This window comes from Juglans regia, chromosome 11 (genome assembly GCF_001411555.2).
Source record: "Juglans regia cultivar Chandler chromosome 11, Walnut 2.0, whole genome shotgun sequence".
Classification (NCBI taxonomy): Eukaryota; Viridiplantae; Streptophyta; class Magnoliopsida; order Fagales; family Juglandaceae; genus Juglans; species Juglans regia.
Window position 1 is genome coordinate 30064067 of NC_049911.1, and position 288358 is coordinate 30352424.

The window sequence follows — 288358 nt, forward strand, 5'->3', positions numbered from 1 at the left end:
AGAGTATTTTGAATTATTTAGATGTGTAAAGTATGTTGAGTTATTGACTTTTGGATATGTAGTTAAAAAAGATATGGGTCCTATAAATATTATAGTAATTTTATTTTTACTAATAAATATTATAGTGATTTTATTATAAAGATTTTTTAATATTAATAAATATTGTAGTGATTTTATTTTATTTTTATATATAATAGTGATAAATATTATAATGATTTTATTTTCATATATATAATAGTGATAAATATTATAATGATTTTATTTTCATATATATAATAGTGATAAATATTATAGTAATGTTATTTTTTATTTATATATTATAGCGATTTTATTTTTTATTATATATTATAGTGATTTAATATTTTATTTATATATTATATTGATTTAATATTTTATTTATATATAATAGTAATAAATAGTGATTTCATTTTTTATTTATATAATATATTGATTTTATTTTTTATTTATATATAATAGTGATAAATAGTGATTTTATTTTTTATTTATATATTATAGTGATTTTATTTTTTATTTATATATTATAGTGATTTTATGGGTAGCCAACATACCCTAGCATTTTTCAAATATTCTCGTACTATTAGAAATACTCCACATGCCAAACAACTTAAAATACTCTCAATGGGACCCACAAACTCACTTCAATTTCTACTCATAATTATTCACAAACATTCTATAATATTTATTACTATTGTATATAAATAAAAATAAAATTACTATAATATTTATCACTATTAAATATAAATAAAAAATAAAATCACTATAATATTTATCACTATTATATATAAATAAAAAATAAAATCACTATAATATTTATCACTATTATATATAAATAAAAAATAAAATCACTATAACATATAAATATAAAATATGAAATCACTATTTATCACTATTATATATAAATTAAAATTAAAATCAATAATATTTATCACTATTATATATAAATTAAATTAAAATTAATAATATTTATCACTATTATATATAAATAAAAAATAAAATCACTACAATATTTATCACTAGTAAATATAAATAAAAAATAAAATCACTATAATATTTATCACTATTATATATAAATAAAAATAAAAATTAATAATATTTATCACTATTATATATAAATAAAAAATAAAATCACTACAATATTTATCACTAGTAAATATAAATAAAAAATAAAATCACTATAATATTTATCAGTATTATATATAAATAAAAAATAAAATCAATAATATTTATCACTATTATATATAAATAAAAAATAAAATCACTATAATATTTATCACTATTAAATATAAATAAAAAATTAAATCATTATAATATTTATCGCTATTAAATATAAATAAAAAATGAAATCACTATAATATTTATCACTATTAATTATAAATAAAAGTTAAAATCACTATAATATTTATCACTATTATATATAAATAAAAATAAAAATAAAAATCCATAATATTTATCACTATTAAATATAAATAAAAAATGAAATCACTATAATATTTATCACTATTAAATATAAATAAAAAGTAAAATCACTATAATATTTATCACTATTATATATAAATAAAAAATAAAATCACTACAATATTTATCACTATTATATATAAATAAAAATAAAAATCAATAATATTTATCACTATTATATATAAATAAAAAATGAAATCACTACAATATTTATCACTATTAAATAAAAATAAAAAATGAAATCATTATGATATTTATCACTATTATATATAAATAAAAAATAAAATCACTATAATATATAAATAAAAAGTAACATTACTATAATATTTATCACTATTATATATATGAAAATAAAATCATTATAATATTTATCACTTTTATTTATAAATTAAAAATAAAATCATTATAATATTTATCATTATTATATATAAAAATAAAATAAAATCACTACAATATTTATTAATATTAAAAAATCACTATAATATTTATGGGACCCACACTTTTTTCAACTACCTATTCAAAAGTCAACAACTCAACAACTCAAAATACTCTCAATGGGACCTACAAAGTCACTCCAATCTCTACTCATAACTATTCAAAAACATTTTCAACACCTATCAAGTATTCTCACTACTCAAATGTACCCTTAAAGTTGAGCTGTGTTCAAGAATAGGTGGAACATGGTATTAGATTTTCTGTCAAGGACATGTACATATATTTTCTGTCAAGGATAATTTTCTGCATCTGTTTTAGTTTTCTGGTGCCAGTTTCTTTTTGTTTTTGGAAGTTGTAGGTGTTTCTTTTATATACGTCATGTGTACTTGAATTTATACTTATTTCTTTGAATAAAATTATTACTTATCAAAAAAACATATACATGTATTTGTAGTTTGAGCTCCTGCTGCTAAGACTGTTCACTATTTGATAAGTATAAAAAGCGGGTACCAGCCCAGAATAGCCTCGGGCCGGTACCCGCTTTTTAAAACCCGGGCCTATCCTACCCGGATGCGGGTTTTTACACTCGGTACTCGGATTTAGCTATAAAAGGCCTCGTTACCAGCTTACCCGGGTCCCGGAGATGCCCTAGCCCCCCACGCCTCGAATCACAAGTCTCTCATCTACTCTCTCTCTCTCTCTCTCTCTCTCTCTCTCTGCTCTGCGTCTGCGATACCCTAGCCCCTCCCGAAATCACTCTCTCATCAGCTCTATTTCTCTCTTTGCCATCTGCGATGTCGAACGGTGTAAGTGCTTGAGCTTGGGATCCAAGAGATTAGAACGTATTTCCGTTTGGGTATGTTTTCTTTCTTCCCTTTGTTTTGTTCTCTCTTTGTTGATTTTGGATTTTTTTTTATGAGAATGTTTGAATGTTAGAGGAGTATTTTTATGGGTTAGACATGTTTGAATGTTTGAGTATCTGTTTAGATATGTTTAGTTGCAAAATGTTAGAGCCGTGAGTTATTATTATTTGGAAGATTTGTTTATATCTGTTTAGATTTGTTTAGATTTGTTATATCCGAAAACATATATATATAATGAAGATTTGTTATGATTTGGAAGAAATGGTTTTTAGGATATTGTATCTTTGATTTTTCTAGATTATTTTTTAAAAATTAGTTGTGTTTCTAGGTGGAGTTTGGAAAAAAAATTACTTGTGTTTCTCTCCCACCAATCATTCAACTTACGTGTCAAATATTTTTTCCCCCTTTTTTGAAAAGTAATAAGATGTTAAGATAGAGCATATTACAACAAAAGATCAAGAGACTCGGGACACTATGTATATATAGGCAAAGAGAGAGTTTTATTAGAGTTTGGATCCGATCCCAAATGTAATGTACACCTGGGTTCCCACCATAGGGAGTGGTATTTTCTTTTAGGGAGGGGGAGGTGTTTGAATTACGTGTTTATTGTCTTCATATTCTCTATGCATGAGCTTCTGAATGATATTTTCTTCCTAGCCACTGTGGGATTTGGCGATCAATGATGCCTTGCATATTTCTTAGTAATATTATATAGTTAGTCAAGGATTAACAACTAATGTACATATAACTTAATCTATTCCTAGTCAAGTTCTTCTAGGTTCCTTGCAACATCATGGTCCATGGATGAGTAAAAGTCTATAACCATGATCTCTATAATTTCATATTTTGTTGACAATTATGGATCAATTATTGGAGAGTCTCACTCTGGCTTCTACCTGATGGTCCACATAAGATCAGTTTCATTTTTGTTTACCAAACAAATGGTGCTATTTTTGTCTTACATGACATTTTGCTCTATGTCAAGATCTGGGTGCTATCTAGGCTCCGCGAGTAATTAATTGAGCATAAATTCAGCTCTCTTGGTAATAATAATGGTTACATGGAATCATAGAGTGAAGGGATTAAAAAGGTAAGTTGATTTTTTGTGTGATTTAACCTGTGGTGGCCAGTGGTGAATTTCAGTGCTTGTTTTCACTTATATAATCGTAATATTTGAGGTTGTTAATTGAATTTATGATTGGATGCCTGTCACTATTTATGATTTTGGTTTCTATGGATCGATTGTCTTCTTTCTTTATAGTTTCCGGATTGGAAAAATAGTTTTTTCTCAGGATCTGAGAGAAAAAGCTCAATAGAAAATCTCTGATACCATTTATTGGTAGGCCATGCATGCTGGAAAATCTTTAATGAACAATATTTTTTTAGCAAATAATGATCTAAAGAACAAGTTTATTTGCTTTTATTTTCAAATTTAGCTGCCAATTTTGTAATATTTAACAATGTATGTATTTTGTAATATTCTTAGCAAATTAGTTCAAACAATATAATATGTAGTTGATTGAATCTTATATGTGTTTTGTAATATATTTTTTTTTATTTTTACATGCATTTAGTTAAAAATTTTAATTAATTGTTTATAGGCTCAATATAGGCTCATGTTGTATTGAGAAATATGATTTGAAATTCTAAATAGAGAGAAAATATTTTAAGTTCAATTAATAGTAATTAAAAAAAAACCGGGTTCAACCCGGAACCCAGAATCCAAGTTTTGAAAACCCGGATTCACCCGGGTTCCGGCCCGGGTCTGACCTGGTCCGGGTTCCGGCCCGGATTTGAAACCCAATTTCCGGTCCGGATAGACCCTGGTTCCCGGGTTGGAACCCGGATGAACACCCCTACCTGCTGCGTCAAAGGTTTTCATTACTTATTTTTTTACATTGTATGCTTCCTAAAGTTTGGCTTGACGTCCAAAATTTTCTTATGTTGTGGTGTCCAAAAATTTAAACTTAAAAAAAATACTCCTTTGTTGTAGTCACCGAAGTGACTGCTAGTTGAATTTAGTTTTTATTTTTTATTTTTTTATTCATATTTTTTTTATCATTTTAAAATATTTTTAAAAAATATAAAAAAAATATCAATACCCTAGTAATTATTTTCTTAAATATTAAATTAAAATTGAAATTAAAAAAGTGTCAAAATGAGGTATGAAATTTAGGTGTCAAGCATTTTCATATTCATATGTACCGGCGTATTCTTAAAGGTGTTCCTCCCTTGTTGTCTCGGCGTATTCTTGAGACTCTTACTTATTTGGCTCGAAATCACCCCTCTGTGGCGAAGATTTTACTCCAGTTTAGGTTGCCTCAGCCTGCTATATGTAAGGATTCCCTTGATTTCCTTGATATATCTTACGTAACAGTACGAGAATATTAAACAAGAAGATGAATGCTGATGAAATTACCTCAAGGTTCATACGTATTGGGGTATTTGAGGTCCCCAAATTCCTCCATAGATGAATTACAACTAGTAGATGAAAATGCTCTAGGATGTGCGTAGAAACACCTCTGGCGTGATACTTAACTGTTTAATATTGAAATTACATAAAAGTCCTTTTGAAAGCAGGATATTACTAAAACCAAAACACACCGTTTTTATAGACTAAACGGTGCGGTTTACAAACAACCCATTCCTATTAAATTGCTTAAACTGTGCCGTTGCAAGTCATTATTGAAACCGTGCCGTTTAACCACCAGTGCTGATTAATCCGAAATCCTTACCTTCAACTTCTCATCTCATTTCTTTTTCTGCACTTCCGCCTCTCTCTCTTCAGCCCTTAAACCTCCAAACTTTAACCCCATGGATCTCGAGCTAGAGGACCCCTAACATTCCCCTTCCCTTATAAGACCTTGTCCACAAGGTGTGGATACAAAGCCCTAAGCTTCCATAAATTTTCCCAAGAATTATCATCTTCGGAAAGCCCTACCCATTTAATTAGCACTTCTGTTGCAGCCCGTCCCCCATGTTGTCTCATACGACGATCGCGCACCACCTCGGGTTCGGGGATCACTTCGCCTTCATTGTTGGTGGGTGGGAGTGTGGCCAATGGGTGAATCCAATCCCCCACCTTCCTCTTCAAGCGGGAAACATGGAACACGGGGTGGATTTGAGAAGAGGGTGGTAGCTCAAGCTTGTAAGCCACGAATCCGATCTTCTGAAGCACCTTGAATGGCCCATAGAAGCGCGGAGCCAACTTCATATTTCGACGCAACGCCACCGTTTTCTGGCGGTATGGTTGAAGGCGGAGGTATACCCAATCTCCCACACTAAACTGTCTTTCGGTTCTCTTTTTGTCTGCATAGTGATTCATTCTCCCTTGAGCTGCCAAGAGGTTGTTCTTTAAGAGACTAACAATCTGTGCTCTGTTGTGTAGTAAATGGTCAACGGTTGTATTGTTTGATGTGCCTGGGATATAGTCTAGTAATTTAGGGGGAGGGTAACCGCAGAGAGCCTCAAAAGGGGTCAGCTTAGTTGAGCTGTGGTAGGTACTGTTGTACCACCATTCGGCTAATGGCAGACATTGGCTCCAACCCGTAGGTTTTGATCCTGCATAACACCTCAAGTAGTCTTCCACCACCTTATTCACCGCTTCCGTTTGCCCGTCGCTCTGCGGGTGATAAGCCGAGCTGTAGTCTAAGGAAGTACCCTGGAGAGCAAACAACTCCTTCCAGAATGAGCTCAAAAACACCGGGTCCCTGTCGGACACTATGGTCTTCGGAAATCCATGCAATTTAAAAACTGACCCGAAAAATACATTGGCCACTTCCTGAGCTGTGTAGGGATGAGATAGGGCCATGAAATGCCCATACTTAGTGAAACGATCCACTACAACAAAGATTACAGAATATCCCTTGGACTTTGGTAACCCTTCCACAAAGTCCATCGAAATATCCACCCATGCTTGTTGAGGTATGGGTAGAGGTTGTAAGAGACTAGCTGGGGGCAACGTCTCATACTTAGAAGCCTAACATATTTCACATTCCCTTACCCACCTTTTAATGTCTTTTTTCATACCTGGCCAGTAGAAGTCCCTTTTGGCCCTTTGATAGGTCTTTAAGTATCCCGAGTGTCCCGCCATAGGATCGGTATGAATGAACTAAAGTACTTTCATTTTGAAAGGAGAGTCTGGAACTATAAAAATCCTGCCCTTCCTCAAAATTATCCCTTGCTGTACAGTTGTCCCCTTAGGAACTACTTACTGCTTCAACCACCTCTCCATCAAACCCGAAACTTTTATATTGTTCTTATAGCTGAGTTTAAGCTCCTCCACCCAATCTGAAGTGGGGAATGAAATCTGGGCAAGCAATCCTACTTCTTCATTTTCAATATCCCTTTTCCTCGACAGCGCATCAGCCACAACGTTATCTCTTCCCCTCTTGTACTCAATATTAAAATCATAGCCCATAAGCTTGCTTAACCATTTATGTTGAGCTTCCGTTCCAATTTTCTGCTCAAGCAGAAATTTCAGCGCTTGTTGGTCCGTTTTAATGATAAATGACTGTCCCAAAAGGTAAGGTCGCCATTTTTGCACCGCTGTCACAATGGCCAGGAATTCCTTCTCATATGTTGAGAGTAATAAAGCCCTTCCTTTTAACATTTTACTCAAAAAAGCAATAGATTGCCCCGACTGCATAAGGACAGCTCCTATTCCCTTCCCACTAGCATCACACTCCACTGTGAAGGGTCTTGAGAAATCTGGTAATGCAAGTACGGGTGGCCTAGTCACATCTTCCTTTAACTTGTTGAAGGCCAGCTCTGCCTCTTGGGTCCACACAAACCCATTTTTTGTCAACGGCTGAGTAAGTGGGGCTGCTAACAGCCCGTAATGCCTTATAAATTTTCTATAATACCCCGTCAACCCCAAGAACCCTCTCAAGGCTTTAGTTGTCTTAGGAATTGGCCAATTCAACATGGCTTGAATTTTTGAAGGGTCTGCTTTAACACCTTGACCAGAAATAATGTGACCCAAGTAATCCACTTCCCCAACAGCGAAACGACACTTGGATTTCTTTGCATACAAACAGTGTTGTTTCAGCACCTTCAAAACCTCTCTTAAGTGAATTTCATGCTCCTCCCAAGACTTACTATAGACCAAGATGTCGTCAAAAAAAACAAGAACAAATTTCCTCAAAAAGGGTTTGAATACATCATTCATTAACCCTTGAAACGTGGCTGGAGCGTTGGTGAGGCCAAAAAGCATCACCAAAAACTCGTAATGTCCTTCGTGGGTTCGGAAAGCCGTCTTGGGAATGTCACTAGGCACCACCCTCACTTTGGCATCACCAAAAACTCGTAATGTCCTTCGTGGGTTCGGAAAGCCGTCTTGGGAATGTCACTAGGCACTTGGTGATATCCTGACCGTAGGTCGAGCTTAGAAAAGATCACCGCTCCAAAGAGTTCATCCAACAATTCATCTATCATTGGAATTGAAAACTTTGCCTTTACCGTTTCCTTATTAAGTGCCCTATAATCCACGCAAAGCCGCCAATTGCCATCAGCTTTACGAACCAGCAAAACAGGTGCAGAAAAGGGACTAGAACTAGGTCTAATCACTCTCGAACTCAACAACTCAGCCACCATTTTTTCAATTTCTGTTTTCCGGTAATACGGGTAGCGATATGGCCTATTTGTGATGGGTTGAGTGCCCTCCTTGAGGACTATGTGATGATCATGGGAACGTGGTGGGGGTAGCCCTTGAGGTTCCTCAAACACCTCCTTAAAGTCTTCTAACAGTTCTGGAAAAGGTTCAGCCAGCTTCCCATACTCTTGGTTCTCTTCCCCAACACACATAATCTGTAAAAAAATCCCCTTCCCTTTTGTCATAGTGGCCTTGCAAACTTTTTCACCCTCCTCTACAACTGAAAGGTTTAATTTCAGCCCTTTTAATTCAATGGCTTTTCCATCCAACCAAAAACTCATCAATAGCTTAGAAAAATCCCAAGTAATAGGGCCCAAGGTTTCTAACCACTGGACTCCTAAAACAATATCACAACCCGCGAGGTCTAATAAATGAAGGGGGAGCTGAAGCAAATTACCTTGCACCTTTAGCTTGACTGATCTACACAACCCTTCACTGCTTAGGCCTTGCCCATTAGCCACTCTCACCTTCAGGTTGACTAGGTAATCCACTGGCAGCTTCAACTTGGAGACCACTGATGAATCAATGAAGTTGTGGGAGCTGCCCGAGTCTACCAAAATCACCACTTGCTCCCCATTGATACTTCCAAACAGCCTCATTGTTCTCACGGTAGGAGTACCAGCTATAGCAGCCAAGGAGATCTCAAGTTCAGCGTTGTCACTGGTCACTAACTCTAGAGACTTGCTCTCTTCATTTTTTTCACAAGGTTCCTCCTCTTCCGCTTCTCCCCCGTCTTCATCCACTTGTAAGAAATAAATCCTAGAATTTTTGCAAGTATGTGTGGGATTCCATTTCTCATCGCAATGAAAACATAGGCATTTTTTCCTTTTCTCATCCATGTGCATGGATGTCACCGGTTTAGTAAAACTCATTGGTTTCTTTCATTTATTGTAATTATCATTGGAATAAGAACGCTGGCCAGAATTTCCCCCTGCAATTGTCATGGTCCTTTCTTCCGTTGGTTTGTTGTACTTTTGAGTACTGCTGTGATACTCTTCTTGCATTTTTGCCAAACCATACGCTGCATTTAAATTCACTGGGTTCAGCATCCTTACTGGTATGCGGAGTTCGTCCTTCAAACCGCTGAGAAAACAACTCAGCTTATGGAGATCCGAGAGCCCCCTCAAGCGATTGGATAATGTTTCGAACTGCACCATATAACCAGCAACGAAGCTGGTCTGCTTGAGCCTTGTCAATGCTTTCATAGGGTCGTCATAAGCTGTTGTACCAAAACGAAGTAGTAATGATCTGGAAAAAGTATCCCTTGAAAAGCCATGCTGCCGGATTAACACCTTGAAAATGAGGAAAGTCAAGTTTGACCCCCCTAGGATGAAACCTTCTCGGGTCTGCCTGTTCATTTTCTGCAGGAATTTCATGGTTGAAGGGTGGAGGGTGTGGTGGTGGTTGGATCTGTTGCTGGGCGAAAAGTGTACGTAACATGTCTTTGATTTCCTTTACATCTATTTTCACAGTACTCATATCAGTCTGCAAATTACTGACATCTGATCTTAATTCCAGGATTTCTTGTTGGTGGTGTTCAACTTGAAGTTGAAATTGCTCCTATTGCTGATGCTTGGATCTGGTATTATCTGCCATGGTAAATGATAGTGTATGGTGCTGTTTGGGTGAGTGTTTGGTTTGGAAAATGGGTAGCAAAAATGTAATGTATTGGTTCTGGATTGGTTCAATGTAGTATGTAATGTAGACGATGTGATTTGGATTGGTTCTGTTTAATGTAGTGTTTGGCTGGGTATGGATATGGCTGTATTGGTTCTGTTTGGATGAAATGGTAGGATCGGTGGCTCTGATACCACTTGTAAGGATTCCCTTGATTTCCTTGATATATCTTACGTAACAGTACGAGAATATTAAACAAGAAGATGAATGCTGATGAAATTACCTCAAGGTTCATACGTATTGGGGTATTTGAGGTCCCCAAATTCCTCCATAGAGGAATTACAACTAGTAGATGAAAATGCTCCAGGATGTGCATAGAAACACCTCTGACGTGATACTTAACTGTTTAATATTGAAATTACATAAAAGTCCTTTTGAAAGCAGGATATTACTAAGAACAATGTTAGAGATCAGCCTACTGTGCATTGCACTCTCCACATACCTCACAGTTTTTTTTTTTTTTTTTTTCCAACCCAGCACGTTAGGTGTGCTGGGGCTTCCACCAACAGTAGGCTGTAAAGAAGATTTTTTCTATTACTAAAACCAAAACACACCGTTTTTATAGACTAAACGGTGCGGTTTACAAACACGTGCAGTTGCATTTTTGCTGGAAAGCTTCTATCACAGTTTGATTGGGTCACTCATCACTCATGGGTCCACATTTCTGTGTCCAAGCTTTATGGTGGTCAGGGCCATGCTTTTGCATCTAACAATCCACATGTGATAAACGCACAATTGACCCTCTGGCATCTGCATTGTAGCTTTATTATTAAGTTCATTGTGAGGGTCTGTCTTAGACAATGTTTTAATTCTTATGTTGGGAGTGGATGTGATTTTTACCTTGTACATTAGCATATAAATGTGGTCTGACAAATTTCATGTTGCTCCCAGACTCTCAGACAATGCATATACTCTCGTGGCTGAGGTAATGAAGAAATTGGTGGCAAATGCTCCGACTCATTGTCATCTGTTTGTTGCTAAGCTATCTGGGGCCATTCAAAATTTGACTACATCTGCTTTAGATGAGTTGCGCATGTTTGGTGAAGCTGTGGAAGCCCTCCTCAGTACAACATCTTCTGACGGAGCTGCAATCTTGAGGGTTCTGCAGGCATTAAGCTCCCTTGTTGCCTTGCTGAGTGAGAAAGAGAATGACCCACAAATTTTTCCTGAAAAGGATTATACAGCTGTTCTTTCTCGGGTGCGGGACATAAATGTAGCTTTGGAGCCTTTGTGGCTGGCTCTGAGCACTTGCATTAGCAAAATAGAGACTTATACTGACTCAGCACCCGATTTGATGACTTCATCTAAAGCATCCACCTCTAAACCCTCTGGTGCAATGACTCCACTCCCTGCAGGCTCTCAGAACATCTTACCATATATAGAATCTTTCTTTGTGGTGTGTGAGAAGTTACATCCCATGCAGCCAGGGTCAAGTAATGAATTTAGTATTGCTGCCGTTTCAGAGGTTGAATATGCAGGCACTTATACTGGTCAGCAGAAAACCTTAGGGCATGCTTTGAAAGTTGATGAACATATTGCATTTGTGAAGTTCTCAGAGAAGCATAGGAAGCTGCTTAATGCTTTCATCCGACAAAACCCTGGATTGCTTGAGAAGTCCTTCTCACTCATGCTGAAGGTGCCTAGATTTATTGACTTTGACAATAAGCGTGCTCACTTCAGATCAAAAATAAAGCATCAACATGACCATCACCACAGGCCTTTAAGAATTTCTGTAAGAAGAGCTTACATTCTGGAGGATTCTTATGATCAGTTGCGAATGAGATCCACTCTAGATTTGAAAGGGAGGTTGACAGTTCACTTTCAAGGAGAGGAAGTTATTGATGCAGGTGGACTTACAAGGGAGTGGTATCAATTGCTGTCCAGGGTTATTTTTGACAAGGGAGCCCTACTTTTTACGACTGGGGGTAATGAATCAACATTTCAGCCAAATCCTAACTCTGTTTATCGAACAGAACATCTTTCATATTTCAAATTTGTTGGGCGAGTGGTGAGTACATTTTATTGTTGCTTTCAGTCCTCTGAGAAATTATTTGTGTGCTTCTTGCTTATTCCTTCTTGTCTTTTCAGGTTGGGAAAGCACTTCTTGATGGACAACTTTTGGATGTCCATTTCACCCGATCTTTCTACAAGCATATATTGGGGGTAAAAGTTACCTATCATGACATTGAAGCCATTGATCCAGCTTACTTCAAAAACCTCAAGTGGATGCTTGAGGTAGCCACATGCAACTTTTCTTCTCTCTCTCCCCCTCTCTCTGTTTGCAGCTTCCCTCCTTTTTTGGCAAGAGCCAATTTGTTTTATTTGGTTTCTTGCTTGCCTTTACAGAATGACATAAGCGATGTTCCGGAATTTACATTTAGCATTGATGCTGATGAGGAGAAGCTGATATTGTATGAGAGGACAGAAGTAATGATTTTTCCAAACTCCTTTATGTACTTTGGTTTCTCTGGCAAGAGATAATATTGTTATATTTACATGTGGTGCTTCTAATGCAGGTGATGGACTATGAACTGATTCCTGGTGGAAGAAATATTAAAGTTACCGAGGAGAATAAGCACCAATATGTTGATCTAGTTGCTAAACATCTGTTAATAACTGCCATTCATCCTCAAATAAATGCCTTTTTGGAAGGATTTTATGAATTAATTCGTTGCGACTTAATTTCGATCTTCATTGACAAGGAACTTGAATTACTTATTAGTGGGCTTCCTGATATTGATTGTGAGTTTCCTTCATTAGTATGTGTACTTTTGTCCCCTTGAAGATTCCTTCATTCCCCCCCTTGAAAGAATCTGATGTACAAAATGATTCAGCAGTAACAGAAGGTTTTTGTTCCTCTGTTTCAGTGGATGATATGAGGGCAAACACTGAGTATTCTGGGTACAGTCCTGCATCTCCTGTTATTCAGTGGTTTTGGGAAGTTGTTCAGGGTTTCAGCAAGGAGGATAAGGCTCGTCTCTTGCAGTTTGTGACAGGCACCTCTAAGGTATTTTCCCTTTATATATGATTATGTATAGACTTCCTATAGGACAATTTATGTGAAACTCATACATATGATGGTTTATGTCAGATTTTTAAGAATGCACACCATGGTCTGAACATGGACGCATGCTTGTTTGTATTGTTGGCTTTTTACTCGGCAGTTGATCCCATAGAGGTTATCTTGGTTGGAATTACCTCAACCCACAAGTTACTTCGTATACATGTTTAATGTATCAAGTGATTCTATTTGTGAATTTTGAATGTTGGGTTGACAAAAGTGTCAGCTTTTTCACCTAATGTATCAGGTCAGAATGATTGCAGTATAATTTGATTGTTCTATTGAGAATTATCATAATGAAGCCCTAGTGGCTTCAGTGCATAACGGGGTAGTAAAGAAAGCCCCTCCCCTACATATCAAAAAAGCAGAAAGAAAAAGAAAGCCCCTCCCCTTTTTGTGTCTGATGACTGAGCTACACAACCGGGTGGAGGGGACTGTCTCCCTTAAATCTCCCACCCCTGGTGAGTGGGATTTTATCTGTAAGTCCTTAATAATTAACGAGTAACTTTGTACTCAGCCCCTCTTAATTATCTTTCTTCCCCTTCTTTATTCCCATGGCCCCGTCTTTTAGATCTCTCATTCTGTTGCCGTTGTATTTTGATTTCTCTGGTTTTTTTAATCTCTAATTCTCATACATCAGTTGAACTTCATTCTGAAGGACAATCACACGTGTGTATACAATGCAACACCTTATGGATGCACAAAAGGGGCTGACTTCACCTGCTGTACCTTATTTGTACTGAATGACGTGTTTTTTGTATGCTCCTCATTCCATGCGTGAATATATTTGGACCTATTAAAAAAATGCATGGATATATTTGGGAAATGTGCACTTTTGAACGAACTTGTTTGGTACACATTGTCTTTGACTTTTAAGTTAATGTTAGTGGTTTGAACTCTGCCCTTTCTAATTTCCAGGTGCCTTTAGAAGGGTTCAGTGCACTTCAAGGAATTTCAGGCTCACAAAAGTTTCAGATACACAAGGCTTATGGAAGCCCTGATCACTTGCCTTCTGCTCATACTTGGTAGTTTTTGTTGACTAAAAAAAAACTATGATATGTTGATGTTATCCATTCGTGTTACTTCCGTTGCGAGTAGCATTGCTTTACTGAAAAAAATATCCTGATTCAAAATTCTTGATTCATGTAGTTTCAACCAGCTGAACCTACCGGAGTATCCTTCTAGACAACACTTGGAGGAGAGGCTGCTGCTTGCGATTCATGAAGGCAATGAAGGGTTTGGATTTGGTTAAGAATAATAATGGGAGGCATCAAAGTATCCTTGTAGATAATACAGATTGTATCAAATGCTATCATCAAATAGAATCGGGTGTTAATTGTTGGACGTTGGGATAATGCAAGTTGATATATTGTATAGTCGTACATGTGTTATGGGAAATGCCTCTGGCAGTTTTTTTTATCAAAAGGGGCTAAAGCTTTGTATTAGGGTTTGGTGTTTCGGGCAAGACTCAGCCAGACCCGATTGAGAGGCCCCAACATGTCTCTGTGTATTTTCTATCCCATTCCTTTTCTCCTTTTTGTTTTTTTTTTTGTTTAAATTATGGCGAGATTTTAGAAATATGGATAATGGACACTCAAAAGATGTTTGGTGAATGAAATGAAATAAAAAATCTATGAATAATATAATGAAATGATTTTTATTGAATTTTAGAAAATTAGAGAAGAAAAATTAAATAAAAATATTATTAAGTTAAAATATAATTTTTATTTTGATATTCTATAAAGTTGAATTGTTTTTTCTATTTTGTTTGTAAATTTGAAAAAATTGTAATGATTTTAGATGAAAATGAAAAATTTAAAATGGAAAATGATAGGGATCCCGGTTGGAGCTCTTGCTCCTTTTTTCTTTTTCTTTTTTTTTAGTTTTTTTTTTGTTAAGTTTCTTCTCCAAGAGTATTCATGCTGCTGACCCGGCCATTTTTGCTTTACCCAATGACCTCAGCATCAATGCGGCTTACACGCGGTGAACGCCACAAAAAGGTGAAATCAAATGTTTTCACTGATCCTTGCACCGATAATTCGTGACTCATCCCATATTTTCAAACATTAACAACACAAAAATGTGGAACACAAAAAAGAATGAACTTAACAAACATTGGAGCTTAATATAATGAAAATGCACTTGCTTCTATCTCAGCCAAAACTTTGACTTATCGTTTTTGTCCTTGTTCCCTGGCAACTGATCTTTATGAAGATTGCTGCCAGAAAATGCTCTATGAACAGTGGCTGCTGGTTTTGTGCTTCTTGTAAGCCTTGACAATGCTTTGGATTGATCAATATGCCTTCCTTTAGTTGATTCACTTGACAATATCCTCTTATCAAGCAAAGGACTCGACGCCAAGAAAGTGTTCTCAGTCCCTATGCTTTGGAGACCTCTCCTTCTCCTTATCTGGTGGAGAGTGTCAGTTCCTTTGAGCAAGACAGACTCCTGGTTAATTGCTCGGTTTGTAGAGTTCCTCAGACTTGGGGGATCCATTTGTCGTGGACTTAGCACTCTTGACCAGGCTTTCCTTTCATTAGAGGTGGTTCCTGACTTATCTGCGAAACATGCTGGTAGCATGTACTCTTGTTGTTCTTGCTGTCTCAACTTTAATTCAAGCTCTTCAATCTGTCATTAACATGTAGGAAGAGAATATATGAGCAATTGCAGCTACCATTGAGGGTTACAACTAATGAGTGCATTTTGTCCATGCACAACAATAAATGGTATAAGAACCTTCTGTTGAAGCATTTGAAATCCTTGGTTGCCTCCTTCCATTTGCAACTTGTTTTCAAGTTCAATGGCCTGTAACCAAAAAGAGAGAGAGAGAGAAAAAAAAAAGCAACTCATTCTTTTTTCTGTTTATCCTCTGCCTATAATTTGCTAATTTCCTTGGCATGTAAACCTGTTTTCAGAATGGAAAATAATAGACATACAACCCTTTTACAATCACTTATACAACTAAGTTTTAAATGAGAGACATTTTGGTAAAATAACTTACAAAAGTAACGTCACTTTACGTAAATACCCTTATTTTAATACATGGGTGTAAAAAAGGTTGTAAAAAGGGTTGTATGTGTATCATTACTCGGTGATTGAAATGAATGACCCCTTCTTCCCCCTTCTCAATCAGCTTAGTTGGGCATGTTTCCACCAGTATCTTATCAGTTGGTCCATTTGGTAGGTGAGAGAGAGAAGGGGGTCTTGCTGTTATTCTGGACAGTTGATAGTGATATTGTAGAAACTGTGAGAATAACTTATTGATTTGAATAAAGAAGACAACCTTTTGATTTAGCTTTGCAGAATGACGCTCAAATTCTTGTGTTCTCTCCTGCAACTTGTTCTCAAGCTCCTTGACCTGACAGACCTGTGAAGAATAAGGAGAAAAACAAGCTTTACACCTTGATTCTCAAGCATGATTATGATAGCTGCTCCAATAAACAGTTTGCCACATTGTGTACAGCATTTGTTGTCATCTCATCAGAAAAATGATTCCACTAATCGACTAACAGTGATATTTGATTCTCAAGCATGATTCTGATTGCTGCTCCAAAACAGTTTGCCACATTGTGTACAGCATTAGCTGTCATCTCATCAGAAAAATGATTCCATTAATCGACTAAGAGTGATATTTTTTTCCTGGGGAATATGATGGCAGCAATTGCACTTGCCTTGACACACACCACTTCCTTTGAGCATAGTAGCATACTATCGTATGAAGAATTTCAATAATCAAGGGTATCTCGTGAGGATCCGAATGAACCCAAGATATCATTGCCTACATGAAGGTCATCATAACTGACATTGAATGAGATAGCTTTTATTAAACGCACCTTGTGCTGAAGAGTTGTAGACTGTGCATGCTCATGCACTCTCAGCTTGTTCTCAAGCTCCTTCACCTTTGGCAAAATAGAAGCCAGATGTTAGATGACATATTTTAGGTTGCCTATAACAAAAGAGAAGTAAATGAATTCAACATAATTCATCTGCCCAGCAACCTTCTGCTGAAGACTCAAGCAAGTTTCTTCCTTCCCATTTACTCCCTCTGAAAGTTGTAACAACTGCTTCTCCAGCTGTCTGCATAGCTGTGTCTTCAACGCAATCTTCCCTTCAAGTTCACTCAACTTTTCTTGTTGGATTCTGCAAATCTGATCCTTGCCTTTGGCCTTGCCCTCGAAATTACGCAAGTTCTCTTCTAACTTCCAAAAAGCATTGTCTTTGGATCTCAATTCTTGCTTTGCTTTATCCAGCTTCAAAATAATCAGAGGGAACTTTAAGTACTGGTTTGTTCTATTAATTGATATAAGAAGTTTGACATATGTGTGCATGCATGAATCATAACTGTCAATGAAAGGAGCATTCCAATCGATGATCCCAGAGCATACCATGATTTTCAGTTTTTGAAGCTCACCCACATCAATCTGCTTCCTTGCAGGACCCAACTCCACACCTCGAACACGAGTTGCAAAATTTAATGAGCTTAGAGTCTCACCTAGGTCCTGTTCCAAAGGGCTAATTTGCACAAACATCAAAGTCTTGGAATCGCCGCCTGAACATCAAAGAACAGAAGAGCATCTTTTACTTCTTGACCCACTCTTCTAATTCAAGAGATCATGAAACATAGCCATTAAGAAAACTTGTATCTGACTTATTATGTGAACCAAGTCCATCTTCTTGCAATAACAATATTTCAAAGAAAGGATACTCTCACACCCACTTAGGTGGTAATTAAAACAAAAAGAATTTGTTACTGTGCGGTATCTAAATGATTCCTTTTGCTGATGTAGCAATGGTGTCTGAATGCTTACCTAAGGAGTCTTGAAGTAGGTGTGTGAGTTTAGAGTTCCTGAAAAAACCCAATGTATAAATCAGAGAATAAAAAAGGCAAGAAATGTCTGTATATAGGAAAGATAAAACAAAACCTGTATGGAATGTGGCTGCTTTTGGATGCCAATGCAGAAATTACATCCCCAAGAGCTGAAAGAGATCTATTTATGTTTTGAGCTTCCTTGAGACGCTCTCCTTGCACCTCGGTTTTGGCTAGCCTCTCGCTGCCAGCCAAGTCCACAAGCCATAGCTTGCTCTTGGTGCACTCTTCAGTAATCAAATTCTTTGTTTTTACCATTATGCACAGCATGCTAGAAAAAAGGGAAAAGAATAGCAATATATAGAAAATGATATTAAAAAGTAAAGGCTACTTATCCGCACACCCTCATGCAAAGAACATTTAGGATAATACTTACCAATGAGATCGACTACTGTATTCATTCACATTGTTTGATCCCACAGCTCTGGCATTGCTTCCAGCCTGCAGAACACTCCATACCTCCTTAATGTTCCCAACTTTGGCTTCAACAATTCCTGGTACATGATGAGCCCCTTCAGGAGCTTGCCTTATCTCCAACCTAATATATATATAGAGCGAATGAAAATTGCAAGATCTGGTCAATATTAATGCACTTAAATCAAAGGTTTCTGCATGTCATATGGTCAGACTAAAAGAATTGGTAAGTTGGACAAATTTTTGGGAGAGCGAAAGATGTAGGGCAAGTCACTTGATCTCTTCCCAAGTAATTTAATTCAATGAATGAGATAAAAAATTTACTTCTTGGATGTTGGAGAAGTGGCAAGCAAGTCCCTGATTTGTTCATTGTAGACTTCAAGCACGCTAATAGATATGTTGTAAGTGAAAGTTTCTTTTCTTTCCTCAGAAATTTTGAACAACTGCTCCAGTGTCCTATAATTGACTCCTCGGTTCTGCTCCGAGCCTTCCATTGTGAAAGTTTTGCCTGTCCCTGTTTGCCCGTATGCAAATATACAAACATTGTAGCCATCCAACACTGAAACTACCATTGGTGAAGCATCCGCAAATACGTTTACTGTCCAGAAAAAGAAGACTTTGGTGAATCACATCTAAACTAAAAAATACTCCAAGGCTGGTATTTCCAGTAAAGGATAATGACAGGTCAATATAATCATATGTACACCATATAACCAGGTTGAGTACATTCCACGCATACCTTGACCATCCTGTGGGGTATAAACTCGGTCGAACCTGAAGATCTTCTTTGTCAATCCACCCGAAAGTATCCCAAGTTCTCCATCATTAGCTGCGTTAAAGTCTGCAACTGTTGCAAACCCAGATTGCATCTCCTCGTTTCTCAAAGGTCGGCATCTACAAAAGACTCTGATGTTCCCTGTAATGACACGGTTAAGAAGAGCATCAGTAGGTCAATTCACAAGCCAAGGGTGTGAGGAGAACATTGTTATTGTGCGCATCATAAGAAAAGATTATGCCTTTTGCTTCCTGGATCTGGTTATAAAGCATCTTTCTTTTTGCCTGCTCCTCACTAAACTTCAATTTAAGAGCGTCACACTGTGCAACTGCAATTAATACAGAATGTTAGAAAGCATGAAATTCAACACCAATTTCACCTGGGTCGTAATGCAAACTTACCCATTGCTTGAACTGCAAATACCATCTTGCTCAATTCAGGAATAGAATCAAAACACTCATATGCTTCACGAGATAACTGACAATGCTCTTGTTTCATGTTCTGAAATGGAATGGTGAACAATATATATTCAAGTATGAAACATAAATGAAAAAGTATAACCATGGAAATCAGATATTTACCTTGACTTTCTTCTCTAAATCATCGACAACTGCAGCCCACAGCCTTTTATCACGTTCATATCTACTACAGATATCTCTCAAATTTGCTGCTTGCTCTTCCATAGCTTGATCTGAAAATCATTATCCATAAGCACATATTTTAATCTTTGAAACCACTATGAATTGAAATCGTGAGTGGACTAAACAAGCAGTACACTGCTCAATAAGGCCTACAAAGATTATGACCGCAGCCAAAATAAAATATGATATGGTAAAATACTTCAGATGTCAGTATTAGCACACCCTGAAGAATTTATGGGATTGTATCTCACCTAAATAATGATACTGAAGGAACTTGTCGTCAAGTTCCATTTGAACCTTCTCAAGCTGCTCGCTTGCACCTGTCAGTGACATCCATGCCTCATGACATTCATCTGTCTTAAGCTGGCACTGGGACTTCAGCTCCGCGATCTTTTTTTCGTACTTGGCATTAGATATCATCCTCAAGTACTTATTCTGCCAACCACATTAAAGTCCAAGTCATAGTAATATAAATTTTGAAGCTCCAATATCCAAATAGTTATTTAAAGCAATAATTAACCTGAGCTGATGAAATTTCTATCTCAGCAGCACAATTGTTACATATGACAGATCCATGTTTAACCTGGGATGCTTTAGTCAAGTCATACGATAAGACATGAGTCTCAATAATATAGGTTTGATATAGCAAGTTAAACTTGAAGAGAAGATACCAGGTAATTTTGCTGCCCTCTTTATGCAAATCCCACTTACTATTGGGTTTCCATTAACTCCCTCGAACCTTATTACAATTGTCCCATCCTCCCCCACAAAGGCTCTAACATCTACCGTCTGCAATGCCCTGTTGGCTCCAACAAGGGAATAGATATCGAGTTCAGATAGAACCTACAATTTTCACCAAAAAAAATCTCTCAGAATGTGTAGAAAACTCAAAACAGAAACAGCTGATAGAAAGAGTGGACAAATTCAAGATACTCAAAATTTTTTTTATTTCGGCTTACTTGCCTTTTCTTCCTGCATGAACACATCAAATACTCTCATTCCTCTAGGACCATTTGTATTTATAATTTCAGCAAACTGAAGATCAACAAAATAGTCCCCAGGGCTCAGGTTGTTGAAGATGTAACAAAAATTTCCAACTCGAGCTGATTGATAAAGTGATGGTATATCGCCACCCTCGATTGTTTCATCAGTTCTTAAAACATCCCCCCCTTGGAAAAAGCAGTCGTGTTGAAACTGAATACCAAAATTTCGTTCTTCCTTTAGAGCCCCGCCACCAGCATTTACAAACATTACTAGATTATCTGGTTAACACAAAAAAAATAATGTGAGCTTACTAACAATTTGATTCCCGAGCCATCAACTTCAATATAACTGATGGGTTCTAATATACTATGCTTATGCTAAACATAACCATCAATCACCAACGTAATCAAAATCTAATTCTAACAGTAAAAATTGCTACTTACAGTTCATAGAAATGAGCCTTGTTTCTAGAATGCATCGAATGATAAGCCTAATGTCATTTAGGCTTAGTATAATGGTTCAAACATATTATACTAAGCCTAATGTCATTTAAATTTCCGAGGAGACATCAGTGAAATTAACATGAAAACATTACTCTCTCTCAAATGATAGCATGAAAATTCAGAGGGCTTACGTTAATTTAATTTTTTTAGAAGGAAGATTAACTTTTTTCTTCGTCTTCTTCTTTTTTCTTGGGCAAGAATTTAAGCAGCACAGACCCTAAGCCTCGATTGTTAGCGGAATGAAACCAAATAATCTTGAATTACCCCATATAAAAGTTAATAAAACTCATAATTAAGACACGGATTTTTAAGAAGAAAAAAAGGTCAAAGAAAATTCCATTTGGACCAAAAGAACTCGCAAGAAAATAGATTGGTTACCGAGAAAAGGAAAAGAATTCAAATTTTCAAACATTTCGAATCTTATTCATTTATTTTAATTTCCAAGAAATTCAAAACTCGGCAAAAGATAAAATGAAATGATATAAACATGTACTTCGATAAAACACATACCTGTCCAACTGCTTCGTTTAAGCCCTGTTCGAAGCAACCTAGAACCCGCAACACACAGCACCGAGTCGATCGAATCCAAACCGTCCCCCTTGCCGTCCATTTCAAACGTTCTGGGGTCGTTAAGAACGCTGCGGGACCAAGAATATGGGTACAGGATTCGTGGATCTTGGTTTGAGAAGAGGTTTTTTGCACAGAGCTGGTAGGTATTTGGCAAGCTGGGGGTCAAAGGTAAGGACAACTTTCTCTTCCGTCTCTTCCTTTTTCTTGCTCGTACGGTGTCAGAGCATTATTGCTTTTCGTTATAACTTTCAAATTCGAATTTATAAGACCGTTGGGTTTTGTGTCACAAAGTACTCCTATTCGCAAGGAACGGGAAAATTACAGAGCTTTCCCAAAATAATATTGAATTAAAACAAAACGAAATTTATTGCATTTAGCTCACGAGTATCGTGATCTGACCATGACAATATCTTGACTCCAACCGTAGAATTCACAGTTTTAATTGCATCTATTTTTTCTTTTTTTTTAAGGTTTTAATTACGTTTAAGGTTGAGTTTGAACGTTGAAGTGAGTTGAGTTAAGATGATAAAATATTATTAGAATATTATTTTTTAATATTATTATTATTTTACGATTTAAAAAAGTTGAATTGTTTATTATATTTTATGTTAGAATTTAAAAAAATTGTAATGATGAGTTGAGATGGGTTGATGATCCAAACGAAGCCTTACTCTTTTTTTTCTCAACAAATAAGATATTTATAGATAAACTAATAGTTAAAAGATACAAGTTTGGAATGGAAATCCCCCATAGTCTTTCCAAAACTAACATATTACAAAAAAAAAAAAAAAAAAATACGAGTTCTGAAACCAAATGAATGGCTCCCACCCAATTCTTAAAGGAGATATCACTCGGTAATAATTTTTAATTGTGTGCGACACTGCTGATCCTGATGGTGCCACACGTGGCGGCAGGAAGCTTCTCCAAGTGCGACAGCGAGTGAAACTCGCGCACGGCATAAGTGCATGCGAGGCTTATGCTCCGCTCGTATAGACAGATTTATCCTACCATCTTGAAGATCGGCGCCTGAGGAGATTGATGGTTGGGCGCGTGTCAAACTTTTCTAGCCGAAAAGCAACAGATCAACTCTCCCCAAACGAACAGATCGAAGTCCTAGAAGCAGAGATGGATTTTGCAAGAATGAGAGAGAGAACTTTTCAAATAGAGGAGATCTATTTTTAATTACATTTACTTAAATGAGTTATATATTGATTTGTCATTTAATAAATATTTCTGTTAGCCTTTTTAAAAAAAATAATAATAATAAATGATTTTTGAATAAAATAAAATAAGATTAAGGCTAGTTCACTTTTACAAAATTTCTCATCTCATCTCATCTCATATAATTATTACAATTTTTCTAAATTCATACACAAAATAAAATAAACAATTCAACTTTTTTTAATTTCAAAATAAAAATAATATTAAAAAAATATATTCTAATAATATTTTATTCGATTTTTAATTTGTATCTCAATTCATCTCACATGCATAAACAAACTAGGCCTAAGACGAAACTATACCGTAAAATCATTTTTTTTCTACTCAAACCATTACTTCCCGCTTCACTAACGTCTTCATCGCCAAAACCTAAAGCCGTCCACAGATAAATTTCCCCACAGCACGCACCTCTCTCGCCCATGAACATTTACCTTTTGTTTTGCACATGTTTTAATAATTATATTCATCAATTATTGAGTTTTATAAGAATTTAAAAAACAACATTAGTACACTATATTAATAAAAAGAGAAATATTACAATTACAAAACGATATCATAAAAATAAATCTATAAACATACATCATTTGACTTTATTCGAAACAACATATTAAAATGGAAGAACGAATGCACTTAATCAATATTTTATAGAGATGATGTGCCGACTTTGAATTTTGTTGAAATTGCGAATGGTTAAGGTATGTTAACTGTGTTCGTATCACTTTTTTCTTTGACATTTCAAGATCATCATCAGGAACTGGCAAAACAACATGATACAAGAATGTCATTTGATATCATTTGAAATGCTCAGAACATCATATAAGAACATTCATGCAGTTTTTTCTTTTCTTTTTCTCAAAACATCACAAGATTATAAGTTCCATCTAAAAACATATAGGCCCGAGTGCCCAACCCCAATCAGAGGAACACAATATCTTGAAACCTACTTGTATCCATCCTCTAGGAACTAAAACATGAATGACTCATCATCAGCCAGATTTCCCAACTATACTTCAAGCATTCAACGCAGTTGCCGAGTGTCGGCGACATTCTTGCAGCATGTCCATGTAGAACTGACACTTGCTTATGTCGCTTCCATAATTGGCCAGGCACTGCAAATTAAGAATATAAGATTAGTTTTGTACCCAAAAATTCTAAACTCGCTACAAATTTGTTACAAAGATCTTATAATCTTCATGTAATGGGTTAAATTTGTAGTACTACAACCCCTATCATTACTCTTCTTTAAAAGCAATGAACACTCACCACCACCGCCAAGATTCTGACTTTTCAGACAGTTTGAATGGCATGCTAACACTTAAATAGCTATGAAGCAAAGGAAATGAGAAGGAGAACTTGGGAACCACTTGAGAGAACTATTTTTTAAACTAAGTTCAAAATCAAATAACGGTCATGGAATGGTTGAAGGGTGATGATGTAAGATGAACAAGAATTAGTTCATAGTGGACGTAAACCAAATAGTTCGACTACAGAATTAGTGACTTAAAGAATAGAATAGATAAAAGGCATGAGAGGAGAACCATACATCACTTAAGGCCTTGGATTGACCAACACAAGCATCGGAACCTCCAGGACTGTTCATAGTTGGTGGAGTTGGTGGTGGTGTAGCAGCAGGAGCTGATGAAGCAATGTTCTCATGTTGGATCACACGGGGACCCATCACAGCATCCACAGCCCTGTGAGCAATGGCAGTGCCAGTACCCCAGGCCATGCCTGTATATCACAAATTAATAAACTGCTGTCAGATCCCATTAATTCATACCATATGCTTTATTTATAAGGACAGAGAGACCCCTGTGGCATCATTAAACACTTCATACTCACCATCTGCAATGGTGGCACCAAGTCCTCCCATTAGGGATCCATTTCCACCTTGTGCAGGCATTGGAGGCGGAGCCTGAGAAGCTGCAGAAAAAACAAATACGATTTAAATACTAGAGCTCAGTTTAAATAGTGGAGACAACGTCACTATAATAGTATAGCAACAAAAGAGTAGAAACTTCATGGTCTTGTATAAACAATATCAAATAACTATTTTGTCATTTGAAAAATGCAGTATGCAATTGTGTTCATATTTCCCTACTGAAGACAACAGTACTAGCACATCCACCGAACAGTCAAGAGCTCAATAGTTACAATTCAACCAATTTAATGGAATAATCAAAGTGCAAATTGATGACATTAGAAATTCATAATAAAACAAAAGCGGTATATATGTCAAGAACTTCTCTTTGTATTTATTAGAATAGCAAACAGACACTTAGCGAGCCCGAGGAAAGGTTTTAAAAAACAAACACCAAATACCTCTACAAAATGGTCATGAATGCAATATGAGATTTTTTATAATCCATACAAAAAGTTACCTGGCGCAGGAGGATTACGCAGTGGTACTCGTGCAACAGGACGGGGAGCTGACCTTCCTGTAAAAAATGACAAGGTAAGTTTTGGAATTTCCATTCAAGTTATGGACAGCAAGACTACACTGCAAAAAGGTAAGAGGAAAAACAGTGATGCAAGCAAAGGCAATGACAAAATAACAAAGAAATATCTTACAAGCAACCACAAGATAATTCCTTTGTCAATATTCAAAATAAACCATCGGTTAATTATCTCACAAGCGCCAACACAAATCTACCACTGACTCCCAATAAACTAATTTCCGTTATTATATCTTCCACCCCTTTTCTATTTGGCGGCATATTTCTCTTGACATTACCAGGCAAAATCATGAATACAACCATAGTTAATTAAACAAGATGAGACTTTCTTTATATATACACAATATAACATGAATTGGTTACTTTATAGGAATTAAAGAGTTCTTTCTCCTATAGGAATCAAAGAGTTCTTTCTCCTTGCAAACGACCGCCTACCAATCGTAAAACCATTCCACGTCGGAAACGATCTAGAGTTTTTATTTTTATATTACTGCATACTTTTGAAAAAAAAAAAAAACTTAAGGAAACAAATATGACTTGGAATCTTGCACCGGTTGTTTCCAACATGACCGAACGATGTAGTCAATCGAGCCAAATCGATAATTTTACGATCCACAAACCAAGATTAAATATTTTGTAGTTCAAAATTGATATCAAATCAGAGGAACTCAATCCAAAAGCTGTAGCTTCGTTTGAAAATTAAAGGCATCTCAATTCATCATTACAATTTTTTCAAATCTTAATATAAAATATAAAAAATAATTTAATTTTTTTAAATTTCAATATAAAATATAATAAATAATTTAATTTTTTTAAATTTTAAAATAATAATAATAATAAATAATATTTTATCAACTCATTCAATCCAATTCAATTTAACATCTAAACACATTCTAAAAAGAAATCATTGAATACAAGCATAAATATAAAATATAGAAAGCTTGAAACATACCTCCAGAACTTTTGCGAGGCATTGTTGAAAAGACGGAATAAGACGTAGGAGTCGTAAAAAACAACAAAATCATAAAATGATTCTTGCGTTCGAAAGTCTGGACTTTATATAGAAGTGGAAACGTGTCTTGCAGGGTTGCTTGGGCGTTGGGCCACTTCTTCTCGATGATTCTTGCGTTGGAACTTGGGTCACCTAGTGGAATATTCCATTTTACAGATGCTTATTTTTCCTCTCCTTAATTTCGAATGGTATCTATTAAAAAAATTCGAAGAGAAGAAAACAGAAGAGTACTTTTCAACGTATACATTTTTTTTAATATTAAAACATATATTTAACATAAAATAAGAAGTTAAACAAAATAATATGAAATTATTGAAATACTACAAATTTTAAAATAATATTATCCTAAATTTTTAAAATCTAATTTTTCCTGCCCATCTTTTTTTACTTCTTTATTCTCTTTGATTTTTAGGGCTTTTTATAAGTATAAGATACATTATATTCAAATAATGCTAGACATGAAAATATTATATTTATATTTTAAAAAATAGAATCTATTATTAAAATAATATTTTTTATATGTATATTAAATTTATTTATTTTTTAAAAAATGAGTGCGAGCTAAATATATACCCTAAAATTGTCAATATAATTTATCTAATATTTATGAGATGCTTTTTTATCATATCCTTTTTTTCCTTTTTTAACCAAATATGATACATTGTTCTAGAGATACATATAAGAAATGAAAAATGATATATATAAATCTTAAATGCACAAATTTTATATAAATTATTCTAAAAAAATTAAAAAGTAAGCTCTATCATTAAAAAAGATATACTTTTATTTTTACAAAAGAATTAGAGAAGTAACAATTATAATCGTGAGTATATAAATATTATATTATTATTTAAAAAAATAATAAATAAAAAATAATATTTTTTAATAATTAATTCCTCTCTTTATCAAAATAATTGATATTTACCCTAGAACTATAAGTACCATTACTCCAGATAGACACACTCCAGAATAGACGCAAGAAGTTTGAAAAAAACAGTGCGGAGTTATATGTATTGAAAAGGACGGAGAAGATAGACCACGTTTATTATGGGATTCTCTTACACGTCGTTGTCTAGCTTCTGTTCCCTGCAGTTCCCATCTCATCGACCTCAAGGCCGCACCAACTTCCATGGCCAAACAACCTTACGCTTCTGCCTCGTCGCAATGCCAAATTCCCTCCAAAACCCGAAGCTCCGTCGTTTTCTCCGTCCGAACCCACTGTTTACTTGCAATCGCAAACTTGACTATCTTTCTCTCAGAGCCCACGCTTCAAACGGATCAAACTCACCCGCGTACTCCTCCGACACCAAGTTAATTGTCACCGCTTCCGCGTTCACCGCAACGTTAGCCATCGCTAATCGCGTGCTCTACAAGCTCGCTCTCGTTCCCATGAAGGAATACCCCTTCTTTCTAGCTCAGCTCACAACTTTTGGGTAATTTATTATTTGCAAAATTTTTTAACATTCAATGTATTTATTTATTTTTTGATAGGTAACATTCAATGTAATCGAAGTGTTACGCTATTGGGTTTCTGTTTTAATTATTAGGTACGTGGCTATATATTTTTCGATATTGTATATACGGTACCGGGCGGGAATTGTGACCAATGAAATGCTTGCTCTCCCCAAATGGCGTTTTATGGCTATTGGCATTTTAGAAGCTCTCGGCGTCGCTACCGGGATGGCTGCTGGAGGTATTGAAATATGGGTTTTATCTGGATTTTACGATTGAAGGCCAATTTTAATGCTTGGGATTTCATTTTTTTTTCTCTTCTGGTTGTACATTGTTTACAAGGGTTATGTTAAATCTCTTTCGTACTTGAGTTGCGTTTTCAATGGGATTACTTGGTTTTGTTCGGATATGGAGTATGAGAAAGGAATAGCCGGTTTTAGGTGGTTTCAAAGGAAGATTTTGAGTCGTATGTTTTTTGTGTTTGATGATGAGCTTAGCACTGAATGTTATGCATCTTCCACAGCCATGCTTCCTGGACCAACAATACCGATACTGAGTCAGGTATTTTTGTTGCACTTATAAATAAAAAGAACTCCTTGATTGTACAGAGTAATTTTGATATATGTTGCTGGTGAAAAACGCCTTTGGCTTTCTCTAGTGCTTCACTGAGCAACACCCCAGACACTGGCCTGTCTGGTTGTTGCAGACCGCATCGAGTGTCTGTGTCATTGACAGAAATTACAACAATTTTAAGAAAAGATAATTTCTAGCTAAAAAAGTTTGTCAAAAGCTACGAATGAAAAATGTTTGTCTTTTTTTTATACAAGACGAATGAGAAATGTAATTGTAGCCCAGAAGAGATGCAGGATGAAGTTAATTCTTATAATTTTTTCCTAAAACTACATGATATTCTTTTTTCTTTTTGGGAAAAATAATTTTGTGTTAGTCATCTGAGCACCTTGTCCGTCTCTTCCATATTGCTTTTTGTGACCTTTGTCTTGCAGACATTTTTGGTGTGGCAGCTGGCTTTTTCAACTTTTCTATTGGGGAGAAGGTACTCGTTTAATCAAATTGCTGGCTGCTTACTTGTAGCTACTGGTGTGGTGGTGGCTGTTGCCAGGTATTTGTTCTTCCACAGTTCAAAGATTCACCATTGTGCTTAAAATATGTTGAGAGCCTTGGCAAATTTATTTTATAAGAGGTTCTGCCAACAGTTACTATGATATGCATGATTTATTATCTATAAATGTGTGATGGTATGCATGTGTTTCCTAGCAGAGATCAGAAATTGCATGAATTTAAGCATAAAGTTTATCACTTATAAAGTAATAGTACCGTTCTCTAGAGAAGGTATGGTACTCATTGGGACAGCAGACGTTGAAACTGTGTTCCTTTTACTTTTTCTGATTTTGATGAATTGCTGGTGCAGAATGTAGATGAAAGTATCTGTATTCTATCTTTGGGTAACCAAAGTAACAAAGATGGTTTGCGTCTTATCTGCCAAAATAATGAATTTTGCTACCTCTTATTTCAGACCCAAATTCTTTGGAGTTTCTAAGGAGAAAAGCATAAAGTATTCAGTTCCTTGTTTATGTCTATTACCTTTTTCTGCATTCTTGCCTCCCTGCATTGAGTTTCCTCCAGCATCTTCTGGTTTGTGTTCATTTCGTCATTGAGAAACCTTCGACTACTGCCCAAAATGGGCCAATGAAACATTTTCCAAAGAGAATTATTCTGATACTTTATTTTGAAACATGAACTTTGTGGTGCGGAGCAATCCATGAAGTGTTTCAAATGGTTCTGAAGTGCTGAGAATTTTTATTTTAACAGAATGGGAACTTCACTTTCTTGCTTTATTGTAGATTTTTTCTGGTCTGCTATAGAGGAGCATGGTGAAATCTGTACCATTTAACCCGATTATCATAATCTGAACCTGCCTATCTTCATTATTCTTGTGGACTTGATTTCTACATGCGGTTCTCTGATAATTATTTGTGTTCTCCAAAAATTTCAGTGGGTCTGATGCTGGCCAAATGTTATCTGGAGTTGAGTTTAAATGGCCAGCACTAATGCTAGCCTCAAGTGCTTTTCAGGCTGTTGCATCTATTATCAAGGTTACAGACTTACAGTGATGAACTAGTATCATACTTCCAATTGCACTTTGCATAGACAAATTAATCATTCTTGAATTCTTATTATGTAACAGGAATTTATTTTCACTGATGCTCTGACCCGCCTTAATGTATGACAATTTTTCCTCTTGTTTTTTTAATCATTGTTTAATCTTTTATTTGGCCTTTTTAAATCATTGTGAAGATAACATAGGTGTATGTCTTGTTATTGGAAATTCTCACTGATTGAAACTATTTTCGTGCAGGGAAAGTCTCTTGACCTATTTGTGGTCAATTCTTTGGGGTCTGGATTCCAGGTAATTGTCATGTCATTTTCCATAAATACTTTATTGATGTTCATCGGTAAGTATCCCATGAGCCATTGCTCATGGTCTCCTGTTTATCCTCTTAATTGAGTAGGCCCTATCAAAACAAAACAAAAATCAAAAATAGCTTATCTGAAATTCGCACTTATCACTTCAAATAGAAATTGGAAGAAATATTTCTTTTGCATGCTACTTTTAGAATTTCTATTCTCAGTTTAGTATAAACTATTCTTTTATTATGTTGGGTAGGATGGATATAGAAGGTTCTGTTAATGTTTAGATTTGGAAGTGTATCATGGCAGTGAGGGGTTGCATTTAGAGATGCATGATTGTGTGAGACCAAGTTCCGTAGATTCTTGCTTTTCTGACCTGATTCATTCTCTTTATTTACTTAGCAGTTTGATATTCAGTTTCTTTTTATGTAAGCTTTGTCTCTCCTCTTGTCCTCTCTCAAAAGGGAATGGAAACACCCCACCCCAAAAAAAAAAAAAAAAACCAACCAAAAAACAAAGAGAACGTGCATGAGAAATTTTGATTTAGGAATGGCCTTCCATAGAGGATTTTTTTCCCATTAGTGAAGATGTTTGTGCAAATCTTTTTAAATGAATTTCTACATCTGAGACATAGCACATGCTGGTAGCTGCATGCAGCATCCGATATGGAGAACAAACAAAAGTCCGAAGATGCCCATGAATAATTAAATGTCTAGTTTAAAAGCCCACAATGTGCTTTGCCGCCAGGGACAATGGATATAATGTTACCCTTGCCAAAAGTGAAAACTGATTCAAACAGGATATAGTTGTCAATACCAGCCACAGGCAGAGTTATCCATATTCTAAAGCATCCTTCTGTTAACCTATCAATAGGATTCAACTTCTCATGGCCTTTTGGGAAGTCACACCTTGCATTAAACTATTGTACATGCGGCTGTAACAGGGCCACAAAGCTGCTGTGCAACAAAGTCTGTTTTAGCTCTTAACATATTCGGACTTAGAGCCACGTACTAAGTTCATTTTGATTTGATATTTGTGATAAACCCCACTGATTGTTTTGAAATGGAAGAGCTTATATTGTCTTAGTAAAAACTATTGTAGATGGAATATTTTTTCCTCAGTTTTTCTAGCTTATCTTAGACAATGTGTATCCATTTGATGTTCAGCATCATCAATGCCAACCGTCAATTATATATAAAGATGAGTCATATGTCAAATATTATATCTTGTCAATTCTAATAGTTCCTTAAAATTGTAGGCTCTTTTTGTGCTTCTCTTTTTACCTTTCCTCTCCAAGATGAAGGGCATACCATTTGGTCAACTTCCTTCTTATCTTGAAAGTGGTGCTGGTTGCTTTCTTAACTTCGGAGCCAATCAATCAGGTGCTTTACTTATGGGTGCTTTGTTTCTCCCCCACAATTAATTTGCCTTGTCGTTGCATATGAGTATTAGTTGAAATCATTAGGTCTCCTTTTGACACATACAAGGTTTTATTAATATTTATTTATACTAGAGCTTTACTAAATTAATTTCTGTATTCATTTCTTTGTCTACGGTCAAATTTCATTTGAGAAATCTGGTTCTGACATCATGGCTAAAAGTTACAGAAGTGGCAGACAAATTAAACTTTCCAAAATCTCCCTCCCCTTTCCAAATAGCTTAAAATAGTTATAGTCCACAAAACAAAAGATGTTTAAGTGCAACGAAACTTGCATGGTAGATATTTGAAGATTGTAATACTACCATGAGACCAACACATCATCAATGCTAATGGGGAAGAAAAGGTTGGAATACTGCCATTCAACCGAAGTTTAGGCATTGAAGAGGACAAGATTGATAAGTGTGTAGTTACATACTGTGAAGTTTAGGCATCAATTCAGAGAGTGTTCGCATTGTTATCTTATTTCTTCATTGTTGGATTAGTTCTCTTTAGTCTTTTCCCTTAGATTTGATTCTTATTCAAAGTTTGTGCATCTCATTTTGTTGTTTCTTTTTTTTTTTATGCATGCAACTTCTTTCAGGTTGTGATGGGGCTCCGTTGCTTCCACTGCTTTATATAGTTGCGAATTTGGCTTTCAACATATCAGTGCTCAATGTAGTAAAAATTTCTTCTGCAGTTGTTTCGTCTCTTACTGTAATGTTGTCAGGTGTTCTCTCTCTCTCTCGCTTGTATTTGTTTTTAGTGTACATATGCACACGTTCCTGTAAATACATGTTCATGTGTACAATTATTTTGTTTCAATGGGTGCTTTTGTTTAATTTGCAGTGCCGGTTTCAATTTATATTCTCTCTCTTCCGTTGCCGTATCTTCCAGAGGCCACAAGCTTGAGCCCCCATTTTCTCTTCGGCAGTGCCATTCTTGTATCAGGTCTAATTCTATACAACATACCGCAGCCTGCCAAACAGGGCTCTGAAGATGTTTGACTTTTCGATTCTTCGAAGTGGCACTCTGTTGAGTCAATTTCTTTATCCATCCTGCTGTGCATGATACATATCTCTGTGTTCAGAAATCTCAGTTGGCCATTCACCCCAGATATTAATTTTTAATTAAGCAACCATCCGCAGAAAGAACTACGATGTTGTGGTCTTTCATACTCCCCCCCTTTTATAAAAAATATATATATATACATATCTATTTTCCTGGGTTGATTGCAGGGTAATTTCAAGGCTTTGGGTTAATTTCAGACTGCGAGTACAGAAGGGGTGTGAATTTCGAATGCCTTCGTTGTCTTAGTACTAGGGGCTGCTTTTGTAAATCCCATGCAGCCTAAAATAATTCCATCTTATTAACATGACAGTTTCCGAAATGACGGTAAATTAATCTTATGATCCGAATAAAACTCAAAGGAAAACAGTGCCAGCCGAACAATTAGCCAGCAACGAATGATTCGGCCAATGCTAAGATTTTTTAGTCTATTCAATGCTTCCGTTTCTTCAGTCTAGAAAATATCACTGACTGCTATTAGTGACTGCGGTCAAATTGGTTTTTTTATTTTTTTCAGTTTTTTTATCATCTTAAAAAATATTAATATATCAATAATCACTTTCTTAACTATTAAGGAAAAAATAAATAAATAACTATTAAGTAAAAAAAAATTAAAAAAATATAAAATACATAAGATATCAAAATGAATAGACAAATTGAGTGGACAAAGTCACATTTTTCTTTCCAGAAATACTAAAATTTAAATGGAACATTTTAATTTTTTACAAGTTAAAAGATTTAGATACTGAACTGTACGTGATCAAGTCAAACACTTAAATCACATTAAACTCACATTAGACGTACATGATCTGTACGTGATCAAGTCAAACACTAAGGCCTCATTTGATTTCGCAACTATTCTCACCTCATATTATATCATCTAATCATTACAAATTTATCAAATTTTTATATAAATAAAATAAACAATTCAACTTTTTCAAATCTTAAAACAAAAATAATATTAAAAATATATATTCTAACAACTTTTAACTTTTATCTCAACTTATATTATCTCATCTACGAAAACAAAAGAGGCCAAATTAAACTCGTCTGGAAAATTGGGGAGGTTTTTTCTCTACAATATTCTTTGGTAGTTGCCTTGACAGGAATTACATCACATTGTAAACAAAATTGCACCACACGCATCCATTTAAATATTAAATTACCACTTAAACGGTACAGAACTGCTATGCGGCCTTAAATCCCAGTTGCTCAGCAGATCCAAAGATCCAATTTTGTTGTTGCTCAGTGCCGCCTCTGCAAACGAGCAAAATTCAGCACCTAGTTCACATCTTTATGCACAAAATAGTTGAAACAAATCAAAGCAATAACAAATTGTTGAAGTAAAAGGTATATGAAAGCCTATGAATAACAAAGAGGCAGAGTATTTAAGAAATCTTGGATCGATAATTCATAAGAACCGGAAGACTAAAGAGGATGGGTCGTAGACCAATCATGCTCAATGTTACATAGTGTCAAATTGATTAAAAGATAACGTGTTCATACTGAGGTTAGCAAAATGAGTGTTAGCATGCACAACTGGGAATATTAGGATAGATAAAAATATGAGGACGTAAATTCAAAGGTAGAAATGGTTCCTATTGAGGGTAAGATGAAAAAGGATTATTTGAGATGGAGGCACAACAAAACCAATCAATGCACCAATGATAAAAAGTAATTTGATTCCAAGGCATGGAAGTGAAAAGAGACAAAGGGACGCTTAAAATTACATTGGTAGCAGTAGTGAAGAAAGCTATGTTAATCATGGAGGCAATAGACTAAATTTTCAAATAGGATAAATATAGGAAAAGAAGACTTATGGCTGTTCCCAATTAGTCGATGAGAATACATAACCAACCCCAATTTAATTGGAATTAATTGAGTTAAGTTTCTTGATGTCCCTAAAAAAATCGACCCTCTTTCTTCAGGTGTCAGTTATCTATGAAGTTACAATTTCCCTTGAAATTTGGTATGCCTATTTAAATGATACTCTCTTTCTTGTTTAGGCTTTAGTGCCGATGAAGTATGATAACCTATTAAATGATTATCTCTAGTGACCATTAAAAAAAATGATTCTCTCGCGTACTTGGGTTATGCCTATTTTTGTCATCAATAAAACTAATTTATACCATTAAAAAAAGTATGATGACATTCTCAGAGAGTCGGCATCATTGATTTTTTGCCTTAACTCTATGTATAAGGCTTTAGTCTTCTCGTCTCTTGTTGGCTCTTCATTAGTTGGCATGATTGGCCCTATAGAATGGGAATACCATATAACCATTCCAAAAGCCTATGGCATACCTTGTGCTTCTTAAATTTTTGCATTCTATTGCTACCATTATCAAAGCTTGTCACTTGCTCACTGCCATCATCCTCTAGTGGTAAGGTTTTGATTTCATCATAGAAACCGTCTGTCAGTCCAAGCAACCTGGTATAAATAAATGAAAACCAGTCAAGCAAAATAGAAAATAGGACAAACCACCAAATATCCAATCAAACTTTACAAGGCTATAATTTTTTTAATTTTTATAAATGAGTCTATAATTTTTTTTATCGGTAAATAAAATTTTATTGATCATAAGAATAGGCAAAAGCCCAACTTTACAAGTCTACAAATGAGATAAGAAGATCAGTAAAACCAGTATTAATTCTGTTCTGCATACCCATTTCTTGATTTCTTTAGATGCTTCTCCTTCTTTTTCTCCATCTTTGTCATAGGAGCACGAGTGAAAAGCTCTTCTTCTTCCTGTGCACGCCTCTCCATTTTTGCCATATATCTAGCAAGCTCTCTACTTTCATGTCCAACAATTTCTCTGACCTGTATTCAACCAGCCACAAAAATAGATTGCCAGCTATCATACATTAAGTCCTTAAAGTCTAGTGACACTGAAAAAGAGGTCCACAACTAACCTCTTCAGGTCTCCCCTCCAAGTCATTCATCAGCCCACGCACAAAATCACTCTGCCTAGATTGCCGTAGGATCTGTTTCTCCATTCTCGAGGCGTTCCTTTCATGCCTTGAGATCTTACCTTCCTCCATAGAAGTAGGGGCAAACTTGGGGGGTCGATACACACCACCACCTTCCTACAAATTATAAACGCAACTTAGAAAACAAAAACCTCAAATATGTTTCATTTTTGTAAATAAAGTTTTTTAAAAGAGGGGCGGAAAAACTCAATTGCTGAACTTGATACTTTACTATCTTGGCTCACCTCGGAAGTCATATCTGATTTGGGAACAAGCATGTCAGGGTTCGGACGATATTTCAAAAGATCCTCTGCCTTCTGAGGAGCATCCAACTCTTCCCTCGGACCAACAGCTTCTGCTGTACCTGTGGCAACCCTTGTTAGCTTCTGGACTTGGTACTGGAGCTTCTTGTCAATCGGTCGAATCTGGCATAAAAAGAAAGACGAGAATTATGTAATAGGAACAACACAAGTTATTGATGGATAAGGAGAATAGAAACAAATCCCCTACCTTTTCCAAAAACAACCTTGTCTCTACTAGGCTCCGAACAAGAGGATGGCCCTCAATCGAGAATCCCTTTGCTTTGCGAAGCAGATAATAGACCAATGACTGGCAATAGTTTAGGAGAAGCAAATTTTTGGCTTCAAGATAGCTAATCCCATCTGCTGTTGGAAACTGATTTGATTTCACCTAGTATGTGAGAGAAAAAAAAAGTTAAGTAATCACTTGTCATAGTGGATAACGAATACGATACAATGATTACTTGTAAAACGAAACGAGACATTTGTCAATAACTAAAACAAGCTGATTTTGTTAATATTTGTAATAACCGTACTTTATGCTGCAGAGCCAACATTGACGAGGGCATGTAGGCTAAGCTACTAAACAAAGTCGTGCGCGAAGATATTACCTCAAAAATAATTCAGTATTTGTAAAAAAGATTGTATCCTGGACTTAAAATTGGACTCGCAAATGATCCTACCTTAGTGGTTAAAGCTTCAACTTTACTCCTTACAGAATCTAACCCTTCCTTCATTTCTTTCAAGACTGCAGTTAACTGAGGAGCTTCTCTGCAATGAAGACAAAATAACGGCAACGTGGTATCAGATTAACAAAACCGAAAAAGGGGAAAATGAAAATCTCAAATTCACGAATTTGAGTGCCAACTTCCAAGTTCCAATGCAAGCTTCAGATTGTGCATTCACAGATTATAATCTCCCAATAAAGTACATAAAATATATGTGAAAGAACAAGAAAACCAGTAACACATATATATTCAAGCTTACTTTGTAATTAGATCATCGTGATCTAAGTTGGTAGTCCTCGCCATACTTCAAATCCAGCTCTCCAATCAATCTGCCAGATGCCCATTGAAAGAAAATTCGAAGTTTAAACAGCCAACACGAAAATATTATCATTCAAGTAGGCCAGGCTAGGCCAAAACAATTTATTAAGAGCTTGATGATCGAGCAAATTTCAAAAAAAAAAAGGATACAACTGGTAATTAGCCAATTTCATCCGATGTAAACTTTCTCGAGTATGACCACGACGGGGGGAAAAATCGTATCCGAACATGGCCGTTAGATTGAAAAACTGAACTTTGAACAACGGAGAATAACTTGAAGAAGAAAAATGACTAGTATAAGTGTGAATTACAGCAAGCCTGCGTCGGACTCCCCAATTGTGCCTTCGATTCTATGGTTGACTAGCCAATTTCTGACGCAGGGCGCGTTATCTAGGGCTTCGTATTGCAAAACAAGATGCAAAAGTAGCCCTAGTTTAGGAAGGCTGAATTAGGAAAAGCAGGCAGCCAATCAATCCGCCCTATCTACTGGACTCCACTAGTAGCACTGTTCATCCGGGTTCCGGCCCGGGAACCCGGGTTTCAAACCAGGGCCGGGTCTTCCCGGGCCGAAACCCGGATGAATCTGGGTTTTTATTCCGGGTTAAACCCCTTTTTTTTTTTTTTATAACAAAAAGGCCTACTTGTTTTAAACATTTTATTTTTTCATAAAATAAATGTTGATATAACATTCAAACTCTATTTGTTTAATCTTATAAAATAAATGTTTTCAATAAGTATGTTAACATTGTCCACAATAATAAAAATATATGAAAATGGAAAGCTAAATTTTGTGTAAAAAATTACTAAACTTAGAAACAACTAATTACCTAGAAAAAGAAATATAATATTTAAAATACATGCAACACAATGCAATTCACTACATATTACATTATTTAGTATTTATACACTACATTACATTACAAAATAAAAAATAACATAGGCTACAATTCCAAAACAAATACAACCACAAGATACAAAACAGTCCCAAAATATGCAGCCACAAACAGCAGCCACATACAAACTATCTACCACTAATATGCTATATAAGGTAAGTATTTACATCCTAATTGACAGCTGTATACAATGTACCCATAAAGGAAAGTATGACCAAAAATAGTAAAAATCTCCCAAATCACATCTCCGTAACAATAGTGACCAAATTGAGACTGATACCATGGTACAAAGTCAAAGCCCATGGAGAAGAAAGAATATGAACAGGAACAATCATTGAGAGCAGCCACATTCATGCGACAAACCAAGGCTTTATTCCCCAGGGTGGATCAAGCACTGATGACCAAAACATGAAAAAGCGTTAAGGAGTTTCCTGATTCCAGAAGTTACCATCCATGCACTCGTACCTCAATATTAAGCATCTGCTAGACTGGTGGAATATAATCTGGATTATTCTAATGATTAACACTCGACATAATAAACTCTAGTATCAATAAATTTAGATTTTTGGTTCTCTTTATTGAAATAACACTCAACAAAGAGCAGGACAACTAATATTCAATCTATAACCTTTGTTTTTCATAATCTATAACTTCGTTTTTTATGTGGTTGCATGTACACAAAATATGAATCTAGGTGAACAACTTCTGTTGGTAAGACATAAACAAAGCAGGACAACTAATAAACACAATGCCCAGAAAATAAATATTTAAGCATCTTTTGTTTTTCAATTACTAATTACATGCAGAAATCTCATCAATGTTGTGTCTCAGGCATCAAATCTTGCCCAGCCAGCATTATTGTGATGGCTCCTCTCCAACTTTCCTTTCTAGTCATTTAGATATCAATCAAAAGCTTCCAAAATATGCATGAAAGAACAGAATAGAAAGAGCTCCAAGTCCAAAGATTTCAAAGATTTCCTCTTCTTCTTCTTCTTCTTCTTGATAAAAAAAAATAAATAAAAATAAATAAAAGTCCAAAGATTTCAACCCATTTTATTGATCCTTGGATTTGACAGAAAGCAGACTTGACCCACCAAAAAAAATCTCAACATTCCATATATGGTAGTGGCACCAGGCCCCTACTACCCAAATTGGTAATACGTGTCTAATATCGTCAACATAAAACTTATTAGTCTTCAGATTGCTTTATGTCCCCCGTATGATTAACACAAAATGCAATGCAAAACAGACTAAAACAGAGGCTGTCTATTACAATTTACATTGTTAAGCAAACTATTTGTTTAGGGTTCAAACTCTAGAAGAATAAATAATCTAACTTAATATGCTTATTATACAAACTTCCTTTTCTGGTTTTAGTTTTTCAATAAGGCAAATTGCACTTAAATATCTGAGTACATGAACATTATGTGAAATCTCCCATCCTTGCAATTCTGAAGCTGATCTGGTTTTTACACAAATCTGGTTTTTTTGAAACTATTATGAACATATAGGCGAACTACATTCCCTTTGGTTTGCTTGGCTTCTTTGCTTCCATGACTTGGCATTTGTTTGTGATATGTTACGGTATATTACTTTGCTTCCATGAGTTGGACCTTTATTTTTCATGTGCTATGGTATATTACTGTGTTTAGTGATTGATTCAAAAGTTTCTGAGTAATTATAATAGAACTTCTTACTTTTAATTTATTTTTCTTTAATGCCATATTGGAACGAATTATAAATCAATTTTTTTGTGAGTGATTTCTGCTGGATATATGTGCTTATGCACTTTAAACTTTCTAACTAATGAGTGATACCATAATACAAATAACTTGTAATTCTTTTAGATCAAATACTTGTTAAAAATAATTGTTGCTAAACTACAAGCATGTTAGATGAATTGGAGGTGCAACTCAGTCCAATAAAAATGTTTTGGAGGTGCTTTTTATCAAGTTTTATGAAAATGGGTAGGTAGGATGAATTGGAACACAATCTGAAAATTGTTTCTTTGAAACTAAAAACTGAAAACCTGCTTGGAAAAACAAACATAAATAATGTCTTCTAAGGGAAAAAATGAACTGTGTCTTCCTAGTTGCTCACATTGACAAGAAAGTAACATAATATCACACCCTAGATAATAATATAGAAATTTTTACACGATCACTGCCATATAAACCCACCTTATACATGATTCTGTTCAATGAACTCAACAATATAGAAATCAATCAGCACTACTTGAGCAGAAGAGGAAGCATTATCCATTAGACAACAAAAGATATTCAAATAATTTTCAAATAAAAACAAAATCAGACACACAGAGAAACCAGAAATCCAAACTCAACAAAAGATACTCGATCACAGGAATCCAACCCAGAAATCTCTCTTGGAAAGCCAAACCCAGAAATCCAATGGAGACAGAGAGAGAGGGAGATAGAGAGAGAAAGAGAGAGAGAGTAGACTCATGGGGTCACGATGGAGGCAGGGACTTAGGGAAAGGCTAACGGCGACGAAGATGCGGCGGCAACGGAGATGCGGCGACGAAGAGGCACGGAACTTAGGGTTTCTTGCAAGCGTAACGAGAGAGAGAGAGTGACAGAGACGGATTCGATTTCCCGGGGGGGGGGGAGTAAGACTGTTCAACTGGGCGGATTTTTTCCCGGCCCGGTCTGGAACCCGGGATCCGGTTCCGGGTTTCGACCCGGATTTGATCCAGACCGAAACTCGGATTGAAAAATTCGGATCTTCCGGCCCGGATACGGGTTACAAACCCGGTACCCGGGTCTTTACACATCCTAAGGAAAACCCCGAAATCGAATCCGTCTCTGTCACTCTCTCTCTCTCGTTACGCTTGCAAGAAACCCTAAGTTCCGTGCCTCTTCGTCGCCGCATCTCCGTCGCCGCCACATCTTCGTTGCCGTCGGCCTTTCCCTACACATGTCAACCCACATCCCACACTTTCAAGTTAAACCAACTTACTCCTGGCATGTCAAACAATCCAACAGCCCAAACCTCTTCCCGACATGTCAAACAACAACCCACCAATTAAACCAGTCTAACATGGTGCCTCGGGTTTATAATTACCCAGGCCAAATGCCCAGACTCGCCATTCCCGACAAAATAGATTTACCCAACCTCCTCGAGTTCCCTTACCCATTCACTGCACAAGCAAACCCACATCCCACACTTTCAAGTTAAACAAATTTACTCCCGGCATGTCAAACAAACCAGCCCACACCTCTTCCTGACATGTCAAACAAACAACCCACCAATCAAACTAGTTGAACATGGTGCCTCGGGTTTATAATTACCCAGGCCAAATGCCCGACTCGCCATTCCCGACACATCGGAATGCCATCCCACATTTTATTTCAACACTTTATAGGGCACTCGGCCACTACACAAATTCACAACCAGTGCTACAAATCAATTCCAACAATTTACATAATAATTTCAATCACAACCACATAGCCCCAAACCAAAATTTCAAAATTTTACATATATCGACACACTTATCCTCACAACAAAGAGATCGAATTAATACCACTACTTTAAAGGCTAAAATGTGATGATTCACGATGACGCGGCAAGCTGAGGCGGGGTTGTTCGTCAGTGGTGCTGCAGTGCGATAAGGCTGAGCAGCAACCAAGTCGGAGTCAGTATGACCATCCTCCGACTCCGACTTTTTCAGAGGTCGAATCCAACCTCCGACTCTAACTTCGACATGTTCATCCTCCACTCCAACTCCGACTTGTCAAAGCGGAATCGGATTGGGCTCTTTTTTATTGCTTTTTTTTTTTACTGCTTTCAACTTCATATTTGGCACGCTTTTTAAAAAAGAATTTTTTGTGTGAGCTTTTAAATTTAATTTTTTTTCAAAAATCACAATCTAAAGTAAATAATTTACTTTTTACTAAAATAACAAAAAATAAAACTAAATAAAAACAAGTAACATACTAAGTTACTAACATGCTTCAAAAAATTTAAAAAAAAAATTGAAAATGACTAATCACTGCAATAAACATCCACTCCCATCAACGCATCATCAATCATCCACATCCAACTAATCACTTCAAGTCTACAATAAACATCCACACGCATCATCCATCAACCACATCCAAAATCATCCACACCCATCATCCACATCAATCATAATAATATGTTTTTACAACGATTACAACAAACAATTTTTAAGTTCTAATTTTGAAAAAAAAAAGAAAAACCCAACATTTTCTAAGTGCCAACCAAATTAAATGTTCCCAACAACAAACATATTACAACAAATTAAATGTTCCAAGTGCCACACTGACATTCCAACTTCTAAGTTGTGCTTAAAAAAAATATGAAAAGATTTTAGTTAGAAAATATTTTGCTATGCCAACCAGAAAATGGTAATGACAACAGAGCTAACTATGAATTTTGCTATGCAATAAATATCCATTATCCCCCATGAATTTTGCAGAGCATAACATTAATACCATGAAATTTAGGAGTTCCTGAACTCCAAGAACTATATAACAGTTCAAAGAGACTAACAAACTCCGACCACTAACAGTTCAATGATCTTACAAACTCCAAAAATCCAATGCAAGCATCGTTGATGGTCCACTCAATTCAACCAAGGAACATGATATAAGTTATCCAAACTTTCTTTTCATGATTTTAAAAATTTTTAGCCACAAAATAGACATCAGCAGGACTTTCAGGGAATAACATGACAACTTATGTCGTATATGCACTAAATTAGTTTATAAAAAAGAGGTGATTTCGTCAAGTCTGAATTCCTAAAGGTGATAAAACTTCAACTTTGTACTTATAAAAATGTTCAACTTTGTGGAACACGGATTAACTGCCCAACCACACCATCAATTACAGAAAGAAAATAAAACAGCCCACGTGTTCAGTAAAACAGTCCTAACTTTAGCATCATATTAATATATAAACAGCCCCAAACCACAACACACAAACAAAAAAAGCTCCAAAAAACAAGTATAATCACAGTTTATTCATTCAAAACATCCCAACAAAAACAGCCCCAATATTAACTCAAATTAAAACAGCCCCAGTATAATCACAGTTTTATCCAATCATTCCTTGCAACAACAAAAAAAAAGCCCCAAACTCATTCTATTTTAGTTACACAGAGTTTACACAAACTCGTCAACTGAAATATCCATCCAAACAAGTATAATCACAGTTTATCCCTTCAAAACATCCCAACAAAAACAGCCCCAATATTAATTCAAACTCATCAACTGCAAGTCTGCAACATCCATCCTATTTTAGTTACACATATTTTATACAAACTCATCATCACAAAATTACACAGATTTTACACAAACTCATCAACACAAAATTACACAGATTTTACACAACTATATCATCACAACATTACACAGATTTTATACACAACCATATCATCACAACATTACACAGATTTTACACAACCATATCATCGCAAAATTACACAGATTCACATTTTAAACAAAGAGAGAGAAGACGAAGGGAAAAGAGAGTGAGGCATACCGTGTTGACCGCTGCCTGCGGGGGTGGTTACTGGGTCAGGGTGAGGTCGCGCGGCGACTCGGTGAGAGAGAGACGAGAGTCGGGGGGGGACTGGATCAGGATCAGGGAGACTGGGTCAGGGTGAGATCGGGGGACTGTCGCAGGGTGAGATCGAGACTCGCAGGGAGAGAGAGAGAGACGAGAAAGACGAGAGCGGTCCTGGACTCCTGTGGAGGCTAGGGTTTTTTGAAGCCAGAAGCCGAAGGAAAATAGGGAGGGAGGGAGAGAGGGCGACTGGGGGAGGGCCTGGGAGGGGTTTTCAAAAACGGCGCCGTTTTTCTTTGACTTTTATGGATACAGTCAATTTAATATTAATCTTAATCTTAATCTTTGTTTAAGCTTTTAACCCTAAGTTTTTTTATTTATAGTTTTTATAATTCTTAGAATTAATTATATGTTATCATTTATCATTTATCATAGATTCATATAATAATTTTAATATTTTATCATATTATAGTGTCTAATTATATGTTATCGGCTTATCATTCTATTTATGATTTTTATAATTTTTCACATCACTCAATTTAATTATTAATATTAATTAATAAAAATTATTATTTAAATTAACTTGTACTATATTGACTAAAATTTAAATATAATTATTATACTGGCATTTATACTTTGGTATTAAATGTAGACTATAAGTCTATAATATTATTATTGTTAGTATTTATACTTGTACTCTATGATTGATTATTGACAATTACATATTATTATACTATAGAATTACATGTTATTGACAATTACATGTTATAGTTTACAGACTTGTACTATGGATTTTATAAAAAATAAATATAGATAGAAGTCACTATTGGGAACATCCATTTTGCACACATGATGTAGCATCATCTCCCAAAGTGAGTGTTGGAAACAATCAACTAGAAGCAGCCACGCAGTGAGTACAAAGTATGTACTGCTGTAATGACTTCTCTCTAGCATTACTATTTTATAAATAGTGTTTAATTGCATGTCATTAACTCATTATACTTTTACTATAACTAATGTCTAACTTATTCCTATTAATAATTAAAGTATAATTAGTATTGTATATTAGTATAATAGTATTACATGTTTATACATTAATAGTTAGTTACATACTGTTCTACTAAAGTATTACATATTATTATATTAGTTTCTAATTTAATTATATACTAGACTTAGTATTCTATATTTAATTTATTATACTAGTCACTAGTGATTATATATTATATATTATATATTGGAACATTGGTTATTATAAATTATTATCATATGTTTTTATACTTTAGTTATTATACATTACTATTACATATTATTATATTTTAGTTATTATATATTAGCATTATTTGTTATTATAAAGTTATATATTAGTCATTAGTGTTTATCCATTTGTATTACATGTTATTATACATTTTAATAGTTATATATTAGTATTACATGTTATTATATTTATATATTAGTAATTTATTGTTACAAGGTAGTAATATTGTTATAGTATAATGTTTATATATACTAAATTATTATTGATCAATTTAGTCTATATATAGTATGGTATAAATATATTATTTAATAATAATAATATAGAGTTTAACTAATTATATAAAATATAATTATATAAAAAATTTATAATTAATATATAAAAAAAAAACACATATGTACTTATAAAATATATATAATATCGGGGGCGGAGTCGAAAGACAAATTCGGAGTTGGATTGGAGTAGAGTCAGTTCAACTCCGCCTCCGAAATCTCCGAATCTGACTACGACTTGTCGGAGCAGAGTTGGAGTCGGAGTCGGAGTCAGATTTTTGCTCAGCCGGGTGTGGAGTCCAGCAGCACCCATGGTGGAGAGAGAGAGAGAGAGAGGACGTCTCGGCGTCCACGGCTTGCTGTGATGACACCGGAGTTAGAGAGAAAGGAAGCAAGAGAGAGATTAACAGAGAGTTAGAGAAAGAGAACTTATTGGGGCTGAAAATTCGAGAGAGGAAGATGGTGGCACTTACGACTGGCGGTGACGATTTGGAAAGCAGAGAGGAAGGGAGAGTTGGGTGTGTGAAAGGGGACTACGCAAGGGAAAATAGAATGGGATAGGGCATCTGAGGGTTGAGAAAGAACAAAGGGAAAGAAACAAAATTAAAAATAATTACGGTTGGGTTGGGCTTATAGATTTGTTGGGCCTACGACTTATAGGAAAAAGTATACCCACTTTGAAAATGTGTAAAAACAATTATTACTTTTTAATCAAATTTATTTTTTTATAAAAAGTCTACACAAAATTTATCTACTTGAGATTTATACCTAACATTTTTCTTAATATTCGTGATTTCATGCGTTTTAATGATCATTTATTTTTTGTCCTTGTAAGTATATTTCTACTTATTTTCTTCAAAAATATTTTAATAACTTATCCACATACATAAAAAAAAATAAAAAATAAAAATCTATCATAGTATGAATAGATGCATATTGTGTGTTAGATGCATTTAGGCCTACAACCCGAGCAACCCGATCAGGATTTTAGTCTGACCCGATCTGTCCTATGCTTCTGAGCATGCAAGACAAAATCAACTTGACCCGTACATTTTTTATCAGGTCAACCCGTGTTTTTTTTTTCTTTTAATAATCAGATTCAAATACTAGCGATATACGAATACTAGCGATTTGCAATTCCTTTGCACAATTTGCATATATAAAACCATTTGTCTCTACAAACGCCATAAGGCAATGCAACCTTTCTTTGTACCAAAACCCACCAAAATAGGTCACAACAAAAGCCAAACCAAAGAGCCACAAGTTATTAAAAAGAACAAAATTTTAGAGAATGTAGTGTCGCTTTTGAGTTTACCCGTATGATCACAGTGGCTTTGGTATCATTTGTTTTCTTTTCGATTTTTAGGCACTTATTCAAATGGTTGGAGTCCCAGATTTTTCAAGAGAATTTGTTTTTTTTTTTATCGGTAACTTTTCATGTGTAGTTTGATGAGGATAAATTCACCTAATCCAGATTTTTCCTTCAAATCTTGGAAAAAATTTGTACCTTTAACCGATTTGCAAGGCATCTTTAACCTTTGTGCTTGGTTTCTTTAGTCCCAACAAGTCCACCCACTGCTACGTCAAAATTTGGTATTACAGTGCTCCGAGACAAACCAAGGTGTGGGTAGCAAACAGAGAGAATCCTATTAACAATAGGTCTGGAGTTCTCTCAATCGATGTTCATGAAAACCTAGTCCTCAATGTCAAAGATCAGAGCCAACACATCTAGTCAACATATCTTGTTTCAAAATCAATAAACAATAGTACCATCGCTCAACTCATGGATTCGGAAAATCTAATCTAGACCCATAATGATGGCAGAAAGATGAGTTGTTTTCCATCTAGACGACAGACGGACGAAGGGGAACGGAGGCGATGGTGATGGCGTTGTGATGAAGAGAAGTGGGGACTCTGGGAAGGGGGCTAGCTGGTTAGGGTTTCATCTACAAAGAAAAAAACATGTTCTAAAGTTTTATAAGGCGGGTCGCCGGGTTGTATGGGTCGAATCCTAGCAATAGTTAAAACTAGTTTTTTCAATTATGGTCGGGTCGAGTTTTACGAACGGCCCCGGTCAATAGATTTCCTGCACAGGCCCAGATGCATTGTGGGTCAATGCATCCAATTTATGGTTGAGCAAAAATCCGACTCCGCTCTGACTCCACTCCTGCTCCGACTTGTCAGAGTCGGAGGTCTTTTCCCCTCGGAAGTCGGAGTCAGAGTCGGATTCGGAGTCACTGATGAACCGACTCCGGCTCCGCTTCGATCCGACTTCGACGTGGCCCTTCGACTCCGCCTCGGATTTTATACATATTTTATAAAAATATGTGTTTTTCTATATATTAATTATTTAAATTTTATACAATTATATCTTATATAGTTAGTTAAACTCAATAATATACTAGTTAAATAATATATTTATACTATAATATATAGACTAAATTGACTAATAATAGTTTAGTATATGACTATAATATACTACTATAAACACTAAGATGCATAATGACATCAACATGTAATATTGTAATACTAATGAATAAACATTAATCTATAAATTTATAATAACATATAATATTAATGTATAATAACTAAAGTATTATTCATATAAATTACTAATAGTATTAATTACTATATATAAATTAGTAAACCACTTTAAGCCTATATATAAATTACTATATAAATCACTATAGTATTAATTACTAATATTATATTACTATTTGATACTATTAACTATAGTGATATACTAGTATTAGACATTAGTGTACTAATACAATCAGTGATATAGTTAGTATAATATTTATACTAATACTATTATATAGTTATACTAAATTAAAATCACTATAGCAAATACTAATATATAATTATACTAATCACTATAACTAATACTAATACTAATATAGACTATAGTTATAACTTATAGTATTATAACTATACTAAATCACTATAACTTATACTAATATAGTTATACTAAAATTTAAATCACTATAACTAATACTAATATAGTTATATTACTATAGGGTACTATTAACTATAGTGATATACTAATATTAGACATTAGTGTACTAATAGTCTAATACAATCAGTGATATAGTTAGTATAATATTTATACTAATACTATTATATAGTTATACTAAATTAAAATCACTATAACTAATAGTAATATTAATATAGACTATAGTTATAACTTATAGTATTATAACTATACTAAATCACTATAACTTATACTAATATAGATATACTAAAATTTAAATCACTATAACTAATACTAATATAATTATATTATTCTAGGGTACTATTAACTATAGTGATATACTAGTATTAGACATTAGTGTGTTACTTGTTTTATTTTTTAATGCATGTTAGTATGTTACTTGTTTTATTTAGTTGTATTTTTTGTTATAATCAAAAGTTTAATTAGTTTAGATTATAATGTTGAGAAAACTGAAATTTGAAAGCCTTTCAAATTTTTTTTTTTTTAAAAGTGGGTCAAATATGAAGTTAAAAAAGATAAAAAAAAAAACGACTCCGCTCCGACAAGTTGGAGTCGAAGTCGGATCGGATTCTATACATCTCGGAGTCGAAGTCGGAGGTTGGGCCCTTCGACTCCAAAAGGGTCCGTGCTCAACCCTAATCCTATTTTAGATACATAGATTTTGACTGCATGTTGTATTAAATGCATTGTGTGTCAATGCATCTTATGTACATAAATGGATTTGACCAACTGTGGTTTGAGTTTAGCCTGATAGAATTTAGTCATATTGGGCGTTGCTAAAGCTAGGGTCATTGGTGATTTAACCGTTAGTTGATTTTTTTTTTTTTTAATATTTATTGTGACTATTTTTTTAAATCTACTTGCTGTTTTTTATAAGAAATATAACATTTCGAAAGACGATAAGAATACCATTAGATGCATCATATGTGTAGATATATTAATTGAACTAGTTTATGGTAGATTGAGTTTGACCATTATGGGAGTGGTAAGATTTGACTCTCGCGGTGGCTAGTTAGTGCTAGGGCCACCGCTTTAGTCATCGTGCACCTCGTTGATCTAACACATAAGCGATACCTCTTTTTATAATCTAATTTTTAAAATAATTTAAACTCATTTTTTTAAAGAATATTTCATTTTATAGTTTACCATAAAATGTTTTTCATTATTTAAGATTGATAAAGATCTGTAAGAGAGGGACGAGCTCGGAGTGATAGAGAGTTGAATGAAAAATGATATATGAAAGCCACTGTTTGTAGAAGCCAATTTTGCACTCATTAGGTGTCAAAACATACACCACATATTTGAGAGGGAAAACGAGAGAGAGCACAGATGAGAGAGAGAGCACGGATGAGAGATGAGAGAGAGAGAGAACGAGCGGAGATGAGAGAGAGAACGAGCGAGAGAGAGCAGAGAGAGGAGAGAGAGAGCGCAGATGAGAGATGAGAGAGAGAGAGCAGAGATGAGAGAGAGAACGAGCGAGAGATGAGAGAGAGCGAGCGAGAGATGAGAGAGAGAGCGAGACGAGAGAGAGAGAGAGAGAGAGCGAGACGACGAGAGAGAGAGACCGAGAGCAGAGATGAGAGACGACGAGAGAGAGAGACCGAGAGCAGAGATGAGAGACGAGAGAGAGAGAGAGAGAGAGAGAGAGAGAGAGAGAGAGAGAGAGAGAGAGAGAGAGAGAGAGACCGAGAGCAGAGATGAGAGACGACGAGAGAGAGAGAGACCGAGAGCAGAGATGAGAGAGAGAGAGTGGAGATGAGAGAGAGCGAGACGACGAGAGAGAGAGACCGAGAGCAGAGATGAGAGAGAGAGAGTGGAGATGAGAGAGAGAGCGAGACGACGAGAGAGGAGCGCAGAGGAGAGAGAGAGAGAGAGAGCGGAGACGATGAGAGAGAGAGAGACGGGAGAACAAGCCGAAGGAAAAGAAAAGAAAAAAAAAAACAAATGGATGAGAGGCATCCACGTAGTGTGTGCATTGTGTGCACCACTACAGTGGATGCCGTATAGCACTACTCGAGTTGAATATATACTTTCATTTTTTAATATTTTGACATGATCTTTCTTTGTTTGTTTATAGTTTATAGTTTGGTTCATTTCGCGAGTGTCTATACATTGCATTCAGAAGATGGAGTGCCCTTACAATATATGAAATATTTGGTCCATGAAGAGGTTATTGAAGGTTCATTTTGCCCCATTAATATCCGAGCACATTAAAAATTAAGAAAAATTATACTCATCATCTCCATACATTACATATAATATTTTTTTATTTTTTGTCTCTTATAAAAAATATGCAGTATATGGATGATAAGTATAAGAATTCAATTAGTTTAAGAATAAAAAAAAAATTAAAGAAAAAAAATATAATATGTGGTATGTGGATATGATGAATAACAAAAGTAACAGATGAGATGCGATGTAAAAATAATGTAGCATGTTTTGCTTATTTAAAGCTTGATTTTTCTTCTATTGACTTTGCATTAACACAGCTATTAAAAACCTTAGACCATATAAGATTCATGAAAAAATAATATCTGACCGATCACGATAGATGGAAATCAATGGTTTTTCTTCTTCCCTTTTTTTTTTTTCGGTTTTACCGAAAATCGATGGTAAGTGATTTATTGGGTCACGTATATTTTACAAATGTCATGCATTTAATTATTTTTCAAAATCTTTGACTTAAAGATATAAATTACTTCAATTTAGGGCATAATAAAACTAGAGATTTAAGGTAAGAAGGATGGGAAAATGGTATAAATAAAATCTTTCAACAAAGCAAAGGATATGAAATATATGTTAGGAGAAATTGATTGACTAACTATTACCACTCACCTTCCTTGTTTTAGATCAAAATATATGATAATAGAGCTAAGCACCATGTGTCCACGGGTTTGCCTCATCCATTTTCTTAGTGTATGAGTTCGACGAGAAGACAAGGGGGAGCCAAGTACCATGTTTCTCCGGGATTGCCTTATCTATTCCCTCAGTCTACAAGGTCGACGAGAAGACTAGGGAAGCCAAGCACTGTGTGTCTGCGGACTTGCCTCATCCCTTCCCTCAATCTACGAAGGCAGATGAGAAGAACCACGGGACAGTATCTCTACCAACGAACGCCAGGTGTATGCACTCGTGTCATAACCGTTGCCAGCGGGACTTATTCGAGAATGAGCCTTCGGAGTTAACGAACCTCCGAGCTCCACAATTGCCCTGCATAGGATACCTTTGGGAACGACAGGCTCGGCAATTTCCTAAGGTGGATCTAGAGGGTCGACAAGCTTCTTGATCACTTTGTGTGGGTTACCCACATACAAACTCCAACGCTGACAATAAAATAGAAACATTAACAATGGTTAATGATGGAAAAGGAAAATCTTACCAACATCATCGAAAACAAAACATCAAAAGAATATATGCTTTTCGACAACGATAGGCGAGTCCAGTCTTTCAACTGCCCGGCTTATCCTCATTTTCATAACAAGTTACACAGGCGGGAAAGGTTAGGGACCGCTCAGCCTCCCAGGCGCTCGAGTAGGTGGGCAAGTCACTTGATTGCCCGACCACCATCGTGCTCATCTCACGCAGTCGAGTACACCTCCCGCCACAACTAAGTTTCACGCTCAACATTTACGCGATCGAGTTCATCTCCCGCCATGTTCGAGCTCTACGCTTGCATCTTGCGCGATTGAGTATACCTCCCGCCACACTGAGGCCTGTGCTTGCATCTTACGCAATCGAGTTCATCTCCTGAAATGTCTGAGATCCGAGCTTGCATCTTACGCAGTTGAGTACACCTTTCACCTAACTCCACAACTGTAAATCTTTATCACTTAACGCAAGTGAAACGAAACTCGGTGGATCATTTCGACTGTATATTTTATATTTAAAGATTCTTAATGTCCTTTTTGGAACAAATGACCCTTAAAAATCACGTACAACTAGAATGTGTAAAATATACCTGGCCCAAAATAAGCTTACTAGGCCCAACCAAATGGGAGATATCACACCACTAGAAGACAAAGGAAAAGAAAGGAATGAGAGACAATGATGTGACAAGTGAAAGGAGTGTATTAGGAAAAAGGGACGAGAAGATAAACTGGAATGAGTAAAATATACCAGACCCAGAAGAGCTCAACCTAAGGGGGAGATCTCATCACTAGAAAACAAAGGAAGAGAGATGAAATAGAGACAACAAGGGGACACGGGAAATGAGGGTGTCAGGAGAAAATGACGGGAATAAAAAAGGAGAAAGTGGAGAAAAGAGAGGATGTCAAACACGCAAAAGAAAGACGGTCAATCATCACCACTCCCTAGGGGCAAGCGAAAAGAGGGAGCAGATAAAAGGAAATGACTAGACGATTTCAGGAGGATTTTTGAACTTCTTCAACTTCGACTTATGCTTCAGCTTCTTCAATCTCTCGAAAGGAGCTCCAGCAAGTACATATTCTCCAACAAATAAATTCAAAATTTCCAATGTACAGTAAAAAAAGAGAGACAATGAAGGACTATAAGTAAGCCTATTATAGTGGATATTCTCTCCCCAAAAATCCTGTGGACATAGGTTTTATGTCGAACCATGTAAATCAGTATATCTCCCTTTCTTTTACATTCTCAATATTTATTTTTCATTCACTGTCATGAACGTACACACAACTACACTGCACCATGCCGAGGGCTCCAAACTATACCGATTGAGGCCCAGATCATCATAGTGGGCTGTGAATGACTATTTATCTCCTTCTGAACTGTTATATGATTTTTGGCATTAATAGTTGGCGGCGTTTGTAGGATCTTATTTACTTTCTAAACTGGAAGTGAGAGAATGATGATTTTCTGGCGCACCGCATAATTTTCGAATGAGCAGATAAAATTATTCTCCAAATAAGTATTCTCAACTTCTCCCTTATTATTTTTTATGAATGGTGTTGTTATAAAAAATTGGGTGAGTGTACCTCTCCTCGCCCAGGTGATTAAGTGCACTGTGCACTTAAAACACTTTCTTTTTATGAACTTGATGTGTGAGACCGGGAATCCAAATTACCCGACCACTTGAGCTGTAAGCACTCTGCACACTTTAAGTGTAATGTGCACTTAAATGCATAATATATATAGTAAATAAGTATGTACACAAACACATAGGTGGACACTTTGCACTTGAGTGGGAAGCGCCGACGCCGTCTATCTCCTCGGAGACGGTCCACAACCACCTCCCCACCACGGGGACCTTGCCTCACGGCCACGTGCATGAGACGACATATGGCTGATAACTTCTCAACCTAGGGTTATACAGAAACTGACAGGACTAGCCGTCGCCGACATGAATTAGCCGCCGGAGTCCGGAACTGGCCAAAATCGACAGAGAACCAGTCGGCCGGTAGTATAAAAATAAGGAAATCGATGCCGACCAGTTCGATTTTGGTCTTAACCAAACCCAAACCGCTGAACTGGTTGATTATATATATATATTATGCTATATGTATATAAAACGATGTTGTTTCACTTAAGTAAGTGAAACAGTGTCGTTTCATCCTAGACTTAATAAGCCACACTTTTTATTCATATTCTTCTTCTTCTCCCATCTTCTTCTTCCTTTTAGTTTTCTTCTCTGCATGTTCGCTTCTTCCCATCGATGGCACAGTTTGTCGCTCCCTTCCTCCTTGACAGAGATGCTGACGACAGACCGATGAACCACACCAATTCACGTTGAGACCGAGGCTACTGGTTCTAAGCCTCTCCAAAACTCGTCGGTGCGACATCGGTTTTGCACCAAAACCGCACCAGTCATGTCGATTTTCAGCCTTACTTCGGCCTAATCACATTATGGCATAGCAGAGGTGTCGATGGTCACCATGTGGATTGCTGACATGTTTTGTACCCGTTTGAATGCCACTGGCACAAGTGGCCCTCGGCCACGCACCCCATGCACGCAGCAAGCTCGTGGCAAACTGCTGTGAGCCATAGTCACCACTTAATCCCGTTGTCCATCACCACCTGGACTGCCGGCGTCCTCTGCTAGCTAAGGGGTGGTTCCGACCACCACGACTGACCTCGGTGGCCCCTCAGCCATGCACCCAGTGCAACGTGCACTGGACTCCCCAGTCAGCACATGACCGAGGTCTCATTTCACCCATTGAAGGACCTCCACTCCTTGGCCCTGCTCCACGACCAAGGTCTCCCCTCAGCTAGTAACTTCCACGGCCATGGTCTCCTCTGCCAGCCACTCCACGTCCATGGACTCATCGACCATGCCACTCCACGGCCATGGACTTGTCAGCCAATACACTATCACAGCCACTGATAAGCTTCACGGCCTCTGGCTTCTCGCCCCAATCCAATAATCCTCGCCATTCATCTACGCCCTCGCCATAACTCATTGGAAAACACAGCTCGTGTCGTGGACTACTGCTTCTCCGGTAGAGTCTTCAACCAATTGAGCTTTTCCCGGCCATGCACTCATCTCGGCCTCTGCATGAGCATAATGGACCTCATGCAACATGTTGCACCAATGTCGTGCACGACAACCACCGGACCGAGTTGCTTAACTTGATGCGAGCCACCTCCAAGGCATGTTACATGGCCCATGCAACATGCTCCACCGGCCTCACTTGCTCGGCTGCCACTTGCACGACCCCAGTCACCTTGCTCGTCACATGCATGCACCCTAGCCACCTTGCATGTCACATGCACACCTTGGACAACCACCGTCTTGGTCAGGTGCAAGTGGGTAACCGACACCAGATACCAATTGCCATGCTCGGCCAACCCAACACAGTATCCCCACTGATTGGACTCATGCATCACGATGCTCGCCATCTCCTCAAACATAGTGATTCACATTGCCACAACGTGTCTCTAAAAAAAAAAACACGAATAAAAGAAAGATGGGAAATGAAAAGGAGATTAAGGAGTAAGAAGTAGCAATCAACAAACAATTTCAATGTAACAAAATTTGCATGCAACGGCTAAAAGGTACCGGTTTGTTTATTTTTAAATTTATGTGAATTTGATTTTTACTAACAAAATTGATTCTCGTAGCTTGAAACACCGGCTACACATTCCCACTTGGGCACCACTCATACATCCAAGTTTGTCTCTATCATAATTGATTCTCAAAATTAACATGCATGCAGGCACCTCGGATATCTGTCATCGCCAAAACATGCTTGTTTGCAACGCCTTAAGTTTTCTCTACGATCCAACGGGACAATTCCGGTATGCAAATCTCGCGCTTGTGGCTAAAAATTATTTATGATAATAGGTTTGGCTTATGTAGCTTGGTTACGCACCCTAACTGTCTGCACCTACTCCTGCACCCCAATGACAAGAAGACTAGGGAAACCAAACACTGTGTCTCCACGGGCTTGCCTTATCCATTCCCTTAGTCTACGAGATTGACGAGAAGACCAAGGGAGCCAAGTACCGTGTGTCCACGGGCTTGCCTCATCCCTTCCCTCAGTCTACGAGGTCGACGAGAAGACTAGGATAGCCAATCATTGTGTCTCCACGGGTTGCCTCATCCCTTCCCTCAGTCTATGAGGGTGGACGAGAAGAACCACGAGACAATGTCTCTACAAGTGAACTCCAGGATTACGCACTCTTGCCATAACTGCTGTCAGCGGGACTCCTTCGAGAACAAGCCTTTGAAGTTAACGTCATGAGCCTCCGAGCTCCACAACTGCCTTGCGCAAGATACCTTTGGGAACGAATCGACGGGTTCGGTAACCGCCTAAGGTGGATTCAGAGGTTGACGGGTTTCCTGACCACTTAGTGTGGGTTACCGCATCCAAACTCCAACACTGACAATAACATGGAAATGTTAACAACGGTTTATGATGGAAAAGAAAAATCTCACCAACACCATTGAAAACAAAACGTCAGATGAATACACGATTTTCGACAATGATAGGCGAGTCTAGTCTTACAAACTGCTCGATCACCATCACACCAAAGAGGCAGGTCCAGTCTTTCAATTGCCTGGCTTACCCCCATTTTCATAACAAGTTAATAGGCGGGAAAGGTCACGGACCGCTCGGCCTCCCAGGAGCTCGAGTAGGCGGGTAAGTCACTTGATTGCCCGACCACCCTCGTGCGCATTTTACGCTGTTGAGTATGCCTCTAGCCACACCGAGCTCCGTGCTTGCCATTTATACAGTTGAGTTCATCTCCCAGCACATCCAAGTTCAGCGCTCACCATTTACGTGGTTGAGTTCATCCCCAACCATGTCCGAGCTATGCGCTCACATTTTACGCGATCGAATATGCCTCCTGCCACATAGAGCTCCGCTCTCGCTATTTATGTGGTCGAGTACACCTCTCGCCTAACTCTATGCCCTGAAATATTCATCGCTTAATGCAAGTGAAATGGATAACCAGGAACCCACTCCCGAGATTTATTTTTCGATGAGCTTCGACAGATCATTTCAACTGCATATTTTATTTAAAGATTTTTAATGTATTTTTTGAAATAAATGTCCCTTAAGAATCGCAGACAACTAGAATGGGTAAAATATACTAGGCCTATAAGAGCCCAGTCCAAGGGGCGAGATCTCATCACTAGAAGACAAAAAAAGAGACAAATGTGAGACAATAAAGGGACAAGAGAAATAAGGGTGTTAGGAGAAATGAACATGAAGAAAAAAAATGATAAAGTGGAGAGAAGATAATAGAGGATGTCAGATACACAAAGAAAAGACGACTAATTCTCACCACTCCCTAGGGACACGCGAAAAGAGGGGCACGTGAAAAGTCGGGGCAGATAAAAGGAAACAACCAGATGATTTCAGGGGGATTTTTGGACTTCTTCAACTCTGACTTCAGCTTCAGTTTCTTCAACTTCTTGAAAAGAGTTCTAGCGAGAAGATATTCTCCAGCAAATATATTCGAGATTTTCATTGTGCAGTGAGAAATGATAGGCAATGAGAGACTGTAAATAAGCTTATTATAGTGGATATTCCTACCCCAAAAATCTTGTGGACGTAGACTTTATGCCGAACCATGTAAATTTGTGTGTCTCTATTTTATACATTCTCAATATTTATTTTTTTATTCACTGCCATGGACATACGCACAACCATATAAGACTACGCTGGAAATCCAGACTACACTGATCGAGGCCCAAATTGTCGTAGTGGGCCGGGAATAACTATTTATTCTATTTCGGACTGTTGTGCGATTTTTGACATTAACAACCCACCTTCCTTGTTTTAGATCAAAATATACAATAATAGAGCAATTTTTTTTTTTTTAACAATCTTAATGTTATAATCTTATATTTAATGTTATCAATTAATAGATCAATCTCAAATAAGAAATATATAAGTTGGTGTGATTGAAGATCATAAAATAAAAAATAAGAATATTATTTTATTATTATTAGTTTATAGAAGGATTAAAAACTAATTTTATTTGCTTTTTCTTTTAAAAAAATAATAGCATCAAAACATCATTTTTAAGTTCTTAATATATTTTATAAAAAAAAAAAGTCTTAATCTATAATTTGCTTAGAGGATCGGATCCATCATCTATCGAATAACCGAAACTGAACGTTTCACTGTTTCTCCCACGGCGGGTAGCAAAACTGCCACCCGGACCGTCAAACATCCAAAGATCGTGTTAACTGTTTCTGAAGAGAAAATAAAGGATAATGAGAGAAGGAAACAAGACAAACAAAAGCTGTTCAAACGCACCGTTGACCAAAGCCATTCCCGAGGACACGCTCACCCACGTTTCCCCGAGAACCCCCCACGTTGACGAATAGAACACCGACCTCACCCTGTATCCTGTACCGCACCAGATCCGAGCCCCCCACCTTCATTGATCCCCCTTCTCTCTCTCTCTCCATACCACGATCTTGACTTCCTCCCCCTCCCCCCCCCTTCTCTCTCTATCATCAGCGAGTACCTGACGGATCGGATCTCACTCGTCTATAAAACACACACACTCCGATCACTGCGCGTCGAAGACCCAGTCAGATTGGCCTTCTTAGCCCCACCGGTTTTAGAGAAAATCTTCGGGATTCAATTATTAGGGTTTTTTCTCCTGCATTCTGAAATGAAATTACGAGCCCAGAATGCTCTCTATTTCACTCTTTGGAATTCGATAATTTGATTAGAAACCGCATTTTGGGAGACATACGGATTCTCCGGCGGAAATGGCAGCTTCGCCCGTCAAGTTCCTCTTCGGGTTCTTGCTAGTTTCCATCACATTGTGGCTAATCTTCATGTAAGTTCCTGAATTCCGCTGCCAAGTGCATAACTTGTACGTTTTACTTTTATACGTTATTGGAATGTATATTTTTTGGTATCAAATTTCGGTTGATCAGTGTGTAGGAACAATTTTATCGTGCGGTTTGATGCACTTGTATTGGCCTTTTCGTTTTTAATGCAACGTTGTACTTGTATGATCAAATTGAGCTCGCATTTGGTTTGAGATGCAAGACTAGGTGGTTTGATCTTTTTTTGTTTGATAGGAAAAAAAAAAATAGGTGGCTTGATCTTACGGTTGAGGAATATCTTTTTGGGGGTTTATTACTGTCGCCGAGCGTTTATGGTATCTGAATTTAGTGCGTTGACACCATTTAGTAGCCTTGTACGTGGTGTTCAACGCTAATAAATTTATAGGGATTGGCCGTATACTACTGACAAAGGCGAGATTGGATGAGGCTCAATATGGACGTGATGAGCCGCTCCAGCAGCAAATTCTATCTGTAGCCCTCAACCATTGCAAATGAGTAAATTATTTTGAGAATCATAATGGCAACATCATCTAGAATCCGGTTTGTACACTCCAAATACTATCGGTGTTATTCCTGTGCCCATTCCTTACCAAGAACTTACCAGCCTCACGTTAGGGTAGATGTTTCCATTTTCAAATTTTTTTTTACCTCACTTTGCCACATCCACACTCTAATTCTAAAAACCTTAGTCAATTCGAAGTTTCCCCATAAGCTTTTTTAAAGCCGAATTTTATCTAGTAAGTAGCAAATGGGGGACTTAGCACACATGACGTTTATAACTTATCATCTCTAAAAGGACTAAAAAAGAACTATTCAATATTACAATTGGAGCTTTCTGAAATCACTATAAACCCTAATAAATTTCTCTCATTGGCAATGTGAGATTCTATTCACTGTCATTTTCTTCCTATACTTAATTCGGGATATTATGTTTCGTCTCTCTTAGCTGGTATGCCATCGTTATCATCCTTCTTTGTGTGCACTTTGTTTGCACTATTGCCATTATGTTCTAAGATTAAGCGTTTTGTCACTGTTACTGTTGTGAATTACGTTATTTTGTCATTTTCTTGTTTATATCTTATAGGCCAATTGGATTTCTGGCCATTTTTTTTATTATTTTTATTGCCAATTCTTTATTGGACTTTCTTTTCCTTCTTTTATCCAGATCTGCTTCCAAGTTGTTGGCTTGGGTTTTGAGTCGGATTGTGGGAGCATCTGTCAGATTTCGGATTGGCGGATGGAAATGTTTAAGGGATGTTGTGGTGAAGTTTGAAAAGGTTTTCTTTTACTTGAGTAACTGCATTTACTTGTTCTTATGTGCCAGTTGGTCTTAGTTCTCTCCTTATTGTGCTAGGTCAATAGCTCATCATAGCATCATATGCCCATTACTAGGTAGAGTTCACTTATATTCACTATGAGAGATTGATTTCATGGTTAAAAAAATACTTTGTAAAATATATGTAAATTTCCACTTTAAAATAGATTTTCGTTGACAAGAGACTGTGAACTAAGTTGACTTTGGGAATGGTGTGGGTTTTATGAAGCTTATCGAATGATTTTTCTATGCTGTGTCAATTCATGCAAAATGTGGGTCTTAATCACCTGAATCATGGATGGTGCTCATTAATGGGCTTGCCATTTGTTACTCTTATAATAAATGAGGGTCTGCTTCATGTATTGCGACTTAGATTTTTGAACATACATATTTGATCCTGGCTAGGGTACACCCCGCCTCCCCAACAATCCAATTTTGAGTTCTTTTTACCAATTCATTGTATCAAGGCCTCGGTGCCAATGAGGAGGTTTCTCTTGCTTTACCTATTTCTGGTGGTCATATAAAATAAAGCCAGTCCGATTTCCATGAATTGGGGGGAGAGAGGCAACCATTCCATTTGATATTAGGTTTCATAGAATAATTTTGTAGTGTACTGATTGGCAGGCTAATCTTAATGGAAGCTTTGGTCATTGACTGCAAGCGAAGTTGTTAAATCTAACTGGAATTCAAGCGAAGATGTTAAATCTAACTGGAATTCAAGCGAAGTTGTTAAATCTAACTGGAATTCCTTCAGCAATTAATACGTTATTATTGTTCTCCCCCCCCTCCCCCTCCTCCCAAAACCTCCCCACCCCAAAAAGAAACACATCTGGACACTTTTATCACTGTCTTTATGGATTTGTTATTGGCAGGGTGCTGTTGAATCTGTATCTGTTGGTGAAATTAGACTCAGCCTACGTCAGTCCTTGGTCAAACTTGGTGCTGGTTTTATTTCTCGGGATCCAAAGCTGCAAGTGTTAATATGTGACTTAGAAGTTGTAGTGAGGCATTCAACTAAAAGCACACAAAAGGCTAAAATTCGAAGACCCCGCACCTCAGGCCGGGGAAAGTGGATGGTTGTAGCTAACATTGCGAGATATTTGTCAGTATCTGTCACTGATTTCGTTGTAAAGGTATGTGCGCTTATTTATTTTTTTTTGGGGTGAAGTTTTTCTTCTGGTTATCATTTCATAATATTTTTTGTATGACTCATCTGGTCTTTTTTACTTTGGGTTTCATTATTGTTTTAATTGCTCCTACAGATAGTCTTATAAACATATTTTATGGCCATCCTGGACTCATTGGATCACCATAATGCCAATCAATTTTGGCATGAGTAGAGTGGATATGGAATTCTGGGACTCTTTTTTCCTTTCTACTTTTTCACCTTTCATGTCTTTTTGGGGGTGGGCTATTTTGCCTTTCCATTAGCGCAAATTAATGTATTAGCCCCCAAAAAGGTTCCAATGATAGTTTCTGAACTAGGGTTGAAAAGCTTCAAATTTACTACAATATGGTTTCTTGTTTGTCCGTTAAAATAGTCTCTGGTTTCTTTTTGTGGCAAGAAATTCTTTTGGTTATGGTAACTCTTCTGATGCTGCAGACACCCAAAGCTACTATTGAAGTTAAGGAATTGTCAGTGGATATATCTAAAGATGGTGGATCCAAGCCAAATCTGTTCGTTAAGCTGCGTATATTACCTATTTTCGTTTACATAGGTGAACCACGGGCTAGTTGTGAGCAGTCTTCCACTTTTAACAGTGGAGGATGCATTTCTGCAGGCCAGTCATCCTTTGCCATGATTGATAAGTCGTCTGCCCCTTTTAGCTGTGAAGAATTCTCTCTATCTTGTGAATTTGGTCATGACAGGTATTTTCCCTGTTTAGGCTCCTTTCTTAGCCTTTTTTAGATGCAAGTCTTAAAATCGTTTTTTGGCAAAAAGTGGAATCTTTCAATTAATGGGCAACATCACATACGATTAGTTGGTTAATTTACAAATTTTAGTGGTTTTTTTGCGACTTTCCATGTCAAATGGGTGGTATCCACTTGTTAACTTGTTAATGTTTTAACTTTGATCTTGATAATGCTGGTTTACCAACTAATGATTTACAATTGTTTCTTTTGGATGTAGGGAAGTTGGTGTAATTATCAAGAATTTGGATATTACCAGTGGAGAGGTCACTGTGAGCCTAAATGAGAAGTTTCTTTCAAAAAGCAAGAGATCATCGAACACTTCTCATTCTGATAAAGTCATAGATTCAACTGTTGATTCTATGGCTGCTAAAAAGCCACAGGGCAAACAAACTCTAGCAGCACTTTCGAAGTACACTACTATGTTTCCGGAAAAGGTTTGTCATTATAGATGGCTTTCTACATGCTTCCCAGTTCCTTTTGCTTTTGCTTTGTATATTTGTTTTCAATTTTATTTGGTTGCAATTGAAAAATAAAACCATTTCAGGAAGAAAGCAATATAAGTTGACTAGGGTATATAAAAAAAGCTGACTAGGGTATAAATGTTTTTTTCTGACCTTGACATCTTATTTTGCTACAAATATTTACGTAACAGTTGTGTTTGTACTTCTGCTGGTTACTGCATACGAGGAAACTACTTATAAAAAAAAAGTATGTGTACAAGTAAACTATAGCTATAGGGGATAACATTTTCAGAAATGAATTTCCAGCAGGGGTGCTGGAAATAGTTGTTTGGACCTGCCATTCTGCCTAAAAAAAGAGAGAGTTTCAATAGTTCTGGTTGGTTGGATGAACCTGTGAAAAAAATGAATCTTAAGTTACCCTTGCCCCTTCTCTTGTATGCTTGCTGTGAATGTTTATAACTCCTTATTGAAATCACTCTGCAAAATTCCAACCCCCCCAGTCATAATATCATTTGTGTTGAAAAATGTATAATAATATATAAGGCCTGGTTAGAAGAATACTTCATTACAGAACATTAGATCTACTGTAATAGAACCTAGAGCAAACTTGGAACAATATGGTATTGGTTGTCTTTTTTTTCATGTTATAATTTTTGGAAGAAGGGAGTTATGAACAATCTGAATGCGTCTAAGTTCATGACTGGAAAATATAAGTTCATTTGAATTAAATAGTTCAAACTGCACTTCTTAAATGAAATTTATTCCTTAGCCAAAAAAAAAAAAGTTTCAAAGTTCTAGAAGAGGTATGTTTTTTTAATAGTCATGCCTTCTGTAACTTTGAAGAGGTGCGACATAAAAAAAGTTTATATCTCTTCAGTAACTTTGATCATTTTTTATTTTATTTTATTCGTACAGCTTCAATTGATTGGGTTAGTATGTCACTCTACTATCCACCACTACCTCTTACACCCGGGTAGCAAATTGGAAGAGAACTTAGGTTGCTTTTGTAAAACCTGGGTTTCATTTTTTTTTTTTTGTTAATGTGGGGTTTTCTTCACCACTGGCTACCAGCAGAGCCATCTTCTGCCTTGTATGATATTTTCTCTGACACAGTTCCTCTTCATCTCCTTTGCTAGTAATGCTATCATCTTAGTTAATTTGTGGAGTAAGTTCGCTTATTAAGCCAACTACATATGCTGTATTAGCAGTGATTAATTCTCTGCTTATAGCATATTATTTAGTCTGCGCGTGTGTCTATATATATACACACACACACACACACTGGTTGACTGTGGTAGCAGCAATATGTTTACATGCTTTATGCCATTTCAAGGCACATAGAAGATGTCTTGGTTGCATTTGATTGGAATGCATGATAAATAAGCTTGGAAAATTTGCTAAATGGAGTAAATTTAACTAACAAAAAACATGTTCTTAACATATAGGTTTGCTTCAACTTGCCAAAACTGGATGTGAGGTTTGTGCATCATGAGCATGATATTGATGTTGAGAATAACATCATGGGAATTCAATTAAAGATAATCAAATCTCGATTTAGTGAAGATGTGGGGGACAGCACACGCCTTGATGTTCAAATGGATTTCAGCGAGATTCATGTAGGGGTCTAACTGTCGATCTTCTTACAGTTCTTTTGTGCCAGAATTTTACAATCATGTTAAGCTTCACTTCTTGTTGACAATGATTTTCACTACATTTCAGCTTCTTAGAGAAGCTGGCACCTCTGTTTTGGAGATACTTAAAGTTGATGTTGTCTCATTTTTGTATGTGCCGATACAGGTAAGTAGGTAGTTTGTTATCTTTTTCTAGCTGCTACTTTTTCATTGTGTGTTTTAAGTTTAGGTAAATACAGAACAGGTGTGAACTATATATGTAGTACTATTATTTTGTTAGGACATTCACCCTCTTTGGATTATCACTTTATACGATTGTCTTGAACAATGCGGTTTTTGTTACTCTTAAAAGTTAAAGCTTACTCATTATCACAAGTGGCAAATGAGTGAGTCTGACTTGAGTTAGGTCAAATGGACAGTACTATGGATGTTGGCATCTGACGTGGAACAGGTACTCGACAATGCTGCCTGAGAACAAAATGAACTGCAGTTTGTTTTTTTATCTTGAGAAAGTTCTGTCTTGGTGTTGATGGGTTGGTTGGTACACATACCCTCACTCTTTTTGCCCATGTATTTGGTCCTCCTGTTGATCCATGTCAGCTAGCCGCTAGGTAATCACCTTTATCAAATACAGCTATCCAGTTATCCTAGTTGGTCCCCTCTCTCATGGTCACAGCTAGAGTGGATGACAGGTTAGAGAGGATTATTGGACAGTACTATGGATGTTGGCATCTGATGCAATACAGGTGCTTGACAATGCTTCCTGAGAACAAAATGAACAGTAGTTATTTATTTATTTATTTTTTATCTTGAGAAAGTTCTGTCTTGGTGTTGGTGGGTTGCTTATTACACATACCCTCACTCTTTTTGTCCATGTATTTGGTCCTCCTGTTGATGCATGTCAGCTAGGTAATCACCTTTATTAAATACATCTATCCAGTAATCCTCTTTGGTCTCCTCTCTCATGATCACAGCTAGTTAGAGAGGAATTGGAGACCTTTTTCTGCAATGGTGGAGACGATAGGTTTAGTTTGTTGTCGTTTGAGCTTTTTGCATGCAGATATCAATGCATTGACTACTAGAGCATGCTGACATCAGTGGTATTGCATTTATACATTACAGACTCTATTTTACTTGGATTTTACTTCCAAATAATTATGGTGTCTTTCTTTTTAGATGCATTGGATATGTTTAACTTTGCATTGACAGTGCGCAATATCATTTATTTACTAGATCTTTTTTTAATGTTCTTACTATACAGCTGAACTCGCCTATTAGAGCTGAAATTGATTTTAAACTTGGAGGTACTCAGTGCAACATCATAACGAGTAGACTAAAGCCGTGGTTGCGCCTCCACTACTCGAAAAAGAAAAAAATGGTGCTTCAGGAGGAGACTCTTGCTCTTGAAAAGTCTCAATCAATTGAATCCAAAGCCGTCATGTGGACATGTACTGTCTCAGCCCCTGAGATGACCATTGTGCTCTATAGTGTCAACGGTTTGCCAGTATATCATGTAAGTGCTATATTTATTGCTATCACATGGTGTTAGGTTAGGTGAAATGCTTGAAGCATTTATTTTGAAATAAGTGTTGTGTTAGTGCTCGTCAGCTGTAAGATTGTTATGTCCTTGGGGTATCATTTGGACCTATTTTCAAATTGAGGCAACCAAATAAATATAGAGTACATATGAGGAATGGAACTTGAGTTTTGTAGTATTCATCTAATTGATTCTATCATTAATAAACTACCTTGTTAATATTGGTAACTAGTGCCCACGAAGATTTTCTTATAAGAAAATGGCACCACGATAAAAGCAGAGATTCATAAAATTCTTACCAGTCCAATTTCCCGAAGCAAGGAAGCATTTGATTCAAGGTCCTGCAAATCAATACCATGGCAGGATTAAGATGCCATGATCAGACAATATAGTGGCTAATCTTCAGCACAATAGTGGAACAATGAGAATTCTGCTTTATATGAATTGTAAACATAAACATACTTCTCCCCATTTCCATAAAATGGAACAACATTTTAAGCCTTTCATTATTAATGGCCATTGGATTTAGTGAGGGTGTGACTACTTGGATTTGTCTACCACTGTTAAAGAACGTGAAAAGTTCATGTGGAGGCCCGTGATGAAAATCTGTTATTCTAGTGGGGCATTTTGGTGTACCATAAAACGATGTTCGACTTTGAGAACATATAAACTAGGGTTTTGGGGTGTATGATAATGATCACCTATTCATTTTATTTGATGGTCTTAAATCAGTGGATATTTGACTTTAAAATATATATGTGTGTGTATATATATATATATATGAGTATATATATATATATATATGAGTTTTGCTACTCATCATTTCCACACATCACACACCACACAACACTTTTTTTTTCTTTTAATTTTTTTAATTTTTAACTTTCTATACTAATTGAGTTCTTCTACTCATCATCCATACACTACATATTTGGTAAGAGAAAAAAAATAAAAAATAAAAAATTATGTATGGTGTGTGGTGTATGAGGATGATAAGTAGAATTTTTCATATATATATAGATTCATTGGACGGCTGATAGGAGGTAATTCTATTTCACTTCCCCATTTTCCTCCCAACACCTACTTTTTTTAAAAAAAAAAAAAAAAACTTTCCTCCCAACACCCCCCTTTTGCCTATAAAGGTACTTGTGTATTTTGGGGTCTTAAATGTGTTGGTCTTAATGATAGACTTATTTAGTATTAGGGCTTTGAGTGAGCAGTTTAGAGTTTTGATGGCCAATCTGTGGTGTACGGTAGTGACTTAAGTTGCAGTGCCACCTTTCATTCAAGAGTTGCGTTTTTGTTTCTACAAATTTGACCACCTCAGTGCCTGTTTAGGATTGTGGTAGGAAATAGAGCTTTTCATGGTAGCGTGTAGAGTTTTACTAAAAAGCTTTACTATTAAGAAGTTGTTTATTGTTTGGTAAAAATGCTCTTAAAGTGCTTTTAAAGTAACTATGTTGGTTTTTTTTAAAATGTAGCATTATCTACAAGAGTTTGGAAGCACTTTTTATAAATTTAGGGCCTGTTTGGAAGCTTAAAAAGTGCTTTTAAGCTAAAAGTGCTTTTAATAGCTTAAAGGCTCTTTTAAAGGAAAAATGGTATGTTTGGTAAATTTATAAAAAGTGCTTTAATCACTTAAAAATAGCTGAAAGTCTACTTTTTTAAAAAGCACCAAATTGAAGCTTTTATTGAAAAGCTCCTGCAGATAATTGTATATTTTTAAAAAACTACCGTAACTAACTTTAAAAGCGCTTTAGATACATGTTTATCAAACAGTAAATGGCTTTTAAGTATAGAGCTTTATAGTAAAGCTCAACAATTAAAAGCACTACCATGAAAAATTCTATTTCCTACCGCAATCCCAAACATGCACTCAAATTATTGAAGATTTATGCCAAATGAAGTTTTATATTTCAACACTTTTCATATTCACTTTTCTGATCCTTGCTTTCAATATGAAGTTGTGCAACTGCATACATGGATTCACACACCTAATTCTTTTTATGTTGGAATATAAATAATAGGTGACATGATTATGCGTTTGTGGATGGAATTTCTAAGGTTCCCCCATTGTATAGTACTCATTATATCTTTCTATTTCTTACTCTTTAACTTCCACTATTTGATGAAATACTGATTATGTATCTACAGTATTTTTAACTTCTGACTTCCTAATAGGGTTGCTCACAATCATCACATGTGTTTGCAAATAATATATCGAATATGGGAACTGCAGTGCACATGGAACTTGGTGAAATAAATTTGCACATGGCAGATGAATATCAAGAATGCTTAAAAGAGAGCCTTTTTGGGGTGGAATCAAATTCAGGTTCTTTAATGAACATAGCAAAGGTTAACTTGGATTGGGGTAAGAAGGACATGGAGTCATCTGAGGAAGAGGATCCTAGGTCTAAATTGGTTCTATCTGTTGATGTAACTGGTATGGGTGTATGTTTAACTTTTAAGCATGTCGAATCACTTATATTAACTGCCGTATCCTTTCAAACTCTCTTCAAAAAACTTTCTGCATCTGGAAAAAGAACAGCACAGAACCGGGTAGGGCGTTCCTCCAAATCTTCAGGAAAAGGGACGCGACTCTTAAAATTTAATCTTGAGCGCTGTTCTGTAAACTTCTGTGGTGACGTGGGTTTGGAAAACACAGTTGTTGTAGATCCCAAGCGTGTGAATTATGGAACACAGGGTGGTCAGGTTGTTATCAGTGTGTCTGCTGATGGCACACCACGCTGTGCAAAAGTAATGCCCACACTATCAGAAGAATACAAGAAGTTGAAGTACTCTTTTTCTCTTGATATTGTCCATTTGAGTTTGTGTGTGAACAAGGAGAAACAGTCCACACAGATGGAACTCGAGAGAGCACGATCTGTCTATCAGGAGTATTTATTGGAACATAAGCCTGCCACAAAAGTGACGTTGTTTGACATTCAAAATGCCAAATTTGTACGGCGATCTGGTGGCCTGAAAGAGATTGCTGTTTGCTCTCTTTTCAGTGCTACTGATATTATGGTCAGGTGGGAGCCTGATGTACACCTATCATTAATTGAACTTGTTTTGCAATTGAAGTGGCTGGTACACAATCAGAAGCTTCACAGACATGGCAATGAATCTGTGGAAGACGTCCCTGGTGTCAGGGATATTGAACAGAAGAAAGAAGCCACTTCAGTATCAGGAAATGGTGATAAGCACAAGAAAAGGGAATCTATATTTGCTATTGATGTAGAAATGTTGCGTATATCTGCAGAGGTTGGAGATGGGGTTGACGCAATGGTTCAGGTTCAGTCTATCTTCTCTGAGAATGCCCGTATAGGAGTACTTCTTGAAGGGCTTATGCTTTGTTTCAACGGGTCCAGAGTATTCAGAAGTAGCCGAATGCAAATTTCACGTATTCCCAGTGCCTCTATAGATGCAGACGTACCAGTTGCCACTTCATGGGATTGGGTAGTACAAGGCCTTGATGTTCATATTTGCATGCCATACAGGTTGCAATTGCGTGCCATTGATGATGCCATTGAGGATATGTTGCGCGGTTTGAAGCTTATAACTGCTGCTAAAACTAATCTAATTTTTCCCGCTAAGAAAGAAAGCTCAAAAGCTAAAAAGCCTGGTGCAACAAAATTCGGTAGTGTAAAGTTTTGCATACGCAAACTAACTGCTGATATCGAGGAAGAGCCAATGCAGGGCTGGCTTGATGAACACTATCAGCTGATGAAGAATGAGGCTTGTGAGTTAGCTGTCAGGTTAAAATTTCTCGACAAATTTATTTCCAAAGCCAATCAATGTCCTAAAACAGCTGAAACAAATGATGCTAATGGATTAGAGGTTGATGTGCAAGATCCTTCAGCTATTCGCAAAATGGAAGAAGAAATTTATGAACAGTCATTTCGATCATATTATCAGACATGTCAGCGTCTAGCACCGTCTGAAGGTTCAGGTGCCTGTAGGGAAGGGTTTCAGGCTGGTTTTAAGCCTAGCACTGCCAGAACTTCTCTTCTTTCCATTTCTGCCACAGATTTAGATGTAAGCTTGACTAGAATTGATGGTGGAGATGCTGGGATGATAGAGGTTTTAAAGAAGCTGGATCCTGTCTGCCTTGAAAAAAATATACCATTTTCTAAGCTGTACGGGCGAAAAATTCTCTTGCATACAGGCTCTCTTGTTGTTCAGCTACGAGATTACACATTTCCTCTTTTCTATGCTACTTCGGGTACATGTGAAGGTCATGTTGTTCTAGCACAGCAGGTGAGGTTCAGAGCTGCCTCTCTTTACTTTATGGTTTCATTTTTAGTGTATACTTGTATTGTAGATGCTTTTTGGTTGTGAAAATCTGTCATCCTGGATATGTGAAAATTCATAGATCGGATAAGCACTTTTTTATTACTGATGCCCACCAAAAAGATAATCATATCTTGAAACGTAAGGGTTTTACTTCTGTATGTATCCTTTATAGAATGAACAACCTATGGACTGATAGATTGTTCTGTTATATGGGAGGGCATTGCTATCATGGATCTTCTACGAAGTATGTGTACCTTTAAACAGTCTCACTTTCTATGAACTCCCTGCTTCTCTTTGACTAATATGATTCTACATTCCTGATTGTTCTCAATCAAATTAGTATAGAATAATGGTTTGAAGATATAATATACTTTTTAATGAGAATTGGCATAGCTCAAGTACACTGGAGATATACAAGAGCAACACTCATGTGTCATTGTCTAAAGATACAAGGAAATCATGAATGCTCATGCCATCAAAGTCTATTACAATCAACCAATGGAATAAAGTGTGAAGAAAAATATTCTAAGCTCGTCCATTGTCCATTCGAGATCTTTGAAACTCCATTCATTTCTCACCTTCCATATGCACCACCAAAGGCAAGTCGGGACCATCTTCCACATAGCTACAATGTGAGGATTAGCTTGGATGCCTCTCCAACTTGCTAGCAAATCGACCACCCTTCTTGGCATCACCCAAAGTAATCCCACTCTAGCAGAGATATAATTTTGTAAGCTCATGGCCACTTCACAATGCAATAATAAGTGGTCAACGGACTCCCCACTTTTTTTGCACATACAACACCAGTCCATCACAATGATTCGGTGCATCCTTAGATTGTCTAGGGTGAAAATCTTCCCTAAAGGAAGCTGTGTAGAAATCTATAAATGAGTCAACTTCCCAATCTTGTGCAGCTTTGAGGAAGGTGACATTCCACTGAAGACATAATATTGACTTGCATCTACACCAGATTTTCTTTGTTTGTATCTCTGGCTTCACTGATGTTCTTTTTGTTTTCATGAAATATCTTGACATCCAAGTTATGCTCTGTGGCTGTGACTGTTTCCTCTTTGAATTAGGCAACATGTTTTCAGCCTCAAATTTATCAAGATGTCTTTGTTGGAAGATGGAGAAAGGTGTGCATGCTTCGTTCAGCCAGTGGTACTACTCCACCAGTGAAAACATACTCAGATTTGCCCATACATTTTCAGAAAGGGGAAGTGTCCTTTGGAGTGGGCTATGAACCAGCTTTTGCTGATGTAAGCTATGCTTTTGCTGTGGCACTTCGCAGGGCTAATCTGAGTGTGCGGAATGTTGATTCTTCTGTTTCACAAACTCAGCCACCAAAAAAGGAACGGAGCTTACCGTGGTGGGATGATATGAGATATTACATTCATGGGAATATCACTTTAATGTTTTCTGAAACCAGATGGAATGTCCTTGCAACTACTGATCCCTACGAAAAGCTTGATAAACTTCAAATTATCTCTAGTTCAATGGAGATTCAACAGTCAGATGGTAAAGTTTATGTTTCAGCAAAAGATTTTAAGATTTTAGTGAGCAGTTTGGAGAGTTTGGCTAGCCGTCGTGGTTTAAAACTTCCTACTGGCATATCTTGTCCATTACTAGAAGCCCCGACCTTCACTCTTGAAGTTATGATGTACTGGGAATGTGAATCTGGCAATCCTCTAAATCATTATCTACATGCATTTCCCTCTGAAGGCAAGCCTCGGGAAAAAGTTTTTGATCCCTTCAGATCAACTTCTCTGTCCCTTCGGTGGAACTTCTCTCTTAGACCCCTTCTTCAAACGTCTGAGAAGCAATCCCCATCTTCAACCTTGGAAGATAGTGCTGGTGTAGACGGAACTGTCTATGGTCCTCCGCACAAGCTTGAGAATGTTTCGATTGTTTCTCCAACATTGAATATCGGTGCTCATGATCTAGCATGGATAATAACATTTTGGAACATGAATTATGTTCCTCCTCACAAATTGCGTAGCTTTGCTCGCTGGCCCCGTTTTGGAATTCCAAGAGCTGCTAGATCTGGGAATTTATCACTGGACAAAGTGATGACAGAATTTATGCTCCGAATAGATGCTACTCCTACCTGTATAAAACATATGCCATTAGATGATGATGATCCAGCCAAAGGACTGACATTCAATATGTCAAAGCTGAGGTATGAACTTTGTTATAGTCGAGGTAAGCAAAAATACACTTTTGAAAGCAAGCGTGATTCTCTTGATCTCGTTTACCAAGGTCTTGACCTCCACACGCCTAAGGCATTTTTGAATAAAGATGATAGCACTAGTGTTGCAAAAGTAGTTCAAATGACAAGAAAAAGTACCCAATCTGCATCCATGGATAGAGTTTCCAGTGGGAATAGTAATTATGTGAATGGTTGCACCGAGAAGCATCGTGATGATGGATTTCTTTTATCATCTGATTATTTCACTATTAGAAAGCAGGCCCCAAAGGCTGATCCTGCTAGGTTATTAGCCTGGCAAGAGGCTGGAAGAAGAAATCTTGAGATGACTTATTGGAAATCTGAGTTTGAAAATGGGAGTGAGAGTGATGAGCATACACGATCTGACCCAAGTGATGATGATGGGTACAATGTCGTAATAGCTGATAATTGTCAGCGTGTTTTTGTTTATGGCCTTAAGCTTTTGTGGACTATTGAGAACAGAGATGCTGTATGGTCCTGGGTTGGTGGTATATCCAAAGCATTTGAACCTCCAAAGCCTTCTCCTTCTCGGCAGTATGCCCAGAGGAAGTTACTTGAGGAAAACCAGCAAGGTGGTGGAGCTGAAACACACCAAGATGATATGGCTAAGCCCCTTTCTACCAGCCATGGTGCTAGTTCTCCCCCTCCTCAAAACGCAGAAACATCATCATCATTACCTTCGCATTCTCTTAAAATGGAGAATTTGTCAGCTGCAGCTGCCGGTATAACTCAAGCAACCTTTGACGTTTTGGTTTGAAGGGTTTAGTTTAGCAGTGCAAATACATTGATAGAACTAGTGACATTCAATTTGTGTAGTTTTGCTCAAGGTGCAAATGATTGTCAGCAGCATTGAAGACATATCTAGCTATATTTTGCCATCAGTTAGTTGAAGTTCTCATCAGCATGATTTTTTATTGCCAAAATATTCAGCTAAGAGGCACTTTGTTTTTGCATAATTTCCAGTGAAAAGTGTAAACATAACTGATCCTGAGGAGGACGGCACTCGTCATTTCATGGTGAATGTTATTGAGCCACAGTTCAATCTTCACTCAGAAGACGCCAATGTAAGTTGTGAAGAAAACTTCAGCATCAAAACAATCTTCTCATTTTAGGTTGAAAAATATTATTATTTACTATTTCTTATCTTGGCCTTTTCTTTGCTATGTATAAATTTGCATTCCTAGTTATTTGTGCTCTCTGGTGCAGCAAGTTCAACTTAATTTCCATGAATATTCATATATTTTGAAAATTTCCAGTGATGGTTAATTGAGTTGGGAAAGTGGAGAGGAAACTAAATGTTGAAATTTTTTATTTTAGGTGAAATTTAATATTAGCTAGGTTGGTGATATTATCCTTTAGTAAACCTTCTTTGCAAATCTCGAAATGTTTGTTTGAGTGACGATGTCAACTGGGCTGGTCAGAGATCCATATTTGTGCACAGACTATGCCGATGGATCAATTGGAGATGAAATTTTGTGTTTGGAAGCACTTGTGTGTTTTCTCAATGGAGGTTATGCCCTTTGTGTTAGGCGAGGATCTTTTGGATCTTATTGATTTAGGATGTCCAAGAGCATTTTCATCACTTGCATAATTTATTTTTTTCTTTGAAGCCATGTCTGAGCTGAAAATCAACTTAGGAAGTTTGACTTTAATGGCATGAACGTACATGATTTTCTTGTATCTTTAGACAGTCATGCATAGATGTGGTTCTTGTATATGTCCCGTGTACTTGGCTTCGCCTATATTTAATAAAATTCCTCTTTACTGATAAAAAAACAAATTTGTGCCGATAGAGGAAATAAACAATGTTGGCAGTTTGGCATGTATCCTTGGGTGTCGGGTGCCATCTCTACCCACGGAGTATCTGGGTATCCTGTTGGGAGCATTGTTTAAGGCGAAGTTCTTTTGGGATGGTGTTATAAAAGAGATGGAACGTCGCATATTTGGGTGGAAGTGGTTATGCTTACCCAAAGGTGGGAGGCTTACTCGGATCAAGAGTACCCTTTCTAACCTTCCTAATTATTTCTTGTCTCCATTTCCCTGTTCCCGTTGGCATAGTCGAACAACTTGAGAAGTTTTTAGAGGAATTTCATGTGAGGGGGGCTGGTGTTGAGCTCAAATTCCACCTAGTCAAGTGGCCAAGGTATGCACACCGATTTCACCAGGCAGTTTGGGGATTAGAAATTTGTTTTTATTGAACAAAGCCTTATTGGGAAAATGGTTATGGCATCATGATACCGAGAGAGAGGGTTTGTGGAAGCATGTGGGTAGTTGGTATTCAAGTGTTGTCAGTGGGCTTTATGGGGTTGCGATGTGGAAGAACATCAGGAAAAGATGGGGCGTTTCTCTTGTTTTATTAGAATTGAGGTGGGTGAAAAATCTAAAATTAGGTTTTTTATGATGTGTGGTGCAGGGACGAACCTTTTAGATTATCTTTCAAGAATTGTTTGTTTATCCTACTTTAAGGAGACTTCAGTTGCAGAACATTTGCTGGAGTATGATAATTTTCTCCAATGGAATGTTACTTTTAGTAGACCAGCCCATGATTGGGAGCTGTCCTTTGTTCTATAGCAAGTTGTATTCCGTTAGATGGAGGAGCAACAATGATCAAAATTCAAATGTGTTCGGTCTCGTCTAAAAGATGGATCTTCGAGATAAGTCCTTTTCATTGTGGTCATCCCTTAAGTTGGCTTATTTATTCCTTGGAAATATATTAACAGAAATAAGCCGCCCTCAAGGGTAGCTTTTTTTTCTTCCCTTTTTTAAGGCCTCCTTAGGAAAGATCTTAACAACAAATAATTTAAGAAAGAGGCATGCTGATACAATAGATTGGTGTACAATGTGCAAGAAAAATGGGGGGCATTGATAATCTTCTGGTACATTGTGAGTTCGCTAGAGAATTATTGGTAGCGATGTTTAGCATTTGAGTAAATGAAATGGTCATGCTCCTGTGAGTGGTGGAGTTGTTGTCATGTTGGTTGATCCCGTGTGGAAGTCATTTTTTTTTTTATCAGTAAAAGAAAAATATTATATATATGAATGAAATAGGCATAGTCCTTGTACACAGGAAGTATACATAAGTACTCCTAACTACATTCTAAAGACGATAAAATAAAGACAAGAATTCCTGGATATTATCCCCATCTAATACAATAGTAGAAAACCAACACATTAGAGTATGGAGAAAAAAATTCTTCAACTCGGTCATTGAGCGTTCCTTATCTTCAAAGCAACGTGCATTCCTTTCCGTCCAAATACACCACATAATACACAACGGAGTCATCTTCCATACTGCTACCACTTGATGACTGTCTTGCATATTTGGCCAACACCCCAACAAATCCACCACTCTCATAGGCATAACCCAAGCAACATCAACCCTTAGGAAGATTTCATCCCACAACACCCTTGCTAACTCATAGTGTAATAATAGATGATCCGCAGATTCTCCATTCTTTTTGCACATGTAACACCAATCCAACACTACACAACCTCTCTTTCTTAGATTTTCTGTGATCAATATCTTCCCAAGAGCAGCACTCCATACAAAAAAAGAAACTTTCGAAGGAAAGTGTGGAAGTCATAGAAATTCAGAAGTTTGAGAATGGTCCCCTTGTGCATGATGTGGTGCATTTGGAAAGTGTGCAATGCCCAGACTTTTGAAGATCATGAGAGGATGGTATCGGAGTTAAGAGCCGTTGTATTGAGTACTCTCTATTTTTGATTAATTTCTCACAGCAGCTTCTGTTTCTCTAACTTCCTAGAATTAAAAGAAAAGATTTGCTATTTTTCTTTTTCCCGATAGTGAAGAGTATTCTTTTGTATACTTCTATGTGCAATGATTGCACCCTCTCTATGCTATTATTAAGAGCACAATGGAGACTTGTAGTGTCAAAAGTTTTTGATGTTGTCAAGTTATGCAAATAATATTGATAAATATGATTTTTTATGCATTATAAAATGATGTCATAAAATTATGACATATTTTCAGCTGTCATCGTCCTTTATAGGTATGTTTATAAGAAATTTTTGCTGCTAAACTTTTCTGTTTATGCAACCCAGAAAGTTCTTGGAGTACTTATCTTTCTTGGAATATATCTAATGCCTCATATGAATCTGAGTCTATCTAAAGAAACCTCATTACGAGGGGTTTTCATTTTATGATGGTGGTTGTCCTCCTATGCTTTATACTTGTTCATCTGCAGTGGCATGGCAGACAAACTGCACTGATGCTTAGGGTCTCCATGGTTTTTTCCCAAACAGGGTAGATTTCTTCTTGCTGCTGTCAGTGGTCGTGTTTTGGCCCGATCGTTTCATTCGGTCCTCCATGTTGGATATGAGGTGATTGAGCAAGCACTTGGTACTGGCAACGTACAGATTCCTGAATGTCAACCTGAAATGATGTGGAAACGCATGGAGTTCTCTGTCATGTTGGAGCATGTGCAAGCTCATGTTGCACCAACTGATGTTGATCCAGGGGCTGGATTGCAGTGGCTTCCAAAAATTCTTAGAAGCTCTCCAAAAGTAAAGCGTACTGGTGCTCTACTCGAGAGAGTTTTTATGCCTTGTGATATGTACTTTCGGTACACAAGGCATAAAGGTGGGACTCCTGAACTAAAGGTAATATGGTCTTCATGTTTTCGTTCTATCACATGAATGTTGCTTAGTTATAGCAAACAAGATGCTTATTTAAACTCTCGTTTTTCATCTTTTTGTTGCAGGTGAAGCCCTTAAAGGAGCTCACTTTCAATTCTCATAATATAACTGCGACAATGACATCTCGGCAGTTTCAAGTTATGCTGGATGTGTTGACCAATCTTCTTTTTGCACGGCTACCCAAGTGAGAGCATGATTTTTTTTTTATTTTTTTATTTATCTTTTTTCCTTTATATGTGCCTTCATTTTGGAATCACATGAGGTCTGTTAATCCTATTTGAAATTCTTAATTACATGTGGTGGCTCATTGAATCAATATCTATATGCTCATATTTATTTATTTTTTGATAATTAGTAAGAGATTTTATTACTAAAAATAGGCATAGCCCAAGTACACAAGAAGAATAGAAGAGGAAAAACCTACATAAACTCTAAACTCTAGAAACTGAAAATGACTAAAGCAAATCAAAAAGATTATCTCTATTCAATTCGAGAGCCTTATCCCTAAAACTCAAGGTATTAAAGAAAAACTCCCCAAGTTCTCCCATCAAGCGTTCTCTATCTTCAAAGCACCTCCCATTCCTCTCTAACCATAAGCACCACATCAAGCACGAAGGAATCATCTTCCAAATGGCAGCAATACGTTGTCTCCCCTCAAAACCTTTCCAACATGCAAGAAGATCCACCACATGCTTAGGCATCACCCAAGCAATACCCATCCTACCAAAAATCTCATTCCACAATGTCTTAGCCACCTCACAATGAAGAAAAATATGGTTAACAGATTCACCATCTTTCTTACACATGAAGCACCAATCTACTACATGCTTTCTTAAGTTATCCATGGTGAGAATTTTTCCAAGAGGCACCAACCAACAGAAAAATGCCACCTTACTAGGCACCTTAACTCTCCAAATGCATTTCCAAGGGTAATCATAGACACAATGACAGGTTAGCGCCTTATAAAAGGAACTAACCGAAAATCTGGAATTTTCTGCATGAACCCCCGGCAAACTATCCTCCCTTCCCTGAACAATCTATATGTTCATAATGCTTTGGGAATATCTGTATCTATAATGTTGGTATTGCATATTGTTGTGGAAATGCCCTTTCAGCTGTATAACCTTTCAGGCCTTTTATTGTATTCCATATTGCCTTATTTGGTTGATCATCGCAAGAGGTAAAGACTGAGCATTAGCTTCAGTTCAGCTTAGTCTGATCCTAGCCAGGGATCATTTTAAACCGTCATGACTTTGCATCAAATGTTGGCTTAACAATATTGGATATCTAACACTTTGATAACTGGAATTTTGATCAAATACTTGCATATGTTTTCTAGTCAATGATTGCTGTTAGTGAGCCAAAGATGGTTGGTTTATCTTATGTGGATGTCAAAAATCAATCTACGAGGTATATTGGAAACTCGGTTCTGGTGCTTAAACTTGTATAATTATAAGTTGGATGTTCTATTATACAAATACCCAAAATTAAATGTGTGATTTGGGTTTTAAAACAAGTGTGTTCCACTTTCTAAACTCTTCAAGTTTATTTGGTTAACGTATGTGATTCAGGCCTCGAAAAAGTAGTCTATCGTTTCCTGCTGAAGATGATGAAGATGTTGAAGAGGAGGCAGATGAGATGGTTCCTGATGGTGTTGAAGAGGTGGAACTTGCCAAAATCAACCTTGAACAGAGGGAACGGGAGCAAAAGTTACTTCTTGATGACGTTAGGAAATTGTCCCTTAGGTGTGATACATCCAGTGACCCATATCCAGAAAACGAAGCCGACTTGTGGATGATAACTGGAGGAAGATCCACCTTAGTAAGAAACAAACCTTTTGAACAACCTCTAGATATGTAGTTTAATGACAGTTAAAAAGTTTTTTAATGCCTAGTACTGTTTCTTCACAAATTTAATGATAAACTTTCTGGCACCGAGAAAATGATAGTTCCTTTTCAAATTAATGCTAGTGCATCAAGACTTGCAAAATAACATTTTAGTTTCCGTACACCTCATGTGGTCTCTTATCAACTGAATTATTAACATTTTTGAAATTTTATATTTTTGGGAAAAACTAAAATTTTCCTTTGAATTTGGTTTGCAATGGGAACCATATTTTTGTCTCTTTTATTTTGGAAAAAAATAAGTAACAAAATCTTTTTCTAGTTTTAAAATATTTTCCCCTTAGTCATTAACGCCACAGGAATATAAGATTACTTTGTTTATTATTTACCTTATTGGTGAGGGCCAAGTGTGCTTTGCATTTTTTAGTCCCAATATCAAAGGTACCATCTTCCTTGTTTCAAGTCCTTGCATATTCTAGTTACAGAATTAGAATATTCAAATTTTGGATCTTCATTGCATTGACAAGCCACAGCAATTGTACTGGGTTTTGTTGATTAAATGGTAAGCACCATGTGATGTGTGGCCATATCTACAATTACAGTCTTAAATATTTATTTTGCTCCACTTGAGTGCTGCCTATATCCTGCCTATATTCTGCCAACCCCTTTGTGTCATATAATCTTGTGATTTATAATTCAGCTAGAGAGTTCCATTATGTGCTACCTTGACTTTTCATTACTCTTAGCACAAATCATGATATGAGCATGGTGATTATCACTGCACACTTAAACGTGGTGGAAATTTTCGTAAATCAGGAAAATCTGCCACTCTGGCACATACTTGAACTTTGAACTTGCATCCATGGCTGAGTCCATCACCTTGTGTAAGATTTGGATAAATATACCTTTTAATACCTGTGTGCTGGTAAAATAATGGATCTTTACCTATCAACTCTCCAGGATTTAGGGTAGGTTTGGGGGGTGAGATGAAAATTTTGTGTTTTGTTTTTAAGTTTAAAATATTATGTTTTAATATTATTATTGTTTTGGAATTTGAAAAATGTGTATTGGGATTTGAAAAAGTTGAATTGTTTATTATATTTTATATGGAGATTTGAAAAAGGTGTAATGATGAGATGAGATGAGATGAGAATTTTATGTTTTGTTTTGGTTACCAAACCTGCCCTTAGTGATGGATCTCCAGAATTTTTTTCCAATGGTTATATAAAGACTTATGGGCCTAAAAAAATTAGTGATCCTTCTTCATATTGTTGTTCTAAATTAGAATCTTTTTCGTTTTATTATTTATGAAACTAAACTCTATTTAGCATTTCTTGGTTTGTTTCTCAAGTGTGTAGATGGAATAGTGTATCTGCAAACACCAGAATATGCATTCTGTTGTTGCTGTTATCTAAAGTTTGTTTCTGTGATTTTCATGTAATCCTGCGCTCTCCCTCCCCCTCCCTCTAGTGTGAAGTGTTTATTCTCATGTATGTTTATATCCACACATCCAAATATCAATGTTCTTTTTGAGTCTGTTATGGATTTTAAAGTATGGGCTTTACCTTTTCAGGTCCAAGGACTAAAGAGAGATCTTGTAAATGCTCAAAAAGTCAGGAAGGCAGCATCTGTATCATTGAGGATGGCCATGCAGAAAGCTGCTCAGCTGCGACTCATGGAGAAGGAAAAGAACAAAGGCCCCTCTTATGCCATGCGTATTTCTTTGCAAATTAACAAAGTGGTTTGGAGCATGCTTGCAGATGGTAAATCTTTTGCTGAAGCTGAGCTAAATGATATGGTGAGTGTGTATGATCTTTCAGTGTACACAACAGTTGAATTCTTCTTATTTTCTCAAGACATTAATTAATTTATCTTAGGGATTGATAAGTGGGTGGAAATGGTATTAGTGATGGGGAATGAGATGAGATAAGAAATCTGTGAATAGTAGTGAATGGTTTGTGAATAGTAGTGAAATGATTTGAGTTAAGATGTTTTATTAGGTTTTGGAAAAGGAGGGAGAAAAAGTTGAATAAAAATATTATAAAGTTAAAAAATTATTGTTAGAAAATTATTTTTTAATATTATTTTTGTTTTGGAAATTGAAAAAGTTGATTTTTTTTTTTGTGTTTTGTTTGGAAGTTTGGAAAAGTTGTAATGAATAGGTAATGACTAGATGAAAAAGTTGAAAATTTTAAATTGAAAAGTGTTAGTGTTTGAGTGATATTTGGAAAGGAAATGAGATGAGATGGGTTCCCAAACGAGGCCGAAGTTTCTGGAAAAATATAGGTACTTTTAAAGATCTGCTGTCAACTTTCGAAGTGAGTAAAACACTTTTTATTCCTTATAACATTGTTTTGTTTTGATGGTAAGGTTGAAAATGGTGCTTGTTAGGATCAAATTTTACAGATAACTCTTTCATGATTAAGCAATCTCAGTGAAAAGAGTAATAATGATAAAGGGAAAATAATTGATGGGTTTTGCTTGTCTCCAGTTAGCTCCCTTGGTAGTTCTTCTGAAAGCTACTTGGCTGCTCGCCCATTAAACGATACAAACTTGTATAAAGCTTGACTGGCTCGAATAATGTTCGTGAACAAACTCGTATGAAGCTCGACTCGTATATATTTATACATATATAATACAATATATATATAATAGCCAAAAGTTATATATGTATTATTAATTACATATATAGAATTATATTGACTTATAGTTATAGTCCAGTACATATACTATAAATTTAATTTATAATATTAATATATCATATTGATATATTTATCTTATTCTTATCAAATATTGAATTGTCATATAAAACTTTATGCTTACAGGCTATAGGCTATAGGCTATAGATGATAGTCATAACATATTAACTTATAACTTATCACTTATGATTCTATCATTCTATGAAGTACTATTGACCACTTTACAATATTGTTATTAATCTAATATGATTATTAAAGACTTATCACTTATGATTCTATCATTATTTATTCTATGAAGTTACATCGTATTTATGATTCTATCATTCTATAAAGTACTATTAATAACTTATCACTAGTTATTAATCTTATTACTTTATATATGATTAATCACTAGACTCTAGACTAGTGTCTATTGTATAGTCAGTCTAGTGACTAGTATTAGTAGTCCAGTATTAATTGTTACATAATACAGATGCATTATAACTACAAGTATAAATAATATTATTATTTTATGCAAATATAAGACCATAGGGTATCAATATTTAAGTATCAATATACTCATTTTGTAGTTAATATACGGTATTAGTATAATAGTATTATTATATTTTATTACCTAATATAACTGTACTAAATTATAATGTTTGATAAAATATAATGTTAGACAATTTTATATAATTAAATACTATAAATAAATATATATATTTTTTACAACACTACTAGCTAGTTTTATAAATGATGGTATATAAAGATTAACATGTATTATAATTTATATAGACTATAGTATTTTTTTAAACAAAATATAGTAGTATTAATATAGTATTTAATTTTGTAGGTACTTAACTTACTTTGGTCCTATGGAGATATTAAGGGCCTGAGGCCGTTGGATCAAACAATCTATATTGTGAGCCGTCGATTCCATACCCTAAAGCTAGGGTTACAAACTTACGCTCCTGCTTAGTCTTACGTCGTTTCACTCTCAAGTTTCACTGTCTCACACTTTGACTCACTCCTTCAAACCTTCTCTCAAAGCCATCGAGAAACCCTAGCCTCCTATGCTTACGCCGGTTAGCTCCTATTCGATTTGCATGGAATCAAGGGTTGAATCAAGCCTTGATTCTCGAAGGCTTGTAGTCAGGGATTCTCGAGGGGCCGAGAGTGATACCGGCTGCAATTGCGAGAAACCCTAGCAGATGCAGCTGGCAGCCGTATTTTCGGGGAGTCGTGGTTGTAATCTCAATCTCTGAGATCGCAGCCGGGCCTCGACAAACGGTCATTAAATGCTTGCATTTGTGACTCCCAACCAACCGAATCCCTGATTCCGTGGTTTGTGGTTCTTTGGTTCGTCAATTCTTCCGTCTATGAGTCGATTACCCAGGTTCTTTTCCTGTTTCTAAACATTCGGTTGGGAACTTGGCAGATTTGGAGCCATTTATCTAGTTATCAACTTATCTGAGTATTTTCAAAGATTCATTCGGGTTCTCTCCTAATTATTTGTAAATAGTAGTATTGTTACATTGTAGATCTAGATCTAATCATCTAAGTACGCCAAACTCCTAAGTGGTCAGTGGTGTGACACTGTTCTGCCATACATCACCAGTCGTCTGTGCATGCTTCTGTGATTGTCTATCACTTTGATTGATAAGTTTATGTTTTATTCATTTTTTATTTTGTAATGGCAAAATATGCCCTGTTAGGCTGTTAACTCTTTTCCTATATTGATTTTGCTATTGTTTACAAATATCTGTTTCAAGCTTTATATATGATATCTAAAAATTGTGGAAAAAACCTTTTGAAGAGCTTGCCTACAAACCTATGCTTGAAGCAAAATTTCCAATCCGCTGTGAGTTTAACTTATTCCCCCACCTATCTGGTGCTATGTTATATTTATATACTATAGATTTTCAATTTTTCATTTGCTTCTCTGAGTTCTCTTGAGTTATTTGTGTATATTGTTGACTGGAGTCGGGAGTGTGGAGATTTGGTTCTGGTTTTATGTTCTTGCTCCAAGTATTTAAAGATATTTTCTTTTAAATGTTTTGGTTGATTAATCTGATCCTATCTGGTTCTTGCTTAATGCTTTATGTTCTTGCATGAACTATTTAATGATGCTTTCTTGTTCATGTTTTTGTTGATTAATCTGATCATATTTGGTTCTTGTCTTAAGTATTTAAAGATGCTTTATTTTACATATCTTGGTTGATTAATCTTATCCAATTTGTTCTATGTTTATGTTCTTACTTCAAGTATTTAAATATGTTTTCTTGAACTTGTTTTGGTTGATTATAAATTATCCTATCTAGTTCTTGCTTCATGTTCTTGCTTCAACTATATAATTATGCTTTTTTTAACATGTTTTGGTTGATTAATCTTATCCTATTTGGTTCTTGCTTTAGGTTCTTGCTTTAAGTATTTAAATATGCTCTATTTAACATGTCTTGGTTGATTATAAATTATCATTTCTGTTAAATGTTTATGTTCTTGTTGAAAGTATGAAATGATGCTTTCTTTAACATGTTTTGGTTGATAAATCTTATCCAATATGTTCTATGTTTATGTTCTTGCTTCAAATATGAAATTGTGCTTTATTTAACATGTTTTGGTTGATAAATCTTATGTTTTCTGTTCTATGTTTATGCTGTTGCTTCAAGTATGAAATGGTGTTGTGATTAATATATTTTGGTTCATAAATCTTATTCAATCTGTTTTATGTTTATTTTTTGCTTCAAGTATGAAATGGTGGTGTGTTTAACATGTTTTGATTGATAAATTTTATCCAATCTATTCTATGGTTATGTTGTTGAAGTGCCTTGCTTCTGAAGGCACATCGAGCCACCAAGGCAGGGCTGTATACTGAAATTGTTTGAGTCAAAATTGTTTGACTTTAACATCTTTTAGTTGATTAGTATCAACTGTATCAGCCTTGCCTTCTGCAAGCACAATAAGCCATCAAGGCAAGCCTGAATAACAAAACTGTTGGAGTCAAATTCGTTTGACTTTAACATCTTTTAGTATCCTTGCTTATGGAGGCACCTTGAGCCATCAAGACAATGCTGTTTTATTTTAGTTGATTAATATAACCTTTATGGTCAATGTTTATATGTTTATTTTATGTTTCTGGTTTTGTGTTTAAAAAATATTTATTTTAGCAAATGGATGATTGTATTAATGAACTTGATCTGGTGGAGGAGTATGAAAATGAGAACTCCATTGGGATTAACTTAGTAGAGCCTAAATCTGATTATGATGGAGACACTGCAAATACTGAAACCCCTAATACTGTCTCTAGTGAGAGCCCAACAGAGCAAACGATAGCCTATGAAAGAAAGAAGAGAAATAGGACTTCTATTGTATGGAATGATTTTATCGAAATTGAACGAGATGGGGCTAAACAACCTCAATGTAATTGGTGTAAAACTTTGTTTAAAGCATCTCGATCAAGTTTTACGACTACACTACATAGGTATTTGCTAACTTGTTTGTCATACTTGGAGTCTAAGAAAAAACAGAAAGTCTTAGGGCAGGTTTGGGACCTCAAACAAAACACAAAATTCTCATCTCATCTCATCTCATCATTACAACTTTTTCAAATCCCCATACAAAATATAATAAACAATTTAACTTTTTAAAATCCCAATACACTTTTTTCAAATCCCAAAACAATAATAATATTAAAACTTAATATTTTAAACTTCAAAACAAAACACAAAATTCTCATCTCATCTCACCTCCCAAACCTACCCTTAGCAGTTGAATCTAAGGAGGCAGATGGTGGCTTTACCATCTTAAACTTTACCTATGATCGTAGTAGGGTCCGAGAGCTTGCCTCTCACATGATACTTTACCATGAATATCCATTTTCTTTATTGGAGCATGTGGTATTTAATAAGTTAATGAGTGCAAACATTCCATATTGGAAAAAAAATGTCTAGGGTTGCTACAAATAAGGAATGGATGAAAACTTATGAGACTGAAAAGACAAAGTTAAAGGCTTTGCTTAAACCTGTTAACAAAGTTCATATCACAACTAACATGTGGACTTGTCAAAAACTTTCATATATGGTAGTGACATGTCATTTTATAGATACTGATTGGCATTTTCAGAGGCGTGTGTTGAACTTTTGTAATGTGTCACCTCCACATGCTGACATTCTTATTGCTGATACTTTAGAAAAGTGTTTCCAAGATTGGGGAATTGAGAATAAAATTAGTTCAATTACTGTTGACAATGCAATTTCTAATGATGTTGCCATTAAGATCTTGAAAGATGATTTTAGATTGAAGAAAACATTGTCTGTTGGAGGGAAATTGTTTCATGTATGCTGTTGTGTGCATATAACTAATTTACTTGTGTAATTTGGACTTGGGGAGATTAGGGAGATCATTGATTGTGTGAGAGATGGTATAAAATATCTGGTAGCATCAGAGAGTAGGCTAAAACAATTTAGTGAAATTGCAAAACAGTTGCAATTGCCCTCAAAGAAACTGATTTTAAATGTGCCTACAAGATGGAACAACACATTAATGTTGGATGTTGCAATTCAGTTCAAAGAAGTTTTTCCCAAATATGGTGATAGAGATAACAGTTTTGAATGGGTTCCAACTGTTGAAGAGTGGGGGGGCAAGTTGAAAATGTTTGTCAACTACTTGCTATTTTCAATTAAGTAACCAATATTATATCCGGAAGTGATTACCCAACAGCAAACTTATTTCTTTCTGAAATATGGAGAATGAAAGACATCTTGGATAAGAAGAGTAGAGATGAGAATGAGTACATGAAATCAATGGTAAGAAAAATGAGTGCTAACTTTGAAAATTATTGGGGCGAGTGTAATCTATTGATGGCAATTGTTGTGGTGTTAGACCCTAAATTCAAGATGGTGCTGATCCAGTTTTGTTTTCCTTTAATTTGTTAAGAGCCAGAAGCTTCCAAGAATATTTAGCATGTCTCTCAAGTGTTGCATGAATTATATGATGAGTATGTTTAGGAATACAATTCTACTCTTGAGGCTCCATTCATGAGTTATATGCTGATGAGTATGTTCAAGATTTCTGGCTCCATTCATGAAGACTAAGGACTTTACTAAGCTTACTCCACATTTTTGTTTTGAAGTTTAATGTACTAAGTTCCATAATTTTTTTTGTAAAGTATTTTTTGATTCAGTTGTTTCATTAGGATGTCAATGTCATTTAATGTACCATAGCCATAATAGACTCTTGAAGGCTTCATGATGTAAATTTGTATTTAATTTTTTATTTCATGTCTGTATTTATTTAAATTTTTTATTATTTATTTTGGGAAAAAAAAAAGTTCCAATCTCGAGCCTAGCTCGGCTGAACTCGAGCTTGGCTCGTTAACAAACCAAGCTTTGAGCCAAGCTTGAGTTTACTTTACAAGTAAACGAGCCGAGCTCGATCTAAACCTTAGGCCCAGCTTATAAACGAGCCGAGCCCAAGCTCGCTCGTCTTGTGAACAAGCCGAGCTCACACATCCCATGCTTGCTTGAGCTCAACTTGTTACAGCCCTATTTAATATGTCTACTCAAACCCTTTCCATGAAACTTAAGAGCCGAGTTTTGGTTCACTTGTGCCATTTGGACGACTATGGTTATCTTAGTGGTTTCATGGGTATTAATAAAACTTGGCTTTAGAGAGAGTTGATGTGAAATCTTCCAATGATTATTAGAGCAGGAGTAATAGAGGGCTTGATTACTTATATCAGGCACTTCATTTGGCTATCTTTGTTTTGCCTGAGTTTGATGTTGGTGTATATTCTTTGTTTTGATGGACATGATTTCACATTGTTGGATATTAATTCAACAAATGCCAGTATCCTTCATGAGTGCTCTAGGTTGTATTATTCTTATGGTATTGGTAGCATTTGCTTTTCAAAGACTGGCAGCTGATATAATTCTATAATTTTTCCTGTGAACAGATTTATGACTTTGATCGGGATTACAAAGATGTCGGTGTTGCTCAGTTCACAACAAAATATTTTGTTGTCAGAAACTGCTTGCATAAAGCCAAATCTGATATGCTTTTATCTGCATGGAATCCTCCGCCTGAGTGGGGAAAGTATGAACTTTTTTCCTAGCTTTTTGCTGCATTTGGTTTTACTATTAGGTTATTAGTCATTCAGTTCATAGAAAATCTCAATATCCGTTCTTTCCATTCACTTTTGTTGTGGCTCTTTTGAACTCCTGTATGTGTTTGCTCTACCATAGTGTCTGTGCTACTGTCAAAATATTCCTGGTTAAAAGAAGCCGATCTCCTGTCTGGAAAATGTGAAATCTGGCATTATGCCCTTGATTGTGACTCTCTCTCTAGTTCTTAACAAATTTTACCTTAGTGTCCATGCCCTTTAATGGCTTTCGTTTTTATGGTTCAGTTACATGGGTTATAATCTTGGCATCCAATCCTTTCGTGGCCCAAATCTTCCTCTTAAATTTTTAGTGGAATTTTCAACCTAAGCACCAGTGATTGCTATTCCATTCTAATTAAACATTTTGCCATGTCCCACTTCATCTCAATGAACTGTTTTAATTGGAGAGAAATGATTGCTATTCCATTCTAATAAAACATTTTGCCATGTCCCACTTCATCTTAATGAACCGTTTTAGTTGGAGAGAGATGAAACGATGGCTCCATTGTGCTTAATATGGTACATTTAGAACAAATACAACGGCTGCAATTTTGAAGACTGAGAGAATGCTACTAGAGCTAAAAGTACTCAAATCTTTATATGAATGATCAACCGTCCACAACAATACTAGATTTTCCTCTTGTAGATTTTTCAAATTTGTATTCTCTTTCCCCCTCTTAGCTAGGCATTTTTCTTGTATATACTCCCAATGTACTTGGGTAGCGCTCCTTGTGCTTTTTTAGTAATTTGATTGTGGAGTTTTCTAAATGTGGCATCCTTTGATTACTAATTGTAAAAAATTTGATATAGAGGAAAGAAGAAGAAATGTAAGAAAGCTTACAGAGTGTTTTAGACTCTTAAAATTTCAAATTATCTAATATTTAGTGATGTTGACTTTCACATTCTTTTAATTTTAAATGACCTAATTCATGGTTATTTAATTTAGAAATGTATGACATGGCTTAACAGGAGCCAAGCTCTTGCTTTGAAAATTATATAGGTTATAGATTATTCCTTATGATCTTGATTGAAGTCATAAATCCTTTCTAAGCTAAATTCAGTCTCTGTAGTTATGTCCACAACTTTGAGTTCTATGGAATAATGTTTTTCTGTTCATTGTTACTTGTTTTTATCAATATTTATCTCGTATATGCTACTGTTACAATACAATCTGGCATTATCGGTTCAATGTATTTGCCAATTTGTCCATATTATTTATGTTCTGAAGTGTGTTGTGACAACAAACAAATGATGATGCTATAGTATAAATAAACATATCCTAGAAATCATTCAAACGTTGTAAGTCTAAGAAGGATAGACTGTCTAAGATTGTCGCGCTAATATTCTTGAAACTGCTATTCTAGGCTCCGAAGTTTTATCTGTTTGCTTTTCTTACCTTTATTCTTTCGAGTAGTAGAGAGTTGGTAACTGCTTACAATCTTCTTACTCTCTGTCTCTAGAAAGGTCATGCTTCGCGTAGATGCAAAGCAGGGAGCTCCAAGGGAAGGAAACTCTCCACTTGAACTTTTCCAGGTGACAAGCTTACTTGGTTTCCTTCTGAGCAGATTGTTATTAACATTATTTTGAGTTGCTAAATAGCATTTAATTTAAAACATCTGTGTTTGCATCTATTTCAAATGTTATATTTCAACTCAACGCAGCTGTACCATACCCCTAATCTAAACAAGAGAGGATATGAAGAAAAAATATTGCTTTTTTTTTTGTCCTTTGTCATCGATTTTGTTTGCATTAAAGTTGGCTATTTCTGATGTGAATTTGAGCTTAAATTCTAGCATCCCTGATTTTCTAATCAGGGTAGAACAATAACCCAACAGATTCCTGTCAAAAATACCTGAAAGCCAATAGATTTTATGTGGTGAAGGCTTGTGATCTTTGGAAACTTCTTTGTTCTTAACATGCCACACCTATCTGGCATTGCCTCCCAGTTTGAATACTAGTGCTATAAGCAATCCTTCTCGGAGAGTGAGGAGGTCGAATATGGAATATTTTGGAAAAAAACTCTAATGATTATGCCTGTATTATATCATGTATCTGCAATGTGAGAAGATTTTAGTTATTGGAGATTAAGGCCCCGTTTGGATAGTTAAAGTGTTTCATCTCATCTTATCTCATTTCATCATTACAACTTTTTCAAATTTCCACATAAAATATAATAAACAATTCAACTTTTTTAAATCTCAAAACAATAATAATATTAAAAGATAATATTCTAACAATATTTTATTTAACTTTCAACTTTTATCTAAAATCATCTCATATCTTCTCACTATCCAAACCGCACCTAACATTTTAGCCACCCCCCTGTTAGTGAATAGTTTCTGTTGAAAGAGCAGCTTTTGTCTATCAGATTAATTTGGATGCGGTTAGTGTTTATTGTTTAATGCCGGTTATTTATTATTGTTGTAGGTGGAGATATATCCCCTTAAGATCCATTTAACAGAGGCAATGTATAGAATGATGTGGGATTATTTCTTCCCTGAAGAAGAACAAGATTCGCAGCGACGGCAGGTTAGTCGGGGGTAATTTGTTGATACATTATTATAGCGGACAATTTAAAAGAATGATTACTTGGTTATATAAGCTATGGCAATTGGTGGTTTACATTGAGATGTGCAGGAAGTGTGGAAGGTTTCAACGACTGCTGGTTCAAAACGTGTAAAGAAAGGCTTATTAATCCATGAAGCTTCAGCGTCAAGCAGTCATTCAACAAAAGAGTCCGAGACCACTTCTAAAACAACTGCTGCTGCCTCTGTTACAAATCAACACTCTGTCCATGCTGATTCTGCTCAAGTAAGTTTCCATGTCTATTTGGCCATATGATTCTTAAAACAATGTGTACATAAAATGTGTACATATGATTCTTAGACAGGATACCCAGTAACTTTATATCTTCTAATAGGGGGAAAATATGATATTGTTCTTTTTTATTCTAGCACATAAGTTTTATATGTTAGTCTTAAAAAGAGTTTGAAACCTGTGTTCACCATGCAGGCTTCAAAGTTGCAAAACCCAAAAGCAAACACTGCTAGTGGTTCAACCCCGGAGCTAAGAAGAACATCATCTTTTGATAGAACATGGGAGGAAAATGTTGCAGAATCCGTTGCTAATGAACTTGTCTTACACAGCATCTCTTCCTCAAAAAGTGAGCCGCTTGGTTCTATTGACCAAGTAGATGAATCCTCAAAAAATAAGTTGAAAGAGTCTAAAGCTATCAAATCTGGTCGGGCCTCTCACGAAGAAAAAAAGGTAGCAAAGTCTCATGAAGAAAAAAGATCCAGACCTCGAAAAATGATGGAGTTTCATAATATCAAGATAAGCCAGGTTGGTCCAGTTTGCGTGTAGTCATAATCAAACATTTGTGTAGCAGTAATTTGGCTGTTGTAACCAAACGCTGTATATCTTTTTGTGCAGGTTGAGTTGTTGGTTACTTATGAAGGATCAAGGTTTGTCGTGAATGATCTGAAGTTGCTGATGGATACATTTCACCGTGTTGAATTCACTGGAACTTGGCGGAGACTGTTCTCGCGAGTTAAGAAGCATATAATCTGGGGAGTCCTGAAGTCTGTCACAGGAATGCAGGTAAAGAATCTTCATTGACAAACATTCAAGTTCTCCCAACCACTGCTAATCAACCAGCATTTGCCATCTTTAGCTGGGTCATGACACATTTAGAAAGCTTTACCTTCCTCTATGGAACCTCTATGGAACATAAGGAAAACATTATTGTTTTTATCATCAGTATTGTTGTGCAGATCTCTAATATACCTTTATATAAGACCTTAGGAATTTCTCTTGAAAGCTAAAGTTTCTAATATATTTTCTTTTTGTTTTTGGGGGAAAATTACAATCACATTGATTCTTTCCATTGGAACCAATTGTCAGAGTCTTTCCATTAATCTTGTAGGGTAAAAAGTTCAAAGACAAAGCGCACAGTCAAAGGGACACTAGCGGAAATGGTGTTCCTGAAAGTGACCTGAATTTCAGTGACAATGAAGGCGGCCAGGCAGGGAACTCTGATCAGTATCCAATTTCCTGGCTTAAGCGTCCAAGTGATGGAGCAGGTGACGGATTTGTTACTTCCATCAGGGGCCTTTTCAATACTCAGCGTCGCAAGGCCAAGGCATTTGTGCTGCGGACTATGAGGGGTGAAGCAGAGAATGATTTTCAAGGTGATTGGAGTGAAAGTGATGTAGAATTTTCTCCTTTTGCTCGGCAGCTCACTATAACAAAAGCTAAGAGGCTTATTAGGCGGCATACAAAGAAGTTCCGCTCGAGGGGACAAAAAGGTTTGTGAAATTTTTTCTTTTTTGTTTTCCCGTTTTAATGATTATTCCTTAGAATATCTGCATCCCAGTAAATTCAACCTAAGCAAACATGGTTGGTTATCTGTATTCAGGCAACAATTTGAGTATCTGTTTGGAAGTGATAAAGTATTGGAACTTCTTTCTTTCCAGCTTACCGACTGGATGATTTTAAAACTTCCAGACTGACTTGTTTCTGAATCAGGTTCATCCTCCCAACAGAGAGAATCACTTCCGTCGTCACCAAGGGAGACCACTCCGTTTGAGAGTGATTATTCCAGTGGATCCTCCCCTTATGAGGATTTTCATGAATAGAATTATCTCTTTTTATCCAGTCGGGATATTCCATATTCCTTTATGGAGCACACATCAGAAGCCCCTCAGTCCCTTGTTTGTTAAGGGGTAAAGGAACAGGGTGGTTACCTGCTTTACTTAGTGAGCACCCTCTCGATGAAGAGCTTGAGAGATTCATTTTCCCGCTCATCTTTGAATAAAACACAATATGGGGGATACCTCGAATGGAGGAGATCAATATATGCCTAAAAGGGCTATGAGTATATGAGTAGATCATACCTTCCGTGGTGCTTGACTACAAGGACCTGAGTTGAACTCACCTGCTAGCTCTGGCCTTAAAAATTAAAAATCCTTTTGGCTCAAGGGAGGAAACTAATCCCTTTGCCTCAAAAGGGTTGTCTTTTTGTATATTGTTGTAGCTCGAGTATGGGAATATAGTCTCTAAATTTTGAGTTGCCAGAATTTTGTTATTCTGTACATACATAATATATATATATATATATATATTTGCCAATAGAAATAAAGTTATATTGCCTCTTCTGACTGTTTAGTCCCCATATGCTCTGTGGAAATTATATTTACGGAAGAATTTAATTTCCTACGTGAAATGTAAATAGCTTTCAACTCTCTGTAAGAATATATGTATGGCAGAAGTTTGATTCTCTACCTTATAGCGTAAAACTAGCTATGGGCATGGGGTATAGTCTGTCCAACAACTCGCTCTTTTTCATGTAGGCTTCCAATAAGTAAGACTATTTCCCTAGACATGTCTCCACGTTTTAACATTGTAGAATTTTTAGTGTATGATAATCGCTTAAACAAACAGGTAGTTTTTTTGTTTTTTTCAAGCAAGCTTAACTTAAACCACATTACAAATATTCAGCATATAACTAATTACATTACAAAGGAGGAGGGTCTTTTCCACTGGGGAAATCCATAAAGCTTGATGGTATTAGGATTAAAGGGTTATTTCCAAGGGCCTAGTAGAAGCTGCCCGTTGTGCCACATTGTGCGCACATCGGTTTCGAGTTCGATGAATTTTTCCATAGACCAGTTGTCAAAGCTCTCTAGATTGTGCTTGATGTCATTGATAATAACCTGCATAGTCTAGTCTGTGTTTGGATCAGAAGAAGTCACTGCCTTTACCACTTGTTGCGAGTCACCTTTGATTGTAATTTTCTTCAATTCTCTCTGTTTTGCTTCCTTTATACCCATCAAGGCTGCTGCTGCTTCGCCTATATTGGAATTAGTATGAGGGATCAGATCAGCATGACAAATATGATATCTCCTGCATTTATTCTCCCAATTGCTGCAATTATATTGCCTTCTTTTCTAACTGCCACATCAAAATGAATCTGATGAAAATCCCGTGGAGTCTGATGGTGGAGTTCCTCCTCTAGCCTCTTTTTATGTGTCCAAGCATTTCTATGTTCTGCATATCTTCTTAGGACAGTAGCTACAAATGTCATTGGGGATGGTCATGGAGAATTGTGGATCACTTGGTTTCTCAGGAACCAAATACTATCCATAGTTAAGACAGCAAACAGTTGAAATTGTTGTTGTTCTTCCTCAGGGATTGCTAAACCTGCTGCCGAGTTGATAATGATATCAATCTAGTTGTAAATGGTTTGGGGGGCAAGCTACAAATTTGAATTTCTCCACAAGATTCTTGAGAAGGCGCATCTTAAGAAGAGATGGGGCAGGTCTTCTTCTTCATTGCAAAGAGGGGACTGAGTTTGCTCTATGTCCACTTGGATAACCCTTTGTAGATTTGACCTGGTGGGTAAAATGTTGTGACTAACTTTCCAAAGGAATAATTTGAGCCTATCTTGAATGGTGAGCTTCCATAGTTTTTTCCAGTTGGTGGGATTGTGCTGAATTGGAAGGGCTCATTGTGAATTCTTTAGTGCAGCGTAGGCTGATATGACTGAGAATTTTCCTGAGGTGTGGTAAGCCCAATGGAGATTATCATTGAGAAGATGGAAATTATTAGGTCTTTGTAGTGGAATGAAATTTTCAAATGTGGGGATCCAAGGGTCAGACCAAACCTTTATTGAGTTACCATTGTTAACCCTGAAGCAACAACCAGATTTGACAAAATCTTTTGTTTGAAGAAGACTTTTCCAAAACAATGAATCAGTAGGTTTTCCAATGGCTTCCATAAAATCCATCATGCTCAAATACTTTTTCTTTCAACTGGGTTTTCCACATACTGCTTGTGTTGTTTAGGATTGACCAGGCAAATTTTGACAGTAGAGCTTTATTGAAAATGCTCATTTGTTTGAGTCCTAAACCTCCCATGATTTTTGGACTACAGATAGAGTTCCAAGATTTAGGTGTGAAATATTGTGTTCTCTGAGAGTCTATTCCCCACCAAAATCTTCTAAAACTAGAGTCTGGATTTGGAGATTGCTTTTGGTATCATAATAGAGGACATGACATATGAAGGGATGGAGCTAGCAACTGATCTGATGAGAGTAGTCCTCCCTACTCGAGAAAGAATTTTTGACTTCCAGCCTTGAAGTCTATTATGGATTTTTGTTAGGATGTGTGAGAATAGTTCTTTTTTCCTTGATCCTATAAAAAGAGGAAGACTCAAGTATCGAAGTTTTGGAGGTGAATTTTTTAGATTTGGGAGGTCTTTTTATCTCAATTTTTTTTTGCAGGGAGGGTGTTGTTACTAAAATGCAATGAGGACTTTTTGAGGTTGATCTTTTGACCAGACCAATTGCAGTACTTTCCAAGACATGAAGAGAAAGCTTAAGCTGTTTGTGTGGTGGCTGATCCAAATAAAATCAGGTCATATGCAAACAAGAGATGTGAAATTTCTGGGCTGCTTCTACAAATTTTTATACCTTTAATGTTCCCAAGGTCTTCCTCCCTTTGAAGTAGTCTTGAGAGTACTTCACTACCCAGAATGAAAAGGAAGGGTCTCCTTGCCTAATCCCTCTTGATGGTTGAATGAAACCATTAGGAGTTCCATTGAATAGAATGGAGTAGGAAGTTGATGAAATGCACTCTTTTATCCAGTTAATCTAGATTTGATCAAAACCTAAAGCTTTGAAAATTTGATAGGGGAAAGTCCACTCCATAAAGTCAATGACTTTTTTCCATATCTATTTTTGTTGTCGTATGACCAGTCCTTCCTCTCTTTTTTTCATGTGGTGGAAAATCTCCTGGGCCAATATGATATTTTCTTGGATCAACCTTCCTGGTACAAATGCAGTTTGAAAGGGGGAGATGATGCTTGGCAGCAGGGCTTTGAGTCTGTTAGCAAGTGTTTTTGCAATGATTTTGTAACAAACATTAGAAAGACTAATTGGTCTGATGAACTTCATTTGGGGAATCAATTTTTGGGACAAGAGTAATATTTGTGTGGTTGAGCTCTTTTAAGAGTTTTCCATGAATGAAAAAACTCTTAATGGCTGCTACAAGGTCTTGGTTAATGATGTCCCAATAAGATTTATAAAACAGTCATGTGAAGCCGTCAGGACCAGGGGCTTTAGTTGAGGGAGTTTTGTTTACAATATCTTGAATTTCCTGGTCTGTTGGTATGGCACACATGAAGGAGTTATCAATTTCAGTGATTTTTGTAGGGAAAAGGTCACCTAGTTGAGTTCCTCAGGGATGTTAGGATGAGTGGAGGTGAAAACATGTTTGAAATGATCTATGAGTTTTTCTTTGATGATGGATGTATCAGAAAGCCATTGATTTCTCCCAACTTTTAAACTCTCAATGCAGTTTCTCATTCTCTTAATGATAGTTGAGGCGTGAAAATACTTGGTATTGAGATCAGTGGTGGTGAGCCAAGCATTCCTAGATTTTTGCCTCCATAGAGATTCTTCTCTCTTTAGCAGCTCATTGAGGTTTTCTTTGAGGTTTTTCTCTAGTTCTAGAGGGAAAAGATCAGAAGTTTTTGATTGGACAGAATTAAGATTAGCAGTCACTTCTTTTATGGCCCTTTGAATATTTCCAAAAGTTTCTTTATTCCAAATTTTGAGGGCAGTTTTTTTGACTTTGAGCTTTTTGCTTAGGATAAAAGAGGCAGTGCCTCGAATTTGGGTCTGCCAGGCTTTTTCGATAACCAAAGTACTGGAGGGATCTCTTGTCCAAAACTCTTCAAATTTGAAAGGTTTTTGTCCATTTTTGGAACCATAAGTATCTTAGAGTATTGGGGAGTGGTTAGAGGCAGATCTTGAAAGGTTTATAATCTTCGCCTCAGGGAAGAAATTATTCCAGTCTAAGTTTACCACACCTCTATCCAGTCCTTCTCTTATATTTCCTAACCCTTGTCTATTATTTGACCAAGCGAACTAAATCAAGGAGACCATTTGTTTCCATATACATATGCAAACATTTCGGGTTGACGAACTTGCAACAGCTCTACCGCCTATTTTTTCAGCTTGATTCAGCACAGTATTGAAATCCCCAATGGCAAGCATAAGACCTAAGAATGAGGTGGTGATTGATTGAAGGTCTGTCCAGAACTGTAATTTATTTACATGGCTAGCTGGGTAATAGATTAAGTGCAGCATCCATGGCATATGAGGCGGGGATCTGAGTAGACTAAGAGAGTAATAATATTACTAGAGTTATACACAATTTTAACATTCATGCCAGACCTATACATAAACAAAAGACCTCCCCACTTCGTAATGGGAGGGAAATGCACAAAATGAGAGTAGCCTAGCCTTTGCACAGTAGTAGTAGTATCAACGTTTGGAACTAAAGTTTCTAAAAGGAAAATAGCATCAGGGTTATAGAGTCTAATATTAGCCCTAAGTAAGGGATCAAATTGCACGAGTTCGGGCTAAACCCCTGAAATTCCAGGACAAAAGCTTCATGGAGAGTGGGGTGGCAGTTCGGACCCTGCCACTGCAGTCGTTGGATTAAGAGGAAATAGTGTCATGATAGGGGTAGGTATGAGACTTGTTACCAGCTGTTGAGAGCCCCGATTTTTTATATGGCTTGAAACGGCTTCTCCTGGTACTCGGCATGAATTTCCCCTTTCCTTTATTCTCCATTTTGACAAGCTGGATGATTGGCACCTCCGATGGATCTTCTTGGCTTTCCATAGAAGACTCTGCAGTGTTTGATTGGAAAGTTGGGCCTAGTAGCTTATTTAGTATTGAGTTGAAAGTTAAGACAGGCTCTACCTGACAGGCTGACTAGAAGAGAAATGTTTGGGCTTAGAACTGGGGCTTCAGTTGGGCTTTTCTAGTTTTTGAGTTGTGCTGGTTGAAAAATGATTGTTGGGGCCCAGTTTTGATCCCAACCGCAGGAAAGTTGACGACTCTAGTAATTCCAATTCAAAGTAGTTATTATTTAGCAAAATATATTACACACATTACTAAAATATACATAGTATTTTGGATTCACAACTTACTCTGCATTAGTTTGGAAAAATTAAAGGATGATTGATCATTTTTGACATTACTTCTATTTGGACCTCTCAAAAATCAAAATGACCCAATTCCGCAACCTGCTTCGAATAACGTTAGAAAAACACCACGTCATTTTGCCTATTGTTAGAACGAGTAGAAGATAAGTTTCTGATAATTACTCCTAAAAATTGGCTATCTTCAAAGAATTTCAAATTATGATCTCTCGATTTGGCCTCTGTCTGCGGTTTGAAAGAAAAACAACGCGGAAAATGTGTTTCCAAACTTTACTTTTCATTCCCGAAAAATCACTTCAGTCTTCAGTTCTGATTTACTTTTGGTATCATAATTTCATTGTCAACCCTTCAACTCGAGCTCTGTGCAAGAAAAAAAGAATAAAAGAACAGGCTACAAAACTCTCTCTGCTCATTCAAATGTACAACCAATCTTCTTTTTTTATTGGCACCGGATGTCCGAGAACAACATCCCGACTAATTCCGGGAGTGCGAAGTCCCTTAATAAAAAATTTTCTGCAAGTGCACATTGGGTAATTCAAAGAAAAAATCTTTGGCCCCTAGAGATTGTATGCACCCAAGAGGATTTGAACCTTAGCCAATCATCCTTTTATAGATCTGATCCTCCCAAGAGCACAAGTGGCTCAGTCCCTATCAAGTGAGGCTAAGTAATTTCCTATCATTTCGTATTCAGCTTCCCAAACTCCTATCCACCTCCCACAAAGGAAATATCAAAACTGTCAATTTATGAAAATCACCATGTCTCTAAATTACTTGGCGAGTCCACTTATTAACTACAGAACTGAGGTTTATCGAGATCAGGCAAATACTCACTTGATACTTTTGACATTAAACTAAAAATGAAACGTGGTAATTACTATAAAAGCAATCAGAACAGCACTATAAATAAATCACATACAGGTAAAAGCACTCAAACGTCTCTCCTAACAACTTGTACACGAGCAAGATCCCAGCGCTTATATCAACATCAACCATTGCCATGAATCTAATGTCAGAGGAAAGCAGCAGCGCAATTCCTCCAGTCACAAGATGATCACTGCACTTGGACTTCACATCATGGTCGTTTGTAAATTATAGCAACCGTATAATCCTAAATGCCCCTCCTTTACAAGGATCATAAACTTTGACCTGTGCATAGCAGAAGCACATGAGAAGTCAAATCAAAATGAGCCAAACTGGTAGCTCATGAGTAAGATGAAGTCGATATCAAGCAACCAAATCTATTACTTGAATTGGTTAAGCAGACTGGTACCTTCTAATCAAAATTAGCAGGTATGTCTATATCATTATCTGAAGGATTACCAAGCTCAACCAAAGGTTCCTGCAATGACAATAACTTCAACATGAAAAATTCTTCTTTGAAAGAATTATCGACCGACTTTGTTTAAAAAATCTGATATTTTTTTTATAAGTAAACTAAAATTTTATTGAATCAAGTGAATAGGCGAAACCCAAATACACAAGTAAACAAAGGAGAGCACTTAATAACAGATTAGGAGCTAGAAATGGATACAAGAAAGTCATGAAAACTAGCCCCATTAAAGACAATGGTGGAGGCCCATAAAAATAAGGTAAAAAATCTGAGACAGTAGCAAATTAATATGATGCATGTAGCAAAGATATGTACACTGCTATAGAAATGATAGCCAAGAAAATTCATTAACTTTTTAATATCTCTGGAATTTTTGGCACTTGGACAAGTATGGAACCAAAGGGCAGAAGAAATGGGGCGTCACTTTAAATGTGTTTGGTTTGAGGGAAGTGGTGAGAAGTAGAAGGAAGATAAGTGCCATAAACTACATGGGAAGTACATCCTGGTGGAAGTGAAAACTAGGAGAGAAGAACTTCCCACTGGACCCACTTTTTATTTCTTGCCACTCAAATTGATGGGAAGTGAGTTCCGTTTCATCTTCCTTATAAAATGTGACATAATTATAAAATGTGACAAACTATTAAGTCAAACGTATACATGGGTTTAGAAATAGCATTTTACATTTGATATAGTTTATGTACAGAGTTTCCAACTTCCATTTTTTTTAAAGCTCAACTTCCATTGGGAAGAACCAAACCAATTCTCTTCCCAACCCTTCCATTCCCAACTCCTACCTATCTCAAAAACCAAACATCTTATTATTACAAAGTAATGATTAAACTAAAAAAATAATCAGTACTATATTTTAATAAATAATTTACTAGCATTTTGTAAACTACCCTTCGTAATTAACTAATACAGAGCATTACGACTATTGTACCTGCTCCTCATCAGTGGCTGAGGAATGGACAACACCCATGGGAAGAGTACCTGTAAGATCTGCAGCAGTTCCATGCAAATCCTGCACCGCATAAAATTTAAAATTACCATGGAAACAAGTCAAATAAATATTAGGGTCTAAAAAATAATTTCTAAGAGATGAAAGGGAAGTCAAAGCCAAAGGTTAGTTGTGTCGTAAGCCAAATAATTTCTACAAAATATTGATATTCTAACAAGATAAATATATTCAATTACATCTGTGTTATTTGTCCTAAAAATTTCTATCATACTTATTGTCCACTAATTTAGTGCAACTAATTAAATGTTTCATCAAGGCCATAAAAAAAAGTAGTCAAAAATTTTAAATAGGAAATGGATTACCCATATATATAGTTAAAGCAAATGCAAAATGACTTCACTACTTTCTATTTCACTATCAATAGAATAAAAAACATACGTACTTCCTCATCAGGGTTGACAGAAGACTTATCGGATCCGTCAGTTACTGCCTTTTTGCAAGGGTCTTTAGGAGTTTCCTGCATGCACCATAAATTAGTTTAGAAGGTAGAAACAAGCTTTCCTGATTCACTTTCAAGGTATTTGAACAGATGAGAAGATATAATACATGATCATCCTGGTTGTCACATAAGTCTCTGTCTGTAATTGATGGCTTGATGTCGACTGGGGTTACCTGCAGGTCCCATCACAAGCCTAGGGTAAATCAATCTTCACAAAAATCGCAACATGACCACAAAAAACTAATGGGAACAATTTAACATTGTGTACAAACTAGATAGATGCCTTGACCAAATATTTTTTTTCAGCAATTCCAAGAATTGTAATAAAAAATATAGGACTATCCAAAAAATGCAGACCAAAATCAGACATATTAGGTTATCTCGATGCATATGCCTTGAATTTTACAACCACACTCCCCCCTCCCCACTCCATTTGCTGGGTTTTCCCCAAAAACGAAAAAGGGAAAAGGAATTGTATGATAAACGTAGCCAATTTCGAGCTCAAAATGAACAGGAAAATCATGAAAACAATTATCCACCATATTATTATGAGCTAGACTTCCAAAGAAAATATGCATTCTGTAGAAAAAGTGTTGCAGTTCTTTCTAATGGTACGTACAGGTTCAATATGGTCTGTGGAAACATTCCTCCCCCCCTTACTGAGATCCCTCAATGTTCCCTGCACATTCAAGAGACTGATTAAGAGAATAATAAATTACACTAAAGGACACATCCATAACAATAGCAACAACAAAGCTCAAGCTGAAGCCATACACAGATAATAACAATCCGTTCTATTTTTTTTTATCGATAAGCAAATTTTTATTGATCAAAAGAGTAGGCATAAGCCCAGGTAAACGGGACATATACAAGAGCAACGCCTAGGCGTGCTAATTTAGAGATACAAGGAATTCATGAAATGACATGCCATGGAAATCAATTACAATCGACCAAAGGAGTAAAGTATTGAAAAACAAATTTCTAAGCTCATCTATCGATCGCTCTTGGTCTTCAAAATTTCTTGCATTCCACTCCCTCCAAATGCACCACCATAGACATATAGGTATCATCTTCCATATGGATGCAATTTGAGAATTGCCCCGAATACCTCTCCAAGAAGCTAGAAGGTCACATACCCTTTTCGGCATCACCCAAGCTAACCCCAATCGAGCAAAGACTTCATTCCACAAGGTCATGGCAATGTCAATGTAGCAGTAGGTGGTCAATGGACTCTCCGCTCTTCTTGAACATATAGCACCAGTCCATAACTATAATACGACGTTTCCTCAATCTGTTCTACTTATCTACTAAAGCTGAGGCATGCTATGACACTCAGCCACAACAGCACTCTTTGCACAAGTAGGAAAGTACAGAAAATAGATGACAAACTATAAAGCATTTATTACCAAACAAATATGTAGAAGAGTCAACCAATAACCAAAAAAAAAAGTAGAAAAATATTGCAACTGTGTGTCATATAACTGAATACAATATGTACTGTCCAGATGTGAATTACCCTATCAAACAGACGATAGAACAGTCCTTGCACCAAGTACCATAAAGCGTAAAATCAGCATAAGCCAACATTATCATTAATACCCAAAAAACAAAAAATCTGAATCTCTTAAGAATCAGTAATGCACACAACTTTGAAAAGAGTCATAGTAGTTTTAGGGTACAGAGATTGAGAGTTGTTTATATCACTCTCCCTAAAATAATCACCCACTGCTCTTAAACTCTCACAGGTACCACCCATCATAGCATCAGGTGAGAAAGCTAGTAAAGGACACACACACAGAGCCAAGATGAGAAAATAACGTCCAACTATTCTTCACACGACATTAACTCATGCTACCAACAGCGAATAAAAGCAAACATATGCATACAAAGTGCCCAACCATACAATTCCATGCCGAAAGAATGCAACTTCAAAAAAAAAAAAACCTTATTTGCCCACATTAGACCGCATGCATTACATAAAGTCCTTGGTCCAGCTGGCCCACGACGCATTGCAGGAGTATTATTTTCACCAACTCCACAATGTTGACATCTACGTAAACTGGAAATGAAAATTCCACAAACAAGAAAAACATAGAATTTAGTATTGCTATCGAATCAAAGAGGTTACAAAACTTGGAAGTACGCAACAACCAGAATAGACTTTGTACTCACACAGTTTCTGCAGTAGGAGTACCATCTTGAAGGCAACTCTGAGCAGAATCCCAATTTGAAGTAGTGGGACTTTCTTTCAAGGATGCAAATTGTCCATTCTTACGGTGCATCCTAGCAGAATAATAGTAGAGAGAGAATCATACATCAGTAAAGTTGTAATGATGTGGAATAAGAATGCTATAGCTTCCCATAAAATCTGAAATCCCAGATCTCAAATGCACCAGGGCAAAGGTAAACCAACTTTTTCCACTCCTAGTATTTTGCACATTCTCCTCTATTTTGCTTTTGGATGTTCATGCACCCATATTTAGCCAAAAGTATCCAAATGGAGTGGCAAATACCAAGGCATATAGAAAACAATGCTACATATTTCTACATCGAGAGAGGTTCAGATTGTGTAAAAGTTTACATGGTGTGCTATTTTTTATTTCTTAATTTAAGAGTGCAAGGGGTGGTCGGAAAACACAAAAAGCAACATGCATGAAAAATACGATCCAGCATCCAATAAATTGATTGCCTCTGTAAAATACTAGAGTTCACTTACAAACACGCAATTTTTGCATGCATTCATTATTTAACATGTTTCGATTTCCTGGCATTTCTTTCCATCAAAATAATCACCCATGTAAGATCATAAATTTCAGATAAACCTAGCAGTGAGCAGATAGAGTAAAAGCTCATCCTAAACACTGAGATGTATCTTTCCTTCCTTCTAAAAATTCAGCCCTGCCCAAGAACAAAACCTAAAGTTTATTACTTTCTGTTAATCAGTAAAGAAGATGCAACACGATTTCCTTCCCTTGTCTTTTTCCTTTCTTTTCTCTTTTTTCCTTTAAGACGAAATAGATTGAAACCCAAATGCTGAGTTTCAACTAAAACTAAGAAAGATGTAAAACATTGAGTAATAAATCCTTTGAAACCATTTGACCCAAACAATGACTTTACAACAGAAAGATAAAGTCAAATTCAAATACTAGAGAAATATTTTTGATAATTAAATACTAGAGAAACATTCTTAAAACCAAATACATTATTATCAGTGAAAATTCCAAATGGTTAAAATTGTAGGAATTAAGGACAAATAAACATATTTTAATGAATTTATCATACCTTTGAGCAACTTCTTTTCGCACAGTGTACCGAATTTTCTTGTCAAAACATCTCTCTTTCCTTTTTTCACGGAACCTGACCAGGGATGCTATTCTTCGTGAAATATTCGAGCGCTTTGCAGTCTCACCCACACCCTAGGAAGAGGTGGATAAAATATGAATATTAGCACAGAAAATCAAAATCTAGATTATTGCTTTCAATAGTTTCAAATTCTGTGATACCCTGTCATTTTGATTAAAAGGTACTTCAAAGGTGGGCACACCGGTTGGTACATCTGGTCCTCCTAAAAGCAAGAGTACTGCTTGTACCTGTTATGTAAAATCCAACAAACTGAAGCATCCTTCAAAGAGTCTTCAAATGGTCAACTAAAAAATTGAACAGTTGATAACATCACTTTCAATGACAGGAGCAAACATGACAAAAAGAACATATAGTAAGATTTGAATGAAACTGCGGCTATATTCAGTAGAAATGAATAAATTCATGCACAGAAAAAAATACCCAACTTCCAGAAAAATGTAATGGGAAGCTCAGGGAAGGTATGTTTCAAATTGTCATGCTGAAATGCTACTATTAACACTTCAAATATTTGAAAGTTACAACAGAGTTTTCTTCATTCCAACAGATAACTCTAAAACCATTGAGTTGAAACGGGAATCCATGACCAGAAGACAGAGTGCGATGGACTCGATAACAATATGCACAGTAACGAATATATTTTTTAGAACTGCTAGTAAAGAAACGTGCGAATATACCAAAAAGTCATATAAAGTTTAAAAAATAAAAATAAAAAGCACAAGTAATCGTTAAAACATCCGAAATTTCCCCATTTTCTTTTCTTTCTTTCCCTTTTTTTTTTTTTTTTTTTTTTTTCTGGGACCGCGTTCCCATAAAGTTCCATTCTTGACAACCCCAAATGAACTCAAAAAACAGAAATGCAAGTACCGATCCTTAAACCACTAGGTGCACGAAAATTAATTCCCCCATTAAAAATTAAAAATTCTCCCTAAACCCACTAACCGCACAAAAAGAATTATAAGGAAAAAACGTTCTTCTTATTCATTGTACCTTAAAAAATGGTCTTATTCATCTATGCCAACAAAAATGAAAACAAGATTAAAACAAGCCATTGAGTTGCTCGACCGAAAAAAAAAAAGTTACCTTTTCAGGCGTCACCGCAGGGAACACGTAGACCTCGCCTTCGAAAGAGAGAGTAAGCTCACTGGTCCGAGACGCCATAACCACCGCTCCTCCTCCTCCTCCAACTCTTACTCCACCATGCTCCGCAACGCTCACAGAATTCATGTGAGCATCTTCCACGTCATCCATAGCATCGTCACCACCATCCTCGTAGTCCCCCTCCTCGTCCTCGATCCGTATGGGGCACCGCACGTGGTCCTCTAAAGGACGCGCCTGCAAGGGCTGTGGGTTGGCAGCCGCCATCCACCGGAATCAAAACTCTGCCAGCACGAACCGTATCGGAACCGAAACACAACCCCAAACCCTAAGTACGGGACCTGTTCCATCGAAGAAGAAACATGGTTTTTCGTCACGGTCTAAAAAGGAAACCCTCACCCTAACTATGCACAAAGATTGGATTCGGAGCTCGAAGAAAGTCCGGAATCGAAGAGGACGGGGGGAAAAAAACTACCCCGAAATAGCTAAGATTCGCAAGGTGTGCCCCTGTGTTTCCTCGAAGAGGCTCAATTGGGTAATTTTCGCTTTTCTTTTCTTTTTAGTTTGAACGAAAGAGAATTTGACTGTGTTTTTATTATATATGTCTTAAGGGTATTCTTGTGTTGCTTGTGTGTACGTACATATAAGTATTTGTCAGAAATAATTTTTTTATTATCTTGATATAAGATAATAAAAAAATTATTTATAATTTAAATAAATAATATTATACATTCACACTTTTATTTTAATTATATTAAATAATATGTGATATATTTATTACTGCTAAACGATAAAAAAAATATATATAAAAATAATTATTTAATAATTATTCAACATGTAAAAGGTGTTCGGGCATCATTTAATTATTTTTAATTATTTTTATTCCAACGTATTGTCGTGAATATGTTCATTGACTTTGTTTCTTTCTTCAAAAATAAAATCAAATATCGATGGAAAGATGAGAGTACCTTTTAAATATTCATTTTTCCCGAAAAGTTGAAAGTATTTATTCATTCTTTCCTGACTGACTGACCACTGATATACAGTAGAAACTGATAGGTCAAAGTATTTGTCAGCGCTTAGGTTGGTGATGTTTGCACCTGATTTGTTTGGACAGATTTGGAGGACACCAGCCGACCAAATCTGTCGCCCAACTTTTTATGTCAAGTGAGAAAGATTTTTTTTTTTTTTTTTATGATTTTCTTTAAAAAAAAATTGATTTAATTAGAGAAAGGAAGGAATTATTATTATTATTATTAAAAATGATAAGCAGGTACTCAAAAGGCCTCGAAGTAATCGGATCGAAGAGAGGAGAGAGCGCAGGAAGGTAGTAAGAAATAATTAGAAAAGCAAAGAAAGAAAGCAAATGCGACAATAAAAGTCAAGACCAATAATTATATAACAGAAGCATCTATCACGTACCCTGACAGTTTCCACTGTTTAATGGGCGGCAACGCAGTCATGGAAGATAGATACATATGGACGAAAGAAGATCCAACGTTGTCTACGGAGGAGGCTGCCCATATGTTCCAGAGCAAGCAAGGCGGACTGACTGCATACTTCCTTCCGCGCTGTTTATTTCTGGTATTAAAGATGCAGCAGCGTTGCCCGCGCGCGGCACAAACTAAATAGCCTATTATAATTTCATTCGGAAACTTGTGGTGGACTTGGTTTATCACTATCACTAAAAATTAGCGTAGAGTATATACTAGATATAAGTCTCAAATAGACAAATCTCATACAAATCTTTTGTAAAACAATAGATCCCACTAATAAAAAATAATTTTTTTTACACTTTTTTAAGATGTGATTCACTTTTTTACAAAGACTTGTATAAAACTTGTCTATTTGAGACTTGTACAAATCATTTCTCTTAAATAAATAGTTTCAATAACATGATAATTTTGTGATTGGATGAAATTACTGTGACTAACCATATTTAGAGAGCACCTAATAATACTCTTTTGTATCAAACAGAAACAAACACTACATTGAGTTGTCGTGAGCATGCAGATGTATATTGGCCATGTTTTCCAGATACATGCACTCGTCATGAACAGGATGGAAAGTTTACACTTTGCAGTAGCAGTAGGGCCGTGTGTGGAGGGGGGTGGCGATGGCTTAAAATCTGAACGATGGCAACCACTTGCGAGTATTTACAATTGAATTGATGCAATGAGTACCGCCATAAAATGCTTCATAAATTGCATAAACTCAAAGAAACGGACAAACTTGGCAAATGATAATGACCTATTCATAGCTTGACCACTTCAATATGCTAACTAAACCAATCATATAGATCCCTAAAAGTGTTGTTAAAAAGATTAAGAAGACGAAAATGCTAAAGAATTTCATTGGAGCATATGCTATGGCATGGAGCTATTAGCATTAAAAGTATATTGTATACAAGATTACCAATATAGTCAATCTAAGCTTCATGATGATACAAGGGACGATGGATCCATTGGCAAAAATCTTTGCATAGTTCCCATGATATAAAAAGATAAAACCACTTGTATTGATGGAAGATTGCACTAATGCATCTGTACACAGGATGGACAAGACAAATGAAAGCACTACAAAACCTACTTGAATGATGCCAGAGGCAACTGTATCGCCTCTTTTGTAAAGATAACTTGCAACTCAGTGCTCAGCTATTAAAGCCGAGTTATCCCCATGAGAGAAAGTAACAAGATTGTTGTTTGTATGGATGGCAGTTCCGCAGTCTGAATTATTAGCTTCGCGTTCACCCTGCTCAAGGAAAAATGCCAAAAAAGAAAGGATGCAGCTTTAATATTGCAGGGACAATGAAAGAATAATGTAAACAAAACAATACCTGGATCCTGATACGTATACACTTCATGAGAAGCATACCTGCTCAGCCAGGCTAACAGAATGATCCTGGGTTTTCTTAGAAAGATCCCTCAAAGCCCCCTGCAGAGTTCAGTTGTCAAAAATTAGGATAGTATTGAAAGATGAGAAGAAGATGCCTAGCAGATTTAGAAGTAATGCCCACAAATAATTGTCTCGAGTTAGGCCTTGAATGAAATGATTGGCTCAGCATATTACTAGGGAAAATTTCTCAGGAAGAATATTCAGCAGCAAGTATAATAAACAAGAGTAGACAGAATCTGTAATAACAAACTATACAAGTAGGTAGAGAAAGCTCTAATATCACAATAAAAGTTCTGGTATACTCATCCAGTGATCCATGATGAGTATCACACAGACAAACAAGTGAAGACTGGAGGAATCATCCATGTAACTTATGGGGGAATGCCCTTGTGAAGAAAAAGAACCCGTAGAAGATCCAGGGTGGACAAATGTCTTAGGAAAGAGATGTCATCACATTCCTTCACGTTAACTATACTAAACACTAGTTCGGCTATTTTTATTAGAATGTCATCATGATGATGAGATTAAAATCTGAATGCATTCAAAGACATTCCCAGAGTGCAACCGTCACTTTATTGAGCTGGTGAAAAATAAAAACCTGTTAAATGACATTATCTTACATCATATACAAGTAAGACAATACAATCAATTTCAGGCCTCGATATATGTTGGTAATTAGTCCTAGACTATTTGTGTGTAAGTTGGGTGTGCAAATACAGGAAAGATTACAAAGAAAACTGATAATAACTACCTTTCTGAACCGATAAAACAAAAGACAAGAAGAAAATAAAAGTTCTCACATATTTGTTACAACTATTAGTCCACTTTGCTTTTCTCGTTTGAACCCTATGATTCAATACTCCACAATCCACTTATCATATCTATCACCCTTTAATCTAAAATGCATAAAACACTAGCTGGCAAATGAATCAATGGCATGAACATTAGTTCAAAACTTGAAACTATATTGACATGGCAACTATGTAAGATGTGGTATGTATATCATTGTACCACTGAAGCCAGGATAGACAATGTTTTCCAAAGAGAAGATCTCAAGTCTCATTGGGCATTATAAAATGCAAAATTTTAATGTCTACCATAAAAAACTTGGGCATTGAGGACAATAAAGCATTCAAATCATTCAAAATAATACTTACCCTGTTTGCCCAAAAAAGTCCGCAGGCATTGCAAAGAGACCTTGGACCAGATGGCCCGCGCCGCATCATTGGAGTGGACTTTGAACTTATGCCACAATGTGTACATCTAGACAAGTATGCAAAAATAACAAGAGTCAAAAAAAGATGTAAACATGCACAAAAAATCTGATACAGTAAAATATAATTTAGGGCATGTTTGGACACTGAGAATTCTCAAAATTTTCAAAACTTCTCATAATTTCACTCACAAACATCACTCAAACCCAACACTTTTCAATTTCAACTTTTTCATCTAATCATTACCTAATCATTATTCAAACACAAAAATCAATAAAACTTTTACAAACTTCAAAACAAAACACAAAAATCAATACAACTTTTACAAACATTAAAACAAAAATAATATTAAAAACTTATAGTCAAACAATTTTTTAACTTTATAATATTTTTATTCAACTTTTTCTCTCTATTTTTCCAAAACCCAATAAAACATCTTCACTCAAACAACTTCACTACTATTCACAAAATTCTGAGATACTCCAAGTGTCCAAACATGCCCTTAATTTTTTTTTTTTTATCAGTAAATAAAAAATTTGATTGATAACAAACATGCCCTTATTTTCAAAAGATCAGAAAAAATCCAACAGTATCTTGAAGGAAGCAACAAATTCAGGATTAAACTCACGAGGCTTCTTGTGGACTATCATCTTGCCCTGACTCCTGGACAGTACCCCAATTATAAGCTCCTTCTGACTGTTTAGAAGAAGTAAATTGACCCTTATTGCGCTGCATCCTGGTGCAGCATAACATATAAGAAACGGGAAAAAAATAATGCCTGGTTACATACAAAGTGTCACAACAATTATAACCAGCAAAAGAATAATGCAAAACCACATCAATAAGTGGTGGGCAGAGGAAAAATAAAACAATCTTCCCCTATCATATTCTTTAACAAGATTTCATGTAGCATGTTCTGCCAAAAACATACACTACAAAATTTAATAGGTTGTTTGCAAGAATGAGGATTTTTATTATGTTTGATAAGTCAAAATTATCCATAAGAGTGATGCTATAGCCTGATCATATTAGAAGATTGAAACAAGACTTGCACACCCTGCACCAACCAAAAAACTTTATGGCCAAGATAAAAAGCATTTGTGGTGGTTGTTTAGGTTCTCTTTTTGGCCAACTATTGTTATCCACTATCATCTATTCTTTTCAACTTATAATTGTGGGAGGGGGGAGTTCCACTAAACCCAAGAATATAACAATATACATTCTTGTAGGAATACAGTTCATACCACTGTAAAACTCAAGTTCAAGATTTGGGGTAGAAGATGGCTCCAAGGTTAGATTTTATTTGTGGTGTGGAAAAGGAAGCTTTCCCGAATGTTTGCATTGTTGCTCATCCTAAGAATGTATGGGGGACCATTTGGAGATATCTAATGATTTCCTCAGATGGAGTGTAAGCTTTCTCAGAATGGCTCGTAGTAGGGAAGCAAGTGCCTTCATTGCAATCTTTGATCTGTTGTATTCCACCCGGCTGAGAAGAGGAGGGGAATTCCAAGAGATGATTGTCCCAAGTTTGTTCTTTCTATAATGTCCTTATTTTTCATGATAACACTCTTTCCTAGGAAGATCATGTAGTGGACTAAGATCCCCTCAATAGCTACCTTTCTTTGCTTGGACAGGCTCTTTTTAGGAGTGACTCTCACAACAAATAACTAAGGAAAATAAACATGGTGGTGTGATAACTTGGTGTTACGTGTATAAGGTTAGAAAGTTAGTTAATAATCTTTTACTCCATTATGAGACATACTGGTTGGTTTGGGGAATTACTTCTTCAGTCCGACTATTTGACTTGGGTAATGCCCAAAATAATAGTGGACCTTTTTGGTGCTTGGAGAGGATTAAAACAGAAGTGCACAAATTGCAATAGTGTGGAATATGGTCCTTATGTGCCTCATATGGAGGGAAAAATGACAACAATTTTGAGAACAGAGAATGGATGTTGGAGGAGCTCAAAACTTCCCTATTCAATACTCTCTTCCTTTGGAAATTTCTATAGATTTCAATAGGCTCAACTTTCATAATGTTCTTGCATTTTTTTCTACTCCTAGATAGGTTTTTCTCTTGCATACGCTGTATACCTAGGTTGCACTTTTTGTGCTTTCCAATAAAATTTATTGCTGAGTAATAAATCCAATTTACAGAGGTGGTTTTCAATTTGACGAATCATTTAAGCTCCAGTAAATATAAGCTTTCCAAAACATGAGATCAGTCACATATAAAGAAAGCACTTAATTCAATCAGTAGGGGCATCACTAGGAAAATTTTATATCCACATCAAATGTTCACTGTCCACCAGAGTCAAGTAGCATCCTTAGAAGGTTTAGACATCAGTTTGAATCAAAGTTCCATTAAAGAGAAGCATAAACTTTGATTTGAGCTCAACACGTTAATAAATCAAACTTTTTATACTCACTGCGTGCAGACGAAGTAACAAGCGCTTCATATCAAATGGCTGAAAATAATTAGAAACAACCAGAAAGCATCTCCTATTACAGAGGCCAGCACCAATTTGGCAAGAACAAGATACATAAATAGCACCCCATCAGTTATTTTTCTTTTTAGTTACAAATCATGTTTGATTCGTAGAGATCAAATCTATTTGGACAAAAAAACTAGCGTGCACAAAAATTTCCAAACCTGAGGGCAACCTCTTGACGAACACTATATCTAACTTTCTTATCAAAGCATCGCTCTTTTCTCTTTTGGCGGAACCTATTTAATGAGGCCACTCTGTGTGGTTGACTACACTTTACAGGATACTCCATAACACCGCCCTGCAAAAAATGTAGCCCATAAAGAGAAGCACCGATAACATTATCAAATGTAAATGTCCATAAGATTCTTGGTTTGCAGAAGTACCCTCTGGTTCTGAGGCAACATCTCGGTTTGTGGTCCCGAAGATAGTTCACAGCCCCCGAGAAGTAGCAACACTGCTTGAACCTAACATTACGAACCAACAACAACTTTATAATCAAATCTTTGAAAATATGTAGAACCCGAACCTCAATTCTCCGTTTGGTTTCCGAGAAGCTGTCGGAGAAACATAAGGTGAGACTTTGGTTGATTCGAGTCCCATGTTGCTTTGTTTTCACCAAATAAATGAATTTTAAATCTTATCGAGCTCAATTGAGGAGAGATTTTACATATCTCGGGTCTTAAATAGAGACAAAAATATCGAAATTCTAAAATTTGAGTCTCTCCTGTTCCCACATTTTCTCGGCATCCAAACAGCACATCAAGAGAAATACTACGAAACCCCAAACCAGATAATTCACCGTAAACAAAAGGAGAAAAATTGCACCTTGTCAGGGGTAACAGAGTCGAACACATAGACTTGGCCTCGAAACGAGAGCGTGAGCTGGCTGGTATCTTCATGACGCTGAATCACCATCTCCGATGCTCCGCCACCACCGCCATGAACGTAAACAGCGTCGGCGGTGACGTCATCGACGACACCACCAACAGCGCCGCCAGAGTCGTCGATCGAGTGGGCTTCATAGCGAATGTGAGAGTTTTCAATGGACTCTGCGCCGGCGCCGGCGCCGGAAACGTCATCGTCGTCTGCTGACGCAGAGATCTGGTTGGGCATGTTCAGGGGCTGGGGGTGTCCGTACATTGGGGTCTGGGGACTTGGAGGAAGTGTGTATGGGGCATTACAGAGGTAAACGAGTGCAGTGGGGAAAACCCTAGCGCTAGGGTTGTGATAGGAAGATAAAGGAGAGAGTATATACCTGAATTAGAAACAGGGCGATTGTAGGTTTTGAAGAGTGTTGTGTTGTGAGGGAGTTTTGAGTGAGAGAGAGAGAGAGAGGTGGGGCGGGGCGGTATGCAACGGGGAAAGGTGGCCCCGATTGGATTTGGATCCCTGCGTAATTCTCCTATGTAGAGAGTGAGAGGTTTTAATTTGTAATGATTAATGCTACGTAAAATCTTAGAATGCATAAATATTATATAGTCGTTTTAAAAAAGAGTGAAGTTTACTGTTTAAAAATTAATTAATTTTTATGTGGGTCTCATATTTATTCACATTTTTTAAAATGACTATACGGTGCTTGTACACTTACGACTGTAAGTATCATTTCTCATTTTTAATTGATGCATTTATTATCCAGTTAGCAAAACAAATTAAAAAGTTTTGCTATAAAAAAATCTGGTTTGCAGCACATGGAAATCTTTCACGTTAAAAAACTTATGTTAAATAGATTTTCTCTTAACATTTTATCAAACTATTTGAAACATCGGATCATGTTTTTATACATAAAAATTAAGTTAATACCACTAATTTCGAAAATTTAAGACCAACAATCTGTTAATAGAATGCAATGAGAAGTGCTATACACTATCATATTTATGAGAAATGTTATATACTAACATTTTTATTAGGGGTGGGCAGTGGAGTCCTGTACTACGCCTGCCCACCCTCCATCGGCTGGCCTCCTCTTGGGTGGCCAGGTGCCACTGACTGTTAGGTGCGGGCCCTCGCTCTCTCCTTCTCTTTGTCAGGCCCCACTAATATCTCCATTTTGTTATGGATAGTTTTTGTTCATTGGTTCACTGGTTTGGTTCATTAAGTCATGGTCAAATCGCTAATGGTTTTTTACATTTTATATTTTATTTAAAATATTAAATTAAATTAAGTGACTTATTAATGTAGATTATATAATAAATTTAATAAAAAAATATTTTATATGGTCAATGATAATAAATTAGATGAAAATTATATTATTAATTTATATAATTACTATATAATTAACTAATTGATATTTTATATTTATTAATTCATAGAATATTAACAAGTGTTAATAGCATATTTAAAATTTTATATTGTTAATAGTGATAGGTTAGATGAAGATATATATAAAATATTGTTATTATAGAATATTAACAAGTATTAATAATATATTTAAAAATTTATATTGTTAATTGTACAATTATTATATATAATTTTTTTTTTTCATTCAGTCCGGTCTGGTCTAAAAAAATCGTGAATCGTAGACCGGACTGAATGTTTTCAGTCCTCTAAAATATAGACCGAATCGGACCGGTCTAAGTCTCGATCGGGTCCAGTCCGAACCGAAACGGTCAGTCCGGTCGGTCGCACCGGACCGGACCCTTTTTCACCCTTACATATGATGAGAAATTACATATATCATTATATATGTTTTTGTCTTTAAAAAAAATTAAGAAACGATTATTTGCATGGAAGTTAGTGGAGGGTTGACCAAAATGAATGCTTATTCTGTACTTTCTCTAAAAACAGAAACAAATGGCCATCTAAAAATGAAAGAACAAAGAAGTCTTATATTTTCTTTTATTGTTAAAGTTGCCAACTTCGGTATCTATTAACACGAAAGAAAAGACAAAAATATAGAAAAATGAAAGAACAATGAACTCTTTTCATCGATCCAACTTCCAACGTCTAAAAATCAAGAACAATGAAATCTTATCTTCTCTAAATACATCGTCTCTTTCCTTCGTTCCAACGGCTACAAATCTAGACGTCACGATTCTGCAATATAATAGTATTCAGCCCGGCCGGCTGCTCATGTTTTTTTGTTCTTTTTTGTCGTCCGGCTGCATATTGTTGAATGTTGACCCATACCAAGAAGAGTTTGCAATATAATAATATTAAACCCAGAAGATAGAGAAATCGAACTCCCTTCCCTGCCGCGGCTAAATTAATTTCCATGGAAAACGGTAAGGTTTTGCATGTGGCAGTTTTCCCATGGCTAGCCGTTGGCCACCTCGTACCCTTCATGCGCATATCCAAGTACTTAGCCCAAAAGGGTCACAGAGTTTCCTTTATTTCCACCTGTCGGAACATTAGCAGGCTTCCCAAAATACCTCCGAATCTTTCCTCCCTAATAAACCTCGTCAGCCTGCCTTTGCCCAAAGTCGATGGTTTACCCGACCGGGCCGAGTCCTCCGCGGACGTACCCCACAACAAACAACAGTTGCTGAAAAGGGCTTTCGATTTACTGGATTCTCCATTGGCTACCTTCCTTGAAGCCTCGAGGCCCGATTGGATTATTTACGACTATACCTCTCACTGGCTTCCCCGACTTGCCGCCAAGTTCGGTGTCTCACGCGCCTACTTCAGCCTCTTCACCGCTGCGTGTCTATCTTTTATAGGCCCACCCGAGGTGCTTATCGACGCCGATCCTAGATCGACTGCCGAGGATTTCTCTGTAGTCCCGAAATGGATCCCGTTTCCCTCCAACGTGGTGTATCGGGTTCACGAGATATCAAAGAACGTGGATGGCTCGAGCGGGAACGAGTCCGGCACATCAGATGGCATCCGATTTGGCATTGCCGCTGCGGAGAGTGATGTCGTGGCTATTAGGACTAGTGCCGAATTCGAACCGGAATGGTTGAATTTGCTTGCTGAGCTTTACCGGAAACCTCTGCATCCGATTGGGTTTTTGCCTCCGGTTATGGAGGATGAAGAGGAGGAGAACGATGCGAGATGGGTCTATATCGAAGAGTGGTTAGAGAAACGGAGAGTTAACTCAGTCGTTTACGTTGCACTGGGGACCGAGGCAACTCTGAGTCCGCAAGAACTGAACGAGTTGGCTCTTGGGTTGGAGCAGTCCGGTTTACCATTCTTTTGGGTGCTGAGGAACGCGTTGGCTCAGAACGAGTTACCAGCTGGGTTCGAGGAGCGAGTTAGGGACAGCGGAATTGTTCACGTCGGGTGGGTCCCGCAGGTGAAGATATTGAGCCATGATTCGGTCGGGGGCTTCTTGACTCACTGTGGTTGGAACTCGGTCGTAGAGGGCCTTGGGTTTGGCCGAGTTCTGGTTCTATTACCCGTGTTAAATGACCAAGGACTCAATGCTAGGTTGTTGCAGGGGAAGAAACTTGGGGTGGAGATTAACAGAGATGAGCGAGACGGATCATTTACTCGTGAGTCAGTAGCAGAGTCAGTGAGGTTGGCAATGGTGTACGAAGCGGGCGAGTCCTTGAGGGACAGGGCAAAGGAAATGAAGGGTTTGTTTGGGGATAAGGATAGGAATGATCGTCTTGTGGACGGCTTTATTCGTTTCCTTGAAGAGAATAGGTTGTCGAACGAATAGGTTGTCGCACACAGTGACAGAAATATCGACAAGATGCCGGAATATGCGGTAAAGTCAAACTCGGTATTAAAAACTCAATATTTGTTTTGAGATTTATTCTTATTTATTATTATTATGAAGAATAAAGGCACGAAACCCGTCCACAAGTATACTTATCAAACATAAAAGATAATTTAGAATTTGTTTGAATAGTGAGACGAGATGAGATGATTTTAGATAAGTTGAATAAAATATTATTTTTTAATATTATTATTATTTTGATATTTAAAAAAGTTGAATTATTTATTATATTTTATATGAGAATTTAAAAAAATTGTAATAATGAGATGAATTGAGAGTATTTCTGTATGCAAACGAAATCTTAGTAACTCAATCACAATTTAAGTTTTTTGAAGTTGAAGTTTGAACCAATTTGTGTCACATTTTAGGTGGCATTTAGACAGACATCCATTTGGGAGCAAGGCAAGAAGAAGGGGCATAATATGTTATGTTATTTGGCTGTAACCATTAGGTTGGTTAGATGTTATTTTTGGAACTTTATGTTAAAGAGACATGCTATACATCAAACTGTTTTATTCCACATCTAACACTATTTATTTTTTTAGCTTTATGTTAAACTCATCACCATCGCCATCACCTTCAACCTCTCTCTCTCTCTCCTCAAGCTCTCATTAGCCTCTCTCTCCTCAAGTTTTGCTTTATAACGTGTTAAAGTAAAGACAGAAGAAAAAAAATAAAAAATAAAACCCCACACGTCATGTGTGGGGTCACTGGGGCGTGAGATCAACAACAATTGCTTATCCATAAAGTTTTTCTATGTTAAAATGAGCAAATGGGCCTATTCACTATCACCACCAACCACCCTAACACAATTCCATCTTACTTGGAAGGAACTAGAGGCCAAAATTATGGTTTTGCATTTCCTATCGAATGGCTAATACAATGTTGGCTATTTCTTTAGTATGTGTCTTTCGTTGGACTTGGGTTGGTTTTCTAGACCTTGATTTATTTACAGAAAAAAAAATGTAGCCAAACTTACATCTAATTAAACCTCACATATTACATTACATGTATGAGTTTGCACATATATAAATAGACAGAAATGTATCAAGTGACAACGGGCCAATGCCAATGACACTTTCCAGAAACTTGTGGGCACAAAAATGAAAAACCTCCACTCCCTCTTTTGAAAATTCGAAAAAAGAGGAACATTTTCCGGATAGATCACAAGTAATGGACTCAAAAACCAGTCCATTTCTTGGGTCTCCCAGGCGTTGTTCATCTGAAGTTGTAGAAAAATCACATGAGCAGTAGGACCAGTTTCAAGATCTCAGCATAAAAAATAAAAAAAAATAAAAAAAAGGAAAAAAACAGTTCGAAGTAAACCCCCAGAGACAAATGGATTCTAGAAAAGAGAATAACAATGTTAATTAAACCCTATAGCTAAGCGGTTAGAGGAAACAAGTACGACTGAAATATAAAACTGAGAATTTGGATACTTTGAGCTGATGCTGTAGACAATAAGCAATGCCAACCACAAAATTCTAACTGGAAAAGGTATTTGCTTTTCAAGAAGGCATCAAACCCTTACTCGTATATCTTTTTCTCTTCTTTTGGATAAGTCATTGGAGGCATCTATACAAAGTTTTCGAGGGATACAATTGCTATTTGAAAAGAAAAAAAAAAGAGCTGAAATGCTGCTATTCCTAATACACAATGTTTATGTATTCTGAACTATACATTTAATGTTCACAAATGTGTTTAACACCCCTAATTCCTGACTGCCCTGACTGACTGTTTTGGAGATGGAAATGAAACAATGAATGAGTTTGTAATCCTACATTTCATGGCATCATGGAAACAGCTCTTCTGAAAAATCGGAAAGTTCTGTAGACGTCACAGTCTAAAGAAATGAGTCAACTTCCAAACTGCTCCAAGCAATGTTGATGGAATTGTGTACATCCTTTCACTGTCTTCACACCCAACAGTTCAGAAAGATCTTTCCAATTGGATAAAGTTTTAAGGGTCTGAGCTCTCAACATTTAATGGATACGGCTTGACATTTTGCAATATTTAGCAGATGCCCCTGTAAGACAAAGGGGAAAAAATTTATTAATATCAATAGGCGTAGCCAAGTACACTGGATGTATACAAGAGAAAAACATCTTTGTCAACACATTATTATAATAAAATTCACAAAGGAAGGAAACGAATCAATGAACTCAGACACGCTTACATTAAAATATAAAATCACGAGAATGTCCAACAAAAACGCTAACAGTTTAGCTACGTTTTTATGTTCCTTCAACAATGTATCCCACAGATTGCTTATAAGACATGCTAAGGGGAAAATGGCTGAGAGTATCAATTCTTAGACAATTTTTTTAGTAACAATTTTTAGCACCTCTCACTATCAGGCATTTAATTAAGTACCTTTAATCAGGATTTAGAACTTGATTTGCATTCTTGGAAGATTATATCTCAAATACATCGTGATCACACGTGCATGCACCTTTCTTCAAAAGCTTTACAAGCAACACATAAATTATGGTCAAAGCAACATTTCAATTACATACAGTAGAAAGATTAACCAGTCCTGATTATTATGACACCATACAAGTTATTCTACCTTAAAACTGTAACTAATGCACCCTAAATTTATTTTGTTCCATTCATATCGTACTCTATCACATGAACCACTACGCCTTGTAATTATAAAAGTCCTGTAAATTTCTTAAGAAGTTAATTAACACGATCAACATCCCATGTGTGAGAGAGGCATAGGTATGATGAGTCTGTTCCAGATGACAATAATCCTTTCTCATGGAGTGCATGATACTCTAGTCAAGACATGCTGCTGGATTAGACATGTGATTTTAATGTAATATAACAAAACAAAAGAAAACATATAAGCATGCCCTTGAAATGATATCGCCCCAAGAATATAGCATATGCTAACAGAGGTATAGGTGGAAACCAGAGAATGAAGAACATCATATGAAGTCCAAGGAGAACAATGAGACCACCTCTTTGTGGAAGAGGATTTTTCAAGCTATTTGGTCATGAATGCAAAGCGTGATGAAGACATATCTCATTGGAAATAATAAAAAATGCAACGAAATATTTCATCGTGAGAGGAGGCAGAGGCCTCTGGTGTGGCCACCTCACTTTCGGTTGGCTTATCAAGGTGGATTTCCTGCAAAGGGCATCCACCTCCTTTAGCAATGGCGACTGGTCACCGTGTGAGGGGGCAGAGGAAACCCTCCTACCATCAATGTGGGGTGGAGATCTGCAGAAGGCACTCCTGCCCCTCTACGTTTTTTGACTTTTTAGTTTCTATTTAATTTTTTAATAATTTTTATCTTATACTTTAATTTTTTAATCTTCTTATTCTTTGATGTGAGAATATTACACGTGGAGCTGATGTGGGATGATTGAGAACACTGTCGCAATTATTGCTTGATGAAATTTGGATGGAAGAACTGTTTGAATCAAATTGCAAAACCCAGGTACCCAAAAGCGACATTCTTAAAACTGAGTGATCTTTTCTAAAATAGTTTAAAACCTTTTCTTTCTAGGTGAAAAAAGGTTTTGCACTTTTAAAGAAAGATTAGTGTAAAACCTAGGGACCAAAGGTTAAGTTAACCCATTATAAGTCCAAAAAGAGTTAATTTATTCAATGTTAATGACTGCAGTAACTAACCAAAAAGAAGGTTAATGACAGCAGTTTACCTGCAAATAGCATCACAGATCAGCCCCAGCTACAAAGACTCCGACTTCTCTGTCTTCAGCTGTTGATCTATCCCATTACGGAAGCTTTAGATTTTACATTTTGAGGATGGCTAGCTTTGCGAAGTTGAGGGTTTTCAATAGAATACACAAGAAGGCTTCCATCTTTTGTCCCCGCTAAGAAGCATTCTTCTGGGGTGACTGTTAAAGATGTTATTATCTTTCCAACTCCATTATACCGTTTGATAATCTCAAGTGAGTTCATAGAGCGTACAACTATCTGCCCTTGGTCACCTGCACAAACCAAGAACTCACCGCAACCACTCAGTTCTACACAATTGAGGCGTCCATTGGAATCGGATGCAGCCAGATGTTTTCCATTAATAGAATAAAGGTGCAAACTGAGATCATCATCAGCATAAAACACAATTCGCCCATGCCGAGAGGCAACAAGCTTTGACAAGGCACTGCCAGAAGGATGGCGTAGGGATCTTACATATCTTCCCTCCCTAAGGGTATGAAAAACACAAGTTCCATCTTTTGACCCACTGATAACTATATCAAGCTCCACACTAACATATAAGCATGTAATTATATCATCGTGACCACAAAGAATATGGAAGGGAGTTTCAACAATAACATAGTCTTTACGAGGTAGCTCTGTATGTGAGTTACGCACTCTTTTTTCTGGGGTTCTACCACGGAAAACTTCCCACACCATGACTGTAGTGTCATAACTTCCAGTTGCAAGGATGCTCCCATCAGATGTCACTGCAGAATTATAATTCACCTTCAGTGGTTTCTATAGTAAACAACGAGCTCAAGTAACAAAACACTGCGCAGAAAGAAAACAAAAATACACAATGTATTTTGGATGGAAACAAGATCATGCATTACAATGCAGGAGCACATCACTCGCAAGTGTTGACAGTTCTGCATCTCCAGTTTCACCAACAGTATATATGACATGAGAGAGACAGAAAATCACGATGGTCATTTCAAGCAAGTGTAGCCTTGTGAATGAGATTAAGAGATTGTTGATTCTTCTTCTAACTCCACTCTTAGTTCATAAACCTCCATCACGTCACTGTGATGTTAAGCACAAGGCCATGCCTTGTAACACAGAGTAAGTTATAATCTTTTCCTCCTGGCTTAGAATATAGGTTTTTTTTTTTTAGGAGAAGAGGTTGCTAACATGCATCCACATGAAGCATACACAGCGGTAACAGCAAATGATGAATCCAATGAGAAAACGACAATTCTATTTCCCAAAACTCATTACATATAAACTTCAAGCTCTTGATATTTCAACAGGGAACTTCCTTAGAATCTTCACAGAAAAAGTTTTCTCTCCGTACAAACAAAGTTTTCTGTACAACCATAAACTCCGATGAGGCTTGGTGAGATTAAGCGGTGAGATCACAACTGAGTAGTGAGTTGTAGGGGTCGCAGAGTAGGTTGGGGTTCAGAAGAAATTTAGATATAAAATCGAAAACATTCAGTTTGAGGAAGAAAGGAAGCTCCTTGCTCATTACAGAAAGTAGCTGGCAGATAGTTAGGGAAGTGAAACTTGGGATGGTTTCGGTGCAATGGTTTGCTAAAGCATTAGAGGAGTGTTTGAAGGGGGGGGGGGGGGACGAAGGATTTTTATACCACATCAAGGGAGGGTGCCGGGAGTTTCATTGCACAGAGGTGTTCAAATGTCAATGGCCGTTTCATGGTGTTAGTAGAATATGTTGGGGGTGGAAGGCGAAATTTTATCTTTGTATCGGAAGACATGGAGGGGACGGGGTGGAGAAGGATGGCAGATGCATTGAGGGAGGCCATTTCGGGGGAGGGGATCGTGTTTCGTAACTTGGGTGAAGTATCACAGAAACCATCGGGGATGGGGAGTCAAACACAAAGTCGGTCATACAAGGAGGCCCTGGTGTAGAAGATGCCGCCGATGCAGTCTCGAGTGCAATATTTGCGTGGAGGGGCCAATGGTGGTAGAACTCAACAACAAACAACAATGAGATGCCTATAAGGTCAGGGAACGAAAATGGCCAGACACACTACGGGTTCAGACTGGGTGCACTGGAAGGGAGGCGATGGTAGGTCCGTTGTCGCTCAGGCAGATGATGGCATGCACAGTACTCTAAAGGGCATGCAATCCCAACTGACAAATTTGCAAGGGAAAGTGGCTGCTTTAATACACTGTGTTGAGGAGGATAATGCTACGGGCTTGGGCTTTGCACCTAGGAATGATATCGAGCCTAACAAACATATGGGTGTAGGCAAGAAAGTTGGGCTTCAACCTGTGGGGAGTAATAAGCAACCAAGGGACCTGGCAAGGTCTAATGGGCCTCGGGTAGCAGGTTCATCCACAATGGGTGTTCAGCTCGTGTGGAGAGTGAGAGGTGGGGACGTGGCTGGGCCTTCTACCGGCGGGAGGCTCCTGACCTCGCCTGGCAAAGGTCCTGATAGACAAGACCCTAGCCACAAAATCGTCGACGGTTGCTCAGACGACGAACTTGATAGAGAGAGAGGTGTTGGCGGAAGAGCTCGAAATGGATATCGTTGATGTTGCACCGTCGGACGTTGGATCCCAGGCCCAACCAGGCCAGACAAGGCTGACAGATAGCAAGGGCGAGTCTCCTCTCGAGACCCAAGTGGTTTCCTCGCTAGTGAAAGTGTCGTAGCATCTGGAAGTGGCCCGTATGTTGTTTATTGAAGCAGAGAACACAAATGAGGTTTTGGAAGGGTTTTCTCAGATGTTAGTGCCTATAATGGATCCCTCTGAGAGGGGTGGTAGGTCTAACTGTGTTGAGGAAGAAATGGGGGTGCCGTTGCAGTCACAGTGGACACCCAGGGATGTGATAGACATGGCAGGGGAGCCAGTACCCCTGAGTTGCTTTTTGCCAGGTTAGTATAGTGTCTCTGATTGGCTTTTACGCAAGGCAAAGGAAATACAACATTGTGTGGGAATTGAATGCGAGGGCTTTGAAGAACAATTCATGGCTTTGTTCACAACCATTGAAGATGGGCATGTTCAGCAAAAGAAATCATGTTCTAAGAAATAGAGGGAGCTCAAGAGACTCACTTGGTCTCTAAATTATGAAGGCAGCTCAAGTAGAGAAAGAACCAAAGGGAAGGGAATGGCATCGTCTTTAAGAAGCCCAAAATTATTTCTTGGAATGTCCGAGGGCTCAATGAGGCTAATTAGCGTCTGCGGTTGAAAAGCTTACTTTGTGGCTGGAAGGCGGACATTGTGTGTTTACAAGAGACTAAGCAGAAACTTATTACAAGAAAAATTGTTCGAAGTTTATGGACTTGTACCTATGTGGATTGGGCTTACTTAGCATCTGATGGGGCTTCGGGAGGTATATTAATTATGTGGGATAAAAGAGTGGTAGAGAAAATGGAGGAATTCATTGGGCTGTACTTAGTGACTTGTTACTTCAAGAATGTGGAAGATAATTTTTTGTGGGCGTTCGCTGGCATCTATGGGCCGAACCTAGATAGCAATAGAAGACTTCTATTGGAGGAAATAACGGTGATTTTAATGTTATAAGCTTCCCAAGCAAATGATCAGGAGAAAGTAGGATGCAATCTGCAATGATGGAATTTTCGGAGTGTATTTTCGACTTGGGATTGGTGGATCTTCCTCTCATTGGCGGAGCATTTATGTGGTCAAATCACCATACGTGGTCTAGACTGGACAGATTTTTAGTCTCGTCAGAGTGGGAAAGCTACTATCTAGATCTATGCCAAAAGAGGCTTCCTCGCATTTGTTCGGATCACTTTCCTATTTTGTTAGATTGTGGTGGGATTCAATGAGGGCGTCAGTATTTTAAATTCGAAAATATGTGGCTGAAAACTAAAGGCTTTGTGGACAGGGTTAGACAATGGTGGTCCTCATATCAGATATATGGCACTCCTAGTTTTATTTTGGCAGGTAAACTGAAAGTATTGAAACAAGGTTTAAAGCTTTAGAATATTTAGTTCTTTGGTGATATAGGTGTCCGGAAGAAGTCTATGTTGGGAGAGATACAAGAATTAGAAAGGATACAGGAGGGTTGGGTCCTTTCGTTGGAAGAGTTATCTCAGAAGGCAGAATTAGTGTCAGAATTAGAGAGGGTTATATTATTGGAGGAGATCTCTTGGCACAAAAAATTTAGAGCATTGTGGTTGAAAGAAGGCGATCGAAGCATGGGGTTCTTCCATAGAGTGGCCAACTCTCATAGGAGAACTAATACCATTGAAATGCTGAATATAGATGACGTGGCTAGTACAGAGACTCCTGTGATTCGAGAGCATGTTGCTGATTTTTTTTATTACTTACTTACTGAACAGGTGCGATGGTGGCCAAAGCTTGATGGACTAGCCTTTGAGTCCATTGAGCCACATAGTGTTCCGTGGTTGGAGAGACCCTTTGAGGAGGTGGAGGTTCATGGGGCGGTGAGTAAAATGGTTAAAGATAAAACACTTGGTCTTGATGGTTTCTCTATGGGATTCTTCCAAACATGTTGGGATGTAATGAATGAGGATTTAATGAAGGTGTTTTAGGAATTTTTTTCTGTTGGGAAAGTTGAAAAAAACCTAAATGCCCCTTTTATAAGTTTTATTGCACTTATTCCTAAGAAGCTTGGGGCAACGGAAGTGAAAGATTATCGATCTATTAACCTTGTAAATGGGGTGTACAAAATCATATCCAAGGTGCTTGCAAATCGTCTAGAGGAGGTGTTGGGAAAGATTATTTTGAAACCCCAAAACGCTTTTGTAAAGGGTAGGCAAATTCTGGATTCAGTTCTCAGTTATTCATAAATTGGATATGAAGAAAGCTTATGATCATGTGAATTGAGACTTCTCAATTTACTTGCTTGGGAGATATGGTTTTGGGGAGAGATGGTATTCGTGGATCAGATGGTGTATCTCAACGGCGAAGTTTTCAATGTTAGTAAATGGCAGCCCAGTTGGCTTCTTCAACAACTCGAGAGGCCTAAGACAAGGGGATCTTTTGTCTCCACTTTTATTTGTCATAGTTATGGAAGCGCTTAGCAGAATGATCTCGGCTTTGGTTAACAGTGGTTTTGTGATTGGTTACTTTGCTTTGAAGCAACATCTAGTCTGAAAGTGAACTTCGACAAATCAGAGTTGGTGCCAGTTGGTAATGTTTGCAATATTTGACAGCTGGCTAACATTCTTGGATGCAAGGTTTCCTCTCTTCCCATGAATTACCTTGGTCTTCCCCTAGGGGCAGCATCACGGGCTAAATTGATTTGGGATACAGTGATTGAGAAGATTGAACGTAGATTAGCTGGTTGGAAGAGATTGTACTTGTTGAAAGGTGGTCGGATCACCCTAATCAAAAGCACTTTGTCCAATTTACAAATGCACTTTCTATCTCTATTCCCCATTCCAGTAAGTGTGGCAACTCGGATTAAAAAATTGCATCGTGATTTCCTTTGCTGCGGTGTGAGGGATGAATTCAAATTCCACCTAGTCAAGTGGGATAAGTCATGCTCTCTAATTTCTTTTGGTGGGTTGGAAATTAGAAATATGAGGATCTTTAATAGGGCTTTACTTGGGAAATGGTTGGGGAGATATACTATGAAACCGGAAACTCTATGGAAGTCGGTGATAGACCTTAAATATGGAGGTGTGTAGGGGGTTTGGAGCACTAGAGAGGTGAGTGGGGCTTATGGAGTGGGAGTTTGGAAGCATATTAGACGAGGGTGGGAGGTTTACTCGTCACACTAGACTTATGTTGGGAGATGGTTCTAGAATTAAATTCTGGAGTGACCTATGGTGTGAGGATAACACCTTTAAGGATTTATTCCCTTTAGTTTTCAGGATTGCTTGTGAAAAAAAAGCTTTAATGGCTGATGTTATGGTGCTATCTGGGGATCAAGTCCAATGGAACGTGAACTTTAGTAGGGCAGCCCAAGATTGGGAAATTGGTAGCTTTGAGGATTTGTTTCGTCTTTTATACTCCATGAGACCGAACATTCAAGGAATTGACAAGTTGTGGTGGATACCAACAGGTAAAGGCATGTTCTTGATTCATTCTTTTTACCCATGGAAGAAGATTTGGCAAAATAGGGTGTCTCCTAAAGCGGCATTTTTTGTTTGGTCAGCTTCATTGGGTAAGATTTTGACTATGAACAACTTATGGAAATGGGGGGTGATCATAGTAGACTGGTGCTGCATGTGTAAGAAAAGTGGTGAGACTGTGGATCATCTTCTACTGCATTGCGAGGTTGCTAGAGAGATATATATGCTTTGTTTTGTAGGTTAGAGCTAGCTTGGGTCATACCTGCCACAGTGGTTGAGTTCTTGGCCAACTGGACAAATCTAAGAGGAGCCCTCCAAATGACAGCTGTGTGGAAAATGGTGCCTATTTGCATCTTGTGGTGCCTATGGAAGGAGCGAAATGATCGGACGTTTGAAGACAAAGAACGCTCTATAGAGGAACTTAGATCACTTTTTGTTAGAACATTATTTTTATGGGCCATAGCTGTAGATTTTTATGGCCTTGGCATTCATGACTTTCTTGTTTCTTTTTCTTCTTCCTAGATAGGCGTTAACTCGTGTATACCTTCTTGTGTACTTGGGCTAAGCCTATTATTACTAATACAATCGTTTACTTATAAAAAAAAAAAAAAAATCAACAGATCCAATAGGATGAACATTTTGGTTTTGCTGTTAAGATGGGATTAATTTGATGTTTAAAAAGACCATAAAGTAATCTCCTTTATAAGAGAATGTTTTACCTCAGGATACTGGGCAAGAGTGCAAACGAAAAGTTGGGATTTTACCGAGGACAAGATATGTTAACACAATTCTATCTAATCACTGTGAATACTACTAGCATAGATAAGGGAGTAGTTATCAGTGAGTTAAACTATCTTTGACCTATGAAAGATACCTGCAACACAGCTGACCACATCCTTGTGCTGTCGGATGCTCTGCACCATTCTGCCATCATTTAAGGATATAACCTGAAAGCTATTTTCCCAATTACCACTTGAGATCAAAAAATTCTCTGATGGAGTCTGCAATGTTGCAAAGCATTGCGCTCCAAGTTCAAAATTCTCAGCCAAAGGACTCCCGATTTTGCGAGGATAAAGAATATCAGAACCAACTCCAAAGAAAGGGTCCTGCAATAGTTTGACGATTTGTTTTAATATTAAGACATAAAATCATAAACTTGAATTCGTACAAAAAGTGTACAAAAGCCAGAGATCTCAATAAATAACAGAGACCCAACCTGAGACGCAGAAAAGGTAAAATTTCCCCCAGTTTGCAGTTGGGTTGTCAACCACATCTTAACTGACAAGGTAAGCCCCTGGTTCACAAGGACAATGTTCGAGTCCAATACCCCAACATGAAGTACAGAAGATGGTGGATAACTTGTACCACAAACAACGGAAGTCAAACTGATAGAATCAGGTGCAAAGTACAAAGGATGAGCAATTGGAATTGGAGGTCCTCTTCTAGGATGCTTTTTACGGAAAATCTGGATTGGAGTCTGGCCAAAATTTGCAATTTGGTCTTCAATTGCTGCTCTTTGAAAATCATCTTCCATGGTGTCCAGATCAACAGCACCTTCGTAAGTCAGGTAGTAAAAGATATTTGCTGCCTGTAATTTAATGTTTATTTGTCAAGAAAAGGAATCCTGAAAAGATGGATAGAGTTTTAATGGATTACACAGACATCAGTTTCCAATATTAGATAATACCTCCACTGCCGGTTTTCCCCGCTGCTTATAACCAAACACCAAATCTATCCAGTGGTGGAGATTTGAACTAACATATTCACTTTCAAGGGCCTCTCGATTTCTATTAATAAATTCTTCAGGCAAGCCCTGTGCAAATAATATGGAATTAAGCTTCTCATTTTAGAAGGAAAGCTAGAACTAGACAGTTAAAGCCCCAAAACAAATTCAATTAACGTGGTGTAGGGAATAATAATTATATTGATTTCATGAACACAAATAATGATGATGATGATGATAACAATAACAATAATATGAATTTTACGTGCTTAGTTATTTTCTACTTAGAAATAATAATTATTCTGCATGCTTAAAAATGTTGCATCCTAATGTTCAAGGTGTGTCGAATATTTGCACAGAAGTGTCACAACTATTATTGGATAGGTTTCAGTAGTCCAATTTTATTCTTCAGATTTGCAGTTTATAAATCAAATGTTGGATATGATGCAAGGGAGTGTCTGAGAAGACTGGTATCCAAAATGGATCCAGTCCCCTAGTAAAAGAATCTATGCTAATAAGCCATCTCTGGTGATAACTCAACAGTTTGAAGTGCTTTTCTTGTGTATTCTTGCTAAATACATAGTCTGTGAGACGATCTATTCTGCAGAGTTTTTTTTTTTCTTTTGATAACTAAGATAAAGTTTTATTAAAACAAGTAAACAGGCATTGCCCAAGTACACAGGTAGTATATAGAAGATAACACCTATTATAAGTTAGGAGCAAGAAGATGATACAAGAAAGTCATGAAGACTAGATCCATTGAGTATAATGACAGAAGCCCAAAGAATAAGGTGTGAAAAAAGAAACTTCTACGCTCAGCAAAAGCACACTCCCTATAACTTAAATGTTATAGTAATCCATAACTTGAATGTTATATGCTAAAAATTCAGGGAGAAAAAAAATCCTCTCTTAACTTCTTGATGTGGGGAAGATTCAAAGATGCTTAATTTTATACAATTGATTAAGTAGTGGAAATCCTTCCTGTGTACTTGGGTTATGCCTTTTTACTGTCTTAATAAAATTTTCTTATCTATAAAAAAAAGTAGTGGAAAAGGATTTAAAACATGCATTTTTAGGGTTTGGAAGTTGAGAAGAGTTTAGGGTTTATAAGTTGTTTACAGGTTAGGGAGGATAGGAGTAGAAGGCCAAGAGAGTGGTTCTTGAAAGATTGGATTTTCCCTTGATCCTTCTCAGGGTTATTTTGGTCAGTAAGCAGGATTTTCTGGCAGCAGCTGATTAAGGAATCTTTTCATGTGACAACCGTTTCATTTTCTTCTTTTACAAAGCTTGTATCCTACGATAGTCCATTCCTAATGGAAAATTCATATTCAATCAGGTCTTGAAGAGTTCAATGGACTGCTAACTATGAAATATCTCCCTCGGCATTTTCATTACAGAGACCTAAGCTCATGCTGTATTGCTAAGATTGGAAAGTTCTAATTTTTTTTATTATTTATTTTAATTTGTTTTACATTGGTGCCTTCTTTTGTTCTAAAGGTAAATACAAAAAAATATTCTAGAACTTTGTTGCAATAACCTAAGATGCTGTTAAATGCTGATATACCATTTCATGAGTTAATAATCTTCCCCACTGGATTATAACTCAGCTATTTTAATTAAGCAATTTGTTTTTATTTTTTATAAGTAAATAAGTGATTTGTTAAAATATGTTTTGCCTTTAATACCATGATTCATATACCTACAACAATCAAGGCTAAAAAAGTACTTGGTCAGAATGAATATCTTGTTTCCTATCTCCTTCACAGGAGTCCTGAAGCACTAAAACATGTTCATTATATCTTTATTTATCAGTTTCAGACAATAGGCTATTCGTTTCTTGCATTTGTTCAAAAAAATTTACCAATTTTTTTCTCAATTTCAGAGAGTAAACAGATTTGTCAGAAATAGTTTTGCTGCAGGGGCTATAGTCCTGGGCCCAATATTAGCAATGAAAAGGTTAGCAATGAGTTAAGTAAGCATATTCAAACACAACCAACAAAACTAAGGGTACAATATTTAGTGTGAACTGAATTTTCATACACCTTATATTATTTTTAATTTCCCTTCAAGACATAAAAATTGAAAATCAACTCCAATACCATGCGATCAGTAACGATGTTTCCCCACTGCTAAAAATTCTTAGTTTCCATCATAGTTTAGGGTATGAGAACCAAACTTTTAAAAAATTTTCCATGCCGGAATAGTAACTGGCACGGGGTAGGGTACTTTTCCGTCCCGGCTCAAATTCAGGCTGGTTTCAGTCCATTCCGGCCGGATGGTAATTTTGGACCGAAATTTAGCTAAATGGCATTTTTGTAAATAACTTTAAAAGAGGGACAGAACGGTAATTTTCTGCCCTGGTTGATTTCTCTTGTCTTCTCCCCCCTTCCCTTGAGAAATCACATCTCAAATCCCTAACCTAATTACTTTTCTCTCCGTCTGTCTCCACTCTAGTCACCAGCCACACTCCAGCGAATGGAACCCGCCAAAATCAACGGCATTGCAACTCGAGCTTCCCGAGTCCTGACGCCATTGCAGACTCACAGCCTCCGTCAAAGCTCTGTCCCGTGTGTTGCTCAATCCCCCCCCCGCCCCCCCGATCGCAGCTTTTTCACTTCCTCCGCCACATGGCGAAGTCCACCTCCACACTCCACCGCCCCACTCCACACCGCAGGTATTAAGTTATTAACTGTAACTTTATAGATCGGAAATCCCCCTTTGAATATGTAATAATCGAAACCACTGTGATAGTTTCTTAAACCCCAAATCATTGATCTCGTAAATTCAATATTTTGTCAGATGAAGGGAAGGTTTTATTACAATTTGGTGACAGATTATCACGATCGATTCATCTAATTCCCTATATATACAAGATCGAACTTCTTAAAGGAATGTTGTGCACAATATCTGTTGCATATTTTACGTTTGATGTGCATGCTATTATGGTTTTGTAAATTTGTAATTGATAGGGAACCCACAGAGTCCCTTGATAATTCCTGAGATTAGAATGCCATTGATCGATTCTCCCCTGAATCAATATCACCAACAAGTATTCTGAAGTTGTGTTTCCCAACAGATAAAAAAGAACTAGAAGCCAAAGAAAAAAAAAAGACTATAACCCAGGAGGGGAAAGTTTTTGCAATGGAATATTGATGCTTTAAAGACTTGTATTGATGTTATTTTGGAATATAGTTTCTATATATATATAATTTATCCATATAATGTCTATCACGAAACGGTACACTAAAATGTACCGGTATCGAAATATTCCATTCTAGTGCCTCAACCGGAACGGTCACGGGAACGGAATTCAAAACTTTGATGAGAACACAATTCACCCTAATATTCAAAATCAGCCACACATGTTATTTCCATGATCACAAAGTGATATTTTTATATTTAACAGATACTAATATCTGTCACTAAGTACTGCAGAGCAATATTGTGCAGTTGTCACTTCGTTCCTAAATGACAAATTGAGTCCTAGGTATCAAACTTAAAAATAGATAATAAATCAAGAACAATGGACAACATCAGTAGTCAAACTATGCATTGTCAAAACCTGAACTCTGAAGTGCTTTCACATACCTTGGCCCAGGGAGGGAGACAAACATCACCTATGGGTTCACCATCTTGTTTCACTCCTAAATGATAGGAGTTTGAATTGATAAGAAACTCTGGCATGTAAAAGAACTCAGGAATCAACTCCTTCACATCACTTGTATTAGAAAGGCAATTCCGATATGTGCCCTCAATGCTTTGAAAGAGGCGATCTGCATGGTCGAGTTTGCCACCCTGACCACACAAATAATTTTAGCCTTTGGACCATTGAGTCGCCAAATCAAATTCTTAATGAAAAAAAAAAACCTTCATATGATTGGTGATCATGCCTTTCACAATTTTCATATCACATATCATTTTGTGTATTAAATTCTCTAGTATGTATTCTGTCTTATTTAATATCATACATCATATATACAAATACGACTTTCCTTAACAAAGCACTGGTTTTTTAAACTTAATATCCAGAACTTGTAATTTTCTTGCTTTGAAGTTTTAAGCCATCATCCTTCCATGCAGATTTATTTGGCACCATCCTCTTTTACTAACATTTCAAATGAGATTAGCCTTCCTACAGTTGATAAATAAAACTGGGGCCAATGAAGAAATAGATTGATAAAGGAAAAACCATAATCCTTAAAAACACTATTAGCTCAACAGGACGTGCCCATTATATACAACGGTTAGTTGAATCGCTAGAATTTCTCAGCTAGAGCATTTGATTTTCTCATTATTGAAAAGGCCAGCAGAACCTCAAGACACAGAAAAATGGCTTCTGAATAATAAGTATGAAACAAATTTTCATAACTATCCAATCATAAGTGGAAGAAAAACTAAGAATTGCACAAAGCATTGTGTGTAGCCTATCCTTGTCCTACATTGTCTTTTTTTAATTAAGTAAAAAGATTATATTAATAGGAATGGGCATATATCCTGTAATTTATCATATACGATAATATACTAAACTTTTTTTTTTTTTACAAGTAAGAAGAAATTTTATTAGAAACGAAATACATTCTAGAAAACAGAAATAATATACTAAACTATGACATCAATAAAGAGTACCTGCAAATTACGGTGAAGAGATGTAAATGGTTCTAATCGAAGAAGGTAATAGAGTACAATCCCCATGCTCGAGTAATGAGACCCATAGTAGAAACTGCCAAAAAATTAAAGCATGTTGCCAGAGAGACCAAAAAAAGTCTATGGGGACTTTAAAGGAACCGATGCATGTCCAGTAAGTGGGATTGTGAATTACCTGGGTATATCAGGATCGCTGAAGTTCCGATATCTATCTTCAAACACCTGTAAACGCAAAGCATAACCCAAAGATATTAAAATTCTAAAATTAGACAGATTGGCATCCATTAATTTTATCTTATAAACTAACCTCAAATCTTTTCAAATCCAGTGCTCCAACGGGTTTCGAGAGATCCCTAAAGGTTGATGACTTGTTAAAGTCAAGAATCTCTGAGGAGTAATCTGCCAAGACCCAAGGAAAGACGGGATACTGTGTCAAATCATTATAAGATCTTCCTGCAAGTGTATTGAGAATCATTAAATACTCAAAGTTTGTTATGTCCCTTCTTCTCCATCTCTCTCTTGCAGTTTCTGCCATTTCCAGGGCTACACGCCTATCAACAAACGAAATAGCTCCACTCTTATCCCTACTACTTCCTTTTGGAAACAAATACTCATTTCTGGTAGTAACTATCAAGGTTCCAACTTCTTTTGCATCCTTCAATGATGCAAAATTCAAAAATATGGGGGCGACTGAATCACTGAAGAAAATCTCTATTGCGCTGTATCTAAGCAAATACCGAGTCCAATAGACTGCTTTTATCTATGGCAGCCACAAAAAAATAAGGACCAAAACAACACAAAAGAATTGTAAGTCAGATTTGTGTACAGAAGTGAAGGAAGGAGCAGAAGCTAATTGAAGTCATAATTTTCCATACCTTGCTTAAGTTCCACCTCCTGTGGCGCTTAACATTTTTTAATTGTTTTTTATGCATTTCATTTATTGGATCAATATCACTCGTGATACCCCTCCCCAAATCAAAATGATGCTGGAAGTTCTGCTTTTGATTAGACTTGGTCAAATCAGAATTGCTTGAAGCATGGAAGTTCTTAAACACTGACGATCCACCAGTACCTTCGACCAGAAATTCACAAAAGAAATGCAAGAAACTTTTCATGACTGCCAAATGCCCAGCTAATTTTCTCTTGGGGGTTACAAGTACACATGGAATTGACAAAAGAACCTGAAAAGGCAATCAAGATATAAGAAAATCAGTTACCCATTTCATTATTTTTTATTTTGGCACAAATTTATTTATTCACGCATACCTCATTAGTTTCTGTCTCCAGTGAGGAGGAAGAAGACTCTTTTCTGTCTTGCAGGGCATCCTTCTTGTCAATACTGTCTTTTAGTTCTGTGCATTGAGTGTCTGGAGGATCCTTGGGGATGGAGGCCTTATGCCCACTTATTTCAGTACCATTATCATTGGATTCTGAGCTCCCTTCATCAGTAATTCTTCTCACTCCTTTTAGCAGAAAATGCTTCATTTGCTCAGGAATTAACCCCACAAAACCAGATTTGTTTTCATTCACAGGAAGATTAGACTCATTGCTAGGGGCAGAGGAGGGAGGATGGCACAACTTTTCGTCAAAATGGTAATTCTGTCTTAGCTTTGGTCTGCGCCGCCATGAATCTTCCGTCTTGTCAAGTTTCCAATGTGTTATGGAATTATTGGGAAAAGGATTAGCAGACCATGGACCTCTCTCATCAATCAAAGAACGGAACATGTGTATCCATTTTTCCTGTCCATGCAACACTTATATTTACATACATAACGATGTAACAGTCAACATAATTTCAACAGTAGAAGGGGAAATGAGCAAGCAAGACAAACAGAATAAATGAAAATAAAAACAAAAAGAAGAGATGAAGTATTTTCAATAACACCAGAACTGTCCACATACAGCAACATTTTGCTGCTCCTCCTCATAAACAAGCTGGAATGCAGCTCTTCTGCTGTCATCTGAAGCAAGAACGGAAGTCAAGCTACTTTGTATCTCATCTTCAAAAGCTTTCTTGTTATTAGATTCTGCAAGAGAAGTTTCATCAATCCTAGTGCGGAGCTCATGCAATTGCCTGCTGCGGTCAGCTTTTAATGTATTCATATATCTTGCCTCATCAGCAACCTGAAGAACGAACTTTAACAATTAAAAACTGGAAAAGATGACAAAGTAAATGGCTTTCAGGCCAAATGGCAACTCCAGCTCCCATAAGAATAGAGTGACAGTGAGATTGATGATTTGAGTCTCTTTGGGTGTCCGAGTAAAATTTTCAACCGAAAAAACTGATTTAAAACGTTGTCATTCTTTTCATCACTAAATCATTTCCGTGAGATGAAAAAGGGCCATCCCTTTAGTCTTATAGTGGTTAACGCAGGGCAGCGGATGTGGAGTACACATGTGATACCTCAAGCTGACTTATTTTCATATTATTATTCCAAAACCATTTTTTTTTAAATCAAGAATGCAGATAACTATGGCTAGCTCTGTTCGCTTGGTTAGTGACCTTAGGGTCAATGGGGAAAAACCTGTGGACCTTACAAAATACACTGACTGAATATATATTATACTAATTTGAGTGTGCATTTAAACTTGTTCCCTTAAGACAATGTCATAGGTTTAAGGTAGTAACTTTAGCAATCTTTGTATTTCATTCTTTGCACCTTGAATGTGCTAGTTTCTATGCTACTCCAGCTTTTATTGTTGAAGTATTCATCATACCACTTCAATCTTGGATGCAATTGGCAAGATTTGCGGATAAATGGGGGCATTAGATAATAAAAAATTAGGATATGGCAGTGCAACAACATACACTAATGAACTAATGAATAACAACACGAACACAGCTTTAGGACTCACTGCTGCAAGTACTCGATCCTTTTGTATTAAATTGTGAATTGATCCAGTTTCTTTTGGATTGCTGCCTGAATCCAAGGAGTCATCTCTTCCAACAATGCTAGTAGCAAGCAATGATTTGCCACAGTTGACAGTTTCTCGAATCAAGTGTGATATAACATGAAAACGAGCACCATCATTTAACATTCCAAACTGCGACCTAACGGCAAGCAAAGCCCTGGCACAATTTTATGCAAAGTCAATTTCTAGTAGAGAATGCAAAAATTGAGACAATCACGATTCTATAACCCAAGTATCAATAACTAAGCCTACATAAATAATATCTCGAATCTATGAGTTTTTTTAGATGTCATTTTAAAACTAAAGAAGTACCAGATGAAAAGCTGCAATCTGCTTTTGCTTTGCTCGTCATCAGCAGCCAAAAAGCTCGGCAAAAGTAAAATGACCTGTTGGACACATCGTGATGCTCTTTCTAAAGAAGATTTGTAAAGATATAGGATTACAAGTCTAAGAATAATGCGTGGGAACCTCTCCCCTCGTAAAAGCATAGCCTTATCAATGCTTTTGTTTGATTTTCCACCCAAAGCACTGCCTATCCCTCCTGATACAACAACAGCAGCCACTTCTGCAGCTGGAATGTTCAGTGATTCCACTAACCCACGTGCTCGTTGCCCAAGAGAAGGACCCACAGCTGAAGACGATTTGGGCAAAACTTTGCTTGGTCCCTTACCATTCATCTCACAAATAATAGTCCACAAATCATCATATAGATTCCACCACTTCTCATCAACTATGTCATCTTCATTGGCGATTGGCTGCTTGCCACCCCACAGATTTCTACAAATGAAACAATCAAACAACAAATAAAGCTAATAAAAAATGACAAGATGAACTTGGCTCCAAAACAACAAAGTAAAAGCAGCACATGGGGAACTCAGACTTGAAAGGAAAAAATAATGAAAGAGGAAAATATGCATTCCACCTCCCATTGTGTGTATATGTTTATAAATCATGCAGCGTTAGTCTTTCAAGGTTTATACTTAGGCTTTGTTAGCTGTGACCAGCGCAGTCGCTACTGATAAATTTGGGTTCACCACAGCATATTCTTTCTAGTTTCAGAACATTGCCTTCCATGGTGGACTCTTAATCTCAACAGATTAGGTTTGGAATATCAATTCTTATTACAAAATGATTTTGCATTAATTGCATGGATCCTTGTTCTTCAATCACCCCTATCTACTACAGTATCTTTGCTTTTTTCCTTGTGATAAGTGTCTAATGATCTTCTTTGCTGAACCTTTAATTAGCATAAACCTTTTTCTACTTCTTCAAATTATGTCAATTTTAGTTTCAGTTATCATTTTAACCTTTATGCTTCTCCGACTTCAAGGAAGTCAAGCTTTAGCAATAATGTATTCATAATCTTCATTGCACATGATTTGGGTGATGATCTCTGAGCCCAACCTTCTTATTTCCAATGAATTACCAATTACTATTATTTTTTTTTTCAGCAACTAACCAATGTGATATATAATTTTTTAATCATACCCAATGGATCTTGAGCTCACATTTTAATGCTCCACCCATTTTTATTGGATAGAAAGTGCTATCATCCATTATAAATCTATACCATATATGCCACAAACTCCTTGAGGGAAAAGTTGACGAACCAAAATGCCCTAAATAACTTCAAAAGAATGGCTGTAGCACTTCTCTATAAAATAAATTATTAGTTAATTAAATTCTTGTTTATTTATAAATGTCAACGTGAATAATAAATTTATCTTTGGAAAGTCTCCACACACAAAGCACATTGCAATCAAAGGACCACCATTAAGTAAACTTGACCAGCAAAAGAATGAGCTTATCAAAATAAACCCCACTTAAATATGTCCCAAATTTTCCAAATCATTGAAATATATTCACCTTTGCTTATAGAAAAAGAAAGAAATATATCCATCTTTCTGTTTACTAACAAATGTATTATAGTAAGGAACATCTTTTGCTAAAGTCATAACAAAAAGGTTGATAAAGTTATGTTTACTATATACGTTCAGTGGCAACCCACAAATTATAGTAGTGAGTAAGATGGTTCTTACTTGCCTCATTTGGTGTATGTGGAAGGAAAAAAAAAAATATAGAACCCTTGAAGACCACAAATGGATGATGAGAGAACTCAAAACTATAGTAGACTAAGCATGTATGATTTTCTTGTATCTTTTTCTCTCTCTAGATAGGTATATTGTCTTCTATATTTCCCTTGTACTTGGGTTGCATTTGCATTTTTCAATACAGATTTCTTACTTGTAAAAAGATACATTATAAGACATATTGTTAGTATGCATCTAAAAAAACTGGTTATTTGAATAAATTACATCTGTATCTATAAAATTTTCAAGTGAATTATAAATTACTGAAAAGGTTCCACATGCAATGCACACGTTCTATTGCTAGATCATTATAAGGCACCCATGGTTTGATCATAATTTTATTATTTTCCAAAAAACTTTATTCCAGTTTTCCATGGCATTTTTCAGGCATGTTCGGACATTGTCATGTGTCAACGGACAGCTTTGCTGTCCACACTTCTTTCCTTATTTTAGCCCACAATTGTTTCCTTATTTCTCCATTCATTATTCTGTACAGTTAGCATACATTATTTGACAGATTATAGTTTACATGTATAGGGCTAGAATCATGCGGGAACTTATTTGCTTTCCATGTATAGCATTCTTGTAAAGTCTATATATATAATATACAGAACTCAAGGCCATTCAATTTCGGCCATTCTCACGAACTTGACATGGTATCTAGAGCCGTCGACTAAAAACTCAAGCATCTTTCGAATTTTTTTTCTCTTCTCTCGGCTTCGGTGTCTCTGTGCAGTTTCGACGTGCACTTCTTCTTCTCAGTGGCTTCTGTGCTGATTCCGACGTGAACCTTCTCTGTTTCGATGGTCTCTGTGTTGTTTTTGGGTGTCTCCGACATCATCTTCTCTGTCTTTCGGTGCAAGTCTATTCTCTGGGTCTTTTTTTTTTTCGGTGCAACTCTTTTGGTGGTCTCTTGTTTTTGTTTCGGTGGTCTCTATCGGTGGTCTACAGACACGGTGGCCGTTGGAGTAGTCTTTCTTGGTCTTTTTCGGCATCTCTATGGCTGAGTGGCTGTCGGAACAGTCCTCTATGGCTGTTAGCAGGTGTTATGCGACGCACCTTGCAGGTTTTCATTCTTCGGTCTCGCGTTTGTTTGCTGCTTACAATTTTTTTTTGGTGCTCTTGCTTCTCGGAACCATTAATAGTGGGTGCTATTTGCTTCTCGGCTTTGGTTCTTTTTTGGTTATTTCGGCCTTTTAGTTATTTTTTGGCTTTTGTCTCGGCTTTCATTTATTTACCATGGATTCTGCACCCGTGTGCGTCAAGTTTACGGGAAAAAATTACTCTACTTGGACTTTTCAATTTGAACTTTTCCTCAAGGGAAAAGATCTTTGGGGCCATATTGATGGCACAGATTGTGCACCTAATCCTGATCAATCCAAGGATCTAGTCTCTTCTCCTTCATGGACTGTGCTTGATGCTCGGATTATGTCTAGGCTTCTTGGCTCGGTCGAGCCACATATTGTCACCAACTTGTGGCCTCATTGCACCGCTTAATCCATGTGGACATACTTAAAGAGGGTTTATCATCAATATAATGCTGGTCGAGCCACATATTGTCACCAACTTGTGGCCTCATTGCACCGCTTAATCCATGTGGACATACTTAAAGAGGGTTTATCATCAATATAATGCTACTCGTCGATTTCAGTTAGAGCATGCGATTGCAACGTTTCAACATGACACGTTTCAACATGCTGATCTGGTTACTGCGGATGTTCCTGATGCCGCTCTTTCCATTATTCAGAAACTTCATGAGACTAGTCGTCGTGATCAGTTTCTTATGAAACTACGTCCCGAATTTGAATCTGTTTGTTCCTCCTTGCTTAATCGCTCTCATGTTCCTTCTCTTGATATGTGTTTTGGTGAGTTACTTCGCGAAGAACGTCTTAATACTCAAGCTACTATGGAGCCTTCCCATGGTAGTTCAGGATCGACCATTGTGGCTTATGCTGCCCAAAGACGAGGACCACCTGTGAATTCTAAAAACTTGCAGTGTTTCTGTTGCAAGGAATATGGACATATTGCTGCCAATTGTCCTAAGAAATATTGCTCTTATTGCAAGAAGAAGGGTCACATTATCAAAGAATGTCGCATCCGCCCCCAGAATCGTCAGGCCTAGGAATTTCAGACTTCTATTATTGTACCCTCCGCAGCTCCTGGCTCTCCTTCCGATGATTCCTCAGTTCCTGCACCTCCTGCAACGAATTACTGCACACCCGACATGGTGCAACAGATGCTGATTTCAGCTTTATCAGCAATGGGGTTCCAAGGTAACACTTCTACTAAACTTTGGTACATAGACTCGGGTGCCTCTAATCACATGACGAATACTCCCACTGCTCTATGTCATGTTCGGCCCTACACTGGTCAATATGCTATTCAGACTGCAAATGGCAGTTCTTTGCTAATCGCTACTGTCAGAGATGCCTCTTCTAAGTTCACTGATGTGTTTCTTGCTCCTCAGCTTTCCACGAATCTTATTTCTGTTGATCAATTAGTTGATAACAATTGTGCTGTTAATTTTTTTGGTGATGATTGTGTTGTGCAGGACCAGGTAACGGGGGAGCCGATCGCGAAGGGACCTAAAGTGGGGCGCTTGTTTCCACTATTTTTGCATGTTCCAGCTTTTTCTCCAGTTTCTTCTATTAAGTCTTTTGCTTGTAATAATGTTTCAGATCTTGGTATGGTGTGGCATCGTCGTTTAGGTCATCCCAATACTCAAATATTATCTCATGTATTGAACTCTAGTTTACTTGGTAATAAAGATCGTTCTTCTTTATCTCTTGAGTGTGCTTTTTGCAAACTTGGTAAAAGCAAAACTCTTCCCTTCCCTTCCCTTTGCATGCCAGTAGAGCATCTCATTGCTTTGATCATATCCATAGTGATGTTTGGGGACCTTCCCCAGTTAGTTCACATGAAAAAATTAAATACTATGTGACTTTCATTGATGATCATAGTAGATTTACTTGGATCTACTTTCTTCGCTCCAAATCTGAGGTCTTTCGTACTTTCATTGAGTTTTTAGCGTATGTTGACAATCAATTTTATGCTTCTATTAAGACATTACGCACAGATTCCGGTGGTGAATATTTGTCTACTGAGTTTCAGGCATTCTTGGCTTCTAAGGGTATTATTCATCAACGTTCATGTCCCTCTACTCAACAAAATGGAGTAGCCGAATGCAAAAATCATCATCTCCTAGATGTGGTCCGTACTCTCTTGTTAGAATCTTCTGTTCCATCCATGTTTTGGGTAGAGACTCTGAAAACTGCTTCTCACTTGATTAATCGTTTACCTTCTCAAGTCCTACATATGTAGTCTCCTTATTTCCGCTTATTTGCTAAACAACCTAGTTATGATAACCTTCGTACCTTTAGTTGTGTATGTTTTGTTCATTTACCTTCTCATGAGCAACATAAATTATCTGCTCAATCTGTCCGATGTGCTTTCTTGGGATATAATGGTGTCAAAAGGGATTTGTTTGCTACGATCCTACATTACATCGTACATGCATTTCTAGGAATGTTATTTTCTTTGAAGATCAACATTTCTTTCCTGTGTCCTCGGTGCCCTCTTCTTCTACTGTGGTTGTTCCCTCCTTTGAGCAGCAGTTCTCAGATCTTCATCCAGTCAGTTCTCGCTTTAAACCAGGTACTTTGTATACGAGACGCTCCCGCCCATAGTCTCTTCTGGTGGCTCACCCGATATCTAATCCTACCACGCTCCAGCTTCAGTCAATTGCAGCACCTCCAGCGCCTTTGGTACGTCGCTCTCCTCGAGTGTCTATACCCCCAGATAGGTATGGATTTCCCTCTTCTAGTTCTAGCAATTCTATTTCAGCTCTTACTGCTGGATTGTCCAATTTCGATATTCACACATGCTACTCACACGCTGCCAAGCATGATTGTTGGCGACAAGCTATGCAGGAAGAAATTGCCGCTCTAGAAGCCAATCACACCTAGGACATTGAGCCATGTCCTCCCACTATTGTTCCTCTGGGTTGCAAATGGATTTACTCAGTCAAGGTCCGATCTGATGGAAGTTTGGATCGTTACAAAGCTCGGCTTGTTGCACTTGGGAATAATTAGGAATATGGTGTCAATTATGAAGAGACCTTTGCTCCTGTGGCTAAAATGACTATTGTTCGTACGATTTTAGCTCTTGCTGCTTCCAGTGATTGGCCACTACATCAGATGAATGTCAAAAATGCTTTTCTCCATGGGGATCTTAAAGAGTGTATTTATATGAAGCCACCCTCGGGATTGTTTCCCTCTTTGACTTCACATGTGTGTAAGCTTCGTTGTTCTCTTTATGGTCTCAAATAGGCTCTGAGGGCCTGGTTTGAAAAATTCCGCACCACTTTGTTACAATTTTCATTCAAGCAGAGCAAGTATGACACTTTCTTGTTTCTTCGGAAATCAGACATGGGTATTGTTATTCTTTTGGTTTATGTTGATGATATTGTGATCACTGGTTCCGATTCTGCTTTACTTGGCCAGCTCAAGACCATCTCTCAGAGTCCTTTCATATGAAAGATCTTGGGTCTCTCACATATTTTCTTGGTCTTGAAGTGCATTGTAGTCCTTCTGGTATTTCCCTCAATCAACATAAGTATGCTAGTGACTTGGTGGCTACAGTTGGCCTACAAGGGGCTACTTCTGTTGATACTCCCATGGAATTAAATGTCAAGCTTCGCAAAGAGGAGGGTGACTTACTTGCTAATCATAGTTTATACCGGAAGTTGGTGGGTGGCCTTGTTTATCTCACCATTACTAGACCGGTCATTTCTTTTGATGTACAACAAGTCAACCAGTTTCTTCAGACTCCTTGTCATCTTCATTTGGTTGCTGTCCGTAGGATCATACGCTATGTTCACGGCACTTCTGCCCATGGCTTATTCTTCCTTGCAAGCAATTCTACTCGCCTTGCTGCTTATAGTGATGCTGATTGGGCTGGTTGTGCAGATACTCATCGCTCCATCACTGGTTGGTGTGTGTTCTTAGGTGATGCATTGATCTCCTGGAAGAGTAAGAAGCAAGACAAAGTCTCTAAGTCATCTACGGAATCTGAGTACCAGACGATGTCTCTTGCTTGTTCTGAAATAATTTGGCGTTGAGGTTTGCTTGATGAGCTAGATGTTGCTGAAACCGATCCTACACCTCTACATGCCGATAATACAAGTGCTATTCAGATCACGGCCAATCCTGTCTATCATGAGCGCACAAAGCATATTGAAGTGGATTGTCACTCTATTTGTGAAGCCTTTGAAGCTCGTGTTATCACTCTTCCACATATTTCCACTAAACTACAAATTGCTGATATCTTCAACAAGGCTCTCACTCGTCATCGACATTGCTTCCTAAGTAGCAAATTGATGCTTGTTGATAAACCTGCATCAATTTGAGGGGGGCTGTCAACGGACAGCTTTGCTGTCCACACTTCTTTCCTTATTTTAGCCCACAATTGTTTCCTTATTTCTCCATTCATTATTCTGTACAGTTAGCATACATTATTTGATAGATTACAATTTACATGTATAGGGCTAGAATCATGTGGGAACTTATTTGCTTTCCATGTATAGCATTCTTGTAAAGTCTATATATATAATATACAGAACTCAAGACCATTCAATTTCGGCCATTCTCACGAACTTGACATCATGGAGGACATCATGAAGGTTTTTCTTGAATTTCACTCATTCATGAAATTTGAGAAAATCCTTAATGCTACGTTCATTGAGCTTATCCCTAAAAAAGTTGGGTCCGTGAAAGTGAAGGATTTTCGACCCATCAGTCTTGTTAGTGGTGTGTACAAGATTATCTAGAAGGTGCTCACTAACCGTTTGAGTGTGGTTATGGGGAAGATCGTAACAAAGTCCCAAAATGCCTTTGTCAAGGGAAGACAAATACTTGACTCTGTTCTCATTGCTAATGAATGTTTCGATAGTAGAATTAGAGGCTGTGTTCCAAGCATCCTTTGCAAATTGGATATGGAGAAGGCATTTGACCACGTCAATTGGAATTTTTTGATATATATCCTTGGTAGGTATGGAGAAGGCATTTGACCACGTCAATTGGAATTTTTTGATATATATCCTTGGTAGGTATGGTTTTGGGGATAAATGGTGTAAGTGGATGAAGCATTGCATATCTTCAGCTAGATTTTCAGTCTTGGTTAATGGCACTTCAGCTGGTTTTTTTAACAGCTCACGAGGACTGAGACAAGGGGACCCTTTGTCCCCTTTTCTCTTTGTTTTAGTTATGGATGTGTTCAGTAGAATGTTGAAGGCAGCAATGGATAGGGGTTTTATCTCAGGCTTCTCGTGGGCAGTTCCACACATGGCAGCATTAATGTTTCTCATTTACTCTTTGAAGATGATACTTTGATCTTGTGTGAACCAAATTGTGATCAGATCCGCTCATTACAGACACTTTTGCTATGTTTTGAAGCTGTCTAGTTTAAAAGTCAGTTTGTCTAAATCTGAAATGGTCCCCATAGGTTTGGTCAATAATCTAGGGGATTTGGCTGATATATTGGGTTGTAAGGTTTCTACTTTGCTCTGTGACTTCTTGTGGGGCGGATTGGAGGATGAGAAGAAATTCCACTTCCTCAAGTGGGATAAGATTTTTCTCCTTTATATTTGCGAGGTTTGGGGATTAGAAAGCTAAAAACTTTCAATAAGGCACTCTTAGGGAAATGGTTGTGGTGGCATCATCAAGAAGGGGATGCTCTTTGGAGGATTGTTATTGATGCCAAATATGGGAGTATTTGGGGAGGTTGATGCTCAAACAAAGTTAGAGTGGCATATGGGGTGGGAGTGTGGAAATTCATTCGCAATGGATGGGGGGAGTTCTCCAGAAATTTCAGATTTGAAGTGGGTAGGGGTAACTGGATCAGTTTTTGGCATGATTTATGGTGTGAAGACATGGCCTTGAAGATTGCTTTCCCTTCCCTCTTTAGAATTGCTTTGGATAAAGGCGCTTCTGTGGCTGATTACACGGGCAACACTGCTGGTTCTATCCAGTGGTCAGAAAGTTTTATTAGAGATGCCCACGATTGGGAGGTGTGGGCCATCACTGATTTTTATAGCTTGCTCTATGCTTTAAATTTAAAATCTGGAGGGGAGGATAGATTAATCTGGAATCCGCTTGGTAATAAGAAATTCTTGGTTAGATCTTTGTACAAGGTCTTGGTGTCACATCCTTCTACTGATTTTTTCCATTGGAATAATATTTGGAGATGGTAAAGTGCCTCTCAAGGTCCGATTCTTCAGGTGGTTGGCTTCTCATGGGAAAATCCTTACTATTGATAAGCTGAGAGTGCGGTATCGTTGCTATGGATTGGTGCTTTATGTGCAAAATGTGTGGAGAATTGGCGGATCAACTTCTTCATTGTGATGTGTCGAGGGCTTTGTGGGATGAGGTCTTTGCCAAGCTTGGCATTGCTTGGGCGATGCCCAAGAGTGTGGTGAATCTAATCTTTTGGCCTGTTGGAGAGGGATTCAAGGAAATCATCAAATAGCGGCTGTTAAGAAATGGTTCCTCTTGTCTTATGTAGTGTATTTGGAATGAGAGGAATGGTCGTTATTTCGACAATAGAGAACACTCATTGGATGAAATTAGAGCTTTCTTTTTCATACTTTGTTGCTTTGGGCTTCGGTTATTGTAATGGATGGGTTTAGTCCCAATGACTTTTGTGCTGTTTTTCAGCTTTAGCTTGTAATTAGGTGTTTTCTCTTGTATCCTTACTATGTACTTGGGCTATGCCTAATTACGTGGTTTCAATAAATTTCTTACTTATAAAAAAAAAAAAAAAAAGTTTTCAAGCAGTTAAATCATTGAGAAATATTTGTAAAACTTGCAATGACCACACACCTAAAGATATTATAAATCATAGAAATCAACACAAACTCCATGAATAAATAAGATAATAACACAGATGCGTATAACGAACAACAGATATTTTAGGCAACACTTGAAAAAAAAAATTCATAATAATACCTAGAAATTTGATCGTCAAATTCTCCATGCAAGACCTTGTATAAGGCAGCACTATAATCTTGGTGATGGTCTAATTCAAAGGAGTCGAGAGAAAAATCAGCACTACTAGCTGGAAACTGCAAGAAAGATGTATTAAACCAACTTATTACCTTTGTAGTGAAAGAGAAAGTACTCAAGTAGAAAGTTAGGAGTCAATTCACAAAAATGACAATGCAATGTGACCTCTATGGATGCTCATAGGATCTATTAACAACCATGACTGTAGAGTGCTGAAATGCTCATATCTAAGGACAACCGAATTTAACACCTCAGGTTAGTACTAGAAGATGAAAGAGTATTGGGTTTCTAACTATCATATCCAAACCTACATCTGAAAAAAAAACATAATTTAACACCATTGTACATCATCCCAACCTAGTCACCTAATTCACCATTGGTTGTTTTTTTTTTATAAGTAAGAAGCAATTGTATTGATAAAGATAGGCATAGCCCAAGTACACCGGAGGTATACATATGAGTACACCAAATTAAGAACTAGAAATTGTTACATGGTTCTTTTTGTTTTATAGACAAAGCGACCATGTAATTATGTAGTTTCAACAATCCTATGAATTGTGTACATAGAGTGAATAAGTATACAAAAAGGGATAAGTCGTGTGACCCTTTCTAGTATCTTGGTTATCCAAAAAGCGGATGATAAATGAGCCTAAGGAATGGAGAAATAATACTAGATTATTACAAGGCAAGCAAATGTTTGATGTGATTTCAAAATTACTATTCCTTTTCATGTGTTTTTTTTTTCCCTTTTTTAGGGAAGGGGCAGGGGGTAGAAAAGAAAGATGGGGTCTGAGCAAAACTTAGTGACAAAGTATATGACTATGACACTGACAACAATATTTCAGACCACATTCCAGTCAGAATAATCAACTTGTAGAGTCTCAAAAAGTTGTATACCGGAAGTTTATGGTCTACTTCAGATATAAGCATCTCGTCAACCAGTCTTAGTAGGTATAATGTATTATCTCTACATGGTTGAGAAACAAAGACATTCTCCACAGAAGATAAGTCCATCAGCCTCCGTATTAGATCACCATATATATCACGAAGCAAGCATTTATAAGAGACACCTCCCTGCAGAGATAAAATATTTAAGCAAACCAATGTAACATAAATTTATAAAAAGATTATTAAGAATGTATTTAGGTGTTTTCTATTGTATACTTCCTGTGTACATAGGCTATGCCTATCTTCATTCATATTTACTGATAACTACTTTTTACTGATAAAAAAAAAATTTATAAAAAGAACTACAGACTAAACTACTTTCAAAAGATTCCAACAAACCTACCTATAAAAAAAAAAGGAAAAAAAAAAATCACAACAAACCTGCTCAAAGTGTGCAAGTAGGAAAATCACTGTCTCTTCTAACTGTTGCCAGCCACCTTTTACAGAATGCATGTAGTAACTAAGAACAACACAAAACAAGCTCCTCAATAGATGTTGCTCATTTATCTCATTGTCACACTCATTTCGTGCCTCATCTTTGTAGTTTTTTAGCACGTCAAGCTGTACAGAAGCCATTAACCAAGCATTCCACCCATATTCCTGTTTACAACATTTGAGAATTCAGACAGTATTTTTACGCAGTTAACATAAGCATAAAGATATGATTTGAAGATATAATGTAATAATACCATAAAAGCTTCAATATTTGAAGGATTTGAATCAAGAAGATCAAGAAGATCTGTGATTATTTTCATTCTTCCAGATACATCATCACAGCATGACAGGAATCTGAAGATGAGCACCAACATTTGAGGAAGGAAAAAATGAGAGTCATGTCCCTTGCTTCTCTGCCTGTCAATCTGGTTTTGCTTCTGTAACACCTATAAACAGAAGTTATAATTCAAAGTTAAAGTTCATATAATTTAGATAGCTATAAAGAAATTTGTGTGCTTGCATCACTCCTGAGAACTAAATACTAACAAGCAACAATGAAGGTAGCAAAAAAAGTGGTTTCACTATAATGTTGTGATTACCAGAGTCTTGACTTATTTATCAAAAAAATTAGTCGTGATTACCTGTTTGGGACTAGCACCTCCAAGAAGAACATCAAACAAGGTAGCACACAAATTATCTGTCTGTGGAAACCTGAACAACCTATCAGATATGGCAGAGAAAATTGGTTGCATCCTTAAACTGATCTTCCTATGGTTTTCTGAGAGCAATCTGGATCTTCCCACAGCTAGATTGAAGAACCTTGCTCCCTTTTTCTCAGATGGAAGACCAACCAAAAGTCTTCCTAGGAACTGCAAACTAAGTAATCTGATAGGCTCAAATTCCCTGTAAAAGAAAATAAAAGTCTTCAAAAACTTTCTTTTGCAACCTCCGGCAGCATAATAACAATAACAATAATATTAACAATAGAACAATGTATAACTAAAACTATAACGGGGCCATGTATAATCATCTATTTGCAACAACAGTATTATAATGAATTCTAATTGCAGAATGATATTTGCACTAACATATCGTTTATTAGAACACAGCGGAAGAGTACACACATTTTTCAGAGGAAACAAAGTTTCAGAATTTCCCTTGGGTAGAACAAGCCAGAGCTGCTCAATGGGAATACTTGAGGTTCTAGACAATATGGAGACAAGGGATTCAGACTTGACTTCTGAAAGAGTACGTCAAATGTCACTTTAAATCCATTGACAACAAATGAATCTCATGAACTCCTGTTGCTCTTTCTTACTCAAGCAAGAATATAATTGGTTTCTCAAAAGCAATTCAATCATCCTTTCAACTCAGAAAGCTTCTATGATGTTCTAGTTTGTATACTCACCAAAAGTTTCACAACAAAACCAATGTTACACTAATTGAGGTTGATACTATAGCATTTACTGACAAAGATACAACACAGACCTTTCATTTAGTTGTGGTAATAGTGGCTAGCTAACTAGTTGATAGACATGCCACTATCATAAACCCATAACAAATATGAATAATTCAAATATACATCTGGCATTTTAAATTAGATTTTATATCTTTTCCTTTTACTTCTTCCCTCTAATCAGGTTCTCTTATATACACCATGTATCTTAAGTTGTGCCCCTCTCCGCTTTCAATAAAGATAACTTACAAAATAATTTAGAAGAAAATTCGGAAAAAAATGTTCTTCTTAATAAACATCAGAGGGGATTATATATAAATAACAGAACTGAGTTAAAACATCAAAATAAGTATTAGGTCCTAGAGGCTGTTAGATTATAGTATTAATTTTGAACAAGGGTTGCTGTAAATTGGCATACTCAGCTTTCTTGTTCATTCCCTATACTTAAAGTCATTGCCAATGTGTTCCCCACTTTATTGCATCACAACTACTCAACAGGAAAGCACCATCACATATTATTGTATCCAAGGCTTAGCAATGTGTGATGATAATTCAAATCTCAAAGGATTCAACACATTCGTGATACTAGAAAAGAACCCAAATATAAACAATGAAATAGAGCTGAACATCACTCTGGTGCTAAGTTTCATCACTTCATCTATTATTGAATTTGCCACATTGAGGACCAACCTCTGAAGAAGATTAACAAAAATGTGACAGCCACCAATCATGTTGACTTGTTCAAGGAAAGAAGCAAGCAGTGGTTTCTGAGAAACAGCACGAATAACCACATGTAAAACATCTTCAATGCATGTCATATCTTGACTTCTCTCAAAAAAAGCTATGAGAGCTTTTATATCTGCTGCCACAATATTTTGCCTGCATATCACCCAGGACGTCTTTAAATGTAAACTTGGAAAAGATAATATCTGGCTACCACAGAAAAAGAAAAGATGACTGCAAGTACGTGTTCGGAGACCAAAGAACACTCTCAAATGGTAAACAAACTATACCTGAGGCTCATTTCACCAAGACTTAATAAGAGAAGGCGAATTTTACGTATTTCTTCATGGCTAGGCCTCTCTCCAATAACTAGCTTGGTGATGGGATGCAGAAGAGGCTTACTGCCAATAGCAAATCGAGATGCATTATCCCAGTAAAATTGGCGTATTATATCAAGAACACGTGGGAGACCACATAGACTTTTAAGCAACCTCGGATCATTATCAAATTGTTGGTTGAGAAACATGTACAATTCACGCTGAACCTTGTATGCTGTGTAGAGCCAGATGAGAGGATTAAGAAATATGCTAGATATGGCATCTTTGACAAGCAGCTCAGCCAAGCCTGGAGGGAATAAAAAAAAGCATAAATACATCAAACCAATACTATGAGTTCAATTGAGATAAAGGCAACAAAAGAGAAAAAGCAATCAATGTATGACTTTGAGGAAGATTAAATGAGAAAAGTGTAATACATACCACTGTTTGCAACGACATTTAACAGATGTTTCAAAGCTGAAAGAGTTTCCAAATTAAGTTGCCCTGGAGGAACTGATTGCAACAAAAATCCAAGTATTGAAAATCCGGAAAGAAGATGCATTTGTTGTTGATTTGCCAAATTCTCATCCAGTACGGAAGCAACTAGCTCAATAACTTCAGCGGTTAGACGCTCTCTTGTGACAGGTGTAATGAATGTATATTCAAGTTGTACACTTTCTTCATTCTCATATCTAACAGATTGTGTTATTAGAGGAAAGAAAACAGATACACCCCCAACACAGTAAATTATCTGTTGCAGTAAACGCCTAGAACATAATTGTGTACCAATCATCACAGATGATTTAAATGAGTTCTTGTCGATTGCATGATCCAACAAAGGAGAAACATTAAACAATGTCCTGCCATCACTTGCCTGAGAGAAGAAATGAATGTTTTAGATTTCATAGCCAGGCAAAAGAGTAGACTAAGAGAGAAGTAATGGACCTAGTGGTCCATGTAAGAGAGCAAACCTGCGCATTAAGTCCAAAGATAATTTTGGATGCAAGGCCGTCTTTAGCATCAAGAATTCCACTAGGCAATGGGTGATCATAAAAAGGTGCTGCTTCATTCTCAAGGAAGGAATACATATAGCTTGGTCCGAGGGAGTATATACCGCGGACTTGCTCAGAAGAAATGGCATCGCTAAACAAATAAACAGGACCAATCTGGCCAAGAAAAGGAACTGAATCTTTGATTGATTGCAAAGTGGGATCTTCATCAAATATAGGCACGCTAATTTTTGCACCAATTGTGCAACTTGTTAAGGACTCATTAACTTTTGCATATCTGAAACAAGAAAGTGTGATGCTTAGGGAAGTCTCTGTTTTCATAATGGGGTAGGGGGGAATATAATCGCACAAATATTTTTTCCATGATCAAAACAAAATATAATTGTGAAGTAATAATAGAGATGACCTACAACCTGCATCTTTCGAATGAAACGAGATCACCGTCGACGTAACACCTCAATAAGCTACCCCCCGAAAAGGCTCTTCCAATGCTATGAGTTATACAAAGAAAATGCCATTTCTTTTTTACAAGATTAGCACGCAGCTGGACACACTGTCGCTTCAGATTTATTGACTGCAAAAGGCAGGGAAAAAAACTTTTCAAGAATAGTATGGCATGCAATCGGCAGTAAGCTTACCTACATTTTTTATATTGGTACCGGATGTCCCAAAAAAAACCAAAGGTGCACAGACCCTTGGCAAGGAGTTTCCCGTAGGTGCACCTCTGTAATTCAAGGGAAATTCCTCCAATCCGATGGCCCCTAGAAATTTTTTGCACCCAAGGGGTTCGAACCTTAGACCTGGAGGGAGCATATTACCAAGACCAAGGCTCTAACCACTTGAGCCAACCCCTAGAGGTTTAAGCTTACCAACATAAAAGTACAAAAAGGCCAAAACAATTAAGAATACCACAAGTTTGAACAAAATATGCAATAACTTGTATTAATGATAACACATTTCCAGATAAAGCACAAATTAAGCACCAAGGAATTTCCTAACTGAAAGTATATCTTTTACCTCATAAATAAGCTTGTCCTTTGCAACCATAGCCATGCATCCCCTCCCATTTTCTGTGAGAAAACTGAAAAGACCCATTGTTCCACTCCTTGGGAAGTTCTCTACCCTAAGCCAACATGAAAAAGAAAAACCCTTATTGAGTGGCCACTGCACAGGCGTTTCAATTATGATCCCCTACAAGACATAAAAGAAAAATTATTAAAAAATAAATTTTCTGAAGGAATACCCAAAGAAACATTACTCTTTTTTATCGGTATATAAGATTTTATTGATCATAAGAATAGGCAAAAGCCCAAGTACACAGGTCATATACAAGAGCAACGCCTAGGAGTGATGTTCTAGTGATACAAGAAACCATGAATGTTCATGCCATTAAAATCAATTACAATTGACCATTGGAACATTACCAAAGGATTTTAGGCAGAAGAAATAACTTCCAGCAGAACTATTACATAAATGTTCCTATCTTGCACTGAGAATTGCAAAGAGAATACTTTGGAACAGATAATTGAATAAACGAACACCTCTCCAAGACACAAAAGTAATTAACAAATACCACGTAATAAATAAGAAACAACCCATGTCTGGAATCCTCTTTTATTCAAAGATTATTTGGATAGAAGCAGTTTGTAAGAATGAAAGGTTTTTTATATAGAAGAGCATTAATTTTGGAAATAGAAGCATGAGTATAAAAATATAGCAAAGTCTGCAGTTGATATTCAATTATTGCTCAGTGTGAAAGTACATGAATCCCTTATTATGTGAACTACAAACCCAATCAGAAATTTTTTTGGCCATGGAATGAACAGCATGCTGAACATCATACAGAATGCTTAATAATAGAAAAATATAATTATTCTTTGCTGTAGCAGGTTTTGCCAGCATTTTTATATCAGGTAAACAATCCAAATTTAACATGTTCCAGAAATTAACGTAAATCTGTTTTTTTTTTCAGTAAAATCTATGTAAATCTTTTCTCTGAGTTTAAGCTAGACGTGTCTGTACTTTGAAATTGCTTCAAAAGATGGCACAAGAGCTTACAGAATTATTCCCATTCAGATCAAAAAAGGCAGTTGGTCCCTTTTCATTTAGCATTGACAAAACAGTGGTCAACAGTAGCGAGCTGTTCTGTTGCTGACTCCCAACTTTCTCTCTTCGCAGCAGGGCAAAGATTTTACGAATATCCCGCCCAGATATGCTATGCCCACCAATGACCCGGACTAAGTGGGCAATTTTCAAGATAATACTATCATTATCTTCTTGAGAAAACCAATCAAGAAGAAAGTTTAGCATTCCAGCTCTGACACATGCCGCTCGATTAGAAAGGGAATCCCTGAGCAGCTGTTGGAACACATCCAGTCCATGATGCCGCAACAACTCACTGCTCTGCCCGATCAAAAAATAGCAAGTATGACAAGAAAGTATATTTCCATACAGACACCAAAACCAAATAACAATCACAATTACACAGATTTAAATCTAAAATCAAGGAAATGAGGATGAACAAGTTATCTAGAAAAAGAGACAAACCAACAACCTTCTGCAGCACACATAGATAAAGTATGATGACATCTTCATTCTGTATCACCAGGGAAAAAAAAGAGTTAAACATGAGAGGCAACTCAGAAATCAAAGCATGTATCAATTTTTTTGCATGCATGCAAGATCATCAGCAGAAAGCTTCGTATTATCAGTAAGCATAACCAGATAACAAGAACCTAAAGATGTTCAGAAACTCAGAGAAGGTTTGGACCATCAAATCACCTTGATTATCGGGCTTGATTTCATCTCAAACTTTCCATCAACAAGCATATCAAGAAGCCCGTTCAAAAGCCCTTCACTTGGATGCCACTGGCAGAAGTCTAACAGCAAACTTTGTAATGTCTGGTAACCCTTTCCAGCAAGAGCTCTAAATGCATCCTGCAAAAAATATACCAAGTGCAAGCTAAAATACAAACATAATATTGAAAAAAACACCACTAAAAGCAGTTCACCAACAACTCAGACTGAAAATTAAAATGCCTAAACACTACCGACACCAATTAATTACTGCTAGCACTGATACGTAACTGCTACTACTAAGTGCTCAATCCATCGTCAAAAAAGAGTGCACAGACAAAATATTTAAAGAAAACCACAGAGTTGCAATCAGCTAGGCTTTTGGGAGAGAAATAGCATAAAAACAAATAAAGCACAACAAGACAATAACAAATAATGTATAAAGAAGAATACAACCATAAGAGGAGAAACAAGAGAGAGAGAGAGAACACCAAGCTATTCCCTAATGAGAAAATAGAGTGAATCTGCATAAAAATGTTCAAAGGTTTCTAGTTGTTGTTCCAGTACTACCACCAACCAAAGCAAACACACAGAGAGAAGGAGAGAGAGAGAGAACACAGAGAGAGAAAAATAGATTACCTTTGAGGCATCGTTACTTGCAAGCAGACAAGTCAGAGTTTGAAGGACATTCAAAACCAACTTTTCTCCATCTGCCTCATCAAGGTTACCATTCAGTAAAGAGACTACATGCAAAAAGCACTCTCCATCACGGAATAAGGCCTGATAGTACTGAAGTAACACAAATTTGTTAGGCATCAAAATGTAAAAAAAAAAAAAAAAATTGATGTACGGGAGCTAACTTTCATACACTCACTCACACATGCATTTCAATAAGACTATATCAAAAGCAAGCAAATAATCACTACATGGTGATTTACCACTGGATCAGTCAGGAGCAGATCTCTCATTCCAACTAATAGATCAATAGAAATTTCTGCAAATTTCTTTTCATGTTCCTTTATTTGAGTAAATGTTTCAAGATATTTGGAACATAACTGCAACTTTGCTTTTTGATCTTCTTCATTGATAGGAACAATCTGAGAAGGAAGCAAAATAGGAAAGAAAAAGAATAATCAGTTCAGTTGACTTTCACACTATAGCAATCAGGAAACCAGAATCATATGATAAAATAATACCTTCATGAGCCCAAGTATATGTTCAAGCACAAGGCTTCTCAAACCTTCTTCCCAGAATAAATCAAACAAACAATCAATACATGCAGAACTGTGCAAAACAAAAATTCTTGCATCATCTGCTATTGAAAGAAATTCTGTGAAGAGCTCCATCGATGTTTTCAGGCACTTAATCAAACTTAGGGATATCTCATGTGAATCGGATCTCTGATGATGGGTAGTTTGAACTGCTTCTATGTAATTACTATTTCCAGACCGTCTAGCTTCTTCAGCTTGAATGCAAGCAACTTTAAGCACCCGAGGAACTGCATTAAGGGTCTTAAAAGAAGCAACAGTTTTCTCAGCTGAAAGCTGTAATATGCAGCGTAGACTCTTAGCAAGAACACTTGCGATCTCAGGATTATATGCAGATTGTTCGAGGGCATCTAACAAAGCAGACGATTCAGGCTGCCATAGCATTAAGGGGGGAAGAAAAGAGGGGAGAAAAAAAGGTTAAAGAAAAATTCCCAACAGACTAATGCAAGATACCTTGAAGGCACTAGAGCACCATATATGATCAAATAAAATTCCCTGAAATTACTATGAGGAAAAAAGCAACATAACTTTTTCTTCTTTTTTTTAAGTAAGAAGATATTTTATTCATATTGAAATAGAAAAAAAAAAGCATCATAACATTGAGTAACTGTTTCATGATCCTATCATATATAGAGACAACGGTGTGTGTCAAAGTAAAAATAAACACAAAAAAGTAAAGCCTCAAAGGAATTTTTTTTTTTTTGTATAAGTAAAGCCTCAAAGGAATACCCAAGGCACATCACATAAATGCGTGAAAAGCAGCAGGAAAACACATTTTTTTCAAAACATTTCAAATGGTCCATTTTACAGATCAAACTCCCCAGCACACCACGTGATCTTCTTCAAAATATACATCTTCAATCATATTGTGAAGGACAGCAGATTCAAATTTGGAAATTTCCAATTCAACAATTGCAAGGCAATTCTTCTCCCTTGCCCATTCGAACATAAGATACACAGAAATTTTTTATAGAAGGCATATATTGAACCTGACAACACACTTGCAGATCCAAGGTGGCAAGCCATTGCATCCAAGAATAACGCTTATGTAAAGCAACTACCTAGTAAATTAAGAAAAGTCAACACAACTAGACATCTTAGACTAGATCTCTCTGCCTTTTCTGTACACCTGATACCCATATCTTAGCCTATACTCTATGTTCCAATCCATAAACCAGATCTTAATCATATAAGAATTTCGACCAAAATCCTAATCCATGTCCTGGTTAAATAAGACAAAAAAAATATAAGCTTAATGACAAACATATAAGCTAAATGAAAAGAACTATTTAATACAAAGGTTCAAACTAAAAGGAGTACCAACCAAATTATGTGCACTGCCATTAGAAGTTGCAGCAAATTCCAGGAATGAAATTACTTCCATTTGTAGAGTTTCAACCCCACTAGATTTCACTTGACCATCAGTGCTACTGGTAGTAGCATATATTTCTGGTTTCCTAGGAGACCCATCATGGTAAGTGTAATACTCTTCAGAAAACTCCTCTGAAGATGGTCCAAAATAGAAAAAATTCTCCGAGAAGACAAGATTCCATATTCCCTCTTCCCGAAATACTTCCAGCAATACAGGTGATGAAACAAGAACCTTCCTAAATGTATTTAGTACATAGCGCTGCAGTGTATTGAGAAAGACCCTGTAGTAGAAAACATACAACCAAAATATGCAGAGAAAACATGAGTTCCGTAAGACATTGAAGCCAAAATAAAAATAACAGTAATGCAGCTTGTAGGACAAATTTTACAGCAAGCATACAAGTTGAATTGTTGTAGAAAATTTGTAAACTTCACCTTAAATGGTTTGGCAACTCATTCTGATCTGAACAAGCCTTGACGCAAGGGAACACTGTGAGAAGAACCCTCATAACCCATTTAATTGAAAGTTCACCATACACTGAAGAAATGGGTATGGCAACTTGACCAGAAGACACTTCGACATTACGAGATCTTGTATCTTCTGGAGCAAAAAGGAAAGAACAAAGTATTCCAACCAGCTTACCAATATACTCATTCCAAAGCTGAGAATAAGCACTGGTAGGAAGGGGAACAAAATGCTCTGCCGTACTGGTTTTCATAGGATTTTCATTGCTAAGATCAATAACAGATATTTGATTCCTATGCTGCCCAGACAAATCTTTGCTCTGTTGTGTGTACTCTTGAAGCATGAAAGCAGGTGAACAGAAGCTATTCGCAAATTTTTGCACTCTTCCATTTTCACACAGAAACTGCATATTGTTCAAATTCCCAAAGCTGAATACTTGTCAAGGGAATTACTGCTTACCGAAAAAAGGGAAATGCATATGGAAAGTTTGGAACATTTCAGAAAACCCTCCTGAAAAATCAGGGCTTGAGGGAACCAAACAAAGCCAATGCTGTGCTTTATCGCATGGAATTTAAACCAGTGACTTGAGTTTACAACCATGAAGCATGCATGCATTGATGCATTTAAGAAGTACCAGAAGTTAGGGAGCACTAATCTCAGTCCAATAAAAGAAACCCAAGTTTTAGTTGACTATAGAAACACAAAGTTCCTTTGTTTTATTATGAAATAACCCTTCAGTGCATTCAAATTCTAGTGTCCAAGATTAGAGACAAGATAAAGGATACACTGCCTCTCTTAGAACTTCCAGAGAAAGAACGTGTAGCTGGAAAATTTCTAGCAAGGGGTTTTCGTCTCTGCAATGAACATTTGAGCAATGATATATCAGAACTTGCAAAATAGAGAGTACAACAAAAAACTTCCAAAAGACTCCATCTAAAACAGAAGCATGTGTACTAGGAAAACCCAACAATAAAACAGTTCCCTTCAAGTATCCATAAACAAAAACCAATAGTGTTGCATCTTAGAATTTGAAAAGAAATTGGAAAAAAAATGATAATATATATGACAGTTTGCCTTTTATCAAACAATGGCTGCACAGCTTCTGCAATCACTGATATTATATTCTCTAAGTTGGATGAAGTCAACAAACTTTTAAGTCGAAAAACTATACAAAGATATTAAATATTCTGTAAATAAAAGTATGAGATATAATATAAATTATATATATTGCCAAAAGGAACTTATCAATAAATATTTATTGTCAAAATTAAATAACTCATGAACAAGCTTGAACTCATTCAAAAAATTAATAAGCTACTCATGAACATAAAATGTAGCTCATGTGTAAACACAAACTCAACTCGTATTCAAATTAAACTTAAATGAACAAAGTTTGACCCCCCCCCCCCACTACTCGTTTGAACTTGACTCATTTACACCTCTACTACTCTAAAGTTTCTAAAATGGATCTGTGAAAATTAATAAAAATGACAAACATGCAACTAAAATTACCAATCTGCACTTCTTGGAAGTCATGGTTGTGACAATGGGTGTTACTATTCTATAACCCAAGTAGATATGGGTTGCACCCCTATATGCCTTGAACGAGATTAGTTATCAAAATATACAAAAGAAAATCTATTATTCAGCAAGTTCCCTGGTTTGATAGTGTTTTCTCATAGTTTCAAAAACTACATTTGTTGCCAGCCTCACAACTGCCATATTTAAAAAAACACTCCCTAAACAAAGTGTTGATTCTATCACTAATGATCTCAACGAGCTTAGGGATAAATTCAGATGATATTATAGACAAGCAATTGTAACGATGCAAGAAGCCCCACACCAATAGTAATATAGATACCTTTTTTCACCAGCATAAAAAGTGCTTTTAGATGTTAGTGCTTTACTTGATGGAACTCCAAGACCATCTAGTAGAACTTCAAGGCCTCCTATGCTTTTGAAATGATTTTGACCCCGTGGATTCTCAGATAGTGCTGAACAAAGAACTCTCAGAGTCAAATAGTGAAGAGACATATCTGTCCGCTGTTCTTTCATGCTCAACCTTCTGATGACACGCAACAGCTCTGCAACACAATCAAGATATCCCATTCAGTCCATTTCATACCTCCCTCCACTGGTAATTACGTTTAATATCTTGTTTATTCACTTCCAATATTAAAATTAGCTATCAAGGTATTAGGAGTACTGATCCAAGTTAGAATTCGGAATATCTGTCTACAAACTCATCCATCAGCATCAGTAGGGCTGCCAAGGTAGCATGCAAAACCAAGAGAGATGACAACTAAAATGGTATAAAACTCTGCCCAAACATGAGAATAGGTCAGGCGATAGATAGGGACCATGGTGACTATCTATGGGACTTCTTTTTATTTTCAGTATTGCATTATTAAAAAAAATAATAACTATTCGTAAGTTAGAGGTGCATCCAGTGAGTATAAACTTATGACTTCACCCATCACTTTCTACTTACAAAGAATGGAATTTATTCCCATCGATATAATATATGTTGAAATTCAGATGACTCTGGTACAGGTTTCCCGTCTATCACCAAGCCATGATCAAATTTAAAATGAAATAAGTTGCCTACCTTACCTACTAACCAATTAAGGCCACCAGCTTCCATCACAGAAACAACAGCCCTCTGATGCCAATGTAGCCTTGTTTCATAAGGGACCTTCGAATTACCAGAAGAGTTGAGTGCGGATGTACCACCACTTGGAACGAACTGTACACTGTTTCTATACAGCTGAACCTTCTCATATACATTTGAATCTAAATCAATGAAACCACACGCTATTGACACCACATATCCAAGAATTTGTTGAAGGAGTCCAGTCTTCTCTACAGCAAAGTTAGATAAACTTTCATCAGCAGAAACTGCACTGGTTATTGTTTTAAGTTGGACAACAGCACCTGAAGTAAACAAAACCCACAATGGTAACGATAACGCCCATACAATTCTGACAAAAATGCCACACTAGAATTCTGGAAAATGAATCCATGACGTAAATAGAGGTTATTTAAACATAATGTGACAGCCAACTCATTATGGGAAGAAAAATTTGCACATTCTCAATCCATCACAGAAACCCATGCAGTTGGCACAAATTAGAGCACCGTATAAAATGGAAACGCAAATGGTACATACGACCACTAAAGGCAAGAAGACGGACAAATTATATGGTCGGGCATCCTCTAAACTAGGAAAAGTCAGGTAAAGAGTGCTTATAAACCATCCAGCTCTTACAGGGGAACAAAGAATATGTGATCAGTTAAAAAGACTTGTGAAGAACCAGTTAAAGCATAAAAAGAGACTAATGTAATACATAAACAATGGAAAGGTAAGATTCAAATGCTGACTTAAAGCAATTTTTTAAGTAATATTTGTGAGAAGCACTAAACAGGCTTAAAAGAAAAAAAAGAAACGGAAAGGATGGAATCATGGAAGAAGAGATAAAGACCCCACAGCAATGACAGCATCACATACCAGAATATGCGTCAAGTTTTTTCAAGGCACTAATGCAGCAAAAGACAAGATACTACAAATCCACAAGCTATACAATCATGCATCACTAGATATTTTTGGAAAAAATTAAACATATGGGAATCGAACTATAGTTTTCTAACCCAACTAAAAAGTTGAAATATATGGTTCTCTGTCCTTTTTTCATCTCTCTCTCCCTCTCTTTCTTTCTTTACCTCTCCCACACACAGATTATGCCATCCAATCAAGTCAAAGGCACACTACATAAGGTTATAACTTCAGATGAAGCCCCTCCAGCCAACAGCTCTTAACAAGATCATAGATTCTCTATCACATACAGAGATTATGCCATCCAATCAATTCAACAGTGCACTTAACAAGTTGGCATTTGCCACATAACTTCAGATGAAGCAAAGCACATCCAACCAACGGCACTTAACAAGTTGGCATTTGAGTCTCAGAATTATATGCAACTTCAACTATGTAACGGTCAATTACGATTTAGGCATCAAGGTAAAAAGGTGTATCACTCACAAGGCAAAATGCCAAAAACCTTTTGAGAATTACAAAAGCACCAATGGATATGGAAACAAAGAGCATCAATACCTCAAAGCAATGTAGCAAACATTATATATACGATACCTTTCATCAAGGCTGTAAGCTTTTGAATGCCACCATAGTATCCAAAAACTCTGCAATTATGCAGTGAACGGGTAACAATTGTCAGAGCATCCAAGATGGGCAATCCTTCAGAAGTAATATTCAAGCTTGTGGAAGCCCCAGATAAGCCTATTGTTGATCGCATCATGCTGGTGTTCACTGGATTGTTCATGAGAAAAACAAGCATAGTTGTAGATGGCATGTAACAAACTTGCTAATTAGAGAAAAAAGTTGCAGTCAATGTATATGGGAAAGATCCGAAGGGGAGCAACAGACCAATTTTAATTTATAAGGGTAATAGACATAAAATATGGTAGCACACGAGCTGATTGGCATTCTCGTGAGGTTCAGGGGACTTTTGGAGCAGCTATGTTGGATTATGCGAGTCCAATCACTTCATACATGGACAGATGCATATAATATATCTCTGTGCTAATATTTCTGAATTTCTAGGTTTTTTTTTCTTCTTTTGACCATTAAATGGGTTATCCCTTGCATACATATATGCTGTGTACTTGGGTTGCCTCTTCTGAGCTTTTTAATAAATTGCATCTGCTTATAAAAAAAATGGGACTTTTGGAGTTGACTAGGGAAGAACATACATAGGGGATAAAAGGTTTCTCTAGTCTTGTAAAACTTGATGTGGGAGACGGCTCAAAGATAAAGTTATGACATGATGTGTGGTGTGAAGCCCAACCTTTGAAGGAAGCTTCCCAGTAACATTCAACATAGCAAGGGTAAAGGATGCTTCGGTGGCTGAATACCTACAAAATTTGAATGCCTCTAATAATTGGGAAGTAGATATTATTAGAGCAACACATGATTGGGAGATTGAAATTTTGGCCTCTTTCTCTGTCCAGTTATATTTGGTTCATGTGATACTGGGAAGAGAAGATGATGTGTTGGGCCATATCTAAGGGGGCGTTTGAAGTGAAATCATTTTACCGTGCAATGAACACAAATGAACAGTCTCCTTTTCCATAAAAAGGCATTTGGAGTAAAGTTCCAACGGGAACGGCAGTGTTTAAGGTGGCCTTAGGGAAAATCCTCACTTTAGACAAAGTGGAAGCATTTCTAAACTTGTCCAGTTGTAGTTTTTTTACCTTTAATTTTTCTTTCATAAAATTTTTTAGCAACTTCATAACACTGAAAATATCATTTTGAACGAAACTCTCACTTTGGATTTATCTTGAATAGAATCAACTCCATTGCCAATTAAGACATAAGAAAAAATCACAAATAATAACAAAAGAATAGGGAAGCAATGCAGTCCCCAAAATATAGTTGTGTATCCTGAAATTGGTGAAACTTACATATCAACTGGCAACTGCCACATCTTTAGTGAACTCATAGGGACAAGGGTAACTCATGGAAAAACAGTTATTCTAGACAAACAAAATATAAACATCAAGTCTGCGACCACAGTGTGTAAATGAATGTCCATACAAATAATAGAAGTGCCTGGACTAGGGAAATCTAATAAACTAGCAGAAAATAAATTAAAAGAATTCATCAAAGCCAAGGAAACCAGTTCATTTCCAATGTTCTTAAACTGCTCAAGTAAAAAACATAAAAAAGTCATTTCCTTTCGGAAAAGAAAAAACTTATTTCCACTACCACTACTGGAGTGCTTTTAACATTATGACAGTCAAGACGAGTAATATTAGAAATTTACCATCAGATCCCATAAAGGACCGAGAAGGAATACCAAAATAAAAGAAACCTTTCTATTTTATTACCTATCAAAAAAAAACTTTTCTATTTTATTCATAGAGTATTTGTTTTGACGAAGCCTCTTTAAAGTAACTGATATACAGCAGATATAAATTCTACTTACACTCAGTAATTAAAGAAGTTAATACTGTGATCTCTTCAGTCAATATTGAAATTACTTCAGAAGGATGGCCAGCAGAGCAGCCAACAACAACGTCATTTGAATAGGGCATAAACTCTTCAGGTTCGATGAGAGTTGAAGCAACCTCTGGCAACTGGCCATAATCAACCGGTTCCCAATTCTTGTATACAACCAGAAATTGCTTGAGGAAAACATGAAACATTCTTCTCTTTTCCACCTAAAAAGTTGGTGAGTCAGAGAATACAAAGGAAAATGGGAAGATAAAGCAATTACTATCAATAAAACTACCAAAATATCTAGCTATTTTATAACTAAAACAAGGAAGAAATAAAGTTATCGAGCAAGGTTTAAATTGGAAAAGGGAAGTATGACCAAACCAAAGTATGGACAAAAACCTTATCTCCCAAATAGAGATTCTGTGCATCAAAAGACTAATTGCAGACTCCACTACATTTATTATAATGACACGCTCAAGCATGCATGATAACTACAGGCAACTCAAATATATCAAAGTTTTTTATTGAATAAAATAATAGGCATAGCCCAAGTACATGGGATATGTACAAGAGAGACACCTAAAATGATTTGCAACTGATACAAGGAAATCATGGACGCTTAGTCCATTTTTCTTTATTGGCACCAGGTGTCTGGAAACAAAGTTCCAACTAATCTTGGGGGTGAGTTAGTCCATTAAAGAAGAAAGGATTAAAGAAGAAAGCTCTAATCTCATCCGTTGTCAGCTCTTGATCATTGAATCCAATTTTTTTTTTTTTATAAGTAAACGATATTATTGATAAGAATAGGCAAAGCCCAAGTGCACAAGATGTTATACAAGAGACAAAGACCTATCTAGGTTGCATAAGTGAAAACAAGAAAATCATGTAAACTAAGGCCATTAAAATCTATAGCTATGGCCCAAAGAAATAAAGTATGGAAAAATAAAGATCGATGCTCCTCTAGAGTCCGCTCCTTATCTTCAAATATCCGATCGTTACGCTCTCGCCATATGCACCACATTATGCAGATAGGGACCATCTTCCACACGGCTTTGATTTGTGTAGCACCTTCTAGAAATGTCCAGCTGGCCAATAACTCAACCAATGTGGCAGGTATTACCCAATTTAACTCTACTTGGCTGAATACTTCGATCCACAAGGCTTTAGCTGTCTCACAATGTAGCAAGAGATGATTCACTGACTCACCAGCTTTCTTGCATATATAACACCAATCTAAGATAACGAACCGGCATTTCCTCATATTATCGGTTGTCAGAATCTTGCCTAGGGCAACTGTCCAAGTGAAGAAAAGGTGCTTGGGGGTGTGGGCCTTATTCCTCCAAAGATTCCTCCATGGGAAAGTAGTATTCGGTAAATGAGTAAGGGATTTTTAATAGAATCGAACCGATTACCTGCAGGTGTCCACCACAGCTTATCGTCTCATATTCCATTCAGCTTCATGGAATACACTAGGCTAAAAAAGCCTCAAAGTTGTCTACTTCCCAATCTTGGGCTACTCTACTGAAGGTGACATTCCATTGGACTTGGTCCCCCAATCGATCCATGAGGTCTGCCACTAAAGTTTCTTGGTCACGTGTCAACCGGAAGACGGATGGAAAGGAGTCGTTTAGAGCCTCCTCCCCACACCATAGGTCCCACCAAAATTTGCCCGCACCCAACACAAATTTGGCATGGTGAGTAAACACCCCCCACCCACGTCTAATGTGCTTCCAAATCCCCACACCATAGGCCCCGTTCACCTCTCTATTACACCATCCCCCTCACATACTTCCATGTTTGCAATAAACTACCAATTTCCATAGGGCTTCCGATTCCATATTATATCTCCATAGCCACTTCACGAAGGAGTTTTTCAATCCTTTTCGCCACACAAGCTGGAATTGGAAATAAAGACAGAAAATAAGTTGGTAAGTTAGAAAGAGTACTCTTGATTAAAATCACCCAGCCTTCTTTCGACAAGTAACATCTCTTCCACCCTGCCAATCTTCGTTCTATCTTCTCGATAACTGAATCCCAAATAGAAAGAGCCCATGAGGCTGCCCCAATGGCAATCCCAAGTATTTCTTAGGAAAAGAAGTGACCTTACACCCCAGTGTACTGGCCAAATGTCGAGTATTGCTGACATTCCCAACTGGCACTAGCTCTGATTTATCAAAGTTCACTCTCAAACCTGACGCTGCTTCAAAGCATAATAAGAGTGCCTTCAGTACCCTAAGTTGGTTTTGATCTGCCTTGCAGAAAATTAACGTTCATCTACAAATAAAAGATGAGAAATAGATAGACAATTCCTATTGGGGTCACCTACTGAAAATACAGCCACAAAACCATTTCTAACCACGGCTAAAAACATCCGACTAAGGGCCTACATAATAACAACAAAGAGAAGTGGGGACAGCGAATCTCCTTGTCTCAGGCCCCGAAAATGTTGAAGAAACCAGATGAGCTGCCATTAATCAGAACTGAGAACTTTGCCATTGAGATGCACCATCTAATCCCAGTTATATGATCGTATGCATTTTCCATGTCTAACTTACAAATAATCCCTGCAATCATAAACTTTAATCTGCTATCCAGACATTCATTGGCTATAAGGACTGAATCCAGAATTTGACGACCCTTTACAAATGTATTGTGCGGCTTCGTAATTATCTTACCTAAAGCCTCCTCTAACCTGTTTGCAAGCACCTTTGAAATAATTTTGTATACCCCATTTATGAGGCTAATGGGCCTATAATCTTTCACCTCCAAAGCTCTACTCTTCTTTGGGATCAAAGCAATAAAAGTAGTATTTAGGCTTTTCTCAAACTTCCCAGCTGAAAACAATTCCTGAAACACATTCATTATGTCTTCCTCTTCACTACTTCCTAACATGTTTGGAAAAACCCCATCGAGAAATCGTCTGGACCTGGTGCTTTGTCATAAGCCATTCCTCTTACTACATCAAAGACCCTCCCCTCCTCAAAAGATCTCTCCAACCAAGCCACTATCTGTGGTTCAATAGAGTCGAAAACAAGACAATCAGGTTTTGGCCTCCACCCCTCTCGTTCTATAAACAGCTATTCATAGAAATCCACCACGTGGTCCCGGATCACAGGACCCTCCGTGCAATCTATACCATTAAAATTCAGCATCTCAATAGTATTATATCTCCTATGAGAATTAGCCACCTTGTGGAAAAATTTTGTTCAGCGGTCCCCTTCCTTCAACCATAATGCTCTTGACTTTTGACGCCAAGAGATCTCCTTTAGAGAAAGAACTCTCTCCAACTCTTATGCCAACTCTGTCTTTCGCACTATTTCTTCAAGGGCGAGGGCTTTATCCTCAAGTATCCTCTCAAAACCTTGTAATTCCTCCACTAATGATTTATTGCGCTCCCTTAAGTCATCAAATGATTGGAAGTTCCAAAGTTTTAAATCATTCTTTAAAACTTTTAGTTTACCTGCAAGTATATAGGAGGGAGTACCATGAAACTGATAAGATGACCACTAATTTCTTACCCTATCCACAAAGCCTTCACTCTTAGGTTACATATTTTCAAACTTAAAATATCGACACCCACCTTGGATACCACCACCATCCAACATGATGAGAAAGTGATCCGAGCAAAGGCGAGACAACCTCTTCTGACACACCTCTAGGTAATGAATTTCCCAATCCGGCAAGATTAGGAATATTTCCAGCCGAGAATACGTCTAATTATTGGACCAAGTGAATGAGCCCCCTATGAGGGGAAGATCCACCAGATTCAAGTAAAAACTACATGCTGAAAAATCTATCATAGCTGGGCGCAACCGACTGTCTCCAGATCTTTCACTAGAGAACCTTATGACGTTAAAATCTCCTCCTATGCACCAGGGGAGGTCCCACCAACTATGTAATGTAGCAAGTTCTTCCCATAATAATCTTTTGATACTGTCAACATTCGGCCCGTATAAACCTGCAAAAGCCCACAAAAAATTATCTTCCACAATTTTAAAAGAACAGGCCACTATGTACTCCCCTACAAAATCCTCCATTTTCTCCACCACCCTTCTATCCCACATCACTAAAAGTCCACCAGAAGCCCCGTTCGAATGGAAATAAACCCAATCTGCATAAGGACAGCTCCAAACACTTCGCACTACTTTTCTCGACACCAATTTCAACTTTGTTTCTTGTAAACAAACTATGTCCGCCCTCCATACCCGAAGCAAGTTTTTTTATGCGAAGCTGCTTATTTGCCTCATTCAACCCACGGACATTCCAAGACACGATTTTTAACTTCAAAAAGGAGATATAATTCCCTTCCCTTTGGATCTATCACGGCTTGAGCTGCCCTCATAGTTCAAGGATCATTTGAGTCTCTTAAGCTCCCGTTGTTTCCTGGTCTCAGATTTTTTAGACTGAGAGTGACCCACCTCAATGGCAGTGAGAAGAGCCATAAACTGTTCCTCAAACCCCACACACTTCATTCCCACACAGTGTTGAATTTTCTTTACCTTTCGAAGCACCCAGTCAGACATATTGAACTCGTATGGTAACTCACAGTTCGGAGGAAAAGGCTCCCCATCTCCCAAAGCCCACTGTGCATTAGAAGACATCCCATTCTCCTCCCCCCCAAACAGATTTTTGCCCTCTCATTCGACCACAATACCCTCATTGATCTCCACATCATTGCCAGATAATGGAGTTGTTAATAGTGTATCCAGAACCATCACCACCTCACTTCCACCATGGCAAAGCATCTGAGATAGCCCCATGTCACTTTCCTCATTGAGCTCCATGCTCATCTCACCTTCTCCTTCCTACAGCATCTCAAGATGCTCCTCAGGATGAAATAAGGCCTCTGCCGAAGGAGGTAGAGGTTCCAATGTGCCTATCGGCAATTTCTAGCCACACTGGATCGAGGATGGGGCTTTCGAAGGCAATATCTCCTCTATTTTCTCGTTTTGCAGCGACACTGGCATATCCACCACCATCGACGGCGTTTTCTGAGCCACCGTCGATGGTCCCACCTTAGGCCGCCGTGCATCCACAGGTTTCTCCGACATGGGTGCAAGGTTGCCATTGTTGGTGGGCAAGCGCCAGGGATATCCTCCAAAAGTCTCAAATCAAAAATGCCTTTTTTGATTCATTATTCATCAACAAGATTCATCATTGCCTTTTTTAAAAAAAAAAACTGTCCATGACTCTAACCCAATTGGCTAATTTTATATAAAGATCAAGAAAAAGAAACGAAGGCACAATCGAAGTGCTTAAATAAAAAATTTCTTCTAAAAACTGCTCTTGTACTGATTTTTAGAAAAAATACATCAATAACTCTCATTCTATTATTTATCATTTTAAACAAGCATAAATAGCTGTCTTATGATGATACAAAATTCCTATTCCAGACCAAATATTGTTTCCTTCCATGGCGATAATCATACACCACACTATCAGTTAGGAGGGAAACTAGGGGAAATAAAGCACTAAAACTAAATACAATATTATTTCATACAAAATTCAAATATCTATCACATCTAGCTGGTCTTCAAGGATTTCTGAATTGTAAGTGTTTAAGAACAGATGATGTAGGAGCACAATGAAAGTACAGCCACTTCAGCTCATTTAATTTACTGACTTCCAAAGGAGATAAAAGCATTTCCTTAATGCTAATCAAAAAATGCAGCCTATATATTTTAGCATGGACATATACTACCTTATCTATTCTTAAAGGATAGCTAAAGCTTTTTCTTTTTGAATAACGGTGAAAATTAGGGTAACTGCGCATGAAATTGTTTTCTTTTTATTTTTCTTTTTGGAATTTGAGACGAACACTTTTCTCTCCGTACAACATTGTTTTCTCTCCATAGAATATTGTTTTTCCGATGAGGTTTGTTTGGTTTTTAACGGTGAGAGTACGTCTGAGATTGTGTTCTTATGTGTGAGTAATGTGAGTATGGGGCGTCTAAAACACTTAGTGGTAGAATCAAAAGTGTTCGTCTTGTCCAGGGATGGAAACTCCTTGTTCATTACTAAGAGGAGTAGAAGGGTGGTGAAATCGATGAGGCTGGGGATGTCCACGGCGCAATGGTTCGCTAGAACACTAAAGGACTGCCTGAAGGGTGATAAAAAGTATTAGTACACCACCTCTAGGGAGGAGACCAGAAGTTTCATTGCGCAAAGGTGTTCAAATGACCGTGGCCGTTACATGGCTCTAGCGGAATACGGTGGTGGCAGCAAACGTAGTTTCTTTTCTATACTTGAAGAGTCGGGAGGTAAGGGCTGGAGGAGAATGGTGGATGCACTGTGGGAGGTGGTTAAAGAGGGAGGGCATGCAATTCACAACGGAGGAGGGGTTATTCAAAGGCCATTGGTGGCGATGAACCACCTACAGAACCATTGGTACAAGGAGGCTCTATTGCAAAAGACGGTGTCAACACTTTCCAAAGAGCAAAATAAGGGTGGAAAGGCTCCTCATAGCTCGAGTACAGCAAGCGTGCAGTGGAACGGTGGAGGTGGCAAGCGCGTCATGGGTCTGGCAAAGGAGGGCATGCGCACTACTTTGCTGTAAATGAAATCATAGCTGTCGGCAATAACAGAGAAGGTGGAGGCTCTAAGACGATGCGTTGAGGAGGAATATAAAGATGGGCTTAGGCCACGAGGTAAGTGACCTAGCAATTTACTTAATGCATCGAGCCCTAAAGAAGTAGTTGGGCAGCTGAGGGCGTCTAAGCTACTTACAAGCCAAATGGACTAATCCGTTAAGCTTCAGGTAAAGGGCCAAAACAGAGGTAAGGCTGGGGTTGGGACCCAGCTCGTGTGGAAAATAAAAGAGGGTGGAGATGTCAGGCCTTCTATTGGCGAGAGGCAGTCAACCTCTCCGAAGAAGGTGTCGATTGACTTGCACACTGCCAAGGAACCCTCGATGGTGGCCCAGACGACGAACATAGTAGCAATGGAGTCAATGATAGTCAATCCAGTTATGGATTTCAGTGTTTCCTTGTCGACGGGTGTCAGATCTCTGGCACAGTACACATAGACAGTGCCAATGGGTGGAGGTGAAGAGTCTCAGGTGGCTTTAACTCCGACGAAGGACTCTGGGCATCACCAATTAGCTCAGTACACACAAACATTGCCGATGGGTGGCAGGGAAGAGTCTTAGGTGGCTTGTACTCCGGCAAAGGGCTTTGGGCATTGTCTCCGCTACTTGCAACAGGAGTTTCACCATCAAATTAGGTGACTCAAAAAGTGAAGGATATTCAAGATTGTGTGGGGATTTCCTATGAAGGGCTTGAGGAGCAATTTAGGGCATTACTCGTTGCTATTAAGGCAAGTCGATTTCAATCTCCTAAATCTGCTTCTAGGAAAAAGCGGGAGTTGAAGCGTCTCACTTGTTCAATTAATTATGATGGACGAGAGGGAGTACCAGCAAAGGAAGATCTAAGAGGAAGGCATTTCTTCCCATGAAGAAACAATAGTCCTTTCTTGGAACATTTGGGGTCTCAATGATCCCAATAAGCGTCTTCAGGTTAAGAATCTCTTACGTCAATGGAAATTGGATATTGTTTGCAAGAAGCCAAGATTGAATTCATTGATCGAAGTATCATCACTAGTATTGTTGTCCATATGTGAGATGGGTGTATCTTGCTTCTGAGGGAGCGTCCAGGGGTATTCTTATCATGTAGGATTCATGGGTGGTTGAGTCTATTGAGAAGTGTGTTGAAAACTATATGGTGACTTGTTTGTTTAAAAATGTGGCGGATGGCTTTTGCTGGGCTTTCATTGGTATGTATGGACCAAATGCGGATAGACATAGGAAGGTTTTATGGGAGAAGCTTGTAGGTTTGGGCGGTTGGTGGAACTTTGTAACGCTCCAATGGAAGACCCAAACTACATGGCTTATGCTCCAAAAAAACTAGTTGATGATAAAATTAGAGCCCTATTGGAACCTTATAAAGAGCAACAACTTCTCATTCCCAAACAATGTGAGATCCTACCATTATCATTATCATACAGGGTATCACAATCTAATCCCTTTAAATTTCCGACATCCTTGTCAGAATAGTCGGTTGTAGGTGACACAGCTCAAGTCCCACATTTCTGGTTAGGAGATAACATTTATAAAGCCCCAATGGAAGACCCAAACCACATAGCCTATACTCTAAAATGATTAGTCAATGATACAATTGGAGCCTCATTGGAATCTCATAAAAAGCAAGAACTTCTCCTTCTCAAACAATGTGGGATCTCATACACCAACTACCCTTATCCTTATCATACGGGGTATCACAAACTTACCGTGGTGTATTGAAGGTGACTTTAATATAACTCGGTTCCCTTGTGAAAGATCGGGAGAAATACGGCATAGCCATCCGATGAATGGGTTTTCTGAATTTATCTTTCATATGGATTTGGTGGATCTACCACTTGTTAGTGGCGTGCACACTTGGTCTAAAAATAGGGCTTGGTCACCAATTGGACAGATTTCTAGTGACTCCGTGGGAGGCACATTACTCTACCTTGTTGCATAAGAGATTGAATAGAGTGTGTTTGAATCACTTCCCTATTGTACTGAATTGTGAAGGCATTCATGAGGGTAAAAGATACTTTAAGTTCGAAAATATGTGGTTGAAAGTCGATGTTTTGTGGAGAAAGTTAGAGCGTGGCGGTCCTCGGATCCTTAGAGGGTTCACCAAGTTTTAGATTGGCCCGGAAATTGAAAGCATTGAAGAGGATTTGAAGATGTAGAATGTAGAAGTCTTTGGACATATTGATAGTAAAAAATGGCCTCTTATGAGGGGAATTAAAGGATTGGGAGGAAAGGGAGGTGAGAACTCTTTTTGAGGACTCTTGCAGGAAATTATATATCACCTCAGAGCTGGGAAATGTGCTACTAATGGAAGAAATCTTGTGGAGACAAAAGTTACGTGCCCTTTGGTTGAAAGAAGGGGACTGTTGTACTAAATTTTTCGATTGGGTGGCTAACTCTCATTGTAGGATAATGCAATCAAGATGCTCCAGATTGATGGATAGGTCTGTTCTGATCTTGATTACCATTGAGAACCACATTGTTAACTTCTACAAAGATCTCTTTCTGAAAATTTCCTTTGGAGACCCAAACTTGATGGCATGCCTTTTGAGTCTATCGGTCAGTCAAGTTCAATGTGGCTGGAAAGACCTTTTGAAGCAGATGAGGTTCTTAAGGTGATTCGTGGGATGACTAAGGATAAAGCCCCGGGTCCGGATGGGTTCTCTATGGTCTTCTACCATGATTGTTAGGATGTGGTTGGGGAGGATATTATGCAGGTTTTTCGAGAACTCTACACTTTTGGTAAATTTGAAAAAAGCATTAATGCGTCTTTTATTGCTCTTATCCCTAAGAATGTTGGGCCAGTAAAGGTGAAATATTTTCAGCCTATTAGTCTCATTAATGGGGTGTACAAGATTATCTCCAAGGTGATCATTAATCGCATGAGTGCTGTCATGAGTAGTATTATATCAAAATCCCAAAATGCTTTTGTGAAGGGGAGGCAAATATTGGATTCAATTTTGATTGCCAATGAATGCTTAGATTGTAGAATCAAAGAGGCTACACCCGGACTCTTGTGCAAGCTAGACATGGAAAGGTTTATGACCACGTTCATTAGGATTTTTTGTGCTATTTACTTGGGAGATGTGGTTTTCAAGAGAGATGGATTTCTTGGATTAGTCATTGTATATCTATTGTCCGCTATCAGGTTCCAATGAATGGCGTGCTGGAAGGCTTTTTTAACAGCTCTAGGGGATTAAGACAACGGGGTACCCTCTCCCCTTTGTTGTTTGTCATAATTATGGAAGCATTGAGTCGCATATTGGGGGCGGCTATTAATGGAGGATTCCTTGCTGGATTTTCAATGGGTGGTGTTAATAGATCTCACATTCTCTTTGCTGATGACACTCAACTTTTTTGCTTGCTGGACAGAAATCATATGCAATATTTAAGGGTTGTACTACTTTGCTTTGAAGTCATTTCAGGCCTAAAAGTAAATCTCAAAGTCTGAAATAGTTCTTCTGGGTAATGTGAATAATATTCAGGGCTTGGCAAATATCTTGGGCTTCAAGGTTGCTTCGCTGCCCTTGAAATACCTTAGCCTTCCGCAAGGGGTTGCATTCAAGGCAAAATCTATTTGGGATGGTGTGTTAGAAAAATTTTAAAGAAGATTGGTTGGTTGGAAACGAGTATATTTGTCCAATGGTGGCAGATTAACTCTCATAAGAGCACGTTATGTAACCTCCCTACTTATTTTCTATCCTTATTTCCATTACTTGTAAGTGTGGCCTCTCGTATTGAGAAAACCGTTCGTAACTTTCTTTGGAGAGGTATAGGGGAGGAAACTAAGTTCCACCTTGTTGGTTTGGATAAAATTTGCTTACCAATACCTTGTAGTGGGTTAGGGGTGCGTAATTTGAGGGTCTTCAACAAAGCACTTTTGGGGAAATGGTTGTGAAGATATCATAGGGAAGGGGAGAGCTTGTGGAGAGAAGTATTAGATTCTAAATATGGTAGTATCCTGGGGGCTCGTGTTCTAAGTAAGTTAGGGGAACATATCTTGTGGGGTTGTGGAAATATAATGGAGCTGGATGGGGGAAGATTCTCTAAGTTTTTCAGTTTCACAATTGGAAGAGGTCATGGTGTTTATTTTTGGCATGATGTTTGGTGCAGTGAAAGGGCTCTAAAGCAAGTGTTTCCCATGCTCTATCAAATTTCTAGTAACAAGGAGACTGTTGTGGCTGATCTATTGGTGTTTTCTAATGGTGTTGTCCATTGGAATGTTAAGTTTTTCGAGAGCAGCTCAAGACTGGGAAATGGATATGTTTGCTGTTTTCTTTGACTCGTTGTATGCTATGTCAATTGACAATCAGATAAAGGATAAGATGATTTGGAATCTTGGAAGAAATAAAAAGTTCTCATGGCGCTCCCTCTATGAGGCTCTCTTGGGACTGTCTAATGATCCTTGTTTTCCTTGGAAGGCTATTTGGAACTGCAAGGTACCTCCTAAGATTGCTTTCTTTATATGGACTGCATCTCTAGGAAGGATTCTCACCCCGGCTAACTTGAGAAAATGAGGTATTACCATTTTAGATTGGTGCTATATGTGCAGAAAAGATGGAGAATCAGTGGATCATCTTTTGTTACATAGTGAAGTGGCCTAGAATTTATGGAATGAGATCCTTAATTGGACCAGAATGGCATGGTTTATGCCTGGAAGAGTTAGGATATGCTGAAGAGATTGACAGGCATTAGGGGAAATGCCCACATCGCTACTGTGTGGAGAATGGTCCCTTATTGCATTATGTGGTGTTTGTGGATGGAGAGAAACGAGGTGCTTTGAAGACATGTAGTGTTCTTTGGAGGAGCGTAAGCGATTTTTTTACATTACTTTACTAACCTGGGCTTCGACCATTATTTGTAATGCGGATAATCTCCATGATTTGCTTGTATCTTTCACTAGTGCTTAGTTGTAATTAGGCTTGTTCGATGTATATTCCGGGTATACTTGGGCAATGCCTTTATTATCAATAAAATTTTACTTTTACTTATATATATATATATATATAAAAAAAAATTGTATGGCCCTTGCATTGTTATAGAGAAAAAAAAATACTAATAACCTTTATGAAGCTGGATATGAAAGGAGGAAGCTTCCAAGCATACCTTATCAATGGCTTTCTCATATCTCTCCCAAAGTGTATTAAGAACTGCCTCATTCCCAACTTCACTGAACAGATAAGTATGAAAAAAGTGAAATATTAGATACAATGATCAGGCCTTAATCCTAACCAAAACTGAAATATTGAAAAAATGAATTTAAATATATTGAGTTGGCTTAAATCGTAATTAAAACTGAATTACTAAAAGAAACAAAAAAGAATCTGTGTTTTTGCATATGAAGGAACAAATCCTTAATGAAATTGATAAGATCTTCAATGAAACCACCCATAAGGGTAAGACTTTGAATCATTTCAGAAGAGCATATTCATCACTGCATTCAATCACAAACTCCTTTCATTTTAATAGAAATTAAAAGGGAGATAAGACGGGCTCTAGAAAAGGGATTAGCACCCAAAATAAACCAAGTATCCAAGAATGAAATGCAACAAAGGTTTTTGCACATGTAAGTGATGGAAGACTTGCATCAATTACATTTCACTCATGCCTTCCACAATCTAGAGGCTCTATATTGAATTTTTAGAGATATTGGTTCCCATAATGCGAGTTATGTTTTTATGTACGGGTCTCTAAATCATAGACTTTTCCTCTATTTCAAGAATGAGAGAGAGAGAGAGAGGACAGATGAACTTTTACACAAAAGAAAGTACAGATGAACATTGATGACAAATCCAAACAATGCACAGGCTGGTTCATAGTATGACCTTCAAATAGAACTTGTCTTATAACCATCAGCAATTGTACTCGCTCCATGGCTTCATTTAGCCCACTTATTGAATGAAACCACATGTTATTGAGTTCCTCTACATTTAAATATACAAAACATTTGGAAGATGGTTCCCCTATGTTTATTGTGGTGCCTTCAGACGAAATTAGAGCGTTATTTTTCCAACGGTTTACTTATAAAAAATTAAATCAACGACTTACTTCAATGGTCCATTGTGATAGATTTTAAAGGTTTAAATGTTCATGAGTTCCTTGTAGCAAATATCAATCAAGCATAGGTGTCTCTCTTGTATATGCCATGTGTACATGAGCTATGCCTATTATTTTCATCAATAAAATCCTTCATTATTTATTAAAAAAATATATAAAAACAATCATGGTTCCCTAAAAAATAAAAAAGACAAAAAAAAATGTAATATATCATCCAGCATAAAACATTTAAAATACTTAAATTATGCTCATAAACAAAGATGCTTGATGTCCCAGAAAGACGAACAACAGAATATTTAGCAAGAAAAAGGAGAGGTGTGTAACAATGTCAAGCGAAGGTATAGTCAAGACTATTATTTAAGAGTACATAGAATACCAGATGCATGAACAAAAACATGTAAACCCTTTGGCATGAGAATTTTTTTTATTTCGTAAGTACTTTGTCAAAATATCATGTATAGATGATGCTCTTGTATATGTCCCGTGTACTTGGGCACTTACCTATTCCTATATCAATAAAATTTTGTTTGCTGTTAAAAAATAAAAATAAAATAAAATAAGCATTTTGCCAAAATAAAGGCAAAAATATAAAAAAAACTAGAAAATGTATTAAAATTAAAGGCCTACCTGCTCAAAGTCTTAGGTACGCCGTTCCTAGGTGATGAATCAACAATCAAAACAACTTCTCAGTAAGTTTTGTCTTTTACAAGAGGTTTAAAACATGATTTCATTCCAAAACATGCTGAGTTCCTAATGTAAAATGAAGCTGTAGAAGGATAACTGTATGCATCATTTCAGTAAATAGCTGCACATGTAAATACTTTCCTCCCTCCAGTCCATAATAATCTAATATAACAAGGAAAAGATTGAAAGTGATGAATGTAACAAGTCAAGACTACACATGTAAGCATTAAATACCTGAAGCAAATTTTTGGACCAGGAGGAGAGAACCTCTGGGGTTGCGACCCTGAATTAGACTCTCCAGTTTGACCACCAGACGTCCTTCGAATAAGGTCGGCAACACCCTTCACAATATTCATGCTTCCGGGCCAAGATTTTAAAGGAAGATCAACACGTCATAATCCATCACTTTAGCCACACCCAATGTTTCTATTTTCATAAATCGCAAATCAGTCTAAAAAGAAACTGCAAACTAAAAACAAAACACAAAACACAAGAGAGCTCGAGAACCAAGACCTAGAATGAGAACTTTTTGAACTGGCACGAAGATATAGTTTCCTAAGTTGAGAATTTCGTTTTCTTGAATAATCAAGAATCACACATTCTCAAGGTTATTTTCCTTATTCAACCAGGTTTCCATGGACTAAATATCAGAACGAAATTCGGTTATCTACTTGATTGAATGAGCCGATAATTGAATTGACGACGGAAGTCAAACCGCACATTGAATAATCGAACATTCGAAGGAACGTACAAGAATCAGAAAGCGACTGTGCGATTAACTATTGCGAATTAAAATAAATGAAAGCGAAAGATGTTAGGTTTGCCAGCTTCGAGCTCTATGATTAATAAAGAAAATTCTTCTAACAATACCTGATCAGATCGAACGCACAGCCTCTGTGCGTGAATTCTAGGGTTTTCAAGTGAGATCTAACATAGAAAAACTTCGGGGATCGTCTTCAATGGCGTCAGCGTAGAATCAAGAAAACCAACGCGTGAGATTAGTGGAGAACAAAAGATTAATAATATCAATTGTGAAGTAAACCCCCGGGAGGCATTTAATATCGAGACTGCCCTCGTGGGGTTAATCCTTTCAGTGTCGGTGATGCGGTTTATCTGGGTTGAAGTTGGACGGAAATCGTCGTTATTTCTTTTCCCCCTCCCTCTCTCTGGACGGACAGACTGACGGAAAGCTTTTTACCAAATAAACGGTTTTACCGGATATTTGCTTGTTTAAGCCTCGCCGGTCACCACGGTACGGCATCCTCGCAGTGTGTCCCAAATTACGACGCCGTTTTTAAGGTCGACTCTCTCTTCTGTCTTGCTATCATGAAAAATAAAGTATTTACCCAACTCACAAAACCAAACAATTTGATACTTTGAAAAATATAACTTAATGAAAAATAACTAAAACAACAATTTGGGTAAAATAATTTGCATTGTTTTCATTGTTTCCAAAAATACAGACCAAATGTCTACACTACAGTTATAAAATTTTCTTTTCTAAAATTGTTCTTTTTAAGCACAATATAGATACGAAAATTCTCTTCTCTAAATTTATACCACTCACTTTATCTCCTTAATATAGCCTGTAGTTTATTAATAAAATTTAAAAATAAATATATTCAAAATAAAATAACACTCAAAAATATAAAAACATTAATTAAAATTATAAATTCTCTTTATCTTTCTATATTTGTGATGTCACGTCAATAGTGTAAATGATATAAATTAAGATAAATAATAGTAATGTCATATAGATATTGGATCCTTTTTTTTTCAGTAAATATATTAGGGTACGTTTAGAAATCAAATTCATCTCAATTTATTATTATAATTTTTTTAGATTTAAATATAAAATATAATAAATAATTTAATTTTTAAAATTTTTAAATTTTAAAATAATAATAATAATAATAAATAATATTTTATCATCTCAACTCAACATTTAAACGTAATCTTAAACTTGATCTTATGTAGAGAAACTAAAGATCACAAATCTAAAGGCTGTTAATGTTGGGTTTAGGAACACGAGGCTTCTCCAGGCCCAACCCATAGTATTCACCATTTGTAAAAGAAAGGAAAACTTGATTGTTTGGATCTCGTGGGCAGACAATAGATTACAAGAGGAATAATTATATATTTAGTGCGTCTGTAACTCTGTTTGCTTTATTGATAACTTGGGATTCCAATTATAACCTTGCAAGGCCGTTAGTGCCTTTTATTCGAGTTTGGCTAACATCACAAATTATTCGATGTGTTCAATAAAAAAAAATAACTCTTTGAACAACACTAAAAGGCAACAGCGGTAACACAATTCATTAGATATCCCGACCCATGCGGTTTTATTCCTTTTAATATCCCCAAGAACTTGATGATGTGGTTTCCTATAGATAATGTTGAAACACTAATCCTCTAATTTTACAAGAGCCATTTTGGAGTGGGAAATGGGAATGAGTGTTAATGGCACGGCACGCGAGTGGGATATGACACGTCAAATTCCACCGAGATTAATGTTGCCCCCTTTTCTTTTACTGTACCCCGGCCTCTTAAATTAAGAAATACCAGAATGTCCTCTTATTTATACCATTCATTTTCGTCTTTGATGCGGGATCAATGTGGTGTTATGTGATTTGTTAAAAAAATTAAAAACATAAATATAAAATGATAAAAGAGAATATAAGAGTTTAGTCTTCATCTTTTTTATATTTTTTTACTTCATTTTGTTTTAAATATATATTTTTTTAATTTTTTTTTAAATAAGCCTCATAACATTGACACAAAATGAACTGTATATATATTAAGGGGATCAGTAGCATTACTCTTTTAAATTTGCGTACAATTTTTAATATATGTGGAGTGAAAGGAAAGCCAGTGTATTTGAAAATGCTTTGAGAAGATAACGATTAAAAATTCTGAGATCTAAAAATCGTATTGAAATTGTTAAGAAAGCAGAGACGTTAGAAATTTATTGGTTGAGGCAATAACCGAGCCCATCACATCTATGTTTCTGTCGTCAATGTAGATCTCTATTCATTGTTTCGTCTCGTCTCGTCATGCAAAAACAGCCGAGCCCAATGCTCTTTAATTTCATCGTGCACCGTCCGATAACCTGAATCATGAACTGGTCCTACGGAGTATTATTCATAATGAGAAGGCCGATAGAATATTGAATCTCAATTTAATTCAAGGTATACCATAAACTCGACGTAAGGGATTTTTCCTCACAAAGCCCAAATGCCCTATCAAGCCCGGCCCAAAACAGAAAGTCATTAACTCAACCCACGAGAAGGCTCTTTTGTACATGACTTATAAGAGGTGTGATATACTGCAAAATATGGGACTCGCCGATCTGAGAACCCCTTGGGTAATGTCCAGTTCTCGAGTGTCCACCCACACAACAGGTGTGATATACAGAAAACCATTAATCTACTGATAGAGAATATATGAACGGATCATAAAGAAGATAAATTGAGAGAATGAGGTCAGATAACCACGCCGCATTAACGGCCCAACACCCAAGCAACACGTCACACTAAATGATGCCGTCGCAGAGTCATGTCGCATTAATGACGCCGTCGCACAGTTACGCCTCACTTAAAAACTTTGACACAATAAACAATACACGCTCTAACACAATGAACAGTATGAGGAACACAGAAGTCATGATAACATGTATTGTTTGCTCCTTATGCCTAGAGTATAAATAGCAGATTTCAAGTATGAGAACATCTTTTTGATCGGTACACTTTCTTGCTTATTTAGTACACTCCAATAATATTTACTAACTTTGACATCGAAAGTTATTTGACCCCAAGGACGCCCTCTCAAAGTAATAGTACTCTTTATACCTTGCGCGTGACTCATTTTTTAAGACCTATATTGTTGAAACTTGGTCTAAAAACATGCAGAACACGATGTTAACACTCGATATTTTCAAGTTTGTAATCAAATTAGTGGGTCTTCAATTATTTATTGACTATTTATTATTGTGGTCAAGATCAATTTTATACATGCAGTAGTAATAAATTTGAATTTTGATTGGACTAATTTCATGTATTTATCTTTTTCGAGATTCTCAAATTTAAATAAGAATTAAGGCCTGGATTTTAATTAAAAAGCTAGTTCATGTAGGCGAAGAGCTTGGAAGTTTGCCAACTTGAATTATCTTGAACTTCCTACCAATCTCAATGTCTCAGCCACCCAAATCCAACCTCATGAATTAGTAATATAATCTGGGTTCTTTTTTCAAAATATTTTGTTTCCATCGACTTCAAATAACAGTACTGATTCTAAGTTTGTTTTGCTCGTCCTTATAATTATTTAGACCTAAAAACCTCGTTGTCATGATTTCTATGAAAGAGACAGTTTCCAACTATATATACATGAAATATTAGAAACTTGGACCAAATCCGGCATCTAATGTTGTTATTCACAAGTCATCCACAACATCTACGTAAACCTTTATTACATCTGACAATAGGGGTATGAAAGGGAAAGGAAAAAATGAGGATTAAAGAAGACCACATGATTAACTTTAATCACATGAAGCTACCGAACACGTGTGTTGATACAAATTAGGTGTATTCTTAAACCTCGCGAGGGTTCGAGATTTCCAAATTTTGGGGCATTCAAAACATTTGCACGTAAGAATCGCAGCCTGCGGGGATCATTTTATACAGTGAAATGATAAATGCATTGCATGAACAGTGCATAAAATTTGCTGATTATGTGAAGGAAAATGCTAAATGAACACATGAGCTTGTCCTGTATTTTATTTTATTTTTTTAATTTATTTACTTAATAATTAAAGAAGTGGCTATTGATGAATTTATGTATTTTTTCGTAATCACGAGTAATGATGATAACAAAAATTTAAAACAAAGATTTAAAAAAGAAAACAACAAAAACAAAAAAAGAATGATCTCTTCCAGTCCTGGACAAAAAAAGAATACGATCATGTGATTTTTAAAAATTAAATAAAAATAAATGTTATAATTTTAAAAAAATTTCATAAAAGATAAATTTATAAATTTAATACGTTAGATTATATATATATATTTTTATTATAAAATAAATATAATATAAAATTATATCAGTTTAAAATTTTATTTTTATAATATATATATTTTTTACTTCAGCACTTCTCCTCGTACAAATATCTTTCTAAAACAAATGCGCATTTAGAAATTATTACCTACTCGTATTCCGAAACAAAGTGCATGAGTCAGAGTCGTTGTTCGTAATATTTTCGTATTTAGGGTATTAATGGAGCTTGGGACTACTGGTTAAGGGCCGTCCAAATTAATTAAACTGAATTATTTTGTCTGTGGTGGCCCCATCCAACGGCCAGCGTTGCTGTCCCTTCTTTTATTGGCGGATAAGTCAAATTTATAGAATTCGACGATCAAAATAAATAAAGTAGGAAGGATGGGACCGAAATGGATTGGCTTTCTAATTTAGGTTAGGTTTGGATTGACATATAATCTTAATCCTAGTCACATTTCATCATTTCAATTTATCTCATCTTTAATTCATTATAAAATTACACTTTATGATATTACACTTTATGGTGGGATCAGGGATGGCTCAATACAAATTGAGACCTAATGCGAATTTAAATGAATTATTCGTAATTATAATACAATAAAATATAAATTATTATATGAAATATTTTAAATTTTACAATAAAATGAGATTTTATTTAAAATCTTTAAATATATTTTTTGTGAATATATATTTACAACAACTTAAAATAAGATCTCAATGCAGATTTTATGCCTCAATTTAGTAAGATTTTTTAAAAATTATTTAAAATATAAATAATTCATTATATTACTTATATAAAAAAAATTAATTGTATTAAATGTTAAATTTAATATTATGAGGCCTTACACGTTGAAAACTATAAAAATTATTTAAAATTTTATTTAATGAAATGAATTTTATTTTTATTTTTAAATTAAAAAATATATATTTATATTTTTAAAAGCTTTACATAGGTGGAGCCTTAGGCAATGGACTCAATCCCCTTACCATTGAGCCGGTCCTGGGTGGGACCTCTCGCCCCCTCACTCTCTCTCTCTCTCTCTCAATTACACTCTATGAAACCAGACAACCATCTGTGTTTTCCAGTTCATAGGTGAGTTATTGTTGTGTTTGTTCGTTTGTCGATTCCTCCTCGTCTTTGGTTTTGTTGGGCTTCATTCGCCCGTTAAAAAAGGATAAAAGGTTTCATTCCGTATAAATAATATTTTCTAATAACCAAAGATAAATTAATTAAACATTAAAAGTTTAAAACCTAATTAATTAGCTATTTTTGATATACTTGAAATATAATGTCCACAATATTTCAATTTTTCTTTTTTTTAAAAAAAAAAAAAGTGAACCTTGGAGTTTGGTGGGTGAAGCAACCACTGGCAGTGATAACCCTTCACGGCTCACTGCACGAAGATTGCTCCTTACCTCACCTCGCGGCTAATGCCAGCAACGATACTGACAATGAAAATGGGAGGCTGTGGCCATCAACATATCAACTCTCCTTGACCGTGACTATAGAAGTTCCTTCAAATTACAAAATATGCAATTTGAGCCATAATTATTATTTCAAGAGTGAGCCCGTTAAATTAAAAAAAAAAAAAAAAGAGTGAGCCCGTTACCATAACATTTTCAAAATATCCGGTTGATCTAAAATTTATCCCATGACTCAAAAGTCAACCTTTATTATTACAAGTAATTTTAACTTATATCCTAACTCAAACTTTTGATCTCAAAGTCATAAAATACCAACTCGTAACAACTGGACTACCACATTAATAGTGTATTTGATGCGAGTTGTCATAATAGACTAAGTTTATTGTTGGGTGGCGGATATTCTAACCAATAATTATTAAGTAATTTTAAAATATATTTAATCCATTAATAAACTTATTTATATAATTTTAATTTAAAATGATATAGTAATAGAGTAATTATTGGGCAAGCAATTTTATTTGATCAAACAACTTGATGGTATATATATATATTATTTGCCAATAAAAAGACTCTGCATGTTATACTATTATCTTATTTTTATTCATTGTAATAAGATAATATTTTCTATCAATTCTTAAACTTTGTTAAATAAAATATTATCCGAAAATAATTGAAAGTAGTGTCACATTTACAAATTAGTAAAATACAAGTAGGATAACAGTGTAATTTTACTCATATATATTGTGGGTATTTCGGTGTTTGATATGGATAAAAAGATAACAGGTTAATTAATAGAAAATCCTTCTTCTAATTCCAACTTTTATTTGAATAAAGGCTAAAGCGAAAACAAAAATACACGTTAACACCGCCATCAGCATTTCATGCATGGCTGTTCATCGAGGGTATAGGTTGCTATTATCTTACTATTTATTTATTATTTATAGTATATTTTTAAATTTTTATTTCTTATCATTTTTTAAAGTATTTTTTTAATATATTTAATTATTGAGAAAAAATTAAAAAATAGATATAATTTTATTAATAATTACTTTTTTAACTATTAAATAAAATTTTTAAAAATATAAATATAAAAATAATAATAAATAAATAATAAGAGATGGTAACCTATCATTATCCGTTCACCAATTAACGAGCCAGCCTCGACGCTTAAATTCCACCGTCGTGCGCGGCCTGGGGATTTGAAAGCAAAATGCAACCACCCATCTCATGCACGCTTTTCACGACAAGTGCGTGGTTCCAAATTTGACTTGCCACAAACACAAACATCTATCAAACTGTCCTCTCATCTGGTTTCTGTTACTTCACATGTTAGTACTATGGAGAATGGACAATGGACAAGTCCTCCCCACAGTCTAAGGTCAAACCATCCTCCAAATAATACCGAAGTGCGTGAAATATATGAATGTACGATTTTGCTGACTTAGTGCATTGGCAATGGCCAGGTCATTGCCAAGTCTAAAATTTAGCTAGAATGAGTTGTTTTGATTATAATATGAATTTATAGCTAAAGTGGTTCATATTGGACTAGCTATCTTAAAGTCTAAATAATAATAAAATATTATTATTTTAATAATTTTTTTTTAATATTTTACAAATTTAATTAATAACTTTATTAATTATAGTAGTCCATCTGCATCAAATATTTTATGACCAAGTGTAATGGACGGAGATAGAATGAACCTCAGTGGGCAAACAGTCACTTGAATACCAACGACTGCAACCTTGGGGTGCATTTTCCTACTAATTTCAAGCACATACGAATACCAAAAACAGTCCAGAAAGTATCCAACTGAATTGCAAATTAGCCAGTGCTTTAGCTCTCAAATCAGCCTCATTAGACTCCTATCAAAACAGTCCAATAATTATAGTAGTCCACTAAAATTACAAAAACATCCCACTAATCCATTAAAACAGTCTACTAATTACAAAACAGTCCACTAATTACAAAACAGTCTAATAAAATTATAAAAACAGTCCATTATTCCATCAAAACAGTCTAATAATTACAAAAGAGTCCACTAAAATTACAAAAACAGTCCACTAATCCATCAAAACAGTCCAATAATTACAAAACAGTCCACTAAAATTATAAAAACAGTCCACTAATCCATCAAAACAGTCCAATAATTACAAAATAGTCCACTAAAATTACAAAACAGTCCACCCTTCCATCAAAACAGTCCACTAATTACAAAACAGTCCACTAAAATGGTAGATACAGTCCACTAATCCATAAAAACAGTCCACTAATCCATCAAAACAGTCTAATATAGTCTACAAATTATCCCAATACAGTCCACAAATGAGCTCAAAATAGTCCACAAATTATCCCAAAAATAGTTCACAAATAGTCAAAGCATACCACAAATTGCCAAAGCAACCCACTAAATACCTCAAAACAGTGAACAAATTGCTAAAACAATCTATAAATGATCCAAAACAGATCACAAATACGCAATACACATTATCCAAATCAGTCTATACATATGTGTGTGTGTGTGCGCCTCTTATCTCATCATGAAAATGCCACAAATTTGACACGGAAAGAGATGGATTTGAGTATATAACAACATTATTTTAACTCAATCTGGATTCCCAACAGAAATTAAGCACAAAAAGCATCATGCCGATTCGTGGCAAATTACCCAAATCACAAAAAGCATCATACCATTCCATCCTCAAAAAGAAAAAAAATAGCAAAGTATTTACCCAAATCACACAACGGTAGTGGCAAATTTGTAGTGGCAGGTGCTTTATAGGGTAGAGCCTAGCCGATTCGTGGAAGAAATTGAAGAACCTGTTTTGACGATTCGTGGAATGAAGCCGATTCAACAATTATTTCTCCTTGCAACGCAAAAGATGAGGTGATTTAATCACTCGAATAAGATAAAGTGAGAATCGAGGAAGAGGGAGAGAGGAGACGGCACAGAGAATACACAGAGAAGAGGAAGAGAAGAGCGAGGAAGAGAAACTTACGTTTGTAGAGAACGAAGACGACGGCAACGGCTGGAGAGAAGGGGACGCTTGCGGGCTGAGGAAGAGCGACGTCTCGGCAATAATGAACCAGAAGATTATGGCTTGCGGGTTGAAGAAGATAATGGAGATTATGGCTTGCGGGTTGAAAATGAAAAGGGCGAAGAAAAGAAGAAACGGGCGAAGAAGAGAATAAGCTTCGGGAGAAAAAGAAAACGAAGAAGATAAGGGGTTTTGGGAGAAAGAAATGAAGAAAAGAAGAAACGGGCGAAGAAGAAAAGAAGCTTCGGGAGAAAAAGAAAACGAAGAAGAAGGAAGTTTCGAGAGAAAGAAATGAAAGAAATATGAAATGGAGGGTTTTGGGGACGAAGACAGAGAAAAACCGAGCGAAAGAATCAGTGGGAAAGTAAAAAAATGATAAAATAATAATTTGGTCTGTGAATAGGAGCTCGCCAGATATAGAGAGGAGGTAACATATACTGTAGATGAAATGTTAAACTTCATCAATTTAGCTAGGCCAATGCAGACGGTTTTTCTCATTTTGACTTCTAATTTAGACTTGCATTAGCAAATGGCTAGTCCATTGCCAATGCTCTTAGAGAATTGGTATTGAATTAGTTAAATGATTTTTTATCTTTAAATTTAGTAAACATCATCTATATTTGCTCCACATTGAATTAGTTAAATTGTTTTCATCCACACTATAAGCTACAGTAAATCTATTTTTCTTTTCAAATATAAAAAGAACTATAACTAGTCTAAAAGTATTTTTTAAGATTATTATATTATAGATATGATATTTTTATTCATATGAGATTTTATTATCTATATATATATGAGATTATTATATTATAGATTGTTAGATTGTGAAAATAAAAATGAATATGATTTGTTGGAGGTTATTAAAGATTATGAAAATAAAATAAAAATTAATAAAAAAATATAAATGATAAAAAATAATAATATTTTATTATTATAGAGAGTGTGATGACTAATCTAATGTAAATTTTAAGTCTTGAATGATTAGCTAAATGTGAAAAAGTTATATATTAGTCAAAATTTGAATAATAGAATAGCCAATCCAATGCTAATGCTCTTAGGTTGCGTTGTTGAATTAAACTTGATTTATCTTAAATTAATTATTAATAAAAATTTTTATAAAAAAATTAAATTCATTTCAATTTTAAAAAATTAAACTCATTTAAATAAGATTCATAAAATATTATTATTTATAATTTAACTTAAAAATATAAAAAAATAGAAAAGTAAAAAGTAAAAGCAAAACACCATGCCAGTCCCTCTTTTTCTCTTTCTCTCTCATCTTGCATAGTTCTCTCCTCTTTTTCCAGCAGCACAACATCTCTACTTCTAGCAGATTTTGTACTCTCTCTCCCCCTAAGTTCCCTTGCATGTCTGAATTTAGCTTCAGCTCTATCAATAGCCTCTTTCATGGCAGCAACAACAGAATTCATCCCCAAATCACTTCTTCGTTCTTCTTCTTTTTCTTAGTTTTTTTTTTTTCATCAACTCAGTGAACCATCCACACTACAATGAATTTTATTTAGCTGTGAAAAGAGTGATGAAAACAAACATCATACAAAATGTGCCGAATAACTTGCATTTGCAAATATTAAACCACAGTTCATAATGCAAAAGAACAACAGCTACCATCAATATCTGTAGTTCAATAAAATCTTATAAAACAAGAGAAATATGCTAAACAGGAGTGGTTCTAAAAAATATTCCCTCGTTGAGCCATGAATGTTTAAGTGGTGGTGGTACTTTCTCTCAAAAAGCCTATTTAGACCTTATAGAAACTCTTTATTACGGATCTGCAAATATGAGTATACATGGAGGAGGCTCGTCGTAATGGGGATAGCTCTTCAATAGGTTATAAATTGCTAAAGCAGAGCATAAAACAATGCCTACATATGTTATATTTTCCTATTTCCCCGCCTCACGAGCGTCGTCGTGGTGAGTAGAGGACGCAAAGGTGCACTTGGAAGGGGCAGAGGGTCGGGAGGCGCCACGAATAGCGTTTCGAAGAAGACTAGATCGGACCACAACCATCGTCATTTTTCAGCTTTCCTATCCCCTCGTTCTGATGTAGCAAACTTGAAGTACTTGATTATTTTTTTTCTATGTGATCTCCCGATTTTCTATCACTTCTTTAAATGAAACACACCATTTCATTAGGATGATGTAGCGGTTACCCACCGATTGCATGGGCCGTTGTATCCAGCATTTTTCTTATTTCTTAAAAGGGTCCAACCTCGTTAAACTACAAATTTACAATGGTACTCACTGATACCATCATTTTCTTGCTTATTAACAAGTGTCCATCACTTCACAACTAATTCATATACAGTAGATGGTTTTTTTTTTTTGTTTTAAGAAAAAAACTACTCTTTCTGCTTATCAATCTGGAGGCTCTCACTGAGATTTTTTTATTTTTATTTTTAATTTTGTACTTAATAATTAAGAAATTACTTTTTAATAATATTATGACTTTTTTATTTTTTTAAAAAAATATTTAAAAATATTTAAAAAATACATATAGAAAAAAGTAAAAAAAAAATATGCTAATATAAATAGCAGTAGCTCCAAACGGAAACTGGGAGCTATCACTGTAGAGTCACTTTTTTTAAAGGATAATTTTATTTAAAAATTTTTATACTTGCGTATTATTTGCGTCACATAATTTAATTAAAAGGATAAATTTTAAATTTTAAATTTTATAAATTAAATTATGTCATTACTGACCATCGCAACAATTGAATGAGCATGCATCTTTGACTTCGAGGATGGAGAAATAAAAAATAAAATAAAAACCATCATCCTCGTGTATCTAATCAATTTATTATAGTAGTACTAATTATGTTCACACATTAATTTTATTTTTTTATTTGTCATCATTTTTTATTAGATGTATATTGTGAAATAAATAATCTATACATTAGCGGTTTAAAATGTCTCGTTTGTTTTCTAAGATTAGTTGATATTAAAGTTAAAAATTTGAATAAAATATTATTATAATATATTTATTATTATTATTTTTATTTACAAATTTTAAAAAATTAAATTTTTTATTTTATTTTTTGTGAAAATTTGAGAAAATTGTAATGATGAGATAAGAGTTTTTTAGGATTTTAAGCTGTGTTTGAATGTTGAGCTGAGCTGAGTTCAATTTTTTATGAATAATAATGAATTGAGTAATGGAGAGAGTTATATAGGACTCATCTAAATTGAGTTTAAAGTGTGTTTGGATGTTAAAATACGTTTAGTACTTTTTATGAGAAATTGAAAAGGGTTGTGGATCTCACGTATAAATATGTTTTAAGTTAAAATGTTGTAGATCCCACGTGTAAGAATGTTTTGAATTTGGATGAGTTTAGTAATTTGAGAGTTAGATGTTTAGATGTTAGACTCAGCTTAAAATTAGACTGAACTCAGCTGAGTTTGAGAACCAAATGCAGCCTAAAGTCTTGAAAGCAAACCAGACCCTAGAGTAATGCTACATACAGTCATTAAGTGCGCAAAAGCCGTGTAATTGCTTTGAAAAATATTGAGATTCACTATTAAAAAAATAATTTTATTTTCATGTGAGTCTCGTATTTATTTAATTTTTTTAAAGTGATTGTATGACACCTGTACACTCACAACTGCAACTATCATTTTTCTAAAATTTATACACCCCATATTCTATGTAGCAAACTGGATTTACTAACAAGTGAACCGGTTATGCCCTTCACCCCACGCCCATGTTGAAGTCTCTCCTCTATCTTCATCGATCTTAGTGCACTACCAATGGATTCTTTATTTTATATTTTAAAATACATCATTAAAATTTATTTTTTATATTTTACATAATGATTTTTATAATATACCATACATAAGATTATCTATTTCTTTATTCATATCATTTAAATATTATACTTTTTAATATTTCTTTATTCATTTCAAATATTTTCTCTAACTATCAATAATATCATCAAATTTGTTGATATTTGCAATATTTATTCATATACAATGTCATAGAATTATGTTCTATTTAAATTAATCCAAATTTATAAACTAAACCAAAATATAAATTAATTAAAAACAAATTATATAATGAAAAGAAGAGATTAATTCAGCTTTAGATTTTTTCCTTGATGCCTAGCAAAGAAGAAAGTGTGGGAATGAGATAGAGGATCTGGAATAAAAATAAATGACTTTTGAATAAATGAGAAAAATCCAACAGTAAGAGAGATAAACTAATTTAAAATGTTTACAAGGATAAATAGTTCCCTCTATATCTAACATGCTACTGTAGCAGAATGTAAAATGAAGGATGAAATACAAGATTTATTGGAGGGCACTTTTAAAATAATTTATTTATATTTAAAAAAAAAAGTATTATAAAGCATTTATTAAGAGTGCTCTTAGGGCACTTTTTGCTAACAAATTGTACTATGCCACGTTAATATTTAGAATATATTAATATTTTATTATTTTATGTCTACTTTCACGAGCTCTCTCTCTGTTTTTTTAGAGCACAATTTGCTCTAAAATATAAATTCTGCTCCATAACATCGGGTAGGGTGTAAATAATTCTGTCGGGGCTAAGGAAAACCATGTAGTTTTCATCATAAATCATAAATGATGGAGATCCATCATCGGGCCGGACCGGACCGATTTACAATCCTACCCACAGGTTTGTTTATGGTCATCATCTCTATTAAATTTTGTTTCGAACAAAATATGTTACAGTAAAATTGTTCAGATACAATATAAATAATACAATTTATTTTTTATCAACTTAATTTATTTTTTAAAAATATTACTTTTATATGGTATTAGAGCATGAGTCATGAATTTGATCTCTTACTTTATACTCTATCTTATTTAATTAAATATTTATATATTAGACTCACTCATTAAGAGAGAATTTGGCCCACACATAAAAGGAACATAAAAACATAATTTAAATGTATAAATCTACATATTCTTCTAGTCTTAAATTTTTGAAACAAATAATAATTTTATATGGTATCAAACTAGAAGTCCAAAACTTGCACTATATTTCAATACATTTAATTAAAATATATCATATGCTATATAGGTATTAATAAATATACTTACAAATAGATTTATGTTATCGTTCTTATTAGTAAATAAAATGCCCTACTCAAATTCTACACTATAAGAAAACTGTTTATTTGCGACCAATTAATTCTAATAAAATGACTATTAATAGTTAAAATTGATTGTAAAAAATCTTTTAATTACAATAAATTAGTCAAAAAACTCGTTTTTCTTATAGTGTCATCTCAATCAAGCCCATCAATATTGACCGATATGACCTTTCAAAAAAAAAAAAAAATATTGACCGATATGCAAACATTACCACTAAAATCACAGGACAAACCCAAACCCAACATCAACATGTGTAAATTTGATGATCTTTAGACTCCACGAGACATGCATAAAGCAAAGCAGTCATGGGAATTAGTTTTTAGATCAAAGAGAGATGAAAAGAACTGTTCCTTTCAGTATTTCTCACGATCAAAACGAGCATGGTCTAAATCAAACTAGCCAGTCAAAATATGTACATAAAAAAAAAAAAAAAATCTTAATTTATACGCACAAAGACGTTAGAAAAAAGAAAAAGAAGTGGATAATGTCCAAAGACGACGTCACAAACACCGAAAAGGATATATAGACAGAACAGAGCTAGTGAGGAGGGAGGGAAGGGGATGTAGTTTACGAAACCAAAGGTGTTATTATTAGCAAACTGCCTTTACAGCATAGACAACAAACTGTATATCAACCCCAACAACCCGTCACATGCTGTCGTATTAAAAAATAAACTCAACAAAAAGACGAAGAAGACTCCAAGCTCATAAATATATATTTATTTGACGGCTGAGATCTGCCCGATCTAACCATAATTAATTTTCGATTTTCCATACTGAAAGTCCCCAACTTCCCACCAATAAAACCAATACCGGCACTCCCGTTTTCCTTTTTTTTTTTCATCACGAGTAACGTTATATATATTTTTATTTTTATTTTTATTTATAAAATTCATTTTATTTATATTTTTTAAATTTAAATTTCAAATTTTATGATTTTCAGGGTATGATCAAACGTGAAAAAATAAGTTTTTTTTTAAGTTTTTACGTACATTTAGCATTTTTCTTCCAAAGGTTGGATTCTAGCTCATCTAGCCTACTCAAGATGCACATTGCGCACATCCTGTGGACCTGTGCCTAAATACTACGTGTCGCAAAGTCCCTCGTCCTAGAGTTAACGTGTGCTCTTGCTACAAAAGGTGCGCATCCACACTCCCTGCGCCCGTTAGTTCCTCTTTCTTATTGTTTTGTTAATTCAATTTCCCACCGATTCGATTCGTTCTCTTCGGCCCCCCTGCTTAAAATACACACCCAACGTCACAGTGCGCTTCCTTCTCTTCCTCTTCCAAACCACCGCCTTTTGCTATCCAATAGGCAGCGTTTCTACTCTCTCTTCTTCCAGTCTCAAGCTGTTGGCTCCGAGATCGCGTTTGAAGTCCGGCTCAGAAAGAGAAGAAAAAAATTCATTGTTTTTGAAAGTGGAGTTTAGTTTTTGTTTCTTTGTAGTGAAGCAAAGTTCTGGAGGATTTGGTGGTTCTGTTGATGGTCCGTTTGGGTTTTGGAGGTGGAACGCGTGCTTACTTCCTTACGTTCGTACGTACGTGTGACTTCAAACTTGAAGACTGCGAAAGAGATTCACAGGGATTGCCGTTCAGTCGGGTTTCCATTTCCTTTGATACTCAAGGTAGAGAGAGAGAGAGAGTCAACGAAGTGTGCTCGTGAGTACGTGCGAGTTTGTGAACACGTGAAAGAATGCCTCACAAAACGACTTACTTCTTCCCCAGGCAATTCCCGGACCGGAGTTTCGAGCCGTCTTCGTCCAAGCAACTATTGGATCACGAGCAGAAGAAGAAAGTCACCGGCTCCGCATGTACAAGCAAAGAAACCTTTAACATCGAAAGCGACCCAAAGTCATCTAAGGGCGGGTCGTTCACGGTCGCCAAGAAGAACATCTCAGCTGTATCCGATCTTTTCACGCGCGGCGACAGGTTCCAAACCAAGAAGCAGCAATTTGCGGCCTTTTGTGACTGGTTGGTTGAGAGAAAGGAGGAGCAGTCCTCTCACGTGAAGTCGTCGTCGAGGGCTTTGAGGTTGTCACGTGACGAGGAGGACCGCGAGCTTTTGCTTCCCCATGACGCGGAGACCGTGAAGGATCGGGCTATTGACAGGAATTTCGATCGCCAGGTCTCCCTGCCGAGGCTCTCCAGTGTGGGTAGCAGCTATGCAGGGAGTTTGTTTTCCGGGACGACGACGTTGGATGGAAATTTTTCCAGCAATAACGTTAAGGACTCGACCACGACTACGAGGCAAGAGGAGGAGGAGGAGGAGGAGGAGGTGGTGGTGGTGGTGGAGACACGTGGGGATAGCTTGGCAAAGAGGGTGAGGGAGAGTCACAATCTGCAGCTTACTCTTGCTAGGAGGCTTGCTTCTCAAGCCAGTCTCACTTGTGAGCCCTTGCTCATGGTTGAGGGTGGACCGGTGCTGGCTTCGGATGCGGAAACTGTTTCATATCGTCTCTGGGTACTCTCTCTAGGCCTCGCATGCATGCTTACCCGTTATTATTTTACACATTGAGCTCCTATCTAGAATTTATATACTGCTTCATTCCATCTACTTAGCCATGGCCCATGGGGCCTTACAAATATATTGCTATACTATTAAAGTTAATTACCTGTGATCATTGTGAGTTACTTAGTAACGCTTTTAACTTTTATTGAATTAGCTAGCTCTACCGGCCGCTATTTGGAATGTTTTAAGCGTTTAACTTCCTCTAAAATTTAAATCATCTTTCAACGAATGTGAGTTTAATTTGCTTGTTGTTCAGGTTAGTGGTTGCTTGTCTTACACTGACAAGATATCAGACGGTTTCTATAACATATTGGGAATGAATCCGTATCTGTGGCTGATGTGTAATGATGCGGAGGAAGGTAGGCGGCTGCCACCATTGATGTCGCTTAAAGCAATTGACCCCAGTGAAACGTCTATGGAGGTGGTGCTTGTTGATAGACGTGGGGACTCTCGCCTTAAGGAACTTGAAGATAAAGCTCAAGAATTGTATTGTGCTTCAGAGAATACCTTAATGTTGGTGGAGAAGCTAGGCAAACTTGTTGCTATCTACATGGGGTAGGTTTCAACCTTTTTGTCTTTTTTTTTTTTTGGGGGGGGGGGGGGGCCCTGGTAAATTTGAACAATGAAGATAGTTTATTGGCTTATGAATTTTAAGTGATTCAAATTTTCCCAATTTTGAAGGGGCACTTTTCCAGTGGAGCAAGGAGATATCCACATGCGCTGGAAATTAGTTAGCGAGAGATTGAGGGAATTTCAGCAATGCATTGTGCTCCCTATTGGCAGTCTTTCTATCGGACTTTGCAGGCATCGTGCCATTCTTTTCAAGGTGATGGAATGCACCATGCAGTTAGGTTCACGAATTTGACTTCTTTTTTATTTATTTTTTTAATTAAGTCGCAAGTTCACTTAACTGGTTTTGAGAAGTCTTTCCCACACTAAATATAGATAGGTTCATTGTTGTAATGTTCTTTTGGACGTGGTATTCTGAAGAAGTTACCAGTTGGCAGGTTTGAAGGTTAAAGTTATGCAAGCTTAATCAGAACACTGGGATCCTTGAGATTTTGATCTTCGCTTGGATAGTGAGACCAATGGTGTCTGATTGCCTAGTAATTCTGTAGTTTTGCTACACAGTGCATGCTCCTGGTCAAATAGTGTAACATACCAGTTTCTTCACATTATGTGTTTAGAGTGGCATTGAACAGCTGAGTCCAATATATATGTTGTATTATCAGAAAGGCAGTTCCAGTTAACTCCTGTGGCGTGCAGATAAGGTTGCTAAACACCATGCATTGAATATGTATCTGTTATTCAGTGTCCTTGAGGTTTCTGTGATCACATTTATTTCTAATGTATGTGTTCAGATGACAGCTTCTTTGATCACATATGTTTCTAATGGATATGTTCAGATTAAAATTTTGCTCTCTTTAAAACTATTTTTTATCAGCAAAATGTATAAAGTACAATACAAAATTACTTTTGGCCACGTACGTTTTTTGTTCTCTTTCTCAGTTTTGGTGGGGACATGAGTGTAATGATGGCTGGATCATTCTTCAAGTTCAAATTAGGAGACATAATTAATCTGTGTCTTGTTTATTTTTTGGTAATAATACAGATTACTGAATGGGTGGTATATTTTTCCCCTACAGAAATTGGCAGACTACATAGGTTTGCCATGCCGCATAGCTCGAGGTTGCAAGTACTGTGCAGCTGATCATCGCTCTTCTTGCCTCGTCAAAGTAGAGGACAACAAACAGTCCTCAAGGTTTGACACATTATCTGCTCTTCCATGTCTCATTTCTTGCGAATAAAATTTGAAGGTTCTTTAAAATCCGAAATGGCCACAAGATGATTAGGCATATTAATTTCTTCCAAATATTGCAATTAGAAATTCAATTCGTTCCTTGAGCCATATCGTTTTGTTTGGCTAAACAATTCTGACCTTAACATTGGTCATTCTCAAGTTTGTGCACTTATGTTTGCTATCTTCAATCCAATGATGGTGCAAATTAATAGATGCGTACTCATTATTAAGGTGTATCATGTTTGATGCTCTACCAGCTTGAACTTTTTTATTTAGCTATTATTTTTTGCATGTATTAGCTACCATGCCTTGTTGTTTTATGTTGATTTTTTGACAGGGAGTATGTAGTTGATCTAGTTGGGCAACCAGGAAATGTTCATGGTCCAGATTCCTCAATCAATGGAGGATCACTTTCTTCAATGCCTTCACCATTTCAAAGTTCTCATCTAAAAGAATCCCAACAACCTTACATGGATAGTGCATCATCTTGTCAAATTATGAATTCAGATCACATGCGTGCTCCTCCCATAAATCCTCTGTTTTCAGGTGTGATACATTTTGCATACCTTGGACAGTTTTTTTGCTATTGATTTTTATTCTTTTTACATTAAGGGCCAAAGGATAACTCATTGAATTGAGGTGGAGGCGTCAATGTAACTATATCGATACATTGAGATGTCTTGGTCCAGATAACTTTAACCAGGGAAAGATTTAGATAACTTAGTTTGCAATACAATACAAATCCTGTATACAAAACCTTCATTAAAATGATTATGAAATGTAACTTAAAATGACGAGATTGTGAGGCATGCAAACAACATGTACAATATGTGTGCATGTACCTTGAACTCTATTCTTCTCAGGTTAAATCCTATGCTAAAAACTTGCTGTTTTGAAGTCTGGATCTGATGTTGTTTCTCTTGTTTGTTTGTTTTTAAATCGGAATTTGATGTTTTGCCCTCTGAAAGTGGTACGGCTGAAATGGTTTCAAACATCTGAACATTGTGCACAGCCTGTGTGCATGTACCTTGAACTATATTCTTCTCTGGTTAAACCCTCGGCTAAAAACTTTCTGCTGTGTTCACCATCAAAATCTGGATTTGTTGTTGTTCCCGTTGTTTTCTACTTGACCTTAAACTTTTGAGTTTTTACACTCTGAAAGAGGTGGCTGAAATGGTTTCAATTTTCTTTTTGTTGGCGTCAGAACCTGTCTGTGGTATGAAATCTCCTCCAGTTGTCTTTTGGCCGGACTAATGTATTATATCCTTAAATTTTCATCGCTCCGTTCTTACTTAGGTATAAATGGCTGTATTGCAATCATGAAATAACTGAAAGCATGGATTCTTTGTGCATTGCTTTTGAGATTTTTCTGCTACGTCGAAACAAGACAGCCCGTTTCATTTATTTTCTAATATGAGATGTCTGCGTATGTATCCAATAATATGGCAAGCCTACATAGCAAATGTTGTCTGTTGAGATCGATGATCAATTCCTTGCAGGTTTTGGGGAAGAAGGCCCACAAATGATGGAATCATCTCTAACACCTGTTGAGTTGGAAGGGAATGCTGAAGGTTGCATACTTCGGAGTCCCATTTTACCATTTTGCCAGGGAAATGTTTCAAAATCTCAGGATTCTGTTCCTGAGGCATTGCTACACGAATATTCCAGGCTTGGTGAAGACAAAGTGGTCCTACAATCAATTTGCAAAGAAGATATTTTTGAATCTGGAAATCCAGTCATAGGGAACAGCACCAACCAACCTATGATTAGCTTATCAAGCCAGTTGGTTATGAAGGAGGTCGATAGTAGACTTGAAAGTCGAGGGAGATTCCCTGCTGTAACCATCCCAGAATACTTGATTCTCGAACCGTCTCTTGCAATGGACTGGCTTGAGATATCATGGGATGAGTTGCATATTAAGGAGCGTGTTGGTGCTGGTACTTCCTCTACTTCTTGATCAGACATATTTTGCATTTCTCTAGCATTTTAAAAATTATATTTCTTTAAGTATGAAATTCTCAAGTATTATAATCCTGTTCTCCTTGCAGGGTCATTCGGGACCGTGCATCGTGCTGAATGGCATGGATCGGTGAGTATTTTGTACCATGTGATTTGGTAATCGATATGTAACTTTGTGGAGGATCAATTAAGGTTTGATTCTGATGGAGAGTGCGCTTATGCATTGACTCTTCATGTTTTATCTAAGGAACGCATAAATTAGTGTTATTTTATAGCATTTTGCTGTCATTCTGTTTTATTAATTTTAAGCGTGTCCAATCTATGATGTTTTCAAATTCTTGAAATATTTTATTTTGAATCTAAACTTGCAGTAGTGAGATATCATTATCTTAATTTTTAATGCCATTTTTTTGTCTCCATTAAGTAATATACATATCACCTGCACAACTGCAGGATGTAGCAGTCAAGGTTCTTACCATGCAGGATTTTGAAGATGATCAATTGAAGGAGTTTCTAAGAGAGGTATGTACGTGGTAACCGAAGAGTTTTAGATACTATAAACCTATACTGGGTGATGAGGTTGTTTGAGTCAAAATGTGACGCCTTTTTTGGGGGGGTGTTCTATCTTTTTATTAACTATTTATTGTGTCTTGGACTCTTGAATGTGTTGTTCACCATTCGGTGTCTTTACATCGCTGCTTTGACATATGGTCTGAAGCGAGTGATAGCTGTTCATGTGATCCAAAGTTGCAATCTTTTATCTTGACACATTTGATAATCCTGGGATTTTTTGTTGATTTTGCTCTAATACATTCAACATGTGGATGCCATTGGGGATTTTGTGTTTCAAATACCAGCAAGACTAATGTCTACTTGTACCTTTCACCTTTGATATGTTCTCGCTAAATGCATTCCAGGTTTACTGGCTATTGTATTGATATGAGAATATAGAAAAATGATAAAGAAACAACTCTTTCACAACTTTTATACAACTCAATAATAAAGTAGTAATTTTTTGGGAATTACTTTTGACTTTTGCTTTAATTTGATGTGTTTAAACTTTGACTTTTATTTATTTATTATAAAGTTGTGAATTGATTGTGAAGGGATTGTGGTTGTATCAGTTCTCAAGAGTATAATATTTTGATATATTTTAGCCTCTCAAGGTAGGTATATTCGATTTGTTAAGTGTAAAATCTGCATGCATTTTCTTGTGTGTCCACAACTTATAAAATGAGCAGATGATAAAATATATCAAAATATTTTAATGGTAAAGATTTAATTTTTCAGATTGTTTTCAGGTGGCAATAATGAAACGTGTAAGGCATCCAAATGTGGTTCTCTTCATGGGTGCAGTGACAAAGCGTCCACATCTGTCAATAGTAACAGAATATCTGCCTAGGTAGACCATTTAAGGGTTTTAATTCTCTCTCTCTCTCTCCCCCCTTTTTCTCAAAGCAAGTTGCATAATTGATGTTCATTGATGATTCCTCATTTTGTTTTGGAACAGGGGTAGTCTATACCGCCTCATACACAGGCCAGCTTCTGGTGAACTAACCGATAAAAGGAGGAGGTTGCGCATGGCATTGGATGTGGTCTGTACTAGTTATTATTTCTCATTTTAGCTGTGCTAATAGTGCTTGCTGTTAACAAGAATTTATGTCTCTATACTGGATGCAGGCCAAGGGGGTCAATTATCTTCATTGTCTTAGCCCTCCTATCGTGCATTGGGATCTTAAATCTCCAAATCTATTGGTGGATAAAAATTGGACAGTAAAGGTATAATGACAAATGAATGGATGCTTTCTTTTTTCAGAATTCTTTTCTAGGTGTGGTTACATAACAAAGTTCTTGCATTTTTGCTCAGGTATGTGATTTTGGTTTGTCCAGATTCAAAGCGAACACTTTCTTCTCATCGAAGTCTGTTGCTGGAACTGTAAGCCTCTCTCTCACTTGCAATATCAACTGTTTGAAAATCTCTCATACCTTTACAAATAACCCTGGCGTGCTCTATTCAGTTCCTTACTTTTGAAGAGGGTCTCTTCTCTGTAACGTAATTATAGTAGAAGCAAATTTGGGGAACAGATTTTGCCTCATATACTTGGAATATGAGGAAGCAAATTCTCAACCCCAGAAGTATAAAAAAAAGGTAGAAATGTTGGCATTATTTTCCTTGTAAAGAATCTGCAAATTTATTTACAATGCTTAACCTTTAGAATCTTCATCCCAGTCGTTATGAATTTTCACCCTCATCAACTCTATTGCTCATTATCTTCTCCTCTGTTGAAAGTCGGATAATTTGGTCAAAATTTTGCAGTGCATCAGTCAACATGTAACACTCTTGCTTTTATTTTCAGCCCGAGTGGATGGCTCCAGAGTTCCTTCGTGGAGAGCCCTCAAATGAGAAGTCTGATGTTTACAGTTTTGGAGTGATCCTGTGGGAGCTTGTAACCATGCAACAGCCTTGGAGTGGACTAAGCCCTGCACAGGTAATCTATGAGGATCAAAAGATCATCTATATAGTTTACTTTTGAACGTTTGTTTCTGCTTTTGACCCGTTAATCTTCCGTGTCAGTAATCATTTTTGTGATTATCAATATCAACATAACACCTGCCACACATTGAATTTGATCGTGCACACTTTCAGGTTGTTGGAGCTGTTGCTTTCCAAAACAGAAGGCCAGCTATCCCTCAGAATGTCTCCCCAGTATTGGCTTCCCTAATCGAATCATGCTGGGCTGAGTAAGTGTGCCTGAAGCCACTAGCCAATTTCTAGTATTTCAATCATATTTTAAATTTTTTGAGTTTCCGGATTTGAGTTTTTAATTAATTTCTTGGGGTTAGACAAGAACATCACTTCATGGCATCATGCCGAACATGCAGCTTATCCAACAAAGTCTTAACCTTGTACACAACGTGGGAGTCTTGTATGCCGAACATGCAGCTTATCGACATGCCATTGGCTTCCGAGTAGCAAATATAACACGAAACAAAATTTAATATTCATATAAGAATTTGGCCTATATAATGCTTGACATAATTTTGCATGCATGTACACTTAAATCTTTTGGAAGTTCGTGGATGCATTTTGTCCAGTGAATTGTTAATTTTAAAATCTTGGTCGAATTCTAACTGGTTTCTTACTTTGCTTGGCAGTGATTCTGTTCAGCGCCCATCTTTTGCTAGTATAGTTCAATCCCTGAAGAAGTTGCTTAAGTCTCCAGTGCAGTTAATACAGATGGGTGGGAACGTAACCTAGCTAGGGGGTCCTCCACCCAATGTCACTCCATAATATATATATATATATATATATATATATATATCAATATGAAACATTCTCCAATACCCCAAGGTGATTTGGAGTCGAATAACCAAATAGATTCAACCTTTTTGGTGGTTGACAACTATATATAGCTGCGTTGCTTGTCTAACCGGCCCATTCCAAAAAAAAGAGAGGCAATTATACCCACCAGGCTGAAACCTTTACATAAGATGCAGAGCAGAGAAGCGTGTCTTCTGCAATTTACAATGGGTTTTTGAGTGGAGACAGCCTTGATCTTATTAAGCTATTCTCATTCGAATTCGGAATTAACTAAATAGGTAGGCATTAATCTCTTTGTTGTGGCATGCTAGCTGCGTCTGGAATTAGTATGTTCTCGCATCATGCTCTTTGCTGTGTTTTGACGTTGTAATAATGCAATCGAGTACTTCCTTCTTCCTTCCTACCTACCAAGATTGAAGGCAATGGAATCTGCTAAAAATTACTTTTTCTTTGTAAGTTGTGCTTCTCATGCTGTTTGGTTTGCCATCTAGCAGTACGTAGTTTTGCAGAGCATATTTTCACTACAAAACACTGTACGTGGAAGCAATTGACTAGCACTTACAATCGTAGAAATGACCGATATCCGTATCTCTCTCGCTCTGTCTCTCTTCTAACAACAACTAGTTCTCCATCTCTCTTTTTTGTTCTTTTATGCATTCAATAGGAATAATATTGCATAACATACACTAATGTCTCGTTCATTTTCACAAAATTTTTCATCTCATTTCATCTAATCATTATAATTTTCTCAAATTTTCACACAGAATATAATAAACAATTCAACTTTTTCAAATCCTAAAACAAAAATAATATTCAAAAAATATTTTATTCTAACTTTCAATTTTTATCTCATCTCATCTCAAAAAACAAATGAGGCCTAAAACCACTGGAAGTATACTGTATGTGAATAGTGGAAATATGTCATAAACATAAACCAGATGAAATAGATGCGAACCAGATGATATTGTATAATTTCTCATAACTTATGTTACGTGAATATTGCATAACATACACTAAAAAATAGAGAAAGACACACACAAACACACACACACACACCAACATGGAAGTTCATCGAATAACAAGACACTCAACCTTACAACAAGCATTTCACGATTGAGTTTCACTCGTGTCTCCAATCAGATGCAAGAGTGAAACAGCATGTAGGGGCTTATCTGAAGGCTTCCTGCTGGAAACAAAATCTTGGGACACACGTTTCATTGTAGGCTGAGATTTTGGTTTGGTGCGTAGGCATGCAAGTGTTATTGTAGCAACAAAGCAAATATCTTGTGCAACTCGATGATTTGGAGGTGGTAACCGTTGGTCTAATATTTCATGTAACATCACATTTTGAGATGATAGTACAGTCAAGAGTTCTCCCGGATGTCTTCCCATTAATATTTCCAGGGCCACTACTCCAAAGCTATAGACATCGCATTTTTCAGTAACCACCATGGTATAGGCAAGTTCTGCATAGAAAGAATATAAAAATGAAACTACTAAAACTGCATTGCATTTCATTTTCTTCTTTCTTTCAATTTCTTTTGAAGTTATGAAGAAATTGTCAAAACATTTTATGACATTAAATTTTCATAGAGGCCAGAAGTGATTGCTTACTACAGTGCATGATTCCATTCATTTAAGAATTAAGAGCAATGCTACTTGTAACACCATGGCTGTAACATGACCCACATAACACCACCAATATGTCATATATATGTATATATTAGTGCATGTATATATATATATATATTAGTCATAATAAATTTGAAACTCAAAAATTGAACCATAACCTCAAAATCATGCCTACCACATTAGCGGTACGTAATACGTGGGTGTTAATCCTATGTTCTTACGAGGGGCTTAGTCTTTTATATAAGAAACATCAGGGTCACCCAACTAGCATGAACATGTGCAAATCTATGTGTCACATGCAGAGTAATAGGAAGGAATGAAATAAATATTTGATTAAAGACATAAGTTACTGCCAGGGCCGGGTCAATGCCAAGTGAGGTCTTAGGCAAACATTCAAAAAGGGCTCCTTTTTTTTTTTTTTTTTAATATATATATATATATATATATTTTTTATTATGGTAGTTAAATATTCTGTATTTCTGTTTAATACAAATGTTTGGAATCTTATTTAAAATTAATGGTTCAAACCTTCTTAGACAAAGGAGTTATTTATCAACTTTTTGTGTTGGCTTAATTTTAAAAGAGTAGTCTAATCATTTTCCTAATTTTCCATAAAAAAACTACCTCAGAATAAATATTTTCAGAATATTTTATTTTCATGTGTCTTTTAATTGTCCCAAATTATACATACATACATATATATATATATATGTATATTACATGAATGCCATAGACAGTTCTAATTCCATAACATTCTTACATGCCTTTTAGAGTTGGTTTGGATTCAGAGATGATACAAGATAATTTTAGATAAAAAATAAAATTTGAATAAAATATTGTTAGAATATTATTTTTTAATATTATTATTATTTTGAGATTTGAAAAAGTTAAATTGTTTATTATATTTTGTGTAAAAATTAAAAAAAATTATAATAATAAAATGAGATGAGATAATATAAAATATTTTATCAATCCAAATAAGGCCTTAGCTTAGAGATTTATTTTTCTTATTATTTTAAAAGAAAAGAAATAAAATATTTGTTAAAAGGCCTTACGGGCTGGGCCTTAGAGCATCCCATCCGCCTCTCTATAATTAATTCTTAGCCAAATTTTAGTAAAAAAATATGAAAAAGTGAAGAAAAGTTTCCTAAATTAACTTTTGATTTTAGGCTTGTTAAAGATAATATTTTTATATCTTTCAATAATATTAAATAAATTCATTTTTACTAAAAAATTAACTAATTTTTATTAACAAACATATATTTCTATTGTGCTATATACGATTTCAATTCCCTAATAATTATATATCTCCAGATTTGTTTACTTCTAATTTAATTATATATTTCTATTTCTTACTAATTTTTTAAATTTAATCGTTACAAAATATTACTACTGGAAAAGGTAAATTTTGAAAAAAAATTATATTATTCCTAAAAAGGTAATAAATTTGAAAATATTCTGATACCGGCAAAAAAAAAAAAAAAAATTAAATTTTTGTTTAAAATATTTGTTAGATAGTGATAGTTCAAAACATAAGAAAAAAGATAAAATAGTTGAGTAGTTAAGATTGTAAAGGGAAGCGAGAGAAAAAATAATAATAAAGAAAGAATAGAGAAATATTATTTTAATAGAATAGAAAAATAACAGGGAGTGTGATGTAAGAGGTTTTGGAAAGATGAATAAAGTTTAGAAAAAAATGAGTTTTAACTAAAATTTAAGAAAAAATGTGGTCATCATGATATGGAGCATCCCCTAGCCACTACATGAAAAGAACGATTTACCTGGAGCAATATATCCGTAAGTGCCGGCAACTAATGTTCGATTGGAAGAATCAGGATCAAGGAGTTTAGCAGTGCCAAAGTCTGAAATAGAAGCCTCTAACTTAGAGTCCAATAAGATATTGTTGCTTGATATATCTCGATGAACAATGGTCGGTATGCATTCATGATGCAAGTAAGATAAGGCATGTGCTGCGCATTTGATGATGTTCACCCTCTTGTCCCAATTCAATTCCACAGCTTCGACATCGTTTCTTAGGACACAAAATAGGCTTTCCCTTTCCATGTATTCATAAACCAAAAACATACTTAACTTATGGAAACAAAATCCATGAAGTTTTACAATGTTTCGATGTCGGATATTTGTCAACACCTTAACTTCATTTTTGAAACTTTCTATAAAAATTTGGTTCTCTGCCTCTAACCGATGTAGTTTCTTCAAAGCAACCACTTTACCACTAGGTAGTTTGACTTCGTAAACGCTACCAAAACCACCTGTTCCAATGCAATATTTAATATCAAAATCTTCGGTTGCTTCAACGATGTCTTCATATGCAATGTGTCCATCGTAATTCCATATCGAGAACAGATCACCATTCCTTGTTTCTCTTGAATTAGATTCGGTTTTCTTAACCTTGAGTCGACAAAGGATTGAAACCCCAATAAATAAGAAAACAAGGAAGATGGAGATGGGGACAAAAATTTTAATTTTGGCCAGAAATGATTGATTTTTGGAATCAATAGAATAATTGTGGCTGGCTGGAGGAGCTGGAAAGCAAGGAGGAAAATTCATGAAGTCACCGCATAGATCCTTGTTGCCAATAAGAATATCAGGCCTGCGATTCCGGTAACTGTCTGGAATTGGACCCTCCAAAGAATTGTAGGACAAGTTGACATCTCTACTGCTGATAGATTGGGGAATTTTTCCAGTAAGATTATTGTAGCTGAGATCCAAAAGCTTTAATGCTAAACTCCCAAGCTCAAGAGGGATATTTCCGCTAAGATAGTTATGACTAAGATTAATATTATCTAGCCAAGAAAGGTGATTGATGTGATGGGGAATGCTTCCAGTTTAAGTAGTTGTTGCTCAATAACAGCTCCTCCAAGACAAAGAATCTTTCTATAGCTGTGGGAATTGAACCCATAAGATTGTTATCTTCAAGAGCAAGATGTGTGAGCTTGGTCAAACTCCCTATTTCTAGTGGGATAGAACCATTGATTTGATTCTCACCAAGGGACAAGATGTACAAGTTGGTTAAATCGCCAATAGCCGAAGGGATTTGACCATGAAGTCTGTTGCTCTGGAGGGTCAAATCTTCCAAAAGAGTTAAACGACACAGATTGGAAGGGATTGGACCATTAAGCATGTTATTACCAAGGTCTAAACTCATCAGGTTCTCCAGAAGCCCCATTTCTGACGGTATAAAACCGCTGATTTGATTAGAAGACATAATCAGGTATCTGAGATTGGTTAAAAGCGAAAGAGAAGAAGGGATTGGTCCGGAGAGCTTGTTTCTATCTAGATATAATTGGTCGAGACAGCTCAGATTTCCTAGTTCTTCGGGTATGGAGCCATTGAGCTGGTTTCCAGACAAAACCAGATGGGTGAGACTGGTCAAAAGTGAAAGAGAAGAAGGGATTGGTCCGGTGAAATTGTTTTCCCCCAGATCTAAATCAATGAGGTTCCTCAGATTTCCCAATTCTTCCGGTATGGAGCCATTCAGCTGGTTTCCAGACATGTGTAAATTGGTGAGATTGGTTAAAAGGACAAGAGATGAGGGGATTGGTCCAGTGAAGAAGTTTTTGGTCAAAAGTAATACATAGAGATTCGTCAGATTTCCTAAGCTTTTGGGGACGAGACCACTGATTTGATTTGAAGAAATATCCAATGTTCCTAATCGAGTGAGGTTTGCAAGTGAAAGAGGAAACTCGCCAGTGAGTTTATTGAAGGATAGATCAAGGTGGGTGAGCTTAGATAGAGTACCTAACACAGGTGGGATGAAACCAGCAATTCTATTTGAAGAAATATCCAACCATTCTAAGTGTGTGAGGTTTCTGAGTGAAAGAGGCAACTCATCGCTGAGAAAATTACCGGATAGATCAAGGTGGGTGAGTTTCAAAAGATCGCCTAACAAGGGTGGGATGCAACCACTGATTCGATTCTTAGAAATATCCAACAATTCTAAACGAGTGAGGTTTCTGAATGAATGAGGAAACTCACCCGTGAGATTATTGTAGGACAGATCAAGGTATTTGAGTTTGGATAAATTACCAATCTCAGGTGGGATGCTCCCCTGAAGATTAGCTTCTCTCAGAACAAGACCGACTAAATTTTTCAAGGAAGAAAAGTTGAGTTTCAACGTACTTCCCAAACTGGCACCGCGTAAGTCGATCTCTGTGACGCTTCCACCAAGATTGCAAATGATGCCAGACCACTCGCAAGGACTCGAGGAATGAATACTGGCGTTGTCACTTTGCCACCATCTACTCTCCCGCAGAGTCTTGGCTTCGAGTTCTAGTGCTGAAGATCCAGATGATGCTGCTGCCACAAAGTCGATCGTCGTATCTAAATAGGTTCCGTAGAACATGAGAGAGAGAGCCCATGCGAGAACCGCAGTGGAAATGGAAGGGGAGGGAGCCATGATTAAAGTGATGAGTGCTGCAACGTCCAAGGGATTGATTAACGTTATGCAATATATCATCATGTTCATGGCTGGGTCGGTTTCAATGATAACGACAGACTGCCAGAAAGATAAATTTCCTTTTTTTTGGAGGTATGCGTAACGACAATGTTCCTTTTTTTTTTATTTGGAAATTAGTTCTAATGACTCATAATTGACAAATTTTCATATTTATTTGTAGGTTAATTTTTCGAGTACATTCAGTTTTTACAAGATAAATTAAATATGTATGAAGGACAATACCATGGGTGGAGTCCAGAGCCAAAAAAATTGATACCATGGGTAAGATACTGATGGTAGACATCTGTATCTCTGTTTTTTCCACTTTAACCTGTTAATTATTTTGGACTATTATTTGCTTTTGCATGGCATTCTTAGTTTGACTTTAGTTTGGAGCTTTGTGTTTTTGGGCTCTGTGAATATAAGTTAAATGGGTTGATCGCAGCAGCCTGTACAACATGGTTATGTGTATCACATATATATTGAAGATTATGCTTGCTTGACCTGTGCCAAGCACATGTTTTCAACATGGTCCTTTGTCTGTAGAGGTTGCAATAGAAAATTAGGTAGTGTGCTCCTTTGGTACATGAAAATGACCAGAGAGGCCACTAGGCTGATGTTTTGTTTCACATTGGGGTATGTTTGAATAAAAAACTCTGAAAAGTTTGAAATTTGGCCTTTTCCTGCACCCAAGCATTTGGAGGGCAGATGGACCCTAACTCTAGACACAACCCTGCCACTGAAACGTGCTGGTGTACCAAAGTCCATGTAAGGTAGGATTGTTTCTTGTGACTGGGAAATAAATGTTCAGGTTTTGTATATGTGACTTTCTGTTTTATGATATGACAAAATTCAAGTTGCAACATCAATTTTTTGCCAATGAGTGTATATTGTTCACTAATTAATTATATTATATTTGTTATACGAGGAGTGTTAAGTCTGAATTTTATATGCTTGTGTTGTTTCTCTATATTGAAATCGTAAATTGTAAAGATGACAAGAATTATAAGAATTCTGCGCTTTGATTTACAAGTTTGTTTAAAGGAAACTTGTTTATGGTGTCTTGCATTTGATAAATGTGCTTTGTTTGTGTTGAAATCATGCCACCTCTTTGTTTGTGTTTAAAGGAAGCATTTGCCGCCAACGCTCCCTCAGCCGCCACAGACACGGCTTTGTCCAAAAAAGGTGGCACAACACCACCTCTTTGGTGGCATAGAACTGCTATGGTGTGCGCTGCACCTGGGTGCACGTAGGAGCAGCTCAGCCTTTAGGAAATAAAAAATAAAAAATAAAAAAATAAAAAATAAAAAATAAAACAAAACAAAACAAATGGCATCAACACAAATCCAATAAAAATATGTGAAAAAATAGTTTTTGGTATACTAGGAAAAACTAAAAAATATGCTATGATACCAATGTTAGATAACACAGTGAAAATATCTCAAGTATAGCTTATTGAGTTATTCCACAAGTTTATCCAGTTTAGCAAACCTCAAGTGTCTCTTTTTAATGGTAAAGTGTACTATGTAATATAGATTGGAGTAATATTCAACACATCCACAATCTAAATACTATTTTAATAGAGAACAAAGAGAGAGATTTCACTATTTAAAATGCTGCCAAGAATCAACTGTGAGGGGCTATATATAGTCCACCTTGCACAGCTGGCCTTAAAGGCCAGCCTTTACTCTGCAATCAAAGTGGCAGTAACACATGGCCTTAAACATTAAAGCCAAGTAACACATGACCTTAAAGCCATGCGTTACAAGGAATGAGCTGCTTAGGAGGGGCTATGCCCATGTGGGTGCCCCTCCATCTAACAAATAAGCAAGTAGTACTACTGAGTTCGATGAACCTAAACTAAATTAAAGCAAAAATCTATTATCCAAACGAATTTACCAATCTTGAGTTTGTTAATAATTGGGTGGCTGGGGAAATAAAAGGTTATTTCCTGCTATCACTTTCGCTGAAAATAGTACCAAAAGTCACCAAAAATGCTTATTTTCGACAATTTTAGGTCGTTGAGACGTTGTCGCAATTGTTGAGCCAAGTAAACATTTTCCAGTGAAATTAGAGATAACCGTTAATATTAACCATAATAATTGGGTGGCTAGGGATCAAAATTTCTTGTGTGCACACTTGATTCCATTTAGAAAAATAAGCGCGCGTAATAACTTAGAGTATTAGCATTAGTCTAACCAAAGTCAAGCCTGAAATTTGTCTAAATTTAAGGTTTTGGCTAAAGCCAAAGTCATTGAAGAAACTAATCCACATTGGACTAACCATCTCAAAGTTAAAATAATAATATAATATTATATATTTTAATAATAATTTTTTTTATTCACTAATGTTTATTGTATTTTACAGTACAAAAGGGAAATATAATTCCCCACAAATTCACAACTCAACAGATACATAATTTCTAATTTTTATTGTTGATTATTTGGGAATAAAATATGAGTTGATGGATGAACAATATCTCTCTAAATTTGGAGAAGATTTTAGAATTACTGTAACTCAAAACTTAAGCTAAATGTTTTTTATGAGTATATAGGTCATTTTGACAAAAGTTATCTATATTTTGAACTTCACTGGCATTTGACTAGTCCAATATCAATGCTCTTAAGAGTGCATCATTCAAGTTCAACCAATTGATCGAGGAGTCTGAGAACTTTCCATTCTATTTGTTTCTTAAAATTTAATAGAAGTATTATATTATTTTGTAGAATGTAAGACTAATTTTATTTGTTTATTTTTGATAATTTAAGGTAAACTAATTAAGTAGTGAGGTGGGTCTGGTAATTTGCAGAATCTAAATGTTCTGTTATACTTTTGTGTCAACTACTTAATTAGCTTATCTTTTCTTTTTGGTAAGTGTGTTAACTACTTAATTAACCTTCAAAAAATGCTATTTGATCATGGTTATATTGCTTATGTTCCATCTAGAAAACGAAGGTCCGTCCTATGCACTACGCATGCAAGATGTTCCGTCTTTTGAATTCTATGAACGCGATGCATGCAGTTTGTTTTACTTTTATGCGAATACATATATTATATATAATATATGTGTGTATGTATAAGAAGGAATTTAATGTTATAAGCCTCTAATGTTATTCAAATTCTATTGGTTGATGAGTAGTGTTAATTTGAAATGTCATGTATAGGGTCATATGCAGAAAGTTTTCAAATTGTTCGTACTCAACAATACTCGATAAAATAATAATTTTTTCAACATGTCCTTGCATAAGCCTCCTTAAGTGCTTCTCATAATAAATTCAATTATTCTTAGCTAATAAAATAGGTCATTTAAATTAATTAAATAAGTTGAAAGCTTTCGAGTGCTCAAAGCCTTTAAGTCATGTAATTGCCATTTTCATAACTTATCAAATGAATCAAAACTGAATATTCATCCTTTTAGCCCTTGAACTTGTATTTGGCTCATCTGAAACTTGCAACATATTTTTAAGATTAGACCCACATTGGTTCCCATTATTCGACCAAGCCTTCAAAGTTCTTCCAAACACTTCACTTTTCCATTTCCTCTTCAGTTTGCATCTCATCACTTTCTTCTCACCTTCGACGGTCGTGTGACAGAAACCGATAAAATCACCGCACATATGCTCGTTATTGTATAATAAGTCGACGGCATCTATAGAATTGAAAGAACGGGGAATGTAGCCAGTTAGATTATTATGACTTAGTTTAAGTGTATGTAGACTAGTAAGTTGAGTGATATCAGAGGGAATGCTTCCAGTTAAGGAGTTTTTGCTCAATGACAGGTGTTCCAAGTTCTTGCAACTGCCTAGACCAATAGGAATTGAGCCTTTGAGATTGTTATTGTCGAGATTTAGTTTGTTATTAAATGTGCTCATGGGCCGCACAACCAGGCCCATGTGGACTGCCTCGATGCACAGCCCACCCAAGGAATAAAAATGTCCTTTATGTCTCCATAAGGGTCAAACAAAGGCATCAACGTCATTAGGCTGGAACAATTTTTTTTAATAATTTCTGGCTTTCTAAACTAACTCATATCTTTCCAAAAAAAATCTCAAAAATAATATAAATTTAACTTTTACATAACATACACTAAAGCCACAGGAAGTATACTGTATGTGAATAGTAGAAATATGTCATAAACATAAACCAGATGAAATAGATGCGAAACAGATGATATTGCATAATTTCTCATAACTTATGTTATGTGAATATTGCATAACATACACTAAAAAACAGAGACAGATTCTCACACACACACACACACACAAACATGGAAGTTCATCGAACAACAAGACGCTCAACCTTGCAACAAGCATTTCATGATTGAGTTTCGCTGTCTTCAATCAGATGCAAGAGTGAAACTGTATGTAGGGGCTTAGCTGAAGGCTTCCTGTTGGAAACAAAATCTTGGGACACACGTTTCATTGTAGGCCGAGATTTTGGTTTGGTGCGTAGGCATGCAAGTGCTATTGTAGCAACAAAGCAAATATCTTGTGCAACTCGATGATTTGGAGGTGGTAACCGTTGGTCTAACATTTCATGTAACATCACATTTTGATATGGTGATGATGATAATAAAGTCAAGAGTTCTCCCGGATGTCTTCCCATTAATATTTCCAGGGCCACCACTCCAAAGCTATATACATCACATTTTTCAGTAACCACAATGGTATATGCCAGTTCTGCATAAAAATAAAAGAAAATTGAAAACCACTGAAAAGTATAATGCATTTCTTTTTCTTCTTTCTGTCTTTTTATTTTTCAAGTTTTTCTTTAACAAACTTATCAAAACTTGTGATCACTAGAAAATTTATAGCTAGAGGAAGTGATTAACACGGCTAATGTGAAAGTCTGTAGATATGGATTAAAATTAACAAATAGAACCATAACCTCAAAATCATGCATATCCCCAACTAGCATGAGTAGATGGAAACCCATACTTGCCGAACAGTTGGAATGAGTGAAATAAATAAACCATTAAAGACATCTAAGTTATTGCAAAAAAGGAAGAATTTACCTGGAGCGATGTAACCGTAGGTTCCGACAAGTAATGTTTAATTGGAAGAATCAAGATGAAGAAGTTTAGCAGTACCAAAGTCAGAGACAAATGGTTCAAATTTAGAGTTCAAAAGGATATTGTTGCTTGATATATCTCGGTGAACAATTGCTGTATGCATTCATGATGCATGTAAGATAAGGCATGTGCTGTGCATTTGATGATGTTCACCCTCTTATTCCAATCCAATTTCAGAGCCTCAGTATCATCTCTTAGCACACAAAATAGGCTTCCCCTTTCCATATACTCATAGACCAAAAACATGCATTGTTTATGTAAACAAAAACCATGTAGTTTTATAATGTTTCGATGTCGAATCTCTGTCAGCACCTTAACCTCGTTCTGAAAACTCTTATCAAAAGTTGTGTTCTCAGCCTCTAATCGATGAAGTTTCTTCAAGGCAACCACTTTACCGCCAGGTAATTCGGCTTTGTAAACACTACCATAACCACCGGTTCCAATACAATATCTAATGTCAAAGTCCTCAGTTGCTTTAAGGATGTCTTAATATGCAATGTGTCCATCGTAATTCCATACCGAGAACAAGTTCCCATTCTTTGTTTCTATCGAATTCGGTTTAGTTTGCTTAACCATGCGTCGACAAAGGAGTAAAACCCCAACAGCAAAGAGAATAAGGAAGAAGATGGGGATGGGAACAAAAATTTTTATTCTGGTTGATTTTTCACTCGAAGCAATTGCGGGAGAGGTTGCAAGGCAAGGAGGGATACCCTTGAAGTTACCACACAGATTCTTGTTGCCAATTAATGTGAAAGAGGTACGACTCTGATACCCGTCTGGAATTTTTCCGGTAAGATTATTGTAACTGAGATCCAAGAAATTTAAATACGGTAAACTCCAAAATTCAAAAGGGATTTCTCCGCTGAGAAAGTTATGACTAAGGCCAATAGATTTTATCGAACGTATAGAACGAATTTGAAGGGGAATGTTTCCAGTTAAGGAGTTGTTGCTTAATAGTAAGTGCTCCAAGACTTGGAAATTGGCCAGATCAACTGAAATTGAACCAGTGAGATTATTACCTTCTAGATTCAGAAGTGTCAGCTTCTCCAAACTCCCTAATTGTACAGGAATAGAACCATTGATTTGATTCCTACCAAGGAACAGAGTTTGCAAATTAGTTAAATTGCCAATAGTTGAAGGGATTTGACCAATAAGGATGTTATTACTCAGGTCCAAACCGACAAGACCCTTTAGAAGCCCTATTTTTGACGGTATAAGACCAGTGAATTGATTAGAAGACATGTCCAAAAAGGTGAGATTGGTTAAAAATGGAAGAGAAGAAGGGATTGCTCCGTTGAAGTTGTTTCCCTTCAGATCTAATTGAATGAGTTTGCTCAGATTACCTATTTCCTTGGGTATGGAACCATTGAAGTTGTTTCCAGAGAGAATCAAATGGGTGAGATTGGTTAAAAGCAGAAGAGAAGAAGGGATTGCTCCGATGAAGTTGTTTCCCTTCAGATCTAATTGAATGAGTTTGTTCAGATTTCCTAATTCTTTGGTTACGGAGCCATTGAAGTTGTTTCCAGAGATGAGCAAATGGGTGAGATTGGTTAAAAGCAGAAGAGAAGAATGGATTGGTCCGATGAAGCTGTTTCCCTTCATATTTAATAGAATGAGTTTGCTCAGATTTCCTAATTCTTTGGGTACGAAGCCATTGAAGTTGTTTTCAGAGAGAAGAAAATGGGTGATATTGGGTAAAAGACCAAGAGATGAGGGGATGGGTCCAGTGAAATTGTTATTGCTCAAATCCAATGCAACGAGCTTGCTCATATTACCGAAGCTGTTGGGTATGAAACCAGTGAGATGATTTGAAGAAACATCCAATATTTCTATTTCGGTGAGGATTGTCAGCGTAGGAGGGAAGTTGCCAGTGAGACCATTGAAGGTTACATACATGCGGGTGAGTTTCGATAGCAGACCTATCTCGGGAGGGATAAAACCAACAAGATTATTGTAGGAGAGATCAAGGAATATGAGTTTGGATAAAAAACCTATCTCAGATGGGATGCTTCCCTGAAGATTAGTTTGGCTCAGACTAAGAGAGACTAAATTTGGCAAGTAAGAAAAGTTGAGTTTCAACTTACTTCCCAAAGTGACACTGTCTAAGTTGACAACTGTGACGCTTCTACCAGCATTGCAAGTGATACCATCCCACTCGCAAGGACTGGAGGAATCACTGGCATTGTGATTCGGCCACCATCCACTCTCCCGCAGAGTCTTGGCTTCGAGTTCTAGTGCTGACGATGATGACCCAGATGCTGCCACCAAGTCGATCGTCGTATCGAAATAGGCTCCGTAGAACAAGATGCAGAGAGCCCATGCGGTGGAAATGGAAGGGGAGTGAGCCATGTTCAAGCGTATGATCGATGCATTGGTGTAGCTTCGAAGGACCGGTTGTTATATGTTCATGCAGATCAGAAACCATCGGAACGAGATAGATGAGAAACCTGCGAAATATAGAAATGGTTTATAAACAGTAATAAAATAGTTTAAGTTATGATATTTTATAAAATTTTAAAATAAAAGAAAGAAAAAATGAAATAAAATTATTATAAAATTTAAATATTGTTATAATATAATTTTTTAATATAAATTTTATTTTGAGATTTAAAAAAATTAAATTATTTTTTGTATTTTATTTATAAGTTTAAAATGATTAATAGATAAAAAAAAATTTAAATATTTAAAATTAAATATATATATATTTAAATAATATTTAAAGAATTAAAAAATAGAATGAGACGATAATAAAAGAGATCAACTTCTCCACGTCTCAATTAACCATCGCCGCCCTCAATTAACAATTGAATTATTGTTCCAGTTTTCCAACACGCGAGGTCAGTTAAGACTAAACTAGAGTCAAATAAAGTAATCCTCATGTATGAATTTCGGAATTTCCTTGTCTTGGAATTTTCATTAATTCCTCAAGACTTTGCACGTCCGGACCTGAAAAGAGTAGTCGACAAGTTAGGTTAATTATTTCAGAAAAGAATTTCATTAGCCATCCTTCTATACTTCACATTTTATAAAAAATATCTACACATTTTATAAAAAATACATCTACACTTTATAAAAAAATTATAAATATGAAATATGTGATGTGAACAATTACTGATTTATAGCAAAACTCATTATTTCAAAAGTAATCAATATGAACTACTTCAGACTTAGTCTGATGAACCTAAAGTAAAAATTAAAGCAATTAAAATCTACCATCCAAACGAATTTACCAATCCTGAGTGTTAACGTCATGTTTCGTACATTTTTAGACTATGTTTCAATAATTCAAGTCTTCAAAATTAGGCCGGCAAAAACGAATAAGAAAAAAATTGAGAGAGGGCTATGGTTGTTGGATGACTCATAGTCTATTGTTCCAGTTTTCCAACACACCAACCATTTTGACGTCTCTTTTAAGTTGAGGTGGATTTTGAATATAAATAGTAGTCGAAAAATTAGGTCAATTATTTCAAAGTAATCAACAACTACTTCAGACTTTAGACTATAGAGCATTGACAATGCTGGTCTAACTAAAGTCAAAGCCAAAATTTGCTGAAACTGCATATTTTACCTAAAGTCAAAGCCATTTAACATATACTTCACATTGAATTATCCATATATTAGTTAAAATATTAATATAATATTATTTTTTAATAATAATATTTTATTTATTTTTTCATATTTTGAAACTACACTAATTATGTTAATTAATAATTTGAGATAAAAATATTAATAACCATGTACAAAATTAGTTAATTAGTATTATTATTGAAAATTTTAATTAATAATTAGAGATAGCAATATTTTAAAATAAAATATATGTTTTGGCTAGTCAAAGATGGAGAAAGGTTTGGATTTACTGTTACTTGAAGGACTTTAACTAGTTCAATGCATCTGATTTAATAAAAAACTAGCCATATTTTTTACTTCATTAGTATTTGACTAGTCTAATGCTATTGTTCTTAATCCGACCAACCTAAAGTAAAAATGAATGCAATTAAAGTCTAATAGCAATTAAAGTCTAAAAATTAAAGCAATTAAAGCATACAAAATAACAACATCACGTACTCCTTCAATGTATTTATAAATATATTGAGAAATGATATTTATAATTTTAGAATGTATAAATCTCGTATATTCATTCTGACTTATTCATTCTGAACAAAATATATAAATATTTGATACACGTGAAGAAACTGTCTGTCGAACACTAACATAACAAGGCTAACGTGGCAAACAATGACGGTGCCACGTGGAGACCAGATAGATGGGGCCATTGCCCCTGGCCTAAAAAAAAAAAGAAAAGCTTATTTAATTTGAAATAAAACTGAAAATAATGTAATTTTTCCCCCTCAAAGAATTAGAAAATCTCTTAAAATTCATCAAAAGTATATATGAAAAGTCTTCTTCTAATTCCATCTAAACTTTTCTCCATTAAAATACATTAAATAATGTTCTCAATTTTTAATGTGATCGGTTATTAAAGTTTGATAAAATTGTTTGTTATAGATCATTGTTTGAGTATGAAACGGAATATATATTGAGTTAGTCTACATACAGTTTTTAAATATAGACCGTTCATGTAAGCTCTTACAGTTATGTTTAAAAAAATTTAAAATTATAATAATATCATTTTTAAAATGATGATTTTTTTTTTATCCACATTCATCAATCAAGACTGCACACGCAATCTACTACTCAGGACTGTAAATAGAATTTCTCAATATATATATATATATATATGCATGTACACATATAATCATCATCTTATAAATTAACTTAACAAAAAATAACATTCAACATTAATTGAACCATACCTCAAAATCAAGCATATCCTATCAGCAGTGTTATATGGTTGTTATTGTAGATGATGAGTAAATGGAAAACCATTCATATATGCCGTAGAATAATTGGGAGGAGTGAAATAAATAATTAATTAATTAAAGACATAAGATATTGCACTTACAAAAATAACAATTAATTACCTGGGGCAATATAACCGTAAGTTCCGGCGACTAACGTTCGATTAGAGGAATCAGGATGAAGGAGTCTAGCCGTGCCAAAGTCAGAGACAAATGCCTCCAATTTAGAGTTCAATAGGATATTGTTGCTCGATATATCCCGATGAACTAGTGCAGGTATGCATTCATGATGCATATAAGATAAGGCATGTGCTGTGCATTTGATGATGTTCACCCTCTTGTTCCAATCCAGTTCTACAGCTTCAGCATCATTTCTAAGTACACAAAATAGGCTTCCCCTTTCCATGTACTCATACACCAAAAACATGCATCTCTTATGTAAACAAAAACCATGAAGCTTTATAATATTTCGATGTCGAATCTCTGTCAGCACCGTTACCTCGTTCTGAAAACTCTTATCAAAAGCTTTGTTCTCCGCTTCTAATTAATGAAGTTTCTTCAAGGCAACCACTTTGCCGTCGGGTAATTCGGCTTTGTAAACACTACCATAACTACCAGTTCCAATACAATATCTAAGATCAAAGTTCTCGGTTGCTTTAATGATCTCTTTATACGCAATGTATCCATCATAATTCCATATTGAGAACATGTCCCCATTCTTTCTTTCCATCGACTTTGGTTTAGTTTTCTTAGCCATGCGTCGACGAAAGAGTACTAAAGCCCCAAGAACTAAGAAAACAGCAAGAAACATGGAGATGCACCATGTGAGCAGCACAGCGGAAATGGAAAGAGAGAATGCCATGTATGTTTTAAGTCATGTATGATTGATGAGTACTTCTAACTTCGAAGGGGCTGATCGATCGTGAATAACACAGTACTGAGTCATGCAGAGAGACTCATGACAGTCTCCGTTGACCTGGAGTCCACGATTGTGAATTTCGTGCTCACAATTAAAAAAGAAACCAAGTGAATTGCCGACCACAATGCCTGATCATGTGCTCACCCAATTTGCTGCTGCATGTGTATGATTAATTATGATTGTGATCAGGTGCTGGCCATTGTGGTCGGTCGATCGGTTTATTATTCTTATTTTTCAACACGCCAGCCATTAATTTTGGCGTGTCTTTTGGTCACTTGAGACTCTTCAACTAATTAAAGCAGTCCCTATATATCAATTTCGGAAGTTTCCTTGAATTGACTTGGAATCTTCAATTCCGCAAAGACTTTTTCAAGTACGTTAATTCGGATCTTAAATTCCCCCAAAGAGTACTCAAAAAGTTAATTATTCCAATAGTAATCAGCAAGTAGTACTGCCACCTCGAACTCAGTCCGATGAACCTAAACTAAATTAAAGCAAAAATCTATTATCCAAACGAATTTACCAATCCTGAGTTTGTTAATAATTGGGGGGCTGGGAAAGCTGCCCACACACTATAAGAAAAAGGGTTATTTTCTGTGATCACTTTTTAATATTTTTAAAAAAATTTAAAAAAAAAGTTTACAATGTTATTAAATAATATTTTTTTCATTACTAAGTAAAATAAATAAATAAAATAAAATGGGAGTGGGAGCATGAGCGGGATCCCTAGCATTACCTAATTTTATTTGTTTATTTTTTATAATTTAATGTAAACTAATTAAGTAGTGAGGTGGGTTGGCTACAAAAAAAAAAAAAAAAAGTAGTTAGTAAACTTCTCATTCTGTTGTTTCTTCAAATTTAATACAAGTGTTATATTATTTTTTAGAATATAAGAGTTATTTTATTTATTTTATTTTTTATAATTTAAGATAAAGTACTAAGTAGTAAGCTGGGTTTGGTTGAATGTTAAGTAATATACCTATAGTTTTTTCATCCTACGTCTTTAATTCCGTGGTTTGCTGAACAATGAATAACTATTAGCTTCAAACAAAATACATCATTTAAAAATGGAAAAAGTTAGGAATCCCGTTGTCCTTTTTTTTTTTTTAATTTTTTTATTTAATAATTAAGAAACTATTGTTTAATAATATTGTTAATTTTTTAAAAAAAATATATTTAAACGTGTTGAAAAAATAATATAAAATAAAGTTAAAATAAACTAGCGGTAGCCCCAACCCTGTGTAGACCCACCCTTTAAAAATACTTAGGAAAATGCTACATGCCCCGCTGGGGGCTCCCGCTGGGGCCTGTAGCAATTTTTTTATATATATTTTTTAAATTTATTTTTATATAGATATTTTTAATAATATTAAATATTTTAAAAAATAAAATAAAAATTATAATATTATTTAAAAATATTTTCTTAATTATGAAGTAAAATAAAAATTAATATTTAATGATTTGTATTTTACTTTTTGATTAAGGAAGTGTTTTTTTTTTTACTTTCTGATTAAGGAAGTGTTTTTTAATGATTTGTTTTTTACTTTCTGATTAAGGAAGTGTTTTTTAATGATTTGCTTTTACTTTTTGATTAAGGAAGTGTTTTTTAATGATTTTTTTTTTTACTTTCTGATTAAAGAAGTGTTTTTTAATGATTTTTTTTTTACTTTCTGATTAAGGAAGTGTTTTTTAATGATATTTTAAATTTATTTTATTTTTTAAAAATATTTATAAGTGTAAAAAAAATCTATATAAAAAATAAATTAAAAAATTACACATAAAAAAGTACATGTTAAGTTCAACGGGTGCCCCCAACAGGGGCTGTAATATGACTATTTTAAATATTTTTTAAAAAAATCATAATATTATTAAAAAATATTTTCTTAATCATAAAGTAATTTTTTTATAATTTTTTATTTTACTTCGTGATTAAGAAAGTATTTTTTAATATATATTTTTTACTTTTGAATTAAAAAAATATTTTCTTAATAATATTTTAATTTTATTTTATTTTTTTAAAATATTTTAAAATATTAAAAAATCTATATAAAAATTATTTAAATAAAATATATATTAAATAATATTACAGCCCCAGCGGGAGCTCCCAGCGGGGCTGTAGCACTACCCAAATACTTATCACCTAGCGTCTGAATACACAATCATTCCAACTTTCACGTAACTTTTTCATTGTCCACAAGTTGGACAAGACAATCAGCAAAATGTTGGCGCAAATGGGCTTCAAAATAATAAAATAGTGAGAGAAAACAAAAATTGTTTCAAGACACGTTATAATGTTGGTTTCTTTAAAACAACATTCGCTCTCGCTAGTTATGGTATGTACATGGGTTACCAATAAATTTACCTCCAATATACAATAAAACTCATAATAAATTTGTTTGTCTAACTGTATTATGTACATATCAAATTAAATCCGAATACCTTCAAGTTTTACTATTCAACTAAGAAATTAAAAATATGTTTTTAGTAAAATGAACAAATTATAATAACAAATTTTAAAAAAATGAACACCTTTTGTGATAGAGAGAGATTCAAAATTTCCTTCTAGAATTGTTAAATTTGTAGGCCAATGAGCATATTTATAGATGGTTAAAAGATGCAACTTTTTAGTTTATTAAAACCAGTTCGAATAGATACATATATTACTATACTTGTTGCCAAATAACCCAACACTTGGACTTGGTCCATTGGTCACGTGGGCGTCTACCAACCAGTTTGCAATGATTAAGGGTGTAAAAATTAATCGAAAAATAGGATCGAACCGGCCCAAATCGGTGGAATCAGTCCGGTCTGGGATCCGTTTCCTTAGTTTCAAAACTGATCAGTACCCGATTGGTTTCGATTTTATGCTTTTTAGGACCGAACATGTTCACTATATTATATATTTTAAATTAATTTTATAATATTATTTAAAATTTGTTTATATAATAATATAAATTATAATTATATATAAGATAATTTTCTTATAATCTATAACATAAAATTATAATCTTAAACATAAAAATTTATTTGATTATACACTTTAAACATAATATATATATATTAATAAAATTTTATGGCCTAATAAATTCTCAACATATTCATTTTGATAAATACATAATACATCAGTATATTAATTACATTTCGTTTTAATTAATTAGTATACTAATATATATTAGTATATTAATTACATTTTATGTGCTAATACTAATATTATTAATATTAGTTTAAGTTTATATGTAAATCATTATAGTATTAGCAGTTATACTAATACTATATCACTATATGATACTATAGTAATATAGTAATGGTATTAGTATAACTATCAGTGATATAGTTATATTGATAGTTATATTAATATTATTATATTAAATTAAAATCACTATAAGAAATACTAATATATAGTTATACTAATTAGTAATAACTATAACTTTAACTAATATTTATACTAATACTAATATAGGAATACTAAATCACTATAACTTATACTAATATAATTATACTAAATCACTGTAACTAATACTAATATATTGTAATTTGTTAGACTTTTGAATTTATTTTATTTCATAGCATGATTTCCTTTTTATTGAAGATTTTTTATTTTCGATTTTTGTGGCAGGTATATTTATAGGCTTATAGCAGATTTTTGTTTCCAGTTTTTGTTTTATAACAGTTTTTTTATAGCAGTTTTTTTTATAAAGTAGATTTTTATAAATAGTAACAGATTTTTAATAAAACAGATTTTTTATAAAACAAATTTTTTTATAAATAAATTTTTATTTTTTTAAAACTAAAAAATCGAATCGAACTAGACTAGAACCGTTAAAACCGATATCATAAGATAACTGATACGTAATTGATTTTCAAAAATATAAAACTGAAACATAGCGGTTCGGTCCTAAATGTCCTCTATACTCCATGAGGGTCAAACAAAGGTATAAGTGTCATTAGGCTAGATCAATTTCTTTATAATTTCTCTCTTTCTAAAAACTAACTCATATTTTTTCCAAATAAATCTCAAAAATAATATTAATTTAACTTTTACATTAATTTCCTGGGGACCCTTGGGCTCATGGGCCGCACGCCCAAGCCAGTGTGCGTTACCTCCATGCACAGCCCACCCGTGGAATAAAAATGTCCTCTGTGTCTCTACGAGGATCAAACAAAGGCATCAATGTCTTTTTTTTTTTTTTTTCCCCTAAGCCAAAGGCATCAATGTCAATAGATCAATTTCTTTATAATTTCTCTCTTTCTAAACTAACTTATATATTTCCAAATAAATCTAAAAAATAACATTAATAAATATAATATTTTTAAAATATTTCCAACACAAAAGAATAACATCACATAACGTATACAAATACATCTTTGTTTAGCTGATCATCGTTTGAGGCGAGCTACTTTCATTTAAGGATATATATACTACTTCTGATGAAAGTGATAATAAATAAAAAAAATATTATCAAATCAGTGTGTAAATTGAAAAGCACATTTAATAAAATACTTACATGATATAATTTAATTTGAAAGATAAATTTTAAATTTTACAAATAAAATTTTACCATTTAAGTGACGTGGATGATGTGCTCTATATACCGATTTAAAAATATAATAATTTCAATAAAATAGAAAAATGTTTGTATGCCTCTCATATATCATATATGCCTCCAAATGTGCCCCTCTTGTATTTTATTTTATTTTATTTTATTTTTGAATGATTAAGAGAGTGACTATTAGTAAATTGATTTATTTATTTTTAAATATTTAAAGATGTTTAAAAAAATATTTTAAAAAAATGTAATTACACTAAAGCACATTTAGAGGCATATTTGGGAGGCATTGTAGCATTGTTCATAAAAATAAGCCATGAAATCCCTAACATTTTTTTTATGTAACAAATTTCAACAATTATATTTTTTATTCTTTTATTGCGTTATCTACAACTATTTACAAAAACGATGCCATGACATGTGTTAGGATTGAAGTACTATTTATTTATATTTGAAAACTATCAATTATTCTTAAAGGGTACAACGATAAAAACATTTCATACGAATAAATCTTTAAATTAATATATTAAATATATTTTATAATAAATATATATTTATAATTTAACGAATCATACCTTCATTTTATTTAAAATCGATAGAGTTTGTATAAATTGAAAAATTAAAATACTTTTAAGATATTTTAAAATAATATTAAGCTTGAGTTGGGGGAAATGCCGTTTTGTTCGTCTGAGTCGTCTCGAGGCTCAAAATTAAAATTCCTCGACCTTTCTTCAGCAACGGTTCCAGAAGGGGGTGACTCACTCCATTGATGCTACACGGATGCACGGGTGCTACCCATACGTGCTTCAGCTATAAACGGCGAGATCCAGCACAGCCGTAGCCAACTCAAGCTTAATATTATCTCTGAGCTTCAAGGTATGCTAATTGCTAAAAGAAACCCCATCTTCATACGCGGATTTTCCAGCTTTCCGCCTCCAATTCCTTATTTCCTGTTTCTATAGTTCGAATCCGTGCGAATTAATCGTGATTTCACCAATCCTTATGGTTTCACCTGTCCCTTAGCTGTTTAACGCAGTGGTATTTAGTTTGAATTTCTCCTGGCGAAAAATTGGATCAGTCTTTAAGGTTTCTTCAAGCAACCTGTGGTGGTTTTTTTTGTGTTTGAAATGTTCGAATTGGGTTTTCTTTAGGGTTCTTATAGGTAGCTTCGTTACCCATATGCAAGTATGTTGAAGTTTATGTTATTTTACTTCTGTGTCAACTACTCAGCTTATCATGTCCTTGTGACAAGTGCGTTAACTACTTAAACCTTCAAAAAATGTTTTTTTGATAATCGTTATATTGCTTATATTCCAGCTAGAAAACTAAGGTCCTATGCACTACGCAATGCGAATACATATAAGAAGGAATTTCATGTTAGCCCCTAATGTTATGATTTTTATCCAGTTCTTTCGAGGTCTGATATTGACGGTATTTACAAATATGATACCTCTATTGGCCGATATCCACAATGGATCAGTCTAGTGGTATTTGACAATCTGCAGTAGTTATGGAATCCATCGGTTTGGGTTTGGGTTTGGAAATATTTCACGGCAAAGACAGCCGTGGCTTCTGATGTAGCATTGGTTATGTATGACTCCGTGATATCAATAAGATGCTTTTATGAGTTCATCCCTTCTATTGTTGCATATGGAACATTTGTATTTAAGAACTGAGGGGTCGTAGTGCTAGCAAAACAAACTTACCACGCATGGACAACACCCACCCCCTACCTGCCCTTCTTTTTTCTTTATTTTGCTTGGCCAATTCCAAACTAAAGATCTCCCCCCAACCCCACCACTATAGGTTGGCCCATAGGGCTTTAAGTGGAGCATGTGTTAAACCATGCTGTCTACGTCATAAACTTAGATATCATTTTCTATTTTCCAGATTTATCCACTCCAATAAGTTTGAGTTTTTGCAAGTGTGCAACTGTCAGACAAGCAAGGGATTTGTTAGGAACGACGAGAGAGAGTAAAACAAAAAGTAGAATCAATCACATACGACACAAGGTTTACGTGGTTCAGCAACATGCCTACATCCATGAAGCTGCAAAGGACTTTATTTAGATGAAAATCAAAGATACAATACGATGGTTGTACAAGGATTAAATACAATATATAGTAAACCCTAATTAGTGGGTCGGGTTGGATTAAGAGCAAAAAAAGGGGTCAAAAATTTTGCCAGGGATGACGGCCCAAGCCTCATTGAAAATCTACTAAAAAATTGCAAACGAATCTTTGTCGGGTCAGGTCATCAAACTGGGCTGCACATAAACAGTGCTAGGCTCAACACGAAGTAGCCCAGCCAGATTAATAGGGATGAATTGTGACCACTATTTTGATTGCCAGGTTAAATGGAGGAATCAGCAAAGAGAAGAGAAAGACTGAAAGCAATGCGTACGCAAGCTGATCAGGCTGAAGTTCCTAATAATGCTCAAAGTTCTGGAATGCCTGGTTACCTCTCCAATCCATTGGTTGAAACTGCAACTACAGCAGTGCGGGAGTCATATGCTCCAAGGTTTGATTTTTACACGGACCCAATGTCAGCATTCTCCGATAGCAGGAAGAGCAGCAAAGCTGGTAATCAGATCAGACCAGATTGTTTCTCTTCTCCAAGTAATAATGGTTCTCCTATGTTACGGTTCTCACCTTCTCTTCCAGGTAAATTATCTATGAACTATTTGTCCTCTCTTATGGTCACAGAATGACATCAAATTACTCCACATGAATAGATGCATATTTTATAGCCACGCATGTCTTTCTTATAGTTCTTTTTCCTGATCCATGAATGTTATCTTTTGTGTGAATTGACATGATGAGATGTGTTTGTATTAGGGGAGAATGAAACCATTTTCATTGTAAATATATTGTTTTTTTCCTGGTGCTTAGAGCATTTGATTATTAGGGGAAATGAACCATTTTCTTTCTAAATCTATGGTTTTTTTTTTATGCTGATGCTTTGAGTATTTGATGGCCTAGTTTAGAGCCACTTTTAGAGATGGAACATGGGTTATTAGAGCATACCATCAGTTGGGACGTAGGAATAGGAAAATATTTGAAAGCTGAAGCAACTTAATCCCAATCACTGACCTAATGTATGTCGTGGTGCAAATATTGTATATATGTGCGTGCATATCTTATTTTGAAGTTCAATTGACATATGTATGCATGTATGAATGTATGTATGCAGGTATGCATGTATTTAAGGATTATTCTTTAGTTGCAAATGAGAATAATAGATTGGGATTCTTGTAGTGTAATCCAATTCATGTTATTAGTCCAATAATGCCCAGAATTTTGTATGATTACAATGAGCTGCCTTTTCCTTTCCCCCCTCAGTTTTCATTCGGTTTGATATAGCAGGACCAAGGAATCCATCTCTTGCTCATCAAATTCAGAGTAATTGGTCACCGAACCAGATAATGTATCAACCACAAGGTATGGCCAGTCCTCATCGAAGCCCAGTAAGAACGGCCAGTCCTTTTTCTATACATCCACAAACTCCTGAATTCTGGAATGGATCCACCGGCCCAACTAGCTATAGTTCTTCATCTAATCCATCTAGAGGGGGCCATCTTCCAAGCCCTGGCTTTGGACATAGTGGTAGCCCTTATTCAAACACCGGGCAAGGCAGGGGTTATTGGGCCAGCCAAAGTCCAAGCCCTGGTTCAGGGCGAGGTGGTCCTCACCCCACTTCTGGAAGAGGTGGTAGTCGCTGGTATGGCAGCAGCAGGAGCCCTGGTTTGGGACAAAGTAGTGGACAAGGACGGGGTTCTCATGCTCGTTTCTCGGCACCAGGCCGACCGCTGGGTCCAGAGCAGTTTTACAACGAGTCCATGTTGGAAGACCCATGGAAGTTTTTGAAACCTGTTATGTAGCAGAGCCTGCATGTTTCTGTGAATTACTTGAACACCCCTGACTCGTCCAGGAATTGGACTACAAAATCTCACAGTACAAAAAAAGCGAGAGTTTCAGAAGCTTTAAATAAGTCAAGTAATCAACCAAGCTTAGCGGAGTACTTGGCTGACTCGTTTAAAGAAGCTGTTGATGACGGAGCAAGTAAATGACAGTTGCTTTGGCGAGCCTTTTGCTACGTTTACGCCCTACTCTTAGGATGGCTAACCAGAAAGAGAAGCAGGAAGGCAAAAAAGACGGCTATTGGATGTCTGGGGCGCCTTTCCCCCCCAAAAAAAAATTATCATTAAAATTCTGAGTAAATTATCTGATATTTTGCTAGCATGGAAAGTTGATTGTTGTTTTTTGTAAGTTCTTTTGGCCATAGTAAAGTTTTCCTTTGCAGTTAGTATACTAAAAGAAATATTAAAAATCTCTTATTTTTTTCTGTAAAACAGATCTAATAAATATATCACGTTTAGCTGTATCAATTTCTTAGTTTTATTTTATGATATATATATATATTTTTAATGTGAATCCAGCACTTCCATTCAAGACAATTCGATCAAATTTTTGCGGTCTGGCCGATAAAGGTTTCCTTTTACCGTCTGCAAGTAAATGCAACTTCCAGGAAAAGTGATTTTTCTCAGTACGCAATAGAGTCCCTTGCAATAAAATCGGTGCTATAAAGTCACATTGTCACAGATGTTTCTGATCAAACGGTATTAGGAAAGGAGTGGTGCTTCTCTGCTGTCTGCAACTATTTCTGCCGCTTAGTGTAAATTGTATTTTTTTTTTTTTTTTACTTTTTATTTTAGACATTTTCTAAACATGTTTAAAAAATAAAAAAATATATAAATACACTAATAGTCACTTTCTTAACCATTTAAAAAAAATTAAATGTATGAGCTATCAAAATAAGAACAAATTAATGAGACATAATGGTATTACTATAATTTTGGAAAGAGGTCAGCATTGTACACAAAAAGTCGGCGGTAAATAGCAGGTGAGTGTTAGAGGTTGTGGTTATATACCAAACATCAAATTGCCATTCTATATGTACACAATTTATTTTTTAACCTGTGGCTGTAATGCCCAAATATCAACTACTATGACTGAGAAATATAGAATTATAAATCAAGGAGCTTCACGTTTTTCTGGCTTGAAAATGTATTTAAATATATTTTCCTGTTTTACCGGCAAAAGCCTACCCTGTCTCGGTTCCTCCTAAAATTTCATGTAGTCAAGATCCCTAATTCAGCATTTAATGCCACAAACTAAAGCAAAAACCATGCCTAGAAACAGGTTTTTGTTCGCAGCATATCTTGTCCATGAAGGTATCCATAAGCTGTCCAGCTAAGCTAGGAGGGTCATCAAGCAAAGCATCCACAAAAACATTAACCACCCTTCTCTCTTGCTCCGTAGCTTTGAGGCTGAACCAAGTGAGAAATTTTACTCTAAAATCTTCATCTATGTGCCCTTCATGCTCTAACCCTCTGACCACTTGCACAGAATGTTCATAATCACTAACCTGTGGTCGCTTTTTACAACCCATATCTGGAACTGCTCGCATTCCACTGCATTTACAAGGCGTTGAAGGAGATACGGCTTCAATGAAAGGAGGTGGAGAGTAAAACCCTTCACTCTTGCTCTTGTTAATCTCAACCAACGGTTGAAGCTTTGCAGGGGATGCTGATTTAACGTTACTAGACTTGGTTGACTCCGCCTGAGGATGATTTTGAGCTATAATTCTATGTTCTGCTTTTCCATGTTCTAAAGCTGTAAAAGAGCTCCCACCTGGAGCAGGTGTCTCCCATTTAGCTTCTGAAACACCCAAGACCCCAATGCTGCTAAACAGAGAAACTTTGCAGAGATACTCTGTTGAAGGATGGAGGTGACATATCTTGAATCTCTTTTCTGGCCTGAATACAATGAAAGTGGGTTGCTCTGGATAGTCCTTAATGACAGACTCCCGATGCCACAGTCTGCAGCCTGGGTTGTTTTTTAACAGATGGTCTTCATATTCTAGCACAACAATCACTGATGTAGGGGTGGACTCTTCAAACCGGATATGACAAACTGCTATAAACATTTCAACCAGATGTCATCAGGAGAAAGATAAATGCAAATTCTAAAAGATTTCTTATGTATGAGCATTATGCAATATAATTTCAGATTCAAAAACTCAAAAATTGACTGTACGTCTACTTTCAATAACTATGGTTATGATGCCACTTAATACCGTGACTGCCCAAAATAACAAAGATCAATATTGTATAAGTTTCATTTGAAGGCTAAATCAAGACGATTCATAAGAAAATTGAGAGCTCATTCTCTCATTCTCCAAAAAAAGAAAACTTTTTTTTTTATAAGCCAAAAAAAGAAAGAAACTTACCAAATGGATCTTTCTTTTCCATATAATTGGGGCAAACCAGCGAATCAAAAGATAGCACTGCAGAAGCACATAACTTCTGGACCTCAGCACCGCAGGAGAGTCTGTTGACAATGCAGCGTACCATACTAGTGCATACCTGATCTAGAGGCCCCACTTCATCATTCAGTATTTTCACTGCAGTTTCCACTATCCTCTGCACTTCTTTGTATAATGCCGTTCCCATGAGAATCTTATGAGCCAGAGATAATCGTAGACACAGTACATCCACTCTTCTAGCCTCCTTGGCAACAATTAATTGTTTTCTCCAGGTTCTGTAAAAAGACCAAATATCAGTTGGCCAATCCTTTTGCGTGGTATCTTGGGGTAAAAGCTATGAAAGTGGTAGGATCAATTAACCAAAGAAGTGAGTAGCCATGTTATAATTTGCTTTCGCATTAGGATTAACCCGATTACTTTTTCTTTCCTTCTTTTTTCTTTTTAGTGTTGGTTAACCCAATTTCTAATCCCTAACCCTTAAGCAAGTTAAGTTGGTAGGATACCTGGAAACTAAAACCTACATAAAAGGGACAGAAAATGCCAGACCCCTGCGAGTATGCATGTTGGAGATCTAATTCAACTATGTTAATGCAGTTGAATTGGAAATGTATTGTTTAATACCAATGTGAACAAACCAGGTCACTTGCAAGAAATGTTTTTGTAAGTGGCTAGTCAGGTTCTTCAGCTGAGGAAGTAACAAATATATCCGACAGCATCATTGCCTATATATTTACTAGTTTCAATGTGCTATACATTAAAAAAAATGTCGATGTGCTATACAGCTGTGAACAATTAGTTGGGTTTTCAGGGTCTGGTTGCAAGTGTCTACTATCTGGTACTACATATTATTCAGCCCATTGGAAGAACAAATAATATTTATCTAGAAGTTCATAGGCATTGAATTTACCTCATTATCCCATTGATTTTTCCACAGGAAATGCAATAGAAGCTTCCATCCAACTTTTCACAGCACCCATTCTTCAAAATACCAGCTCTTTCATGCTTCAAAGCACATTCCAGATGGCAAGACAATCCACACAAATCATTATCACAGGTCAACCAGAGACTGGGATCCTTGTTATCATCGTAACAATGACAAATACAGCAAGAACATCTTTTGCAAAAAGCATCCTCCAAAGTTAAAGTAGCTCTGCATGCAATATTCTGACACAGCAGAGTTTTAATATGTTCTTCATTGTTTTCCAGAAGGGCATGATTTAGGTCAGTCAATAGTTGAGGTGGGCCTATGTTCCTTTTCCTTTTAAATTTAATATTAGATGGAGAAAAGGAAAAAGAATTGTGCCCCTCGGAATCCTGAAGCACTAACTTTAGAAGGTGTTCTATCATTTGAGATTTTGTATATCCTGTGTACTTTCTCTCTTTCCCCATTTCAGCACAGATGATTTCAAGAAGCTCTGAACGAGTAAAAGAACGAAGAAACTCCGGGGCATCTTTTGACCATCGGGCAATCTCATGGACCAGCTCTCTTTTCTCTCCCAAGCTTAGCCGGCTACATTTTACAGGATCAAGTGCACAACCTTCAAATTTAGAAAAGGAATATAATTTCATCTTCACATCTCCAATGTTACGTCTAGAAGAAGTTTAACATGACTAAAACATTCTCAACAAACCCATGAAGGAAAAAGTAGTCATTCACACACTTTTTTTTTTATTATTGGCACCGAATGTCCGGGAACAGCGTCCCAACTAGTCCTGGAGGTGCACATGCTCTCGGCAAGGAGTTTCCCGTAAGTGCACCTCGGATAATTCAAGGGAAAACTCTCCCAGTCTAATGGCCCCTAGAGATTGTTTGCACGAAGGGGATTTGAACCTTAGACTTGGGGAGAGCATACCCCCAAGCCCAAGGCCTTTACCACTTGAGACAACCCCTAATGTTTTCATTCACACTATCCAATCACGTGTGTGTGTGTGTGTGTGTTTACTTATTCTCTTAAATGTGGTATTCAATTAATACCACATGCTTGAACATGATCTTGAGTAATATATACAGTTGTATTTAACTATTTCTTCCTATTGTTGCATTGTTTTGTCTTTGAAATTTAAGATACAAATAATGTGTCGGGAGATTATGGGACATGAGCTCATTCAGGTTGAGTCCTCATTTTAATTGCCTAAATATCCTGACCTGGTTACACTTAATTCATAAATCAATTTTCTTAAAAACCGAAACCTTTTGGTTTTCTGTTCATGTCTGTGTTAGCAAATCATTTTTCTTAAGATCAATTGACATAAAGCGCTCACATGAAACTCGCCTTAATTCATAAATCATTTTTCTTAATAACCAAATTCACCAACCCTTTTTCATTTTGGTAAACAAGATAAATCAACTGCAAACATTTAAAAACAAGGTCAAGTGTTGTCATTGATTTTAGAGGCAGTCTTCAGCTACATATAGAATTAGTCATACTAAAACCTAGGTTAAGAATGCGGATCAGTTGGCTATTTATGTAGAGTATGACTTGATTCCTGCTATTTGCAAACCCTACAAGATATTTGAGCATTCAACCACAACATGTTCGAAGGTGAATAACAAATTCTTGGCCTACTTCCTATACAACATGCCAAAATCTCTGATTAGCAAGTACTTCTTCAATGAAATCCTCCCATAGAAATATTTCCTTGACTTCCCACCAATAATGTAGCTGAAACAATTAAATATGACCTTAAAATGTGCCAATGCTGATGAAAAAAACTCATTCACATCAGAACTTAGATACATCTATTAGATGCCAAAACTCATTTATTTTCTCTTTTGGGGGGAGTGAACTGTGTAAGATAGTTCCAACACCCTGATTAAAAACATCGCTTAGATAGCAACTGAATAGAAAATTCAACATAAACGAATCAATCTCTCATTCAATATGCAGCTTAGAATTTACGATGCAAGATTTTAAATGCGTCTATTTTTTATGTGTGCTCCATGAATTTGTGTTCTTGTAAGAATTACCGTGCGAAGGAACATATAACATTGCCAGGATCTTAAATTTCCATATGGACTCCTAACAAAATTACGCTATTCACTTAAATTGAATGATCGGTACTTTTAAAACTAGCCTCAAGAAGCAAACGGTTACATAATGGTGATGTTTTTGGCTATTAGTACTCCCGTATAAGAAATTCCTTGCTTGAGTTCTTCCCTTTTTCTATAAAACCTAATCTTACCTTTTACCATTTATCAGCTATCCTTGCATAAATGCCGTATGTGTTTCTTCCCACGTATGCAACACATACTTAAACAAACATACAACTATGATAGCGCAATTGATATTAGTACCCATGCACAGTTATTTCCATCAAGGCTTTTATTAAGATGTACCAAAGCCCCACTTTTGTCCATCCATTTGCAAATAACCATAGGAGTATAAGATTGATAATTGATGTGGGAAGCCAGAAGCAAAGAACCCAAGCCACCACCAAAATATTTTTTATTTTTGTTAAACACCAAAATAAAAACATTATGAAGAATCCAAAAATGACTATACGGCTGTGAAAGAGAGAACCCAGAAGATTTCAAACACTGCCCAACAAACATTCTCAACCATACAGTAAGTATACCACTAATGATAAAGTTTACAAAACCCCAAAAGGCAAAAGAAAAAAAGTTTAATAATATCATAGGCATTGTCCAAGAGAACGTTAAAAGGCATAAAACTCAGCATTATCAATTGGGAGAGCGCAAAGCCACGAACATATATCAGAAACTCTAAAAAATACCCAAAAAAAGGAAAACAGGAAAAGGGAACCGACCTGAGAACACCGAGTCCATGCCTGAAAGCCTTTCTTCTGGTTTGCTCATAATGCTCGAAAAAGAAAAAGAAGGGGGGGAAAACCCTATATTTAAATGATATATTTTTTGACAAAAAAGGGGCTTAAAGTCCAAAAGAGAGAGAATAAATGCAAGAAACGAAATTCATGAAGCAGATAACTCGAAGCGAAGGGAGAGAGTCAGAGGCAAAAGTGGCGTACAAGTAATAAAAAATAATAATGGACATGAATGTGAGATAGGGTACGAATATATTGCAGACGCGGATCAGAAAGCAAGCCATGAAAACTGAGCTAATGAATCGATTTGAGTCCTACGAGGGGTTGGTGTCTTCTCTTTTCGAGCTATTCATTTTGCATGATTTCATATCATCATCATATCATAGGGTAAAAGGCCACCCACGCGCACAGCGTTGCTCTCACTTTGATGGAGTCGAGGATTTCGGTTTCGGGTTTTCACCTCTCCGAAAGCCACGAGCGAGTGAGACAAAAACGCCTTTCGTCTCGTGGGTAGTGGTACGGCGCGGGGATCCTCTCCTGCTATTTGCGTGAGTCCTTCCTTCACCGCCGTATAACTTATTTACTTCTCCACACTTGTGATATATGCTTTGCCAATATCGAGATACGCTTATCCACTCCACACTTCCTCTTCCTCTTTAAAATTATAAAAAAAAAAAATTATAGAATATTTCTAAGATGGTGGGTAAAATATACCATTTGAAAAATACTAAATATACTTAAAAAAAATTATAAAAAAATTATTTATTTACATGTCAATTATTAATACGTTGAAAATCATGAAATTTAAAATAATTTAAAAAAAACTAATAAAATTAATCTTATAAATAAAAATATAAATATATATAATATTACTCATATCATTTATGACACATAAATAGTAAAATTTGATTGATAAAATTTAAATTTTGAAATTTGTATTATAAATTAAATTATGTCTAAGAAGTAGTGTGTAATATAAAAATATTAAAATAACAGTATTATAAAATATAATAATAAAGCTATAGACATAATTATCACGAGTTACCATTAGCGCGTGTGCTATATCCGTATTTGTAGACCACGCTTGAATTAATGTTAAATGTATTACTCAACAATATTTTAAAATGAGGAATATTTTTATAAACTATCTTATAAAAATAATATTACTTTATAAAAATATATTTATCTTACAATATTTATTTTGTAAAATATATTGTATGGTATCGTTACAAAAAAATATAGTAGAAACATGTGTTGGCATGGCTACATTCACCAGCTCAAGCTGCTAAAACGTGATGCAGTGGACTGCTTAGCAGACCCAAAACATAAGATCAAAAGTAAAACAGTCAGGCCTAATTTGGTTATGTAGCGCTTATGAAATAAGATGAGATATTTTATAAATAGTTAAATAAAATATTATTATAATATAATTTTTTAAAAAATTTAAAAATTTTGAGTTTTTTATTATATTTGATGTAATAATTTAATAAAATTATAATAATTATATAAAATAATATGAAATAATTTGTATTTACGTAACCAAACAAATCCTAAATTAGAACGAGAATATATATTAATAAGGGTTCGTTTATTTTTAGAGATGAATTAAAATTAAAATTAAAAAGTTAAATAAAATATTATTAGAATATACTTTTTAATATTATTTTTATTTTGAGATTTAAAAAGATTGAATTATTTATTTTATTTTATGTAAAAATTTAAAAAAATTATAATAATAAAATAAGATGAAGTGAAATGTTTTCTAAAAATAAACTAAACCTAACTTTGAAAGTAAGGTCGGATTCAACTTTTATTTCCCCCTTTGTTGGGGCTTGAGCCCGTTTACATATCTGATGGGATTGAAGTCTAGAGTGTTTCGGTTTGGGCATTAGAAGATATCAAAAGACACGGATACAATAGTGATGGCTTGCCAGTGAGAGGATCCTATCCCCGTAATTATGATTTTTAAATTCTGATAATTTTATTATTAGAAAAATTTAATTATAAATAATTTTGCATAATAATACGTATTGATTAAAAAATAATTTATTAAAAATAATATTAATTTAAATTTAGAATATAAAAATAATAATATTAATACTTAAATTGATATGTAAATTTACTTATATGTAAGCATTTTTGGTGGGGATCGATTTTCTTCAAGTTGAAATCCCAACTAGAAAGGCAAGTTGGGTTCATGCTTTTCTTTTCTTTTCAAAAAGTGAGCCCGTGCATATCATTACGACGGGAGTAATGCTAGATTTACAGAGCAATTTTATAAAAATAAATTTATTAATAGATGTATCTTTATATAGTACATTAAATTTGTTTTATGATAAAAAAATCTCGCATTGAAATCAGTTCCCTATGTTTTGTTGTCGTGTGAATATTCTTTTTCTTTTGAAATTGTGTTATTTTTAATTATATTTATCTTGTAACATATTTTAGTGACTATCATTTAAGTATGGTCTGATGACATGATAAATATGGGTTCAAAATACCTCACCCCCTTATATAAAAAAAGCATACTTAATAGGCGTATTAATTAGTAAGAAATGATATATATACACGATTTGTTTTGTCATTATTTTAATGTGATATTAAATGATTATAAGATTATTTATTACTTATCATATAATTATTAAATCAATGGATACCAACTAAGGGAAAGGTGATGGAATAATCGTTGATTTAAAAAAAAAGATAAATAAATATGATATTTATATAAAAATTAATTAATTTTTTAATAATAAATAAAAATATTTTTTATAACGAGTACGACTTATACAATTTATTATTATATCTGACGTCACTCTTAATTAATTGCATGAAGAAGAAAAAAAATATATAATTCTGAGTGCTTTAAAAAGAGCCAGCCAGCCAGCCAGCTAGCGCCACATCCAACGAAGCTTAACTGGTCAAAAAGTCGTGATCAAAGGATTTAAGTTGTGATGCAAAGTGCAGACACGTGAAAGTGGCAACTTGATCAAAACCCTTTTAACGCCCAACAACTTTGGTGGTTTCTTTTTCTGATATCCCCAACAACCGTAATGAATATCTAGTGGAAAATGCACGTCCCAATTCCTTGGATTTTTTCCATACTTTTTCCCAATTAAAAATTAGTCAGATTATTTCGAAGTTAAAGGCCAAAAGAACACACAATTTGGGAATTCATTACTCAAGAGCGGCTTAGCATACACTGTGGCCCAATGCCATAACAAACATGGGGCCTTAATTTAATTATATAATTTGAAGTATGATATTAAACTGCATCAATTTTTTAAATTTATTTTTATGTAATTTTATTTTAGTTAAAGTATTTTTCTTAGGATATGTTTGAGTAATTAGATGATATAAAAATTTTATAAATAATAATGAAATAATTTGAGTTATGAAAATGCTATATCTCGATAATAGGTCCCAATTGTCTTTTTTTTTTTTTTTTACTTATTGATTAAATAATTTTTTTTAACAATATTTTGAATTTTTTTTAAAGGTTTAAATAGATTTAAAAATGCATAGAAAAAGCAAAAAAACAAAAAAGACCCTCGGTGGGTGTAATAGTGTCATTTAAGTTAATATGTTTTATTAAATTTTGAGAAATAAAATAGAAAAGTTGAATATAAATTATTATAAAATTAAAATATTCTTAAAATATATATTTTTAATATAATTTTTATTTTGAAATTAAAAAAAATAATATTATTTTTTGTATTTGTTTAAACGTTTAAGAAAGTTATAACAATTAAATAAAAAATCAAAATTTTGAAATTAAAATATTTGTATTTGAATATTGATGATTATAAATAAAATTATAAAAGAATTTACTAAACAAACGCTTAATGTATATGTTTGGATATAACGTGAGAAATACTATAGCTACGAATTGATTACATAAAAATAATCATATAAATTGATATGACTTGATATGGTTTATCAAATTATAAAATTATTTTTATTATAAAATATAAAATAGATCTAACGAATCATATAAAATTATATTTATTTATAAGATTATTTTTATATAATTTATTTCTATTTGTCTCCCTCAAGTAAGTATATCAACGCGCGTGAGAGAGACGGGGGGTTGGGTTTTGGGTTTGGAAGTTTGACAATCGCATCATGCGACGCTTTCAATCGACTTCGATCATATTAAATTTTGTTGGTTAACGGTCAATTTTTTGGTTTTAAGTTTATTAAATTTAATAATAAATAATGTTAGTTACAAATTTCAAATAAATAAGGTTTATATAAATCCGTTGTATATAACTAGTCAATTTGAAATTTATCCAAATCATTTATCTTTAGAGCCTATTTGGGTTGCGGTAGAAACCTCAAAAATTGTTTAAATAGCTTTAAAAATTCTTTAATAATTATATTGTTTATGTATTACATATTAAAATACATTTAATCCTACAAAACGTAATTCGAATTTAAAAAAAAAAATTGTCAATGAACAAAAGCACTTATGTAACTTTAAGATAATTACAATTTTTAAACTTTTAAAGATATGATCATAGTAATAGAGAAAATTAAAATAATCATCATTTATACCTCATAAAATATTTTTTTAATTTATTTACAAATAAACGTAACATGTTTAAAAGTGTTTTAAACATATGATTACCAAACAATAAATAACTTTTTAATAATATAACGGATTATTTAAATTATATAACCATCATAATTATAAGTTATATTTCTCCCCAATCTCAAACATGAACTGAATAATTAGTTGATGCTTTACCAAAAATAGAAAAAATTAGTTGATGAAGATGATTTTCAGCACCATTCCAAATACCGTATTTAACCGAGTTTACCGTTTATAAAGCTGTCATTAGAAAAGGGAAAAGTAGTGATCTTTCATGGAAAATATTTTATTTAAAATGATTTTGTCTAAAATAAGTATTTTTCTTGCAATAATTAAAAATAATGTACGACAAAAAAGGGCATATGTCATATGAGCATCAAATATAAATACAGAAAAAAAAAATACCTAACCAATACGTTCATTAAATGGTTCATGTTTGTTTTGTTACACTTATTAATCACGTCATTTATAAGTACTAATTGACATGACAATGTAAGAAGAAAAGTGCGCGGCTGTGGATCATGCACCATTTAATTTAGGCGTTGGCTTGGTTACAACATATGCGATAAGATTAAGAAAAAAAAAAAGAAATTGAAAGTTGTATATTTTTTTATTTTTATTTTTTTACTAATTAAGGATGCTAAAAAGAATACTTAAAAGGAAAAAAAAAATTAAATACACTATAAAGTAGTAAGTCTATCATTATCTTTAAAAAGATATCTGAATAGTAGGGAAATAATTAAATTAAATAAAAATAATTATAAGGTTAAATGAGGGTTAAAATATAATTTATTAATATTATTTTTTTTTATATTTAAAAAAATTAAATTATTTTTTATGTTTTGTTTAGAAGTTTTGAAAAGTTATAATGATTATAAAAAAATTGAAAATTAAAAATTAAAAAATATTTATATTTGAATGATGTTTGGATGTTAAAATGAGATGAGATGAAATATGATAGTTTGAAAGTTTTATGAAAGCAGAATAAGACAGTCTATAAAATATATGAGAAATAATATTTATAATTGTAAAGTATGCAATTATCATGCAATCTCTTTAAAATATATATATATGAAATACATATAAAAAGAAATTAAATTTTTAATAATATATCTCATTATTTTTAAAAACAACGTTTACATCGGCAAATATCGTTTGCCAAGTAAGAAATGTTTGCCAAGTAATAAATGTTTGCCAATAAAAGACACAAAGACACTCGTATCTATTATCTCGTCTTTTTATCTCCTGAATGGTCTAAAACTAAGCAACTTCCACAAACATGAAGACGGGTTCTGCAAACAACGAAAGCCTTCTGCTTTATAACGTTAAGCTGTCGTCTGTGGTGCCAGCGACCGTGACGGGCGAGATTAACAATGTTCATGAGCTGACAGACATGGACTTGGCCATGAAGCTCCATTACATTCAAGGGGTTTACTTCTTTCCGCGCGAAGCAGTCGAGGGTTTGACAATAGGTAAGCTAAAGGAACCCATGTTCAAATGTCTGGACCTCTACACCACCGTTTCAGGGAGGGTTCGGAGGTCGGAAACGGGCAGGCCATTCATCAAGTGCAACGACAGTGGCGTGCGGATAGTCGAAGCGGAGTGCGTCACGACCATCGAGGAATTCTTGGACATGAAGAAGGATCAGAGTTTTCTTGTTTATAATCAAGTTCTTGGTCCTGATCTCGCTTTCTCCCCTCTCGTCATCATGCAGGTACGTACTACATACATAGCAATTTCTTCCATCTCGGCGGACACACACACACACACACACACATGTGCGTGTGTTTGTCAATAATATCATGAGTTCATTATAAGGTAGAACTCTATATGGTATCAGCCAGCTATTGATCCTATGGCCTCTTCCTCTACGACCTCTGCTCCCTCCAACCCACAACACTTATCGATCCTTACCCTTCTTACTCCTCATTCCTTCATCACCGTTAAGCTTAATTATTCGGGATAAGTGCTAGTAGTATTACTCGTTTTAAAAAACACATGATGTTATTCCCTACTTCAAAGCTGGCACTCTCTAGTCTTTGGTTGTTGATTTTCCTTTTGGATATTAAAAATATCTTAGATTATTTGTAAATGGTAGTAAAAATAATAATAAATAATTTGTGAATTAATAATGAAATAATCTGAAAATATTTGATTGTAAAGTATTCATGTATTTATTATAGATAATCTGGTAGGTAAAATTGTTACAGACAATTATGTATACATGAGTTTGAAGTACACGATAGAATAATTTGAAGTGCGTACTGACAAGACAAATGAGTACAAATGTTATCTTGAGTTGCAGTATGATATATATGGTTTCAATTGAAGATGATCATGAGGTTACTGAGTCATAGAGTTATGTGACATTTCTGATCTCTACTCCCTAGCCACCCTTGTGTGGGGTTAAGGTTAGGTTTGGATGGATAGTTCAATTGAGATAAAATAAGATGTTTTGAATAGTAGTTGAATAAAATACTAATTAATATTCCGCAATGGTTGCCTTATCTACCCTTTGAGTGGTCGTGCACCTCAAAAGGAGGCTGACTTTTTTTATTATTATTTATTTTTTGTTAGTTATAATTATTGCTTGAGGGAGAGGGACGACTGATTAATTAATAAGCCACCAAAATCAGTTCCTCTTTGGAACGGTAGATCCTATGTAATGGCTTTATCGGCAGCCAATAAGGAGTTGACAGGTTACCTAAGCACATAGCGGTGCGTTACCGTCCATCATACCCGGGATCGAGTACTAACTGCATAACATAACTCCTACTTTTGATCGTGTGATCCTTTAATGATTCAACCTTTCCATCTGGTCCATATTCAGAGATGATTCCTTCTAATGGAATCTTCAATTTTCATGTTCCTTTGTTATTTCCTCTCCAGTTCTTTTTGCAAAAACTAGAAAGTTAGTAAGTGTTGAGTGCTTCTGTGTGTTAATGGCTTTCAAACAGTTCACTTGGTTCAAATGTGGAGGAATCTCATTGGGACTCAGTTGGGCCCATGTTCTTGGAGATGCATTCTCAGCCACATCCTTCGTCAACATGTGGGCCAAGATCTTGTCTGGTCAAATGCCACCCAAGTGTATGCAACCAGTAAATCTCGGGAAATCCAAATCCCCTCCTTCAGTTCTGGAGAATTTGGTTTCCACGAAAAGGGTGGACCCGCTGGGAGATCACTGGCTAATTGCCAACAACAGCAAAATGGAGACAAACTATTTCCAAATCACTGCAAAACAGCTTGAGCACTTGCTAGCAAATGTCTGTGCCGTGGATCAAGCAGCCAACATCTCGCGTTTCGAAGTTCTGTCTGCAATCATATGGAGATGTTTATCTGAAATCAGGGAAGATTGCGGCCCAAGAATTATTGCAGTTTGTACAAGTAGTTCTCGCAACAGGGAGAATGAATATCCAACTAATGGCATGGTGCTAAGCACAGTTGAAGCAGATTTCTCAGTGGCAAAAGCTGATATATCAGCAGTGGTAGAGTTAATAGCTGAGAAAAGAGTGGAATATGGCATGGGAATGACTGAAGAAATTGTGGAGAAAGAAAATGGGGAGGCAGATTATATAGCCTATGGAGCTAACTTAACGTTTGTAAATTTGGAAGAAGCTGAAATTTATGGATTGGAATTGAAGGGACAGAAACCTGTCTTTGTAAACTATGCCATCAATGGGGTTGGTGATGAAGGGGTTGTCTTGGTGCTTCCAGGAGCAGCAAAAGGCAAAGCTGAGAGTGGTGGCAGAGATGGAGTGACAGTGACCATGGTTTTGCCTGAAAATCAATTTCAGCTGCTAAGAAACAAGCTTGAAAGGGATTGGATGCAGTAACAGGACTCACCAGATTTCTGTGAGCAGAGAAATATCAATCTTTGGTGGTGTTCTGCTTCTGCTGTTTGCTTATTGATTCCATACCTGAATTGTTTCTAAGCTATATTTTCAATAAATCAAACAGATAGGTCTTGTATTTGGTACAAAGAACTCATGTGATGAGACTGGCACAGCCTTCCAATCCGAGGAGGTTGGTGTATATGTGATTTTAATCCTGCAAGCTCTGTTTCATTTCTCAAATAAAAATAAAACACAAAAGGATGATGCTCAAAGGCTTCTCCAATATCTTTACCATATCTTTCCAGTTTCCTTTTTTGCTGTATTCAAATTTAACTCGTGTTTCCCTGGTAGGAAATATATTTTTTCTTTCGAATATGAACGACGATTATGGGACAAATATAAAAATAAATGTTTTCACAGAATATGAAAAATTGGGACTATTCTTTTGAGGTAGTCTATAACTACAATCAGTGTACGGAAATCTACATCTACTCATCAGATTAAAGTTTTGGAATAAATAATGATTTTATATAATATCAGAATAAAGATTTTAAGTTCGAATTCTGACTCTACGTTTTATTCTATTTAATTAAATATATTAAATTCACTTATTGTTGAAGAGTTTGGTATGTAAACGGTGATTTCAGGTAAGGCTATCAAGTTTTATTTCTGTTCGTTTATTTCTTGTATTTATTTCCAATCTCTTGATACGAGAAGGGATTTTTTTTCAAAAGCACATAGGTGGACGCCGAAATCAGAGCAATGCAAAGCGTGGAAGCTTTTATAATAAGTATTGCATGCAGTGCAGGCATGTTCCACGTATGGGCGGAGCTTGATCTAATTACTCAAGGCCCAAATCTGAAGGAATACTAGCCCAGTTCGATATAAATTAGTGAATCCGATGGAGCCCGATTCAATATGAGAACACTGACGATGGCACTACGCAATATGATTACAATTGAAATTGGAAAATATTCAATGCAATTGAACTTTGAACAAATAATGGGACAACCAATATTTGACAAAGAGCCAAACATTGGAAGGAAGAATGTTCAATGCCATTGGCAACATCTTGACCAAGAGTGAGTTAGATATATAATTATGGGTAATGCTAGGGATCTCGCCGGGATCTTATTTGAGCATCCCGCTCTATTTGTTTTTTTATTTTTTTTATTTAGTGATTAAGAAAATGTTGTTTAATAATATTGTAGATTTTTTTTAAATATTCAAAAGTGTTAAAAAAATGATGTGAAAAAAAAACACTTTTAAATTTTTTTTTCACATTATTTTTAAACACTTTTAAATATTTTAGGAAAAAAAAAGAAAATTCACAATATTATTAAAAAATATTTTCTTAATCACCAAGTAAAAAAGAAACTTAAAAAAAAAAATTGGAGCGGGATCCACCAGTAGGATTTCTATTATTTTCCTATAATTATAGGCTAAGAAAGAGTTTGAATAGTAAGATAAGATGATTTTAGATGAGTTACATAAAATATTGATAGATTTTTTTTAATATTATTATTATTTTTGAATTTGAAAAAGTTAAATTATCTTTTATATTTTGTGTGAAAATTTAAAAAAATTATAATGATAAAATGAGATGAGATGAAACTATATCTATATATAAACAGAACCTAAAGATCTCGATAGACTATTGAAAGCGCTCGACATACAAATCCAAAGCCGCCATACTCTTCCTTGTAGATTAAACACTCGATTACAGGACTTCATTGCTTTTGTCATCTTTGCCCTTATATGTAATCGATATGTTTGAATATTGAAATGAGTTGAGTTGTGAATAATAATATTTTATGGATCCATTAAGATGAGTTTTAACTTTTTTTAGGTTGAATTGTGTTTAATTTTTTAGATTAAAATGTATGAAATAGATTGAGAGAAGTTTAATATTTTATAAAAAATAAATAAATAAAATTAAAATAAATTTAATTTAATTAATTCAATAACAAAACATAGAACTGACCTTTGGCGTACAAAGACTTGCGAAATCTATGACCTTTGGCGTACAAAGATGAAAGACTTGAGAAGTAGTTGAAACTTGAACGCGTGATGATAAAATAAGACTAGGAGATGTTTGGATTCGAAGATGAATTGAGATGACTTGAGATGAGCTGAGATGAGTTGAGATGGATTGTGAATAGTAATGAGATGAGTTGTGAATAGTAGTGAGATTTGTGAGTTAAAGTTGCTGAATAGTAATGAATAGTAGTGAGATGAGTTGAGATGAGCTGAGATGACTTGCGAATCCAAACAAGCCCTAAACTTGTGCTAATGAGCTCTTATCAGGACTCACTTTTTTTTTTTGAGCTTTAACTGGGAAGTGTCAACTTCACTCCAATTACAAAAACAGGACTCACACTTAACAGCATTGCAAAAGTGGAAAGGAAAGAGTCTCTTGTCAAGAATCCATCTAAAATACCCCCATCCGAATCCTTCCGAAAACGTCAACATTCAAAAGCCCAACAGAAATAAAAAACATTGTACGAAAAAATGGGGACAACAAAAACAACGTAGAGCTCATTTAAATAATGAAATTAGATGAGATAAAAGAATCTTAGATGAGTTGAATAAAATATTATTTTTTAATATTATTATTATTTTAAAATTTAAAAAAATTAAATTATTTATTATATTTTATATAAATACTTAAAAAATTATAATAATGAGATGTTATGAGATGATGTAAGATAGTTTATGAATCCAAACGAGCCCTTAAACATCAATTGGATGCAAAGTTAATGATATTTGAAAACTAGGGCTGGAAATCAATTCTATAGCACCCGCACCGATAGTTTTTGAAGACGGTGGGCCAAGTGAAATCGGCCGATAGGAAGAGAGAGAACCGGCCAGAATTTTACGGTCGATACCAATTGGTTCAACGGTTGGTCCATCATTAACCCATCTCTAAATTCACATCATAAATTCATAAATTCAAAACAAATAAATCAAAATTCATAACAAATTCAAAAATTCACAACAAATCAACTCGAAATTCATAACAAAATTACAAACTCATAACAAAACGTAAGAGAGATGAACAAGAGAGATAAGAGGACAACAAAAGAGGTGACTCATCAATTGTGAATGATAGAGAACTCGAAAAGACATTTCAAATATGAGAGATGAGATAGCTCGAATAGGTGAGGGATATGCTAAGCGTCGTGAAAGAGAAGAGAAGGGGAGGGCTACAATGCAGGGTGAGAGAGGAGAGATAATAAAGAAATATGACTGGAATAAAGAATGAGGAGATGGGTCATTAAACTCTAGATCTAAACGACGACATTTAGTGTATTAAATTAAACGACATCATTTCACTTATAGTTTTTTTCTATACGTTACGTGTAAGACGATGCTATTTAAATCACTTAAGTGAAACAACGTCGTTTTACTTAAGTAATTATATATATATATATATATTATATTGACCGATTCAGTGGTTCGAATATGATTCAGACTGGGACCGAACTAGCCAATGTCGATTTATTATAATTTCTACCGCCGATCGATTAGTTCTCCATTAGTTCCAGCCGATTATTGACTCCAGTAGTCATTTCCCTAGCGACAGTTAATCCCGTCAGTTCCTATAAATCCCTAATATTTGTTGTTTATTTTTTTATTTTTTATTTATAGAAGGGGTGTGAGGGGTTTCGAACCCAAGTTTTCAATTTGGAAAATCAGGGCCATATACTATCAGACCACCAAGCTCTTGGAAAATCTGATATATTTTTAGTATTTGATATTATCTCTAAAATATTATTACCCATCATATTTGTAAGAATTTTACTACTCATAATTCACACATATCATACATATATTTATTTTTAAAAATTTTTAAAAATTTTTAATTTTAATTTTTAAATTAATTAAATTATTTTACTCGACATCTATATAATATATTTAATAAAAAAATAAATAACACATTCTTAATAAGAGCATTCTCATTGGATTAGCTAAAAGCTAAATCCAATGAGAATTTAACTATTAGGTCATAAAATTATTCACATTGAATTAGCTATATTCCACAGTAAAGTCAAAATTAATTTCTAAATTTGGAACACACTATTCATTCATCAAATAACTTTTATATTATTTCTTTATCTCTCATTTTAATATTAATTATTTCTCTCTCCATTTTAAATGATAATTGAAAAAATATAATTAGAATACAATTACTAATTAATATATAATATTATGAATAGTAAAATATGATAAAATAAAATAAATTCATAATTAAAAAAATTAAAAAATTTTTAAAATTTTTAATTATTCATTACTATATAATGAATAAATAGATAATTTAATGTGGAGATTTGATGTAAATAGTCAAAGTTAAATTTATCTTATATTATTTTATTGTCATATAATGAAAAAATAGTTATTCTAATATAAAAATTTATGTGAATGTAATAGCTAAATGTTAAATTTATTTTATATTTATAAAAAATATACTTTAATTTTAATTAATTCAACGAGAGTGTTATAAGAGAATAAAAAAAAAAAAAAAAACAAATTGTAGCGTGTGGGATGAGTATTTGTATTTGTAAACGACACGCGTCTCGAACTTCGCGCAGAACAGAAGGAACCTTGCCAACACAAAACAGGATCGTCCGGCGAAGATACCCATAAAACATAAAAAGTGACCAGAATATTTGGTCAAGACTCGGGGACCCACCTTTCCGCCTCCACGCCGTTCCCAGACCCAGTTTGCGTATTCGTCAGTCTCGCTTGATTACCGACATACACCATCTTCTAGGGCTACCCCATCTCTCTGTAAAAGAACATCGTTTATAAAAAAAAAAGGAAATTTACACCTTCTTTCTCCCTGGTCGGAGAAAAAGCGTACCAGTGTACAGCATTTTTTTTTTTTTTTTGGGGGGGGGCGCTCGAGATTTCGGTTGAAGATGGCGGATTCGGTATTGTTACGGATGTTGGAGTCGGCGCTGGGGATTTCCCTGGGCGGCTCGGTATCGGACTCGGTGGTGGTCATCCTGACTACGTCTGTGGCGGTGATAATCGGGCTGTTGGTGTTGATGTGGAGGAGATCGTGGGATCGGAGTGGTACCAGGGAGGTGAAGCCGGTGGTGGTGCCCAAGTTTTCGGCCGAGGACGACGAGGTCGAGGCAGACTCCGGGAAGACTAAGGTTGCCGTTTTCTTCGGTACTCAGACTGGCACTGCGGAGGGCTTCGCTAAGGTCAACTTGTTCTCCTTTTGGCAAATTGAAGTTTGTTTATAGTATGTTTTTATGTATTTTTTTTTTTTTTTGACAAGTATGTGTTTTTATGTATTTGAGTGCTTTAGGGTGGTTGTGGTGTTAAAGCTGATGATTTGGACTGAAAATCATTCTTTAATTTTCTTTAATCTGTTAATTAGTTTCACGTATATATAATTAATTAATTTGGCTGACGTGGCTGATGCTAATTCATTATCGTTGGGATTGTCAAATGATTGCCTCCGCGAAGTTCCACTATGTTTAAAATACGGTCAATGGAGGGACCCAAGACTACGGGTTTACTAGGCATTCTTGCATCTAGAAGAAAATTGTGCCATCGTGTATGCTCCCAACTCCGAAGCTGAGTGCGGAACTAGTTGGTCTTTTATTGGTTTGAACCCTCTTGAGGAATATCGGGATTGTTGATAAGCTTAGCTTCTATCAACCTCTTTTTTACTTTTCAGACGACTTGATTGAGCTGTGACCTTGCCAATAGTTTCTGTAGAATTGGAGCGGCTTGTCGTGCCAAGTTTCAGGTGTGGTTGCCAGACTAGTGGTATTCCGACTTCCCATCACAAGGACGTGAAAGGATTAATGTTCATTCTAGAACTGGCAACCAGTATTTGTGGCATTCACTATGACATATTGTTTGGCTTACTAATAGTTACACACTTATGTCATGCGTTTGAACTCTCAGAGTTGGTAAAAAATAAGTTAATTTTCATCTCTTTCTGCACCACGAGCAGTTTCCTTGATTTTTATCCATGGTTTTGGACTTCATTTCCCCCCTTCATTTTAGGCTTTAATGTTAGCATTTTTAATTATAGGCTTTAGCTGAAGAAATCAAGGCAAGATATGATAAAGCAGCCGTCAAAGTTGTTGACCTGGTATGTGGGACTCGAATTGTTGCATGGCATGCATCATGGCCAGGGTAATTGCTTCTTTGACAGGAGGAATTTACTATTCATGATGCTTATAGATTATGGTTAAAATAGGACGATTATGCTGCGGATGATGATCAATATGAAGAAAAGCTGAAGAAAGAGACTTTGGCCTTTTTCATGCTGGCCACGTAAGATAGACTTTAACTTGTACTGTCATTATGTTAAATTTGAAATGCTTATTGCTTTTCGGGAAGTGTGGTGTATCCAATACATTTGATGCTGACATTGTAGTTATGGAGATGGGGAGCCAACTGATAATGCTGCTAGATTTTGCAAATGGTTTACTGAGGTTGGTAGCTTTACTACAAATCCACAATGAATCCAAATTCTGAAGTCACATTGTTGTGGAATTTCCAATTTCATTTTTGGCTGTTGTACTGAAATGTCTTGGTTTTATCTCAGTGTAAAGATAGGGCCCCATGGCTTCAACAACTCAGATACGGTGTTTTTGGCTTGGGTAACCGGCAATATGAACATTTCAATAAGGTAAATTAGTAAGCTTTGCATGATCATCCTTATCATAACACAATCGTGACATTTGATGGCACCCTTTGTGGAGCAGATTGGGAAGGTGGTTGATGAACAACTTAGCGAACAAGGTAGATATTTTCAGCATATGCATGTTGTCATGGCCTTACTGAATGAAAATAATTTTCATAGTGTTCCCTGTGCATCTTTGTATCTATATTGGCACTTGGAAGTGTAACTGAATTCTTCAATATTGACATTCACTTTCATGAGAAGCATCTTGTGCTCATCCTCTTATCCTGTAAATGTTTATGACTTCCTCTCGCCCTCTCAAACTAACACTTTCTATCCTGCTATTCTGGGCTACAATAAAAGTACCAAGAATTTTGTAGTACTTAAACTGAGTGAAAACTTGCATAATTGCTGTAGGTTTGTACGATAAGCAGTTACAGTACATGTTTTTGGAATATTGCATTATTTAATTCTGTTAGCAGGTCTATCTTTGATAATGACTTGTTTATGTGACATATTGTGAACCTTCAGCTGGGATGCATAGTGAATGCTTATAGTGATGTAGAGGTTATGCTTTTTTTCTTCTTCTTCTTTTCTTTTTTTTTTATAAGTAAAAATATTGTATATATCAAAAGGAGAAACCAAGTACACTGAATGTATACAAGAAAACACCTTGTCCAAAATGACCCAACAAGCCCCTAATGACCCAAAAAGCCCATAAAAAAACCAACCCAAAGACATTAGACCCGACCCCAATCCTTGTTTCCCGTAGAACTTCTTCTTTTCTTTTTAAATTAATTTTCAGATAGACTGATACTTTAATTCTGGGTTGATGAATTCATGGAGTGAAGGGAGACACTGTCTGCCTTTTTGAACCTGCACTGCTGCCAAATTGTCTTACACGATGTTTTAGGTTTATTAAACCCCATTCAACAATTTTATTTAATTAATTAATTAATTTTTTTAATGTCGGGAAACCTCTCCAAGGCAGGGCCCTTCGGACCTACCATTGCAAAGTAAACCTCAGTCTCGTGGACCGCACCCTCGGAAGTTTCCGTACACGGAACTGGTTAAATTGCTAGCTTTTCACTAGGGGGTGTGGCCCCAAAGGATTGTTTGCACCTATGAGGTGTTGAACCTTGGACCTTGAAGTGAGTGATACCCCAAGACCAAGGCCTTCACCACTTGGGCCAGCCCCTTGGGGTTCATTCAACCAAATTTGTGATGCCAACATTGTAGCTTCAGAGTTTGGAGGTTTCTTCTGGCCAGACGATACAGGGCAAGCCCATCTTGTTGTTTACATATCGATTTGGGTTGCTGGATAACTGTCATTGATTTATTATCATCCCTATAAGTTCTGGCTGAACTCTATAACCAAAATTGATATCCAAGTCTTTCTGTCATTGGTCTCCTTAACTTCTGAGATTGTGCATTTAATTGACTCAGTGGTAGTAGTTGTATATTCACAGCATCCTTGATTTCTTCTGGTTTCATATTTAAACTTCTTTTAAAATGTGGCTTTGGTGTATTCCAAATATATAAACTAGTAACTCTTCATTGTGTAAAAGCATAGTTGTACACTTTTTGGTTTGCCCTCATGCTGTCATGCCTGCAAGTTTGTTTTTGCCGTCTATCTAAATTTTGTTGAACATGTATCTATGTTGTTGATGCAGGTGCTAAGCGTCTTATTGCAGTTGGTTTAGGTGATGATGATCAATGTATTGAGGATGATTTTACTGCTTGGTATACTTTGTAGTCTTTCTAAATCACTTGCTTCATCTATTTTAACTGATTTCTACTGATAGTTTTGGGAAGATGGGGCTTTATCATGCATTATGACTTCAGTTTTCTGCTTTAATGAGTTGGTGGTTCTTTTCTAGGAGGGAACAATTGTGGCCTGAGTTAGATCAGTTGCTCCGAGATGTAGATGATGCAAATACTGTATCTACTCCATACACAGCTGTTATTCCTGAATATAGAGTAGTGATTCATGATCCTATTGTTACATCCTGTGTTGATAGTTACTTAAACATGGCAAATGGGACTGCGTCATTTGATATACACCATCCTTGCAGGTGCTTTGCGATGTGCGTGTGCTTGGTTACATCACTGCTATTGTTGTTTACTTAACTTGGTTTTGATTTCTTTTGCCTGAAGAGTCAATGTTGCCGTTCAAAAAGAGCTTCACAAACCTGAATCCGATCGATCCTGCATACATCTGGAGTTTGATATTTCGGGGACTGGTATTATGTAAGTTCATGTGTATATAGTACTTCTATTTACAGATTCAGATCCTTGGCGATAGGTTTAAGTTGATGATTTCGTTGTCAAGTATAAATTATGCATTCATTCATCAGTTTATGCCTGAAATTTACCCCTTCTCCCTGCCAAAAAAAATTGATTCAAGCGTCTTAAGTATTTTACTTTTTTTATCATCCCACCAATGATACAATTTGACAAGCAATAAATTTATCACTCAGCCAATTGGAATCATAAGATATTTTATTTGTTATATATAGCTCTCATAATTCTGCTAATGTTTTATTCAAGTGTCCTTGAAAATATAGGTAAGAAATGAAAACCTAGAATCTTATACCATACCTTAGAATTGGAGTGGTAATGTCCTGGCCTTTCCCTTTCATACCATAATTTATAAGACAATAGCCCTTTTGTTGGAGAAGCCTTAGCCAGAAAAGTGCGTAGTTATGGAGGCAAGGATTTGACTGTTGGCTTAGTTGATTGAAATGTTTGTCTTAGGTTTCTTGGCTAAGGTAGCATTGTTTTTTCCCCCCCAAAATGCCTTCTGAATATAGTCTTCCACGAAGTCTTATTTTAGATGTGCTCCTCTCCCTTCTCTTGCCCCCTAATGTTAAATGATTTGTGGATACTGGTGGATTATCACTTCGATTTTTTTTCCTCAGGTATGAAACTGGCGACCATGTAGGTGTTTATGCTGATAATTGTGATGAAGCTGTTGAAGAAGCTGGAAAATTGTTGGGTCAACCTCTAGATTTGCTGTTCTCTATTTATGCTGATAATGATGATGGCACACCCCTTGGAAGCACATTGCCGCCTCCTTTCCCCGGTCCTTGCACACTCCGGACTGCATTGGCACGTTACACAGATCTATTAAGTCCTCCTCGGAAGGTTACAATTTCACATTTGCCTTGTTATGCCCCTTCTTTCTATTCTTGTTTTGTTACTTAACTTGTTGGTTTTACTGGTTCCTAATTGTTTGTACTTCCAGGCTGCTCTAATTGCTTTGGCTGCCCATGCTGTTGACCCTAGTGAAGCAGAGAGACTTAAGTTTTTGTCATCCCCTCAGGGGAAGGTTATCAAATAAGTTTTTTTTCCTGTTGTTCTTTTTGTTCTTGTCTCCTATCTTTCTTATGTTGTATTCTTGTCAATGCTTAACATGCTTTTTAATTTCCAGGATGACTATTCCAAATGGGTTGTTGGAAGTCAGAGAAGTCTCCTGGAGGTAATGGCTGAGTTCCCATCAGCAAAGCCTCCTCTTGGTGTTTTTTTGGCAGCAATAGCGCCTCACTTGCAGCCCCGTTACTATTCAATCTCATCCTCTCCTAGGTATATTAGTCTTCCCACTTATGATACTCCAAGGCTGGTTTATAACTTAACATGGAGCTTCAATTAACAATATTGCTTCCCATTATTGGTCCAGATTTATGTCCCATCGAGTTCATGTGACCTGTGCTTTAGTTTACGGTCCAACTCCCACTGGCAGAATTCATAAAGGAGTGTGTTCAACCTGGATGAAGGTGATAATTAGCTGTGAATACCCGTCATATGGCTCTTTCTTCTGTGCTCCCTGATACTGTGCTAATTGTATAACATGCATCATGTCTAGTAGCACAACTTAGGTTTAAATATTTAACATCTATCATCTTGGATGAGAACAGAATGCAATACCTCTGGAGAAGAGCCATGGCTGTAGCTGGGCTCCTATTTTTATTCGACAATCTAATTTCAAGTTACCAGCTGATCATTCACTTCCTGTTATCATGGTGGGACCTGGTACTGGCTTGGCACCTTTCAGAGGATTTCTACAGGTCTGGAATAACTTTATGAATTGTAGGGTTTCTTTTGTGGTGCATGCAAAGAGGAAGTTTAAATAGAAGATTGTTTGCCCAGGAAAGAGCAGCCCTTAAAGAGGCAGGTGTGCAACTTGGCCCTGGATTACTCTTCTTTGGATGCAGAAACCGCCGGATGGTAATGATTGCTGCTATGTGAACCCTCGAGTCCTTTAATGTTTGAGAAAGAGGAGCATTGTATGATTTCCTAATCAATCAATGTTGGCAGGATTTCATTTACGAGGACGAGCTAAATAATTTTGTGGAACAAGGTGTGCTGTCAGAGCTGATTGTTGCATTTTCGAGGGAGGGGCCAGAGAAGGAGTATGTTCAACATAAGTTGATGGACAAAGTAAGTAGTGTACGGGAGCAAGCAGAGGTTACTGTTTGTTAGATAAGCATACTATTACCGATCGCATCAACAATTTTTTTCATTACAGGCTGCGTACGTATGGAGCTTAATTTCTGAGGGGGGGTATTTCTATGTTTGTGGTGATGCCAAGGGTATGGCCCGCGATGTTCATCGGACTTTGCATACAATTGTCCAACAGCAAGTAAGTTCTCTCTCTCTCTCTCTCTCTCTCTCTCACACACACACACACACACACGCAAGGTTTACACTTGCGCGTAAACTCTCAAAAAACAAGTCACACCAATCTCACTTATTTTTATAAGTGATATTAATGTCATGGCTCGTATTCTGTTGGAGGAATCATGTTACAAAATCTTTTTCTGATGAATGTTTCAGGAAAATGTGGATTCATCGAAGGCAGAGGCTATAGTGAAGAAACTCCAAATGGATGGACGATACCTCAGAGATGTATGGTGACAGTTCCACTTTGGTGCCGAATGTAGAAGTCAATTTATTCATCTCCAAGTCCAAGTCTCTTTGATTGGCAAGTTCCTGCCCTCCTGGAGTTTTTATGTAGCAGCAGATTGGGACAAAGGTGATGGAAACTAAAACCTGGTTTCCTACAACCCCATCAAAGAAAATAGGGGCCACATTTATTGTTAGGAACAGCAGCATAGTAGCTCAATGACAAAGATTCCAGGAACAGAATACTCCACAGGTGATTATTAGGTGGTGTTGGGATTGTGTTGCATGAATAATTGTAATAGTCAATGCTGTTATAGCATATAATAAAGCAGAACTCTGAACATTTGATTCAGACAGATCGATTCACCCAAAATGTGTGGGGTTGCGATCTGTATGATTTAGTAGTGAAATGGTTCTGCTGGTTGAACTTATAGACAGAATATTTGTGTTCCTTACCATTGCTGCCGTTTGGCTTAGCCTAAAACCAATCTTTCTACAACTGAAAGGACCAAAAACAAGGGCAAGAAATTCAAAGAATGTTACATAATACATTGTTCCGTACTTTGGTATTTTGAGAGAAGCAAGATCATGTTGTTTGGCGTTGCAAGGACTTTCCAAAGGGGAGGATCGAAACTGAAACAAACATGGCTATATATACTCATTCTTTAACGAGCCATATACCATTGGAAAAAGAATTTCCTAAGCATCCAAGTTTTTCACCCAGGAAATACTTGGGGATGCAAACCACCAAGCAAATAAAAACGACTTCTTATTTGTCGTCGTATAGTGTACTTTTTCTTTTTGAAGTGTTACAATCGTAAAATAATATTACAAAAGTAAGTATACAAGTTGATATAATCATATTATTTTATAAATTTATTTTTGAAAGATTTTTTTATTGCTATCAGATTTGTCGTGCCTGTACTCTTTTTTTTTTTAAAAATTTTTTTTTTTTTAAGAACGTATGCCCTTATTCCTATACGACTTACTGTATAAATTAATTTGATTAATTAAGAAATCGCATGAAATACCGCTAGGGGCACTACCGTCATTTACTCCTCCAGATTCTTTGTAGTTTGTTTCCCCGAGGGGCTCAACAGCGGCTGCAGTATCCGCGGGTTTTCTTTTTGACTGGGAACCCCTCCCACCTATTTTTGTCCAAATTCCCTAAGTAGCGCGTGTTCTCCACGCTTCTCAACGGTTACTCTTACGCTCTCCTTCTCTTCTACTCTCCTCTTTCATTAAGAGTCTTAAGACTTCCCTCCCTTCCTCCGCGCGATCTCTTTCTCTCTCTGAAACCCATTGTAGTATCTATATAAGGTTTTAGTGTTTAGGGTTTAGAGTTTTGGCTAATTTTTCAGTTATTTCCCTTTAATAGGAAGATTTTTCTTCTGGGTTCGGTGATTTTCGCGCCATTGTTTTACTATTACGCCAGTTTTAGCTGCTCGTAACATGTCATTGTTTTACCACAACAACAACAAGAAGAATGTTTGAAAAAACCAAGAAGGTCATGAAGGGCTCCGTCAGTGAAGAAGACATCTCCACTCTCCTACAAAGGTCGTCACCATCTTTCTATTTTCTCTACAATTCTGAGATCGTGTATTTATATGTATGTTCGATTCTTTTCGGTGATAAGTTGTCGTGGGAATTTGTTTTCTATTTTGTGTCCCTGTAATTTGGGGGTATTTTGAGGGGATAGGACTTTAAAATTGACATGGTTGAAGGTTTTGGGGCTTTTCAGGTATACGGCGACGACAGTGCTTGCACTGCTTCAGGAAGTGGCGCATTGCCCTGATGTTAAGATCGATTGGAACACGTTGGTGAAGAATACTTCAACTGGGATTTCTGATGCTAGGGAATATCAGATGCTATGGCACCATTTAGCCTATCGCCACGCTTTGCTCGGTAAATTGGAATATGGGGCATCTCCTCTGGTAAGTATGTAAATGGGCCTTTGTCCTCAATAAAATTTTGTTTATCAATAAAAAAAAGTATGCTGCTTTGATTTTAATGCATACCTTTTCATGATTTCCTTGTATTGCTAAACTAGCAAGCATGCATAGGCCACGCTCTTGTATATGTCCCCTATACTCGGGCCTTTGTCTATTTTATGCTCAATAGAATTTTGTTTATCGATAAAAAGAAAAGCATGATGCTTTTCCTCGAATTTCATATTCATTTACTAACTACATTTTTATGAATCTGTATTTCAGTATTTGAATGCTGAAAACAACTTGCTTGGTGTCGTGGTTTGTTGTGGTGAATATATGACGGCTAATAATAGTCAAGTTATATGCAAAAATATTATTGCATACTAGCTATTTGGCACATGCTACATGGCTAGATGATGCTTTAAATATGCCTTGAAACAAATTGGTTGATGCAGTGGTTAGCTGTGATAGATTTATGAGAAAACAGATATATATGACAGCTAATTGTAGGCAAGCTATATGCAAAAGTCAAAACTATTATTGCATACCAACTGTATTGGCACGTGCTACACACCTAGAAGATGCTTTAAATTTGTTACATGTTCCAAGGATTGTGGAAATCCTTGGAACATGTGTTTTTGGGGGTATCATGTTTTTGGGTATTGACATTTTGTTTACTGGCACCGGGTGCCCGGAAACAAAGTCCCCACTAATCCTGAGGGTGTACGGTCCCTTGTCAAGGAGTTTCCTGCAAGTGAATTTTGGGTAATTTAGGGAAATCCTCCTAGTCCGATGGTCCCTAGAAATTGTTTGCCCCAAAAGGTTCGGACCTTAGACCTTTTTTTTTTTTTTTTATAAGTAAAAATATTGTATATATCAAAAGGAGAAACCAAGTACATTGAATGTATACGAGAAAACACATTGCCCAAAATGACCCAACAAGCCCCTAATAACCTTAGACCTGGAGAGAGCATACCACTAAGACCAAGGCTCTTACCACTTGAGCCAACCCCTAGGGGTTCACCTTTTGGACACATTATTTTTTTATAAGTAATAAGAGATTTTATTAGAAACGAATGTGTAGGCGAAGCCCGTGTACACAAGAAATATACAAAAGAAAACATCTAAATACATTCTAGAATACGGAAATTGACATCAGAAAATCATGAACTGAGGATCCGTTATTCCCTAAAGCTGAAAACCAAAACAACAAGGAATGCACAAAAAAGTTCCAGATTTGTTTAAGAGAGTGCTCTTAGTCATTAAAGCACCACTCATTCCTTTCCATCTAAATGCACCGCATAAGACACAAAGGAGTCATCTTCCAAGCCGCACCCACTTCAGAACAACCATGAAGCCCGTTCCAACACGCAAGAAGGTCAACCACTCTCAACGGCATCACCCAAGCCAAGCTGATTCTGCGAAAAATGCCATTCCACAAAGCCCCTGCCACCTCACAATGCAAGAGAAGATGATCCACGGTTTCTCCATTCTTTTTGCACATGAAGCACCATTCCATAACTATAATACCTCACTTCCTTAAATTATCCAGCGTCAAGATTTTCCCAAGGGATGCAATCCAAATGAAAAAAGCCACTTTGGAAGGCACATGGGAAAATATATGCATTCCAAATGAAAAAAATCTATTCTTTCTCTATTTTCAAACGTGGCTTACAAAAAGCAAGATAGTAATAGATTTAGCCTATGAATTAATTTGTTAGAGTATCATGCAACATGACAATCAAGTGATCAATCTGTTACATAAAATTTAAGAATAGCATTTTATTTAATTCTCTTGTACTTCAAAAAATATAACCATGATATATGATAGCTATAATCAAAATAAAGTACTTGGCCAAATTAAAATATGCCCAAAAGAAAGAAAGCACAAAGAATGAAGGTATTGACTTCCATGCTAACGTATTCAATACAGTGCAATCCTAAATAATATAATCATCCGCATCATTAAGGATATGACCATCATCATTATCATTAAAAGTATGTAACCCTCATCATCTTTCGAATCTATATCATCTAAATTAATTGTCCAGACTTGGGCTTTTACTTATCAAAAAATTAATTGTCCAGACAAATATTAAGAGTTAAAACTGATATTTTATAATTTTTTTATAAAATAAAAAGTGTGCCTCTTGCACTTTAAGCTCTCTGAAAAAAGCACACACAAACAAACAAGTTGTATTATCATTGTTACACTTATCTTAAATGCTTCTCACATGCTTGGCGTATGCTTAAGATATATGTATATTATCATTGTTACACTTCTCTTAAATTTGATTGCAGGATGATGATAGTGATTTAGAATATGAAGTTCAAGCTTTTCCCACAGTTAGCAGTGAAGATTTGACAGAGGCTGCAGCATGTGTGAAGGTTGTTGACTAAATTGCATACTAATTGACTAATTTCCTTCTTATTTTGTATTTTCTGGGTTAACTCCTTAGTTGGAGTGGATTGGAAAGATGAATTGACAATTTCTATTTTGAAGAAATTGCGTTTTGCGCATATAAATTACCATTGGCTTTTCAATTTGCACCCAATGGTTGTAATGGTTAGATTGTCTTGAAGCGAAGATTTGTACCTCAAAAAAAATTGTATGATTATCTGGCATTTTCTCTCCGTACATCTTCTCTCGATGATGGAAAACAAATACTTGTTCCCTCCGCTGAGTTTGGGTGGTCTGTGACTGCATTATACGACTGAGCTCTGGGGTGTGGTGTGCTTAGGATGGGTTTTTCAAAGGACATTGCGATAGAATAAAAAAAAAAATTCATTTGTGAAGGAGGGGGGTCTCTTGGTTATTACAGAGAGAAGCTGGAGGGTGGTGACAAAGTTGGTGCTGGGACTTTCAACGGTGCAATGGCTGGCAAAGGCATTGGAGGTTTGCATGAAGGAAGAAAAGAGAGATTTCTTCACTACAGTCAGGGAAGGCAGTCGTAGCTTTATTGCGCAGTGCTATTCGAATGGTTGCGCCGCTATATCATGGTGGTGGAATATGGTGGTGGTGGTAGGAGGAACTTTATTTTCGTTCCTGAGGAGGGCAGAGTGTGGAAAAGGATGGGGGAAGCATTGTGGGAGTTTATTCATGAAGGGAGGGCCACTTACAGTGTCGGAACACTGAAGAGACCACTGGTGGTGAAGGTCCAGCCGCAACCTCACTCCTACAGGGAGGCGCTGATGGTGGAGCAACCGCATGAATTTCAAAAAGGGGATGGCGGCATGGAAGGGAAGAGAGGTGTTGCTACTACGTTGGGTAACTGACATGGTTCGGCTCTGACAGAGATTTCCGTCCAGAATAGTAGCAAGGTGGCAGTGGCAGACCTGTAGGTGGCGTGGCAGAGGGGGGAGTCCTTAGTACTCTGATTGACGTGAAGGCTCAACCCAATATTTTACAGAATAAGGTGGATTGGCTTATAAGGGAGAAGGTGGGCTTGGAAAGAAGCGGGCCTTGTGTGGGCTTGAGTGTGGGAACAGGTAACAAGGGCTTGGCCTGTTAGCTCAAGGCCCAAGTCAGTTGGGCGCTGTAAGGGAAGCTCCCTTGTCTGGGCCCCAACTCGTGGGTAAAAAAAAGGGGATGGCCTTAGACTTAGCCAGTTGAGCCCCTTCTCATATGGAGGATTCGCAAGGGAGGTGACCGTCGGCCCACCACCAACGAAAACCTCGTAACCTTGTCGGAGAAACCATCGGGTGCACTGCGACTAGCTGTGGGACCATCGACGGTGACCCAGAAAGCCCCAGCAATGGTGGTGGAGCTGTTGGCAACGATGCATAATGGGGAAACAGAGGAGATCCCACCATCGTCTGTCGTATTCCCGTTTCATTATGGCCAGAAAACGCCGATAAATACCCTGGAAGCACCAGGAGATCACAAGGAGGGGATGAATTTCTCTGGGGATGGTGTCGAGGATGTTGTAGAAGGGCTATCTCAGATGCTAAATCCTATCAGTGGTAGTGACGTGGGGATAGTTCCTGAAACACAAATAATAACTCCAATCTCTGGCAACGACGAGGAGTTCAATGTGGATACTGTGGTCTAATGGGAGAGCAGAAATCTGTTTGGGGAGGAGGAGAAGGGGATGTCATCGAATTCGCAATGGGTTCCTAGAGAAGGGGAGCTCATTCATTTGAATTGTATGCTACCAAATGAGTTCAGTGTGTCTGACTGGGTGCTCTGAAGGGTAAAGGAAATTCAACACTATGTGAGAATGGAGTGTGTGGGTTTCGAGGAGCAGTTTATGGCTCTTCTCACTGCCATAGAGGTGGGTCGCTCTTAGTCTAAGAAATCTAGGACCAAGAAACAGTGGGAACTTAAGAGATTTAAATGGTCGTTGAACTATGAGGGGCAACTCAAGTCGTGATAGATCCAGAGGGAAGGGGATTGTATCTCCTTTATGAAGCCGAAAATTGTGTCTTGGAATGTCCGGGGGTTGAATGAGGCAAATAAGTGTCTTCGTATAAAAAACTTGCTTCGGGATTGGAGGGTGGACATAGTACGTTTACAAGAAACTAAACTGAAATTGGTTTCCATGAAAGTTGTGCGAAGTGTTTGGAACTGTCTTTATGCAAATTGGGTCTATCTTGCATCGATGGGGCTTCGGGTGAAATTTTAGTGATGTGGGATAGAAGGGTGGTGGAGAAAATGGATGATTTTGTTGGGGAATACATCGGCCTGCTCCTTTAAAATTGTGGAAGATAATTTTTTGTGTGCTTTTGCAGGTATATATGGGCTGAATGATGACAGTATCATAAGACTATTATGGGAAGAATACAATAGCTGGTGGGACCTCCCCTGGTGCATAGGTGGAGATTTTAACATCATAAGGTTTCCTAATGAAAGATCCGGAGACAGCCGGATGCGTCCAGCCATGATAGAATTTTCAGCATGTATTTTTTACTTGAATTTGGTGGATCTTCCTCTCATGGGAGGCCCCTTTACTTGGTCCAATAATCAGATGTGATCTCAGCTGGATACATTCTTAATCTCCCCGGATTGAGAAATGCATTACCCGGAGGTGTGTCAGAAGAGATTGCCTCGCCTTTGCTCGGATTATTTTCCCATCTTGTTGGATGGTGGTGGTATCTAAGGCGGTAACCGTTATTTTAAGTTCGAAAATGTGGCTTAAAAGTGAAGGTCATCTTATCAATTTCATGGCACCCCCTCTTACATACTTGTAGGCAAACTAAAAGCTCCAAAGAATGATTTAAAGTTTCGGAACTCTCAATCTCTTAGAGACATAGGGGAGCGAAAGAAGACCATGGTGGAGGAGCTACAGGTGTTAGAGAGGATACTTGAGGATAGAGTCCTTTCCCCAGAGGAATTATCGCAAAAGACAGAGCTGGCTTCAGAGTTGGAGAGAGTAATTTCTCTAGAGGAGATCTCTTGGTGTCAGAAATCACGAGCATTATGGTTGAAAGAAGAAGGGGACCGAAGTACAAAGTTCTTCCACAGAGTAGTTAATTCTCATAGGAGAAATAATACCATTGAGATGTTGAACATCAATGGCATAGACTGCATGGAGGCTCCTGTGATTCAGGATCTTGTGGTGGACTTCTTTGAACAGTTGTTTATAGAACGAGAGGGGTGGAGGTCAAAGCTTGATGGACTTGATTTTGACTCTATTGAGCCACAAACACCGTCATGGTTGGAGAGACCTTTTGAGGAAGTGGAGGTCTATGATGTAGTAAGAAAAATGGTTAAAGACAAAGTACAAGGTCCAGATGGCTTTTCAATGGGATTTTTCCAAACTTGTTGAGAGGTAGTGAAAGAGGACATTATGAATGTGTTTCAGGAATTGTTCTCAATTGGGAAGTTCGAGAAAAGCTTAAATACTACTTTTATTGTGTTGATCCCGAAGAAAATTGGAGCATCAGAGGTGAAAGATTATAGGCCCATTAGCCTCATTAATGGGGTGTACAAAATTATCTCCAAGGTGCTCGCAAACAGGTTAGGGGAGGCTTTGGGTAAAATAATCACGAAGCCACAAAATGCATTTGTAAGCGGTTGACAAATCCTGGACTCATTTCTTATAACCAATGAATATTTTGATAGCAGATTAAAGGTTGGTATTGCAGGGATTTTATGTAAGCTAGATATGAAGAAGGCATATGATCATGTTAACTGGGAGTTCCTTTTTTATTTTCTAGAGAGATGTGGTTTTGGGGAGATGGTGTACGTGGATCAGATGGTGCATCTCAACAGTAAGGTTCTCAATTTTGATTAATGACAGCTCAATTGATTTTTTCAGCAGTTCTCCTAACCTAAGACAAGGAGATCCGTTGTCCCCACTTCTCTTTGTCATCATCATGGAGGCCCTTAGTAGGATGCTATCGGCCGTGGTTATGAACGGTTTTGTGGCTGGTTTTTCGGTAGGTGATCCCAATTGGGGTCTTATTACTATATCTCATTTATTATTTGCAGATGACACACTAATGTTTTGCGAGGCAGATCAAAACCAGCTAAGGGCATTGAAGGCACTTTTACTTTGCTTCGAAGTAGCATTAGGCTTGAGAGTGAACTTCAATAAATCAAGAGTTAGTGCTAGTTGGGAACGTCAGCAACACTCGGCAATTGGCCAGCACACTTGGGTGTAAGGTCGCTTCTCTTCCCATGAAATATTTGGGATCGCTGTTGGGTGCTGCCTCACAGGTTTTATTAATTTTGGATACAGTTATCGAGAAGATAGAACGAAGATTGGCAGGATAGAAGAGATTGTACTTGTCGAAAGGAGTCTGGATGACTTGAATAAAAACTACTCTCTCTAACTTATTAACATATTTTTCTGTCTTTATTTCCAATTCCAGCTTGTGTGGTGGCACAAATTGAAAAACTCCATCATGATTTCTTATTGAGTGGGATGGGGGACGAGTTCGAATTCCATATTGTCAGTTGGGACAAGGTGTGCATGCCAATCTCTTCAAGTGGGTTGGGGATAAAAAAATATGAGAACTTTCAATTGGCCTTACTTGGGAAATGGCTATGGAAATATAATATGGAACTGGAAGCCCTATGGAAATTGGTGGTTGATTGCAAATACGGAAGCTTGTGTGGTGGTTGGTGTACTAGAGAGGTGAATGGGGCATATGAAGTGGGGGTTTGGAAGCACATTAGAAGAGGATAAGAGTGTTTACTCGCCATACTAAATTTGTGCTGGGTGCGGGTACACGGATAAAATTTTGGAGGGACATATGGTGTGGGGAGGAGGCTCTAAAGGATTCTTTTCCATCCGTTTTCCGGGTGGCATGTGATCAAGAAGCTTCAGTGGTAGACCTCATGGTTCGATCGGGGGACCAAGTCTAGTGGAATGTCACCTTCAATAGAGCGGCCCAAGATTGGGAAGTAATAACTTTGAGGCTTTTTTCAGCCTAGTGTATTCCGTGAAGCTGAATGGGCAATGAGCCGATAAGCTGTGGTGAATATCTGTAGGTAAGGATGCATTCTCAGGTCGATCCTTCTATGAGTATCTTACACATTTATCGAATACTCAATTCCCATGAGAAGACTTTGGAGGAATAAGGTGCCCCCAAAGCGCTATTCTTCACTTGGACAGCTGCCCTGGGCAAGATTTTGGCAACGGATAATCTAAGAAAGCGTTGGGTTGTTATTCTAGATTGGCGTTGTATGTGTAAGAAATCTGGTGAGACAGTGGATCATCTCTTACTACATTGCGAGACAGCTAGAGCCTTGTGGATTGAAGTGCTTAGTCGAGTGGAGTTAAATTGGGTAATGCCACAATGATTGAGCTATTGGCCAGCTGGACACTCCCGGGAGGTGCTCCACGAATCAAAGCCGTGTGGAAGATGGTCTTTATCTGCATTATGTGGTGCATATGGCGAGAGCGTAACGATCGAACATTTGACGATAAGGAGCGAACACCTTAGGAGTTTCGATCTATATTTCCGTACTTTATTTCTTTGGGCCATAGCTATAAACTTTAATGGCCTAAATCTACACGATTTTCTAGTTTCCACTACTGCGACCTAGATAGGTTTTTGTCACTTGTGTACTTGGGCTACGCCTATCCTTCTTAATAATATCGTTTACTTGTATAAAAAAATATAAAAAAATAAAAATTGTAGTTTTTGTAGTTTAAGGTGCAAATAAAAAAAAACAGTGGTAGTTTGGGGTGCAAAATATAGTTTACCCTTGTATTTTTCACTCTTGGATGGCCAATAGCTCTGCCATTTCTTTATAAGCAAGACAAAAAAATTTAGTCAGCTGAAAATATAGTGTTACCCTAGCATACAGGAAGTATACAAGAGATCCATGTAACTAAGAAAAGAGAAAAAGTGCTAGAAGATCTTGGAGAGAAGAAACTGAAAAATCTACATTGTTTTGGACCGCTATCCAATGAAGAGGGTATTGGTCAAGAGCCCTGCTTGTTCTTTGTTTAGAATATGCTTTCTTGACACTAAAACCTAGCATATAAACTAGATAGACATGAATAGGTTTCTTCGGGTAATTAGAAAACTGAATTCGGAAAATACTACTGTTAAGAAGAGGCTTTCCTAAGGTACGCTTAGGTGTTGCTCTTGTATATGTCCCGTATACTTGGGCTCTTGTGTACTCTTTTGATCAATAATAATTTGTTTACCAATCCAAAAAAAAAAAGAAGAAGAGGCTTTCCTAAGATATATGCACTATCTCAAGTAGGTTGAATAACTACCATTAAGTTGCTGATTCTGCTCTGCACAATTCTGCAATAAGTGTTTTAATATTCACATAAAGTTTCAAGCTTCAAGAATAAAGATTGTGGCCAAAAACTGGTATGCACATCAATTGAGGATTAAGAAGCATGCTGCAAAAGCTGTTCCTATCCCGACCTAAACCAAATTTCCCACCAAGTGTACGGGGTAAAATATGCCAGTTTGTAGATTGTAGGATCTCTGAATGTCATTATGCTGTAAATGGGTGCGGCTACAGTTGCAGTTTTGCACCAAGATGTACAGATCAGATATTTGTGATAATTTCGTTGTTTTTGTTGTATTGAGCATGGTTATCGTGGCTGTATGTGTTCAGCTTCCATCCATTTTGGTTAACTTCTGGAGTATTGTTTTTGATAGGCAACTTCTGGATGATTCCAAGAAGGCAGGACATTGAATCCTTTAGAATATGTACTTCAGTTTGTTTATCATGTTTTTTTACACATCTGCTGGGGATTCAAATTTTTTGTCCATCACGGCGCTTGAATTATTTGTTTATTTAACTGATTCATGGAATTTAAGTCCCTTGGTTTCTGAGAATGGTTGCTTCGTTCAGGTACTGGTTGCCTCTGGTTTACCAAGTGAGTCTAGTCTCCCAGCTAGCTCAATAGTTGAGGCTCCATTAACTATAAATATTCCTAATGGTCCGTCATCTAGGGCTTCTTCCGAAAATTTAGAAGCCACTTGTTCAATGCAAGGAACGAACATTACTGTTCCTGTTTCTCTTCAGAAACTGCCCCTTCCTGCAGCCACACCTGCTGAAGGATTGGATGCGAATGGATCAGCCAGTGGCAGCATGCCTACTCGTAGGAAAAGAAAGCCTTGGTCAGAGGCAGAGGATATGGAATTGATTGCTGCCGTGCAAAAATGTGGTGAAGGAAATTGGGCTAATATTTTAAGGGGAGACTTCAAGGGTGATAGGACTGCTTCACAGCTATCTCAGGTTCTTTACCATATGTCAATTAACCGTTTTGTAACTTTATGTTCTCCTTCTCTATGTGCTTTATTTCCCATCAATGCCATTTCTCCTGTCATGTAATCAATGGAATATATAGACTTAAATGCTCCATGTGTAACTATTTGATTAATGGTTCAGAGGAATTTTCTAGGATATAACCATTTCCTTGTGCATAACTATCATAAAGACAGGTGTTTGGAATCACCTGACCCCATCTGTGATTGATCAAGGAGTTTAATATTCCGTCCTATTTAACTGCTGGATTTTATCCATTTTACAATTCACATGCTCCATGTGGTCTAGCTGAACCACGTGGCTGTGGATCAGATGATGGCTAGCTCATTTATTAGGAAATTATTGGGATGTGCCATCTTTAGACAGGCACTAAGGACTCTACTGCAACAGGATGTGATTACCAAGGACTTTACCTAGGTGGTTTTGTCAATTGCCTTGATTGCATTTAGCTACTACCATATTAAAATCCGTTGTCATCTAGTCCGGTCAGGATGCCTGGGTTTCACCCAGTTTTCCCGGGTTCAAATCCCGGCAACGGAACTTTTACCCTTATTATTAGTTTTGATTACATCTGTGGATTGTCTGAAGGGTGGATCACAAGATAAAACTTAATCCTTGCATTTATCTCTTGGTGTTAGTTTTGTGATTATTTTTTTCCCTTAACTTTTTGGGTCTTTTTTTTACCTTTTCCCTTACCTTTATCCTACTAATAATCGGGGTAGTTTTCTGAACACGTAGGATGTAGTTTAATCTGGTGAAAGTATACCTGTCAATTCTTAGAGCTTGTCATTTGCACCTCTCTCTCTCTCTCTCTTTTGTGTGTTTTTCCCCTTCATATTCTACCAAAAGTTATATTTTTGCGACATATGCAGCGGTGGGCTATTATTAGGAAGCGACGTGGCAACTTGAGTGTGGGACCCAACTACTCTGGGTCACAACTTTCTGAAGCTCGGCGGGCAGCTCATCATGCAATGTCCCTAGCCCTTGATATGCCAGTTAAAATCTTAGCAGCAGCACGCCCTGGTAATCCCTTACTCCGTTTTATTCTACTTTTAGTTTATTGAAGTGACTGGGGAACAATATAACAAATAATCCTGGAGGACCTACTTGATTTATATGTCTGTTTCACTTTTATTGGATTTATTTGCGAGACTAAGATATTTATTTTTTCACCCACAATTATGAATCTAGACACTTGATGGGTGCATTACCTCTTTTGTGGAGAGAACACCTGTTTGAAAACCTACACTAGCTGTTTATCTGTTATCCCATAGGTTGTGGTGGGGGGTCAACGACAACTGTGGTTTTCAATATTAGCCATCTATGTCTAGATAAGGCCAACATTTCGAACCTTCTTTGGTGGTTGATCCAACCCTTAACTATGCTTGAATTGCGTGGGGATCTTATATTTCTTTTTCATTTGGAGAATTGTTTTATGGGTAAGATGTTCTATATCAATCTAAATATGGATCAAATTAATTTTTCTGGTAGACTGTTGGGATATGATTCTGACAAGGTGAGCGGATGATGTGTTCTGAGAGGACAAGACAAATGATGCGGTTCTTATAACCTATAAACTAGTACTACTTTACCTGGCTTGCAAGTCTACTAAGTTCTGCTGAACTTGACGGGATGATTATTACCATTTTCATGATTAGTTGCTTTCTATCTTTTGGTTTCAGATGTTTCGGATGCAGTTAATTTTTACCCATTTTGTTTAAAATTTGAATGATCTCTTCTTGAATTTTCACCAGCTGGCACAAATACACCCAGTAATTCTGTGCTTCCTCCTATAAGTACTGCCAGTGGCGTTATACAAGCCCAAGACCAGACTCAAGAAGGCTGTGACCCTACAAAATCCTCTCCGATTGGATCATTGGGTTCCATAGCAAAATCTCGAGTTTCCTCTATAAAACCCTCAACAAAGCCTACCATGGGTTTAGATTCTGCGTTGAGAGCAACTGCAGTTGCTGCTGGGGCCCGCGTTATCTCTCCATCAGATGCTGCATCATATTTTAAGGCTGCTCAAGCGAAGAGTGTTGTCCATCTCAAACCCACAGGTAGTTCTTCAGCCAAATTGCCGATGCCTAGCGGCATGTCACTTCAGCCAGAGACTCAAAGTAATGTACACTCTGTTTGTGCTGGCCCTGAAGCCAAACCATGTTCCCCTCATGCGGGCACCGTCACAAATATTGCTTCACATCCTGGTTCAGTACAGGTTGCCTTGGCCATAGTTCAGCGTACTCCATCCACTTTTGCCACATCATCGAATATGTCATCTGAAGATTCTGAACAGACTAATGCTCTTATCTCTAGTCTGTCCTCTGAAGTCCTGCCAACGCAAGAGGTTAAGACCACAGAAGAGACCAAAGTTTCTAGGCCAGTTTATTCACCCAAAAAAGAAGTTCTAGAAGATGGATCTATTGTTTATCAAAATGTAGAGAGAGAGCAAGTTAAATAAGATAGAGCCCTTTCACTGGACATGAAGGCAGAATTCAAGAAACAAAGGACTGATGTTAAAAATCCTGATGGTTCTTTGAACACGAAGACAGCAGAAAGCGATCTCATAGTCGTTGACAACCAGGCTGAGGCTAGACAAGTCGAAAATGATAACGTTATGATGGGTTCGCCAGTTAGAGGTAACAGTCATTCTGCTCTTGAGGTGAACTGTGAGAATCAAGGCATACATGAGAAATGCGCAGATTCATTAACAACAATATCAGATGGATGCGGTGAAAAGCTGGAAGTCCTGTGCAAAAATGAGGCTGCCAATGAGATTGAGGGGGAGGATAATGTCAAGTAATTTGTACAATTTGTAAATTTAGATGTTAAAAAATAGTGGAAATTAAATGGTGAAATGAATATCTTTGTCAATGGTGTAAATTTTTTTCACAAGTTACTTTGGAGATAATGGTATTGCTTGGAATGCAATGCATTTGAGCATTCAAATACAAATACAAATACAAATACACACGTGCGTGCACATGTGCACTACCGTGTGTGTTAAGGTTATGGAAGGAAAAGAAAAGGGAAAACATATTGCATGCCAGACATAAGACCATCTTGCCATAAGCTGCTCGTGAAACTATTTACTTCAGATAAGTCAATAAAAATCTTTAAAGGTCTTGCGACTCAAAAGTCAGAGATACATATATGAGGTGGGATTATACGACATTTTTTTACATTTTTTGGGTAGCATTAAAATATGAGTTTTGCTACCTATAATTACTTTTACGTATTACTTATGCATTTCACTGATGTGATTGATCAAATAGTTATTTTATAATAAAAAAATTGACATAGTCAAGGAGTACGCAAAAATAACTGACAAAATTTTTTTATTAAAATATTACATCAGTTTTGTAAAGTTTATTTGACATATTTATCTCTTTCTAGCTTTTAGACCTTAAAATTAACTTGAGGCAATATGAAGGAAGCTCTTGAAGGAAAAAGAATAAATATAGATAGAAGTTACTATTGGAAGCATCTATTCTGCACACATGATGTGGCATCATCTAGACCACACATCTCTCTAAATGAGTGTTGGGAACAATCAACTAGAAGCAGCTACGCAGTGAGTGCAAAATGTACACTACTATAATAGCTTCTCTCTAGCATTACTCAAAGAAAAAATGAAATCTGAAATTAAGGCGTCCAAAAAAACATTCAACCAAATAATTACAGGAGGCAGGAGTTATAACTGCAAGTCTCCAATTAGAAATGTTCAATGAATCAATCAAACATAAGTTATAACATCTGGACCTTTGATGGCCTTTAAAAAAAAATAAAAATTGTTTAGTGCAGAGGCGACGTTTTTATTTTCTAATTTTCGATGAACGCAATACAAAAAATCCAAACGGGATTAAACTTGTGATCTCCCTCTCGTTTATGAGATGTCTTGGAGAATTTAGCTTACAAATCTCGTCTTTCCCTTCTTTTTCGGATTTTTTGATATGTACAACTTCTGAAAGGCTAATAATCTACGTGGGCAGCCCAGCAGCTAGATCACTGTACTGTTTCTGCAGTGCTGGATTCACACACGAGAAGATTGATGGCCTTTGCTTCTTCAACTTGACCCCAAATAAGAAAGATCGCAAGGGAATTCTAGCCCCAGTTGTATAATATTTCTTTGACGCTGAAATCCCAAGTTCATCATCCAGTTGCGCCACTGTTTTCTCAACATCATCCTTCATTGCTCTTACACGGTTGAGGCCTGCTTGCAGTTCATCTGAAACCTTGTTGTTCTCCTGTTTCATGTTGAGAACCTCACCTTGAAACTTTGCGGCTTTATATTGACTAAGCTCTGTCTTTTCTGCTCTGGAATCTGCGTTGGATATTCTTGATATCTCATCTTGAATGTTGCACAAGGATGAGAATCTACTCTGAAGTTCTTCTTTCAGCAATGCATTGTGCTCCATCCATAATGACAGTTCAGTTTGTATCTCTCTCAGGTGTCTGTATATTGGTCGGATATCTGATTTTCCTGTTTGGTGTTTACCGCCTCCTTCTTGCTTCTTATGCTTTAGTTCCATTAACTCTGCATGCAAATCCTGGATTGATGACTGGAACTTCTGTATCTGATGAACTGATGTGCTAAACCTCAACCAGAACTCTAGATTTTCCTCCAGCAGTCCATCAATATCCGAACGGACTCTCTCTTCAACAGGCGAAGTAGCATGCTTTTCATTATCCAGATTTACCTCGAACTTATTATTTTTTTCCTCCTTTGTGAGAGTTGCTTCCAAGTTTGCGGGCGATTCCTTGCTTGTTCCTGTGGGTTCAAATGGTTGTTCACTAAATAAATCAGAAAGTGACTTTTGATTCGTGTTTGAAGATACGGTATCAGAGTTCTGGGAGGTAGCTGCTTGAGGTTTGCTTTCCTGCTGTATGTATTTATACTCCGGCGTAGTGTATGGACTTGCTTGTGGGTTGCTTAATTTCTGAAGTAAAGTTTGGATCACCTCATCTTTTGAGACAATAGCACTCTTCAGTTCTCTTATCTGCATCCCCAGTTCGAAGATGCTATCCCGGTTTTTATTCTCCACCTCACTCAGCTTCTTCCTTGCTGACTTAAAATTGTGAAGAACTGAAGTGTACTCCTCTAGCAGAATCTTTTCCCTGTCCTCTAACCCCTTTACAAACAGTTTCCTCCAGATTGGTTGATCTTCTTCCTCCTCTGCCTCTAATTCCCGAGTCTCAATAACAAGATCACCATCTACTATTGGAGAAGAATCTTGCTTCTCATCTTTCTCCTGCTGCATTGGTTCCTTGGGTTTTTCGGGCATCAAACCAAGGTCACTGCTCAAGTCTGGCTGGTTTTCGTCTTCAACTGTGTTGGAATTGTTAAGAGCCAAAATCTCTAAAATCTCATCATCCTTCTTCTCTTCCTCTTCTGCCATCACCTCCTCTGAGATCACTGGCTCGTCACTAGGAACTATCTTACCACTATTTTCGACCGACTTATTCTCTGGTTCTGCATCAGGAACAGCTTTCACTTCCTGGAGCAATTCTGTATCCTCGACCTTCTCATCCTGCTTCACAGTCTTCAATTTCCCAGAAAGATTATCAAGGCCACTACTAGCTTCTGTGAAATGTGTCTGGAGATTGTTTCTTTGGTGCTCCACACTTTGGTTAAGATTTTTGACTCTCCTCAACTCCTCCTCCGTCTCTTTTAACTTTTTTCTCATAACATCTGAACTTTCCACCAGACTCTCCTTTTCCTCTTCCAAGCTTCGAATGTGTGCCTGAAGCTCATCTATTTCAGACCTTAGTCTCTTCACCATAGCAGTCTGAGTAGAGACACAAGTTTCCAGAGTAGCAACCTTATTTACAAGTTCATCAATCTTATCTGCTAGTTCCATTACAGTGAGTGAGGTTTTTGAATTCAAATCAATCTGTTCCTCAATCTTTTGCCGTGGCAATTCCATGGCATGTCCTTCTTGTTCCTCATCAATATTTATCCCTTGGTCTATATTCTTCAACTCTGGACTATTGTTCTCTAGGCAATCGGCTCGTTTGGAAAGGAACTCATCTTTGAGAGTCCCAAACTTCTGATGGGCTTCCTCAATCCTTTGCCGCTCTACTCTTGCCTCCTCCGCTGCTTGCTCTTGTTTCTCTCGCAACTTAACCAAGGTCTGTTTGCATGAATTTAGAGCCGTAGCAACCATCAAAGTTCGAGCTTCATCATCTTCAATAACAGTGCCTACGCCAAACTCATCTTGCAAATCGCAAACTCTTTTATGCATTTGAGTGATTTGGCATTCAATTTCCCAGAACTTTTCATACTTGCGTTTATACAAGCTGTGTACAAACTCCTTTTCAGTTTGAAGTGCCAAGATTTCTTTGAGAAGCATATCGATCTCTTCTAATGCTTCCGTTTTGCTCAGTCCTGAACTCGGAACTGCAGCAGCTTTAGCAGTAGTACTAGCAGTTCTTTTAATGGGTTTTTTCCTTGAGACTGACATAGATTGGCTCCTGAAATCCTTCTTTGGAATGTCTGGGACTTTCGGAATGCTTGGTTTAGGGACAGCGGCAACATCCTGGTCCTGTTTGTTTGGATCATCCGAAGGAAAGGATGTTCCCGGGAGATTTTCTTCATCGTCATCCATTGCATACTGAGCCCTTTCGGGGAAAACTGTGGCAATGGTGCGGTTGGCACTTTGCAGTTCTTTCGAGAGGTGATCGTATCTCTCTGCCAGAGCTCTGTATGCCCGGAACGCTTCTTCCACGAAGTTTATTAGCTCCGGCCTCCTCCTGTAGTACATCTCTGCCCTCTGTGCAAAGGAGTCCCCATCGTTGTCGATGATTTTGAGCGTTTCTTTCACCTTCTCCTCCAAATCTGTAATTTTTTTTAAAAAAAAAAAATGCATTTTAACAGCTTCGATACTCTCAAAGTACAAATGCATCGATGTTCTTACAAAAGAAAAATATGCATTACCCAACTGGCAACTGGGAATATCAGACACAAATTTTCAATGTTCTTACGATGGCACATTGATCATTTCGATTTATGCACTCAGATCTATGAGTTATATAGATAGAAAATGGCAAGGGAAAATGAATTCGAGGGAATGGAGGAAAGTTTAAGCATGTAGAAATCCATATTTTTACACGGGTAAAGAAAAAAATCTCGAAACTTTTAAGCATTCGAAAGCAGAGACTTGAAAATAAAGAGGTAGAACCAAACATGAGTGGGCATACTATTCCATCAGTCTAAGATTGATTGAACAAGTCGATGAGATTGGCATTACGTATGAAAAGAATTTAAGCGGCATACCTTGGAGGTTTTGTTCCAGCCATCTCGACTGCTTTGTCCTTACGTGGCTTGCCCACCACCATGAATATGCATTACTTGCTGCTCTCTGCAACATTCTCTCTCTCTCTCTCTCTCTCTCTCTAGAGGAGAGCCAAAGAGATGCTACCCACGAGAAAAGAAACCCTGACCATGGCGGTGAAGGTGATGTTGATGTCGTGAACAAAGGAGAAGATGGACCTGGCAAAAGAGAAACAAAGCTTGGTAAAATGCCTGATCATGGACACGGACATGGAGGGGAGGATACTTCGCCCCGACTATAGAAGCTTCCTCCTTGAATAGCTCTAATTTTGTTGAGGCTTTTAGAGGATGTCCACGTGTCACATCTTGGCTTTGCCACTCTGGCTACCTAGAATTAGAGGGTTTTTTTTTTCAATATTTCGGACCCTTTCCATAAATTTCGTTAAAAAAAACACCACTTTTGGCATGAAGATACCATCATACCAACATATCAGGAGTTGCTTAAATACGCCACAATTTCTTAAACTCTTCGAACTTGAAATCAGAGGTTATGTTTTTTCCAGGTAAGCATTTATCATTCTAGAATATTTTATGAACTCCATGGTCAATGGATTTTATAAGATTAATCCTCTAAATGTTAATGTGGCAGAATATAAATGATTTAATTTAAATATAATAATTAAAACTCTGAATAATTCTTTGTAAAATCTCACGATATAATTAAATGATTTTTTTTTTTTTGTAAGTAAAAGAAAAAGGATTTAAATGATGTTGATCTTTAGTGACATTTTTGCCTAAATTTACATGACTTGCCAACAATCACTTAGTTGGCTCTATAACAAATATAATTTATATTTTTGAAGTGGAAATTTTGTTTTTGTTGGGCTACAACTGATCACACATTAAATTAAAATGATAAACATAATAAGTTAAGTGTGATAAGATATAATAAAATATATAATAAATAAAAATATTACTATATTATATAGGGTCAAAGAAACCTAACATGAGTAGCGAAATGTATATTGAATAGTATATATATATATATTTTTAAAGAGTTGTGCTAGTGTGCCTCCTAGCTTTAACCGTTAGGCATGCCTACTACTAAAAATTTCACTTTTTTTTTCTTTTTTTTATTTATATTTTTTAACATATTTAAATATTTTTAAAAATAAAAAAATATATAAATACACTAATAATCACTTCTTTAATTACTAAGTAACAAAAAAAAATTAAAAAAATTAATTAAATATACGAGAGGTCAAAATAAGAAGATAAAATGAGGCAGTATAGTAATATTATTCTTTTTTAAAAGCATGTGTTAGTTTTTTTTTTTAAATATTACACAAATGTTTTAAAGAGAAAAGATATTTGTAACTGTGAATTGAACAATCGTCACATAATCATTTTAAAAAAAATAAAAAAAATATAAAATTTAAATAAAAAAATTAATTTTTTAATAATAAATTTTATTTTTTTCAAATTAATTATATAATAATTATATATTTCATAATTATACGTAGAATTATTTATATTCAAAATATAAAATGCACAGGCAATACTGGAGAGCACAATATGTAGGGATGGGCCTACGAACAAAACCTAGGGTCCTATGAGATAAAAGAGGCTCTTTAGGAATGGTATTGTTCTCTCACCCTATGCATAAATGACAGACACGCTGATTGAAGACTTTTTCCTTTGCCCTTTTTATTTTCCTATGTCGACCGACTACTTGTCTTGATTCACTGCATGCAAGTTGAGGAAACCATTGGTCACCCACCACCGCCGCCAGACGCCGACTTAAACGACCCAACACTCTCACCTCAACTCATGTTTATTGCTGAGAATGTTCTCTACGCTTTCCCTTTGCAAATACGAATGCTGTAGGCTCTGCTAAACTCCATTTTCTTCCTTATAGCAGCCATGTGAATTTGGATAGAGAAACGGAATGAAGTTGTTCACTTTCGAGTTATTAATATTAATATTATTATTATTATTATTATTAAATTATAATATACAACATAAACTAAAAGAAAATGATACTTTACCTTTTAGTTTGTCTTTCACAAACTTCATGCTCTGACTCTGAGGGATAGCATTGAAACAAGAAAGACATGAACAAGCCATCATTCCCCCCCTATGGCTATTTAGAGAGACAAGAGAGACTCCATTTTATTTACAATCACCTTAATATTAACATAATATTTACAATCATCATACGATCAACATTCAACAGTCACATTAACATCTAACAAATGCCTCCTTTCTATATATACATCAAAGAATTATGGGCACGCACTCCTACTACACGCTTTTTCCTTCACCACCTTAACTTTCTATCCAACACACACCATTTTTTTTCTGGTTGCTTTTCTTTTTTCTTTTTTTTTTTTCTTCTTTTTTTCTGTCTAAGAATTCATTACATCACACTTTTATATACATGCTAAACTCGGATGGCAAAGCAGCAGGTAAGAAGGCGGCAGCTCAGTCCTTTGCGGTCAAACCGGATAGAAGCTGTGAAAAAGGAAGTTCTCTCCCAGCACTGAGAGCTACACCCATCCCTCATCCTTCGCCATTGCTGCTCTTTGGAATTATATCAGGTTGGACCTGACATCAGCAAATCCTTGTTCTACTAGTAACATCATCAAACTATGCACATATCTCTTTCCTTTTTTTTAACTTCTTTTCCTTTTAATTTTTTGCATCTTCAACTGTACATAAAATTTACAACTCATGACAGAAGCAGCATCATAAGCACCAATAGTTGATCACCAGCAGTCCTTGGAAGTTAGTGGCTTTGAAGAGAAGAGAGCCACTGTTCCATATATTTCTCGATCTCTGCACATTGAAGCAAATTGCAAAAAGGAGTGAGTATGAGTAATCAGCACATTGGAAATGTCTGCAGAGAATGCCCACGAGTCAAAACAAAACATAGTATGATGCATGAAGACTTCACTTGGTAGGATATACAGAGTTGGAGAGCATATCTTTAGAATTTGCATGCCCTAGCTAGAGGTATTCCTTAAATCCCATACTATATATAATCTAATTATCCTATTGATTTGGCTGTGTGCTAATATTAACAATGATACTCGTACAGATCCAGGAAGCCCTGGATCTTGACTTCATTCCTCTTACATTATTAGCAACTGTGTCATGTACCAGCAGACTTTACCATTATGTATATCAGTCAAATTAATTAAAAAAACTTCATACCCTGTATGTTTATATCTCAAGCATCTTAATAGAAAGTGATAACATCTACAGTGCTTTCTTCTATATCAAGCCAATTAAAAGAACAAGTTATATATAAGCCACATTTGATGATAAGCATTTTCCCAGCTCACTGAAAGATGCAAACATTCAACATCCAATTGAAAAGTTGAAAGACAGCAACTTCCTTTAAAAGACTTTTAACAGATTTCTTTTTTCTTTCATTGACGAGTTTCGCAAATTTCCATTTTCCTCTGCCGCATTTGTATGGGTACAGGAAGTACTAAATTAAGCTATAGCTCATGGAATCCACATAACCTATATCAGAGCCTAGGGACACCAATCACTCTACAGCCTATTGCATTTTTGCATTCAGGTCTCAACATATTTGGCTAACTCAAGGTCAGTGCATCAGGGCTTGGCAGAACTTATTTGAATGGTGTTGCTTCCTACATTTATTTCTCCAACTTTCTATTATTAATTTATTGTGATCCAGATATGGAAAGTTTTTTTATGCACATTGAACACCAAGTAAATTGACAGGCTCTGTTAGGCAATCAAATTCTCTATATGAATCAACAATTCGATGCAAATACAAGATTTTCCTTTTTTAAGTCACAATAAATTACAAATCAGTAACCAATGCTAACCATACAATATTTTCTAAAAAGAACTTCGCCAATTTCAAAAAACATAAGAGGAAAACCATCTCAACCCCAGGAATAGAAATTCTAGTCAGCAGGTAAACAATAAAAAGAACATGACGAAGAAGAAGAATCTCTTACCATCTGAATAATTATAAGGGATGTTGCCAACAGTGCTCAAAATATTGTTCTTTGAATGCTCCACCAGATCATTGTAACCGTGCCCATAGCATGGAACCAGCACGGCAAAACTGTCGTCAGGATCATCATCGCTCTGGAACCCAGGGCCAAGAGGCTCCAACCATCCGATTGACCAATCTGAATCATCAGACTCTGTAACTGAAACACACCCCCCATCAGATGGGACAAGAACAACATCATATTCCCTATCGATCTTCCGCTCTTCCCGACTATGCCACTTCCGCTTCACCCTTCTCGATGAGGAGGCTATATTGTCTCGTTTAACCAAAGGAAATTTCAGAGCATCGGATTCCCACGTAGTCGACTCAGATGAAGAATTTATAGAAGATTTATTGGAGATACTAGGCTCTTGATGCTTCCCACTCCACAGCCACCATGAAAGATTGGTAAAAGCCACGGCCATTAATTCACCTAAAAATCCTACGCAATGCGATTAATCGCTTTATCTCCAACGCCCGGTGCTTGGAAGTCGAAAAATGATAATATGAGAAATGGTTTCCGCCTCGTGCACGAATCTTCACTGAAAACAATATGATCGATGAACGTACGTCAATATCCGAACTTTATACGGAAGCTCAGTCAGGAGTTAACAATAGAAAATAACTGGAAATATAAAAGTTACTCAGAGAAAAAGACAGAAACATTGAGACCTACAAAATCGTCTTGTTTGATCGACTGCAAAGTGCTGACAAGTCTTTGGCTTAGTCAATACGTATTGGATTGGCTTTTTGGATTAACTAACTATAAAAAATATACAAAACTCAATTTTTCCCTTTCCCCTCTTTCCTCCAGATTTTCTCGGAACCAAACATAGGCATATGGGTATCATATAATTTAGAAACATAGTTGCATAAACATCTACTAAATCTCGTTCCTAGAGAAGAAAACAAGCATTTACCGAATTTGGCTCTCAAAATGCAATGAACAACGCAGAGTCGGATATGCGGAGAAAAAAAAAATCTCAAAGAACCCACCTGACTTACGAAACTTATTCACACGGCCAAATCTTTTTCATATTATTGTCATTTTTCAAAGATCAATCTCTCTCATTAGCTAAATCATCAAAAGAATCAAAACCCATGTTTTTATTTCGGATTTACAATCAAAATATCACCGAAATCACCACGGATGGGTTGAAGTAAAAAACGAAATCAAACACATATCAACTAAATTATATTCGAAAACATCGAGACTTCATATATATTATTCGATTCTACGGGACCTGCGAAACAAGAACGATAGCGAAAGCTACCTTTTGCTCGTAGGAATCCAAGTATCCCAACGTATGAAATGAAAAAAAGCCTAAATTCTTGCCGTGTCGCTCAGACTTCGAATATTTGACGAAGATTCAATGCAGCCATAAAAAGGAAAACAGAAAAGACAAATAAATCAAAAAGGTTTTAATTCAGATATAGTGAGCCAAGATTTATATTTGACAATGGAATCTCGGGCTTTTATCCCTCGCCGTTTAAGGTAAAGAAAATGATTTAAGGGCAGAGCAGAAGAGAGTTCCGGGAAGGTGGGGGAGAGAGGGGGAGCGGGGGGCCGGGGCGGTTCTATAAAATATACATGGCGTGTCGTATTGCTCCCAGCTCCTCCAATAGTTTGCAAGCAAAATATAATTTATGAAGTAGGTGGGCCATTCCTGTGCTATTACGTGGCGCAAATGGAGTGAGCCACGTCTTGCGTGGAACAATTATGGCTTTTTGATTGGAAGATGAAAAAGGAAGACGTGGATTTGGGTACAGACTGTGATCTTTTAACAAAATTTATAGTAAATTTAATAATTTATTATTATTATTCTTCCACTGTTCTTTTGATAAACATAGTATTAATGATTGAAGATTTATTTTTATTATTTATTTTTTAAAATATTTAATATTGAGCGTTAAAAGTTAAAATTTACTTGATTTATTTTTAAGTCGGTCTATTGAACACACTTTAAATAATTCGATTTAAAATATAAATTTTAAATTTTATGAATTAAATTTTATCATTTAATTGATGTAAATGATATACACGATACATCTACTTAATAATATAATAATTTATTTATTTATTATAGAGTAATGCTATATATATTTCTAGTGTGTGCAAGCTTGATTTTGAATTAAAAAATAATTTTTTTATGTGGATCCTAAATTTGAGATTTGTCAATTTTTTTTTAAAATGAATATACGAGACTTGTACATTTTAAAATTGTAAATATTATTTCTCTTAATTATAAAAATATAATTTTAAAGTTTGCAACTTTGTAAAAAATAGGGTCACCATTAAAAAAAATTAAAAAATTATATTTGTAATTTTGTAGGCCTCGTCATCCCAACACACCACACACTATACATCATTTATTTTTTATTTATTTTTTTTCTCTTATCAAATATGTAGTGTATAGATGATAAGTAAAAGAACGTAATTAATTTAATAAAAATAAAAAAAATATAATATATAAAGATGATAAATAACAAAACTATTTTCTCAATCATAAAAACGTTTAAAATATTTAAAAAAAAAATCAAACATAAATACGTAATTATCATTTTAGTTGATATTGCGTTAAGTTGGAATTCTCCACGTGAAAAGGTGGGGGAATTAAAATTTGGGTCCATCTGGTTGACGCAGGCGCGGTTTTTGCGTGCGCGTGTGGTTCAAGTAACTCATTATATGGTCTTTGGTTTTTTACTTTTTAGCATAAAATGATATTTATAGTTTTACTGTTTCAGAATGTAAATTTTATTTACTCATATAAAAAAAATAGATAAATGAAAATTTAAAATAAAATTTATTTTTTAATAATAAAATCTACTTTATTTAAAAAATAAAATACGTTGAACTTGTATTTAGTAATTTTCTATACTTAATTGTTGATATTCTTTAGATCGGCCCAATTAGTTTTGGTACCCTTTAATATCAATTATTATATCACCTTAATTTAAATGGAAATTCCACGTCCTAGTCAACACGTCACGTGTGAACTTTGTGTTATATGGTAATTACCAAATAATTCAAACTATGTCCCAAAAATAAAGAAAAAATGGCTCATGAGTCATGGTAAAGGCAAAGTCGAAGTTGAATACAACTTTGTTGTGGGGACCAGATCAATTCATTAGTGGAAAGGGACGACCACGACCACAACCATTTATATTTTGTTTTGGTTATTTCCTGGAATGTAGGCAAATTGGGTATTAATTTAATAATTTACGTCCGAGGACTAATTAGTAATTAAGATACCGACAAAAGACCAGCGTTTGGTACAATCCCATTCCCATCCACCAGACCTAATTAAGAACTTTCTCTCTCTCTCATACACCATCTAATTATTCGTCGGTGACGATCTGTGCTTAATAATATAGTAGAATAGTGATAGGCTTTCTATCGATCTATTATTTATTTATTATTTATAATATTTTTATAATTTTATTATTTTATTTTAAATATTTTTTTAACATCTTTAATTATTAAAAAGAAATTAAAAATATATATAAATTTATTAATTATCACTTCGTTAACTATTAAATAAAATAAAAAAATTATAAAAAAAATCAAATACAAAAATAATAATAAAGGACAGTAAGATAAGACCTATCATTTTTCAATCCAGCAGCCCACATGCCACGTGATATGGGCACGTGATTGTATTACCAAGGCTGGCCACGAGATTTTTTCACATGGGCTATAACTATATATCAACTTGTGTTTGGTCTTGATCCTCCGGAGGTTTGAGGTTATCACCTTACCAGCCATATTAACATAGAAACTTATATTATATATATATATATATATATATATATATTAATATGCCTATCTCCGGATTGGACTCATCTAATTTACATAGAGTTTTAGATGATCTATCTCTCTCTCTCGAGGTTGTCTTAGTTGAATATTAGTGTCTTTTCTAAATATTCTTCAACTACCGAAAACTCTAAATACAATACTTTAAAATGTTATAAATATGCCGTCAATGAGTGATGAAATCAGCGACTCATGATCGAGAAAGTTATGAGAAAATCATTAAAAACGTTTGATTAAGAAGTCATTTAGATAGGCTATTGTCAATATTTGTTTTATATTTTATCATCTTGGGTCATACTTATGAAAGTAACGTGTTGAAGGCATCTTTCACACCTCCAATTGCACGGATGATTGCAATAGATGAGATGGTAGCATTGGGTACCCGATATAACTCCGATGTCTAAATTAGAGAAAAATGATATTACATGTCCATAGGTTCAATCTCAATACTTGCAGATCAAACCCGATTCGTGAGACTGCAAACTTGGACTCTCCAACACCTGGACTTATTCATTTGGGATCCTAAATATCCATTCCATAACACATTTTAAGTGATTTCATATATTGAATACTTAAATAAAAATCAATTTAAATGTACCACATGGCACATGTCATTTGGAAGAATAAGATCAAGGATAATAAACATTTGTCTCTTAAACATAGAAAGATTGTGAATTAACGTTTACCTAGAAGTGGCAATATGTGATACAATCCATGAACCCAACATGAACACGATACGAAATTAGTAAGTTTGTGTTTGATCTTAACGGATTGACCCTTTAAGATACGATTTATAAACATGTCAATAACGATTTAACCTGCTTAACACGAAATGAACTCATTTTGATCTGTTTAGAATTTATTTCAAAATTAAAGTTTTATTATTGTTAAGTTATAATATTAATATTTCTCAGTATGCATATATTTTTATTGTTGAAATTATAATTTTAGACATATGCTTATATTTTTTATTGTATGATTCGTAATATTGGTTTTATTACATGTTAAAATTTGAAAAATATTAATATATAGTTTTTAAGATATTGTGGTTATTAATAAATATAGATTTTAACTTTTATGTAAAATTATGTTAATCAAGTCAAAAGACTTATGCGTTTTAGTTCAACACATTTACATGAAACAAACATGTTTAAATGAGTCGTATCGTGTTAACATATTTCTAATTAATTATTAAATAGATAACACAATATGACTCGTTATTTAAATGAGTTGGGTTATGATTTGAAAGTTTGATATGTTTATCTTAAAGGGTTGGGTTCGGATTAACCTATATAATCGAATGTTTATGACTTGACTTGACACGATACGAACATGACTTTAAAACACGATTTGCCACCCCTACGTTAACCAAACATACTTTCTACAAAATTGATATTTGACTAGAAATGCACCATAGGAATTGTTAATTTTTTTGTTATATATATATTTAAAGAATATGCTAGATTCTCGTCTTATTCTTATCTTAATGTGTTGATACGATATTATAACTGTAATAAAAACAAAATAAAATAAAAAAGTATAATATATAGTGTAACTATTATTGAGAAAGAAATAAATAAAGAGTCGATTTCAAAAAATAAAAATGAATACTCAACAAAGGCCGAGCTTTACTTAACCCCCAGAGGTTGGGCCTGTCAGCCCAAGTCCGTAACTCCAATCCGGATCTGCATTTACCCGACAACAAAACCTTAAAAATAATAAACGAAAAACCTCGTGAAGTTCTCTCATCGAACCTGTCTGACTCGAACTTACCAAAACCCACTTCTCTTTAAACCCTCCCATCGCCACTCTCCAGCTTCAATTTTTTAATGGAATCGCTTGCCATTTCTTTTACAACCGCATTCTCCTTGCCCCCACTCCAGATTTCTAGTCCCGTCGGCCACAAGCCTCGATCGGTCTCGTTCGCTTTAACTCGCCGGCTGCAGGTACGGTGCGCCGCGGAGACCATGAGCTCATCGCACGCCGATGGAGTGGCGGAGAAGGCCAAGGAGACCAAGCTCTGGGGCGGTCGGTTCGAGGAGAGCGTAACCGATGCAGTGGAGCGATTCACTGAGTCGATCTCATTCGACAAGGAGCTGTACAAGCAGGATATCATGGGGAGTAGGGCCCACGCGTCGATGCTCGCCAAACAGGTATTTTCTTTCCTTTGATATTTAGTCTGTTTGCTTCCGGAGAAAATGTAGGGGAAATGAGTAACTTCGATTGAGTGTTCTGCTCTTCCGTGTTGTATAGTGCTCCGGTTTAGCTGCTGGGAAAATGTGAGAAATTTTTTAATTGAGCTAGGTGATTGCATGTTGTACGGACACGTGGCTGAGTTAAGTCGAGTTTTTATTTTTATTTTTTATTTTTATTTCGAGGATTTGAACTGCACAGATATATTGCTTTACTTTCGTCGGTCTTCTTGGCAACTTAACAGATTCTTCGGGGCACTGATTTCACAAAATGAAAAACTCTCGGGACCAATCCTTTTTATCCAATTACAATTGAGAATAGCAAAGATGTAGCCCTCTATCTCCCTCCTTCTCTGTCTTCTTTTCTATTATATTATATTTTCTATCAGTACTAGACTCTATTGTTAAGTTTTTTCTTTCCTTCATTTTTTTTTTGGGCGGGGTGTGTGCTGAATCAACTAGAATTCGTCAAGTGTAAACTGCTCGCATTACAGTTATGGAATTTCAGGGAAAAAAAAAGTTTACTACTTATGCTACATACTCATCTAGTTCTTACAGGAGGCAATTCAATGACACTGGATGATATGTCATTCTGTTTCAGGGATTGATGAGTACCAGTGATGGGGATAGTATTATTCAAGGTCTTGATGAAATTGAAGGGAAGATTAAAAGTGGGGACTTTGTTTGGAGAGCTGATAGGGAGGATGTGCATATGAACATTGAAGCAGCACTTACTGATTTGATTGGGGAACCTGCCAAGAAACTCCACACAGCTCGGAGCCGAAACGATCAAGTGATGACAGACTTTCGTCTGTGGTGTCGTGATGCCATTGATAAGATTATTGCACGCATCAAACATCTTCAGGCTGCACTGGTGATCTTGGCTTTGAAAAATGATGGCCTTATTGTTCCTGGTTATACGCATTTGCAAAGGGCTCAACCGATTTTACTGCAACATCTTCTCATAGCATACATTGAGCAGGTTTGAATTGATTCATTTGTGCACTAAGCCTGCGGTGGAAGGCTTCTGTTTATGTTCATTTAATAAACCCAAAACTTAGAGGCCCAATTAGTGGTTCGACTGAGCTTGGACTTTGAAATCACAAGTATTTTACACTTATAATGCAAAAATTTAATGCTAAACTTAAATGATTAAAATGATGACACTTTTATTAAGTGAAGTTTAGCCTAGCAATCAGTGTTGTACTAAAATGATCGCAAGGCTTGAGTTTAAATCATAGGATTTGCGAACACATATTTTTGACCTTTTTTTAACAATCTGTACAAGGGTGAAATGCATACATATATAATTCATAAAAAGTAAAGTTAGCCATGTGGCTATAAATATATATATATATATATATATTTTCTTTGATAGGCAAGCAAGTGTTTTGCTGATGAAAGCAATAGGCATAGCCCATGTACACGGGACTATAAATATCTCTCTCTTGTAATTATTATAAGTTCATTGAATTTAAGGGATGGAATTGATATAAGAACTAAGAGAAGAGCTTAAATCTGACGGTTCATGTGTTAGTAGATGATTACTTGATTATTTTTTCCATTAGGTGTCTTAATGATGGGTTGTTCCTTAGATGACTCTTGTATGCCTGGAGCTATGATTTATCATTTGGAATGGAATTTGTGAATTCTAGAGTCTTGAGTAGGGGTGTAAATCGGTCTAGTCCGGTGATGGACCGAACTTTTTGGCCCATAATTTTCCTTGGACTAGACCGAACATCCATAGAGACCAGTAGCTATCGGTCCGTTCTATCCAACCTAATTATTTTATTATTTTTTTTTTCAAATAAATTAATAAAAAAAGATTTAAATTACTAAATTAAAATTAAGTGGATTATTAATGTGGATTATGTAACTAATTCATTAAAAAATATTTTACTATAATTATATTTATGATGTTGATAGTTACTACTTACTAATTTAAACTTTACTTTTTAGTATGCATAATTATTAATTGTTCGGGTGGATATTGATTTTGGAGCTGAAAATTTGAGAAACAGTAAGTTCGCTTGACTGTCGCTCGACCTAGTACTCGAGCGAAGTTCAACCAGTGAATTCGCTCGAGGTGCACTCGACAGTGGGCTCGAGCAAAGCTCAACCCGTGAAGTTCACTCAAGTCTCGCGCGACAGTGGGCTCAAGCGAGACACAAACCCTAATGTTCGCTCGACACCCCGCTTGAGCCAATGTTAATGAATATCAAATAATTTCATTGTACATAGATTATTCATGCTTGCTTACAACTTAAGTATTTAAAAAAAAAATTACCTAATTATTTTAATTAAGTGTAAATAGTAGAGTATGTATGATTCTATGAATGTATGATGTATTAACTATTTATATATATAATGACATAAATTATGACATGATTTATGATTTTTTATTAATTGATAGCATATATTATTTTATATTTTATATGGTTAATGATAATAAATTAGATGGAAATTATATCATTAACTTATATAATTACTATATAAAAATAATATATTAAATGATTAAAAATATTTTTAACAAATATATATATGGGTCCAGTCCGATTCAGTCTGGTATGGTCCAAAATTTGTAGACCCCGGGACCGGACAAAATTTCGTCGGTCCACATATTTTGAGACCGAGATTGACCGGTCCAAAATTCGGTCCGGTCCAGTTGGTTTTGCTGGTCCGGACAGGATTCTTTACAGCCCTAGTCTCAAGTGAAAATTTCATTTTGACCATTCAAAATCGCAAATTTGACTGCTAATTATCTTTTTGCCCTGTACTTACATAAGTAGATAAAAAAAGGGCAGGTGATCCTGTGATAGTTTAAAGAACGTCACCCTTTTCCTCTTGCTAACTTTTGAAGTGGCTTGCGTCTGCTAATCATAAGTCTGGCCACAATGTTGTCTTGTAGCTTGAACGTGATGCTGGCCGTTTACTAGATTGCAGAGCTAGGCTGAATTTCTGTCCTTTAGGTGCATGTGCACTGGCTGGCACTGGCCTTCCCATTGATCGATTCATGACTTCAGATGCTTTGGGATTCACTGCTCCCATGAGGAACAGGTATGCCCTTGATAATTTACTCCTTGGGGTGTCAAAGGCATGAACTTAGCGGTAACATTAATGAATGTTTTGTACTTGGACTACGCCTTTTATTAATGAATATGCTTTTATAGTTTTTGGTTATTTGTCTCCCCCACAGTCATTCTTTAATTCCCATTGCACATCATGCATATACATGGTGATTCTATGGTTGAATTTCATCTTTAGAGATCTCTCTATCAGTTTTAAGGATTATTTTGTATGGTTAAACACCACAGAAGAAAGCGAGAACATGTTGCATGGACAAGTCAATATGTTATAGAATGAGGCATCGGATTTGTAATGGTGGTTTTCAGCATAGTTTGATTCTGCCCCCACAAGATCAATTTCATGAGAAACTGGAAGTGATGCTTTGTTGTCCATTTGCATTAATCTACTGCTATTATTTGTTGTATTTCACCTACTTCTTAATCCCTGGCATCAACAAATAACCGTTTAGATTTTTATCTTTTTGAATAGTATTGATGCAGTTTCAGACCGAGATTTTGTTTTGGAGTTTCTTTCTGCTAATTCCATCACAGCCGTTCATCTTTCTCGGCTTGGTGAAGAATGGGTACTGTGGGCTTCAGAGGAGTTTGGGTTTATCATCCCAAGTGACGCCGTTTCCACAGGAAGTAGTATAATGCCCCAGAAGAAAAATCCAGATCCAATGGAACTTGTTCGTGGAAAGTCTGCCAGAGTCATAGGAGATTTGGTTACTCTTCTCACATTGTGCAAAGGGCTTCCCCTTGCCTACAATAGGGATTTGCAGGTAGAACACTTCCATTTTTTATTTCGTGGTGGCAAAATCTACTCATGGCCACCCCCAGGAGGAGGTGGAGGGGGGGAGGTTGGTTGGGTCTGTTTCACCTTTAGGCTATGAATACCGGACACCCACTTCTACCCATAGAAAAAAAAAAAAAAAAAAGACTGACTCCCACTTCTTGGCTTTCTTGCATACTAACGCACATGCTTGCTCATTACAATCATCCAGTAAAAAATGTGCATGTGCATGTGCATGTGCATGCATCTACAATGAGTTTATCTATAAGTCTTTTGGCAGTTGCCAAAGATAGCATAGATGCTCTTTCTGCGACGGTTTTGGATTTGCTTTACTTCTTTCTGCGTATCCTGATCCAGCTGTCTTGCTAAAGCTATGGATTTCATATGGGACAAGTTTCAAAAGCTAGCTTACATTTATATATTTATTCATCCAAGAGGAAGTCCTCATCTTTTCAGTCAGTCACTCAGATATTTTTTATGTTTGATTATGAAAGTCATTTCCTTGACGCAGGAAGATAAGGAACCTACATTTGACAGTGTAAAGACAATTTTGGGGATGCTTGAAGTGTCAGCAGAGTTTGCACAGAACATTACCTTCAATCAGGAGAGAATACGAAAGGCTTTACCTGCTGGTCATCTTGATGCCACAACACTTGCTGATTATCTTGTGAAAAAGGTAAGCCATATATTGTGATACCCCATATGATAAGAATAAGGGTAGGTGGTAAATGGGATCCCACATTGTTTGGGAATGTGAAGTTCTAGCTCTTTATAATGTTCTAATAGGCAAACTTTTTCACTAATTAGAAAAGTTCCAAGTTCTTTGATTTTCAAATACCAACTTGACTGGAAATGCAGCACTGGAACTGCCTCATAAGAAGTTCCAGAGTTGATCGTTATTTGTTATCCCCATGGAATCTCTGTTATAAAAAAAAATTGATTAATCGGGCTGGGCCAAAATATATTTCGACATCAGGTAAGTTGACGTTCTTGACATTCCAATAGCTGCAAAATGAGAGAGAAAGGATGATGGTGATGAATCCTAGTGTCCATAAACTCACGCAGAGAGAAGGAGAGAAGAATGGGGATGGATCTTTCTATTTATAAGTTTTCTTGGTTAGAGAGATACTGCAAGGTACCTATCAAAAGGAAAAAAAGGAGAGATAATGCAAGGTAAGTGGGATGTGTCAAGCGCATGCCAACTTTCCTTGGATTGTCTATAAAAACAAGAGAAATGATACTTACAGTCGTGAGTGCGTAAGCGCCGTGCAGTCGTTTTGAAAAAAGTGAATAAATATGAGACTCACATGAAAAGAAATTAATTTTTTAATAATGGACCCTACTCTTTTTCAAAGTGACTGCACGGCGTTTGCGTATTCTACGACTGTATGTAGCATTACTCTAAAAACAAACATTGCTGCAGTTGGGAAGTAATGTTAGGCAAAACTTGGAATATGCGGGCAAGACATGGGCATAACATTTCTGCATCTTGGATGCTGTACTACACACTAGTTATCAGTTGCAAACGACCAATCTAGTTCTGGATTTTTATATTCCTAATTTAACATAAATACCCCATTATGTGAGGAATGTCTTATGCTAAAAGAATGGTGGTTCACACTGAAGTGCTAGGTTTTCTAAGTACCATCCCTTCGGCTTCCATCTCTCTCTGGTTTCTCAAAGTTGTTCTCCTAATCTTCTTTTTGTTTTTCTTTTTGCAGGGAGTACCTTTCAGAACCTCTCATGATATAGTTGGAAGGTGTGTCGCCTTCTGTGTCTCAAAAGGCTGCCAGCTTCAGGACCTGCAACTTGATGAGCTGAGAAGTATAAGCTCGGTGTTTGACGAGGATGTATATGAGTACCTTGGAGTAGAAAATGCAGTTAAGAAATTCAGCTCGTATGGATCCACGGGATCAGAGTGTGTATCCAGCCAACTTGACTACTGGGTTACTAAGCTTGGAATCAACTGAGTCTGAATCTAGGAATAAATGGCATAGGAGAGATTAATCTACCTGACATGAAAGTGCTCACCCTAGTTGGAAAGCCATATCTGGGGTCTTGGAAATGGTGCTGCAGCGGGAATAAAGGACTGGGTTTATGTTATGAGCCAAGATGCGAACATTATTGGTAGGGGGATATGCTATGCTGTTGGTGATGCAAGAGCAATGCTTGTTGTAAGGAAAAGTATTTAATGACCCCTTGATAAGATTCTGTCTTCCATTTCATGATTGTTAATTAGGCAAAATGTGATGAAATTGGTTTTCAAGATCATATTTTGCCTGCTATGATTTGTCTTCTTCAGGTTGAGTTTTAAACTAATCGAATTCGGTACTTGAATTAAATGATTTATGAATTGCGTAGGTGGAGTTGAGCTGAAATGTTGATGCCCAGCAGTCGTCATTGTCAACATCTATCTTCTGTCATTTTTGGAAACGACAGCTTTCCTCGATGCCTTTTTTTTTTTTAATCTAATAAACTGTCGTTTGCCCACGCTGGGCTTGAGCACCTTCGGCTTTAACGAACCGTGTGCAAAGCAAAACCCGACCATGGAAGCCCCTCTCAATGGCACCAAGCTCTCTGGGCAGTGCCCGAGTTTAAAGCTTATATACACGCATGATTACTACAAATGTGAAGGCCTGTTTCAATGTCACAGGCATTTTGGTGCTTGAATCTATGTTTCTGCATGTAAAAGCATGGAAATTTCTGGAAGTATCTAAATCTGGCTTTGGAGGATGATACATATATTTATACTCAATGCATACATACTAGCTTTTATAATGCTTAGTATTTTCCTCCAAAGTCGCCAACAATAATTTGAATTGCAATTTCTTATCTACTGAATCCAATAACTATAGTTGACCTTGATGACAGACACAGAAAGATGAAACCCATACTTTCCATATAAAAGCACAATTTCAACAGCATTCATGCAACATCATAAGTTGACTGAATTTCAGTAGGCATCCGACCGTTCACTATATCAAACAGACAAACCAATTATGTAAAAGATTTATCCATTCCCTCTGTCCGAAAACTCATTACTCCCATTAGATTCATATTCTCTTGAAATTTCAAGAGTTTCACTTCAAGCACAGCAGTCTTAATTCTCATACTTGCGTGTTGGGGTGAATTTCTTCATATTCTGGGGATTAAGGAAAATTTGTCAAATCAAAGGCTGTGGTTTTCTTTTTGATTAAATGCTCTACCCCGCCGAACTGGATATCTAGGAGCAGGAACACCAGTTGCCTTACCAATAACAAATTCATCAGCATGACCAGAATCTCTCTCTGTCAGTGCACCGTTATTTGGGACTGCCGGTAACACTGGCCCTGGTAATTTCCGGAGAATGTCTACCTGTCCACATTTATCTGCTCTTTTTGGGCCTTCGGTATTTTCTGGGAGTGAGGGAGGGTCATCAGCAACAAGCTGAATTGCTGACTTTTGCCCTTTCTTTGTGTCGCCAGGTTTAATAGCATCCGATTCAATCTGAAGAGGTTCAAATTCTCTGTTAGAAAAGAGAAAATCTTACCCCGATATGGATGGATCCAAGGTTTAGTGCCAAAATGAGAAAAAACCAAAGCAAGCACTATATTACTAATATCAGCTGCAATGAGGGAATTGGAGTGAATTGAGAATTCCACAAATTTTTAAGACAATCTAGAGTTGGAGAGACCATACCATTTCCCTGGATTCCCCCTTAATATCCATAGCTTGGGTAAAAGACAAATTTGTCAGGAGAATGAGAATCTTACCAATATATTACCAATGTCACATAAAGGCTCCTTTCTTGGTCTAAGATTTTCGTTCATGTCAACAAACTTCTCATCTAGTGCCTTCTGAAGCAGCATTGCACCTTCAGCAGCAGCTATGCCAGTCTTTTCTGCCTCGACATTGCCGGAACAGTTCAGACTGCTTTCAGCCATCTCTAACTCTAGGGAGCAACTCAACTTGACTGGAGCCGCTTCTCTATTGGTGCACTTAGAAAGTGCACAACCGCATGATTTTCCGCAGCTACCTCCATTAGATCTGCATCTACATTTGGTTGTCTTGCACAACGACTTCTTACTGCACGAGCAGCACACCCCAGCTTCTTTTTTCTCCCTTACAATGTTAGCTTCCCCAAAATGTTTAGATTTAGGGGCCTCCCGGCCCTCCAACTCATCACTACTCCCATGAGTAAAAGAGGGTTGACCCAAAACATCCTGATCAGCACATATCAGTACAGATATTTTAATTTTATATACTACGAAAAAATATTTTTTAATTTCAAATGTTAAATTGATCTTGCATTTGATTTTGAACCAAGAAGCTTTACATAGGTTCATAGCTCAGTCAAAATGTAACTGCCTATTCCAAGATAAACAAAAAGAATCACACCACAGCCAAATGCATGAACCTGTGATTTGCCCCGATGAGAAAGTTCAGCCTTTTGAATATGTAGTTGTCTAACCAAACCACTTAGATAGAACACTTGTTCCTTTAGGTCTTCCATATCTACACCCTTCTCGAAGCAGTCGACTTCTTTCTCCTGTAATTGGCACCTTAAAGGTTGAAGAAAAGGTTCATTAAGATTTTTATAAGCATAGAATGGCCATATAAACTGCCAGGGAAACAAAAACAGAAACTTACAGGAATAAAATTCAGCAACAAAGTCTCTCACCTAATATTTTCTTGCTTCATCATTTCTGCTTCCTCCCTGAGCTTTGCAACCTCATCGGCCATCCTATCCATCCCATGATAAAATAAATACATTAATGGAAAGAAACAGACATTCCAGAAAAT

The 288358-nt window shown here is 36.2% G+C and overlaps 20 protein-coding genes and 3 pseudogenes across 35 annotated transcripts in view; 10 read left to right on the forward strand and 13 right to left on the reverse strand.

The window, feature by feature from the left end:
• The first annotated feature begins 5532 nt into the window (after positions 1 to 5532).
• Positions 5533 to 14541, forward strand: LOC109021176 (E3 ubiquitin-protein ligase UPL1-like). 4 transcript variants are annotated; one of them, XM_019003755.2, is made up of 9 exons: positions 9500 to 9856; positions 9946 to 10052; positions 10996 to 12112; positions 12193 to 12339; positions 12451 to 12531; positions 12621 to 12846; positions 12972 to 13111; positions 14084 to 14190; positions 14315 to 14541. In XM_019003755.2, the coding sequence occupies exons 2-9, from the start codon at positions 10039 to 10041 to the stop codon at positions 14415 to 14417; spliced, it is 1935 nt and encodes a 644-aa protein (XP_018859300.1). In that variant the 5' UTR covers positions 9500 to 9856; positions 9946 to 10038; the 3' UTR covers positions 14418 to 14541. The 4 variants fall into 4 exon arrangements, with proteins under 4 accessions (XP_035551311.1, XP_018859300.1, XP_018859301.1 ...); XM_019003756.2 differs by having other exon boundaries at positions 9946 to 10024; XM_035695418.1 differs by lacking the exons at positions 9500 to 9856; positions 9946 to 10052 and adding an exon at positions 5533 to 6036.
• A 624-nt stretch (positions 14542 to 15165) lies between these two features.
• On the reverse strand, positions 15166 to 22142 carry LOC109021166 (kinesin-like protein KIN-14R). Of its 4 annotated transcripts, none has more exons than XM_019003736.2 (19): positions 21860 to 22142; positions 20826 to 21124; positions 20574 to 20705; positions 20383 to 20445; positions 20114 to 20297; positions 19803 to 19912; positions 19623 to 19722; positions 19463 to 19549; positions 19186 to 19362; positions 18771 to 19044; positions 18409 to 18570; positions 18088 to 18303; positions 17974 to 18011; positions 17551 to 17714; positions 17164 to 17415; positions 16999 to 17064; positions 16449 to 16532; positions 15902 to 15970; positions 15166 to 15793 (listed from the first exon to the last, which is right to left on the reverse strand). In XM_019003736.2, exons 1-19 carry the CDS (start codon positions 21957 to 21959, stop codon positions 15314 to 15316), a joined length of 3057 nt encoding a protein of 1018 aa, XP_018859281.1. In that variant the 5' UTR covers positions 21960 to 22142; the 3' UTR covers positions 15166 to 15313. The 4 variants fall into 4 exon arrangements, with proteins under 4 accessions (XP_018859281.1, XP_018859280.1, XP_018859282.1 ...); XM_019003735.2 differs by having other exon boundaries at positions 20383 to 20453; positions 20534 to 20705; XM_019003737.1 differs by lacking the exon at positions 21860 to 22142 and having other exon boundaries at positions 20383 to 20453; positions 20534 to 20705; positions 20822 to 20944.
• A 1699-nt stretch (positions 22143 to 23841) lies between these two features.
• On the reverse strand, positions 23842 to 26764 carry LOC109021178 (uncharacterized protein C6C3.02c-like). The gene is made up of 5 exons (XM_019003760.2): positions 26549 to 26764; positions 25522 to 25578; positions 24983 to 25063; positions 24684 to 24871; positions 23842 to 24249 (listed from the first exon to the last, which is right to left on the reverse strand). The coding sequence occupies exons 1-5, from the start codon at positions 26619 to 26621 to the stop codon at positions 24151 to 24153; spliced, it is 498 nt and encodes a 165-aa protein (XP_018859305.2). The 5' UTR covers positions 26622 to 26764; the 3' UTR covers positions 23842 to 24150.
• Positions 26765 to 27574: 810 nt separating this feature from the next.
• Positions 27575 to 33145, forward strand: LOC109021177 (protein CLT2, chloroplastic). Its single transcript, XM_019003758.2, has 10 exons — positions 27575 to 28041; positions 28156 to 28301; positions 28584 to 28621; positions 29065 to 29180; positions 30075 to 30174; positions 30267 to 30302; positions 30438 to 30488; positions 31749 to 31872; positions 32512 to 32637; positions 32757 to 33145. Exons 1-10 carry the CDS (start codon positions 27656 to 27658, stop codon positions 32912 to 32914), a joined length of 1281 nt encoding a protein of 426 aa, XP_018859303.1. The 5' UTR covers positions 27575 to 27655; the 3' UTR covers positions 32915 to 33145.
• A 786-nt stretch (positions 33146 to 33931) lies between these two features.
• Positions 33932 to 43998, reverse strand: LOC109021180 (neuroguidin-B). 3 transcript variants are annotated; one of them, XM_035682798.1, is made up of 11 exons: positions 43704 to 43978; positions 38646 to 38668; positions 38461 to 38574; positions 37229 to 37298; positions 36925 to 37012; positions 36453 to 36632; positions 36188 to 36367; positions 35886 to 36059; positions 35639 to 35793; positions 35277 to 35403; positions 33932 to 34232 (listed from the first exon to the last, which is right to left on the reverse strand). In XM_035682798.1, the coding sequence occupies exons 4-11, from the start codon at positions 37270 to 37272 to the stop codon at positions 34221 to 34223; spliced, it is 960 nt and encodes a 319-aa protein (XP_035538691.1). In that variant the 5' UTR covers positions 37273 to 37298; positions 38461 to 38574; positions 38646 to 38668; positions 43704 to 43978; the 3' UTR covers positions 33932 to 34220. The 3 variants fall into 3 exon arrangements, with proteins under 3 accessions (XP_035538691.1, XP_018859312.2, XP_018859314.2); XM_019003769.2 differs by lacking the exon at positions 38646 to 38668 and having other exon boundaries at positions 34016 to 34232; XM_019003767.2 differs by lacking the exons at positions 38461 to 38574; positions 38646 to 38668 and having other exon boundaries at positions 43704 to 43998.
• Positions 43999 to 57940: 13942 nt separating this feature from the next.
• Positions 57941 to 92357, forward strand: LOC109021173 (protein SABRE). 3 transcript variants are annotated; one of them, XM_019003749.2, is made up of 23 exons: positions 57941 to 58464; positions 59643 to 59754; positions 60665 to 60925; positions 61396 to 61661; positions 61924 to 62140; positions 63613 to 63783; positions 63887 to 63964; positions 65060 to 65311; positions 67517 to 69595; positions 70711 to 72580; positions 72822 to 72922; positions 76122 to 76478; positions 76580 to 76698; positions 78086 to 78335; positions 79932 to 80156; positions 86990 to 87129; positions 88657 to 88729; positions 89624 to 89725; positions 89834 to 90007; positions 90209 to 90538; positions 90629 to 90796; positions 91122 to 91503; positions 91724 to 92357. In XM_019003749.2, exons 1-23 carry the CDS (start codon positions 58394 to 58396, stop codon positions 91831 to 91833), a joined length of 7908 nt encoding a protein of 2635 aa, XP_018859294.2. In that variant the 5' UTR covers positions 57941 to 58393; the 3' UTR covers positions 91834 to 92357. The 3 variants fall into 3 exon arrangements, with proteins under 3 accessions (XP_018859294.2, XP_035538709.1, XP_035538710.1); XM_035682816.1 differs by lacking the exons at positions 57941 to 58464; positions 59643 to 59754; positions 60665 to 60925; ... (2 more) ...; positions 63613 to 63783; positions 63887 to 63964 and adding an exon at positions 64027 to 64544 and having other exon boundaries at positions 91724 to 91833; XM_035682817.1 differs by lacking the exons at positions 57941 to 58464; positions 59643 to 59754; positions 60665 to 60925; ... (2 more) ...; positions 63613 to 63783; positions 63887 to 63964 and adding an exon at positions 64622 to 64898 and having other exon boundaries at positions 91724 to 91833.
• A 5581-nt stretch (positions 92358 to 97938) lies between these two features.
• LOC109021174 (GATA transcription factor 24-like) lies at positions 97939 to 105069 on the reverse strand. The gene is made up of 11 exons (XM_019003751.2): positions 104441 to 105069; positions 103501 to 103587; positions 103280 to 103413; positions 102170 to 102280; positions 101942 to 102056; positions 100617 to 100676; positions 100105 to 100170; positions 99941 to 100015; positions 99481 to 99561; positions 98481 to 98549; positions 97939 to 98356 (listed from the first exon to the last, which is right to left on the reverse strand). The coding sequence occupies exons 1-10, from the start codon at positions 104720 to 104722 to the stop codon at positions 98484 to 98486; spliced, it is 1077 nt and encodes a 358-aa protein (XP_018859296.1). The 5' UTR covers positions 104723 to 105069; the 3' UTR covers positions 97939 to 98356; positions 98481 to 98483.
• Positions 105070 to 106785: 1716 nt separating this feature from the next.
• Positions 106786 to 112450, reverse strand: LOC109021175 (GATA transcription factor 25). 2 transcript variants are annotated; one of them, XM_019003752.2, is made up of 7 exons: positions 111881 to 112449; positions 111439 to 111519; positions 111217 to 111353; positions 109193 to 109300; positions 108508 to 108613; positions 107330 to 107389; positions 106786 to 107206 (listed from the first exon to the last, which is right to left on the reverse strand). In XM_019003752.2, the coding sequence occupies exons 1-7, from the start codon at positions 112193 to 112195 to the stop codon at positions 107099 to 107101; spliced, it is 915 nt and encodes a 304-aa protein (XP_018859297.2). In that variant the 5' UTR covers positions 112196 to 112449; the 3' UTR covers positions 106786 to 107098. The 2 variants fall into 2 exon arrangements, with proteins under 2 accessions (XP_018859297.2, XP_018859298.2); XM_019003753.2 differs by having other exon boundaries at positions 107107 to 107206; positions 107292 to 107389; positions 111881 to 112450.
• A 1529-nt stretch (positions 112451 to 113979) lies between these two features.
• Positions 113980 to 116137, forward strand: LOC109021168 (UDP-glycosyltransferase 91C1). Its single transcript, XM_019003741.2, has 2 exons — positions 113980 to 115703; positions 116084 to 116137. The coding sequence occupies exon 1, from the start codon at positions 114267 to 114269 to the stop codon at positions 115653 to 115655; it is 1389 nt and encodes a 462-aa protein (XP_018859286.1). The 5' UTR covers positions 113980 to 114266; the 3' UTR covers positions 115656 to 115703; positions 116084 to 116137.
• A 994-nt stretch (positions 116138 to 117131) lies between these two features.
• On the reverse strand, positions 117132 to 176116 carry LOC109021172 (BEACH domain-containing protein B). Of its 2 annotated transcripts, XM_019003745.2 has the most exons (41): positions 175842 to 176116; positions 175206 to 175397; positions 173337 to 173400; positions 161643 to 161877; positions 159788 to 159964; positions 158254 to 158574; positions 157502 to 157724; positions 156426 to 156494; positions 155610 to 156068; positions 155128 to 155455; positions 153732 to 154175; positions 153474 to 153632; positions 153175 to 153324; positions 152521 to 152676; positions 152294 to 152335; positions 151798 to 152142; positions 150757 to 150930; positions 150153 to 150313; positions 149701 to 150016; positions 149171 to 149603; positions 148703 to 149036; positions 148380 to 148568; positions 146875 to 147136; positions 146488 to 146679; positions 146180 to 146398; positions 145748 to 145924; positions 144794 to 144909; positions 135013 to 135477; positions 134644 to 134857; positions 133690 to 133911; positions 133054 to 133527; positions 132663 to 132968; positions 132095 to 132547; positions 131963 to 132009; positions 131770 to 131863; positions 130732 to 130938; positions 127108 to 127233; positions 126637 to 127008; positions 126295 to 126526; positions 119388 to 120155; positions 117132 to 117741 (listed from the first exon to the last, which is right to left on the reverse strand). In XM_019003745.2, the coding sequence occupies exons 2-40, from the start codon at positions 175325 to 175327 to the stop codon at positions 119455 to 119457; spliced, it is 9780 nt and encodes a 3259-aa protein (XP_018859290.2). In that variant the 5' UTR covers positions 175328 to 175397; positions 175842 to 176116; the 3' UTR covers positions 117132 to 117741; positions 119388 to 119454. The 2 variants fall into 2 exon arrangements, with proteins under 2 accessions (XP_018859290.2, XP_035538640.1); XM_035682747.1 differs by lacking the exon at positions 145748 to 145924.
• A 14691-nt stretch (positions 176117 to 190807) lies between these two features.
• Positions 190808 to 199760, forward strand: LOC108979308 (serine/threonine-protein kinase CTR1-like). The gene is made up of 15 exons (XM_018949967.2): positions 190808 to 192073; positions 192378 to 192676; positions 192803 to 192947; positions 193768 to 193883; positions 194260 to 194468; positions 195422 to 195859; positions 195971 to 196011; positions 196335 to 196403; positions 197183 to 197283; positions 197392 to 197476; positions 197562 to 197660; positions 197749 to 197817; positions 198239 to 198370; positions 198529 to 198623; positions 199038 to 199760. The coding sequence occupies exons 1-15, from the start codon at positions 191306 to 191308 to the stop codon at positions 199138 to 199140; spliced, it is 2769 nt and encodes a 922-aa protein (XP_018805512.2). The 5' UTR covers positions 190808 to 191305; the 3' UTR covers positions 199141 to 199760.
• A 325-nt stretch (positions 199761 to 200085) lies between these two features.
• LOC108979311 lies at positions 200086 to 205255 on the reverse strand (annotated as a pseudogene).
• Positions 205256 to 209392: 4137 nt separating this feature from the next.
• LOC108979309 lies at positions 209393 to 212825 on the reverse strand (annotated as a pseudogene).
• A 415-nt stretch (positions 212826 to 213240) lies between these two features.
• On the reverse strand, positions 213241 to 216086 carry LOC109016138 (annotated as a pseudogene).
• Positions 216087 to 221382: 5296 nt separating this feature from the next.
• Positions 221383 to 225049, forward strand: LOC109008331 (protein SICKLE-like). The gene is made up of 3 exons (XM_035695466.1): positions 221383 to 221566; positions 223042 to 223353; positions 224053 to 225049. The coding sequence occupies exons 2-3, from the start codon at positions 223047 to 223049 to the stop codon at positions 224568 to 224570; spliced, it is 825 nt and encodes a 274-aa protein (XP_035551359.1). The 5' UTR covers positions 221383 to 221566; positions 223042 to 223046; the 3' UTR covers positions 224571 to 225049.
• Positions 225050 to 225637: 588 nt separating this feature from the next.
• Positions 225638 to 231349, reverse strand: LOC108980456 (VIN3-like protein 2). Of its 2 annotated transcripts, none has more exons than XM_035695520.1 (4): positions 230786 to 231349; positions 227925 to 228555; positions 226982 to 227292; positions 225638 to 226665 (listed from the first exon to the last, which is right to left on the reverse strand). In XM_035695520.1, exons 1-4 carry the CDS (start codon positions 230832 to 230834, stop codon positions 225851 to 225853), a joined length of 1806 nt encoding a protein of 601 aa, XP_035551413.1. In that variant the 5' UTR covers positions 230835 to 231349; the 3' UTR covers positions 225638 to 225850. The 2 variants fall into 2 exon arrangements, with proteins under 2 accessions (XP_035551413.1, XP_035551412.1); XM_035695519.1 differs by having other exon boundaries at positions 225638 to 226668.
• Positions 231350 to 236607: 5258 nt separating this feature from the next.
• On the forward strand, positions 236608 to 239520 carry LOC108980457 (protein ECERIFERUM 2-like). The gene is made up of 2 exons (XM_018951385.2): positions 236608 to 237105; positions 238349 to 239520. Exons 1-2 carry the CDS (start codon positions 236671 to 236673, stop codon positions 239222 to 239224), a joined length of 1311 nt encoding a protein of 436 aa, XP_018806930.2. The 5' UTR covers positions 236608 to 236670; the 3' UTR covers positions 239225 to 239520.
• Positions 239521 to 243885: 4365 nt separating this feature from the next.
• LOC109003915 (NADPH--cytochrome P450 reductase) lies at positions 243886 to 251260 on the forward strand (the record flags this gene model as incomplete). The annotated part of the gene is made up of 18 exons (XM_018982256.2): positions 243886 to 244437; positions 245283 to 245342; positions 245451 to 245527; positions 245631 to 245688; positions 245802 to 245885; positions 245962 to 245998; positions 247553 to 247622; positions 247760 to 247954; positions 248037 to 248129; positions 248801 to 249026; positions 249127 to 249210; positions 249313 to 249464; positions 249559 to 249655; positions 249797 to 249946; positions 250029 to 250106; positions 250197 to 250319; positions 250408 to 250521; positions 250716 to 251260. Coding segments are annotated over 18 exons (2331 nt in total), but the record flags the coding sequence as incomplete, so codon positions are not given.
• A 648-nt stretch (positions 251261 to 251908) lies between these two features.
• Positions 251909 to 265277, forward strand: LOC109003916. Its single transcript, XM_018982257.2, has 6 exons — positions 251909 to 252341; positions 252526 to 252718; positions 255017 to 255103; positions 261987 to 262373; positions 263276 to 263426; positions 264158 to 265277. The coding sequence occupies exons 1-6, from the start codon at positions 252271 to 252273 to the stop codon at positions 264862 to 264864; spliced, it is 1596 nt and encodes a 531-aa protein (XP_018837802.2). The 5' UTR covers positions 251909 to 252270; the 3' UTR covers positions 264865 to 265277.
• Positions 265278 to 266211: 934 nt separating this feature from the next.
• On the reverse strand, positions 266212 to 269887 carry LOC109003914 (protein NETWORKED 2A-like). The gene is made up of 2 exons (XM_018982255.2): positions 269680 to 269887; positions 266212 to 269241 (listed from the first exon to the last, which is right to left on the reverse strand). Exons 1-2 carry the CDS (start codon positions 269771 to 269773, stop codon positions 266384 to 266386), a joined length of 2952 nt encoding a protein of 983 aa, XP_018837800.2. The 5' UTR covers positions 269774 to 269887; the 3' UTR covers positions 266212 to 266383.
• Positions 269888 to 271893: 2006 nt separating this feature from the next.
• On the reverse strand, positions 271894 to 275271 carry LOC109003913. Of its 3 annotated transcripts, none has more exons than XM_018982252.2 (3): positions 274987 to 275271; positions 273675 to 274254; positions 271894 to 272514 (listed from the first exon to the last, which is right to left on the reverse strand). In XM_018982252.2, the coding sequence occupies exons 2-3, from the start codon at positions 274135 to 274137 to the stop codon at positions 272465 to 272467; spliced, it is 513 nt and encodes a 170-aa protein (XP_018837797.1). In that variant the 5' UTR covers positions 274138 to 274254; positions 274987 to 275271; the 3' UTR covers positions 271894 to 272464. The 3 variants fall into 3 exon arrangements, with proteins under 3 accessions (XP_018837797.1, XP_018837798.1, XP_018837799.1); XM_018982253.2 differs by lacking the exon at positions 274987 to 275271 and adding an exon at positions 274709 to 274957; XM_018982254.2 differs by lacking the exon at positions 274987 to 275271 and adding an exon at positions 274389 to 274670.
• A 3980-nt stretch (positions 275272 to 279251) lies between these two features.
• On the forward strand, positions 279252 to 285954 carry LOC109003912 (argininosuccinate lyase, chloroplastic). The gene is made up of 6 exons (XM_018982251.2): positions 279252 to 279679; positions 280320 to 280700; positions 282627 to 282775; positions 283274 to 283565; positions 284088 to 284252; positions 285298 to 285954. The coding sequence occupies exons 1-6, from the start codon at positions 279356 to 279358 to the stop codon at positions 285544 to 285546; spliced, it is 1560 nt and encodes a 519-aa protein (XP_018837796.2). The 5' UTR covers positions 279252 to 279355; the 3' UTR covers positions 285547 to 285954.
• Positions 285955 to 286349: 395 nt separating this feature from the next.
• The window catches only part of LOC109003911 (kinesin-like protein KIN-4C), a 6886-nt gene continuing 4877 nt past the window's right edge, over positions 286350 to 288358 (reverse strand). The window contains exons 9-12 of the mRNA XM_018982250.2: positions 288237 to 288299; positions 287973 to 288117; positions 287329 to 287778; positions 286350 to 287062 (exon numbers count right to left, since the gene is read on the reverse strand). Of these exons, the coding sequence (XP_018837795.1) occupies positions 286745 to 287062; positions 287329 to 287778; positions 287973 to 288117; positions 288237 to 288299 (976 nt within the window). The 3' untranslated portion in view covers positions 286350 to 286744. The remainder of the gene's footprint in view (positions 287063 to 287328; positions 287779 to 287972; positions 288118 to 288236; positions 288300 to 288358) is intronic.

Coding starts and splice junctions, on each gene's coding strand:
- LOC108980457 (XM_018951385.2), top strand. CDS start 236,671: ATGAAGACGGGTTCTGCAAACAACGAAAGCCTTCTGCTTTATAACGTT. Junction 237,106..238,348: donor CCCCTCTCGTCATCATGCAG/GTACGTACTACA, acceptor GCTTTCAAACAG/TTCACTTGGTTCAAATGTGG.
- LOC109021173 (XM_019003749.2), top strand. CDS start 58,394: ATGGCAGCTTCGCCCGTCAAGTTCCTCTTCGGGTTCTTGCTAGTTTCC. Junction 72,923..76,121: donor TTCACTCAGAAGACGCCAAT/GTAAGTTGTGAA, acceptor TTTCCCAAACAG/GGTAGATTTCTTCTTGCTGC. Junction 91,504..91,723: donor CCGCTCGAGGGGACAAAAAG/GTTTGTGAAATT, acceptor TTTCTGAATCAG/GTTCATCCTCCCAACAGAGA.
- LOC109003913 (XM_018982252.2), bottom strand. CDS start 274,137: ATGGCCGTGGCTTTTACCAATCTTTCATGGTGGCTGTGGAGTGGGAAG. Junction 272,515..273,674: donor CCCTTATAATTATTCAGATG/GTAAGAGATTCT, acceptor TTCAATGTGCAG/AGATCGAGAAATATATGGAA.
- LOC108979308 (XM_018949967.2), top strand. CDS start 191,306: ATGCCTCACAAAACGACTTACTTCTTCCCCAGGCAATTCCCGGACCGG. Junction 195,860..195,970: donor TAAGGAGCGTGTTGGTGCTG/GTACTTCCTCTA, acceptor TTCTCCTTGCAG/GGTCATTCGGGACCGTGCAT. Junction 196,404..197,182: donor TGAAGGAGTTTCTAAGAGAG/GTATGTACGTGG, acceptor GATTGTTTTCAG/GTGGCAATAATGAAACGTGT.
- LOC109021175 (XM_019003752.2), bottom strand. CDS start 112,195: ATGTACGGACACCCCCAGCCCCTGAACATGCCCAACCAGATCTCTGCG. Junction 111,354..111,438: donor TGTTGCCTCAGAACCAGAGG/GTACTTCTGCAA, acceptor CATTTTTTGCAG/GGCGGTGTTATGGAGTATCC. Junction 108,614..109,192: donor GATAGTCCACAAGAAGCCTC/GTGAGTTTAATC, acceptor ATACTTGTCTAG/ATGTACACATTGTGGCATAA.
- LOC109003914 (XM_018982255.2), bottom strand. CDS start 269,773: ATGTTGCAGAGAGCAGCAAGTAATGCATATTCATGGTGGTGGGCAAGC. Junction 269,242..269,679: donor GCTGGAACAAAACCTCCAAG/GTATGCCGCTTA, acceptor AAAAAATTACAG/ATTTGGAGGAGAAGGTGAAA.
- LOC109003912 (XM_018982251.2), top strand. CDS start 279,356: ATGGAATCGCTTGCCATTTCTTTTACAACCGCATTCTCCTTGCCCCCA. Junction 282,776..283,273: donor ACTGCTCCCATGAGGAACAG/GTATGCCCTTGA, acceptor CTTTTTGAATAG/TATTGATGCAGTTTCAGACC. Junction 284,253..285,297: donor CTGATTATCTTGTGAAAAAG/GTAAGCCATATA, acceptor TTCTTTTTGCAG/GGAGTACCTTTCAGAACCTC.
- LOC109021174 (XM_019003751.2), bottom strand. CDS start 104,722: ATGGCGGCTGCCAACCCACAGCCCTTGCAGGCGCGTCCTTTAGAGGAC. Junction 103,588..104,440: donor CTGCGGTGACGCCTGAAAAG/GTAACTTTTTTT, acceptor TTTACATAACAG/GTACAAGCAGTACTCTTGCT. Junction 100,677..101,941: donor GTCTAATGTGGGCAAATAAG/GTTTTTTTTTTT, acceptor TTGAATGTGCAG/GGAACATTGAGGGATCTCAG.
- LOC109021180 (XM_019003767.2), bottom strand. CDS start 37,272: ATGGCGAGGACTACCAACTTAGATCACGATGATCTAATTACAAA. Junction 37,013..37,228: donor CACGATGATCTAATTACAAA/GTAAGCTTGAAT, acceptor TCTTCATTGCAG/AGAAGCTCCTCAGTTAACTG. Junction 35,404..35,638: donor CTAAAGAAATCAAGAAATGG/GTATGCAGAACA, acceptor TATTTATACCAG/GTTGCTTGGACTGACAGACG.
- LOC109008331 (XM_035695466.1), top strand. CDS start 223,047: ATGGAGGAATCAGCAAAGAGAAGAGAAAGACTGAAAGCAATGCGTACG. Junction 223,354..224,052: donor GTTCTCACCTTCTCTTCCAG/GTAAATTATCTA, acceptor GGTTTGATATAG/CAGGACCAAGGAATCCATCT.
- LOC109021166 (XM_019003735.2), bottom strand. CDS start 21,959: ATGGACGGCAAGGGGGACGGTTTGGATTCGATCGACTCGGTGCTGTGT. Junction 19,363..19,462: donor CCAGATCCAGGAAGCAAAAG/GCATAATCTTTT, acceptor GTGTCATTACAG/GGAACATCAGAGTCTTTTGT. Junction 16,533..16,998: donor CTACAACTCTTCAGCACAAG/GTGCGTTTAATA, acceptor TATTCTTCACAG/GTCTGTCAGGTCAAGGAGCT.
- LOC108980456 (XM_035695519.1), bottom strand. CDS start 230,834: ATGAGCAAACCAGAAGAAAGGCTTTCAGGCATGGACTCGGTGTTCTCA. Junction 228,556..230,785: donor CATGGACTCGGTGTTCTCAG/GTCGGTTCCCTT, acceptor CTAAATTTGAAG/GTTGTGCACTTGATCCTGTA. Junction 227,293..227,924: donor AAAATCAATGGGATAATGAG/GTAAATTCAATG, acceptor GTCTTTTTACAG/AACCTGGAGAAAACAATTAA.
- LOC109021172 (XM_019003745.2), bottom strand. CDS start 175,327: ATGAATATTGTGAAGGGTGTTGCCGACCTTATTCGAAGGACGTCTGGT. Junction 144,910..145,747: donor AAGTAGACCATAAACTTCCG/GTATACAACTTT, acceptor TCTTTCTTGCAG/TTTCCAGCTAGTAGTGCTGA. Junction 133,528..133,689: donor AGGAGCAGCAAAATGTTGCT/GTATGTGGACAG, acceptor TTGCATGGACAG/GAAAAATGGATACACATGTT.
- LOC109021177 (XM_019003758.2), top strand. CDS start 27,656: ATGGGATTCTCTTACACGTCGTTGTCTAGCTTCTGTTCCCTGCAGTTC. Junction 28,622..29,064: donor CAATACCGATACTGAGTCAG/GTATTTTTGTTG, acceptor TTTGTCTTGCAG/ACATTTTTGGTGTGGCAGCT. Junction 30,175..30,266: donor CTGTTGCATCTATTATCAAG/GTTACAGACTTA, acceptor ATTATGTAACAG/GAATTTATTTTCACTGATGC.
- LOC109021178 (XM_019003760.2), bottom strand. CDS start 26,621: ATGATTTTGTTGTTTTTTACGACTCCTACGTCTTATTCCGTCTTTTCA. Junction 25,579..26,548: donor GCCTCGCAAAAGTTCTGGAG/GTATGTTTCAAG, acceptor CATTTTTTACAG/GAAGGTCAGCTCCCCGTCCT. Junction 25,064..25,521: donor GCGTAATCCTCCTGCGCCAG/GTAACTTTTTGT, acceptor TTTTTTCTGCAG/CTTCTCAGGCTCCGCCTCCA.
- LOC109021168 (XM_019003741.2), top strand. CDS start 114,267: ATGGAAAACGGTAAGGTTTTGCATGTGGCAGTTTTCCCATGGCTAGCC.
- LOC109003916 (XM_018982257.2), top strand. CDS start 252,271: ATGTTTGAAAAAACCAAGAAGGTCATGAAGGGCTCCGTCAGTGAAGAA. Junction 252,342..252,525: donor ATCTCCACTCTCCTACAAAG/GTCGTCACCATC, acceptor GGGGCTTTTCAG/GTATACGGCGACGACAGTGC. Junction 255,104..261,986: donor AGGCTGCAGCATGTGTGAAG/GTTGTTGACTAA, acceptor TGCTTCGTTCAG/GTACTGGTTGCCTCTGGTTT.
- LOC109021176 (XM_019003755.2), top strand. Junction 13,112..14,083: donor TTGTGACAGGCACCTCTAAG/GTATTTTCCCTT, acceptor TCTAATTTCCAG/GTGCCTTTAGAAGGGTTCAG. Junction 14,191..14,314: donor TTGCCTTCTGCTCATACTTG/GTAGTTTTTGTT, acceptor TGATTCATGTAG/TTTCAACCAGCTGAACCTAC.